General features: G+C 36.0%; 8 protein-coding genes across 8 annotated transcripts; 4 read left to right on the top strand and 4 right to left on the bottom strand.

Annotated features, from left to right (window-relative positions):
• Positions 1-9,465: 9,465 nt before the first annotated feature.
• On the bottom strand, positions 9,466-9,891 carry LOC140152136 (ribonuclease P protein subunit p20-like). Its single transcript, XM_072174432.1, has one exon. The coding sequence runs from the start codon at positions 9,889-9,891 to the stop codon at positions 9,466-9,468; it is 426 nt and encodes a 141-aa protein (XP_072030533.1).
• A 4,875-nt stretch (positions 9,892-14,766) lies between these two features.
• On the top strand, positions 14,767-84,186 carry LOC140152960 (eIF-2-alpha kinase GCN2-like). The gene is given in 37 exon segments (XM_072175514.1): positions 14,767-15,067; positions 15,742-15,854; positions 16,928-17,030; positions 34,856-34,983; positions 34,985-35,027; positions 41,440-41,523; positions 43,723-43,892; positions 44,407-44,564; positions 44,827-44,981; positions 46,307-46,417; positions 50,549-50,766; positions 51,121-51,229; positions 51,958-52,058; positions 53,105-53,378; positions 54,450-54,583; positions 55,246-55,421; positions 56,206-56,246; positions 56,249-56,322; positions 59,811-59,889; positions 60,215-60,415; positions 61,235-61,418; positions 61,862-62,046; positions 62,366-62,650; positions 63,316-63,510; positions 68,012-68,061; positions 68,972-69,140; positions 69,735-69,917; positions 75,925-76,095; positions 76,666-76,803; positions 77,210-77,338; positions 78,046-78,174; positions 79,017-79,192; positions 79,958-80,099; positions 81,355-81,420; positions 82,156-82,203; positions 82,565-82,686; positions 82,862-84,186. Coding segments are annotated over 37 exon segments (5,007 nt in total). The 5' UTR covers positions 14,767-14,962; the 3' UTR covers positions 82,920-84,186.
• Positions 25,322-33,883, bottom strand: LOC140151673 (uncharacterized). The gene is made up of 3 exons (XM_072174009.1): positions 32,532-33,883; positions 31,365-31,613; positions 25,322-26,899 (listed from the first exon to the last, which is right to left on the bottom strand). The coding sequence occupies exons 1-3, from the start codon at positions 33,660-33,662 to the stop codon at positions 25,721-25,723; spliced, it is 2,559 nt and encodes an 852-aa protein (XP_072030110.1). The 5' UTR covers positions 33,663-33,883; the 3' UTR covers positions 25,322-25,720.
• A 16,680-nt stretch (positions 84,187-100,866) lies between the features above and the next one.
• Positions 100,867-114,002, bottom strand: LOC140152962 (protein ZNRD2-like). Its single transcript, XM_072175516.1, has 4 exons — positions 113,878-114,002; positions 109,434-109,591; positions 105,198-105,282; positions 100,867-104,651 (listed from the first exon to the last, which is right to left on the bottom strand). The coding sequence occupies exons 1-4, from the start codon at positions 113,903-113,905 to the stop codon at positions 104,173-104,175; spliced, it is 750 nt and encodes a 249-aa protein (XP_072031617.1). The 5' UTR covers positions 113,906-114,002; the 3' UTR covers positions 100,867-104,172.
• Positions 114,003-114,076: 74 nt separating this feature from the next.
• LOC140152961 (nuclear pore complex protein Nup133-like) lies at positions 114,077-168,839 on the top strand. Its single transcript, XM_072175515.1, has 34 exons — positions 114,077-114,357; positions 123,845-123,978; positions 125,174-125,277; positions 125,943-126,167; positions 126,597-126,764; positions 127,006-127,116; positions 127,750-127,806; positions 128,542-128,597; positions 131,718-131,794; positions 132,425-132,507; positions 133,595-133,694; positions 134,511-134,573; positions 135,225-135,303; positions 135,899-135,944; positions 138,261-138,386; positions 138,919-139,081; positions 140,742-140,851; positions 141,525-141,631; positions 141,928-142,030; positions 142,550-142,669; positions 143,754-143,850; positions 144,542-144,585; positions 145,175-145,391; positions 145,806-145,939; positions 146,099-146,138; positions 146,462-146,580; positions 147,965-148,024; positions 148,298-148,364; positions 149,074-149,135; positions 149,557-149,613; positions 150,029-150,109; positions 150,812-150,873; positions 152,084-152,169; positions 165,897-168,839. Exons 1-34 carry the CDS (start codon positions 114,206-114,208, stop codon positions 166,034-166,036), a joined length of 3,450 nt encoding a protein of 1,149 aa, XP_072031616.1. The 5' UTR covers positions 114,077-114,205; the 3' UTR covers positions 166,037-168,839.
• A 3,188-nt stretch (positions 168,840-172,027) lies between these two features.
• On the top strand, positions 172,028-185,095 carry LOC140152965 (tRNA 2'-phosphotransferase 1-like). The gene is made up of 8 exons (XM_072175518.1): positions 172,028-172,210; positions 173,106-173,202; positions 173,968-174,137; positions 174,666-174,763; positions 179,960-180,054; positions 180,445-180,501; positions 181,428-181,535; positions 184,058-185,095. The coding sequence occupies exons 1-8, from the start codon at positions 172,181-172,183 to the stop codon at positions 184,090-184,092; spliced, it is 690 nt and encodes a 229-aa protein (XP_072031619.1). The 5' UTR covers positions 172,028-172,180; the 3' UTR covers positions 184,093-185,095.
• A 269-nt stretch (positions 185,096-185,364) lies between these two features.
• On the bottom strand, positions 185,365-189,100 carry LOC140152964 (programmed cell death protein 2-like). The gene is made up of 4 exons (XM_072175517.1): positions 188,544-189,100; positions 186,985-187,217; positions 186,332-186,445; positions 185,365-185,688 (listed from the first exon to the last, which is right to left on the bottom strand). Exons 1-4 carry the CDS (start codon positions 189,079-189,081, stop codon positions 185,518-185,520), a joined length of 1,056 nt encoding a protein of 351 aa, XP_072031618.1. The 5' UTR covers positions 189,082-189,100; the 3' UTR covers positions 185,365-185,517.
• Positions 189,101-189,296: 196 nt separating this feature from the next.
• Positions 189,297-196,984, top strand: LOC140152966 (uncharacterized). Its single transcript, XM_072175519.1, has 3 exons — positions 189,297-189,452; positions 195,594-195,722; positions 196,535-196,984. The coding sequence occupies exons 1-3, from the start codon at positions 189,396-189,398 to the stop codon at positions 196,655-196,657; spliced, it is 309 nt and encodes a 102-aa protein (XP_072031620.1). The 5' UTR covers positions 189,297-189,395; the 3' UTR covers positions 196,658-196,984.
• The last annotated feature ends 13,897 nt before the right edge of the window (positions 196,985-210,881 follow it).

A 210,881-nucleotide genomic window follows, 5' to 3' on the forward strand; every position in this document is an offset into this window, starting at 1 on the left:
GATTTCTTTTTTTTTTTTTTAATACTAGCAAACTCTATTGTTTATATTTTCATTAAGGCTCAAAATATGAAAAATCAGACAATTTTGGTGTCAAAATGATCAACTAACATTACAAAACAACTAAAATGTTGAACACAAGAAAAAAAACTTTTTCAGGAATTTCCAAAAAAATAGGGTCGGTATTCTTTTGTACAGTAAATAGAAAAAACACCTTTTTTCAGATTTCCAAAATTACGGTTGTCGGTTGAGGGCAAGCAAACATCTTTTTTTTTTGGCCTAAATTGGTCAGTGTCTTGCATTCATCAAGTGTCTTCAATGCTTGTCATGTGAGTGGCTTATTGAATAAGATGAACTTGGAATTCACTATAAACCAATCGCTGTGACTCGGCATACCTTTGATCAATATGCTTAATGATGAGGTTGGCAAAATCCCAGTTTCTGGGCAAAGTTGTACTTAATTTGACTAAATCTGTTCTTGTGCCTCTTAGCTCGTAAAGTACATCGCTAGTCACTGCAAGATTGGTCCTGAAACCTGAAACGAGTTTTGATATATAAAATATACTGGCCTATGGGAAAGCTGAATCCTGGTATTAAAATTAGGAGAAACAAATGCATCAGATAATATGACGGGGCAAGTAATTGTTACATGTTTGTATTGTGATATAACCTGACTGGACTGGGCTACTGGAACTTTGCAGTGTCTTCAATAAGGCAGGGAAATTGTAATCTTAGCCACAAAATTATGATAGGAATGTACAAAAAACACAAGCTGCAATTTAGAAAGCTATACAGAATCTGTGCGGTATGTCTCGCATAGGGCTTGGTAGTGTCCACAATTTTTGATATAACAAAACTTGTACAAAATGTGTGTTTATATATAGAGAGAGACACCTATAATGATTGTTATTGTTGTCACAAGGGATATTGTTTTAATTATGTATGTAGTGTCACATTCTTCAAGCATCCTTACAGCTACCATGTCGTAGTTGAGTCAATGAAATGATATAAGAGTCTGACTTGAAGGGGAGTTATAAAGAAGTCAATTGTTAAAGGTGCATGACCAGATTATACCTCAACCAAACATTCTTAATTCAAGTTTTGAGTTATATTGTTCTTGCGATTTTGATTCTAGAAGCTTCACCAACAAAGCGCCCTCGTGTGAGTGTGTGTCCTAGTGGCAAATGGAGCATTAGACTTCCGGGGTGGTAATCACAAAACTACTGTGTGTTTGTTCATACCGCCTACACAAAACATATTCCAGGCCTAAAATTTCACTGGTTATGAGAAAAGTGTTAGCCTTCACCTGATACCAAAATCTGTATTTTGATGTGGTTAAGTTGGGGATGACTGACTCAAATCAAAATGGGCTATATCCCAGTTGAAATCCGTACACCACCAATAGAAGACATGCCCTTAATCTCCCACACAGGGGGTGTAGATTTCATTTTGAAATTCACTCTCCCTGTATGTAAGATTAAAGTCATGTCTTTCATAAGGAGTTTATGAATTTGAACTGGAATAACCCAATTCAAGTTGGACTCTGTTGTATTTGACTCAAATTGCTACAACACAAGTGTATAGGTTGAATGAGCAGTGATCATGGGAAATTCAATTTTATTTTTTTGTGGGTTCCTTGAAAAGGATCCCCGTCTATTTAATTCAAAAATATTGTTATTGAAAATACTTATCCCTGAATTTTTTTGAATGCATTGGACAATAATAACATGTTTCTAAAATGTTTGTGCATATTACATTATATTTCATTGGTGTCTGTCTCCAAAAATTATTTTTAATTTCAGGATTTTTAAAAATCACACCAAATGGTTGTATTATTTTTGAAGCCAAGACTTGTATGAATTGTTACCTAAGTGATTGATTGATCTGTGAGTCAGTGGTCTGAGGCAAGTCAAGAGACTTGTATTTTTTTATATTGTGTGTAATGTACATTTTGGTGGGTTAGCAGTTGAGCATGCTTAGAATCTTGTATACATTATTTTTGCAGCTCTGTTTGTGTATGTATTCATCAGCTGAATGACTAGTTCATTTGGGTTGACTTCTCGTCAGTACGCTTAGGCCATCTATTTTGAAGTCTCAAAGTTCACAAGGTTTGTTAAAAGAAACCAAATTGAAGATACAGCATGGAATTCAACTTTAAATTCAATAAGTTATTCGGTTCTTTTAGTCTCCTCTCCTGTAACAAAATAGCATAACTGACATCAATTATTTTTTAGATTATTGGAAAAAAACCTTTTGTAAGGTGCGCAAACAGAATTTTTTCATGAATTGTGGATTGCTTGATGGATCTATCTGGTAATAACTCATTTTGGACATCTCTTAGTTATTACTTTAAAGCAGCAGTACTGTTTAATTGATTCAGAAATCGGTTAAGTAAATTGAAAAGTTAATCATATTAGGAAGAATCATATTAGCAAAAAGTCTCTTCATACTTCAGGCCCAAATCAGATTTGTGTTACAGGAATTCTTGATTTGAATACAGATTAACATCTGTTAATTTTAGATATAAACTTCATAATGAGTAGCATCGGAGCCTTTGATGAGTGTATTCTACTGATGCCAGGCTAAGATAAAGTGACATTGAATAGAAATGGCCTCAGGGGAAAGTTGGTGTTGCTACTGAAAAAGGGTCAACATGTCAGGCGGTATTAATTTACCTGTTATGTTTGTTAATTGAACACATTTAGTATGACAAAGCAGTGTTTTCATATAAGAGATTAGGAAAAGGCAATCTTGTACATGTATAACTTGTATTGTGAAAGGTCACAAAGACTTGGACGGAGGTTAACCTGTTCATTGTCCCCATTAAAGGTTACAGTTCATGTGTATCAATTACCCTCAAACGTTTGCTTAAGTAGTTTTATACCAAAGAATTCAGGGTTGTGATGGTACCGGAATGCACTCAATCAAAAGCTTCCATTAGTTTCCTTCCAACCGCCACAAAACTGAGCAAATATTGTATGATTATTTACTGAATTTAGCAAATATCAAAAATCTAGCCCAAAATCTGCTATTTTTCACGTCCACACGCACATAAAACGCAATTTGCAGGAACATACACCGCCGCCGGTACATTCACTTGATCGTTTATGGCGGCCTTTGTTGTATTGCAGTGTTGTCAATAGGTGGCGCACTAACACATACCAGACAGGCATTTCCTTGTAACTTACCTGACACTAAATTTAGGTGGTCACAACCCTGAAAGAATTAAATTGATATTTTTTGCAGGTTTGTAAATATCCAATTCTTAATAATTTATGTACTTCCAACAATATTACAGGAATCATAAATCAGAACAATGCATTGATATTCTTGAGCTGTCATCAGCTGGGGAGGTGTGAGAGGTTTAGTTCTACAAAGTCTTGCACTGTATTGGGCTCTACCAATCCATACATACCCTCTAAGGAAGACATGACCTTAATCTCCCACACGGAGTGTAGATTTCAAATGGACCCACCCATTCAGGTAACTCCATTTGAAATTCATACTCCCTGTGTGGGAGATTAAGGTCATGTCTTCCTTTTTTCCTTAGGAGGTATGGATTCCACCTTGAATAGCCCAATTTTACAGGGTTAAGGTGGTACTACACCCCTTGATAAATTAGTGCCTATTTTTGTATTTTTCTCAAAAAATAATGACACACTGGTAACAAAAGTTATGTACATGTATATTATAGGGGCAAGGAATCCATTTAAAAATAGGTACCGCTAGAATGTACCTCATTTCTTAACATATATATAATGAACATCACTGTATATAATATACATAACTTTGGTTACCAGTGTGTAGTTATTTTTGAGAAAAATGCAAAATTAGTCACAAAATTTATCAGGGGGTGTATGTAGTACCACCTTAAGACAGGTATATTAGCGAGGCTTGATCTGTGCCTGAGGGAAAATAACACAAGTGTCCTGAAATAGGGTTAAATTTTACTAATTGACCAGGAGATAAAGGTGTGTAATATGAAATACCTATAAATATATTTTTACAATTGTTATTTGGGTAATCGTATCAATGAGCATTTGATGGCCAAACATCAAGAGAGAAAAATTCTTTCCGATTTTTTTTTCTCCCTTTTGTAAATGAAAAAGGGCACTTTGCATCTACACACTTTCCAGAGCTTGCTTATCTTTCTTCCTGTTGCTTGTTCCGTCTATATATTTTATCTTTTTGCTCACTGCTGATCTCTTTTTTTCCTGTGTATATTCTTGTTGCTGTGCTACAAATTGTACAGAAACTGCAGTCAAGACTGTTGCAAGCTGCTTTTTGTTTTCCCTTGTCCTTTGTTATTTAAGTTCACCCCATAAACACATTGTAATGTGAACTTCACATAATTGCTGTCATACAAATGCACATACATGTAGACCATAATAGTGTTTGTGACTGTGTATTCATTTGTTATTTGCAACCTGATTACAAAAAGTGGGCTTATAAATGTTAACAATCTTGAACCAGGTGTGCTATTTATGGAGGAAAACTAGTGCAGGCAGTAGAGTGTGTTGTATTGAAAGAAATGCACAATTTTCCTAAAATGTTTAGAAACACAAACTGGTAGTTTTTTTATCTGTGAAAAAGTACTTCAGAGCAATGTAGTCCGGCAGTGCTTTGTTCCCATCCTTGTTTATTGTATCCAAACTTGTCGTGTTACTAACTTTGGGTACAATTCTCTTTACCGTTTTCGACCGAATTAACACCCTGTGTGCTGGAAGTCTCATCACTTTTTGAGGGAGGGGAGGGTGCTTATTAAAATGATGAAATGAGAGTTATAAATAGGGAATTTTCACCCACAAACATTCAAAATAAAGTGTATTTGAAGACTTGCCAATATTTTTTGTCTTAATTATAAAATGCATCTTGGGTATCACAAGAACTTCTGAGCTTAAATTTTGGTGTTTAAATTCTGCAGAATATTTCAAGAGTCATGTTATTTGTTACATTTGTGGATTTTGGAGAGAGAGAAAAAAAACTTAACGACTTCCAAGAAAACGGGATATACTCGGTGTGCCCTTTTATTGGGTTCCCAGAAATATTTTCCTTCTTGGATGGTTTGGTCTATTTTGGTTTTCTGGAGAACGCACTGTGGATTAATATGCAAATAATATTTGTATCTCAATTGAAAGTGAACAGTGAATACTGCCTCAGACCTCTGGCTCAAATTTGGGGCCAAAATATTGAAATAAAAGAGGAATTTAATTGTACAGAAAACATGCCATGCCATCAGTGGGTGTTGTATGTAGTTAATTATTTTTTCATGGGTTGGCTGTGTAGTAAAAAAACAAAAATGGGATGCATTGAATAATTATGGGATTGCTACATCAGTCAGTCCACTGTGGTGTGTGTAAATAAACAATTTTCCTCAAAGATGACATAATTGTATTGACTTGTGATTTCCTTTTAATGGTTGTGTGTTGTCATTTAAAAAAAAGCAGCAGTTTCACAATTTCAACTCAAACAGTGGTTCAACTTCAAACAATACTTGACATATCAATCCAAAATGTTATGTAGCCCAAGAAACAGTACTCGCGGTCAAATTTATAGTATCCTCCGAGGTAAACAGAAGATTGTCACAAGTGTTGAAAAAGGATTCTGGTAGATTTTAAAATGTCCAACATGTGCCATTTGTGAATTTGTTATTGTCAAACTAATTCCACACTTAAATGCCAACAAGTAACTACACTTTAGCAGACTTAAATTATTGAAGCTGCAATCTGCCCATTGCTGCTATTAAACACCCTTCAGTTTTGAAATCATGAATGCCATTATGTGATAACAAAACTGAAGTGATTTGCTTGGTTAAATTATTATCATAAACAAGCAAGAACATCCAAGTCCACCTGGTTGATGATCAACTTGTTAGGTTTCATGAACTTCTTCTTTTGCCTTGTATGGGCTCTAAACAGACAGTTTTGTTACATCAATCATTCGGCAATACTGTGTCACATTGTCATAAATGTTGCCTGTAATCACTCCCCATTATCACATACAGAATTACTTCAATATTTATTTTATTTTATACACCTACATGTATATCATGTCCTTGCATAATTCAAACTGAAAAAAAAAAACCAGAAGAGTAGGCTGACAACCGTATCTATCTCATAATCTTGGTATATTCTCACATTTTATTCTGCAATTCTTCCAACACAAAGATGTTATATAGACTGACACTACACCCATCTGCTACAACATAAATTTTGCATGCATAATGCATGCCATTACCAAGCGAACAGCATGAAGAGACTACAACACTTGCATACACAATTACTTCAGAAATAAAACAACATTGTAGAGAATCAGTATTTCCTTTCATAATGATCAAATTTATTACCCTTCGACATCCTATGTTAAAATTTGAAATTAATATTTCACAAAAAGTCAACTCACTGAAGATGGCACTCAAGGTCTTAGCCAGCCATGCGTCCACCTGTCTTTAAGACGGGCTAATCTAATTTTAGACGCGTGGATTTAATGAATTTTACAGATGTGATAGCTCTAAAACAGATGATTTTAAGGTTATATGAACTTGAGGCTAATTCAGAGTGACATGTAAAGGCCAAATCAGGACATATTTGACCCCAGTGACCCTTCCATGGGTATAGACAAGTTGTTTTAGATTTGAGGGTCAAATTTTGGTATCTGCTTGGACGGGTGGTTTCTGATTTCTGGCTAAGACTCTGATGGCACTCGATCGAGTTCTGAAAGCTCAGCCCTCTGCTGAAATGGACTTCTCTGGGGATTGTGGAAAGATTAAAAATGCTGAAAATAACATTTGAAGCACACCAATTACACCATTCTACAAAATGTTGGAAAATGCCACATCTGCCCCAAAAGCCAGCCTGCTGGGCTTTGCCTACATGTATGGTGAGTAGAAATTCCACCCAGTAGAACTTATACATGAGGCCTTTTGGTGAGAGCAAAGTATAATGCATCAAGTAATCTTCAGAACAAGGACATTTAAATAGGGTTAGGTGACAGTTTGTTTAAAATAATCTTGACTAAAAAAACTTTGCATGTGCAGTTTTTGTAAAGAAGTCTTCCTACAAGAATTTCATGTGAATGAATACAGCATGGTGAACACCTGCATACACAGTGTGATGAATTTAAAGGCATGCATTGCATATACACCCATATATATGTGATGCGATCAAGCAAAATCAGTCTAAAGTCAAGTATATTCAATTTTCTACATATATTCATTTTTTACATGATTGTATAAAGCATAATTTATAAAGCTACATTTTGCAGAAAAACCCATTGAAATTGAGCATTTAGTTCCAAAGATATGAACAGTTTTTAAACTGTGTTTCCAAAAAAACACTTAAAAGTGTTTCCAAAACAATATGCACCAAAAGAAATTATTGTCTTTGTTTGGCTATATCTGAAAATCAATATATCTGACTTCCGACTGATTTTGCTTGATCACATTCACATCACATAGTGGGAATCCATCCAACTCCTGATTTGGTTGATATTTCCAATCATGCCATTTGATCAGTATTTTCATTCCACCCATATTTTGTCCTTTGAAATACAAATTATTGGGTACTGCTGTGATCAATACTGATTATTCACTGAAATTACTCATACTGATATCTGTAAAGACTTAGAAATAATGAAGTGTATGGGACCAGCCCTGGTCTACTGAAAAAAAACCCAACAACAACAACTTACAAGCAATGGATATATTTTTCAAAATAAAATAAAATATTTGATTATTTTATTGGCAAAAATGAGAATGCTGTTTTGTTTGAGAAACAAAGTACGATAGTAAACCAGGCCAGCTCACGGGGCTCTAGGTATAAGGGCATTGTTTTATTGCAATGTTTTGTTAGCCCTGGTTGATTGATTCATACAATTTTGCTAGAAAACTATTTTGTATTTAATGAATGAGGGAATAACCAAACTAAATTGGCATGATGAATAGAAGACATGTGCAATCAACAAACCAAATTGATTCCATAAAAAGCTCCATATAGTGGAGCTCTATGATTCACAATATATGCTGCATGAATCTTGAACAAAAAGCTGACAAAAAAAATTAACAAAATGTTGGATTTACATGTGAGCTAGCCCTAGGTCCCACTTTGTTTCCAAGCCACAACTGTACATACATGTATACATGTATGGATGTTATAATAATTTTTTCAATATAATTCAAAAGGTACGTGTAGGAAGTCTTAATATTTCAATTTAAAACTGAATGAGTTTACACATGTACCAGAAATAACTGCTTGTCTGAATCAGTGAATATCTGCCAGTTTATTTTTCCAGAAGAAACCCTAGCATGGGAATGTGGGTTTCTCATTTAAAGTGCATGGGAATTTAAACTTGTATTTAAATGTATATGTTTTTAGGCAACTGACACAAAATTAACGCCAATTCAATATTCAAAAATCCAAGTCAACAATCCTGACAAACACAACCACTGGTGAATGTTGAAGTCCCGAGGAGTTGAAAAGCATCAAGCTCAAAAAATGTTCTTGTACTTGCAGAAGCTTCTTCATTAACTGTTGATAGCATCAACTGATTAAAATGCTATTAAGCAGGTATGACCCGATTTAATATAGCATTGCATTGTAACTGACTTTATCATTGAATTTTACTAAATACATTATTTAACTGTAATACATGACGTTCCAAAAGATAAAAAGGTAAACTGGATGAAATGAACATTACTGAACTTATCAAAAGAGTTCACTTCAAGATTTCAAATCATGTTGACCTGTGCATGATAACATCCAACTGGCAGTGATTGTACAGTAAAGAGCAGAATCAGAACACTTGATTTAATGCTACTGAAGATATTCACTCTCTGAAAATAGCACTCACTGATTTAAAAATATTGCTATCTACTGAAGATAGCATTCAGCCATACAGTATTAAGATATTAGCCTGTATTGCATTTTCATTTTTTATGAAGTCAAGACGTGTAAGAATCCCAAAATACAAAGCAGGGCCTCAGATTCGACGAGAATCACTGAATCGATTCTCGTAACATTTGTTGCGAGAATCAATTTCTTTCATTGAATCATGCAGTACATATTATGTACAATGTAAGTGAAGCGACTCAGATGGTTTTTGATTCCCGCAAACTGGCACGAAATCTAGGCCCTGCATTCAAATGCAGTACTGCTAACAACAGCCTTCTTCAATGTTCATCATAGATTCACAGGGCTTCCTCGTCATGTCTTCAGATAACAACAAGAACACAAAATGCCGGGACAAAAGGATACCAAGCATACATCCGGTCTTGAAATGTTTACATCAAATCAAAACAATCACAAGTCAAATTCACTGTATGCTTGAATGAGTTGAGAGAAAATTTGTTGAGTTAAAAGAATTGATCATCAATCAAGTCCGGCCAATGTGAGGCCATCATGTCATGCATCATCCAATCATTCAATGCCATCTAAGAGTACTATGATACCATGTCCATGATCATGTGATGTCTCATGATGATGCTGTAGTTCTTCTGTACAATTTGATATGAACAGCTGAATTATTCCTCTCTCTCGACTCTGGCTCCAATTCATCAGTAAGTGGTTCATAATCATCAACAAGTTCAACAGTTGAAGTGTTTACTGCCATTTGTATGGAGCCCATGCTTTTTTCTTGCAGTTGCAATGCTAGGGTCATTGCCCTATTGATGGCAGCTCCCAACCCGTGAATGTGTATCTCGGGCACACCTGCATCCAACAGCTTCTGGCAACGCTCCAATTGGCCTTGAAAATCAGTCTTTGTATTGATGTAAACATCACTTTTTCTTTTAGGTAACTTGCGAGGTAGTCGTTTTCTCAATGCGTATTCTGTAGGGTCTGGTTTGGGTAATTCTTCAACGACCATGGTTGCATCTTTGCTTTCCATGGGCTGCGCCATCTTGATTCTTTGACCCCCTAGCTTGAAAAATATAAGTTGTTGGTCGTAAGCAAAAATATGCTACATTTTTTACCAGGTGTTTTTACCATCTTACTTTTACCGAAACAATTTAATGGATGTCAAACATCAAATTTGGGAAGATATTGTGATGTTTTATGCTGATTTTTACTTCCTGTTTTTGCTAATCAAACTTTATTTACAGCGAGTTAGGAGGTAATGAGGTCAAAGGTGATTTGAATGTAACAAGTAAACAAGGGCAGGTCAGTATTTCGTTATTTATGGTAGGTGTTTATCAACAAAAATTAAATAAATATGCGAAATATTATTCGTTAAAAGATTCTTGCTGAGTATATTTACCATAATTCTGTTTCTGGATGGGCTGTCCATTCTGTAATGGCTTCCACGCACGTGATGATGCAATCACTGCACAGTACAGTCAGTGCAGTGGCACTAGTGCAGATACAGAGTGCATGAGTGTAATGCTGGTTTCATACTTTCCTGCAGACACAGACTTTAAGGTACATATTTCGAGGTGCATAACAAACACCAAATTGGTGTCATAAAAAACACCAAATTGGTGTCGTATGTTTCACATGCATGCATTCTTTTGTTGAAAGTGACATGGTCTTTCAATTCGTGCCGAGTGTCCTTGGCAGACTTGACTATGCTTCAGTGGTCATGAAAGGATTCAATAGATAACCTCTGCCCCAATAATCCCAAGCTATTGTCTGAAACTGCACCTCGGAAGATGTATGGTAACAACTCAGTCCTCAAATGATAGTCATATAACGACCAAAAGATAAATGACTGACTATCATTGAGGACTGAGTTCCGCAGTCTAACTTTCCTGCCGCTTGCCGCTCTGAAGATGAAATATCGATCACCCCACCGCTTTGCAGCGGCGGCAGCACCGCTGGGAGTTGAATTCAATTCAACTCGGAGCGGTGCCGCTCTGACGTATGAGAACAAAATACGATTTTGGAGCGGTGCTGAGCGGCAAGAGTGGCTTTCAGAGTCACGCCGCTGCCGCTCAGCGGTGTAGACAAGTGCAAGCGGCATGATGAAGCGTTACGCCGCGGCAGAAAGTATGAAACCAGCATAACTGTACTGAGTGTAAAAGTGTTTGATTAGGCACTAGGCTAAGCTTACTTAGATAAAATGCAAAATTCAATTATTCATCATGTACTCACAGACACAGTCTCGCTCACTCTATAGACCTGCGCTCACCAGGGTGCACTGTGTTAGGTATGTCCACATTGCTTATTATAGAGGGCGACGTTCAACTCAAAAAGTTGCGACCACAGTAAATGGCTTAACGTGTAATCCCCATAGGAAAATACAAAATTTTGAAATTTGGACACCAGAAACTTGGAGACGTAGTCTAAAAAGTGCTGGTACTTTATCCTTGATACAGAAGTCAAGCAGTGATATTTAGATTTCATAAAATAAAATCGCCTTTGTGTTAAACGGATCGCCGTGGTGAAAAATTATGCATTACTTGCTTTTTTGTACAGTAAGCCATTGTAAGGCATTGTCAATCAATGACAATCAAAACAGACATTTGCCCATAACTTTGCTGATATTTAAGCTACAGACATGGTTGACCCCTCATTTTTTTATGTTAAATAATCACCTTTTTAAATAAAATAACTTCCATGCGAAAAACCTACTTGAAAATTTTGTGAACATGCCTAACTGTGTAGGTATGAAAGGTGAATTCAAATTTGCCATCAAACTGCATCATTTTATATCCAATTAAAGCCCTTGAGTAAAGAAAGCCAAAACTGAAAACCTTTTTGTCATAGCACTTCCCATAGCAAAGTTACATCTTGTCAAAGATTGACTTTCATCAAAAAGATTCAGCTAACAAAACCATATAGGGTATAATCTTCTTCCACGGTAAACCAAACAGCTTCCGTGGTAAACCTTATAGCGCCATCACTTGATGAAAGTACGTTATTAGTAGGCGTGAGTTAAAAGCTATCTGGGCTATAACTATTGCGACTGTAGGGGTGAGCTTGCCTACAGGTAAATACTCGTGGCGGTTACATTATACACGTATAGTTTAGGGCAGGGGGGGATGGAAAGGAGGGTATACCTACTACGGGGATGTGCGACAGATTCTGGGTGCATTTTGGTTTATTCATTAAAACTCATTTTAAATTTTTTGCTAATCTTTTTAAAATTTTCAGCCCTAAAATGAACAAAATCTCAAAATTTTTACAGATTAGACACTTAAAAGCGACCACCTAAATAACATATTTTAACTCCCATGGCCACCAAACACAACCCTCTCCTGTATAGTTTAAATAGGCCTATTAATATAATTTTTAAATGCTATTTTATTATTTTGTTATTAATTGAAAATCTAAAATAGTATAAAATCGTATATGATGCCTAACATCTCAGACAACACCCCCCCCCCAACACACACACCTACACACCCCTACACCAACAACCACATGCCAAGTCTTGGCGAAAGTCTACCTTGTACTAGTACATGGGCAACCGCGCGTGCACCATGCCCCGCTAAAATACACTACCCTATTACAAGCAATGGAATAGCCCGTCAATCATACACAGTGGTTGCTCCTGGAAGGAAGATTATACCCGATATGACGCGGTTGCTCATGGAAGACAAGAAGGATTATACCCCTTTTCAACAAAACAGCATTTCGGCAGTGTTTCTAGATCTTACAGTCTCATGATGATACTTTGATAGCAGCTTTTCTATGTGGAACTGCTATCAAAATCCCTCTAAAATTCCATGTGCGATTGTCTTATCACCAAAAGTAATCGTATATTTGGGTCAAGTGAAGTATAGACAACATATTTATGTAGGTTTCCTTGACCTATCTGTTCTTTTAAATTTCTATGTAATATGTATTTTGTGTTTGGGCCCCGGTCTAGGCAAATTTGACAGACTAGCAAATATGTTAATAACTAAGGTTTGCCTCTCATACCTGCACTGTGCACACCACCAATGCAATAACTTATTTTTTATAAGCACCCTATAACACATGACATGATGTAGGTACATGTATGAAAGGCGAAATCAAGTTGGTCATCAAACCACATCATTTTATAATATCAAATTAAATTGAGTAAAGAAAGCCAAAACTGAAAACCGTTTTGTCAGCACTTAATTTCCATAACAAAGTTACATCTTGTCAAAGATTGACTTTGACTTTCATCCAAAACATTCAGACAATATTTGATGAATCAATTGCAAAACAAAACGGCACAGTCTCATGATGGAGCAGCTTTTCTATATGGAACTGCTATAAAAAACCCCTCTAAAATTCCATGTGCGATTATCTCATCACAAAAATAAATTATATATTTTGGTCAAGTGAAGCAGGCTCCGATAAATCGCCTGTCCGATTGCCCGGGGCAATTAAAAATACTGCCGGGCAAGCTAAATCACCAGGCACTCTGCCCGATCGGGCAATTGCAAAATTATTGTGCAAAGACGGCATTATGACTTGCATATTTTACTTACATTAATAGCAATGCAGACAAACAAACAAAATATATTTCTGCACTAATTTTCAACTAAGTTCCACTGTTAATTGTTATTGATCGCAGGCTAGTATTCTCCACAGCATACAGTACCGGTACATGATTACACTGTACATATCACCTGTTGATATCGTGGGAATCTCCCCCATATCAAATGTTTTCAATATTAATGAGGTCAATCGGTATTTCCATGACCCCGAAACATGTACAGTGCATATCGCAGTGTATATTACCGTACAAGCACATGTTTACTCTTTAATTATTAATGAGGTCAGTCTGATGACGTTATGCCTTTTCCCTGACCCCGAAACATGTACAGTGTATTATGTACTGTATAATATGACCATGTACGACGGCACTCATGAATTATTCAGCGCGACGCGTTGCCGCCTTCGCAAGCCTGCCCTGGGAGAGTCATCTAATTTGCATAGAACATTATAGCCACAGGCTCACAGCCCACAGCGGCTCTTTGATCTTCTTGTTGTGCTTATTATTGAATTACCAAAAGATATTGGGGATCGGCCAACAAGGGGTTTTCCCTGACGATTAAGGAATTATTTCCCCGCGTGCATCATTTTGATTTGCAACTTTTGAAGATGCACCAACTTTCATATATACTGGTATCAATCTTTGTCAATTTAGAGTGTTTAGAAGCAAATTTGGTAACACATTGGAGCTAATAATATTCTGCAGACGACCTAATCAATCAAATTGTCATAGCAAGATCAGGTTTTTGGTGTAGGATGGGGTTACATAACTGCGGACTTTTTTATTGGAGGTGTTTATGTACTTTCATTTGAAGACTGAGCTCTTATAATACATCCTCCATGGAGCAGTTTCAGACAATAGCTTGGGATAATTGGGACAGAGGTTATCTTTTGAATCCTTTCATGACCACCAAAGTATAGTCAAGCACACTCACACAAAGTGAAAGACAAAAGAATGTCAAAGGTCGTACAACACAGATTTTGTGTTCCGCTCCCCATAATATTACATGTGAATTAAATAGAAGACTGATGCAGTTATTTCTTGGTATAAAATAATGGTGATGTTAAGCATATCTCAAGCATTTCTCTAATTTTTTTGATAATTAGTTTTGGCGACAGTTGATCTAGATCATACTTGTCGACAATCGGAAAAATTGCTTTGTTGACAATATATTGATGAAAACAGCCTTGTCGACAACAGCCCTAGTTGGAACACTGTCATTCAAAGTTCTTCCATGCATGGTGCATTTATAAAATTAGACACAATCTGCTCATTGTACTATACATAAAGTTGTTACTTCATTAAACTGTGAGCTATATGATATTCATTTGTTAATTACTTTAATTATATTTTTTTAAATTATTGCAGTTCATGTAGGTTGTTTTCGTTTGCATCAGGACCATCATTGGATGGAGTGGCTGTAATAATCATACAGTATGTAACGGATAATGATCTGTTACTTGCTTATTTGATGGAAAGTTAACACTGCTTAGCATTTCCACTGCTCAAAGTTTATTATTGAAAAGGCTGCTGAGTAATGCCGTGAGCAGATTATATAAAAATGGCCGAAGAAGAAACCTACCAAGAGAGGCAGGAAAATGAATTGAGTGTTCTTCAAGCTATGTTTATGGGTGATTTTGAAGACTTAAATCCTGGAGACCATAGTGTAAGTCTCTATAACATGTAGTTACATAGATGTAATAATGTTGTAAAGTTGAGAGTCAAGCAAGCGGGACATGACTGCCCTAAGTTTTGAGCAATTTGTTGTATTTCTTAAAAACATACAAAAAAAACATATGAACAATTTGGACACAAAACCTTAAATGTTGACCACCCCATTCTTGATGGCTACCCCCAATATTTCCATCCTTGTAGTTAGGGGCAAATTTAAGAGGGGTCTACATAGAGAGCCACAGTCTATTTGAGATACTTGGTCAATTTTGGAGTGTTGATCCCGAATCTTTTATGTGTATTTTCATAAAAGGTTGAAGGTCCTCAAGAGGACATAAGGGGGTAACACACACACACAGGGATCAGATTTCAAAGTTGGTCAATTTTTGTTTAAAACCCTACCAAATTATTCCTCTCATCCTACTTAGGATTCAGATAAATTAATATTCTCTAAAATTATGTTAATTTTTGTGAATGTGAGTATACACTAAGTGATAAAGTGACTTTAGTGGATTAAATATGACATTTTGTTAATAAAGATCTTCAATTACCAACTGTCTCAGTGAACATAATTCAATTTAACTAAACTTGGATGTAGCAAAAGTTGGTTTCCTTAATATTAATATTATGCAAACATATTTTGTATCATATTGTTTACTTTGTTTGCAGAGAGGAGTTGAATATCGTCTTCATCTTCTACCCACACAAGGCATGAGTTTTACCAGTGATGTTCATGTGACCGTTGACTTGAGAGTGAGATACCCTCCACACTATCCTGATGAGTAAGTCTTCTATTTTGGATATCTTGCGATCAGAAATTCTATGAACTGTGCAATTGTTTTTTTATATTGTAACTATAAAATAGATTCTATAATACATAATTTGGTGCATTAGGAAAAGGTTAAAGGGCATAGGACCAAACCTATTGTCTGAAATAGGTAAAGGAATGAAGTATTATTGATCTCCTCCTAAATGCATATAGGATGGAGTCAGTGAGTACATCATTTGATAATAATACCTGTACAAAAATAAAGGTAGGTTACTCCACATAATTAAAACCAGAGAACCCAGACTACCGCCACGTAAATAGCCTAGTCAGCTTGGGGGGGGGGGAATTGGAGGTATTCGGGTCCTTGCCGACGGTGTGTGGAAACGAACGAAAACAGTGCATTCAAAGCGAAACCGAATACCCCCAATTTTGGCTCCATGCGTGTATCAAGATAGCGGTGAAGTCATGGTTCTCTGGTTTTAATTCTGCAGGTTGCTCCAAACAGTTGTGGAACATATCATAGGCATTTAAAGATAATACACCTGATTACCCATAGACAGAGATGGGAAAGAGGAAAACGAATATCACATTTTGCTGCACATATCAGCCATCCAATAGGATCTCATTGATTTTACTTATTCAAATACATAATGTAATAAACATTTAAAGATATTTTATCTAACATTCAAAGCAAAATTGTGTAATCAGCAAGCATTAAGCATATATAAATTGTAGGCACATCTGAATATAGAAATATAATGGATACCGGTATAAAAATGGGACTGTGTGATGCTACGCAGGCCAAAATCCAGCAAAGCTCCCAAATAAATCAAAACACATGATGAGACATGCGATGGTGGGGGGGGGGGGAGCTGCCCGTAATCTTTTCAGACAAATTACCTAAAAGTGATGCAAATATGAAGAGGTTAGTTGCAAAAGCCGTTACATCCACTATTGGACTTTTTGAGAAATATAGCTTTTTTTAATTGTGCAATTATTACTGGTTCGAATAAAGTGTTGATGAATAGAAACTAAGAGAATAGGTTTGGTACAATTTTCAAACCTTCTTATTTATTATTGTTGCAGGCTACCAAGTCTCACTTTGGAGAATGCAAAGGGTATTTCTAATGACAAGATGAAGACTTTCAAGAAGCAGCTGGACAGTGCTGCCAAGAAGTTACGTGGAGAGGTAATGTACATAATAATAACACAGGTCTTTGCTACGGTTGTGATGGATTTATTGTTTCGGGAATGGAGTTTATATCGCAACTTTACAACACATGAATATGAAATTTTGTCATTATCATAACATTGATAAGGAAAGGTGAATTTTAAAATCTGAATTTTAAAAACTGTTTGTGAGGAATGAGGAATAATCATTTGAAATGTTCATGAAGTAATTGAAGTATTTTTCCCCAAAGATTTTCTAGTATAACTAGATGCGAACTACTGTACATGTTCACCTAACCTTCTTCAACTCATTTACATAATTTTGGATGCCAGGATCATAGACTGATTCGTTGAACCTTCTAATTAGCATACTTTTGGATACCTCCATATTTGGTATTACCTATTAATTACTTAATACCCTACATTGTTTACATAGTGACATCATTAGAGCTGGTCACCTCGTCAGTACAAAACATGACGAACATTTGCATTTTTCTTTCCATTACTGTTATATTGTGAAATTCCATAGCGAACATGTTAGTCCAATATGATAGGAAAATATTTCTGCCAATGACCTCATGTTAACATTGGCTATATAAGATGTATTTTCACTGGAAAGGAGCTGGTTCTTGATCGCCATTTTTTTCTCAGACGACATGACCTTTTGAGGTCATTTAGTAGACTTGCTTACCAGGTGTGTTTGGTGTGAAAAGTCTTGCTGTACATTTGTTGGTTTATAAACATTTATGTTTTAGCTGGGCTGGTTACGTTTGCAGCCATGCATCAGTATACATATCACCACTTCCAGTTGTTATATATAATTTCCTTGGTTTTCCCTCACCCGTATGTCCAAGATGGCCGCCATGGGCTTGTGACATTGACCCATTTATTTGCTGTGAGTGTGATTTTTCTGTTGGCACATTTATTTTATGCACTGTGAGCAAAGAAAGTATTGAAGTCAAAAAGATAAATGAAGAGCAAAAAAACCTGGGAATAAAGCAGGAAACATACACTTTGCAATATGTACAACCCAATCAAGTACGTTTAATATGAGGACTTTTCTCTTTAATTATTGATTTTACATTGGTAAATCAATTCCGGACTTTGGTGTGACTGGAAAGGATCATGTCAAATATATGAGTTCTGATGTGTATAAGTGTTCTGATTTAAGGGCTGTGTGTACAAGGACCTTTTGCTGGTAATATGGCCCTGATCCATTTCGCAATTGAAAATCTTCTCTGTGTATTACTTCCTTTGGTTAACCTCAAGGTGAATACACTTCCTCTGTGAAACAATTCCCATTAGGGACTGTGCAGTAATTATGCATGAGGGGTTGGCAAGCTTCCAAAATATTGTACTACAAATTGCTTCCCTTACCCAACTGCCAATATACAGGCCAAATTACTTGAAAACCCCAATGTCAAAATGTTATGGTTTTATGATCCTACTACATTGTACAGGTAGCAGGGAATTGTTTCAAAGTTGCACAGCCGCCATCGGCGCTGTGCATTCTTTTTACCGCGTTCTTCTTTCTTCTTTCTTCTTCTGTCAACATTATCATAATCGGCCATCGTAGCCACATGCTTTCAGGCATGTTGACCATACTTGGTCAGTAGAACCGTTTGGTGGTGCCACAGATGTCACATGATCAACTTCCGGTCAAATGTCATCCACATCCGTCAATGGCCAAAACTTGGATTTTCACTAAAAATGATACTCCTCCCACATATTACATAGCACCGTGACTTCACTTACACGCATGCATCATCTATAGCCAGTGTCTAAAAGTTCCTCACAGAATTGGGATCAAAGGTCATTAAAAATTTGTAAAAAATATTCAAAAAATCACTGTCTTTACAAATTACCTAGCAGAGAGTCGCCATTAGCACACATGCATCGCTACTAGCTAGGGTCTTTAGGATGCCTACAGTTTTGGGGTCAAAGGTCATTAAGGGGTTACTTCCGGTCAAAAACCAAAATTATCAAAAAAGTTTAACAAATTTTTATCTCAAAATGTAAACAGACCAGAGTAATATAATCATCATACATGAATCAGTGTTACCTGATATATGCATGGTATTTTTATTTTGGGGGTCAAAGGTCATTAAGGGGTCACTTCCTGTTTTTAGCTAAATAACTTCAAGAATTTTTATCTCAACAACTAAACATAGTAGAATTTTTAAATTAAAATTGGAACAATGCATTTTGTCGGTGTACATAAAGTTAATTTTCATTGATGTCAATGGTCATTAAGGGGGTCAAAAGGTCAATCATAAATTTAAAAAAAAAATCAAAATCCATGTATAAGTTCCGATTAAGCTGAAATTCTCCAGGAATATTCCTTATGACATCCTAAGCACTATGTGATATTTTTGCGGGGTCAAAGGTAATTAAGGGATCACTTCCGGTTCTCACAGATTCAGGGTCATAACTCATTTGTCACTGCTGGCTGTGCATGCTTGCGGTCACATAATGCTCTGTACATAAGATCAGGAGGTACGTCATATTGAAAAGGTCCAAAACATATGTGCCAAAAGTAAAACTTTCTTGCCCCTTTCCTTCAAGCTTCCAAAAATTGATTCAACCCCATGACTTGCCAACAAAATTCTTACCCCCCCCCTCACTGCCAGAGTTAATCACTGGAGGGTATACACATAATTATTGCACCTTCTCTTATAAACAACAAGGAAAAGGTTATACCCTAAAAGACTTGATGTAAACAGTGAGTTAAAAAAGGCAAGTTAGAGGAGTTACTTGGAGTTACAGAAAAGTATGTTTAAAAGGCGAGTTATGCCCTGCACAGTTTACAGTCCCCACGGTGTGTTATGGAATCTATGGTTAGTCCCCAGCAAGGGTGAAAATAAGAGAGTTTGAACCAGAGACCACTTTGGCAAAAAAAAGTGGCCCTTGGTTCACCAAGATTTGGAGTAAACCAGGGACCACTCTTGATGAAGCAGGGGCCACTTACCTCAAGGCAAGTTATTGAATCTACTGTTAGTCCCTAAGGCCAAAAAAAAAAAAAGGTTCGTCTCAAAGCTTGCGCGCACGTTTGTAAAATCCCACGATTTGACAAAAAACAAATGCAGAAATTTTTTTTAATTTCAAAAAAAAAATTTGGCGAAAATCAGACTTAATAAAAAAAAAAAAAAAAAAAAAAAAAAAAAAAAAAAAAAAAAAAAAAAAAATCGCATTTCGCATTTGTTTTCAAATTTCTCGTGAGCTTTGAGACAAACCTTTTTTTTTTTTTTGGCCTAAGATGAGTTATGGAATACTAGCTGAGTTATGGAATACTACGCCCGTGCGACGCGCAGGCCTAGCTTAGTAACTGACTCCTCTTTTTGTTTACCTTGGATAGCAACGGACCACATTTTCACTGATTTTGAGGCCAATTCTTGACCGCTTTTCAACCAAATAAAGTTTAAACACGTTCCCAGATATTCCTCGATCTCCGTATGAATTTGGCGACATTTGATCGAAACTGACGGAGCCTTTATAGCGATACATACATAGATACATACATACAACATTTCCCTATTTATAGTAAGATATGGTTAGTTCTTAAAGTGAGTTATGGAATCTACCTTTAGTCCCTACCTTTAGGTGAGTTATGAGTAACAATTAAGCATCATTAATTTGATCTTGTGCGCTAGTTTGTAATGTTTGAATGTTTCCACGTTCCAGTGTATGATGCGTAAGCCTTTCCTTGTTTGTATGATTATATTAGGCTGGCGGGTAAGTATCATTAATTGATCTTGTACACTGATATGTAATGTGTTGCTTGTATTGTTTATGCTGACTGCTCATCCACAAGTACTCGAGTCCTGTTAATTAGGGACAGTCTGTGTAGCTCAGTGGTTAGAGCGTGTGGGGTTTAAGTCCCTGCACAGGCAGGTATGTCCAGAGTTATTACTCTTATATATCTGCCTATGCATGTCATGTTTCCATTTGTAAATTCATGTTTAATTTTGCTGGTATGCGATGCATAATTCTCCTTTCCCCTGTACATTGAATAAAGGTTTCTGAGTATGTCCAGAATTGTTTGTTAGGTATTTCCTTTAACCGCTGATGTGAATGTATGGTTGACATGGTTTTGATGGGGAAGCACCTTTATAACCTGAGGATGTTGGCAGCTGCTTTACCAAGATCCTCTATGAGAGGTCATGATTGAGGTTCATCGATATGCTGTGGTAGGTTGATTGACTGGGTTTTGCCAGAACTTATAGTTTGATATTTTCCCGACTATTTCAAGCACATGTTGAAGGTTTATTTTAAGTTGTCCATTTATCAAACTGGAATTCTTAATGTTGGTAAATGTGCTATACTTTTTATCACCTCGAGTTTAGTAGTTACATAGGTGCGTATTTCGCTGGTCGCATTTATCAAATTGAGCAAGTCAAACCTATTACCCACAGAGCATATACATACACCACATGCAAAGATAATTAATTGACATGCTCTTATGCCGCAACAATGCTAAAGCATTGACTTCACTATACGGGGGAGGACACATGGATTTCGAGTTGTGTATATATGTATCAAACGTGTACATAAAAGCAAGTCAAAAGGTCTTTTTCATGGCCGAGCGCAATATGCGAGTATCTTGTTTAGGTACTCTTTAGGGGGAAAGAGTACCATAGTCACACAGATGTCACTTGAAAAGGGTAGCCAAACTTGTCACCGATATTTCAGTTGAAATTAATTTAGCAAACTCCTCAAAACATGTGCTTTTTCTTCATGCCTCTTGACTGATCACTACTGGCACTTTTTAGCCTGGATGTATTCATCGCTACTCAAAATACTTGCTTAGGGGTTGGAAAACAACCAAGTAGTACTTGCTTTGGGTCCGTTTTACACTGATGAAAAATACTTGCTTTGGGTATTTTCCGAAATTCCTATGCCTATGAGCTGGGCCCAACTACATGCATGCTATATATATCAATCCATGATGTTATGAATCTTGCCACATAGAATTTGAACAAAGTTTATCAAACTTTCGAAGTAAGTACACACAAAAACCAGGCTTTTAGGCAAGCAAGATTGTGTAGAATGATTACAACATGAAAATTCATGTTCCAAAATGACTAATTTTGAAAATATTTATTTTTACATCTTTTTACAATAATCAATATTACATTTTGATTATGTACTATGTACTTTTCAGAAATATACAGATTTCACATAGTGTTATATGTAGCAATAAATACTTTCACAAATGATAATAGGAGTGTATTTTATTTAATTGAGCTTTCATTATGCAGTATAGCCCCTCCAGTGTGCAAGGGACTGCTATCCTATTGGGCCATGTTACATAGTTAATTACACTGCAAGGTGTTTGTTTGTTTGTTTGTTTGTTTGTTTGTTTGTTTACCCAGGTTGGTCCGTGAGGGACACATGCTAATTCATGGAAAACCATGGACCGTTCCAAGCTCATACAAATGCACAAGCCTGAATAGCCAGTGAAGGCTAATAAATATGCATGCTGGCCTAGATAGCTTTGATAAACAAAGCAAGAAATGGAAGAAAATATCTTGGAAAAAGAGAAAAGAGAGAAGGCTACTCCCAAACACAATCAATTGTACAATTTTACTCTCAGCCCTTACTTTGTGAGAAAGGAAACTGGAATTCCAATCTCAAGCCCTGATGCAAAGGCTTGTGAAGTTAATTACTAACTGGATTTAATTTACTCGACATTTGAGTAGGCAGCAGAAGAAAAAAAATGCTAAACAATGTAGCATTGCATGATCCTGTTCTTTTCACCCAATAAATGGGTTGTGCATCAGTGTGAAAACATTGGCAGGGTTCTACTGCATGTGTAACTGGCACTGATGCTTGTGGACCAGCAATTGGAAAAAGAAAAAACCCTTGTCGCCCCACTTCACTTTAAACGAAAAGTAAAATTAGCCAGCACTCGACTTGGGTTAGCTAGAACTCTCTCTGCTGGCACATAGACTATGCCATAGTCGAATTTTATTTAAAATATGTTATTATTAGTCATGATGAACCCATTTCGTTGAACTCAAAATTATACTGATGATGTTTATTAAAATTAAAGTATTCAATAGTAAAATGGTCATAAAGAGTTATAAATATCAGATAATTAGTGACAATAAAAGTAACTGAATGCAACATCATTATCTTGCATAATTATAATGGCTCACTTTAATACTGAACAATTCTGATTTTGGAATCTACCAGTTTATTGATAGCGAACCCCGAAAATCTGACTATGGACTTTGAATTTTAAGCAGCTTTACCCCCGGGACTTTGCTCTCTAAAAACACACAGTCAAGCATACTTGTTTATACAGTCCATTAACCACAAGTACTAAGCATGGTATATACAAGACGCGCTAGATGTTTGATGAGAGATAACATTCGCGTCAACACAGATAGTTGTGTACGGTGTAGTTAATGGTAATGGCGCGGGTCCGGAAGATTTAAACAATAGCGAGATATGGGCGACCAATCACAAGGCAGATCAATTTTAAAGATGCATTACATCATGGTCAATTTTAGTTAGGCCAGAAATTGGCCTAACTCTCCATAGAGTCCCGTGTTAAAAATCTTAACTGCAAGGCAAAGTCAGTAGTCCACTTGGGAAGCTAACAAACAGAGGGAGTGCGGTGACTGAAAAGATCAGATACAGAGTTTTATGCTTAAATGTAATGGCAAGAGTATGCAAAATGGGCAAGTGGACTATGGAGAAGTCTAGCTGGCACATAGCTTCCTGTCCAATTGTCTTAAACTACATATTAGCAAAGAAAATTTCATAGAATAATTGCAGCCTGAAAATTCATATTCAAAGTGATTATTGAAAATTTCTATTTACACCTTTGTACAGTAATCAATATTTCCAGTTTTAGCATATACTTCAAAAATATACCAATGTACGAGTACACTATACATAGTGTTACACATGGTAATAAATATGTTCAATTCATAAATGAAAATTGTATTTCATATTATTGAGCTTTCATTACTTATTATACATAAAGGTTCAAACTGGCAAATTTATGCAAGAACATCACGTTTAAGATGACATATAAATAAATTGCAATGTGTAATGAATAAAAGCATTTTAAATACTGCTACTGCTAGAATGAGAGCAGTAGAGTTAACTAACCTAATTGATGTCCTGTTGGAACTCTTCTAACTTATCATATTTATTGAAACAACCCCTGCCCCCTTTCACTTCACAGAAACCTATAAAGTTTCATAGGCTGCAACATTTAATTACAACTTAATGCATTATATTGGAATACGGTATTATTTCCCAGCAAAATGCCCAATTTGAATTTTATAACAGAGTAAATAATACATCATAAGAAGCACCCTCCTTAAAATGACCCAGCAAACACAAACATGTTCTTTAGATGTTATAAACGTGTTATAAACATGTTCTGATTTTATTCAAAATGTTTTTAAAATTTGAATGTCAGGTTATATAAAGGTCAAGAAAATGTTTTTAAAACTTTCAATGAAAGAAATATTACAACAAAATTTTTAAAACATTTTGTGTTTGCTACGTGAGGTACTTAAGCACAGCAGATGAATATGATATATGCATTTGTACATGCACAGGCTGAAAAACCAACAAATTTTAATTTCATATTCTTTCTAATTTCATATTTCTTTCAATATCAAACTAGTAGTTCCAAAGATATTGCATAGGAATGATAGATTCATATTGAACACCATTTGGGTTTGTATCTCATAATCAAAGTTACCTGCTAACTGCATATTTTGCTGGATCAAACTTATATTGTCCAAATTAGTTTCTTACTTTCTAAGTACACAATGTACAATTAGTGGGTTTTTAGCGGGTTCACCGTCGGACAAGTTTAGAACTGTCAAGCCTTCTTCAGGAGTAGCTCTGACTTATTCAGGACAAAGTACCTAAGAGTTAGACATGTGGGCTGCCCCTTGCCTACTGATGGCTCTGAAAAGAGCTGTTCAGAACCATCAGTAGGCAGGGGCGGCCTACATGTCTCATTCTTAGGTACTTTGTCCTGATGAAGTCAGAGCTACTCCTGACTAAAGCTTGACAGTTCTAAACCCGCTAAAAACCCACTAATTGTTATGAATTCCCGTCGTAAAAGCCTATCCCACAATGTACTTTGATGTTAATGGTAAAATCTGAAATGTCTTGTGATGAAAACCCTTTATAATTGCCTAAAACACAGACTCCATTTGGGTTCTTTTATTATTAAACATCCATAGTGTAAGTAACTAGTGCTCTCCAGTTATGTGAGTGAACGTTCTTGTCTCAGTTAAATTGTTTTACAAAGTAGGGAAGAATCTTTTGATACAATGATAGTCTAAAACAGTAAGCTCCATTTGAGTCATTTTTCATGGAACATCCATAGTGTAAAAAGTTGGCGCTCTCTACTTAATCGAGTGACAGTTCTTGTTTCAGTTAAATTGTTTTACAAAGATTTTTTTAATGCTTAACAAAGTAGATTCCATTTGAGTCCATTCATGGAACGTGTACAGTGTACATTTCTGGTGCTCAGTTATAGTCAAGAGAGTGAAAGTTGAAATGTTTTACAAAGTACGATCAGTTTGAATGCTTTTCTAAAGTCATGGTTGAATATTGGTGTATATGCTTTGTTATGCTGTAACAGCATCCTAACCAAGCATGCTGCTTTTGAGTACTTTTGAGTACATTTTCATGGAACATCTATTGTCGAAGTAAACTGGTGTTCTCTAGTTACGAGAGCGAAAGTTCCCGTCTCAGTTTAAATGTTTTACAAAGTAGGATTCGTTTGAATGCTTTTCTAAAGTCTTGGTTGAATATGGTGTAGATCATAGGATTTATTAGACTGTTGCACCATCCTAACCAAGTAGTAGCATTAAAAGCTTGCGGTGGCAAATTGGGGATGCCTAGACCTAGTAGGTAAACAATGAAAAATGGCAACCAGCATCCGATGAAGGTTACTACAACTATGGCGAGCACGATGGCGTATTTTCTCTCTTTTCGACCAGACACAGAGTTATTCCTTTTGAAGGTCCGTCTCCTTTTCCGCTTGGAACTTGAAGTTCGCAATGTTCCATTTCCATCATTATCAAAAACATCAGTGGATATGTCTACTCTATTTATATCTGAAGTATTGAAACTGTTGTTTCTAGAGATCTGTGGGCTGGGAGAAACAGCATGTTTCAGGGATGCTGTATCTGTACTGCTGCCTTCATCCGCACTGCTCATAGTAGATGGACGTCGTAAGTTGAACTGTTTAATTGCGATGTAAATTCGCCAGTACAAGACTAAGATGATAACACACGGAATGTAGAAAGCAAATAATGGCCCAAGTACAGTAACAGCAGGACTGCTGGTTACTATGCATGTTTCTATGCCAAGGTCATCAGAACTGAAATATAACATGAGTGCCACAAAAAATGCTAGAAACCAAACCGCTGCAATACAAATTATAGCGTTACGAGGAGTGCGCCACTTGGCATACTGATTGGGTTTCGCCACAGCAAGGTATCGGTCTGTCGAGACGAGGCACAGATTATATATAGATGCGGTACTGAGGCAGACATCCAAAGTTACCCACATACGACACACCCATCTCGCCAATGCCCATTTGATGTCATGGAATTCCTGATGTATAGCCAGTGGAAGCACTATGGTACAAACCAACAGATCTGCAACAGCAAGAGATACGATGAAGTAGTTGACCACTTTGCGTAACTTGGGAGCTTTCCACACAGCTATGCAGACCAGAAGATTACCAACTACGCCAACGATGATAAGGATCGGTAGCAATATGACGCGAGCCAGACGCTGGCCATACGTTAGGGTATAGTCTTCAGCCATGCTTTGATTCATCATAGTGTTATTAAGTGATGAATCCATATCTGTGAGATGGTGGATGATCAACACACAAGTTCAGAGTTTCTGTGCTTTGCTTACTACTGTATACTTCTATTGCATAGAGGATATAGTGGTTCTGTTTCCTCCCAGGTTAGTAGTTGTAATGATAAGTGAGTTTGATGCCTAGTTTTGTGTACATGTATGAATACTTCCTGTGAGGTTCCGGTATAGCAAGTACAACACACCATAGAGTAACCACGGTGATGTTTTGCAAACCGGATGGGCAAGGCCTTGTTAAAGTTTACCTTGTTTTGTATTTTGGGTATGAATTTATATATTATTTTTTATACTTTTTGCTCAAGTCCTAAAAAGGGTATAAAAATTCTAATTTGTTTTTAAAAAAAGATTGGGAATGGTAGGATTCAATTTTCTTTTCTCTGCACCTTGCAAGGAGGTTGTTTTCACCATTTTCAGTCCTGTTAAAGTTAAGTGGTCTGATTATTTTCATATATGGGGTTTTCTAACTAACTTTCTAAGACATATCATCAAAACAATGTGATTCAAAGTTTTTAGTAAATTCTTCCAGCGGTTTGGATATTTATTCATTCATAGCTGCAGCAGTAAACATCACTGAATTGTAACAATTTACAATAATAGACATGTGTAAATTTTTAGATAATAAATACATTAAAATATATCAAAATTGTTTTACAGGAGATTAAAAGTTTTGCATATTAATATTAATCCACTCACTAATTTTCAGCCATACACCCACCCACATGTACATCATACACACCCATATAAATGCAGCAAGAAACAACACATACTTGCAATATCATCATTTCCATAAGATCAAAACCACTGCCATTACACCCCCATCTGATCTGCACTCAACCCACACCTCACAACAACACACCCTAATAACGCCAAATTGGTCAAGCTGGGAGATTCCACGTTTGTTGATAGAAAGACAGCTTAGGCTAATAGAAATTGGCACTCCATTCGTGGTGGATAAAGTTAAATAACATGTATAGGCCTAGCCTATGTCCCGCACTTAGGCAGGGTATTTTTTGTTGGATTATTTTATTTGATCCTATTTGTGTAACAAGTCTGAAACAACGAGTCGTAGACGTACAGGGTGTCCCAAAAAAAAGAGGCCCCTCATTGCGCCCTCTTTTTCTCCTATTTTTGAAAACTTAATCAAATATATTTTGGTATGTAAAAAAGCCTTGAGTCGTTAGCTTTATTAAACCAAAACAATTTTATCAATCGGTTCAAAACTTTTGAAGATATGCTCTTTTAAAGAAATGTACTTGTTTTTCACTCTGTCCACGGAGAAGGTTTGGCTACTTCAAAGATTGAAAAGGAGTACACATACCATGCATGAATATCAAACATTCCTCAATGATAACTTTATAAAATAACTTTATTTATGGAATGGGCTTTACCAGTGGGTTTATGGGCAATGGATTTTGTTAATAGTGTCATTAATTTGTGGGTAAAATGAATGCCGAATGGGACTTCTTTTGCTTTACTTGCAATTACTTATTTTTGCTTGGTTATTTATGCCTTTTTGTTTTATTATGTTTCTTACTTTGTTTCTTGATTTCTTTTTTATTTACAACATAAGTCATTTCTCTTTTTAGGATAAAAGGTAACCCTAAAAGGCTGTTTGGTTTGTGTGCTGCTCTGCCCTCTACCTGGTTGCCTCCTTGGCGAATACAGGTTTCAGCCCTGGTCCTCATTGCATCAATTGCGTTGCGTACCATCCTTTTGCGCCGGATACTTGCGAATGCATTCAGTAATACGTTTGCAAAGATCTTAGATTTTGCCACAAAGGAAAAAAAAGTGGTGTGAGGTCTGGTGATCGTGCAGGCCACTCCAGAGCATGAACCATCCCAACCACTCTATTTGCTATCCGTGGACAGAGTGAAAAACGGGTACTTTTATTCAAAAGAGCATATCTTCAAAAGTTGTGAGCCGATTGAAATAATTGTTTTGGTTTATTAAAGCTAACGATTAAAGGTTTCTTTACATACCAAAATATATTTAATCAACTTTTCAGAAATAGGAGAAAAAAGGGCGCAATGTGGGGCCTCTTTTTTTGGGGACACCCTGTAGTACCGTCCATGCGAACTTGGATGTAAGCTTAAGCGAGTTTAGGGCTACATGTTGACGCAAATTCAAGAAAGTAGAAAACTTGGAAGTATGACTATATCCCGGGACTATATCTGCCTCTGTATTTTGCAAACTAAAACAAGAATAGGGCCTACTCTATTAAATTTATACGAAAATGAGAGGCCTATGACTGAATTAATTTAGATGCCAAGACACTGAAACCATCGAGATAAAATCTATTTTTATCTCGATGCTGAAACTGATATCGTAAAAGTCACAGCTGACACCGGCGCTTGCACAAAGTTATGAATGAATGCCGTTCAATGATTTATACTCATCACATGCTCATAGCAAGATTCAACTGCAAGCATGTGAAACTCACCATAGTAGTATGCTATGCTCCTACCAACAGTGAAACCCGTCCTGGTGATACTGCAAATAAGGATGCCTTCTATAACCAACTGGATGATGTGGTATCAAACATCCCTAAACATGACATACAACTTGTAGTCGGGGACATGAATGCTCAACTGGGAGATGATGTGAATACATGGAAACCTGCGCTTGGCTGCCATGCTGTAGGGGCCCTAAACGACAATGGCATCAGACTTCTGACTTTCTGCCTCGCACATGACCTTATTGTTGGCTCCTCACTTTTTTCGCACAAGAACATCCACAAGCTGACTTGGAACTCTCCAGATGGTAAAACAGTGAACCAGATTGACCACACCTTGGTTAACAGAAAATGGAGAAACTCTTTGAAAGATGTTAAAGTATACAGAGGGGCTGATGTTGGAGGCGATCACAACCTTGCTATCACAACCGTCCGCTTATCTCTGGCAGTCCTGAAACAACAGAAGAAGCAGTTGAAGTTCAACTCCTCAAACCTGTCAAACAGAGACATACTTGCAAGCTTCAATGCTACAATTGGCGGCAAATTCAACATCCTTGCTGAATTGGACGATACCTCCGATATTAACGAAGAGTGGGCCAACTTCACTGATACTGTGAACTCGGCAGCAAGAGAACATCTCGGATACAGGAAAGGGAAGCAAGAAGAATGGATTTCCTCTGAATCTAGGGATTTGATATCAAGGGAAAGAGAGCCAAACCATCACTTGGCAGTGACTACCGGGAGCTCAATAGGCAGACAAGAGCAAGTCTAAGGAATGATAAGAAAGCATGGTACAGTAAGATTGCTGATGATCTTGAGTCTGCTGCCAGAAGTAACAACATGAGAGAAGTATACCAAATGAAGAACATCTTAATTGGAAAAACCTCCAGGAGAGCATCTCAGATAAGAGATGTCAATGGCAACATCATCAAGGATGAAGCTGCACGACTTCAGAGATGGTCCGAGTACTTCAAAGGTCTTCTCAATGCTGATGAACCTGAGGAAACCATAGATTTCTCTGTCTTCACCCAAGCAGAAGAACTAAACATCAATATGGATCCACCAGTTAGGGAGGAGGTTGATAAAGCCCTTGGTCTTTTAAAACGAAACAAAGCTCCAGGAGTAGACAATATCACTCCCGAAATCCTAAAGGATGGCGGAGATGTCATCAGAGAATGGTTGCTCCGTAGTTGCGAGCATGTATGGAAGAACGAGGTTACACCAGCAGAGTGGGGAAAAGGCATAATACTACCCTTGCCAAAGAAGGGAGACCTCTCCTTCTGTAGTAACAACCGAGGCATCACCCTTATTGACATCGCTGGAAAAGTGTTTTCAACCATTCTACTCCAGAGAGTAAAAGATGAAGTGGACCTGAAAATGAGAGACAACCAAGCAGGCTTCAGAAAGGGCCGTTCTTGTCAAGACCAAATTTTCAGCCTAAACCAGATCATTGAGAAGTGTTTGGACCAACAGCTACCCTGCCTCATTAATTTCATTGACTTCAAGGCTGCTTTTGACTCAGTGCACAGGCCCTCCCTGTGGGAAATTCTCCGCATCTATGGAATACCTCCCAAGATAGTTAACATCATAAGGAGTTCATATCGGGACACAATATGTGCAGTGAAAGCAGAAGGGACCCTTTCTAGCTGGTTCAAGATCATCACCGGAGTCAGACAGGGTGACATCTGGTCTCCATTACTCTTTGGCTTAGCCATTGACTTCATCATGAAGAGGGCTGTTGATGAAAACAACAGAGGATTAATCCTATTGCCAAGGAGGAGTTCAAGATATCCAGAAGAAAAGTTAGCTGATCTGGATTATGCTGATGATATAGCTCTCCTTGAAGAGACTGATGTCAAGATGGCAGAGACAACAGAAGCCATCCGTGTTACTGCCGGTAAACTAGGACTCCAGATGAGCTATAAGAAGACAGAGATCATGACCATTAGCCGATCCAATGTTACAAAACCAGCTGTTCACCTAGGCAATGAAGGTCTCATCAAAGTAGTTGACCATTTCAAGTACCTTGGTGCCTACTGCAGTGCTGACGGGTCCAATGTCAAAGAATTGAATAACAGAATCGGTAAAGCCACAGGAGCCTTCAGAGAGCTGGACAAGGTGTGGAAGGATCGTAACATCAACATGGAGACCAAGCTGAAGTTCTACAATGCTTGTGTAATCTCCACACTCCTTTATGCCGCTGAGTGCTGGACTCTCACAGAGAGGGACGAGGCTAGACTTGATGCCTTTGACATGCGCTGCCAACGCAAAATTCTTCGAGTGATATGGTCACAACATATATCAAATAGCTGTATTCGATCCAAGACCAAACAGCCCCAACTCACATCAGTTATCAGGAAGCGCCGCCTACAGTGGTTTGGCCATCTGCAACGAATGGATGGAGACATCACCCCCATGAGGCTCTATCATTGGAAGCCAACCCATGGGACACGCAAACCTGGTCGTCCTAAGACATCATGGAGAGACGTCATCCACAGAGACATCTCAAGGCTGGACCTAGGGTGGACTGTAAAGGAGGCTGAGGTTGCAGCTTTGGACCGTAGGATTTGGAAGCATCTCTTGAGCCAGGCAGCATGTGCAGAAATGCATGAAGCTGACTGGTAGGTAGGTAGGTATGTAGTAGGCCCCTATAATGCTATATCGCCATGGTCGGGGCACGTATGTAGGGCTATTTGCATGCTTGTCATGGGTTGACCTGGCTAAAAATCCTGGCGTTTGCGGGCCGAATGTGGCAACCCAAAATTTACGGTCGACCTGGGAGAAACCGATTTACGATAACTTAGGTGGTCTATCGTGTGCGATACGCTATTTTTGGTCGACCTGGGATTTTTTTCTCCCAGCTTGACCCAAAACGCCCTAATAACACACCCCCACACACAGACTCTCGACCCACACCCACACATATACTTTTTCTAAATGAAATAAATTAAGATCATGCAAAGTAATAAGAAAACAATAATAATTGATTGCACGATAGAAATTCATGAAAGTACATGACATTACTTTCCATGAGCCAAATACTCAGTTATTCATAATCAATCGAAAAGCTCAGGTTTTTTTTTCCAAAATGGCACATTATATGACTTTCTTACACTGAAGACAAAATGTCTGCATAACTTATCAAGATTGTCATTAGAGTTCTCCCATGAAAGAGTCTTTGAAATGTGCCTATTTTTGACAAAATAAAATCACTTTGAAGGCTTCTCTGAAATCCTCATTAAATATTGTGTAGATAAGAGGGTTAATTATTGAGTTACACCAACCAAGCCATGTTGCTACTTGAAAAGCTGTCTTTAAATCAGTTTCACTCCATTGTGTTACAAGATAAATGATAAAATACGGCAGCCAACATCCAATGAACACACCCACGACGATAGCGAGTACTATAGCAGTTTTCATCTCTCGTTTGATGGATATTGACTCCATTCTGCGTACAGTCCATCTTCTCTTCCTCCTAGTTAGGGTATTTTCTGATTTTGGTGCAGATCCAGATGGATGATCTGCAGATAGTTCGTCTGCAGTACTGCTCTTATCTTGTCTGTCGATAACTTTGCTAAGGCTTGATTGTTGGCGTGCTAGTTTTGCTGCTTGATAAGCGACAGTCTTCGCAAGATCAGAATGTTTGCGAGTAACTTTCCTTTTAATGGCCACAAAAATCTGGATGTAAAGCAACGAAATAATAATGCATGGAATGAAGAAAGCAATCAGAGCAGTTATGATGCCAACTATTGGATTAGCTTCCACCTGACACACTTCAGTATCATCCCCATCCTTTGCCAATGCGAATACTAAAATAACAGCAGTAACAAGTGAAATGAACCAAGCAGACAGGATCAAGAAGATAGCATTACGCGGAGTTCGATATTTAGCGTACTTTATCGGTTGAGTGACAGCAAGGAATCGGTCAATAGACACCAAACATAGGTTCCAGATGGAAGCTGTGCATAGGAGCACATCACATAAAATCCACAGGCGACATGTTAGTCTAGCCATTCGCCATTGACCTGTGACCTCTTGGTAGATAGCCAATGGTATCACAAGGGCACAGACAAGAAGGTCACTCACTGCTAGTGAAAGGACAAAGTAGTTGACAACTTTGCGTAGTTTGGGAGTCTTTGTAATTGCAAGGCATACAATAAGATTTCCTATCAATCCAATGAGGATGATCAAAGGTAGAAAAATTAGTTTAATGATTTGTTGTATATCCAAGGAAGTTGTTGCTTCGATCTCCATATCTGTGGTTGATAAGAATAGTGATGTTGTCGTCATCTCCGTAGATTGGTTCGCCATGGTAGCCTCCATCTTGTTTGACAGATTCAATGTGCACTAATAAAGAAATGCTTTTGAATTTACATGGAACTACTCAACTTGTGCTATATGATGTATCGCATATCCTGTTTCCTATGTATGCAATAAGGTAAATCTGTGTGTGACATCATATCCACAATGGTATCCTATATACATGGGAAAAATGAAGGGTTTGGTATGATTCTACTCGATACTTGATATGACCTTCAATATGTGTGATACATACTAAAGTTAACTAACACCAAGTTTCATTGGGTGACTCTACGCAAGAGGCAGGACCCACATTAAAACATATTCCTCAGATGAGTGTCAATGTGATCTCCATTTGATCCCTCTTGTGCGTGCTGATGGCATTGTGTCTTGAGCGCCCTACATGTACATGTATACGCACACGACATCATGCCATGAGCACTTACAAGAAACACGATCACTACAGGACCATTTCCTGGATGGGGATTCAAGTGCTGTGTAGACACTTTCTGCTATGGATGCATAACCCAGAAGATTGAGAAAATATCAGGACAAAAGAAAAATCCAACCAAAATGTAGCTATCATTATTGTAGGATAACTGTGCAAGAAAATGTCAGGAAAAACAGAAAACCCTATTCCACGTAAAATAAATAATATCCCCATTATCATGATTATGGCTAAATAAAATGGCCCTTTTTTGACATTTTCTAGAAGTTAAGAATACTAGTGTTTGAAATAAATAAATGTGTATGTACATCTTACTTTTGGTAATTTAGTTCTGAAGCACTTGTGAATCATGAGTTTAGACAGAAGTGTCAAACTGCATGTTTAATTTGCTGGTTTTTAACATAGTAACATGATCCTCACAATACCTGTTGCACTATGTTTTATCGGAGTAAGATTTACTTTTTCTACACAGCTTTTTAGTTTGAATTTGTAAAAGTGAAAGTCTTTCAAAAACTGACAAATCATGGTTTCCCTTTAAATTAGTATTAATTTTAATGGTTTACTACCAGTTAGCTCTACAGTTTCCCTTACAATCCATAATTTGTTTCATCCCATGAACTTTCAAGGACGATTTGTGACAAAAATAGATAAATTTGAAAGTTGATAGTTGCATTGCATTTCCATAGAATGTTGGACATACAGTGGAAGTGGAATACATTTACCTGTGGAAAGCCTACAAATATAATAATTACTATAATTTTCCCTTCAGGTCATGATAATGGAACTAGCTCAACATGTACAAAGCTTCCTTCACAATCACAATGTGCCTGGATTCAAATCTTTCTATGAAGAAATGATGTCAAATAAGAAACGAGAAGAAGAAAAGGTTGCTAAGGAACAAAAAACAGCTGGAATTCCAGCGCAAGAAACAAGAGAAAGAGGTAAGGTGAAAATCCAGGTGGAGGGTGGTTGGGTGGGTGGTGGGGTGAGGGATGGATTGCAGAACTTTGAGAACTGATTTTCCAGCAAAAGGAGAATTCTTAACTGAAACATTCAAATGTAAGATCATACGTGCTGGTGATAAACAATTTCTAAAAGTTTAAACTGACTTTCAGCACAAAAATCCAACTAACCTTGAATAATTTTCGATGTGTGACACACATCTTCATTAGAAGAAGTCCTAGGATGTTGTGATGGACTTGCCCTTATTGTTGACTTTGACAACTTTCGGTGGAATGAGGGCATTGTATAAGGTTGGCAATTCCAACTGGGAATCCACTAAGGTTTTAGCCAAGGATGATAGAGAGTACCCCTGTTGAGTGCGGGAGGCCCTCCAGATCAAGAAGAAATCACCAGAACTAAATCGTGATCAAGGACTGGAATTGCCAACCTTATGCAATGTCCTCATTCTACCAAAAGTTGCCAATGTCAACAATAAGGGCAAGTCCATCACAACATCCTAGGACTTCTTCTAATGAAGATGTGTGAGGTTAGTTGGTTTTTGTGGTGAAAGTCAGTTAAACTTTTAGAAGTAACAGAAACATGTTTTGGGGAATAGTGAACTAAAATTGAGCCAAATATGAAAGGTCAAGTTTTTCCAAATGTTAACTAAAGGGATACAATTTTGGGAGTTTTATTTAAAAGTGGAGCTAATGAATGGGAGCATGATCCCCAACTGGGGTCTTTGGAATTATTGGGGAGACTAAAAATGAGACACTTGACTGCTGAACATACATGTACTGCCTGTACATATCACATGATGTCGGTGCCTCTGCACCCTCACATGGCCTGTGAAATATTGTTTCCAAAGTCAGCAAAATAAATGACCCAATGCTGATTTCAACATCAGCTCTAAATTCTACATGTTGTTAATTTAGCAATCTGAAGTCTTAATCCCAGTCTTATAAAGTGTCACATCAATGTGGACCAGTTTAACATTCAAATCTTGAAATTTATTGACAAACATGTAGGCCTATTTGTCCATTTTACAATTCAGTTTGTGAGCTTTGGAAATTTTGCCTTATTTCTGACACTGTTGAAAATGTTTTTTGAAGAAACTGAAAAAGCAAGTAGGGCTGAGACTACAAGTCAGTCCATCATTACAAGACATTTCGAGCAGCTTGATGAGGCCTTTCAAAGAGAATCAAATTACCTAAACAATAAGTGGTCAATCATGATTCCAGTGCATATACTTTTGAGTATTTCTCTGGTCAGGTTAACTCTGACAAATTTTACCTAAAGCCAACCCTGCATATAATACAGGGTGTCCCAGAATGATTTATACCGGGAAAGATGGATTTTTTTAGGTATGAACGGCATTTCTATTGGTCATATTGTTTTGCATTTTAAGTTCTACATATATTTAGCTTTGTCAGATTTTTTAGATTTTAAAATTTGACGTTTCTAGTAGAAGTTAGGAGAGGATTGCGTAAAAATGGTGAATTCCAAGTTTTGCCAAAGCAACCTATTTTGAAATTCTGTAAAATTACTAACTGTTCAGCACAAAGTTATTTGGAAAATGTTATGCAGTATATTTGCTGTGTCCTGTTCTTACTTCTACTATAATATTCGATACCTATCGTTTATTTATGATGTTACGAAGCAATCCTTGAATGGAATAAAGGTTTTGCCATGCTTGAGTTAGACTATGCCATAGTCGATTTTTGATAAATAAAAATGTTATTAATCATGATGAACGCATTCAGTTGAACTCGAAATTATACTGATATTTATTACATCAAAATACTAGTATAAAATGGTTATGAAAAAGTTTATATAATTATATTTGTGACAGTAAAAGTAAAGTATAGGCCCTACGTAGGCTTATATTATTGAATGCAACATATTATAATGGCATAATGTAATGAAGCTACTTTTGGCCCTTTATGTTAAATGTATTTAAATTATTGTAGGCGTATTATATTTCTATATAATTTGTGGTATAAATGTGCTGGTTAACTAAATAATTCTTTAATATAAATGTAGACCTTAAAATTCAGCATGATCAGATAATAATTACAAGTAGGCCTTAAATTTCAGCATAATCAACTACAATGATGTCCGCGCTGCCCTGGCACGATCATACGCCCTCTATATTATTATGGGCGGAGTCAACCTGGCTGGAAGTTGCCGCGCTAAACCAATCAGCTAATTCTGAGGAGTTGCGCATGACTTTTGGCGTCGGTTTTTAAGACAAGAAATTCCATTCCGGTTGCAGACTTGATTCGTGTGAGACATAGTTTTATTTTAGCTCAATTTATATTCACAGCTTGGTTTCACTTTTAACAGGCAAGATCTGCAGGTGAGACATGTAGTAAGTGTTAGAAAAGCCACTGCCATGCTGGCAGTGGCCCCTGCCAAATCCGGTATTTGGTACTAAATTTTAGGCTTAATTAATGACTAAATCAAATCTGGACATGTAAACTTTTTATGTATTGTAAGCCGGCTCGCTGATGAAATGGAGGCTGATAGGCCTCCTGAGGTTCGTGATGGAGATGTGGTTACTGCAATGGCTGTGCAAAAGGTTGATTCTTTGCTGTATAATATCTGGTATCTTCAGCCGTGCGACCCATTTATGAGAGCTTCTTTGCTCCAAGGGGTCAATGCACATTTAAGATGACTGATACTGCCGGATGAAGCAAAGGTTAACCAGGGTTTTTAATAATTGGTTTAAGCTTAGCATAGACCGTTTGGCCTATGCAGAGTGCGTGCATCGGTTAAGCTTTTACCTCGGCCATTGTAGTGAACCATATCTCTGTCATAGAACCGAGCCATGTACTTTTAAGCTAAATAACATCCCCCTCATTATTATAAATCAAAATCTTCCTGTGTCAGCATTTGAACATCTAAAATAATAAACAACCCGCATGAACGCAAATGGAGTCTTGCCAAATTATCATTAATTCAATATTGTATGCACGCATGTTTAAGGTATAAGCCGCGTGAGCAGGATTAATGCATGTTTTCGTATAGGTGTTTAAGGCTTGAGGTCGGTTGGCCTGGTGCTCGTAATTTGGTGTTAAAAATAACACCCTCTCTTTTAAAGACTCCCTTTTTGTGTCTTGCTAGGTTGCACTAAACTTTAGGCCTAAATAACAGGTAGGCATTTGTCCTTCGTAAGCTTATGTATAAATGCCTTGTCATTTCTATCCCTCATTACAGCACGTAAATCCACACAAAAACATTGTATTAACTTACGGCTTTGACTACGACTTTGTGTAGACAGCTATTGCTGTTGATGAAATCCAATGATGAGATGAAATCCAATGATGAAAAGAAATAATAATATGAGAACTGTGAACATTCTACATCTTGTGTTTCGTCTGCTTTACTATATATTTAGGCCGTTCATTTACATGTCGTTGTATAAACCCCAGCACGGTCCGGCCCGTCCGTAAACATGGTCTACCGCCCTCATAATATTCTCATAATCCCCTCCCGGTTTTCCTGTTACAATAATTATAATGACACTTCAATACTGAACAATTCTAATTTTAGAATCTGCCAGTTTATTATCCACTTGGGAAGCTAACAAACAGAGGGCGACGGTGACTGAAAAGATCAGTTGTGAAAATCTATCAATTGTGCACACATTAATTAAATCAGAGTTTTAAGCTTAAATGTAATAGCCAGAGTATGCACAATTGGCAAGTGGACTACGGAGAAGTCTATGCTTGAGTGACCTTAAACTATTCTTTCTTTGGCGGCAGTTTTGAAGCCAAGTATTGCGGTGTGTGAGTTTGAAATGCCAGCAGAGATGGATTTCACATAAAAGTATAGAGAAGGTTCGTCCTTAGTGTCACAGCATGCATTTATGTCCACAGTATATTGGCAAACCCACAGCTACGTGACGAAGAAGATTAAAATTGACTGCGGAGGACCCTTGAGGAAGTTATATCCTCTGTAATAATGACATTATTGGGTAAAAATCACATAAAAAGTATGTTGTTCAACCTAAATATCTAATGTCATATTGAAATGTTTCACTTAATCCCATATCAAGAATTATTTAGCACTGTAAGCTCTACATCTGTGCCAAATTTGGTGTATATCCTACAAAAGAACGTAGGATTTCTCCAATATATTGCGCAGTGCGGCTGACTATGGTGATAAAGGATCCATGTGTTATAATGCATTTGCACTGTAAATTACACACATGCCGTTTTTGTCCATTTTCAGTAATAGCAGTGTCACGCTAAAACGAATCAAGCTATTTCCATGAAAGTCGCAGAATAAGTAGGAGACATGTGTGGCATTGTATTGCACTTATTAAAATTAGATACACTGTTGACTATATATTTTTGATATTTTGTTCAAAGACGGTATAAATCATTCTGGGACACCTTGTAGTAGGGAACGTTTACCACACGTTTTGTCTGTGTATGTGTAACGGCTTATTAAGTCTTTACCTATATGTTATGTATTTCACTAGGAACTCAGGTATAAGTTTTGTAGTATTGATAGCAGTTTATCCTGACCATGAAAAGATGGCTTGTTTTTCCTACACGTACATGTCGTCAAAAACATGTATCGAAATTTAGCTAATGTACCTTGACTATGACCTGCTATTGGGCATGTATTACTTCCTGTACATAGAGCAACCTATTGTAATTATTTCCTGTACTTCATCAAAATCTACCTACTGGGAAATTTGGAGGTGTAATTCCATGAATCTCATAATTATTTGGAAATAAACCAAATTAAAAGGCTAAAAGGTTGCTGACCCAATTGAACACCCCCATGCACACACACTTTACCCTATGAAAATTGAGATGTTGGCATCTAAATTAGAGCTCATATTTTTTTCATAACTCCAGTAAAATAGGCATAAGATATATTTTCCTTTTGATGGTATGAGGAAAATAGTAATGATAGCACTTTTGAAATAAAGCGTAATGCATTATCCTTTACACCCAAATAATGTGTCCAAGGCAGTAGAAATATAAATATTGTGTTGAACCATAATTATTTGGGTGTAAAAGATAATACTGCACCCTTTATTGTGTAGTATCTAAGTATAATGCTTTATGTAGAAGGTGTTACATCGCTTATACTGCATCTAGCTTTGCTGTGCGCTGTTGTGCGAGAAGAACATAAAGTTCATTGCTCTGGCCACTTTATTGTAATTTAAGGGATCTGGAATGAGCGTTTTGAGCGTTTCGACAGTATTTTTTGTAGGACATGAGCGTACATCAGACATATCGAATTGTATTCTGAATACGAAGAATGTCTTTCTGATATCAAATAATTTTTTGAAATTCACGATATAATACAAATTTTATGACAAATTATTAAAATTTGGTATTTTTCACATTTTTGATATATAACAGTCCTCGAAGTAAATTTTATAAATCTAATGATATGTTCTTAAAGTGTATGTAGCTGGGAGGAAAAGCCGACGATCAATTGAAAATTTTGACCTTTCATATTGAAGATATGGATTTTTTTCCCCAAAAGACCTAATTTTGTTTGGTGTTTTGGGGAAAAAAATCCATACCTTCAATACAAAAGGTCAAAATTTTCAATTGATCGTCGGCTTTTCATCCCACCTACATACACTTCAAGTATAAATCATCAGATTTATAAAGTTTACTCGAGTACTGTTAAATATCAAAAATATAAATTTTAATGATTTGCCATAAAATGTGTATTAAATTGCGAATTTCAAAAATCAAAATTATTTGATATCAGAAGGACATTCTTCGTATTCAGAATGCAATTCCATATGTCTAAAGCCAAGAATTTTCGGAGGTAAAGCGGAAAACGCATTTCTGAGAAAAAAAAAAAAAAATAATCAAAAATGACCTAGAAAAAAGGAAAAAAATACAATTGAAAAGAAATAAATAAAATACTAAATGAAATGGGTCTTCAAAATTCATCAAAATAAAGTAAAATCCGTCATAAATTTACATTACAACGCCCCATTGCAGCCATGATACCCAATTACCCATCCCAACTTTGCAAATCGCAATGATCGTCACAAGATTCTTGTGAAATTTTATTATGTCAGAAATGTGCTAAAATTACAAAGCGGAGAAAAGCGGAATTTAGCATTTGTAAAGCAGAAAATTCTTGGCTTTAGATATGTCTAATGTGCTCTAATGTCCCACAATAAATACTGTCCAAACGTTCATACCCCACCCCTTAAGGTCTTTTACATGACAATATTTTAGTTAAATCATAGAAAACATGCACTCTTGATACCAAAAGATTCAAAAAACCACACACAGGAACTCCTTTCTTCCATAGATAGGTTTTACACTTGTATTGTACTCAGTGTGTTTAGTTTGTTTCAAAAGTAACTTTTCTCTTTTACCATTGTTTACATTTATCTGTATTGGTTTTTGAAACTAGAGACGAGAATTAGAGGAAGAAATTCTGAGAAGACAGGAAGTTATGAAAGAAGAGACAAGAAGAAGGAAGGAACTGGCAAAACAGGTAGGTTTGATTCGATTAGAGGTTAATAACTGTCAGCATCTATTGTTTGGAGGGTAATGTGAAAAATCTAAACAATTTGCTTTTAGAACCTGAGGAATATCCAACTGATGCAAAGTTATTAACCTAATTCATAACTGTCACTTTTCAACTGTTAACTTTACAAAATTACAAAATTTGATTAAAAAAAATCGAACAGGCTGCAACAGACTTTACGCTAATGACCGTTTATAGCAGCGCAAAATCATTTATGTGTAGATGTGATAATTCCATTCTCTGGATCTGTGCTGTTGCATATGATGCGCACGCACAGAAACCATTGTTCCGCATAGTCACTTGCAATGTCACACCCATTTGGTGGTCATTGCTGGATACTGATCAGTGACCTGCAGCTGTTTTCTGTATGAATCAAGTAACAAGCAATTTCATTGGGATGCACAAGCAATGTCACACACAACATAAGTCATGATATATTTGTTCTCATTACTAATTAGTAATTAGTCACTGATAATTGCATCCTTATTTGTGATATGTCCTAATTTTGTGGTATCAATTTGTACAATGACAGAGCTATGTGCTTAATGTTATTTTGACTGTTTCTGTATAAATCAAAATGATCACATGTTTCAATAATCCTTAAGTTTGTTTCAAGCGGACATTTTATAATTTACAGTACTAAATGTATAATTTAATGGATAATTTCTCTTATTGGTGACCTGTTGCATGACACACCACTATGTTTGAAAAGCAGAATGTGCAATTTTTATGAAAAACCAAATTTCCGTTTTCAAGTTCTGGATATTTGTGTTAAAAAGTGTGTTTACATCAGGGTGTACATGGAAGTTTATTGAGAGAGTGCTCATTGAGTGTGCTACAGGGTGTCCAAGAATGATTTATACCGTGTTTGAACAAAATATCAAAAATATATAGTCAACAGTGTATCTAATTTTAATAAGTGCAATACAATGCCACACATGTCTCCTACTTATTCTGTGACTTTCATGGAAATAGCTTGATTCGTTTTGGCGTGACATTGCTATTACTGAAAATGGACGAAAACTGCATGTGTGTAATGGCATCACAACACATGGATCCTTTATCACCATCGTCCAGCAGCTTCCAGCCGCACTGTGCAATATATATTGGAGAAATCCTATACATTCTTTGATAGGAAATACACCAAATTTGGCACAGATGTAGAGCTACAATGCTAAATAATTCTTCATATGGGATTAAGTGAAACATTTCAATATGACATCAGATATTTAGGTTGAAAAACATACTTTTTATGTGATTTTTACCACAATTTTTACCCAAAAATGTCATTATTACTAGAGGATATAACTTCCTTAAGGATGCTCCGCAGTAAATTTTAATCTTCTTTGTTACGTAGCTGTGGGTTTGCCCATATACTGTGGACATAAATGCATGCTGTGACACTAAGGATGAACCTTCTCTATACTTTTTATGAAAAATCCATCTCTGCCGGCATTTCAAATGACTAGAAACTCACACACCTCAATAATTGTCTTCAAAACTGCCGCCAAAGAAAGAATAGTTTAAGGTCACTCAAGCGTAGCAAATCCTTTATTCCATACAATAATTGCTTCGTAACATCATAAATAATCGATAGATATCGACTAATTAGTAGAAGTAAGAACAGGACACAGCAATATACTGCATAACATTACTTTGTGCTGAACGGTTAGTAATTTTACAGATTTTCAAAATAGGTTGCTTTGTCAAAACTTGTAATTTACCATTTTTACGCAATCCTCTCTAACTTCTACTAGAAACGTCCAATTTTTAAAATCTAAAAAATCTGAGAAAGCTAAATATATGTTGAACTTAAAATGCAAAACAATATGACCAATAGAAATGCCCTTCATACCTAAAAAATTCCATCTTTCTCAGTATAAATCATTCTGGGACACCCTGTATTACTTCAGTTTGCATTCAATTTTAGGCTTGTAGTAAACTAAATTTAATTTTTCAAATATGTGCACAATATGTGCATCAAACATTGGCATAATTCTAAAGCAATGCTCCACTAGTAAGACCTTGCCCTACAGAAATAAATGCCTTGTACCTCAATACTTTTAAAGATATGTAAGGGAACAGTGGCTATGTAAAATCGCTATATCACACACTTTCAAAATCCAGCATTTAAGCAGTTGTGGTTGTCTAATTGATGTTCAACAGGAGGAAAATGGCTCTTCAGATCACAATGATGACAGGAAGAGTTCTTCATTACCATCCACACCTGAAAAAACTCCCCATCCTCAGATGAATTCTGATATGTCCCCTGCTCGGCGGAAACACCAACCAGACCCACTGGATCTGTCAGGGAATGACACAAGAGCAAGAGCAAGGTAGGATGATTCTGGGACATATGTGTTTATATTGATTGGGAAATAAAGCAAAGTATAAAATCAACTTAAATTTAATTTAATACTACATTTCAACACTTTTATGCCCACTTTGTTTTTTCAAAGGGTCTGATCTGTCGATATTTCCTTATAAATCCACTGTAGTTTTACACACACAGGAAAAAAACTCAAGAAATCGGTAGTGTTTTCACTTTTAATTCATTCTGTGGAAATTCCAGTTATTTGTAACTTGTATAATGTGTTATCATAAATCACCCACCATACCCACCCAAAAAGTTTTGTTAAGCTTACCTACACATGTCTTTTTCGCTGAAAAAACCACACATCAGCAGAAAGTAGTGCAGAAAGTTCATTTAAATTGTGTAGAAGCAGCATTGAAAATCAACATTTAGAATAAGAAACTGAGGTTGTTTACCCTGTAAACCTTCGGAGTAAATAGTGAAAAACATTGATTATGCTATTTTTTTAATACGAATATATGTAATTTGATTTGAAGGTCAATTGGTACATCCAAACCAAGCAGATTGGATGTGGAGTCAACTCAAAAGAGACCGGCAACTCGGTCTAAAAGTGATGGCTATGTGTGCAATCAAGTGGTCACAACAACATTCAATACTAAAGGGGAGAGAACCATCAATAGAGGCCAAATACTAGGTAAGGAGTATTTAGGTGAGGGTATTTATAGTTGAAGAGCTTGTATGTTTAGCATCTGCAGACATAGCAGACTCTTTCATGCTGACTGAACGGGAGGAGACACGATCCCGATATGACAGCCACGATTATCGGACAGGTAACATTCTGTTCGGACTGTTCATGCCTTTCTCACTCAGCTTGCAAGTGGTTTCCATACCTGGGTATAACAAAACATTCTCAAAGATTCATGAGCCTGTACACTCCTTTGTTGTTTTCATTACAGGTAGAAGCCAAAGAGGGAGCACCACCTATGTTGGTATGGATGCAAAGACAGGTGAATTAGTGACAATACGTGAATGGGTGATGAAATGGAAACATGGTAAAGGAAGGAAGCCTCTACCAGATGAAGAAAAAGCTGCTGAAGATTGCTTGAAACAGGTCTGTGTCATAATCAAAATTACACTGAGACAGCATTTTCTACAACTTCTACAGCTGTAGTACAGTGGAGTAATTTTGTTCCAGCAATGATACAACACTGTTATGTGCTATGTGACTGCTGTCTATTATATTCATTTGTATCATTCAATTTGTTGTGTTAGTACAAGAAAGTTGTATGAACCGTTTAGATCATTTTGCAGGCAAAGAGTTTTTGTATTCTAACTTGTTTATTATTTTTAAACATTTTGATTTAAAATGTGTTAACTGCTTTTAAGACTTGTTAATAGCTTAAAATATGTGCATTTACCTTTCAACAAAAGTAGCCCGTATAACCTTCTTGCACTCATCTGGCAAATTTTAAATTATCAAGTGTTTATTTTGTGACTATCCTATTGATAATTGGTCAATCACATAATTAATCTTATAATTATCCTACTTTGGCATCTAATCTATTAGTTTACAATTATCCTGAATGGGTAATTGGAGATGTAACCTGTGACTCGGGACGGTATATTATATCACTGGGAAACGTTGCTTTACAACACACTCCTCAGATGGATGGACATGTCTGTCATGGTCAAATAGTAGCATAAAAGCCATGAAGTACTTAACCAATTAAAAACTTTAAAAATTGCATGCCATGAAGTAATTAGCCAATTTAAAACTTTTTAAAAATTTCATGAAGTAATTGGTCAATTAAAAAGTTGTCAAATCCATGAAGTAATTATCCAATTAAAAGATGCAAAAGTTGCACATAAAGGATTATTCATTGTTCACCTCAAAGTATTTTGGGGTCAACACACTTGTCCTGAATGCCTGAATGAACATGATTGTGCTTGGTAGTAACCCTACCAATGCAAAATTATTGCGTTGGTAGGGTTCCTAATAAGTTTACTTGATTATTTGTAAAAATACAGAAAAAATAAGCCTTTAAACTGTTAAAATGTCACTCTCTGCAAGTTATCTTTTTATTGGTATATTCATAATGAGGTAATCTCAATATGACTTTAAAAGTACTGTATATTAATTTTGACTTTTCTGCTTGCAATCAATGTTTTCTTCAGGCAGCACAGTACAGTGTCCAATTGACTTGCTTGATAATGGATTCAGGCTCGTTTGCTGTCATTTAGTATGAAATTCACAGAACCAGTCCAGAACAAGCCAGGGATGTCACCCATATCCTACTGATATGAATCCTAGCCATAATATAATATCAAAAAGGTGTAACGTACATGCCTTATTATACATTATTTGATCAAGTTATTCGTGAATAAGAAAGCCAGCATTGTTGAATTTGAACATCTCTTGTTTTCTGTCATTTTCAGCTGACCAGTATTGAGCAAGAATTGTTGTCTCTGCTACGCTTAGATCATCCAAATATAGTGCATTACATAGCTCTCAAGCACACTCAGGGAAAGGAAGCTACCACAGTTGAGGTAATAGTACTTGTAAACATCAAACTGATATTACACACATGCACAACAATTATTAGACTTTTTAAAATATAAGCAAAACCTGTTACAACAAACGATACTTGAAGTCAACCAGATTAGTTCTGAGATATTGATGATTAAAATTTGCCTAATATAAAGAAAATAATAAGAAAATTTACTTGTATTTCCTCCATATCTTCACAATAAAATCCACAAACATACCATTTTAAAGCTTATTTCAGTGTGCTGTGGATGATACCTTTCGCTTTAACCGATCACATTATGATAATACAGAGGTAGTATTTATAATAGCTACATATTACTTATTATTACTTAAAATGAATTGTTCAGGATGTGGGGGGGAAGGGGTGTTCCCAAGAACCAAAGTAAAGTAGCAAAATGTGTATAAGACCTGGGCTGATATTCATAAAACCACGCTAGGCCTAGTTGACAGCTAAAATTGACTTTAGCAAGCTGCTAAGCCTAGCTGATTGCTAATTCTTATTCATAAAACCCAGTTAGAGTTAGCAACATTCTAAAATTTTGCCAAAACTTAGAGTTGATCTGGGGCAGCGCTAAGTCACTAGTTGACAACTAGTTAGTCTGCATTTGGACACCGTACTGACAACATGGCTCGTAGAATCATGGAGCTTGTTGAACTTCGTCGTCAAATAAGGAAAGAACGCGTCTTCGAGACAGGAGAAGTCCATTGGACTTCTTTGACGATGACAAGCTTTATTCGCGATATAGATTTACCCGTGGATACATCATGTACATTGCTGACTTACTCGCCCCAGACATTGAACATGATACTGCAAGAAACCATGCTCTGCTACCATATCAGCAATTACTTATTGCCTTGCAATATTACTCTACTGGAACTTTCCATTGTGTAGTTGGAGATCCCCTACAAGTGTCTCAGCCTCACGGCAAACAGAGCCATCCATCGCGTCACTAATGCATTATGTAGAAGACTAGGTGACTTTGTTAAGTTCCCCGAGCAGAATAACATTGATGAGATTAAGGATGGCTTCTATAATATGAGACGCTTCCCTGGAGTCATCGGGTGTGTGGACGGGACACACATCTGGATAGAGCGCCCTCATGAGAATGAAGTAGACTATGTAAACAGAAAAGGTTACTCGTCCATCAATGTGCAAGTAATATGTGATCACAGAGGAAAACTGACCAACATTGTTGCTAGGTGGCCAGGGTCTGCTCATGATAGCAGAATCCTGAGAAGCAGCCAAGTCTGGGACAATATGGAGGCGCATATGGTTGACGGATATATCCTTGGAGATAGCGGATATCCCTGTCGCAACTGGCTGATGACACCCCTCCTGAATGCACATACTGCTCATGAACGACGCTACAATGCAGCTCACAAAGGCACTTTCGAGTATTGGTGGAGCAGACCATTGGGAGGTGGAGACCTCGGTTCCATCTAATGCATGTGCAGAGTCGCATGAGAGATCCGGAATCCACTTGCAAAGTAATAGCAGCAACAGCGGTCTTGCACAACATTGCAGTAGACAGAAATGAGCCACTGCAGGCTGACAGGCAACCTGGAAGACCTCAACCTGCACCACTGGACTACGATGGTGCACTCAATGGACCAAGAGCAAGGGCAGCGCTTATTGCCAACAGGTTTTAAAGCAGCTTTACAATTCAAAGCAAAATCCATGAAAGTTACATTAACCAACTAAGAACACTGACTCTTAATGATTTTGAACTAAGTTTGACATGATTTATTGTTTTAATTTCATATTAACTGTTGTCAATTATGAAAAATAATGTTCTCAGAATATTCTGTTTCTGAGGTCTTCAGTGTGTTTTACACATAAGAAACTGTCTTAAAAACACACAACAAATTTAGGGTGAATGAATAAACATTGAACTAAGCCAGTATTGTTTAACCAAATTTGCACAAGAAAAATGATTATGATATAGCAAGTAATCTTTAGTTAAGCAGATATGTTCAATCGAAGCAATTCTGTTCAATTGTTTGATACGTAAAATATATATTTTGGAGACATGTTACCAATGTTCTCTTTGGTAAAGATATGACTTATTTTCAATAACAAATTATATGTCAATTTGATAAAGATAAATCATGCTTGGCTTTTGTCAGGACAACAAGCAAGATATATCATATGCTATTAAATTATCTAATATTATTTACACAGTGTTGCTCATGAAGCTAAATGAGCAGCGTTAAGTGGATGCATGTTGTTTTCTATTTGATGAAGCAATATAGTATGTATATTATGTTTTTACAACAAACCAAGGACTTAACATGTATATGAACTTTACTTGTTCAGAGTATCTTTTTTAATTTAATATGTTGATTTTCAAAAATAAGTATCATTGTAAAAGTACAGCAGACGTGCATCCACGAAAACTCCAAAGTCCATGTCTTGATTGACATCTGAATCAAAACTATTCCAAGGATCATCTTCACTACATCACATTGAAATTTCAATGCCCATTTTAAAACTAAAGTGATAGAAAACATGTGGGCATATATGTTGCCGCTGCATGGTTACGGTACCCTTCCAACGGTTTATAAGTTAAAAAGGTTTGACCAGATGAGTCTTGGCTTGCAGCAGGTGTGTGCTCCAATTGTCGCTGTAATAGAGCAATTTCCAGCTTTAGTTTCTGTTGTTTCAGCAGCAGGTTCTCCTGTTTGAGTAGTGCATTTGAACGTTCTATGTCAATGAGAGCACCAAAGGATTGTTGCTGCTTGGCCTTCTTCTCTGCTGCAGTCTCATCCTTGGGCGGTGCAGAGGTTGATGGTTGGTCACTTTTCAGATCGTCAGCATCATCTTCTTCATCATCTATTAAATAGAACAGACAAGCAAACATTATGTATTATTACAATTTACACAGGGGAAATGTAAAATACACCTATTACTTGAAAAAATATATCAAATTTGCATGTTAATATTTGTATGTCATGTACAATAAAGTAAAATATTTAAAACCCAACAATTTTAGTAGTCCATATTCTCTCCAGAAACCATTCAAGTGTTCTTTTCTGTGAATGTATATAATAACCATAGATGTGTTGATCACATTCAGTCAGGTGATTTTAAAATGACCACAAAATAATTTTTGATGATATGAAGAAGTTATTTACTCACCTAAGTAGTCATCGCGAGCCATTGATGTTTCCTCATCTGTCTCCTCTTCTTTACTTTTCTTAGACAGGCCTCCTGATTCCATACCATCGAGTCCCTTGAATCCAGGGGTGTCTGCACAGAGATCTATAATCTTCTGTGCAGCAGGCCTTGGATCCTTCGGTGGCTTCCCTCCACCCGTTGCCGTTTTGGCTTTCTTTTGAGAGAGGAGTGCTTCCCTTCCTTCGGTTTTCAACTTGCTGAGTTTCTCCTTCAAATTTGTGAGCGACCTCTCAACAGCAAATCGCGATTGGTGTTGCCTGAGGATGTCATCCCATGCCTCTCTCTTCTTTCGATTTGTGTTCGCATCTTTGTGCTTTGCATCAATTATTGACTTAAATTCTTCATATTTATCGCTAAGAAATAGAGCTTCAACTTCCGAGAAGTTGTTCTTTCTCGGACGCTTATTTGAAGGCTTACTCATGGTGGACATTTTGTTATGATTTGCCGTAACAACCTTGTAGGCCTATATAGCTTACAAAATACACATGTAATTTTATTAACGAAATCTCAATGAAGACCATCAGCAATGAGTCATTACATTTTGATCATTTTGACTGTGGTTCAGAGCTCAAGTATAATAGACATGTATTATATAAGCCTATTATATTAGATGTTACACAACTGTTGAAGGCCATAGCACCCAAAACACCCAAATAAGTTATCAGCTAAATATTTCTAGTTGATAGCTAGTTAGCAAAGTGTTTAGCAAGGTTTTATGAATAAGAAATTAGTTGATTGCTACGTAGCTATCAACTAGTGGATTTAGCATCTTGCTAAGCACTAGTTGGTTGCTAATTTAGCAAGGCTTTATGAATATCGGTCCAGGTGGACTGATCAAAAGTATAATACAAAAAGAAATGACTCGTAATCACTTAAGGGTCCATCAATTGAGTAGATCTTCATGATAACTAGAATTCTAAGATAACCTTTTACCTTATTTCTTTGCATTTAGTTACTGGTGGAGTATGTCGGTGGTGGAAGCCTTGCAGATCGGTTATCAGGAAATGCATCTATACCAATAGATCTGTTGAGACAATATGCCATTGATCTACTGGAAGTACTTCATTACCTCCATGGTAAAGCTGTGGTTCATAAAGACCTAAGAGCATCATGTGTTTTCCTTGGTAGCAATGGCAGGCTAAAGGTGGCTGATTACAGCTTGTGTAAAAGGTATGGTTTAGAGAGAGAGAGAGGGGGAGAGAGGATGTATAATGTGACTTGTAAAGAAATAGCATATAAAAAAATTAATATAATTCAGACTGTTTTAATAGCATTCAGGTTCGCTGAATATTAAAGTTTCAAGTTTGAGTTGTGTGTAGAAACTGATGAAAAATGAACAGATTCTATTAATTTTTATAATTGCTGTTTTGTCAAAATAAGTGAACTACGTATGAAGTCAAAATAAGGACATTTTAAAAGTTTCAGTTGACCATAAATTACCCACAAAATCTGATAATGTGCCTGTATGTTGGCAATTTCTAGCTTATAGATACCAATCATGTCATCTTTGCATGTTTTCTGCAGGTTAAGTGATCTACATGAGACAGTTGGTGCTGAAAGGCACAGTGTAAGGTTTAGTGAAGAGAAGAGTTATGGCGGCAGAGGAGGAAAAAAGGGAGATGTACTACAGTTGGTGAGTGGTTATTTGTTTATTTATAATATTTGTAATTGTATGTGGTCAGTATTTGTGTTTTCTTCTTAATGCATCAGTGTACATTCAATTCATTGGATGATGCAAAGTTACAGAATTACCATTACTGACTCATGTGTGATGTTATGAAAATAAACTAGCACGCTTAGGTTGAGGTTAAAACAAAAAGAACCAATTAACCGATTAAAGAATTTAAAGAATAAGGTAGGACCAATCATTTGGCCATATGAACTAAAACTCCTTGATAGTTATTTGGTTGGAGGTCAGGGTTGTAGCTACGCTGGGCGGTGGCGGGCGGACCCGCCCAGCACTCTAAATTTCCACCCGGCACTCAAGTTAATTTTGAGCCCATATACCCGCCACTCCAGTCTCAAATGTTTCAAAATCATTGCACAATCAGTATAAAAATGAGCAATTCTTATCAAAATTTCCAATTTTTTACCATTTTATATAAATTTCATCCAGCACTAAAATTTGCCTAGCTATAACCCTGTTGGAGGTGCCCTATGTGTTGCTGGCCCCCGCCCTGCTGAAATAGATACATGTAGACAGTTGGGTTTTTGTTGGACAGAGGAGGGTTGGCTGCTGGTGATGGTGATGATGATGATGACAATGATTATGATAGTCACCATGATGATACCAAATTGCATCATCAATTTTAAAGAATTTGATATAGACTAACAAGATTTTGTCTGGGTTTTTTTTTCCAGGGTATACTACTGATGTGTCTATTAGAAGGCCAGACAGATGTAGACTATCCATGTGATATACCTCAAGAATTACCTAATGAGTTAAGGGATTTCTTGTCAAGGTAGGTACTGCCAGAAAATCAAATATTAATAATTGATGTCATTTCTTTTCTGTTAGATGATGAAAGGTGTGTGTGTTGGGGTGTGTGCGTTTGTAATCACCTACCAGTTGGGATGTTAGTATGATATGCCAAATTCCAGCTGGTACCTCCTGGGACAACTGGGGTCCTCCTGTCATTGTAAATATGTGCAATGGGCTGCAGATAACATAAATATGCATTTGAGAGGGTGCCTTTATCGGTGATCAAGAAATCATCAAACAAAATTGTGTATTATTATAAGTCAAAAGTGTAATGTCACTGTTTGTATAGTCATCATCCCCGTTTAGAGACAATTTCACATAGGATTGTGTGCACACACACATCCAATGTGAAAAATTAGTGTTTGTCCTCGTTTGCTGGCAAACACCTATGCATACTTGTTGGTGTACATCTTTTTAGTGTTAAGTATGGATGTGCGTTTAAATTTCAAGCAAATGTGGAACTAATTTGGAATAAGCAAAGAGTACACATGGACTTGTGAGAATCAATTAATGTCAATTTCAAGCTAAAGGACCGTGTTTAAAGAATTCAAATATACAGAAGTGGAAGACCAATATCTTAATATCCTTACAGATTACCTCATAAATTTCAATGGTTGTTGGGTTTTTTGGTTTTTTTTTTAATAGAATGTGCCACTCCCCCAAAAAAAAAAACACCCAAAAACACCAAACATGACTTGAGGGAGGAGCCTGTCAAAAAGCAGATTTTGTATCAGGTACAAGCGCATATTTTTTTTCATAACTCAGTGAAATGTTAGGCCTGAAATATGTTTTGTTTGGGTAGTATGAACAAAATGCAGTGTTTGGTGGTATATCACTTGAAGTCATGTATTGTTCTATGGGTTATTGCAATACACAATTTTGCTTCTAGAATCCAAACCACTAAAACTGTTGAACTCAAGACCTGGAATAAGAATGTTTGGGCGATAGGACACAATGTGAGGTATGAAACATGATGTGTTACATTCGGACCATCCACTTTTAACATCCTATTCTTTTATACCACAGGTGCTTGGATACAGATGAGAGAAACAGATCTACAGTACAGAATTTATTAGACCACTCATTTATCAAGCCACCAATCAACTCTACACTGGATGGTTCTAGTATGAACAACCATGATACCAAGCCAGCAGCAATATCCAGCGCTGATGCCGATAGTAATGACATGATGTTGGTACCACCAGCTAGCTACGATTTAACACTAGGTCATTCCAGGCTATATCAAGAATTTGATTTCAAAGAATTTCTAGGAAAAGGTGGTTTTGGAAATGTTATCAAGGTATGCATTTTTGTGTACTAAGAACATACAAATTAGCAACTGGTTTCTACATAAATGTGTTATCAGGATGGTTGAGAAATGTTTTTGTATTAGAAATGACATAATGCTGTTGAAGATATTGAAAGAAGTTCAAAGTTTGGTGAATGTTTGAGATGAGCAGGTTGTAGGAGAGTTTGTCACCTTGCACAACCTGAGGTCATCTATTAAATAACTATAAGGCCACATCCTTGTCAGTGTACAAACTTAAATGTTGGACAACTTGTGTAAACATCTTTTGATATTCCCAAGAAGAAGATATAAACAAAGTTAATCAACATAAATGAAAGACCAGCTTTGTCAGATTAAAATCATGTCACTATCAATGCATTGTGGCCCTATTTTAGCCAATATCAAATGCCTACCTATTTATTTTTGAGTATCTGCTATTGAGAATGGGGTTTAAGTAGACAGTGATATGGCAATTGTTTTCTACTGAACAGGTTAATTTCTGAAGGTGTCAGGTGGTTATTTCTTATTCCTTATATAACCTGGGTCAATCATTTAATGTCAGACAACTGTTCTCCCATGGTGCCAAAGATAGGGTGAACAGACAGCCAGACATTACCCTGATGATAGTGATCGGAACTGGCTGTGAGCTCTTTGTCATTCACTGCATGGGGAGAGCAGATAATATATTTTTGATATTTGCCTCAACGCTGGGAACCTATTGCACCAGAGTCAAAGTACCAATAAACGCTGGGCCACGCTGCTCTCTTTGTTTGACAAGCAATTACTACAGTTCCTTTAGATTATATTGTGGTATAACCTACTTAGTGTCCACATCTGGAGAACAATCTACCACTCTTCTTTCAAGAAACTGCTTTAAGAAACCAGAAACTTATGTTTGTGTGAATTCACAAACGCATACTTCAAAAATACACAAGCACACATTGTGTAGAATTGAACAAAGTATAGCATCATTGACAAACTATATTGGATGTATATAAACCTCATTTCATAGTCTGAACATAAACATGATGTTCAAACTCTTGCTTATGATTACTTCTTTGCCTCCTATGTTTTCTCTTATAGTATCAAAACAAATTGGACAGCAATTTTTACGCCATCAAGAAGATCTTATTGAATCCAAAGAGTAAAGAATTGAACAGGAAGATCACAAGAGAAGTGAAATTATTATCAAGACTCAACCATGAGAATGTTGTCAGGTAAGTTATTCATTCTTCTTACTTCTAATTGGCCTGCTCTACCTGTGCAAAACTCAGGGAGCTGATCCTGGCTGTGATGGTTATATATAGGCTGATTAGGGTTCTGCACTTGTATAGAGCTGCATCTCTAAATGATGTTAAATGGTTTATAAGGTGTGTCTTGGACCATATTGGTCAACAAATTCCAATAGAGTGTGCTGAGGCTTGTGCATAATGTGTCAGTTGTGTGAATATTTTACACAGGATTTCTCTGCTGTTTTTATTAACATCCCTGGTACAATTCTATTACACTTTTTTTTGATGATTTAGTGTGAATGTGTGTGAATGTGAAAGTGAGATTGTGCTTGGCCATTGAATGGGATTATGGTACTTTTCATCTCATTTGGTAAGTAAGTAAATATCTGTGGCAAGTATGAAAGAAATGTAATGGTAGTATTTTGATACTTTAAAAATGTTTTATCTATTTTTACACCTACATTGATTATTTGGCTCTTGGTGGCTTGATAACAAGGTGTTTATAAACAATTTTCTTTACCTGCACAAGGCATGTTTGTACCTGCAAGGGATCTATTTCTATGCTGAATTTAATTTCAATTATGGTGATAGGAATTTCACACTTGCAAAATAATTATTTACGAGTTGCTCCATATTATTCTTCTCAGGTATTACAATTCATGGATAGAAGTAACAGACACTCCACCAACTACAGATGAATCAGAAGAATCCAAAACAACTACATCTGATGCACCAGCAAACCTCGGTGGCCGATCTGATCCAGCGAAGGATAAAGACAGTCTGACTGTATCAGATGACATAGAGAAATTAGCACCAAGACTAAGTAGGTGCAATGTTTGCTAACTCTTTCTATCATATAATTAGGCAAGATATCTAATTAGTGTTAGTAAAGCTGTTGGTGTACCGCTGAGGACGATAACGTTTTAACTGGTGACATAGCAAGCCAAAAAGGTTCAAAATAGGGTTAAACCCTGCACAAGGTGTAAACTGTGAATTGTGCACAGTTTAAATTATTTTGAGTTCTTTTAGCTTGCTGGATCACCAATGGAAAACCGTCCCCAGTGGTGTGCCGATAGCTTAATCAGCAATAATTGGATGTCTTGCCTTGTGACTTTTTATCTTTCCCTTATTTCCAAGGAGGTCCTGCAAACAAAATACAATGTACCCATATTTAACCATTATTTTATCAACTCACAGAAGTATACAAACATACAGTAAACAAATGGAACAAGATAATATTGATATTTCCATTGAAATCAACTCAAACAGATGTCATGGAGGAAGAATCTTCAGCTTGAATTATAAGTGGCACGTGTGGTTAGTCCAAATTTTGCAGCACAAGACTGACAAATTATTTTCCTGCATTGATGTTCCAAGATGACTCAGAAGTGTCACAAAGTGCAAAGCTAATTTTATTTTATTCCTGGTACCTTTAGAATGAATGTGGTGCTAAATTTATTTGTTAAACAAAAAACAAAACAAGGTCAAAGAAGTACAGAAGCATATCCAATTTTTAAATGTTAATATTTAATGTAGATATTCTTTGCAACAGCCAAAGACACTTTATGAGCTTTACACCACCTATATATAAATTCATTGCTTCCTAGGTGCATATGGGTCATTGTCAATGGAATGGAGTAGTTCAGGGATACAGGTAGAAGTCTGGAGAGCATCAGTGATGATGATTCATTTGATGACGGAGGAGTGTTTGGGCCATCATTCATGTAAGTAGTCTTGGTTTATGATGAGGTGTAAAATATCTCTATTGTGTAGAAGCATCCATTTGTAAGGTCCTGGGTATCAAAAATGGTTGGAAAAATAAACAGTGAGAATCCTGACCATGATGTGTTTAATGTTGGTCTTGGAGGACAGACTACAATCCCGCACATAAGTCGTTCGAACACTTGTGTCACAGTAGGACTGTTTGAGACAGTATTTCTGATATACAGCTGTACTTGACATATTAAAATTTCGCTTTCTTTGACGTGAAGTCTGAACCATTTCCTACTACTACAACCCTCCCCCTGCCCCACCAATCAATGTTGGATGTTTCTAGGGGTTCATGACCAAAAAACAACCAACAACATTGATCAGGGGGATTAGGGGGCATATTTGAGGTACCCATGTTAAAGTGTTCGAACAATTATGACCGGGATTGTATTTGCGATGTCAAAAATATAAATCATCTAAAAACGGAAGCAGTTATTACAACCAAATTTGGCACACATTTATCACCAATCAATGTTGGATGTTTCTAGGGGTTCATGACCAAAAAAACAACCAACAACATTGATCAGGGGGAATGGGGGGCATATTTGAGGTACCCATGTTAAAGTGTTGAACAATTATGACCGGGATTGTATTTGCGATGTCAAAAATATAACATCTAAAATTGGTTTTTGGCTTTAAAACGAAAGCAGGTATTACAACCAAATTTGGCACACTTTATCACAATGATATGTGTCATGTTTTCTGAATTGGACAGCATGATATTGATTAAATTAAGGGAACGGTCAATGAAAATGTGTAGCACACCATGTAAACCTATGTGAAAACTGTTCTATTTTCAAGAGTGTTTTGCCTGCCAATTTAAAATGATTTATTCCTGAAAGTAAGAACTTTATATACACAATAATATTTTCTATGGGGGATCTTTATATTTTAGGGATCGGTCAATATAAATATTGAATATTATAGGTTTTTTGCATGTAAATTAGGTACTTTTTTATGAGAAAAGACCACATTTTGATATTAAGTGTTAAAAAGAAATAATTTTCATTGCAAATATATTTAAATTGTGTACAATTTAATAAATATTCGATATTAAATGCCAAACTTTGTGCTAAATTGATCACTGATTGAGCCACTGGAAGTGAATTACTGCAGAGGCAAGATTTATCTTCAGTAGATAGCAGGCTTTATCTTCAGTAGATAGCAAACCACTGCACAACCTGTACTTTTTTGGTTCGTGATCAGTAGAGTACAATCATTTCGACCTATATAAACAGAAAGCCAGAGATTCACAGACGGAGGCGACACCCCGAGCAATGTGTTTTGGGAATTGATCCTCAATTCAAATATTAAAGTGAAAAACAAAACAATCAATGTGCATTTTCAAGAAATTTGATGTAAATTTGATGTAAATGTCAAAATCCAAAATATTAATACATCTTATTCAGACAAAGTTACTTAATGACTCATCATTAAAAATGAAAAAAATTGTAAAAATATATCCATTTACTTTTGATTATTTTATTCAGCATTGTCAAAGCAATTTAATGTGTAAATGAGAGGGGACGATAATGACAATGTTTAACACTAGAGGAAGTTTTGGATGAGAAAACGGACATTTTGATGAGAAACGGCCAAAATGGTGAGAATTTAAATTTTCTCATTCTTTTGGATGAGAAACTCCCTGGTGTGTGTGTCAATCATTATTGTCTTATTAAAACTGGTGAGAATTGCTAATCCCCGCTGAGCTCAAAATAAACATTATTATTTTCTCATCCAAAAGAATGAGAAAATTTAAATTCTCACCATTTTGGCCGTTTCTCATCAAAATGTCCGTTTTCTCATCCAAAACTTCGTCTAGTGTAAGTTGTCATACAGACCAAAAATCACGTCGTCGTCGTCGTCGTCGTCGTCGTCATCATAAATACATACATACATAATTGTCATATGTAGGTCTGGGCATACGTAATTATTTATTTATTTATTTAATTATTTATTTATCTATCATTCAAACATACAACAAATCCGTATGCGAGTTAACGCATCATAAAGAATTCCTTCATAATCACTATATGTAGCAAGTCCTTCATTCAGTCTCGTTCCAAAACTAAGTCTAATCGTGAAATTTAAATATACTGTATGGACTTTGCATTTTAGGATGCGCACATGACGATAAGCCAACGGTATACCGTACGCAAATCAATGCATACCATCGATAATCCGCTACTGTTAAAGATTTGATCATAGTAATTTCTAATATTCTATGAATATGGTGGTATATCGTTAATTTATGTGTTTATGGTGTACAAATCTTTTTTAGCGCAATATTGTCAATTTAAATAACATGATTAATATGACACTTCTCAATGAACAAAACCAAACCAAAACCACTGGCCTTCAATAGCTCAATCGGTTAGAGCGCTCTTGATATGCAGATAACGCGGCGGGTTCGAATCAATCCAAGTATTTTTTTTCCTATTTATTAATTGTTATAAATATTTCAGGAAAATTTTCTTTCAAATAACTTTGCAGAGCAACTGTTGTCAAACTCTTTTTATTTTTTCAAATAAAATGCAAAATGTCACTATTATACGCAGTTTATTGTGTCTTCTTAGTATTTCAGGCAGATTCTCCTATACTCCGTTTGTTGTGCTATAAGTTAATATGTTGTTTCATGAAGATGATTCATAGTATCCTGTCATTTATCCCTAAATCGTGGACTATACATTTACCATGTTTACTAGTATTCATCCTTATGATCACCAGGACCTACAAGGATATGAATTTGAAAACATCTCCTTGCACATTTACACATAGATTTTCTTAGAATGTGAATTTGCATGGTTTTTATGGTCCGGTATACATTTTCATTGACCATTCCCTTAATTTACAATATTTAATACTGTCCATTTTATCAAACTGAGAACATATTGTTGTGATAAAACGTGCCAAATTTGGTTGTAATAGCTGCTTCCGTTTTAAAGATATGAGCCAAAAACCAATTTTAAATGATTTTCTTTGGACATCGCCAATACAATCCCGGACATAAGTCGTTCGAACACTTGTGTCACAGTAGGACTGTTTGAGACCGTATTTCTGATATACTTGACATATTAAAATTTCGCTTTCTTTGACGTGAAGTCTGAACCATTTCCTACTAAATGTTGACATTGATATAGCGCCTTTCACATGTATCAAAGCGCTTTACATTTATTCCGCTGTCATTAGAATAATACTACTACTACAACCCTCCCCCTGCCCCACCAATCACCAATCAATGTTGGATGTTTCTAGGGGTTCATGACCAAAAAACACCCAACAACATTGATCAGGGGGAATGGGGGGCATATTTGAGGTACCCATGTTAAAGTGTTCGAACAATTATGACCGGGATTGTAGTTTATCTACATCATATTCGGATTATTTCACTGTTTCCATCAACCAATTGAGTAATTGCATTTTTCTCATCTTTGATTCACAGGCGTTATTCCGAATCTTCTTCAGATGGTATAGAATTTGAACACAACTCAGGCGATGAGGAACCATTGCAAAGCAAATCAGTAAGTAGGCATTAATTGTTAAGTTTAAATAGAGCAAAATGTTCATTTTAAGTTATTAACTGTGAGTCAAGCTCTACGCAATCGGATGCGACTGTTTGGCTAGTACAACAGGGTTTCTTGTGAGTCACGTACGGCCATGTTGTGCAAGTGATCACTGTGCATACTACAGGATCTCTGTACAATAGTGATAACAATTTCAATTTTCATTATTTGCCAGCCTGGTATGTGAAAGGAATGGAACCATTGGAACAGAAAATAATTGGCTAATTGTGACATCAGCCAAGCTAAGACTATTGACCAATTCTTGTTTGTTTGTTTACCCCAGATATCTATTCAGAAACAAACTGAAAATAATGATGTAAATGATGGTACAGTATCTCGAGTGCAATATATGTATATCCAAATGGAATTCTGCGACAGTGGGACATTGCGACACAAGATTGATCAAGGTTTGCATAAGGACCAGAGGCGTGTATGGCGATACTTCAGAGAGATTGTAGAAGGATTAGTTCACATACACTCTCAGGTGAGATATCTTGGTACTTGCCTGATTCTTAGTAAATGTGATATATTGGACTGACACAGTGTGGTCTTTGCAAAAATCCTTTTGGGTGTCCAAGTACTTTACATGTTCAGTGGCGTATAAGGATCAGTTGTCTGAGGGGGCAAAGATAAAAAATTTTGGTCCTGTGGTGTGAAAAAAATTTGCAATTGTATATGCCATTGTTTTTGCCCAAAATTAAAGTGAAAATTTTGTGTTTACCAGGTCAATATTCAATTATACACTGTTTTCATCCAAAATAAATGTAAAATTTTGTGTTTACCAAGCTAGTTGTCAATTTTCCAATATTTGGGGGGGGGGAGGAGGTTAGGGTTGAAATTTTCTTTTTAGGGGGTTTAGGGGGAATTGAAAATTTCTTTTGGGGCGGTTGCGTTAGCACACCAACTGATTTAGGGGTTCACCGCCCTGCAAAGACCACACTGGATTGAAATATATTTTTGGGGTGATATGTGCAAAATCCACAAAAACCAACAAAACAGTACTCTATTATATTGGTCATTCCCATGCATATTCCTACATGCATTTCATCCAATGAGAACAAGCCATGATTTATATGATCTTTCACCTAAGTTACACAGTGGTTTACAGGTCCAAAGCATTTGTACAAAATAGGAGGACCATGACATAAGTACAACTTCAAGATCCAAACTCTATGCAAGACACTGAAAGACAGTGATCTATTAGAAGGACTAATGCTTTACAAATTTTTTTAATTTTTAATATCTGACTCTGTAGATCGATACAAATTTGAAATCATAATCACTTGCTTGTGGTTTTTAACAGGGTATGATTCATAGAGACTTGAAGCCTGTCAACATATTCCTAGATTCCAATGATCTCATCAAGATAGGAGACTTTGGACTGGCTACTGCAGAACAAGTGGGGACAGCTGCTCTATCAGAGGTCTCCTCATTTGGGATGCTGCATGAATCAAGTTCACACAGTCATTCTGCTGAAGTTAGTCCAGGTAAACATACTTATTTTGCGCAGACAACAATCTCGGCCCTATCTGCCCTCCTCTTAGTTATGCCCATTCTCTGCTCTCTCTATCACCCTTATGGTTACACCAGTGGTGATGTGATCAAGAAAATTAAGTTAGGATGTTTAGTTCACTAAATTTTGACCTTTTTACACAATGTAAGGTCTCTGTGTTGCTGAAATTAAACTCAAATCAGATATACTTGGTATTTCTTATACAATAGGAAAGTCAAGAAACTGCATGTTTCTTTTAGTTGTATATTAAAATGATGTTTTCTAACTTTCAATTAAGTTGAGGTATGCTTATCAATCCTGACCAAATGTTTATAAGAGAAAGAAGAAAAAAAATCATTTGAATCTTTGTTTATGAGACTCTTCTGGTAACAAACACATTTTATTTTTTTTCTTGTCTGATATTTGATATTATATCAGATGGTAATATGACAGGAAAAGTGGGTACTGCTCTCTATGTCAGCCCTGAGTTATGTAAAGCCAAAGCCAGTCATTACAATCAGAAGGTAGATTTATACAGCTTGGGAGTCATCTTCTTTGAGATGTGCAATGCACCATTGGACACTAATATGGAAAGGGTGAAGATCCTGAGCGTATTAAGACAGGTACGTTAATGCGAAGGAAATATTGCCTGATGTGTAACATAATATTGGTAATGATTGGAATAATGAAGCAAAAAAACAAGAACTTGGCTTCCTGCACACATTTTTTTTTAAATTTGCATTTTAGCGCATTTCTTTTCGTTACTAAATGTGTTTGTTTTGTTCGTTAATTGTGGAGAAAAAGAATTAAAAAATAGGCCATTAATTTGATGAGGGAATTTGCAATGTAAAAAATGTTTTGTGCTGGAAGGTAGAAAATGTAGTCAATTCAAGTTATGTTCATCATATAACTTGTTACATCTTTTCATCTTATTAATTCCAGGAGTCTATACAGTTACCAGATGACTTTGAAGTCCAGCATGAGAGTCAGGCTAAAATCATTCGTTGGCTTCTTGATCATGACCCAACCAAACGTCCCACAGCACAGGAACTCTTACAGAGCCCCGACTTACCTCCACCTCAAATGGAAGATGCCAGGTTACAGGAGATGTTAAGACAGACTATAGCTAACAGTAAATCCAAGGCCTATAGATACCTGATGCATGAACTGTTCAAGCAGTCTTTACCTGCTGTTGCTGACTTCATGTATGATATGGACATTCAAAAGGTTAGTGTGTGATTGTAAACTATAGAGGTTTTACTCCACTCCATCTCTGCTTCTACCTAAGGGTGACATCCATGAGACCTATGAATCCTGTTGCTGCTTGATGGATCGCAGTGGACAATTAGTGTATTAGTGTAGACTATAGAGGTTTTACACTACTGCAATCAGTGATGTCAGTGCACATTTCATCAGTTTCAAGTTGTGAGTGTTCTCTCAAAGTGCTGATGTACACATTATAGACACTGCATAGATGTGTGCACAAAACGTCTGCATCAACATGTTGATGTCGTTAACTGTACTAGGCTAAGCACTGCAGATATATTTCGGGCATGAGATTTTCCAGTGGAAACACTGGAACCAGACTTTTGTGATGTCAAAATTTCCACAGTTTTATTTATTTTTGGCCCTTTTTCAGGTGTTTTTGAACAATTTTATGTGTTTTCCAGCTTTTTTGACAATTTTCAGACTTTTTCATGAATGTGCAGTCTCATGCCAGATTTTTGTAGACATCGGGCTTTTTATAGACATTGGGCATGTGTATAATGTTTGCATATTTTGTCAGCATAATCAAATTTCTCAATTAATAAAAAACAGTCTTATGATTGTCTCACAGTTCTTTTAATTTGAATTGAATGAAATCATTATAATTCATTCATTTTCTTTTTTAGAGTTATTCTCTAAGGAGCTCAGTGATCAACCAGATAGTGCATGAAACACTGTGTAGAATCTTCCAACTACACGGAGCAGTGAAGCTTAATCCACCTCTGCTTCTACCTAAGGGTGACATCCATGAGACCTATGAGTCCTGTTGCTGCTTGATGGATTGCAGTGGACAACTTCTAACACTGCCACTTGATCTGAGGGTAAGTACTGTGACCTACCTAGGATGACATCCATGAGACCTATGAATGTATATGTATTTCAACAGGAATAGTCCATTCTTTGAACTACTCGTGGTAAAATATGATATTCTCTATTCATTCCCAGCAACCAGTAAGCCATCCTAAGTTGTTACATTGACATTAACATGACCATTTGTATAAATGAATAAAATAATAATAAATTTCGCATTTTTCCAGAGGATTCAAAGCGCTGTAAACAGACATGCCAACTAGTACGGTTTCACCGTATTTTGTACGGTAAAACGTGAAAAATACGGTAGTACGGTCACCCCCCAAAAAATATGGAATTTCTGAATTTTGACCAAAATAATAAAATGTTGTGTCTTAAAAAGATAAACAGCTGCAAGATTAGACTACCGACTGAATTCCTGGTATCATTTGATCACTTTCTTGGTCTGTTAAAGTGGTTTTTACGGGCGTTTTTCTCTTGACTTTCGATGATGCATGCACATTAAAAAATTATTATTTAATAGGCCTATACAAGATGCTTTCCGAAATAGTTTTCTTCTGACTTGCAGATTTTTCATGCACATTAATATTTTTTTATTAACCACCTAATGCTATGTCTTCTGAAGGTATTTAGTTAACTATTTAGCTCTTTTGGTGCAAAAGAATAAGCATACAAGAAGGTTTCGGACCTCCTTTTACTTCCGACTTTCGCACCATGCATGCACATTAAAGAAATATTTAATAGGCCTACAAGATGGTTTCCGAAATAATTTTCTTCTGACTTTCAGATTTTTCATGCACATTAATTTTGTGCTAGGAAGCAGAAAGCAGAAGTGCCGTTTGCAAGAAAAGATGTTTTTAAATATTCATTTTTTCCAAGAACATTGAAGAAATGGAACTCCATGGGAGAAGACACTGTAAACTTAAAGCAGAATGATGACACTGTAAATTTAAAGCAAAATGATGACACTGTAAACTTCCAGCAAAATGGGGACACTGTAGACTTCAAGCAGAAAGACACTGTGGACTTCAAGCAGAAAGACACTGTGGACTTCAAGCAGAAAGACACTGTGGACTTCAAGCAGAAAGACACTGTAGACTTCAAGCAGAAAGACACTGTAGACTTCAAGCAGAAAGACACTGTGGACTTCAGACAGAAAGACACTGTAGACTTCAAGCAGAAAGACACTGTAGACTTCAAGCAGAAAGACACTGTAGACCTCAAGCAGAAAGACACCGTAGACTTCAAGCAGAAAGACACTGTAGATTTCAAGCAGAAAGACACTGTAGACTTCAAGCAGAAAGACACTGTAGACTTCAGACAGAAAGACACTGTAGACCTCAAGCAGAAAGACACTGTAGACCTCAAGCAGAAAGACACTGTAGACTTCAAGCAGAAAGACATTGTACAGACTTCAAGCAGAAAGACACTGTAGACTTCAAGCAGAAAGACACTGTAGACTTCAGACAGAAAGACACTGTAGACCTCAAGCAGAAAGACACTGTAGACCTCAAGCAGAAAGACACTGTAGACTTCAAGCAGAAAGACACTGTAGACTTCAAGCAGAAAGACACTGTAGACTTCAAGCAGAAAGACACTGTAGACTTCAAGCAGAAAGACACTGTAGACCTCAAGCAGAAAGACACTGTAGACTTCAAGCAGAAAGACACTGTAGATTTCAAGCAGAAAGACACTGTGGACTTCAAGCAGAAAGACACTGTGGACTTCAAGCAGAAAGACACTGTGGACTTCAAGCAGAAAGACACTGTGGACTTCAAGCAGAAAGACACTGTAGACTTCAAGCAGAAAGACACTGTGATTTCAAGCAGAAAGACACTGTAGACTCCAGGCAGAAAGACACTGTGGACTTCAAGCAGAAAGACACCGTAGACTTCAAGCAGAAAGACACTGTGGTTTTCAAGCAGAAAGACACTGTAGATTTCAAGCAGAAAGACACCGTGGGCTTCAAGCAGAAAGACACCGTAGACTTCAAGCAGAAAGACACTGTGGTTTTCAAACAGAAAGACACCGTGGTTTTCAAGCAGAAAGACACTGTAGATCTCAAGCAGAAAGACACCGTGGATTTCAAGCAGAAAGACACCGTGGATTTCAAGCAGAAAGCAACTGCAGATTTCAAGCAGAAAGACACTGACTTCAAACAGAAAGACACTGTGGACTTCAAGCAGAAAGACACTGTAGACTTCAAACACAAAGACACTGTAGACTTCAAGCAAAAAGACACAATAGACTTCAAGCAGAATGATGACACTGACGCAGACTTACAACAAAACGATGGCACACCTGCAATTTAAATGCGCGCAACCCACACAAGTTAGCGACTTGCGGAAAACCGCCCTGCTGACTAAACATTCAGAAGGATTCAGAAGGATTTTTTATTAACCACCTAATGCTATGTCTTCTGAAGGTATTTAGTTAGCTGTTTAGCTCTATTGGTGCAAAAGAATAAGCCTACAAGAAGGTTTCCGACCTCAATTTACTTCCGACTTTGGCACGATCGCGGCATGCACATTAAAGAAATATTCGGACCTCCTTTTACTTCCGACTTTCGCACCATGCATGCACATTAAAGAAATATTTAATAGGCCTACAAGATGGTTTCCGAAATAATTTTCTTCTGACTTGCAGATTTTTCATGCACATTAATATTTTGTTATTAACCACCTAATGCTATGTCTTCTGAAGGTATTTAGTTAGCTGTTTAACTCTATTGGTGCAAAAGAATAAGCCTACAAGAAGGTTTCCGACCTCAATTTACTTCCGACTTTGGCACGATCGCGGCATGCACATTAAAGAAATATTCGGACCTCCTTTTACTTCCGACTTTCGCACCATGCATGCACATTAAAGAAATATTTAATAGGCCTACAAGATGGTTTCGAAATAATTTTCTTCTGACTTGCAGATTTTTCATGCACATTAATATTTTGTTATTAACCACCTAATGCTATGTCTTCTGAAGGTATTTAGTTAGCTGTTTAGCTCTATTGGTGCAAAAGAATAAGCCTACAAGAAGGTTTCCGACCTCAATTTACTTCCGACTTTGGTACGATCGCGGCATGCACATTAAAGAAATATTCGGACCTCCTTTTACTTCCGACTTTCGCACCATGCATGCACATTAAAGAAATATTTAATAGGCCTACAAGATGGTTTCCGAAATAATTTTCTTCTGACTTGCAGATTTTTCATGCACATTAATATTTTTTTATTAACCACCTAATGCTATGTCTTCTGAAGGTATTTAGTTAGCTGTTTAGCTCTATTGGTGCAAAAGAATAAGCCTACAAGAAGGTTTCCGACCTCAAGTTACTTCCGACTTTGGCGCGATCGCGGCATGCACATTAAAGAAATATAGACCTACAAGATGGTTTCTGAAATAATTTTCTCCTGACTTGCGGATTTTTCATGCACATTAATATTTTTTATTAAGCATCTTCATCTAACTGCTACACATTCTATGTCTTCTGGAGGTATTTGGTTAACTATTTAGGTATGCAAAAGAATAAGCCTGCAAGATGCTTTTCGACTTTGTTTTCTCATTCGTGCACCCAGTGGCACATTAATATTTTTAATATTTTTAATATTTTCTTTAACCATGTATAGACAACTCCTACAGTCTTCTAATTGACATTGGCATTAAACTGTTTAATTTTTTTGGAAAACATGAACAAAACCCAATGTTAGGCCTACCGACTGATACTATAATGATGATGATGATGATTCAGATGATGATGATCAGTGATGAAAGTTTAACAAAGCATGCTTCTAACAACATTAGAAGTAACAAAACCCAATGTTTCCAGAAATATATCAATTTGTTTGGTCTACATACTTTATCCAATTTCGTGAGGTCAAAGGTCACATACAAGGTCAAAGGTCGACTGAGGTCACCAAATCTTTTAATAATGAATTTTCAACTGTGCATCACATATCCAAAAATCAGCTTGATCAGTCATGTATTTACGGAAATATGACGACTTTAAGATGGCGCTTTTCATGTAAAGTATAGCAAAGTAGCACTTTCAATGAGTGATAACTCGTAAAGGAAGCATCTTTCTATATTGATTTATTTGATGGAATGGTTCTTAGGTATTGATTGCCAAATTTGAATGCAAATTCGTAAGGTGGGCCCCTGGACCCCAGCCGTCACGTGCTCGGTCGGCGGTCGCACAAGTGCTCCCTCGCAATTATGTGTTCAACTTTTGGGGTTTCTGGGGTTGGCAGGTATGCAAAAGGTACATATTTAAAAAATACGGTTTTAGGGTGCAAAATACGGATTTTTGTTCTTCTGAGTACGGAAATCTGGATTTCAAAGTTGGCATGTCTGTGTAAACAATTGCATTGTTAATAGAGAGTTTGGCCATTGTAAAATATTGTAAAGTTCCTGTTTGATGGATTGTAATAGATAATTTATAACACTTCCCCATGGTATGAGGGTCACAATTTGAAAATATACACTAATAATATTTTGTCCTACTTGGTTTATTGCAGATACCTTTTGCCAGATTCATTGCAAGAAACAATGTCAACCATATGAAAAGGTTAGTTATACTTTAAACAAACATGAGTATAGTGACAGATTTGGAATAACATGATACATGAATTACTGCCAAAAAAAAGGGTCTCTTAAACCTGCACGCATAAGTATGTGAAAGCCATCCTAGGATGTAGCCGTATGTGTTGGCCCTATTCTTTTTCTGTTTTTGGTTATTAAAAAAACAAGTGGCTACATAGAAAATGAAATTGCTGGCTAAAAACATACACATTACACATATACATAAAATCCTGCACGGTAGCTTTAAAAAAAAAGCAAAAAGCATAGCACTTAGCTATTTTTCAAAATGTTTGAGAGACAAACATTCCTTTTTTGGCATAAGTGCATAATAAATGTATTGCATCAGCAGGTGCTTATTTTATGTGCATAAGGGTTGAATAATCAATTTTCAGGACATATAAAACAATTCTAGGCAGATTTTTCTTTACATGAAGTATTCAGAATAACAACAAGTTCAAGTGTAGCAGATATTACTAAGCAACCACATAATTGTGACACGATCTGGTCCATGGGGGCCAAAGGCGGCAAATTTGAAACTGAGATAAAGGTAAAAATATGGAGTAAAAAAACAATAAAATACATAAGAAAATAGACATCAAAAAACTTCATAACTTTAGAACCAAGTATGCTGGACCTTTGGTGTTTTCAGTAAATGATAGCCTGTTGTATGTATAATGTAATGATTACAGTAACTCATTTTTCAAAAATGCCTCCTTTGGCCCCCATCGACCAGATCGTGTCACATATGCAGCTTTCACTTAGGCAAATGCATGCTGTACCATGAATAGTTCAGATAGATTGATGTCCTTTTAAATTTTTAAATCATGGAGTTCTGAAGTATTCAAGCTAAATTGCAATCAAGTACTATTATTGTGTGTGGTATATTTGCTAAACAGGTTTTCCATAGAAAGAGTGTACAGAGAAAAGAAGGTCCATGGTTCGCATCCTCGTGAGCTTACTGAGTGCGCATTTGATATAGTAACAACCAATGCAACAAGCCTCATTCCTGATGCAGAAGTTCTGCATGTCGTCTCAGAGATCATCAATGAAATCCCTCCGCTCCAGGTAAGATGAGGGTCAAGACAATGTAGCAATAATGCATACATAAACAATGATGCTTCATTTACTTTACTCATTATACAAATTCAAAGATGAATATTTACAAATGTGCCTAAAATTGTAACTCCCCTCTCCAAGAACAAATCAAAGTGCAAACAGTCTTAATTTGTACACATGTGTACACCAGAGGGGGCTACATGTATTCAGTACAAAATTGGCCTTAAGGGGAAGTGCTTCTAAAACGGGTAAAATTTTAGGCATTCTGGTATAAGGATGGCCCCTTTTGTGTGTATGAATATTGGTATATAGATAGGTCATTTGTTTCAAAATTGTCTTAAATTTGTTGGGAAATTGGCTCAATTTCATGAATCTTGAGCCAAAATTTCATCAAATATAAAATTTTTGGCCCAAAATTTATGGCATAGAAATGAGACCCCTTTCTTGGCAAAATTGGTATGAATATGGGTCTCACTTTTACACCCTTGGAGGCATGTCCCTACCCATACCAAGCTTGAATACCTCCCAGAGAATGTGTACATTTCTTAATGAGTATGGTTGAAGAGATCATGACTTCTTGTATGACTTACATACTACTTTCAGAATCGTAACTATTCCATCTGTCTGAATCACACCTTGCTCTTGACTGGTATTCTCAATCATTGTGGCATAGCAGAAGATAAGCATAGAGAAGTGTACACTATCTTGAGTGAAGCCAAGACTGAGAGACTTAGTAAGCTACAAGTACAAACTAGATTATGTAGCTTGTCACTCTCTGAACAAGATGTAAGTATTATTATAGTTGTTCAGTATAAAGTGGAACATTACCCCATCCATTAACCTTTTTCATAGTATACAGTACCCTGACCCTCTGTCCAAAGTCGTATTCCATCTTTCTCTAAATGATCTGTAACAACTTAGTATGTTCTACCCACAGAGGAGAGAGAAAACAGAGCCTGTACCACCAGTCAAAGTTTCTGCATCATCTGATAATGAGGGCCGATTGTTCCATGAAATGCGTCAGGCGAGACTGCAACGCAATTATCACATATTTTCATGGTCTATCGCGAAAGCACGCAACGCTCTATCCCGTATACGCGAAGGCACGCAGCGCTGGCATGATTGTTTGACACGGCACAATCGAACAATCGGCCCTCGTGAATATGCGAGAACTCACCGTATACAATACATGGGGACTTTGACTGGTGGTACGCTCTGTGTTTTCTCTCTCCTCTGTGGTTCTACCGTAAGTTTGCAACATGATCTTTGCCCTATTTGTGTAAGATCCATGTATTTTGTTGTAGACCATGTTCCCTCATTGATCCTATTTCTTCACATTGGTTCTTGTCAATCCTATTTCTTCACATTGGTTCTTGTCAATCCTATTTCTTCACATTGATTCTTGTCAATCCTATTTCTTCACATTGGTTCTTGTCAATCCTATTTCTTCACATTGCTTCCTGTCAATCCTATATCTTCACATTGGTTCTTGTCAATCCTATTTCTTCACATTGGTTCTTGTCAATCCTATTTCTTCACATTGCTTCTTGTCAATCCTATTTCTTCACATTGCTTCTTGTCAATCCTATATCTTCACATTGGTTCTTGTCAATCCTATTTCTTCACATTGCTTCTTGTCAATCCTATATCTTCACATTGGTTCTTGTCAATCCTATTTCTTCACATTGCTTCTTGTCAATCCTATATCTTCACATTGCTTCTTGTCAATCCTATTTCTTCACATTGGTTCTTGTCAATCCTATTTCTTCACATTGGTTCTTGTCAATCCTATATCCTATTTCTTCACATTGGTTCTTGTCAATCCTATTTCTTCACATTGCTTCTTGTCAATCCTATTTCTTCACATTGGTTCTTGTCAATCCTATTTCTTCACATTGGTTCTTGTCAATCCTATTTCTTCACATTGCTTCTTGTCAATCCTATTTCTTCACATTGGTTCTTGTCGATCCTATATCTTCACATTGGTTCTCGTCAATCCTATATCTTCACATTGGTTCTTGTCAATCCTATTTCTTCACATTGCTTCTTGTCAATCCTATTTCTTCACATTGGTTCTTGTCAATCCTATTTCTTCACATTGGTTCTTGTCAATCCTATTTCTTCACATTGCTTCTTGTCAATCCTATTTCTTCACATTGGTTCTTGTCGATCCTATATCTTCACATTGGTTCTCGTCAATCCTATATCTTCACATTGGTTCTTGTCAATCCTATTTCTTCACATTGGTTCTTGTCAATCCTATTTCTTCACATTGCTTCTTGTCAATCCTATTTCTTCACATTGGTTCTTGTCAATCCTATTTCTTCACATTGGTTCTTGTCAATCCTATTTCTTCACATTGCTTCTTGTCAATCCTATTTCTTCACATTGGTTCTTGTCGATCCTATATCTTCACATTGGTTCTCGTCAATCCTATATCTTCACATTGGTTCTTGTCAATCCTATTTCTTCACATTGGTTCTTGTCAATCCTATATCTTCACATTGGTTCTTGTCAATCCTATATCTTCACATTGGTTCTCGTCAATCCTATATCTTCACATTGGTTCTTGTCAATCCTATATCTTCACATTGGTTCTTGTCAATCCTATTTCTTCACATTGCTTCTTGTCAATCCTATTTCTTCACATTGGTTCTTGTCAATCCTATTTCTTCACATTGGTTCTTGTCAATCCTATTTCTTCACATTGCTTCTTGTCAATCCTATTTCTTCACATTGGTTCTTGTCGATCCTATATCTTCACATTGGTTCTCGTCAATCCTATATCTTCACATTGGTTCTCGTCAATCCTATTTCTTCACATTGGTTCTCGTAGTAGGGCACTGTGGCTCAGTGGTTACGGCCTTGGACTTATAATCTGAGAGCTTGCTCGACGTGCGTGGGTTCGATTCCCCGTCCCACCACCGTGTTGCGGTCAATCCTATATCTTCACATTGGTTCTTGTCAATCCTATTTCTTCACATTGCTTCTTGTCGATCCTATTTCTTCACATTGCTTCTTGTCGATCCTATTTCTTCACATTGGTTCTTGTCAATCCTATTTCTTCACATTGATTCTTGTCAATCCTATTTCTTCACATTTAGTGTTGGCCGATACCGATCTGTGAATCGGAGATCGGTGCCGATATGGACTGCATCGGCCTTGAATCTGAATCGGCAGATGAGCTATCAGTTGCCGATCTAGCTTACCGATCTCTGAACTTGACAGTAATAAAAGTACACAACAATTCTTTAAGCTTACCATTACTTTCTTATGTAACATTACTACTATTTAATGCCAATATATTTCCAAAAAACGTTGTTACCACCGCAAGAATCATGTCGTTTCATACTGTATTTTATGTAGGCCTATGTATCCACCCTTTGATAGACCGAATTAAAATGTAAACAAACAATCAAGGTCAAATTTATTCAACAGTGAAAGCATGCAGCGATGATGTAATGACGTGTGCAGGGGACTCCCCAAAAGCAGTTCATAAGTGGTTCGCCTCTACATTCCATTGTCCATTGTATAATAAAACCACAAAATATTATCCACTCAGTGACAACACTCCCGACTGTACAGTGCGTCCCTGGGAAAAATTTGTAAACACTTTAACAGTCGACACGTGAAGTCCCTGCGCCCTTCAATGTCGGGTTTCCCAAGGTGAATTTGAGGGCATGTTATTTTTAGAATCGCCCACATTCTCGCTATTCCTCTTCACACGGACGATTTCATCTCTTAATCTCCGAACACGTGAATTCTTTCTGTAAACAACTCTGCACAACCAATCAGGATGGGAATTCGCGGTATTCCCCAATACGTCATATGCATAAATTATTATAATATCGATGGAGCTGATTTAGCTGCAGGGTCATCGAATCAATTCTGCGCAGTGATTCGCCTAACTTGTATAAACACGCAAATCAAAGTTGATTCGCGGAGAAGAAAGAAGAATAAAACAATCAAGAGAAATGGATTAATGATTAAACTTCCGACAATCTGAGGCACTGAGTGAGTAACGCTGGGACTGTATATTTGATTTGATCAGCATCAGTAAAAAAATGTTGTTAGAAATTCAATTAACAATTTATTTAATCGTGAATGAATGTACTATCTTAATATTCTGAATTCAAACAAAGTAAAATAAATATTGAAGTTTGAACACATTAAAAAATTAAAATGTAAATAAAGATAACACGCTTCTGTATAGAATGTTTTGTTTACAATAACCACAACATTCCTTGGCTGAATAACATTTTATCATGACCCAATTCCCAGGTCAACTACGGTCCAAGTTGTGTCCCCCTTTTGTTTATGATTCGCCGCTGTCTTCTGTGTAGAGTGTTTGTTTACAATCGTGACCCAATTCTCAGGTTAATTACGGTCCAAGTTGTGCCCCTTTTGTTTATGATTTGCCGCTGTCTGCACTCATGTCGCGTGTTTGGGCGGTCGGTGCCAAAGTTGAGCTCATGATTGCGATCGGACCACGTGCTCATCCTGCTTAGACCGCATCCAAAAAGTTCATGCACATGCGCAACAGCTAGAAAAAAAAAAAAAAAAAGCATGATGCACGCTACTTGCATTTAAAAGAAATATAAATTCACACAGAAAATCAACAGACACGGAAAGTTTTTGGAATTAATTTTTATTGGAAAACGCATAAATGTCAAGCTTTCAACTGGATTATTTTGAGATGGGTTTCTGGAAATAGACAGAATGTTACGTTTTATCTACCAGCTTCAGATGGAACCGTTTTAAAGCATGATGATGAGGCAAGAATGTAAGCTTTTTTTTTTAAATACGTGGTGATCTAAACTTGTCGGCAAAATTAATTTTCCGTTTTGAAAATTAGTCATGTTTATTTTAGGCACGGGATCGTCACGCATTCGGTATTTTCACACGTGTTTTCACGGTTTTGGTTGGAATTTGTGACATCACGGGAAATCACGTTTTTTGTCAAATGACCTCACGGATTTTGCCTTAAAAAATCACGGGTTTTACCGGGGCCTAGACTTGGGGTGTAAAATGGTATTTTATTTGGGTTGATATTGACATGAAAAACCTCTAAAAACGGTCATCATATTACATAGTTACAGGTTTGGGGAATTAAGCTTTGACCGTTAACATTACTGGGGCCCGACTTGAATGAACTTGTACTGGTTGTAGAATAACATTTAAGGAATCTGAATCGGGATCGGATCGGCCCGATCTGCTAATTTTCAGATCGGAGATCGGCAGATCCGATCTTGGGTTGGATCGGCCAACACTATTCACATTGGTTCTTGTCAATCCTATTTCTTCACATTGGTTCTTGTCAATCCTATTTCTTCACATTGCTTCTTGTCAATCCTATTTCTTCACATTGCTTCTTGTCAATCCTATTTCTTCACATTGCTTCTTGTCAATCCTATTTCTTCACATTGGTTCTTGTCAATCCTATATCTTCACATTGGTTCTTGTCAATCCTATTTCTTCACATTGCTTCTTGTCAATCCTATTTCTTCACATTGCTTCTTGTCAATCCTATATCTTCACATTGGTTCTTGTCAATCCTATTTCTTCACATTGATTCTTGTCAATCCTATTTCTTCACATTGCTTCTTGTCAATCCTATTTCTTCACATTGCTTCTTGTCAATCCTATTTCTTCACATTGCTTCTTGTCAATCCTATTTCTTCACATTGGTTCTTGTCAATCCTATTTCTTCACATTGCTTCTTGTCAATCCTATTTCTTCACATTGCTTCTTGTCGATCCTATTTCTTCACATTGATTCTTGTCAATCCTATTTCTTCACATTGGTTCTTGTCAATCCTATTTCTTCACATTGCTTCTTGTCAATCCTATTTCTTCACATTGCTTCTTGTCAATCCTATTTCTTCACATTGATTCTTGTCAATCCTATATCTTCACATTGGTTCTTGTCAATCCTATTTCTTCACATTGATTCTTGTCAATCCTATTTCTTCACATTGGTTCTTGTCAATCCTATTTCTTCACATTGGTTCTTGTCAATCCTATTTCTTCACATTGATTCTTGTCAATCCTATTTCTTCACATTGGTTCTTGTCAATCCTATTTCTTCACATTGCTTCTTGTCAATCCTATTTCTTCACATTGGTTCTTGTCAATCCTATTTCACTTCATTTCACTTCACACATTGGATCCTATTTCTTCACACATTGGTTCTCATCTCTTATAAATACCCTCCAACTCTTTTGCAACATTTCAACAATGTCCATTTTAAACCAATCAAAATGATTCTTCAATGTTGAGAGTACTCTTGAATCACCATAGGTATGTGCTTCTGTAAACTATATCAGATAAAATGCTGTTTCATTGACATTGCTTGTTTTAAGTGAGCAAACTTACCAAAATTGACCCCATGTTTGGAATAGATTAGAATAGAATCACAATGACCAGAGTGGGTGTTTAAAGAACTTGAACATTTAAAAATTGTTTATTTAGTTGTACTTTGTTCATTTGTTTGTACATGTATGGTAATCAAGCTAGTATTTTTGAAAGTAACTAACATGAAGGCAAGACTACATTGATTGGCTTTGTCACAGTAGTAGTAATTAAAGTAATAATTTGACAAGACTTCCCAAATCTTTTCAAATGGGGTGTTCCATTTGAAATCCAGACACTCCTATAGAATTCCTGACCGTATTTGACCATTTGGATAACCCCATTTGAAATTCACACTTTCTGTGTGGAAGAGTAAGGTCATGTCTTACGCAGTGGGTGTATGGATTTCAACTGAAATAAGCAAATGTGGTTCTCTTCCACAGGTCACCAATTTGTGTCGTTTCATAGAACTTGAAGGTCCATACAGCAAGGTGCAAGGAGAACTGAAGCAGCTGACAAGGGGTAAAGGACACAATGCATCCATTGTCAAACAAGGTCTGCATGAATTAGAAGCCATCATAACACAGGCACAGGTGTTTGGCATAAGACAAGAGGTAAATATTATGAATCCACTAGATTTATGTTGGGTCAAGAACTTGTATGCTGCCATATTGATCCAGGACATGTTCTTGCTACCTGCTGCACAGGACAAGTGGAGGTATATTTACATGCTAGTTACCCCACCATGGTTAGATGCACATACCTCGGGAAACGTTCAAATAGCGGTGCCTGGCAGATTTTTATTATAGCTCTACAATTCTGCAACCCAGTACTAGATACTAGTTTAACAAGATAAACACTCAAATAAACGAAGTCCGCAGTTATGTAACCCGTCATACATCAAAACCTGATCTTGTTATGACAATTTGATTGATATGGTGCAAAATCTTGTTAGCTTCAATTTGATACCAAATTTGCTACCACACACTCTAAATTGACAAAGATTGATACCAGTTTATGAAAGAAGGTGCATTTTCAAAAGATGCAAATCAAAACATTTTGAGTTTTTGGCTAATTCGAAAACTATACCAATCTGATTTTCCAATCCCATTGCAGCAAATCAACACAGACATTTCTGACAAGAGTTATAAAGTATCTTTCATGATATATTTTTGTTCCTAAAGATGATCGTCGCCTTGAATCTTGTGTACAACATCCAGTGCTTCAGTGGGATGATATTCCAGTTTGCTGCAAAACCTGTGCATCGTAAGAAGAAGGCCATTATGGATGTGTTGGCAGCTGGTGGTAGATATGACAAACTTGTAAGTAACATAGATTAGGCAACAAAAACACCCTGTTCTATGGATCTGACCGACTCAGATTTTGCATTTTGGGGTTTTTGTTTCCACAGTATGAATGTATAATCAGTTTTTTGGATTGATTTTGACTCAAAAAGTATGAGTGAATTTGGTGGGCAAAGATGATTTTTAAAATAGGTTTGGCAATTTTAGCATGATTTACTACTTTAAAATTCTTTCTACCTGTAGAACATTTTGTTATTTAATTTGATGCCTTATGGAGGCTAATAAATCTGTCTTTACAATTATATCTATAATATCGTTCATTATTAGGAGACAGACTGTTTTTAAACGAAAAAAAAAATATCTAGGAACTAGGTTGCTTCTCCGACAGCATGAATATATTTGTCTTCTGATTGTTTCTGCATAGATTCCTCTATTTAAGAGGCTCTCAAGCTCATCGATCACAAGTCTCCCTGTACAAACTGCCGTGGGTGTCAGTGTGTCCTTTGAGAAGATTGTATCTGCTATACAGCAAGATGAAGGGGCTGCAGATATGGTAAGGAATGAATTACACACTCCTCAATCAGTTCATACAATATCATCATGGTATACGGATGGTAAAATATGGCACTAAAAATTAATAACATGCTTTTAAAATTGTCTAGAATATTTCCTAATGACCAGTTGACAATTCCAGGAATTCATAGCATGTGTGAACCATTTTATCTGTCTTGTGAATATTTCGTTCTGGGGCAGCACAGCATTATAAATGCTAATATACTTTGGATGCAGATATTATGAATTAAAGGAGTATAATAATGGTTGATTGGATGCATAAGATGGTCCCACATACACTCATACAAACACAAACATGTAAACCCATACACAGAATCTCATGTACATGCAACTGCACACTTAGGATCAAACAATAGCATGGCTGTATAAACCTTTTTGATATAATAATAATGCACTCAACTTGACTTTAGTGAACTTCTCAAAATATTTATGACATGGTATAATCCCATGTTGAGCAGTGATACAATATTAGATTCCATGATTCAAACATCTGCTCCACAGACATTTTTACCTACTAGGAGTGTTTTCATAGATCTTGGCAAGAACAACATAAATTCTAATAGCTTTTGAACCTTGCCATACATTCATTTAGATCTTAATCAAATATTTCAATAATTTCATTGTTGTTGGGGCTTTTTTCAGTACATATTTTGATATCTAACTCTTTTTAACCCTTACCTTTCACAGATCCCAAATGTGTGTGATATTTTAGTGTGTGCTATTGGCAGCAGTTGCTCTCTCAAAGACAGAATCAAAGTGGTCAGAGACTTGTGGGCTGCTGGTCTCAAGGCTGACATCCTTTGTGATACTACTCTGGTAAGTAACAACTTGTAAATTGATACTTGATACTTGATATGTGACTTCCATAAAAGCATTATCTGCTGTCCCGGAAGCTGGCAACAATGTGCATGTGGTCCAAAGTGCAGAAAATTAAACGCTGGAGAAACTTAAGGTGCGGTGTGGTTAAAAACTTGATGAGTTGCTGTTTACCAACTCTTGCCGGAGGCTGCTGGCTGCAACTGCCTGATGAAGGGTATCGCAGCTACATTGATATATTGTTGTGGAGGCTCTGGGGTTTCAAATAGGCTCCAAATGTATTTTGTGAAATTTGAAGAAAAAAATAAAAAATACTGTATTTAGATGGCAGAAATATATGAATAAGTATGAAGTGAACCCAAATTACACAAATTTTGCCTTTTATGGATACAATAGTGTAAATTTTTGTACTGTTTTTTTTAAATGACCACATTTGATCCATGTAAAGCGCAAATTATTTTTGGGGGGATCAGGTTGCATATATTTTGAAAAATCGAGATGTGTGTTTTGGCCCCCAAATTTGCATATTCCATGCAGATACAAACAGGTATGCACTAAAGAAGGAATTTCCCTTCTGTAATATATGCAGATTCTATCTTCTCAGTTTATATAAATGACCTCTTTGGTAAATCTTGAAAGCCTTTGCAATTTTACCCCTAATGGCGTTTCATAGCTGTGCACGTATCCTTTACTGCGGAATTCAGTGAAACTCAATGTTCGGAATGAATATGTGAGCACCGATGAATTACATGCATCAATTATACTTATTCAAAAGTAAAATCGCAAAGCCTTTCAGGATTTGCCAAAATGGTGAATCCGTTATACTATATTATCTACTACAGGCTCTTGAAGAGATACAGGAATACTGCAAAGACATGGGGATACCCCATATGGTGCTGCTTAAAGATACTGAGAATGTGAAGATACGCTCATTTGATAGGGACAAGGTGTCAGTGGTAGAATCAAGGGTGATGTTTGACAAGGTGGTGGAGACATTACAGCAGAGACTATGTAAAGTGTGAGTATACAAAGATAGACTTTGAATCCTATAAACATGAAAAACAAAATTAGATGATGCAAATCAAATAACAATGTTTAAATGGAAAACTATTGAATTTGAGTTTTGGTATAAACACATATTTGAGCCATGTCAAATATACAAGTAATCTCACTGTAATTCATTGCAGTTATACTCCCTTCATTTACACAGATTAATATTACCTTTCGGGATATCACACCTGGATCTTTAGTGCATATTTCTAATCATCGATTACTTGGAGAATAAACAATAGGAATTTTACTATGCTATACCATGTGATAGACGACTGGCAGGTCGGGTCCACACTACAATAATATTTTGAACCTGCCTGTTGTCTATCACACGATAGAGGATAGCAAAAACAAAAAGTCTTATCATTTATTCACAGTCTTAGTCAGTTAAATTTTATTGCAATAACTAAACACTGTTTTATTTAGCAAAAATTAAGTTACCGTCATGAAAACCCTCCTGATGAAATGAACGAAACTTTGTTGCGCGTACTGCGATCTCGTATTTTTATAGAACATGCTATATACTCGCGCTTCGACAAATGTCTTCTGCTCCGACACGGCTGCTGCAATCTACTGTGTAATAGATGGCATGCAGAAACCAATAAAATTCAGCACTAACAAACTAAGCCACAGCCACTGACTAAGAATAACAGATAAATAAAAGCAAATGATTTTTGAGTGTGAAATATTGACTTGTTGATTTGACTTATGATTGATTGACTTATTTGTACAGAGATGCAGCAGAGAATGCCTTGCCTGTTGTCAGCAAACCAGGCTCTGTGGAAAGCAGAGAGTTCCCTGACTACAATGTGACTTTTATCAGTCCAGATACAAGTAGACTTGAATCCAGCACTAAGAGAAGACATGATAGACAGGTAGGATGTGCAGTTCTATTGTTGGACTCCCAAGTTGTTCTAATTGTTTTATTCAAACATGTATTGGATACTGAGAATGCTTTCACATGGGTGCTTATAATGGACCAAATTAGGTATATCATGCTTTAATAACTTGCACAGCAGTTATTTAGAGGGCATTGTGAAAAAGCTAAACAGTTTTGCCTTTGGAACTGAGGAATATGTGCCCCAAGGGGCATTCCAAAGTCCTAAACAAAATGTTTGTATTTTTTACAATGCCAACATTTAGCTGATGCTTAATTCATATTGTAACTCCTCACTTAACCAAATCTTTTCTCTGAACAATTTTAATCACAACTTACATTTTCCTGTCAAAAAATCGAACACGCTAAAACGGACTTTTTTACCAATTGCAGCAGTGCAAAGTCATGCCGTGTACAAATACGGCAGTTGCACGCATGTGAAATGTTCTGGCACAAAGGATGCTTGCATGCAGAAATTATTTTACTGCATAATTCCCCGCTACATCACATGCAGAAGTCATCAATGGATATCAATAAACACTGTGCTTGTGTGCGTATGTCATTAAACAAGCAATTTAATTGGGACATGTATGATGTGATACGCAGCGGTTATAAGTTTTAATGGACAAATTTTACATTTTATTTCCTTAAAATGTGTTAATATCTTTGTATTTTTAAAGGGGCATTTAAGTGATCCACAGCCTCATCCCCCACTTTTCCCAAAAAAGTTGAGATTTTTACACCACTGGATACCTCTGGCTACATAATGTTTATGTACCAAATATTTCTTGCAGATTAATTCGTTTAGCAAAAATATCGCCAAATTTGAATTTCGTTCTGGTGCACCAGAGCGAAATTACAACACATTGTCTATGGAGCAGTGTATACACATAATCATGCATAACTCGCAAAGGCAAAATCGGAATCAACTGAAATTTTGGAAATAAGCTTTTTTTCGTGGATATCTACTGAAAAATGTCATAAAAAGAGGATGCTAGGATCACGAAATCCTCCTTTAATGTGTATAGTGCATTAGTTTTGTTTAACATCTCATGGCCAGTTTACAAGGGTCCAATCACTTTCAGATGTCAGTGCTTGTCACATTTGTTTGGGGTTTTTTTTTTTTGGGGGGGCACTGACAGCCCATGCTCAATGGTCTAATTTTGTTGTTTGTCTTGTTGAAATGCCTCATGAATAATAAATAATATACCATTATTTGTGTCTATTGTCATCTGTCACTATCTGTGTACTAGATTCAAGCAAGGATTCAACCATTACTAGAATGCCTCTCATCCAAGACAACTGCTGAAGTACTTGCGGTAAGCCATCCCATACATTTCATTTCTCAAGATCATTCTTGTAAAATACCTAGGCAGGTGAATTCACAAGAAATTGTCTCATATGCATGATATGACTACAGAAGTGGCACCAGTTGTGTTTTTCCAAGGAGGGTGGATTCAAATATGGGGTGGAAATGCCTAAAAGTATAGAATTAAAAGACTTTGGAGGAGCCCTGTCCCATATTTTACAAGGTTTCTTAATGGATTTCGAGCAGACTTGTATGTTTTGGGGTACTTTTGTTATAAATATAATTAGTGTTGCTGATGTTGGATATATGCCTCATTCAAAGAGACTTCAAACGTTGTGGGGTCATAACATTGATAAACTACAGAATTTGCCACATGTTTGATATGAAATGTCAATAATAATGGACTATTTAAAATGCACACACAAAAGTATAGACATATCTTCCACATATGGAGTATGAATTTCAAAGGGAATTAGCACATTAACCAACTCTATTTGAAACTCATCCCTCTGTAAGATTCAGGTAAATCTTTCTCAGAGGGTGTATGGATTTCAAATGGATCTGCCTAATATGTTCATCTCATTTGAAATTCATACTCCCTCTGTGGAAGCTATTTCCAAAATCTTCCACAGGGGTAGTGGTAATGGAATAGCCCAATTTAACTTCTTTAATATTTCAAAATATTTGTGGAAAATGTTGAAACTAAAAATATCTTAACTAATGACTGTATAATTGCATTTTACAGGTGGATCTGCCAATGGTTGTAGTCAAGAGTATGGTAGCTACTTTGGATGTAAGTCTCGATAAATAATTTCATTCAGAAAAATCAACAAATTATCATTAGCTTCACAACCACGATGTTTTCCTTTACTGATAATGTGTTGTGTCTTTGGGCAAGGCACTTGATGACATCAGTCAAACAAAACTCACATCAGCAATATAATTATTAATCCATTCTAAAACTGCATCTATGTAGTCTGTTCAAGCAGAGTACAGTTGATGTTATAATTGCACAAGTTTTTTTACAGCTGATGATCGAAAGATGTCCATTTTATAAAAACACAATTTTGCAGAAAGATAAATACTTGCCACATCTTTGTATTGTATGTATATCATATATTGAACTGACTTTAATTATTTTTTGTGTTTTATAGTTTGATGGTGGTGAAGATGAATATGCAGCCAGTGTGTCAGCCTTGTGTGATAAAAATAGCAGGTATAGAAAATACCTGGTTAAAATATGTGATGCGTTACAAGATCTTAAAATGGAAAACAGGTAAGAAGGAATGAAATACAAAGGAATTATTAAAATAATGAAGTGTTTAAGAGTTACCAGGTCAGAATGCATAATAGGCCATCAGAAAATATCAAGATAATTGAAAATCAAAATTTGTCACAAATCTTTCTTTTTTTTAATAACTTTTCTCAACCTGTGATTTCTGTCTTTCCAGCGTGCCTTTTGTTGTGCTCTACTCCTACAAGGAAGATGTGTTTAAAGTGATTTACTGATCATCAGCCTCACTCCAGATTTCACCTGTTTGGGAGGTTCCAATTCTACAGTATTAATTTCTTTGCAGCTGATTCAGGGTAGATTTGTGGGATCAAATTGCATCAATCAATGATGATTCTCATAAACCCTAATATGGTAAAAGACTGTGTTTTAATTAGGGGTCATTCATATAATTATTTTCATGACTAAACGATTTTTATGCCCGAGTGCTTTTAGTCATGAAAATGTATGAATGAACCCCATTCGTATATACGCAACATTCTGTGTGCTTCTATTTTCCTCCACAACTAAAAAATACCATCGCCAATTGTCAGAAAATGTTTACTTGCTCACCCCATCGTGTTTGTACGTGGGCGAACAAAGTGAACATCATTCTTGCTTTGCGTAAATAGCTCGCAAGCATGCTCGAGTATATCCTACTCGTGAGCGTCCATCGGTTCTAGCGCGGCTTGTTATGACTAGAAACCGGGCATAAACAATGCCTATCGACCAATCACGCATGCTGTTATATAGCGCGTATGTATGAATATTACATCACTAACAAGTCATTTCCTTTTGCCAAGCCATTTTTTACATTGACCTGTGCATATTAAATAGATGTAATTTGCAAAGACAATACGATGAAAATACTTCTTTTTACAAAGGATGTGTCATATACCACACAGTTAACCAACCTATGGCAAAAGATTTTGTAAATCTTTTGACATGTTGCAAGTTTTTTTTGACAAATTTGATAGAAAAGTTAACCTCAACCATGCTAAAAGGAATTAAATAGTTAGTGATGTAGCTAGAAGATACAACCTTTACCATATTAGGGCCATTTTGTCTTTCTCTACCATGCAACTAATACATGATCCTTACGAAAATGATTTACTCCCAATTCCAGAAAAACAGCATTTTTTTTAAATTAAAAAATACTATCTTGTTTTGCCAAATGAAACATAACTGAATTCTTATCCTTTAGTTGGTTGTAACGGGTATTAAAAGTCACATTTTAATAGTTTTGCAATTTAAGGGCTGGGGTAACGACGTTGACACAGTATTTATTGTGGGACCTGGGAGCACATCAGACACATCAAATTGCATCCTATTATGAAGAATGCCCTTCTGATATCAAATAATTTTGATTTTTTGAAATTGGCGATATAATACAAATTTTATGGCAAATTATTAAAAATTGATATTTTTTGCATTTCACAGTCCTCGAAGTCCGAAAATTAAAATCCTTTTGCAGACAGGTAACACACATGATTAGGAAAAATTTCCAACGGGTTTGCTAAAATCACCACTGCCAGCAGTAAATATGAATATTTTTTTCCGAGCAGCTTACAATTTTTATGCCTTTTGGGAAACTTTATTTATATCGTCAATACGGCAGGTCAAAATGTTCATATAATCGTCGCAATTTCGTCGCAATTTCATACACTTTAAGTACATAGCTTTAGATTTATGAAAACTTACCTAGTTTTGATGAAAATATGCATTTTTGACATGACACTCGGGGATGAATAGCTGCGAATACAGCCGGAAGACAATTTGTAAAGATAACAGCTGAATGCCAATGAATGCTGAAATTTTACTCCCCGTCACTTTCACACCCAACCATTTACACATCCTTTGTTTTATTTTACACATCACACCCAACTCATTACGACAGCAAACACCGCGCCGCTGGGAGTGGGATGCACCAGGTGCCGGGACCAGGTGGAATGCACAGCACTGGGCCAAAAATATCTCATAGCTGCTGCTCGTGTTTGTTTTGCTGTGTAGGCCTACATTAAGAAATTGGCTAATTTATTGTTTTTGTTTTCTTTAGGCCTACAAAAATATTGGTAAAAGATGTGATGTTAAAAGAAATTTGTCGGAACGATAAATAGGCCTATGTCTACGTGATAACAATTTAATTAAATTTGTGACAATATTTCTGTAACAGAGTATCTTCTCTGATATAATACCGTACTCGTCGTAATTATGTTTATAGGACTACCAATAACATTGTAAATAAGAAATCAGATTCAGAACTCATAATCGATCGACCCAGGCGCCACAGCTGAAATGCACCAAGCCGTGCAAAAAGGAAACAACAATTATTATAGTTGGCTCAGTGATGTTAACACCCATAGGCCCCAGACTAAAATTGTGTTGAAACTAATGTAGGCATATTTTATATTTTCACTCTAGCACTACCTAAGTAGTGAACACTCTTACACATTTCGCTAAATGGATTAGGCTATGGGACTGTAGACTTAGTAGGGGCCTATATTGAACTAGGCCTATTTTAAAATATATTTCTGGGGAAAGAGCCCTAATTTATAAAACTTAAAATCTTTATTCATGAAAACATAGGCCTACCTGCAATTTGAAATTAAGTGCAGAAAGATTTTAACAGAAATAATTATAATGATATATGCGGAACTGAAACAGATTTGATTTCCACATTATTATTAGAAATGATATCACTAACGCTTTAATTTCAGACATATGAATTATTTTTCATGAAAATGCAATGTGACATCAATGGTCTATATGCAATGCGTGTGTATTACAGGGATGTGTCATGTGAGAGTTCTTTTTTAGCTAATTTCCTCTTTTTTTGTTGCCAAAATTTACGTGTTTTTCTTTTATTTTCAGCCCATATTTGGCGTTTTTACCCTGATTTTACGCTGTTTTTAGTGATTTTCCTCGTTTTTTGGTCTATGGCCTCTCACACCCCTGGTACTAAATAAACTGAAGTTATGTGCATCGTATCATTATATCCACAGACCGCAGTTAGTCCGTGCACATCGTGCATTTAGGCCTTTGGTTTATGAATATCAATTTTCTTCAGTCAAAACGCATTCCCGGAGCACATTATAGGCCTACCGGACATATAATCAAACCGGAGAGCACCATCAGCATAATAGGCCTGCCACTTGTTTATTAGTACACACCTTGGACGGGTTTTAAGCAATCGATCATGCCACTACCCGCGGTATAAAAAGGGGTGGAAAAGTGCACAGGAGTGTGTAATTGAATGGGAGTGAAATTGCGAAGGTGCGAAATGTAGACTACGAGTTACTTTTAGTAGCTAAAGTGTGCTAAAATGGAGCGTGTAGTCCAACGTACGGGTTCACGGGGTCACATCACAAAACTTGGATTTATTAATTTATTTTATACTTTGAAACACTATATGCACTTTATTGATAGTTAATATATTATTTACTGATATGATACGGTACTTGTATTTGATTTGGCATCGTAAATTGCTGGATTTTCGATCCAACAGTATTGATCACTTTTGCTAAGATTATTGTATAATAAAATCACTCGTAATTCAGCATGGTGGTGTCCAGCATAGTTGTTTGATCGCTTGCGTATTAATTTAGCGTCCCGGGTTCGATTCCCACCGACGGCTTATTGAAAATAATTATAATCTGTTCATCTTTTTTCAATTACGAAAAGGAAAAACTATATTGTAAATCAAAATGTGTGATTATTTATCATTTATCAGCCTATTTTGCGCTCACTTTTAGTTCATACTCTTCTGTGGCTATTCCGTTTAAAGACAAACCTCCCTCTGGAATCTACAGGCGGATGGGTACAGCTGGGTGCATTCTACTGCCCTTAAGGGAAAATTGGCAAAAAACATGCAATTTTTCATGTTGTCTTACAGTTGTAGTTATATTCAAAATCTTAATAGTATAGGCTAAGAATTAGCTCATAATTTTTATATTTTATGTTATTTTTGTTGATTATTGGTTAGAAAAAGATTAGAAAATGTGTTTTCTCAAAATTAGATTGCATAACTCGAAATTAGTCTTGTTGTACAAGTCTTTGGACTTTTTTTTTTACAGCAAACAAAAAACACTAAAAATGCATATTTTTTGCCCTTTTATCCATAAATTGATTAAAGGAATAGGAATTAGCTGTGTTTCATATGACAAAACAGGATAATATTTTTATTCCCAAAATTTAGTGCTGTATTTTTCTGGAATCATTCAGGAAGGAATAGTGGAAAGTAAGTAGATACTACGACCCACCCCTGTTGTTCAAATTTGTACTACTGCAGCTTTATAAGTGTTCATAATACTCCAGCTTATCTTGTGGATCAAATTATTTTTATTATAATTATTTTTTTTATTTTTTTATGAAATTTCAACACCACATGTTCAGTGACAGCACCATGGGGGCATTTCCCTGAACTGGTGCCACCGCTGGATATGTTTTGTAAGTGGACATAGAATGACCCGATTATTTTGATTGTGGGCTGCTTGCCAAATGGTGATTGCAGGTTATAACCAGGGCCCAACTAATTTGCAGTGCAAAATCATGTGAAGCACTGCAAACAATATTTGTCTTTCCCCACACATTTTGATTTGATCCGTGCAATATTTTGCCAAATTTGAGCAAAATATGCAATTTCATTATAATTACGTTCTGTTGTTTTTGCACATGGAAATTAAATGACAGCATTGATTATAGGTAATGTAAACTCAACTTTAAATAAACTGCTTTGTTTTATTTATTTTCTCAAAAAATTTGTGCAAATCCCACCGAAATGAACCATTTTCTGCACAAATCCAATTTTCAGTACAATTCCCCTGCAAATATGTACATGCAATTCCCCTTTGTAATTTGCTATTTGTTTCTGCACAAATTGTTGGCCTTGGCTATAATCAGCAACTGTAGGATGTAGGCCTACTTGTAGATTGTATTCAGCAACTTGCTGACATCCTGGAATCACTGATTTAGATAGAGCTAAGAAACAAATATATTGTTTGATCACCAATGAAGAGATTTATGTGTGTTGGGAATAGACAGCATAAGTAGATTTAAAACTAGTCAACAACACTCACATTCTCTGAAATAGGGATGCAGGCCAAGAACTTTCCAGTATATATGATTCTCTACTAGAAACACCATCCCAAAGGACATTCTCAACATCCAATGACAGTAGAGGCTCATCCGTCAGTCAACCTGCACCGTTACACTACTGAGAACAGAGAATGGTTCTCTGAAATATTTGGTTCATGTGAGTGTTATTGACAAATTTTAAATCTGCTTTTGAAACTTGTTGTTTGCCTGTCCAGTGGCATAGCGTCCACACCATAGATTAAAGAGGTGTAAATAGCACACCAACAGGCAAAGTCCCCATGCTTTGTATGTAGTGGGAACTTTCCCACTTTGTACTCCAAGTCTATGATCCACTGTACTATCACCACTTCTTGGGAAGGTTTGCTTAGTCCTGAATATATTTTGCAATATTTTCTACTTTTTCCAAAATGATAAAATCATGGTCACAAACTGAACCATATAAAGTTGTTGTTTTTTTCTTAATAAAAATAGTTTCATGCATCAAATAAATAGAAAAAACAACCCAATTCTGAATTTGGTTTGTCACTGTGGACAAGCAAGCAAAACAAATTTGGTTGAAATTGCAATGACAGCATGCTATAGTGACCAATATCTTTGTTTCTCTATATGTTAGTGTATGATGATTCAGACCCCACCGATGTACAAGTTTTTTATCTTTCCCCAAAGTGTCCAGCGCATATAAACATTAGGGCACCCATGTGCAATCAGTTTTGGGATATACCTTAGGTCCGTATGCACAAAACAAGTTTATATAGAATTGCAGATTCATACGTAGTGGTAATAACATGAAAGTATTGTAAATTAACTTCAACACTACTTGTTTATTTCGCTTACCGGGAGCCGATGTTGTTAGCTCAGATGGTTTTTTTGGAAACGGCTAGAGACCAACCTGATCAAGTGACATCACACTCGGATGACGTCACCGAAGAAATACATCAGAGCTAACAACATCGGCTGATGACGAGGAAGTTCTTCGAAAGCGCTCCTGGTAAGCGAAATAAACAAGTAGTGTTGAAGTTAATTTAAAATACTTTCAAGTTAACATTAGACCTTCTTTAAATGGATAAATAGATTATCAAGAGGCATTTCATAATAGCAACATTGATGTACTTATTTATTTTTTTATTGATAAACCAAGTGGTATTTTTGATGTTTCGTAGTACTAAATAAGTAAGAAACAGATGATTGTGATGTGGTAAGCTTAGTGTGTGTTGTGAGTGAATATTTATGCTTTGCCAAATAAATGAATTAATGAATCACCAATGTTTGGGATATTTTATTATCCTGTACTGAACATGAATTTTGTAAGCTCATTGGTCAAACACCACTTAGATAGAAAGCCCACATCACATACATACTCCCAATGGTGTAAATTTCTTTGACATTGGTGGTCATAATGGAGGTGGTGGAAAATCCCAGAAGCAGAGTTAATGGAGCATCTTTTGCTCGCAGAATAACTTTCATGGAATAAATGAGTGAAATGTGCAATTTTGAAGCTTAAATGCTCAAATATCATGTATATAGAATTCATGTTCATTAAAGGATAAAATTGTCTCCTTTGCTTGTTCTCACAGGATAATAACTTTCAACCTCGCATCCTAGTGCATTCTGGCTTCATGGAATACAACATTAGAAATTAGAAATTTTCCTGTATTATGTGAACAAGCACGGGGTAACTATGTTAGATAAAGATAGCAGACCAGACATGTCTGATATCGTATAGTGATGGCGCTGAGGGCCGGGGTACTCGTACCGCAAATGTTGGTCTCATTCTGGGGCCTCTGGTATAACTGGCAAGCTCAATTTTGATCTAAAAATTAGCCATTTTTTCCAATTTCACATAACCATACTGACTGGGCCAATGCTTTTTAAAAACCATTGAAACATTTCGTATAAAATTTGGTTAAATTTAGCCACAAATCTGGGCCTGGGTATAACAATGGGTACAATTTTCTTGGAAAATTATTGTAAATATGGATCCACTTTTAGATTCTCAGAACACATCCTTGCCCAAACCAAACTTGAGTACCCCCTCCCTAGCACTGAGAGCAGTACTAACACAGTATTTTGTGAGTGCAATTAGGTAAAAGTTATGCATAAGATTGTGCCAAATTACGGGCTTGGTTAATAGTAAAAGGATGAGTACATATATGCATAAAGCTTAATTTTTGTGTGGTAAAATATGTGTGTGTTGGGGGGGGGGGGGGGGTAATGGGGTTGTCAGTCAGGTCACCCACCTGTAATATACACATGTATATTGTATTTGAATCATTTTATCAAAATATAAAAAGTTGTAAAACCCCTTACTTGTGGCTTATAAAGTTAGTGCATTTAGTATATTTGGTCAATTAATGAAACACATGAAGCATATGTGACTAATGTTATTATTATAAGGATTACAATCTGAATGGACTTGTAAAGGAACTTCAGAGATCCATCGAGGACCCCAAAAAATCTAAATTTTCTTAGGTCCATTAAAAATTGTTGAGCAATGGGGGAAAATACCCTTAACCAATTGTTTCTTTTCAGATTGTCAATAAAATATGCAGAAAACTGACATGTTTTGTCTGTCTTTGAGATCGCATCCCCTAAATTCAAGTTTATTTCAACATCAAAGATATAATAAATAACAGCAATATTAATTAGTGTTGGATTGGCATGGAATTTCTTATGCCCTGGCATTAAAGAATTAAGATTGTGTCTTTTGACATGAATACACAGTGTCTATTTTATTCATTAAAAGAGTTAGTTATTACTTAAGTAAATGTTCTAAAAGTGTCATACAATGACACATGTGGGGAATAGTTGTTATGGAATAACGCCCTGCGGGGCAATCAGAAATACTCTAAGAGTGACTCGAACCAAAAGCGGATGGGATTGAAATTTTTTCAAAACTTACGGATCGGGCATATATCATTGGGTTAGGCTGGATCGGGGTGAGTTCTTGCCATGTTGAAACGGACTGGGTTCTTTTCTTCTGGTTCGAGTTGGGATCAGGAAAAATCTTGCCCCACAAGGCTTTGTTATGGAATACACTAGTTGCTTGTGAAAGAGCATATGTTGTGACAGAAAACTCCTTAAAAAAAGTGGGAAAATGATGTGCCTATTTTTCCCAAACTGGAAGATGTTCACAGCCAACAAGGCCCATCTGGTAGCATTTTGCCTCCAGTGTTGCAAATGTAACTTTGATCCCATTGATGTATTTCATACTGAAATAAATATATACATTTATTGATGTGCATGTAGTAAGTATAAATTGTATTGTTACCACTGTGTATTTGCATGTTCACAAACAAAAAAAAGTTATATTTTTTTCCAAGTCATAAAATATGATTGAAATAAAACTACTGCAGATGAATTGCAGCTAATTGCTTTCTAATTATTGTACATTTTCGTTCTTCAGTTGTGTGCTGTGCTGTAGTGTTTGTGTTCATGCATTGGTCAAGGTCAAAAACACAGGTATGATAACATTGACCAGAAAATCCTGAAAGCTAGTTAAAAAATCTGCTTTTTTCGTAAACCTACATTTTCGTTTAATAATTGCGCAGGCCTTACCGTTTGAGGCGAGCGATCGCTCTCGCTTGCCACCCCTCGCCCAAACTATATTTCTAGTGAGCGATTTTCCACTCGCCGAATTAATTATACCGAAATTGCTATCTTCAGTAGATAGTCAAATTAATAATCATTAAAAAAATCATTAAACATAAAGAAAAAATAGAGGTATTAATTATTTTCTTTGTAGGCCCCAAATGCTGTCTTCAGGAAAAGACAAGCAAAGCAAAAAACATGGATGGTATTAAAAAAAAAAGAAGCAATGATTCAGTACGCAAGAAATTACCTTTTGTCTTATATAAACCCGCCGTAATTGCTCAGCCTTCAGTAGATGGTCCAAATAATAATCATACAAAAAATCATTAAACATAAAGAAAAAAGTAGAGGTGTTAAATATTCTTTGTAGACCCCAAATACAATCTTCAGAAAATAGCCAATAGGCCGAATGTAAAGCTATTAAGGGATGGGGTATGAACGTTTGGACAGTATTTATTGTGGGACATTAGAGCACATCAGACATATCGAATTGCATTCTGAATACGAAGAATGTCCTGATGATATCAAATAATTTTGATTTTTGAAATTCGCAATGTAATACACATTTTATGGCAAATGATTAAAAATTGATATTTTGATATTTAACAGTACTCGAAGTAAACTTTATAAATCTGATGATTTATACTTAAAGTGTATGTAGGTGGGATGAAAAGCCGACGATCAATTGAAAATTTTGACCTTTCGTACTGAAGATGATATGGATTTTTTCCCAAAACACCAAAAAAATTAGGTCTTTTTGGGAAAAAATCCATATCTTCAATATGAAAGGTCAAATTTTCATTTGATCGTCGGCTTTTCCTCCCAGCTACATACACTTTAAGAATATATCATTAGATTTATCAAATTTACTCAAAAATGAAAATTATTTGATATCAGAAAGACATTCTTCGTATTCAGAATGCAATTCGATATGTCTGATGTGCTCTCATGTCCCACAAAAAATACTGTCGAAACGCTCAAAACAGATCCCTTAAGGAATGTTAAAATGATGAAGCTGACCAAAATTTAAAACGGCACTTATAATATAAGTTATATAGCAGAGATTATCAGGAACATGAAGGAAAAATTAAAAAAACAAAAATGCAAAACATGGCTGGTATTTAAAATAACACAAAAAAACCCAACACAATGATGATTGAGTACGCAAGAAATAACCTTTTGTCAAACCCACCGTAATTGCTATTTTCAGTAGATATTCAAAATAACAATCATTACAAAATCATTAAACATAAAGAAAAAATAGAGGTATTAACTATTTTCTTTGTAGGCCCTAAATGCTATCTTCAGAAGATAGCAGGCAAAGCAAAAAAATCAAAATAATGTTCCAAAAAACAATGCCTAACAACAAATCCCAGGGCAAAGCAGCTATAATTGGCTGCGCGCTTAGGAAAAAAAAAGCCAATAGACCGAATGCAAAGCTATAAAGATAAAGGAATATTAAAATGATAAAGCTGACCGAAATTTAAAAAGACACTTATAAAGCAGAGATTATCAGGAGCATGAAGGAAAGAAAATAATTTTCAGTAGATAGTCAAAATAATAATACAGGTATTAATTTATTTCTTTTTATGCCCTAAATGCTATCTTCAGTAGATAGCAAGCATAGCAAAAAACATGCAAAATAATAATGTCTAACACGCGTTCTAGATGATGATTCAGTACGTCAAAAAATCCTGGGGCAAAACGGCTATTATTGGCCGTGGGCTTAGAGAAAAATAGCCAATAGGCCAAATGGAGAGGTATAAAGAAATGTTAAAATGACCTAGCTGACCAAAATTTTAAACAGCACCTATATATAGCAGAGATTATCAGGAACAAGAAGGGAAAAAATAAGAAACAAAAATGTAAAACATGGCTGGTATTAAAAAACAAATAAAAAAAACCAATGATGGTTTAGAACGCAAAAAATTACCCTTTGTCTTATATAAACCCGCCGTAATTGCTATCTTCAGCAGATAGTCGGAAAAAAAATGACGATTCAGTACGCCAGAAATTACCTTTTGTCATAATATAAACCCACCGTAATTGCTATCTTCAGTAGATAGTCAAAATAATAATTACAAAATCAATAAACATAAAAAAAAAATAGAGGCATTAATTGTTTTCTTTGTAGGCCCTAAATGCTATCTTCAGAAGATAGCAAGCAAAGCAAAAAACATGCAAAATAATAATGTTCCAAAAAACATTGCCTAACATGCGTTCTAGATGATGATTCAGTACGGCAAAAAAAATCCCGGGGCAAAACGGCTATTATTGGCCGCGCGCTTAGAGAAAAATAGCCAATAGGCCGAATGGAAAGCTAGAAGTGTTACAATGACCTAGCTGACCAAAAAATTAAAACGGCACTTTTAGGTAGAGATTATCAGGAACAAAAAGGAAAAAAATAAGAAACAAAAATGCAAAACATGGCTAAAAACAACCAAACGACAACAAAACAATGATGATTCAGAACGCAAAAAATTACCCTTTGTCTCATATAAACCCGCTGTAATTGCTATCTTCAGTAGATAGTCGAAATAATAATCATTTTAAAAAATCATTAAACATAAAGAAAAAAATAAGAGGTAGGCCTATTAATTACTTTCTTTGTAGGCCCTAAATGCTATCTTCAGAAGATAGCAAGCAAAGCAAAAAACATGCAAAATAATAATGTTCCAAAAACATTGCCTAACACACGTTCCAGATGATGATTCAGTACGCAAAATCCCCGAGACAAAACGGCTATAATTGGCCGCGCGCTTAGAACAAAATAGCATATAGGGAGAACGCAAAGCTATAAAGAAATGTTACGATGACGAAGGCACTTATATAACAAAGATTTACAGGAACATGAAGGAAAAAAACAGAACCAAAATGCAAATCATGGCTGGTATTAAGAAAGAAAAAAAACCAATGATGATTGAGTACGCAAGAAATTACATTTTGTCATATTATATAAACCCACCGTTGCTATTTTCAGTAGATAGTCAAAATAATAATCATTAAAAAATCATTAACATAAAGAAAAAAATAGAGGCATTAATTATTTTCTTAGTAGGCCCTAAATGCTATCTTCAGAAGATAGCAAGCAAAGCCAAAATCATGCAAAATAATGTTCCAAAAACATTGCCTAACACGCGTTCTAGATGATGATTCAGTACGCAAAATCCCGGGACAAGACGGCTATAATTGGCCGCGCGCTTAGAAAAAATAGCCAAAAGGCCGAATGCAAAGCTCTAAAGATAGGTATTAATTACTTTCTTTGTAGGCTCTAAATGCTATCTTCAGAAGCAAAATACATGTAAAATAATAGTGTTCCGAAAAACATTGTCTAAGACGCTTTCTATATAGATGATGATTCAATGCGCAAAATCCCGAGGCAAAACGGCTATAATTGGCTGCTTAGAAAAAAAATAGCCAATAAGCCGGATGTAAAGGCTTGTATGCTTGCTATCTTCTGAAGATAGCAAAATTAATACCTCTATTTTTTCTTTGTTTAATGATTTTGATAAAGACAGCAATTACGGCGGGTTTATATAAGACAGAAGGTAATTTCTTGCGTACTGAATCATCATTGGTTTAACTTTTTTTGTTTTGTTTTTTTAATACCACCCATGTTTTGCATTTTTGTTTTTTAATTTTTTCCTTCAGGTTCCTGATAATCTCTGCTATAAAAGTGCCGTTTTAAATATTTTGGTCAGCTGGGTCATTTTAACATTTCTTTTCAACATAATAAACAGGCCTTGTGTTTCCAAATTTCCTGATATGCTACAAATCACTGTATTTGACATGGAATTAAAATATTATATTACTTCTTCTGTATGGGATAGAATTACATGATTCTAACTAACGATGTAAATAATATCCTCCCAAATATTAGGGTTGTTGTTGACAATATTGTCGACAAAACAATTTTCCCCAATTGTCGACAACAACTTACAAAAATTACAAAAACGCTTAAGATATGCTAAACATCGCTATTATTTTACCATGAAATAACTGCATCAGTCTTCTATTTCATTCGTAAGTGGTGCAGATTATCTTTCCATTAAAATTCAAAATATTTTGGTAATGCGTAATTGCATAGTTTAGGTATACTAGCGATCACCCGTCTTGCGCGGTCAGAGTCTTTCGCGGCTTGTAAATTTCTTATATTTTGTGAACATGTAAATGTTTTATTTAAGCGAGCTTCAGACTCCGTATTGTACGTACAATATTGTATGTACAATACTTTTCGTGACGTCAAAAAGTATTTCACGTCCAATAAATATACGTGCCACGACGAGTTGAATCAGATTAAATAACGCGCTATAACCCTGACGGTTCATTGTTTGCTAAATCCAAGCGAGGTCACCAGAAAATCTATGCAAGAGAAATTTCTACTGCTGCTGATGAAAAATCCTGGAGTACGTTTGGAGGTTTTTTCTGCACTTTACCAGTACGCCTAATAAATTCATTAAAAAATAAAAATAAAATAAACATTTAGAGGGAATGTTTTTACTCACTGTTCATCTGATCCACTTTCCCAGGAAACTAAATACCGATACTCCTTAGTTTTTTCCCTGTCTTTCCAGACATAATTATGAGTAAACATCAAATTTAATGTTTACAAAACAATCAAATATATATACATTCGTTTGCATTTTGTATATTAATATTAATATTAATAATGTACAAACATTAAAAAAGGGGGCCTAAGAGTATGTCTATTTTTAATCATTTACTAATTCCGCCATGCCCAAACATATTTTATATATGAAATCGCGTAAAAACATACCACTTGCAGATCTATGGAACCCCAAATTCCAATCAAAAATAAAAACAACTTTGTTATCAAATACACTAGGCCTATACATTGTATTACAGGAATTTAATAGATGGTGCATTTTAATTAATAAATAGATTAACACGGGTAATGGACGAGAAATATTTGGCAATACCGGATTTACCACAGAGCCAGTGGATAAAGAAATTAATTAAAATTAAAACAAATTAAATGAGAAAATGAAAGCAAGGACATTTGGTGAAGTATTGTTTTAGAATGCGAAGGAGTCCTAAATGTTATCCTGACCCAGGACACTGATTAATGTAAATTCGACCCATAGTTATGTTGTCTACTTTTGCCAGCATTCAACCTGTTCAATGTGATTTATGCCTATTTTTAATCAAATTCCGAAATCTGACGTACGGTATCAACGTTGTATCGTGCACAAATTATGATTCGAGACTATTTCATTTGACACGGTTGTATGGATTTCAAAAGATCGATCCTATAATAGATATCGAATAGAGAATTACAGCAAGAGGCTTTGAGGATGCCGCAATCCTCTTGACAATCAACCAATCAGAGAGACATTTCAGAAATATGTTCGTATACGCTGGCGAAGTTACGTAATAAATCGGATCAACTACCATAGCAATAGGTGAAAACAATTTTGAATGTATCGCGCGGTACTACAAGCAGGTTGAACTAATCACCTGTGTATGTCTGCAATCATAGATTGAATACAATACCGGTCTTTTCAAATATACTATTCTTACAGGTGCGAGTGATCAACAGGATATGGTTCAATGCAGAGGTACCGGGTGAACGAACCAGTGCAGCGCGGTTTATTCAAAAATTGTTTTCACCTATTGCTATGCTAGTTAATCCGATTATTACATAACTTCGCCAGCGTATAGTTGAAACTCTTTCAACTCTGAATTATATATTTCAAGTAATCTCGTTTCACATTTAGCACCACTTTGGCTTGCAATAAAGCCACGAAGGGACGGTAATGCTAATATACGATTTCAGTCAAATATTGGTGCAAATATACGATTTCGGTCAACTATTTGGCTATTCTTTGCCAAAAATTATGAAATGTTTATTAGTAACAACTCTTAGGAGGGTTTTCGAGTAATTTTAACGAAATAATGAGGTAAAATAAAAGAAAAACCACTTACAATTTAGGACGCTTAACTGTGGTGTTCTAAGGGAATTAAAATATCACAATATTAACATGTTTAATTCAAAATCGTTGTCCTACAAGCACGTGTTAAATGGCTCGATTCACATTAGGTATAAGTTGGGACATTGTCAGATTGTGTGAACATTACAAATACAAACAATAAGGTTGAAAAAAAAAAGCCATTTTAAAATGATTTTAAAAGATCGTCTATTTTTTAGCTTACACTGAATATACCAAATATCTGCATCGGACGAAAAAAATGTTTTCCATGCTGATTTGTTTTTGTAACGAGTATGTCATTTCAAAAAGAAAGAAAAAAAGGCGGATATTACTTTTTAAAATCTCATAGCTCAACGCATTACTATTAATAGGCCTATAATTAATGAAAAAGTATAGAAGGCGTTGCATCTGGGTCTGATGAGGGGGGGGCACAAGCCGTTTTGACAGTTTTCCTATGGATTTTCTAAAATTTCAGATCAATGGGGGGGGGGGGGGTCCCGTGCCCCTATAAAGCTACGGTTATTGCATTAACACGTTTATGGGTGTGATGATCATAGTAGGCCTATAACATACACCATCATAACATGCCTCACCGATATCAACATGTAAAAAGGTGTTGCAAATTCATAACACAACGTGTTATAATATAATGTAACAAATGCTATGCCAAAACTTTAAAAAATAATAAAAATATCAATATCAATAAAATTAATCAACCAGTAATCAATCAATCAATAAATAAATAAATAAACATAGGCCTAAATAAATAAATCTATAAATAAATAAATAAATAAATAAATAAATAAATAAATAAATAAATAAATAAATAAATAAATAAATAAATAAATAAGACCTGAATGTGCCATTTATATTATTGTTACAATTTTAATATTTTTTATATTAATATCAGTATTAACAGGGCTGTCAACTTTTTGGAATTGCTTGGCGTGAGACAGAGGCATACCAGGATTTTCCGACAACAATGTTCATTTTGACCTGTGATTATTTGAGCCACGGCCCTCGAGAATCTGAAAAGCGGGTAGGGGGGGTAGGGACAACAAATTATTTGGATGATGCGTGAGATTTTACTCATTTTCCAGCTTTTTGCGTTAGATTTACTACCAAGGCGTGAGATTATACTACCTTGGCGTGAGACCGTGAGAAAGTGACCCAATGCGTGAGACTCAGTGACTCACGGCCTATGCGTGAGAGTTGACAGCCCTGGTATTAATATTATTAACTTTAAAGGTGCATATTGATTATATAATAATTCAAGTACAGTTGAATACAAGAAGACATAAAAAGATGTTCATCATTCCGTGCACGAACACTCACTAAATTTACCACTCTTAGAAATTTGGCAACTCCGTATCAATTAAGCAACCAATGATTATGGCAAAATATATATTTTCCCGGTACATACTTTTTATTGTACGTGCAATACTTTCTGACGTCACGAAAAATATTGTCCATACAATATTGTACGTACAATACGGAGTCTGAAGCGCGCTTAATGGTATGAGAGGAGATTATCATTTAGAAATATAATATGTAGTATCCTTTCCATATAAATCAATGGCTTGAAATTGCAATTACACCATATCATATCCACCGTGAGAAGTCTTGCCCCTGTTTGATGCTGGCCGCCCTGATATTTAAGATTTTTATGCATTTACAGTACTTTTTAGCCCATTTTGGACAAATTCGTTGTACCTTTTGGCCATTTTTTACCATTTTCGTCCAGTTTGTCCCCCACCTTGAAATGTACCTTGCTGCTCTCTGCAAAAGTCCTGGCTACATCACTGAGCAGATGAACACAATTTTATTCAATTCCCTCTTCGCCCCCTGTGGTATGCTGGCTGACCTGATATTTAAGATTTGTATGCACATACTTGTTGTACTTTTTATTTGTTAGCCCATTTTGGATACATTTGTTGTACTTTTTACTTTTTAGCCCATTTGTGACAATTTGCCCCCCCCCCTCCATGAAATTTGCCTTGTCCCTCCCTCTCTCTCTCTAAAAAGTCCTGGCTACACCACTGTGCAGATGAAACAATTTTATTCACATTTCCTTACACTCTGTTTCATATTATTAAGTTATGATCATACAATGCTGATAACATAGCATTACCACAAAGAGCAGAGTAGGCCTATTCATGGTAAATAAAATTCAGTGGTTTGAAAGGCAAATAGGCAATTGCACCATATTATAATTAGCACAATTAAACTATAATACCCTCCTCACTTTGCTACACCAACAGCCCTTAGGGACGCACCATTAGATTCTCAGGGTGGGGGTAGGAAGTTTTTGAAAAAAAACACTTTCCCCACCAATTCTTAAAAAAAAACCTTTCCCCACCACCTAACTGTGTATAAATGCATGAAATTTAAATAAAAAAATTACCGCCAGGCGGCCAAAAATTTTTTTTCTTTCCCCGACCCTAACTTCCTACCCCCCGAGTATAAAATGGTGCGTCCCTTATAGGTATGAGATGTTCATGATGGCAATCTTGACCTACAAAAAGGACATTATGAGATGTTGACAATCTTCCAAAAAGGACATTTCATCCTTTTGAGTAAATGTTGACTTTATTGATGTGTGACTAATTAGGTGTTCATACACAGTCCCTGGTATTATATAATACTGTGTGATTGTATAATAGGTAATTCAATGACCATCCAGACTACAGGCATAGTATCTTCACACCAATGCCAAAACAGAAGGCCAATTTCAGGCTATTTCAACATTAGTGTATTGTGTTGGCATGAAAAGTTTTAGCATGCAGTGCGCTGCCAGTGCCTTTGAAACTAATTAACATAATTTGACACCCTTAAGGGGGTACTACACCCCTGGCCAATTTTGTGCCTATTTTTGCATTTTTCTCAAAAATTATAGCGTATTGGTGACAGGTAAGATATGTATATTATAGGGGCAGACTACAACAACTGCACTGAAAATTCTGCAACTCAAGGCAAGTAGTTATTGATTTATTGATCAAATATTGGTTTTCCCTCATTTTTGACTGTAACTCCACAACTGTTGTCTGTGCTGAAATAATATTTCCAGTGCAGTAGTTGTAGTCCTTGCCCCTATAATATACATATCTTACTTGTCACCAATGCGCTATAATTGTCGAGAAAAATGCAAAAATAGGCACAAAATTGGGCAGGGGTGTAGTACCCCCTTAACGTAAACAAAAACAAAATTGGACGTTTTATTGGGGTGCGGACAACTTTGCTCTACGCAACGCAAAAATCTGTTTTCCGAAATAATGTAAAACATAGAAGTTTTTAGCCTTATCAATTCGAAAACTTGAAACTCAGTAATTTATTATAGATGGTAATATTTTGAGGGTAAATAAATGGCATAAATGTGGTCTCTGAACTTTGTATTTTGACTTAATTGATATATTGCATTGTCAACATCAGATTTGACAGTGACAGTGATACACATAGAAAATCTTATCAGTAGAAGTTCCTGCATTCTTTCTTGTTTCAGAAAGCCTATAATATCTCGGACAAACCTCAAGGGGTGTTATCAATGTAAAAGTTTATGGTAGTAAATGAGACTATATACCAACATTTGTACTTTTTACACAACATTTTATTTTTCTACTCAATATGACATTTGTGGCACCCTGTATAAAGTGTATCAAGTTTCATTTGTCTCCTTACTTTACAGCAATATATACTTTTATAGGTGTCTGACAAATAAGAGCAGTGTTAGAAATATGCCTCAAAAAGGTATTGGGCAGCCAGGTCTGTAACTCTGAAAAGTTGCAGGCCAGGGTGAAAAGTTACCAGCCAAAAGCTTTTAATCCCAGACTATAGTCTAGTTTTTTTTTTATCTGGCAAGTGTGGCCCCACTGCCACTGTCAGGGAACCACCTGGTCTCTTTAAATATGCTAATAATGACATTATATGAAAATAATGAAATGCTGCAGCAGACAGTGCTTTTTTACACAGCGTGATTAGGAAATAGCCATGTCAAATCATGGGATCCATTTAAGAAGTAGACAATTGAAAACTGTTATCTTCATACTACAATTCAAGTATGCTAATTATACATTGGTACTACATATAACTCACAGAATAGAACTTGACTGGTTAATGCAGCAGTTGAAATATTTATTGCAAGTTTCTGTTCAGGAAATTTTAAGGATTGACATTAAATTTATTTACCGTGCTTCGTAACTGATTTGATAAATAATGACAGTTGACAAATGATGATGCATTCACAAGTCATGTGTTTGAATAATTAAAAACTACAGTGGAAACTCGTTAATACAAGCTCTGATAATACAAAAACCTGATAAGACAAGCTTGATTTTCAGGTCCCTGGCACTGAATCCCTATGTAATATGTGATGGATAAGACAAAATCCTGATAAGACAAAACTAAATTTTGTGGCCCCACCAATTTCGTATTAAAGAGTTTCCACAGTAATATGATCTTTGAAAAGTTACCAGCCAACCGGGCCTGCAACTAGATTGCTACATGTAGTCAGGGAAGTAATCGGCCTGGCCAAAAAGTTACAGGCTGATGGCCAACACTATTTTGAATGCTGAACAAGAGATGATTTCAAAGCATGTAAGTAGGAAAGCATGTAGGATTTTCCCATTTCAACCAGGTAACATATTTTGCCCTCATATCACCCAATTTGTGGCACATGCATGACTGTATACAATTTTCTCACTACACACAAAAAATACTAGATATATTACTTACAATGTATATAAAAAGATATGTTGAAATAAGATTTTTTTGTGAAAAAAACCCACCCCATAATGATATTATACTTAATTGAAAGCGAGTACAAGTAGCACACTCTGTGAACAACACTTAAAAATGCTGTACTGCACAATTTCTATCAATATTTTTTTTATTCTTCACTAAAAATGATGAAATAATATTAGTTGTAAAAGTCAGGAAGGTTTCTGTCCATTTTAAGTCAAAATAATCAGGTAAAATGGAATATAACCCACTGGCTGTCTTGGCTTTTTAACGTGGAGCTTGATGGTAATGTCATAATTACGACATTAATTCAAAATTGCTCCATTGTCCTGTAAACACAACAAATTTGACCGATTCCAATTTGTTGTAAGTTGGGACAAAAACATTAGCCAATTTCATTTTAAAAGATTGTACATTATAGTACCTTTAAACTGAAGTTGATCGTACTGTATAAGGTTACTTTGTATCAAATGTATGCTTTGATGTTATGCAATATTTTGTTGAAATGTATGCTTATAATGATAATGCAATATTTTGTGGAAATGTATGCTTATAATGATAATGCAATATTTTGTGGAAATGTATGCTCTAATAATATGCAATATTTGTTGAAATGTATGCTTTATTGACAGTCAATATTGTGTTCAAATGTATGCTTTGATGTTATGCAATATTTTGTTGAAATGTATGCTTATAATGATAATGCAATATTTTGTTCAAATGTATGTTTTAATGATATGCAATATTTTGTTGAAATGTATGCTTATAATGATAATGCAATATTTTGTTCAAATGTATGTTTTAATGATATGCAATATTTTGTTCAAATGTATATGCTTATATTGATATTTAATATTTTGTTCCAATATATGCTTAATATGATTTGTTTTCCATGTTATTTTATTGCCGAGGGCGTGGATGCCGGTCATCCATACTCTCTTATTAATTCTTGCTGCATGTTTGAAATGTTTTATCTAATATTTTTGATCTGATATTTTTGTATTTTACCATTCACATATCATGTTCTATTGCTTGCTTATATTTTTTGTTTCTGTAATTGTATTTTACTATCTATTGCTTGCATGCTTTGTAAAATCAACACGTTTGAGTTACAGTCTTTTCCCCTTGTTTCTGCTCTCCTTCTGACTGTCTTCTTAATCGTGTTGGTTCTTTAAAAGATCATGTCGAGGGTTGACAAACAGAAGGCCTTAACTCAAAAAGTGCCTTTTTGAGAAAAATGAGTAAAATTATATTTTTGCTTGAGATGTGACAAAGTATTATTGTGCTATAGATGCATTAGGAAGTTGAATTGAGTTAAGGCTTATGATTTTAAGAATCTGTGGGTATTACAGATTATTTTGGTACCAAAATCTCAACATGGCCAAAAGTGAGTTAAGGCCTTCTGTTTGTCAACCCTCGATGTTTGCTTGTATATTTTGTTGTAAAGCGCATTGAGGCTCTTCGTTATAATGCGCTATATTAAGTGCCTGTTTATTATTATTATTATCAATATATCATATAGCATTAAATACTGTGACACCTGTAATTCCCTATAAATGAAGAGCTTTGTTTCAAAACCCCTTACATCCACTTGCCCAAATTTGAGAACACACCAAAAAATCATCAAAATAATCACTGATATAAGGTGTTTTTCAACAAAAGCAGTTTTTGGCAGGATGCTCATCTTACCCAAGTATCCCGCCAAAAACTGCTTTTGTTGCAAACCCCATATATCAGTGATTTTTTTGATGATTTTTGATGTGGCAAGTAAGGGGTTTTGAAACAAAGCTCTTCAAATGCACACATTTCATGACTAACAATAGTCTTTTTCAGCAGCTGATCAAAAATCTTTGGAAATTAGTTCAGAAAGATGCAGCAACCAATCACACACTGGCGACAGACTGTTTGATGAGCATGCGTGACGTGGTATGATTGTTCACACCCATCTGATACCAAGTTGTTCGACTTGACGCAGTGTATTGAATATGGTTACCACTGCATGGTTGAGTACACATTCAAACTGCCAGAAATTTATTGATTCAACAGTGTTTTGATGGTTGTACATTTTTTGTGTGTAAAAAAAGGTCCTGAAAAGATTTAACTGACCAAGTAACTTTGTCTCAAATCAATCCGTCAGTTCCTGTGGTGCAAATCTATGAAGTGCTGCAATAGCATCAGCACATGATTTAATCAAATTACACAATCCAGCACTGGCCTCCACAGAATGCGAACTGCACAACTCTTGACTCGCCCAGGCTAACTTCCTTGTAACTGCCTCCAGGGAGCTTCCAACTATAACGCCTACTTCTGGAGATACTTGCACTGGATAGGGTCTGCTTACAGGGCTGTTCTGATAATGACTAGCATTCAGCTGACCAAGCAAGTTAGACCTCATTGGAAGTTCATGGGTGTCCATTGACTCAGAAACTGGTCGAGGAACTGCAGGTTGATTTGGAGGTTGTCTCACCGATGATGATGAAGAGGAGGATGGTAACTGATGACCATTTGCTCTACTGGGATTTGTAGAGGATTGTTTTGTGGCATTGGTTGCTATGGCATGTCTGTGCTCTTGGACCTGTGATATTGCTGCCTGTTGACTTAGAGCTGCAAAGTGGAATGATCAAGAACAAAATACAAAAATATAATATGAGTAAATTGAGACTTTTTTAAACTTTTAATTACATTGTATTAATAAATACTTCATTATTTTCAAAATTCAATCATTTATTGCTTGCCCCATGGTTCATTTTGAATTGAATGTGTGAACCATGAGAGTGTGTGTGGCAGGGCAAGATTCATCAAATACATCTCAAGATATATAGATATACTGCTTCAAACTCCCAATACTGAGCGGCTGCCTGGCCGTATTGTAAAACCATGGGCTGTGATGGCAGCCATCTAGGGATGTAGTTGGCCCCACCCTGTCTACACTGGTCATGGGTAGTGGATGCCTTTACAATCAATGTAAATCAAGAACAGCTAGGTGTCTTAAACTTAAGATATATTCACATCTGACAGGTCGCGGGGGTAGGGTATGGTTCCACACAACTGCAACAGAGTACATAGAGGTTGGTACACAGCTACAGCATGTCCTCTAAAGAGAAATATATATGTGTGAATCTGCCCCCAGGTTTCTGCACTATCACTTACCAGGATCGTCTTTAGCATGTTCTGTCTCTAGTTCACTGCAAGCAACACAGTAGTCTCGCTGTTGTCTATCTTTGAGCAAAATGGTCTGTGATCAAAACAAGTCAAATTTAAATTGTCAAAAAAGTACATTTCTAATTCTAAATTCAATATTTACACATAGATCAGGTCATCAGGAGTAAATTACTCCCTGTTCTGATAGTAACTATCAGACATAAAAGCATGTGAAGTGTCATGCAATTTATTACAAGAATTTTTTTTAAATGACACCTAGATTTACAAAAGGGCACTGTGATTTTGCAGACTTCAATAAATTGTTTCAGACTTGCCAAAATATGTAGTCTTCTATGTTTGTACGATCTATAGTTCATGGGGGTTCATGCATAATTTTTGCATATTGCTGAAGTCTCATAAATTTTCAAGAAAGTAACCTGCAACATTTTCTCTGTAAATTATCAGAACAAAATTACATATATGTATTGTAAACAATGGTAACATTTGTCTCTGTAGTGTTTTGTAGCTTTCAGTAATTATATCATAATATGTGACATGATTTGATTCATGGAGGCAAAAGGCAACAAATTTGAAATTGAGATAAAGGCAAAAATATGGAGTAAAAAACAATATAATACATGTACGGTACCATACCTAATAAGAACATAGACAATAGACATCACAAAACTTCATAACTTTAGAACCAAGTACCGGTATGCTAGACCTTTGGTGTTTTCAGCATGATAGCCTAATGTTTGTATACAGGTACCGGTAACAATTTATAGTATTAAACTTAATTTTCTAAAATGCCTTTTAGCCTCCATGCAGCAGACCGCGTCACATAAAATTGCCATTCTACATCACTGCCAGCCTAAAAATTTACTTGTAGCCTGCAGTAAATAAATCACCTAAATGCTGTTACTTTTTACAGCTCGTGGTCCTGAAAGTTAACAATAAAAAGGAGGTTAAATCTAATTTGATTGAAAGTAGCCCCATTGAAATGTAACTACAAAGAATTATCGGAATGCTCCTTCATACTTCCAAATTACTGACTTAAGGGGGTACTACACCCCTGGCTAGGGTGCATCAAGTGCCCCTCATTTCAACCATATTTTTTGCTCCTAGTGTCAAACTGTGCCATTTATCCAACTTTAAATTCAATCGGAGGTCGGGAAGGGGGTCCACCATGAGCTTAAAGTTCGGACAGAGGCAACCAGTAAAAGTACGGCCGGCAGCTATTGTATTATATATACAGTTATACACACACATAAAATAACTGCCTTTAGTGAAAGTTTTTATAGTACTTCATATCTCAGTCAATACTTAAGCAAATGCAAATCCAATTGAACTAAGCAAAAAGGCAGCTATTTTCAGACATATTTGAAGTCATAATAATAGCTGCCATGTGTACGTTTCTCATTTACAACTGTTTCTGCATGGGAAAATGGGTCCATCGTGCACTGCGAGCTTAAAGTTTGTGCATCCATGTAACTAACGCCAATTGCGCGTTGCGTCAATGTATGCAGTTGAGGAGCGTTTTATGTCATGTATGACCCTGGCCAATTGTATGCCTATTTTTGCATTTTTCTCAAAAATTATAGCACATTGGTGGCAAGTAAGATATGTATATATTATAGGGGCAAGGACTACAACTACTGTACTAAAAATTCAGCAACTCAAAGCAAGTAGTTATTGATTTATTGATCAAATATTGGTTTTCCCTCATTTTTTACTGTAACCCCACAACTGTTGTCTGTGCTGAAATAAAATTTCCAGTGCAGTAATTTTAGTCCTTGCCCCTATAATATACAATGTAGAGAGATCAAATCACTTTATTATCAAAATACATATAAAACCATTGAACAATAAAGGAATACAATAAGCCCAGGACAGATCGTATAAAAGATCATGCAGGGCGGACAAATACAGTATAACAACATATAAGCACTAGAAATAGCAATATTAAAGACATAAAAAGATATAAGATTTCATTATTTATCACATTATGCACTGAGCAAATTGCACTGGTCCCAAGACCTTTCGTCTTTGGCATGGTAAATGACAAAAGAGGCAATGATGGACATTTTGGAAATCTTGTCGCGGAATTCCTTGTGACATATCTGGGAGTGAACTAAAGAAGTGAATGATTTGAGCCTGTCAGCATTATCTTGCGAAATGAAACCTCTAGAGCCAACTTCAACAGGAATGTAAGTAACATCAAAATCATTTTCCTGAATATCAGAAATAAGAGGCGCATACTTATTGAGTTTCAACTGATGGGCCCTGTCAATACCATGCTCAAAGGGAACGGTCAGTTCCACAATCAATAGTTTCCTGAGATTTTTCCAAAGAATTACCAGATCAGGTTTGAGGTTGGTTGGAGAACATTCAGTAGGAATGGTAGTGACACCGGTAAAGCCAGCTTCACCTGGAATGTCATGAAAAATGGTTGCATCCGAATCTTTGAGGCCAGCTCGATGCGACAGATATAAAATATTTCAGAACACTATTATGACGGTAAGTATAACGACCTTGGTCCAGAAAGACTTTACAGTTATTTAGAACATGATTGAGAGTCTCTTTGTTGCAGCAATGTAAACATTTGTTGGAAACAGATTTACCCCACCTAGCAAGGTTGACCCTTGTGTTCAGAGAGTCGCCAAGGGCGTTAACCAAAAATTTGCTGACTCTCGAAGGAAGATTGAAAATGATGCTACGCCAGAGAGTGCAGGAAGATTCCTTGGAAAGGAGATCATAAAACGTCCTTGCACTGCAAGAGAACGAACATGATTATGCCAAAATTCAGAAATTGAATCGGTCAACTTTTTCTTGGCGGAAGTTTTCTGAATGGTAACCTTGTTTGACTTTTCCCCAACTGCTTTAAATATTTCTTCACTCCTGACAGTCACTGATTTCTTCCGAGTCCATTTTCGCTCTCTATCCAATTTGGAATCAATGCAGTGGTTAACAAGCTCATCACTTCTATTTCTAATTGAAATATGAGTCATCACATGACTCTCAAGATAGAGATCAGAAATGGATCGAATGTTGAGCCCATTAGGCATGAAAATAAAGGCAAGGGTGCGGGTTTCGAATACCAAACCATTTTTTCAAATGGCGATTGCACATAGCGCCCAGCGCTTGGAGATGAGAAAAGCAGAGATCATTGACTGTCAAATGGTAGCGTAACGAGGGAAGAAAGTATCTTGTGTAAACTTGAATCTTATATTCGATTACGAATAACAGAAGTTTCGATATTTTCCAGGGCGGAAGAAATTTTGTCCTTGAGGTATTCAAAAATATCCGAGGAATTGTTGCGAAAAGTAATGAGGGAACCAAGAAATTTGTGAGAATCATTTTCAACGGTTGGGACCTCAACGCCTGCAATGTTGAAAAGAATGGAAGTGGGGGAGGCTGCAGAAAGGGATAACGATCTGCATTTGGAAGGCTGTAATTTGAGACCCATTGAAGAACAATGGTCGGTGATGCGTTAATGAAACGTTGATGGGTTTTCTTATGTCTTGTGATCAGGCAAAAATCATCAGCAAATGGGGTGGTGATGAATTTGGTACCATTGAGATCGTAACCAAAATTGGAATTGGCGATGAGGTCTTGAACAATAGGATCAAAGCAGAGGATAAAATTAACGGTGAAAGAGGGTCGCCCTGGAAAATACCTTTCTTAAACTGAAATTGATTCAAGTCCAGTCCTTTGAGGAAACTCTACCAGTGAGAGATGAATAAAGATTGTTAATGTACAGTTGAATACAGGAGGAAATTTAATCTCTTCAGAGTGTGATAGATAAGCTAATGTTGAGCGCTACCGAAGGCGTCTTCTAAGTCAAACCAGGTAGTATGAACAGTCTTAGAGTTAGCTTTAGCATGACTTAAAATTTCATGGACAATTGTATTATGATCAGTACAACCACTAATGCCTTTCAAGAAAGCTTTTTGAAACTTAATGTCAATAAGATTGTTAGAAATAACAAATTTCTCAAATCTTTCGGCAAGCACTTGGTGATAGAGTTTTCCAATAACGCTGGCAAGAGCAATCATGCGGAAATTAGATGGATTGTCAGTATCACCTTTTTTGTGGATCAGCACAATTTTACTTGTGCCCAATGCGCTATAATTTTTAAGAAAAATGCAAAAATAGGCACAAATGGGCAGGGGTGTAGTACCCCCTTAAATGATGTCATGTCTATCATTTCTTTTTCCAAATTTTCTTTTTACAGCCCAGACTTACATCACAAGTTTTGCATGTAGTACCCAGCATCTTGTATCCTTTCAGCAAATAATCACCCATGAGTTTGCTGATTTTATCTGCTCTCTCACGTTTGGCCTGTATTACTTTCAATTCGGCTTCAGTTGGTGGTGTCCACTCAAAATCGTCTGAATCCATTGCTGTAAATGAGTGTAATAATAATTAATTCAAACTTTAGGAAGGGGAAATTTTACTCGAGAACCTAGACTAGCTTTGAATTTGCACACGATAGTTACGCATTCGATACTAGAGTGTATTCCGTTTTTCGGTCGCACAGGGGTGCACTTTTTTGCACCGGAGGTAATTTATTCTGCAAATGTTGAAATTTGGATGAAAGTTATTTTGATGAGTCAACTGTATCTTTGGAGCAAGATTTGCCTATTTTGGACAGTCTAAAATTTTGCTGAAGTGTAATTTAAGCAACATTTTTGATGCAATTGCCTGTTGTGCTCGGCTGTGTTTACTTCTGAACTTCCATTGCTTTACACTGTGTCATGCTTCAGTTCGCTAATGTCACGTACTTTGTTGGGCACATGTACACGGTTGCCATACAGGGCCCAATGTCATGCATATGAATAAAAAACTTCTTCCTCAAGTTAATTATTGTCTCAAATATGAGGATATTGTTCTTGACATATTAGTGACACATGTGCTACATGTAGGCCTATATTCCTTTAGCAATTCACCATGACTGTACTCACGAAAAACATCATTTTGTGTCAATTTTTCTTGAGTGATTGCCACATCACACAGTCTGCCATTGTAAATAGGTGATCAACACGTGTAGTGTTGGGCTCACATATTCAAGAACTGGAAGGGTATCACCATCAGTTTGCAATGACAAGTCAACCTTTGCAAATCGGGAGATGGATTGATTTGCCCAGCACTGGATTTTCTCAAATCTTCAATCAGCGCGCAGTTGACAGTCGTCAAAACAACTTTCATCAAGCAAGGTTGCAGAATTAAACGGACCCATAATATGGTCGGAATTTGTACTTCAGCGCCTGTGTTTCCGGTTAAAAGTAAAAGTAAGCAAACACTTCAGCTATTAAGATACCGTACATAAATATTAGTCCAGCAAAATTGTAGCCAAATTGGACATTCAGAACAATTGTTTTAAAAGCATAGAAAAAGTGACAACGCTACACAGACAAGTTTTGTAATACCAGTAAGTTCTATCTAAATGCACGCAGTAACTATCGTGTCATCGTGCATAAATGATAGATTTTTCGATCAAGCTTCAGCGAATCCGACTAGATTTTGAATGCAAATTGCAAAGGTCTCTCATCTAGCCTAATAGTAATGTGAAGCTATTCACTCGGTCGGACATCCGGGAACATCGTCCCCTTCGTCCCCTTTGCACAAGCGCGTGCATAGCTAGGGACAGGCACATCTGAGCGAGGGCGCTATTTATTTTACTTGATAATAAAGCCAGATGATGGTGGATGCGATATCGCTATTTTTGACGTCGCCATTGGATTAACACATAATCATGAAATCTTCACAAACAATTCTAAATTTGTTATGTGGTGTCAAAGCAAAATTATCTTACTCTAAAACCGTTGGGGTTCTGCAAAGTACCCCACTGCAAGTATGTTAATTGTCCATTTATAATCGCTAACCGTGTATTGTGAATGGGGCTGTCAGCCCTGTATCTTCGCCAGCCTCGTACGTCCGTGTTGCGTGTCCTATGCCGCCTGAATAAAGCCCTATGTAAATCTGTGCCATTTTGTGCCACTGAAAACACCATTTTTGGATAAAATGATGAATAAAACCAAAATGAATCGTTTTCAGATGCTCTAGTTTGCATTGACAACAGATTCAATGCTTTAGGAAGCAGAATGCAACATTGACTTCACTTTTGAATATTTTTTTCTGTGAGATATGCCTTGGTGAAAATCACCGTTTTGGTCAAAAAGGGGTCAAAAAGGGCATTATTGGGAAAAAATTCTATTTTGACCCAAAATTCATCTTCTGACAAAAGGGAAACATGGTTTGACAAAAACTTTCATCCTTTTCACAAAACAATTCCAGTTTACTTATTTGCTGGGAGAAAGCACTTTTTTGTTATCGCTTGGGAAAAATCATTGTTTTTGCCTAAAATGGGCCCAAAATGACCGGAAAATGGCAAAATTTGACCACATTTTTACCACCTTAAAAATTGAATTTTCATACAAAATTTCACAGATGTGTTGGAAATGATAACATACATTCAACAAAAATTAGATAAAATTACAATGAAAAAAAAAAAAATTGACAGGGGGGGCACAAAAATGATCAAGTCCCCCATGCACTCCTATGGCAAGTCTTATCAGAGAAAATGGCCCAATGTTCCGACAGTAATTTCGTCATAACTTCACTTAGCAATACAGTAGAAGATTGGTTTTGGTGTCAAATTGTTTCAGTTCTCCCTTCCAATAAAACAACAATTCATGTTAATAGAATTAATTTGAAATTTTTTATGCCTGTCCCTAGCATAGCAACCAGCTCGAGAAAGGGGAACTGCGCACACTGGTTTTGCGTCAGCCTGACCAAGAGAATCAGCAGGTGGTGGCCGCATTGCATTCTCTAAATTCAGTAAATTTTCATCGTCGTCAGCCGTGTAATTGAATGGGATTATTTTGAAATTTTAAAACGCTTGAAATATCACAAACAAATGGGCCTATGTTAATAAGTAATATAAATACAAGCTAAAACCGTTGGGGTTCGATAATGAACCCCACAAAACTAATCAAGTATATTGAAAATGCCATACGGCCGGGCGGTTTCACAAGTTGCCGGCTCGATTCATGTCATCCACCACCTGAGAATCAGTGAGCAAATTCTTGGAGACTTCTCGAGCAAGGGAAATTAAGCTCATTTCAATTTAAATCTACAGTTGGGGTACTACACTGTACAATATAATGACCACCCCTGATACAGATGTATGGATTTTGATAGTTACTATTACATAAGATTTCAAAAGCTGGTATCACCATTGGGGTAAACTAATATGTGAAGAATTTTAATCTTTTTTTTTTATCAACAGTTCAGTTCAATAAGGTATAAATTTGGGGTGCCTGGTGGGATTCCAGGGGATATCCCAGGGTATTCTTTTCTTGAGCTACACTCCCTCTGTCACTTTTGAAACATTTTTTATTATTACAGTCAACTATGAATTTTAATTTGGTAAAAACCCATGTTTTCACAAAGTTAGGTATATCATTGAACATTTACTTCAGTTTTGCAAGCCTGGTAGACTTTTTAGGCCCTGAAATAAGCGTTTGAAATTTTTGACAAAAATCCCATTGACTTTGTGTACAAAAGTTCATTGACCGGTAGCACCCCTAAACTTTTTGAATTTTTTCATATTTTGCAGGTATAATTTTATTACCAAAATGAACAAAATGAGGGGGTGTCCCGTTGAAAAATACCAATTTCATTTTTTGTGAATCACCCTACTGTACATGTATTACTAGTATATAACTCAACGCACCAGGGTTGCCAAACCCGCGATTTGGTAGCCCAATTGGGCGACTTTTGAAGATTTTTCCCGCGACTTTTGACAATTTCCGGTCCCATGGCATAGAAACCTATGGTAGATAGATTCACATCTTTGACTATAGAGGGTGCCCTTTATAGCATACTAAAATTTATCTTCATGGCATGCCATGTGAGCAGAAATGGGCAGTGTACTTTACTGTGACTGTGTAAGCGAATGGGGGCAAATTCAAAATTCATTTTTATTCTTTAGAAATCCAATGTTGTAAAATCTCTTTATGTAGGGTGTATTCCCAGATGCCTATTAAACCACACACAAGCAACTGGACATCATGAAAGTAAAGCGGATTTTAGCTAAAATGGTTTAAAATTTAGCACAGGTTTCAATGGGAAAATGTCGAATCATGCTAAATGGCAAGCCATGATTAGAGGTGAACAAACTTTTTGTGATCCAAAAAATTGCAATTGCCAATGCAAATTTGGGCAATGAAAAGGCGACATACTTTTGGTCATAACTTCGTAATTATTTAACCTGCAGACATGGTTGAACCATCATTTTTTAAAGAAAATTGTCATCTTTCATTTAATTTCATTTTGAAGGAGATATTTTAAACTTCAAAATTTTATGATTCTACCTACCTATGGTTAAGAAAAAAATTGGGCGACTTTTCAACATTGGCTCCCGCGACTTCCGCTAGTTTCCTGCCCCATAGAAACCAATGGTAAAGTGAAAATTGGGCGACTTTTCGATTATTTGACCCGCGATTCGGGCTGAAATCTTTTGGCAACCCTGCAACGCACTGAGACTGAGCAAGGCATGGTCGGATGGTATTTATTGGTAAGCTTAAAGCATTTTGAAAGAAAAACACTTTAATTGACAACCCGTGCAATAAATCAGTTGCTTTTCCCTTTATAACTCGAGACTCTGAAATGAAATTTAACTTACCATGAGCGTGATGACTTTGTCCATTCATTATATTATCTTGAATTCAGTTATTTTTAATGAAACTTCCCACGTATGTGCACAACAATCACACTGAAACTGAATTTCAAGAAGTTAGGGAGTTGTTTTTTATCCACCTTGCTAAGGAGCTTCAATCAATTATCGAGCGATAATCTTCTCGCAGTCTTTGCATGCGCTCGTGCAAACACGTCGGAACGTATCCAGTCTCCAAAAAGACTACTAGCAGCGGGTATTGGAAATTTCAATGTGGGAAATTTCACATGTTTTATGATTGTTCTGGTTGTTCAAGTTCTCTCTAAAACTTGACATTATGTATACACCTCGCTCAGGCGGCTCTAAAGGCAATTATACACCCTTTAGTGGTGGTCGGACAACAAGGTCCACTTCTCGGCGCAGTATTGGTGTGTTTCCTGGTGCAAGTAAAACTCGATCACCTTTCAATTTGTCAACAACTAGACCGAGGTAAGCTTAAATTAAATTTATTGTTAAATCTCAGTTTTAATCATGTAAAATAAGTAAAAAATGTTAGGTCTAAAAATTAAATACGGCCCAGAACTAGAATGTACAATGATAGCATATCTCGGACCACATAATTTACACAAAAAAATGTATCTGCTTATTGGCATTGCTTCAGTTTATGCTGGAAAAACGCAATTGCGGCCGCATTTTCCTTCGGTAGGTATGTGAGCATTCCTTACCTGAGCATGCGCAATATTCAGCCTCTCTCAGCATAGGGAAATCGCGCACCCGGCGCCATTTTGGAAATTCATTACCGGTAGTAAATTTTACGGCGATGTTTTTGAAAAAAATTTTTGGGGGAATTAGATTGAGTTAAAAACAGTTCCAAAGCTTACAAGGTCAAGTCAAAAGGTTGAACTTGATCATAACCCGGAAGAGGTCAGATGATTCGCACGTGGTCGCGGCGTATTTTGGCGACTTTCTAGTGGGTGTGAAAGCGACGATGTCGATCTATTTTTTTCCGGAAATTACTCTCCAAATATCTAAATAACGGAGTTGAGCGGTAAGTTAAATGGAGCACGCGGTGAATAAAGGTAGTTTTTGTACATAAAATGTTTGGTTTGATGAGATTGGATGGATGCCTTGCGCAAAAGTGAGTGAACTGGGGACTTTGTGTAGTATGAATTCGGCGACTTTTGCCAGTGAGTGAACATGTTTAACCCGGCATGGTTTGTGTATACTAATTGAATGGGCTCATGCTGTGGATGCTGGGATAGATTCTCATTCTGTGCCGACTATGAGTCGGGGGAAGAAGCAAATTTGGACCTTTCCTATTCTATTCCTATCCCATCATGCATAGCGCTAGCAGATTTTTGCTATGATAGATGCATAAATCACTGTGGACACATCGGGTATGATGGCCGGGTGGGGGGGACACACAGCCCGCTTTTTTGGCCATTTTCCTATTTGATTTTCTAAATGTTCAAATTGATGGGGGGGCGAGGCCTACTCTTATGACGCCACGTCATGGGGGGTAACTTGAGCAGGAGTGACCCCATTCTGATGATCAAGTGAACTGGCCCTCGAGTTTCCGCAATGATCTTTGGAATAGGGAGCATGCGCCAGCCAGTGCTCCAAAGGGTGCCTGCTCAAAGACAAAACTTACGCTGGGGAAGGGGCGGGGGGTTCATACTTGAGCAGGAGTGACCCCATTCTGATGATCAAGTGAACTGGCCCTCGAGTTTCCGCAATGATCTTCGGAATAGGGAGCATGCGCCCCGGGCATGCGCCAGCCAGTGCTCCAAAGGGTGCCTGCTCAAAAACATTTTCCTGGGGGAGGGGGGTGATCAGCTAGTGCTTATGATAATTAAACATTTAAGGGTGCCCCTCAAACAAATTACCCCCCTTGTATCAGTGAAAAGGTGTACTCGGGTGGGTAGTATCAAAACCGTGAGTTTTTCAATGACAAAAAAAATTAAAAATAAGACACTTCAACACAAATTTCATCTTTTTGAATAGGTTTTTTTTTATTTTTGCATATGTGCTGTTGGCCCTCACTGTGGTTTCCCAGGGACTGCCTTTTGAGGAGAGCGAGAGCAATCGCTCTCTACTGCTCTCCTTAAATCGGATATAGGAGAGTGATTTTTAGCTTTGCTTAGTTGACCATTCTCTCATTACATTTTATTGTAAATGTTCTAAACAGCTCTTGAAGGCTCTAGAAGAGCTATTCAATGCTCTCCTGCAAATTCCAAAAGACAGTCCCTGGTTTCCATCCTCTGTCAAAGCTGGAATCTGCATCAGAAAACAGAAATAAAACAAAATGTTACTCATACATGTTCATTTAGTATATTAGGGGCTATCATTTTCTGGGCTCCCAAATTTACAAAAAGTCAGCATCAATAAAATTGCGACCCCCCTATTTCGGCAACAAAATTGTATGACCCCCTCCCCACCACCCACTGATACACCTTACATGTACCCCTGAAGAGGCTAAAATTGTATTCAGTCTTTTGAATAAGATAAACACACTATCTGTGGTCATCTTGCAACTCCCTACATTTTGGTCATCAAAATTTTATGACCCCCTCCTATTTTTCTTTCCAAAAATTATGACCCCCCCTGTATATTTGGGACCCCTCCTTCCAAAGAAAATGATAGGTCCTTATGTTCACATCAATACAAATTCAATCAATCTAGGATTACATTTACAGTTCAGTACCCGTAAATAGCAAATGCTTGTTTCTTAAAATTGTGTACAGTATGCACAGTATAGGCCTATAAGCATTTTAATATGTGCATGCACAAAAAGTTTGTACAGGAAATTGGCTGAAAAATTGAGACATTCAAATTAGCATATCTCCGCAACCACATGTCGTATGACATTCATTTATGCCTCATCAGTTTTCTTTCATTTAGCTCTTTAAGGTTATACAGGATTTTGAACTCTTGTGTAGGCAAATTGACTGCACGTAGCCACCTAAAATATTTTGTTTTTCAAAAAATAAACATGGCAGGCCTAAAAATCATACTTCATCTTAAAGTTGACACTCTAATGATTATTATTGTAATACTTTTAACGTCATAGCTCATACACAAATGTACTTTGTAAGTGTTTCAATTTGTGTTCAATTTCATGAGCATGAGGTTTTTTGGGAAAGAGGCCAGGAAAATATGGGGAGAGGGTCCGATTTCATTGCGATTTCGCATATGTGTTACAAACAAACCAATGAAATAATGTACCTATTTATTCTTTCGATAGGTCCTCCTGATTTAACACAGTAAGCTTACATGTTCACAGAATGTCAATGAAAATGATGGGGTAAATGTCGTCTTTTTTGCAACAACAATATTAATTTAGTGTGCCAATATATTGACACAATTATTCCCTACATTATTTCTTTGAAGTATCAGCTAACACATGCATATCAAAATTTTATGAATCAGCTACGGAAACATTAAAAATAATTTATTTCATCTCAGCATATCAGGCCAAATGGTCCAAAATGGAGTTCTGAGATATCCACACATTTAGTTTCAAGTACTCACATTTTCTGCTATTTCACAGTATCAATTCACAATCCCATAATATTCCAGGTGCAGTGCTCCTGTATTACTACTGATAATCCTTACTGCATGGGAAGTATCAATTGATTTTCACAAAACTTGCAGAAATTGACAAATTTCTGCCAAAACTTCCACACTATCTATTATCATGTTCAAACCATGTGCTAACTTGTTTACAATGCTAGTTAGTGTTGCCAGGGCCAAGGTGATAGTACTTATTTTATTGATTTTGTCTAGTATAGTGCTGGTTGAATACTCATGCTCCACTGTGCATATGCTTCAGTGATTTTAGCAATCAAATGAAAATGATAGGGTTGCCAGTTCATGCACTGGAATAATAATCACTATAAGGGGCACATCACTAAATAAATGTCCCATTGAAATACATGTGAAAATACAATAAAGTAACTAGGTGCATAATAATTATGAGTCCTGGGGGAGGGGGGGAGCAGCTTTTGGCAAACATTTACAGTGCATCTTTATAAGGCATAGGAAACACTACAGAAACATTCAAATCTGCATCATAATATCTAGGCCATTTAAAGTTTCCACATTGGCAAAGTTAGGCTGGCGAGAGCAGGGCCAGGGAGGATGACAGGAAATGTTGGCATACTTTTTAAAATCTAACCCCCGGCCCCCCCCCCCCCATGTATATTTGGGATTCCCCTTCCAAAGAAAATGATAGCCCTCACACCTTCTCTTTCTTCCATGAGTTACACCAAATGCGGAAGGATTTAGTGTAGTGTCCCCTTAAAACAAGAACTGTCTTTAAAAAGAATTAGTGCTGTGGGATATCTAGAGCAAATATTGATACACAAAAATAATTTAAAACATACTTTGTTGATACAATTTTTTCAATCTACATCTCTGAGATGTTTAATATATACATATACTTCATAAATAAAAATTAAAAAACAAAAGACAAGTTGAGTGGAATTTTCACCCTCCGTAACCTTAATATGAGATTACTTTGATGAGAATCAAAAAAGTTCAATTTTTTTTGTATTATGGTCATTTTCACGGTAAAGGGTGTAACTTTGGATTTTTAACATTTTAATCCGTAGTGTTCTAATAAAGCCACAGAATTCCGTAATTTTTGGCCACATAAGTCATCTAGTTAGCAGCTACCTTGGGTAGCATAATCAGCTTTGGGAGTTACTGCGTTCAGTTTTAGCAGGCTTAAATGTACTTAATATTGCCATTTTGAAAAACTATAAAAAACAGTAACATTTTTGTAAAATCCTGTGTTTTCTTCAGTTAGTTCATGGATAATTTTTCTTATCCTGAAAGTACAGTCATATGTTCAGTAAACACTGCCACATTAGATTTAATTGTGAACGGCCCTGTATTTTTGAGAACCGGTCTTCGATATTTGTCGTTTCGGAGGCTTCATTTTCCGTTAACAATTGTTAACAAACTTTGTGGGTGTAGCTTTGGTTCATAATTCTTGGTTATTTCTTCACTTCTTCTTGATTTATAACAGTTGTTATCTTAACTTGAAATGGGTAACAAAAATTAGCCGATTTGCAAGCTTTTAAAATTTTTATAAAATCTTGACTTCAAATAGCCGTTTTTCCGTTAACTTTTTGAAGCCTCCGAAACAAACTGTTCAGCAAGCTTGTGCAAATATAAATAAAAGAGCTCATCCAATCTATTTATCAAAATGTAGCAAAGTAGATCCTCAAGTCACATGTTTTAAATCGTGGAGATATATATCACCGTTTGAAAATGGGACCCAATACAAACTTTCCGTTAACAATTGAAGCCTCCGAAACAAATGAAGCCTCCGAAACAACAGTAAACTTAATTATCATCTATGCATATCAAAATTGGTGTGTTTCACACTGATATCTGCATTGTAATTATTACTTGATATGTGCAGAATGTCATAAATTAAAAAAAAATTGACATTATGGTTAATGTTTGAAAAATATACTGATACCTTAAAAAGCCTGTTTCGGAGGCTTCACATGCAAAAAACACCATACTTAACAAATGGGTGAAAAAATTAATGTGTGATAAATCTACAATATCTGCCGCATAGAATCATTGATTCAATACACACAAGAAAATAACAGCTTAGATGATCCCAACACTGTTGTTTTCAAAAAACTACTTCTGCAATGTTTAACAATTGTTAACATGAAGCCTCGAAACAAAAAAAAATGACTTGCTGTGATAATTTAATTTTTGTCACAACTGAAATTCAATACTTAGAAGCAAAGCATGAAAATTAGTAATTGTGATATTTTTTACCTATTTTTTATGTCAACTTGTAGTACTTAGCTAAATATTTTACTTTTATGATCACCTGTGTTGTTAACTGAAGCCTCCGAAACACAAATCGCTTGAATTGCCAATTCTAAAAGATAACTCCAATTTCTGTGAAACTTGGATGGGAGGTTCCTTTCATCAAGTAGTATTTGTACATGAAGTTAGACATTCAAATTATTTTAGGAACCCAATTAAAACTTAAAAAATATGTTTAAGGTTTGGAAATTTCCATTGTAAATGACACTTGATGTTAAAAAATTTTCAAAACTGCAATTACAAACATAGCAAAACATGGTATAAAATTTAACTTATATCTGTTGACTTACTTTGGAATGGAATTTCACATGTATTCCAGCTTTCATGTCAAAATTTTCTGAGGTTATGTAAAATACATTTTTTCTTAGATTTTAACCAAAATGTTATGCAAATGTCAAATTTTTTATTAAATCAAAAGGTTTAAGCCTTGAAACATTATTTTACTTGAATTTAAGTTGCTTCTATGCAAGATTTCAGTAAACAGAAACATATTTAAGTGGTTTGAAATTTTGACCCTAAAAATCAAAAGTTACACCCTTTACCGTGAAAATGACCTTATACCTACCTTCGGTGCTTCTGCTTCTGCTCTTGTACTGGCTAGTTGAGTAAACTGGAGCGATTACTAAAACGGGAAGAATCGCTGAACAGATTTACATGATGATAGAGACTATAATTATAGCTAGGCATGTTCATAAAATTTTGAAATTTAATAAATTCATCTAAAATTGCTTTCATTAAAAAGAGAATCATTTAACTTAAAAAATGAGGGGTCAGTCATGTATGTAGGCCTATAATTGGCAATGTTATGAGGAAAAGTATGCTCGCCTGAATGTCCCAAACTTTGATCGAAAAATCTATCTTTTATGCACGACGACACGAGAGTTATGTGTGCATAAGATAGAACTTACTGACTATTTGAAAAGCGTCTGCATAGCGTTGATACTTTTTATAACATAAGTAAAAACATTCTTCCGAATGTCACTTTTGGCTACAATTTTCCTGGACTAACATAATGTATCTTCGGATCCAAGGTTGCTTACTTTTAGAGAAAAAATACATCTTTGAAGTACATTCTGGAGATGTGTTAGGTCACAGCAGTGCGATGCTCCGAGCAATGATCATGGCCGATTTACTGTCACCGATGTACACGCTAGAGACGACCTTTTTCAATTGGGTACATCCGGGTCATAATCAGTCACAGTCACTGATCAGTGGTCACAGTACATGCGCAGTGTAGGCGGCTGGTGGAATAAGCACGCATGGAGTTCAGGATTGGCAAAGCAGCGACTTAGTAGCCCAAAAGGATGACTTTTGAAGATTTTCCACACTACAGTTTCCTGTCCAATAGACACCAATTGATGGTTAAGAAAGTAATTGAGCAACTTTTCAAATCTGGCGTAGGCAATTTATGGTATTTTGCTATCCCATAGATACCAATGTATGAATTTTAAAAACAATCGATCGACTTTTTAATTTATTTGACTCATGATTTGGGCTAACATTTTTGGCAACACTGCTGGAGGTCAGTGGGTGCATATACAGCAGAAAACACGGCGTTGATCGAAGCCGTTCGGAGAACGAATATTGACGTTTTCGTAAGTACATGTATGAAAATTTAAGAAAATATTATAGTACAGTGTGTCGGTAATATGTCACGAACTATTTCATGATAATTTGGAGACAACAACTAACTTGAGGAAGAAGTTTTTATTCATATGCATGAAATTGTACTCTGTATGGCAACTGCGTACATGTATCACACGTACATGTAAACAAATACGTTACATACGATAACATCCTTGCAAGTTCTAACTTTCGTATCACAAGCTATCGGTTGTTCATACGAAAGTTAGAACATTTCGAACAACCCAAACTGGGCCAAATTGTGTGTCCCAGCATTATCAATGGCTTCCTATGTCATAACATGTGTGTTACTGTGTATGTATTTTATGGCTAAATTTTTGAGCACGAAGGGCCATTTTACAAAACTTTCGCAAATGTTTCATGAAATGTGGCTTTCATTACTTGATAGTATCAAATATTATTCAAATGCAGGTTTTCTAAAAATCATGCAGGTTGGAGTTTTGAGGGTCAAAATCCAAATTTTCTTCAATTTCCTATTGGATTACACAGTTAAGACAGGATCTTGGATCACAAGTAAGCTTAATGAAGCCCACCCTCACATGTTCAAAATGTGATCATGTCTATTATAGCCTAAATGTAAAATGGTGTTTAGTACCACTTCGCTATTTTATTATGTAAAGTACCTAGTGCCGTACTATTACGCTGACTTTCGTATTCGCCGAGGAGGACAATTTCGACTTCCTTGTTTGTTTACAAACAGAGAGGTAGACAAAAGGCCTGTCAAAACTGTTCCGCTTGTCCAAATACTCAAGTATCAAAAGGATGGTCCACAATAGATATGATTCACGCAACATGAATAGGGGATTAAAAAACTGTGAAGTAGTACCATGTGTAGGTATGCCAGGCAAACACATTTGCTAGTCAGCCAAATTCGCCGACAATGTCAATGCATTTTTACATAGAAATTTAAAACAACTGGCCGAAGAAAGAAACCTACATAAATATGTTTTCTATATTTCACTTGACCCAAATATATGATTTTTTATGGTGATAAGTCACTCGCACATGGAATTTTAGAGGGATTTTGATAGCAGTTCCATTAAAAAAAGCTGCTATCATCATCAGACTAAGATCTAGAAACACCCCCGAAGGGCCGTTTTGGGGAATTTTGCTAGCTGAATCTTTTTGACATTGTTTGATGAAAGTCAATCTTTGACAAGATGTAACTTTGCTACGGAAAGTGCTATGAAAAAAAGGTTTTCATTTTTGGCTTTGTTTACTCAAGGGCTTTAATTTGATATATAAAATGATGCAGTTTGATGGCAAATTTGAATTCACCTGGCATACATTTGTACCTACCATGTGCTTCTTTTGTCCAATTTGGCATCAAGATATCGAATGGAAACAGTTCAGACCCAGAACACGATCATGTCAGAAATTAATATTTTGTTCTGGGTCTGATTATTCGGACTATAAAGTACCCTTGTCTTGTCTTGTCTTGTACGCAGTGTTCGAAATAAGCACTTATCCTCTTGTCCTCTTGTCCAAAAATCACTGGGGACAACCATATTGAGATATGTACTTATCCCCTGGACAACCACAAAATTGCACTAAAAACATGACATATATTTTGGGGACAACCAAAATGTTTTGAGGACAAGCAGAATTCATGCTTTAGTTATCCTCGGGACAACCTCCATATTTTCCTTATTTCGGACACTGCTTGTACGTTACTACTCAACGCTCCAGTTGAAGCTAATCAAGTTGGAGCCACACGAGTATACCATAACTATAACCCTGTACCATGTATCGTCCTTCACTGAAAATCTTTCTTTCTTTCTTTCTTCCGTTCTTTCTTTCTCCTGTTCATTCTTTCTTCCATTCATTCTTTCGGATTTCTTTTAGAATACCCTACCACTGTAGATTTTCAATGGGGGTCTTTTATGAACGACCCATACACATACACTGTGAATGTAAAAAATGGTAGGTATTCTAAAAGATAGCCATTCTTTCTCTCTAGTTTTTTATTATTTCCATCCTTCCTTCCTCCCATACCCTTATGATATTTTATAGCCTCGTAGGGCGGCCCAATCCCGTTATCCCATCCCGTATACCATAAACCATAAACCCGTAAGCAAGTTTAGTTGGCTATGCATGCACACCCGTGCGTGCGAGTCGAGTGGCAAAAATTTGCTGACCGATCTTGAGTATTTTGACAAAACAGCATTATTGTATGCCTGAAATAACCAGACTGCCAACTGAAATTCTGCTATAAAACTGGCTATTTTGTCATACCGATTTTCAAGTGTGGGGTTTGAAGCTGCCAACAAAATGCATGTTCATTGTTGATGATGTCATTGTCACGGACTGCTCTGGAGAATGTAAAACTTGCTTTTTGGCTGGCATTGATTGTTTCGGGTTCCACCAGTTAAAACCCAGAGGAATTATGATATGATTGATGATTCCAATTTTAGTGATGTAAATTTTTTTGATATTTGAAATCATAATTGCCTATGTTTATTCTTGATTTCAGAAGCCCTGCATCTGTAGGAAACCGTTCATTGCTGCAGACTTCCCATGTTATTGAGGAGACTGCCCAATATTCTCTAGAAAGTTTTGGACCATCACTACCAGTTCTCATAAGTGAAGCTCTGACCCTTGCAGATAGTAAGTTCTTGAGTTGAAGTTTACAGTGCCTGTGAAATACATTATGTTATTATTATTATTAATTATGGTGGGTTTTTTTAATTATTATTATTGAAACCTGTACACCCCCTGTGGAAGACATGACATTAATATCCCACACAGGCGGTTATAGTTTTAAAATGGTGTAACCCATTCAGGTAACCCCATTTGGAATTCACACTGGAGGGACGATTAAGGTCATGTCTTTCATAGGGCCAATTCCATGCCAAAAGTGCCTTTGTAACGTCCGTAACAAAATTTTGGAACATTATTGCTCAAAACAGGAGCATTTATTTCAAACTTGCTAATCATGCCTTCATAGATTGATGTCACACCTACTTCAAGATAGTAAATTAAAAAATCTAAGGAAGCACCTTGACAGTTTTTTTTCATCATGAAAAACGTTACGGACGTTACATTTGACATAAAATGTAACGTCCGTAACAGAAAGCAACAGTGTAGAACGATACAGGAGTATTAATTTCAAACTTGCTTTTCATGTTTACATAAAATGGAGTCAGGGCTTGCTCAATATAGTTAACAGAAAAAAATTAAATACAGAACTGAATGGAGATTTAAGGATATGTACCATCTGTCAAAAAGGCAGGCACTTTCGCGTAACGTCCGTAATGCTCGTTTCTAATTTCTGTAGCTAATTAACTAAGAAAGCCAAAACAAAATTGCTTCATTATAATGAACATTAGAGTGTGTACTAGTAGCATACTAAGAAATAAAGTGTTCTCCTAACAGCAAACATGTGTGCTATTCACTTAAAAGTTGCAAGTTGCATGTATCTGTAATGTCCGTAACGGTGGAATTGGCCATAGGAGGTGAGTGAATTTCAACTGGAACTCAAATGAGACGTGTTGGTAAATTTTTGTAGTGAGGTTCATGATTCAATTTTGAATAGGCAAAAAATTATATGACTACGAGCCAAACGTTTTCTGAGAGAAAATTACTTTCTGCAAGCAATATTTATTAATTAATTTATTAATTTAAAAAACATTCTTGAAGTTCACAAAACCATAATTTTTTTATTCTAGTTTTGTACAATGTATGTACCCAGTTAACTCATCATGATAAAAAAAAGTGTATGAACACAATATAAGTGTGAATGCTGATGTCTCTGACAAGTTACCATTGTGTCGCATGTATTTTGTTTTTTCATTCATCACAGGAAACACAACTGTCAGTGTTCGAATTGATGAATCAGGATGGGCATGTGTTGTATGTGGTCGCAGGCTTTTTGTGTGGCGATACAAACAGACTCATGTATCAAAGGTAAATTCTATAGATATTTTATACAGAATGTCCAAATGGTTCCACAGATATTTGTATGTTGTTGTGTAGTTGTTTTTGTTGTGGTTGTTGTTGTTGTCATGGGTTATGATGTTACTATTTTCTGTGGGTAAACTTTTATTATTTGATAAACATGCATACTGCAAGTCTGCAACCATGTAAGTGTCTGGGAAGTAGGTGTTGTATGGATAACTTTTACCTAATGTAATTTTCACCCATTCTCCATAATAAAAAACAAATAAAAAAAGCGTTTTATAACAATCTTGTCTGTATAATATTCATGGAAACACAAATGAAATAAAAACTTTGCATTATTTTTATGGTAAGATTTATAATAAAGCTAGTAACTGACAAATTATGTCAATAACTTGTCAACTTGTCAGGGTCAAGCAATTCATTATTGTTTTTTTCTGCCAATAAATTTTGATGTAATGTCTTCGTGCTGCAGGTGCAACTTGGAATTGAGCACTGGCTGTGTGTAGATTTCAAATGTGATCACTTCAACAGACATTCTGAGTAGGAACAAATAGTTTACAATCATTAATATTTTTAAATACTAATGATTGGAAACCATTTGTAAAATCATTCTGCTGTAACTACAGCTTGATAAAATCACTAAACTCTAGTTTGTTTGTACTCTATTTCAGTCCACATACTGTAAGGAGCTTTCCCTTCCACCAAGTGAGCTATCCCACAAAGCTGAGTTAGTCTGTCTGATGCCTGGTGGTAGTGATGGACAGAGTGTATCCATCATGGCAGCTTCTCCAGAAGGAATCATTAGACACTGGCCATCGGTAGCTAGCGAGGGGGCTTACGTAGAAGTCGGCACAGAGTTGGATGGTCAAGAGTGCTTCTCACTCACCCAGTTTGAGGTAAATATTGGAGACAAAGTACTACTAATTGAAACTGATAAATGTATAATGGTTGTTATTAACAACTTAACATACTTTGTTTTATCCTGAGATTAGTAATGATGTAGATGTGTGCAAATTTTGCTGATCGCAGTATTAAAATGCACATGCTAACCTATCCCTCACCTCGCGGAGTATAGAGGTGCAAAGGTTTGTTGGCATGCTAAGGCAGTGCCACCACATTAAAGTACTGACATCGCAATCAAACTTGCTGCTGAGCGGCGTGACGCACATGTGCTTTGCAGACAAACGGACACAAGCAAGGCTTGTCATTGGCTGACTGATACATCATACTGAAAGTCTGATTGGTTCATTAGGCAGTGTTGTGCTTGATCTTGGACACATACTGGCATCCTTTTTTACTCACCATTTCTGATATCATATTTTCAGCCATATGGATGTATTCTTGCTACCACTACACATCAGCTAGTATTACTTACCATGGACAGTTCAGGTATGCAGAATACTATAGAATGTCATACATTGAAGCCAGCACAGGGGATGATAGCAAGGGTGTCATCGCTCATCTTTGGTTCTCAGAGACCACATTCTCTATCAGTAAGTTGATGTCGGATATATAAAACAATTGCAATAATTTCAATAATTTTGATGAACTTTAAATTAAAATCTGTTGACTGCATGGTAAAATAATCCGAAAGTGCACTATTTTGTGCTCCATGAGACAAGGGTCCAGTGTCTTTAAGTCTAATCTATTTGGTTCATATACATATGCAATGACAGATAATTGTTGCCATACCACCAGCAAAATATGTTTTCTTCTTTTATGTTGTCTTTGCAGGCTTTGCGGCGTGTGTTAGCGGGAAGTGACACAGATGAAGGTAGAGCATTGTATGTTTTACAGGACGATGTGCTACAGAAATGGACCATAGCTGATGCAGGCAATGAAAAGGTTAGCATCGATATGCCATAAAACAGCAGCTACCTATTCAAAATGTCTTTAAACTCATTTTGACATTTTATTAAACAGTATTTGAACAAATTTGCCCCCTCTCCCAGTACATAAATGATAAGGAATGTAATGTTTTGGAAAAAGATCATTTTTGGGTCATTGTATTATGAAAACCTTAAAAGGCAAGTCTGGATTATTTCAACAAACGTGGAAATAGAACTACTTGGTGTCTTAGAAAGAGGATGTGCATATAGTCCATTTGGCTTCTTCAAGACAGTAGCGTCCACATGTGATACATGCTATCTGTAGGGCGTGGTCACTTAATGCCGTGCCACGCTCTACAGATGCACTGCCTTTGATCGTGTGTATATCACACACAGACACTGTCTGGAGAAAGCCGAATAAAGTTGAACTATTGTCTTCTCACAATAAAATTAGTTGCATACAGTCCTCAGTGCAATATCGTAGTACACAGAGAGTGTTTCATAATTTTAATCACGAATGCACAAAGAACAAAAATTAAGCATATTGTTTTTCTCCACAAAATTTTTTTTAAAAACCTAAAAAAACATGGTGTAGTACACATTTTCCCACTATAGTTTACTGCTTCTATACTCATTTTGTCTTTTGCAGGTTGATTTTGTTAGCCACATGGACAGAATGGTGAAGATCCAATTTGCCAAAGCACTTGTAAGTATTATACAAATATGGAATGTTTATGAATACAGTGGTAAGAATATTCTTTCATGAGGATATATTTCATATTTCATATTTCACTAGATGAAATATTCGTTCTATTGAACAAATGAAAACATTCAATATTTGTTCTATTTAACTGATATATAGTTTCCTTTTCTTCCACTTAATTTTATAAATCACCAGAAAAACTAAATAAATTAAAAAATATGTAAACTCCATGTTTTTTAGAAACAACACCCACACCTATAATTGGCGAGAAGAGGTGGTCGCTGCATGCTATAAGGTTGTGTTTGTCAGTGTTGCCATGGTACCTGCGCATGGGTGCAATGGAAAATGTTCACAGGAATCTTTGTATGATTTATATAAACTGTAATGTTCTATAGGCCTATATTATATTCTAGGAAAGTGATGCCAATGTGAAAGTCAACACAGTGGCCATTGGGATTTTACTCTAGCAATATTTAAGTGTTAATTTGTTTGACTCAAGATGCATATAAAAACTCTACATCACCGATCAATGTTTTGAAATCCACCATTTTTTTTTCTTCAAGTATAAACAATCTTTGCAATTTTAATATCAAAATTGTCTTTTGATTGAAAGAACAAGTATTGCCAAAAATATGTAAGAGTACAGCATGCAGTACAGACATTGTAAATCTGTATGAATAGAAATATGTTTTGCATAATTCTCATCTTTGCATATTTGATTTTGATTTTAACATCCAGAACCTAAGTAATTTGGAGGGATTGCGTGTGTGGTTATTGGATATGCAACTGGCAGGGTAAGTAAAAATAAATGTTAGTATGAGTAGGGGGGTCACACCACTTTTGTCATGATAACAAATTTAATTAATTCCAAGTTTTTCAAAAACTACTTTAAAAAAGATGAAGATAGCAAAAAAAAAATGGATCGAATCCGACAAATACTTTTCGAGTTATGACCATTTAAAGTTTCCATAAAATGGCTTTTTTCAGCTTAAATTGGCCCAAAATGCTCAAATTTCACGAAATAGCATCTTTACGGAGCTGTAAATTCTGATTTTAGAGTTTCTTATGCCCATGTTTAGTTTAAATGTGCTCTATTACATAAGTTTTATGCAAAAAAATAGTAAAAAGCATACTCTTTACTTCCGTTTTTGAAATATAAAACTCCAAAAATGGAAAAAAACGTGAAAATCACCATCCGTCGCAAATCGGCGCGTGCGAAAAATGACTAAGTATTGCTAATTAAATATGCGAATTCAAATTTGACCCCTTTCGGAAGCTCAAAATGCCATAAACCCCCCTATATAGGGGTTTTTTGGGGTGCTCTTTTCATTTCTGATGTCAAAATAACAGTATCTCACTTGGAAATGTTAGAAATAGGCTATGCCCTTCAAAAAATAACTTAATTTGCATATATATGTACCTAAATTACATGTGACGGTCCTAGTAGCATCCAAGATTTGGAAATGCAATGCAAAATTGCTTACACCACTTGTTGCACTTACACCACTTGTTTGAAGTACATTTTATGCATTATAATATAAGTGTATGAAAGGCAAACACAAATGCACAATAATATGAAGCTTGAACTTGAATACCATTCATCACCTATGAATACTTGTGAAGAAGGATAGAGTTGCTTAGCTGGCACATGAAGCGTGGACAAGACATCTTCATCATTTTCACAAGCTTCAGCAAGTTTTTTGGTTTTGGCCAGTAATGATGTCATTCTGGATGGAACGACAATGGATGCATCAAGTGGAGACAAGCTTTTGGGAAGACACTTTGATAAAGTTTCTCCTCGCTGTCGATGAACATTGCTGATGATATATACCCACGCATATGTAACAGTAGCCTCAGAAATCTTGAATGAAGCTGCAAATAAATAAAACATAATAAAAGTGGTCTAGTAAAATAAACCATAATTTATTTCATTTACATTAGGCCTATTTTATTTTTGTTTAATTATTTGTATGTGTTTTAATTCATTGTATAGTTCATTGATACATTTTAACTTATTTATTTGTATTTACAGAATTAGTCATGTATTTATTATTATTTCATTCACCAAAACATGCTGATAACCCACTACACTGTCCAACACCCTCCTGAATGAAGTTTTGTATATGTATACCAAAGTATCATATGGGGGTGGTTTTCAAGCATCAACCAAGAAAAAACCCATTTCGACCTATTTCATTGCTGTAAATATTTATTTCAATTCATCATTTCAATAAAAGGATAAAACTTCACCAATAATGAAGGATTTAAATTACATGTTTAAGAGGATTTAAACTAAAAGTAGTTCAATTTAAAAACAACATTTTAATATTAACCCCTTCAAATAATGGTATCGCCCATAAGAGCAGCGTGCCTCTGCTTGCGTGAGAAAATTCTGGAAAGGATTGCTTGGCCTTGTCAACACATTCCAAGATGATGAACTCATTTTGACTTTCATGAACATTATTTTGAAACGGGTAATTTTCTCAACAAAATGTCACTATAAGCTTGCATTTTCATTTTGACTTTTGTCTATATACTTCAACGAAATAAGGAAATAACAAATTAATGTGTTTAATCTTTCGAAAATCTGCAAAATTAACAATGGAAAAAGTTGAAAAAAAGTGCTACTCAATTTTGATGATGAAGATTTCATCCACAACGAATACACATAAATAGTTTGACCACTAAATATAATATAATCAAATGAAAATAAATTTAGACTGTACCTGGAACTTCATTCTTTTCTATCAGGTCAATAACTTGTTCTTCTGTTGTCCCAGTAGCTTGGTAACATGATTTTTCCACGTTGAAACTAGGGCAAAGTTTCATCGCCTCAGGCTGCCTGCAGCGAGTATCCATTTTCACATGTGTGCATGGGTTGCGTTGGAAAAGGTCGTTTCCCGACTTGGTGCCAGTGTTTGATTATTATTGAAAACAGGTGCATTAAATTAATCACATTTCAAGCTTTAAAATGATATAAACAAGATTTTTTTTACTTTTCCAGAACATTTACTAAATAAAGCCTGAACTTTTCATTTGATTATAACTTTGGACTCAGATGTTGTATGAAGAAAAAAGAAGTTCACCAAAAGCCCTCACCCCCTTTCTAGAAACACTGCCAACCCGGAAGTCTCAAGATATTGGCACCAAGTCGGGCAGCACACTGAAAGTGTGATGTTGGAGTGGATTCACTGCGATCACGGCACAGCTGTTGAAATAGTCCTATGCACAATGCATTGCACAGGTTAGCGTGAGGCGATCTCCAAAATATTACCCAAACTTATCAAGCTACAAATATGAAACTACAGCCCCTATGATGACAATAAATAAGGAATAATAGCTTCATTTAGTGGTGAGTTGATTTCCAAAAGCTGGACTTTGTAAACCAAACCGTTTTTTTTTATTGCAAATTTAAAATGGGTATTTTGTACCTTCGACTTGAATTTTGTGTGTGCATGGAATGCTGACAGTGCGAACAGCAATGCGTGCTCCCCCTAGTATGAGCTTTTTGTATACCAATGAAGGAATCATACCATATTTTGTTTTATTATTGCTATTCTCTTTGGAATGAAATTTTGCACAGATGTGTTTTAAAATAAATGCACTTGTAGCGTAGTGTCATGTCAATTGACTATATGAATACTGCATGTTACCTTTGGCTTACCTGATGGGTTAATCCAGTTGAAATCCATATACCCACTATGGGAAACATGAACTTAATCTCCCACACAGGGGGTGTAGAATTCAAATGGAGTCATCCACTCGGGTATTAACTCCATTTAAAATTCACACTCCATTTGTGGGATATTAAGGTCATGTCTTCCACAGGGGGTGTATGGATTTCACCTGGAATATCCCAATACAATATGAATATATGCATTTACTAGACCTTCATGTGAATGTTTTATCTTCAGCAAATCTCTAGAGATTCTAGCTACAGCGGTTAATACATCAAGTGGAAGTAAGGCACCAGTAATGTACTTTGGCATAGGTGAGTTCTAAAATTATGTTTGGTGACACAATACAGGAAGGAAAAAAATAAGGATAACATTAACAAGCATGAATAATACAGACTCCTAGATGTAGTTGGTTACAATTTATAAATTAATTTGGAAATGACATATACATACCAATATATGTTATGAAAAAAACATTCATTTAAGCCATAATGTAGGAAATTAGTAAATTGAAACCAGATTTTTTAGCATATTTGTAACATTTACACATCATTTATAAAATTTCATGTAAACAAATCCAATTGATTATTTGGTAAAATGATGTTAAACATACCTAGCACTTTCTCAAATCGAATGACCAATTCTCCTTGTCCTCCTCGTCTGCTTCCTGTCAGAAGCAGATGCCACCAACGTCACGCTCCGACAGAAAATTGACAGAAACCCTTCCTGGCAGGTATTACTAATATAATTTCAGCATTTAAGGTGAAGAATAACAGAATTAAAATTTGATGCAAATCAGCAAATAGCCTGTTTATGATAATAAAAATACTTTTGCTTGCCAGGGATAGGACATATCTAAGCAATAATTGTATCTAAGCAATTGTATTTATGATCATTTTGTACAAACACAAGTAAATTATGTCTAAATGATCTTATTTTTGCAGCCACCATTCCAACTGAAAGTGATAATCCTGAGGGTCCTGGGCTCACTGGCTTCAGGATGATATCACTGACCTACAGATATCAGGTAAGTTGATTGGAAAGTCTCTGGGTTTGATTTTAATAAGATGTTCAACTCACTGCTGCTACCATAAGTTACCAATGGTAAAACAAATACACTAACCATACATCAACCATTGATAACAACGAGACACAATGAAAATGTAACCCTTGACACTTATATGTATGTGTGTGCTTAGAGGGATTTTGGGGATGTGGATGGAGGGACCAAATGGAACATTTAAATTATCCTTTTTGATATTTTTCGTAAGGCCCTTCGCACTTGATTATTAGTTTCCTGTTTACCTCCCGCGTCCAAAATTGAAAATCTCAAAATAATTAATTATTTCTAATTTTCTCCTTTAAAATAACTTTCAACTACGTCTACTTGCCATTTTCTGATTTTAATAATATCAACAATAATGATGAATAAACAAGGAGTACAACTCCACCTTCACTTATTTATAAAAATCAAATATTGTTGTGAAATAATTAAATGCCCACTCTAGTCAAAACGAGTCAATAGTTGCTTGTAATAGTTCAAACTAAATAAGAAAATAAAAGATAATTAATAATCAATAATTAAAAGTCACCTCGTCCCTTTTTCAAAATCTTTAACAGGAAACTAATAATCAAGTGCGAAGGGCCTAAGCCTTTGTAAATTAAACTGAGAATACATTACATTTATTCACACATTTTGACTATAGGCCTACACTGTTAACTGGTTGAGAATATGCTGTGACAAATGTTTTCATAGATTCTCAAAATGGTCTCTTGTCTGATTCTGATTAAATAGGCCTACAGAGGACAGCAAAGTTGCTTTTATGTCAATCATAATATATATGACACAATCAATGAGTTACGACTGATTTTCTGACTTTAAAAATTACATAGAACATCAGAATGTATCACCTGTTTTTATCAATAAGTCCAAATTGATATTAGTGACATTAAATCTCATTCCTCTTGATAATGTCACAAGTAGAACATTACCAAAAGAACAGAAATGTATGAGTGTTATTCAAGTCATTTCAGACAATTCTTGGCACAAAGGAATACATCATTAATTGTCTGAATAATATCTTTGCACCTTTACTTTTTTTTCTTCCTATTAGATAGCAGAAGAGGAACATTTGTTAAGTCACAACCTACTAGTCTCCTACCCAAGCTCTACCTGTCATGTTTATTCTGAGAACCTTGTACTTTCTTTGACTGGTGAGAAGGCTACATTTCTTTGTCCTTGCTCTCATGTATTGTATTAAGTTGAGTAACAGAGTTAAATCAGCTTCTTTTGTTTGTACTTGAACTGTGATTTGTTGTATAAATGGAAAAGATGTGTACACATCATCTAAGCTTAAAACACAAAATAGATTAGACCAAAAGAGAACGGACTCTGCCCTGTTTGAGTGTCACTCATTGAGGGTACAATACCATAAACGTTCACCTAATAGCGCTATGGTCTGCCTTGACGTAACTGGAATTTTTGGCACAATCTAAAAGTGCCCTCCCATAAAAATCCCACCAGCAAATAAGGGCACATACCCTTAATTCTTGTGGGGATTTTCAGAGGAGGGAGCTCTCTATTTGTACATAAAATGAAACCCAAGGCAAAGGAGCCCATGTGCGCAATTAGGCGAACGTTTACGGAAGTGTACCTCTGGACTAGTTTGCCATCAGCTGGGTAAACTTTGATTTAAAGTGCTTGTTTGTTAGTGTCTGTGTCAAATACATTGTACCAATAACGTGTGCCAAGTGTTACCCATGAAAACCTTGATAACGCTCAAAAGTTCAGCTGATGCAGGCAATACTCTATTTTGGTCTCCATTGTGGCCAACCAATATGGCAGCATTACCAGAGCATAACACACAGGGCAATTATGATGTTGGTGCTCTTTTGATCTAATATCTTGTTAAAATTGACAAGACAGACTGTTGTTCCTGCAATATATTGATATTGACAATTGTTGGGAATTGAATAGTGATTGAAGTAAAAATCTGTAAATATCTTTCTAAATCTCATTCCAACTTTTAGGAAGCAATTTGTCTCCGAGTAGGATTGAATTCAACCAAGCTGGCAGTGGAATATTGGGAGCAGGTATGTACTGATGTAATTTAAACACCTGTTATTACAAAGCAGAAGGTTCACATTCAGAATATATACTGAACTGGCATTGAGAGGTCAGTAGCTGTCACATCTCATGTAGTGTTGGCATGCACATGATGTTCATTTCATTGGATCAGAAAATAAGAATTTTTTTCCTTGATGTTAATTTGATTATCTTGATGAATCTCTTCAATATGTCGCATTCTTAAATGGTTAAAAACAATGGTTTAAATAGATGTATAAATTTGTTTTGACAACTAAACCAAAAAGTTACAAGAAAAAGACACATTTTACCACAGTAGAATTTCTGACTTCTGACTGATTTTGCTTGATCACATCACATGTTGAATTCTAGTTGAAAACTATTATCAAATCCAGTTGGATATTCCACAATTAGGCCTCAGTGAGAAACGATTGTCTTGAATGCTAAAATGCTCCACACCTTTTTCACGTTCTGTGGATGAAAATAGTCCAATCTGGAAAATATGTAATAAAACGGTTGAATTTGGTTGCAATTATACTATCATTTTCAGTGGGGATGTTGATTTCAAATGGATTAGCCCACACTTCACATCAGTGTGTAAATATTTAACTCTTTTCAGTGGAAACATCAATGTTTTATGTTGATTGGTTACATTACAGGAGTATGTGATGGGAACGCCATCTTCTTCTCCAAGGCTCATGGACTTGTGACCATAGCAACACATCAAGCGGAAACAAGGTTGGTTTCAAAACAATTTAATTTTATGTGTGTATTTGTATGCATAGTTAATTCAAAGTGAAATTATTGGCGATCTGTAGTACTGCTTTGTAATTTGAGTGCTTTATTTTCCAGTTAATTTTTTTTCTATCAAAAAAAAAATCTGTTTGAGTGTTTTGGCTGGGTGGCGATTGTGATGACTTAATAAGTTCTCTGGGTATTCTGGAACTGTATCACTTATCACCTTGTGCCCAGAATCCCAGATATATAATCCTAAAATTATCTACCGTAACAGCAGAACTTTGAGTGCATATTGCATGCATGATCAGGTATCCAGGATGCCTGGGCTTCTTATGTTACCAGAGTACATTAGCAGGTTCAAAGTTGGTTATACTAAGGAATTTAACCCTAGATTATAAAAATGAACTTGAATTTATGACAAATGATTGGACTCACTAACAAATAAATTGAATGAAAAAAAGCATCATTTATTTCCAATCCTCACAAATAGTAAATGTGTCTTGCATTATCTTATGCTCTGCCAAGATTAAGCATACTCCTCATTTCTACATTATTAAAAAATTAACATAATATTTATGATGTGTTCATATTTCAGCTTTTTGCATGATGAATCTGTTGCTGACCAGAGTTCTCGTTTTGAGGTTTGTATAACCACTTAAGGCGAGTGGGATGGCAGGAGCCATACTTGTGCAGTTTTAGCCATATAGCTAAAAAACTAATGTGTACTTCTTAATGTTAATACATTGATCTTATAGGAAAGATTCCAGGAAGCCAATAATTACATTAAAAACAAACAAAACTGAATGCATTTAAACTTCTTTTATTCCCCAACACAGACACTAGGGAATAAAACTGAATAGGCATTGGGACAGCCCAAACACTTATCAAAGGAGCAATATTTTAGATTATAGATTTGTAGGAAAACCACAGCTATTTTCAAACACTTTCATATCCAATATTATTATACAATGTGGAAATTAAAAAGTGTTGAGTGCCATTCAATTTTACCAAATAACATTATGACTGCCACTTACTTTGAGCATCCCTACATCCCATGCTATTCCATTCTATGTCAGCCAATCTTGCATTTCTTTTTTGTTTTTGGAAAACATTTGTGCTTTCATTCCCTTGACACTGATGTTGTGATATGAAGCTTTTTCTACAATTATAACGCTTGGTTCCTTGAGTGCATGTCGTGGCGACTATTCATCTCATGGTGATAATCTCAGTCTTTCTTTGATCTGAACACCAATTCCACATCAGGAATAAATCCATCTTCCTCCATACCTGCATGCGGTAAGAAAGGGCGCTGACCTTTTCCCGATGGAGGATTGAGTTTCTTGGTCTGCGTTGGATCCTTGAAATCAACCCATCTGCTGGATCTTGTATGGTTCAAATTGATCCAAATCCCTTTGCGCCCTATTTGAGGATCTGGCAGAGATGCTGGTGTCTTGCCGCAATGATATCCCATTGCTCCATTATGGTATCTCTGTATTACAAAAGTAACAATAATAAAAACAACATAAAATCTATATAACCAAACAAATGAGAGCACCTGAGCTCTCCATCCCACATATACCCCCCCACACACACACCCCCACACACCTGGCATTTCACCTAACAGGGCCATGCTGTTAAATTGAAAGATGTATGCTTTTCAGTTGTGCCAATTGTCACTTATATATAACAATTATATAATCCAGCATGTTTGTATTATAGACCTACTCAAGATACCTATTATCTACTGAAGGTAGCAATGGTGAAATACACTGTCACTGAGCACACTAAAGTGTAGAATCATATGTTAGGAGGCTTTCATGCATGTGCCTAGTAGGTTAATGAAATTTTGAGATAATTGAAAAATTATTTTTCAGAAGTATAGAGCTTTCTTTTATGAAAGGTATTGGCCTAAATAGGACTCTGTTACCTGTTATCATGCACCTTCTTAAACCCTATGTTTCAACAAAGCCCATAGTGTGAATTTGCTAAACTGGACTTCTTGCTGGGCTTTCTTCAACAAGTGCATCATGCAGCTTTCTTAGGGTCTGTAATTGGTGTTCTTGGTAGAATTGGTGTACTCTGCACCTGATGAAACCCTCGGTGAAGTGGTTGTACTTTTTCCATCGCTCATTGCAGTATAGAGCAGATGAGTTGAACTTCCTGCCGTTCATGTTGCCACCTATTAAAACTCTGCCAATGGATGCCTTCCTCGTTTTCAGAGCTCTCTCTACCTTCTTGTAGGTACTGCAGTGACAAGGTCTTCCTTGGTCAGACTCATCTTAGAAGTTGTGGTATAAATTCCAAATGGCCTATTTCTTCTCAGCTGTCAAAGATTTACTCTTATCCATATTGTGAGCTATGTGGGCCTACTGCTACTGATTCATGATTTGAACTAGAGACAGTTGGGCTAATTGCTCAATGCATTTTTTTATATTTTTAATTAACATAGTTAATATGCATTTATTTTTTATCATAACACATTATACACTTTTCAAAAGGATAAATACAGATATATAAAAGTCACACAATAAATGTTATTCTGCTTGTCCTTTTTAAGAAAGAGAGACAACAACCTCTAATTATGTACTGGTGTACTGTATGGATCGAAAATGATTTTCCTTATTTGACTGTCACATCCATAGGATTTCTACCTTCAAACTATAATATTTGAACCGTCCAAAAACGTATTTGGTAAATGGTACCCAACGTTTCATGGATCATTTTCAAATTTGCTGTGAAGTTGCTCAATTTTCTATAGATGTGTGGTTATAATGTTACCAAATATCTTTGGAATAAGAACAACTTCTTGGGTTTGAAGGTCACTAACAACTTTTACTTTCATGACTTTCGCAAACATATATATATTTTTAAAAGTTACAAAAACTGAGTCGCTAAATTAATTGGACAGACAGTATTGTAACATTTACAAACTTACACTTTTTCACATTTTTATGCAGCAATCATCAGTTTTGCCATCTCCCATCAAGACAGAGTTACCATCATCATCAGTACCAGCAACAGTAGGTGATGAAAAGACACAAGGACTGAAAGCAGCCTTCCTCCAGGCTTGTAGACAAAATCTGGTAGGTTTATACTTCTCATCATCACTCCTTCCTCACATGTCAATACGGTCCATATTTTGTGACAGATTTAAATTATGTATGATATTGTGATTTTAGATTACTCATTACTCAAGATTAAAATGTTAGAATTTCAAATTACCAGAGGTTCTTGGTCCAAATCCTCATACAGGTTGATTTTTTGCTCTTGGCTAACTTGAGGGTGAGAGGAACTTGTGGTCAATTTGTAACTTTTCTTAACATGACTTTGCTCATTACAAAGGTATCAGTCCAAAGGTTTGATAGAAAATACCCAAATTAATCAACTATAAATGGTATGCCATATTAAGGGGCTCATATAGATATGACTAAGATAAAATCACATGCTTCCTGAAACAGATTTGCTATCAGGAGATTCTTGAATATTCCAATTGTACTGTTTTTGATGTGCATTGGCAGTTTTTGATGTACATTGGCAGTTTTTTCCTCAGTTTTGGGGCATAGACAGTCGTGAGCCAAACCTTTATTAACTTTTTCGTACCTTTCATTTTCACAGAGCCAGGCTGAGAGTCTTGTAGAAGAGTTGTTTCCTACTGAGTTGCCATCATCTGTATACCAGGTAGATTCAGCCTTGGATACAGCAGTAGCCAGTCTTAGTCAAGCCCTTATAGATGATTACCCAGCATCAGATCCAAGATGGGCTGAATCAGTGCCTCATGGTAAGAAACACTACTTACGATACGGTTGAATTTGCCTCCACTCACTGTTTCTCGTAATACTTTTGCATGTAGAGAAGTGAAAACAAAATGCAAGTCCTAAAGCTAATCATTATTCATTATGTAGGATGGTTAGGAATGGAGATGAAAATGTTAATTCTAAAAAAACATGAATTAAGGTTTTGATTTATCCACCAGGACTGGGATTTTGTATATTTTATCTGTTTGTTTGTTTGTTTGTTAAGGCAGCTGTGTACTCTAGACATTGTTTCTTTCGCAAAATTGAGTTTTTTTGATATGTTTGTACTTTGTTATGTTTTTATAAATACAAGGAATGCAAATCCAGATTTGTAAACTCCAACTGCAATATTTTAAGGATTTTATTTCACTATTCCACTCGTGTTTGAAATTGAAAAGGAAAGAAAATCTTTGTTGAACCAGCAGGGTATCTGCGCATAACATGTGTTGCGTGTCGCGCAATTTGTTAATGCACAAATACGCTACATAAACGCGACGCTATCTGCATCGCGTGGCGCATCTTATGGAAACACCACGGAAGCACTGATTTCACAAAAACCTAGTGGTCAAATGGCTCCGTTTTAGCTGATAAAATGTGGGTTTTTCAAGTTCTTTCCCCGCTTTAAATATCAAATTATAAATGGATTTCGCTCAAACTTCTCAAGGGGCTGTGGATTTACCCGATGTTCACGTAATGTAAGGTACAAAAACGAAAACTGCCGCATTCTCCTGTGAGATTCGATGAAAGTGCAAAATGTGACCACTTTAAACTTCAACGGCCATTATTTCAATGTTCATTTTTCGGTAAAATGACGATTTAGGTACTACGATAACTCAATAAATACAGCATCTATAGGTAAGCAAATATGATCATCGTAAAAAGCATGATCTACTCAAGAAACGGTTTTCTCATTTTTTTTATATTTTGGTCTATTTCCGATTTTAGGCATCATTTTGTTCAAATAGGCGTTTGTGAATTTAAAAAGTTCAATTTGATGCCTTATATGGTCAATATCTCAAAAAATAAGGCCAATATCAAAAAATAAAAAAACTTTTTGGAATGGAGCCTCAAGATTGAGCTAAAAACAAAATAAGATATTTTGGAAAGAGTATTTTTTTGTTATGATGTACCTAACAAATATTACCAAAAACTAACTTTTTTGTGATTTTCTTCATAATTGTTGTTTTTACCCCAAATCTGTATTTATATTAAGATTTATTGATGTTTTGCCTTCATAAAAATGTATACTTTTATGTGTCTTGCGCGAATAATTACAAAGTTATTGCACTTTTACTGCATGCATGTCTGAGAGTACACTGCCTCCTTAAGTCAGTAGTTGCACTGTGCGGAGACATACATGGGTTTTGATGAGACCATCATGAAGCAAAATGCTCAAGCCAGGCTAAAAGTATGCTGGTCTACATGGAAAAAAAGGAAAGAAAAAAAACTGAATTGAAGATAAAGTATAAGCATGATAAGGAATGAAGGTCACTCCTACGAAATCATGTGAATAACTAATGCTAAACTACCACTGAGACTGATCTTAGTGCTTCATTTTCTAAATCATATTCAATCATGTCTTGTAGGTTTCCATTGAAGTAACAACACACTGCATTAATAGTATTTGTGTACATTTTTTTTCAGATTCTGCATCATCAACTAGTTCCTTGATTCTCTTGCATCAACTAGAAGACAAGATGAAAGCACATGACCATTTTGTCTCATTCTTGAAGAATGTTGGGATTTGGGAGAGGGTAAGAAGAAACTGGATAAGCAAACAAACTTCTAGAATTATTTTAAGGCGTAATTGGAAACATCTCATTTCATGGGAAATAGATTGACACAATTATGAGTAGTTGAACATGTGGTTAGTCTGATATTTAGGGTCAGAGTTTTCTTCTAGGCCACCCACCATCTCCTATCTTGTAGGACTACACATAGTCAGTTTGACCCTCACTTCCATATGTGTTTGATGCCTAAGTTGTTTTATTTATTGGTATGCCTACACTTGGGTTTGTAACTGTGGGGGTTATAATTTGTTTGTTATGGAAAAAAATATTTGATAGAATCATGAATTGCAACACATGAATTAGACTTTTTTTCTAGAACTGATCAGTAGATTACGGCATTCCTGGGGAAAATTTGTTGTGACATTTCAACATAATTCTCACTTCTCAGTAGCTTTTCAAATAGGGGTTTTGACAGCACTAAATATGTGTAGCATTTTCTATCTGCTTAGTATATTCGCTCATAAACCCCTACCAAGCAATTTTGGGGTGACTTTCATCTACAAGTGATAGCACCAAAGATAATAGACCTGTATACAATAACAAAGGAAGGTAACACCACAAAGAGATACATTTACTATTCACATTGCCTTTGATACTAATTCATACATGTATTTGTTGTTGTTTTTGATTGATTCAGTTACATGCTATCTCTGTAAGAGACAGACCACTTGCTACTCATCTGCTAGTATGTGAACATGCTGAGAAACTGGCTGCAGCTATGGCTCTTAGGAACAAACACACAGAGTAAGTAAAGTACAGTGGCCTTCCACCCCATAAAATATCCCCAAACAAAAAAAAGCTCAAATGATACCATTTTTGCTGACTGCACATCAAGCAGTAACATTCTAAACCAACTAAAAGCAGCGGAAAAACCTGATGTTACATGCCTTTCGCTGGTTTTGGTATACAATTTCTGTGTAAGAAAATAAACAGGGATGATGTACCAAATATGAACTGGTTTTTCAGCTTCCATTCAACACATTTGTAACTTTGTATCAATAGATGAGTCTTTACATGTTCTGGACACATTTCTCCAACAGGCATCCTAATCTGATAGACAGTTCCATCAGAGGAGTTCTAAAGAAGAGAGGTCGTGAACGAATACCTACAGGACTCACACCACAAGATGTCTTCTACAGAGAGGTAAGTAGCACAGTACATTGTATGGGGTCTTGTGGAAAAAAATGTGTATCAGGGTTTCTTTGCAGAAATTCAACTTTGGTGAGAATCACAATTTCTTGGAACTGGAATGGCGTATAGTGATACAACTTGGTAGAGAGGTTGCAATTGACACGTCTTCAATTTCCATTAGATGTTTGTTGTAAAATATGTTAATTAGGTAGCTCAATTGCATAAATCAAAACTTGTGAATATGATTTCTCAGAACTTATATGGCATATGGTAGTGAAACCGCCGGGAACAAAGCATATGGAACTTCTCACCTGAACTATTTGAAGCCATCAATACTCCAGGTGCTCCTTTCCTGGAGTCCTCTCTCTTAATCCCCATACAGCTCTTGTACGATTCTCTCTTAATCACACTTAAAAAATGTTGAGCTCTCCTCTGCCTTTACTCAATGACAGGTAGAGGAGAGCTCACTCTGTGTCAAGAACTACAACATTTCTAATTATATCTAATTTTATTTAATCTTTGACATGTCAGGTTTCAGGTATCCAGGAGATGTTAGAATCACTAATAGAACAAGAGCAAAACTCACTGACAGCTGAACTCAGTCCTCCAGATACTGTGAGGATGATTAAGAATGTCAACACTATTATACAGGTAATATATGAACTAGACTATATGTGTGTAATGTTAGAATCACTAATAGAACAAGAGCAAAACTCACTGACAGCTGAACTCAGTCCTCCAGATTATGTGAGGATGATTAAGAATGTCAATACTATTATACAGGTAATATATGAACTAGCCTATATAAGGGTAATATTTGCTCAAGAAATAGGAATTACCTAAAATAACACAGCATTTTGAGAATGGTAACCATATACATATATAAACTGAGCTCAAAAAGACACTTATAATTTTTTACAACTTGTGACTCACAAGGTCATATCTTAAAATACTGTCAATCAAAATGAACCAAAATTACACACAGGATTACCTTAATACTCTACTCAAAACACATGTCAGTAACCAAGCAGTTGTCCAACTGACACAACAGCAAAATGAACCGTCATGGGACAGCTTCCTGGACTTCCTTCACTTTCACAGTCCAACATTTGGTACCCAGGACAAAAAATCTGTGAGAATGCATACAAGATCCTTGCACAGATGATAAAACGGTGCTGCTTTCTGCTTTTCATACACTTTTTTCATGAAACAGGACTGGGCTGTGAATGTGGTCCAGGAAGCTGTCCCATGTCAGGCATTTTGCTGTTGTGTCAGTTGATAACTGCTTGGTTACTGACATGTGTTAAGAGTAAGTATTGAAGTAAATCTGTGTGTAATTTTGGTTCAATTTGATGGACAGGATTTCAAGATATGACCTTGTGAAAAATTATAAGTTTCTTTTTGAGCTCAGTTTACATATACATACATACACAAATCTTTTATATGACACATTAAGCAAAGAAAGAAGACTAGTTAAACAACAAAGTATCTTGACTTAAATGATGCACAAATTACAATATTGAGCAAAGGTGCCTTTATTTGGCAGTGGTAAGGGAGGAAGAACCCCATTTTGTTATTGTTATTATTAGTATAGAAATGAAAAGAAGAGAAGTAGAAGCTCAATTTTCCATCATCAAAATGGAAGCATTGGTATTAGTGAAAGAAAATTGATGTTGTTATTAAAGTCTTCAGGACACTATTGAATAAAAATGTATGAAACATTTATACCTTTCAGAGCACATTGGAAGAAGCCTGGCATCTGAGACTTTCCAAAGCTTTGGTTTATCAAGGAAGAGACTCACAACATCAAAAAGAATTCATACCTTGGACAGGTAAGGAACTATAGTTTGATCAGCTCTTAATAGGCGGGAAATGTTAGGTTTTACCACTACGCCGAAAAGTAGACCCACATATATTAGTTGACCTATCTGGTTTATATTTTGTGTGTTAAAGAAAGTAGACGAAGTATAGGACTTGACGGCGAGATGTCTCAAGAACATTCTCAAAATAAAATGTTTTGCTATTAATCCGCGATGTTATAAGGCCCGCTGATTACGAGCTAATCAAAGCGTAGTTCATCTTCTCAATGTGATTCTTGATTAGCATTACAGAACAGGTTTCTAGGATCTGTTTCTAATCATAGAGTACGATCTTATTGTAGAGACAGTAAGAAACCAAGTTTGTTCCACTGACCTGTTTTCTTGTAAGAGCTTGGGTTGGCTTGTTTTTATCCATAGAAAAGATTTTGATAATGTAACAAAAATGAAAGAGGAGACAAATTATGATACTTCCTAGCTAACAGATTACATTTGATCTTTTTCAAATCCTCTTAAATTTGACATGTTTGCTTCTATCATGGTTTCACCCAGATTCATACTTTTGATACAGCATACATTTGAATTATTTTGAGCAAGTGTACCAAGTAAATTGTTTTGTTTTTTTCAATGATTATGGTTTGGTTTTATATTGCTATGGATTTGACATTGTTTTTGTAACAAGTTATACATTTGTTTCTTCCTGTAGCATCTACTGGACCCAAAGGAATGAGAAGATTAGTAACCCAACAGGTATGATTGATTGGTTTACATAAGATTGACTGTAGGCTGAAAAAGCTGTGTTTTTATCGTCTCTGTGTATACCAAGATGTGGTCTTTACTTTCATGACACTTTTTCCAAAAAGTAAAATTACACCTCAATTTGTCAAAAAATGATCAACTAGAACTGTTAAGTGTCAATTCCAGTGTGTGGAATCAGGGCATCCTGATTGGACCAAAGGACTACAGGAACTCATTCAATGGCAACTTTCAGGTTAATTTGTTTAGCAGAGAGTGATTCAAGTGAAATCTTTATACAATATCAAATTGTTTTGATACAATACCAAACTCTGTCTGTACTTTGATACACCACTTATAGTCTGTATAGCTTTCTTGAGTCAGTAATGTAGATATTGTTTTTGGTTGTATTTCTAAGTTTAACAATGAGAAGTATAGAAAAGTATACATTTTCAGGAAGGAAATGATGCAACGAATCCAACTAGCATAACAGATTCATGCAAAAATCAACAGTTTTGAGTTTGAGAAAATCTCAAAATATGTTTTTAATTTACTGACTCGATGAAAGTATATGGACTATAGATGTATTCTGTAATTTTCACAGCACATGCTGACAGTAGGACAAGGCCTACCAAATGCAGAAGATGTCCAAACTCGTGGTATTCTATTCCAACAACTCATGGAAATGACCGATTTAGTCCTAGACGGCTATGTCACACAGCTACAGTCTATCCGAGAGAGTGAGGGTCAAGAATGCAATCGTTACATGGAGGTAGAACAGAGATATCATCAGGACAGATCTGTATTGATTATGCCACTAGGTAAGAAGAATGAGGTCATACCCAGCAATTGATTTACAGGTGCTATGTATTGATGTGCATTATAAGGATGGTCATTTTGCCAGCCAAATAGATTTGATTTTGACATCTTATAATGGAAAATGAAAACAAAACCCAGAGCTTTTCAGACTTTAAAAGTTTCACAAGTTCAGGAAGGAGAGCAATATCAAAATGTGTGTTTGTGGGGGGGGGTGTAAACACCATCAAACAAGGAGTCCTGGGTATACGCTGACAACCATGGTCATACAAACCAACCCCAATCTTTGCAAGTAGGTGTGGTGTGTGGATCATTTGAAGTGATATCAGTGACAATTATTAACACTAGAAGATGCCCACATATTGTAGTTTCAAGGTACCATATATCACTGTGTGTTTTCTATATATTTGTACTTCTAGTTGATAATGGTCAACATGAGAGAGCAGCATCCCTTGCAGAGAAATACTGTGATTTTGGTATACTTGTTAGACTGTGTGAACAGACAGGCAATGAGGAAAGGTTACAGAGATACATGAAGCAGTTCCACAATCAGGTAATTCTAAAGACAATTTCTAGATGCCTTTAGTCATTTTGATAATATTATTAGTAGTAACAGTGGCACTTCACATTACAATAAATAATACAAATCAAAAACATTTACAATTGTTCAGTTGCTAATATGAAACTATTCTCTTTTGTTTGTACACTATAGGGTTTCTCAGATTTTGTGTTCAAGTACTATATGGATGAAGGTAAGTAAATAGACAAAGAGTGTCTCGTTTTGCTATACAGAAGCGACACTCGTTCATTCCTTTCAAGTAATGTAGCCTCATTTTACCATGATTACCTGAATCTGCCACCATGATGTTCAAATTACAGATCCTTCATTGAAGCATGTACAAACGTTGAACCCATTGGGGGAGATTAGGGGCAAGCAGGACGGTAAAGGTCCCAATGTTTAGGCATATGTGCTTTTAAGTCTTTGGTTCTCTGCTATCCATGGGTTGTGAACTTCATATACTTATAAGTATTGTGCACAATGAACAATTACCTGTGACATTTGATATCATTGCAGGGAAACGAGGCAAACTCCTGTCACAACCATTTACTCAACATGCTGAGCTGAGTGAGTTCCTACAGTCACATGATCACCTTAGCTGGCTTCATGACATACAGACAAAGGATTTTATCAAGGTAAGTAGATGTCTTTAACTCTTTATTCCAACAACATACGGTACATTGAAGCCAATATGTGATGCGATCAAGCAAAATGAGTCTGATGTCGAGCAAAATCAAAATTCTGTTTTTAATTTCATTACAGAAACCACTTTTGGAGCTTTATTTTGCTGGAAACCCCCATCAGAATTGGACTGATAGTTCCAGAGATATGGCCAATTCAATGTTCTGCAGAACAATAAAATACAAAAGATGTTGAATACTATAATTGCCTATATCTCATAATCAATATTTTTGACATCCCAAATCATTTTGCTTGATCACATCACATATTGTTACAAATGTGAACATCATGGTATTTGGTAGTTTTGTTACTGTTATATAATTTAGTTACTTGTTTATACAAATATGTACCCAGTGGATGGATGAACCTACACATGCTACCAGGAAAGTTTGGCACTTGCCAATAGCTGCGCTTTTGTGTATCGTGTAAAAAGAAAGAGGTTCGGCCAAGGTCGTGCGATGGTACGAGGCTTGATTAGTGAATGAGGTGTCAACGTTTGAAAGTTTTTCATGACATGACTTAATTACCCAGTCAGAGCCCACTTCTGTGTTTACATCATAGTGTACATGCTAAAGTGGCAAAAAAAAGTGAAATTTTTGGTTGACTGTTAGATATTAAAAGGGCATTTCGTGATCCACAGCCTCATCCCCCACTTTTCTCAAAAAAGTTGAGATTTTTATATCACTGGAAACCTCTGGCTACATAATGTTTATGTACAAAATATTTCTTGCAGATTAATTAGTTTAGCAAAAGATTTTCGTTCTGGTGCACCAGAACGAAATTACAACGCATTGTCTATGGAGCAGTGTAATACACATAATCATGCATAGCTCGCGAACGCAAAATCGGAATCAACTGAAATTTTGGGAATAAGTTTTTTTCGTGGATATCTAATGAAAAATGACATAAATAGAGGATGCTAGGATCACGAAATACTCCTTTAAGTTGAGGCACTCAAAAGTTTTAATGTACAAATGCATGTTTATAGACGCCACATATAGTCTGTCCACATAGAAGTACAAAGTAAATAGACCTCGGAAACTGGAGGTATGAGAATAATTATTTCAGTGCAATGCTTCTTTGGTGTGGCAACTGCTGCACGATTTGTGCACCAAGCTCTTCACGCGTCCCCTCGCCCTCGCGTGTCCCGCCAAGCACCGACCCGCGATGCCACATATTTGGTTTGTACTTCTAAGTGGACAGACTGTAGACAAGGGCTAGAAACAGCTGCCCAGGTGTAGTGGCGTCACTGACTGAATTATTCATTGCTTGTTTTCTTTCCACTATTGGGACTAAATTGTTACTGAATGCTTTGTGTTTTTATGTTAAATGTAACAGGCTCATAGGACATTGAAGAAGTTGGCATTAAAAGAAACCCTATCTGTCTCTAAGAAAAAGGTAAGGATTCGTCCCCATCTTTTTTTGTTCTTTTCTTTTGATTGTTTTTTTTTTCTGTCCACAACAATTTGAAGATCTCATACATTTGGACATCATTGGCAAATACACCATTATTAATAGAAATAGACAACACATAAAAAATCAAATTGATCAATTATATTGTATATAGACATACACAATAATGATGCAATGATGCCTAAAAATAGGACAACAACCAGTATGTATATATTCCACAGCTAATGTGTCTTCCGTCATTGTGTTCTTTTCTTTTAGACTCTACTAAGCTTGAGCAAGCTGTCAGCTCTTGCTTGTGGTGTTGCACGAGAATCTGATGTTGATGGTAAGAAATATTACTTATCTTTGTGGGTTTGCCCTATTTTGTGCATGGGGATGTGTAAAATTCGAACTTTAAATTGTCATAGGTCAACTAAGTCAATTGTAAAGTTAGTGACAATATTTGGTGAAATCACTCATTGTGTAGTCAATTTAGGAATTGCAGTGTCTCATTGAGAAAAGTTTTTGTAAAGAGAGATTTTCAGTGACAGTGTGTCAAAGAAAGCCAGGAGACACAAGAATTTTGTCATCAGTGCTGTTGAATTCACAAGAAAACAAATTTGTATATAATGAAATAAAAGGAATAATAATTTGACACTAATAATACAAATGCTGATACTTACCTAAACGTATCACCGGCATACTGGGCAAAATTCCAAAAGGGGCACAATATCCAAGTTGTCCTGCTGACCGCTCCCAAAATGACTTTATTGGGACAAATACGCGCAAAGGGCACAAACTTTTACAATTTTAATGCTAAAATAGGTCAAAATGGGGTTATATGGCCAATACGAGGGTACCCTGCATGGAAATGTATGTTTTAAATTTTTTCCGGAAAGTCCTGTGACCCCATTTGCAAGAGGCAGCGACCCACAAAAGGGTTGCGATCAACCGGCCCAGTTTGGGAACCACTGATTGATGTAAGGTAAAAAAAGCACCAAAAAAAATGAAGTTATTCAAATATTTTAGGGAATTTTATTCTTTTTTTAATACAGGTTTGAATGCTGAATTGGAGATTATTTTGAACCAAGAACTATTACCCAAAGAACTTATTGAGGTAAGAAGCAGAAAAAACTATGGTGATTTATAGTGTGCTATGCCAAATCCATAGGCTTCTGTTTATCTATGTAGTTGCATGCTGGTATTTCCATCCCTTCTATATAAGAGCCAAACAATGTGTATTTGAAAGCCCTATTGAATACTTATACTGTGTGTAAAATAAATGGATTAAACCACTTGGACACATTTTGGCTTACAAAATCCAGCACTACTTTTAGCCCAAATATTTCACATAGTCAGTGAGAAGAATATGGACTTCTCACTGACATCAGTATCACCGTTTTGATGATGAAAAAGTGCAGATGAGGCTGTTGATCAGACCTGGGCCTTTATGTGAACCACCTTATTTGTATAAACTGGGGTTGATTTAATTGCAATTATTTGCTCATATATTTTGCATTGATTCATACCTAATACAGAAGCTGACATTGGATGCTGAGGACCAACCAGTGATGGCACCATGGCAACTGGTAGAGGTGAGTGAGTCAATGATTTATCAACAATGGATTTCAATGTGTTATGCAATCAAATTCATATATACATATAAAATTATGTAGGATTTTTGATCACTCAAAAAATGTTACAACATAGGTGCCAAAAAAACCCTTTTGAACATTTTTTATGGTCTTACACATGTTGGTAAGCACCAAAACAGAAGGTTGTTAAGATATGGATTTGTTGGAAGTTAACATCATCGCAACATTGGTGAATACTTAACCCCTACAACATTCAGTTCTTCAACCAGAGTCCATATTTGATAGTGTAGAATCAATAAAAGTCCTGATATTGCAATGTTACACAATTACAGAGGCATTATAATGTTTTTATTTCTGTGAAGGGTTCAACTAATCTAATTTATTATCTAACAACTCCTGTTTTTTATTTTTGTAGCTGTACATAAGTGATAGTAATGTGAATGCTAATGAGTATGACTTCAAGAAAGCCTTAGACCTGCTGCAATATCTACCGCAGGTAAGTTGTGTGTGCTGCAGTTGACATGATTAACAACTCAGATTAATCATCTCTGCAGAATAAAAATATCTTAAACATACATGTTTTAGACTGTTAAAACAAAGATGAAATTTAACACTCAGGGAAAATAGCATAACCCTTCCAAAATTTTGATCTGATTTCAAGTATAGCCCATTACATAATGTTACCCTCATTTTCTAGTATAACCCATTGCAAAATGGTAACCTCATTTTCAGGTAAAGGTGTAACCCTTTAAAAATTGTTGTAACTCATTTCTAGTATAAACCATGCAACCATTTTGACCTAATTTTGAAGTATTAGGCATTACACAATTTAGACCTACTTTTTAAGTATACCCCATTTTTTGCAATGGTTCAGTTTCAAAACCAATCATTATCCACAGGGGAAAAAGCCCCAACTGATATTATTATAGTTTGAAAATTACAGATTCAGCTAAGTTTCAGCAACAATGGCTTCTTTGTAAGTCGATTCAAGTCCTTGTTTGATGTTAAACTTTTTTTTTTAATTTCATCCTACAATTGTTTCTAATTGGTATCCTACAATTGTTTCTCATTGGTATTACAGCACACTCTCTATAATGCACCTGCTTTGAGCAAAAATACTGATGAAAAAAACAACTAGATGATAAATTTGGGAAATTTCCATATCAGTAAAATTTGGTGTATATTATTTGTGTTACAGGATGATCCAAGCTATAGGTCCCTTGTGATGAAGATATGGTGCAGAGCCATTCTAAGAGATGAGTAAGTACACTGTTGAATATAATAGAAGACAGAATTAAAAGACTAGTTTGCGTATGATGTCCTGTCAACCAGACCAAAAATGCCGTACTGTGCAGGTCAGCAACCAATCACACTGTGCTTTCACCCTGACGTCAGATGCAAACTAGTCTTTTTAATTTGGTCTTCAATTATAGCAGTCTTATTTTATTATCAAACTATTAGTACAGCTGCTAAGCACCAAAACTGGGAACCATTGTACAAGTTGTAGTATAGTCCGTCAACTTAGAAGTAAGTAGACCTTGGAAACTGGAGGTATGAGAACAATTCTTTCATTGCAATGCGTGTGTAAATGCTTCTTTGGCACGCCAACTGCTGCACGATTTGTACTTGCCTAGCACACCACACACTTTATGTGTAGCGTTTTTTAACACGCTGTGTGTGTGATGCAAAGCATTGACCCTCGATGCCATAGATTTGGCACTTTTAGGTTGAAGCAGTATAGAAGCATGAGAGTTTGTACACATGAAGTTCAAGATCCAATGTTGATTTTAAGATATGGAGCCATTTTAGATTAGAGATCACGGAAGGTCATACAGAAATTTAAAAAAAATAGAAAATGCTCTGATCTTGTTGAAAGACTTCTTTCTTTCTATCTATCTTTCTTTTTTTTTTTTTTTTCCTTGCTTCTTTCTTGTTCATTTTTCATTGAATGTTTTTTCACTTTATTTAAAAAAGAAATTTGTAGGCCTGTAGTGCCTACTAAGTCTTGTACATGAATATTTTTTGCAAATTCGATTCACAAATATTGGTTGTTGTTTTTGTTATTGTTGTATATAGCAGCATCAAATTGACCTTTTCAGTAAATCCCATAACCCTTTGCGAGTACACCTAAGAACTAATTTTTTTTTAATTTCCAGATGGCGTAGTGTCAATCAATTTAAAAATTTAGAAAATCCCACAGCTTGTGCTGTGCCCCCCTCCCCGGCATCAGGCCTGTTAATTGCTGCCCCCTCATAAACTCCTTCCCCAGGATGACTCACGAGCAACGCCATGCAGTTTCATGTGGATTGATACGCTATTATAAGTATGCCCTGGTATGCTTGAGTTCATTCTCTGCATGGCTGTTTCTGTTATTAACTTACACCCATCTGGAAGAGCATGAAATCCCATATGGGAACCTTAATTTGCTCTTGCCATTCCAGTGACATGCTTTATCTTATTTTATTTTCAGCTGGTCAGAGGTACAGGGAGTGGACCCTCTTGATAGATACCAAGATTCAATTTTCTTTCGTACTGTGGAAAAAGCTTATAATGAAGGTATGTTTGTGTGAGTTACTTTGAAATTGAAGAGATATCTATCTACTCATCTCTAATGACTTGCCCGTCTTCTCTTATGAGCTGAGAGTGTTCAAATTGGATGTAAAGCAACAAGATAATATGTGTATGTATTTGTGCTTAATGTATCACATTGCATAGAACAGTGTATTTTATTCTTATCAAAATATGGCAAACTTTTAGGAAACATTTGTGTTCTTTTTGCATGAACACTTGAAAGGTATGAAATTTTAAAGTTATTTGTTAGTTCTAAAGAATTTGATTTTCCAAATATATTGGGTCACCTTCCTTTAACCCTAACACTGACCCATGCTTTTTGGTATCGGAAGTCAGAGAAGATCCGATTTTTTCAAGAAGAAGAAGAATTTTTGACTTGGCCCCCCCGGGATTCGAACCTTGGACCCCTCGCATGCCAAGCGAACGAACGCGGACCGGTAGCTGCTCGGGTTATTGCTGCCCGGCCAGCAATTCCGTGATCATATCACACTTCGGGTGATTGCGTCATCGCATGAACCCTGGGATGCATGCATGTTATGAATTTTTCATCGTGGTATTTTGTGGTTTTTACTGGTGTTAGGGGTAAAGGACACTCTAATCTGGAAAAATACATGTATTTTAACCCTAACACTGACCCATGCTTTTTGGTATCGGAAGTCAGAGAAGATCCGATTTTTCTAGAAGAAGAAGAATTTTTGACTTGGCTTTTGGATTCAAACCTTTGACCCTCGCATGCCAAGCTTAACGAGCGCGGACCGGTAGCTGCTCGGGTTATTGCTGCCCGCCAGCAATTCCGTGATCATATCACACTTCGGGTGATTGCGTCATCGCAGACCCTGGGATGCATGCATGTTATGAATTTTTCATTGTGGTATTTTGTGGTTTTTACTGGTGTTAGGGTTAAAGCAAAGTTTCTGCAGCTAATTTACAAATCAGATACTGCATATTTCCCAGGGAGAGTGGAAGTACCTTTGGATATTCACATGTGAAATGAAGGAATAGAACGGCATGGAGATTAGAAGGAAATTCAACAGGTTTTATTGCTGTGGTTGAGTCAAGTATATGGCATGTAAATATTTGGATATAGAAATAAACAGAATAATAATAATAGTGAGTAATTCCAAACTTTTAACCTTTTCAGAATCAACCACTCTTTCAACTTAAAGGAGGATTTCGTGATCCTAGCATCCTCTTTTTATGACATTTTTCAGTAGATATCCACGAAAAAAGCTTATTTCCAAAATTTCAGTTGATTCCGATTTTGCGTTTGCGAGTTATGCATGATTATGTGTATTATACTGCTCCATAGACAATGTGTTGTAATTTCGTTCTGGTGCACCAGAGCGAAATTCAAATTTAGCGATATTTTTGCTAAACGAATTAATCTGCAAGAAATATTTGGTACATAAACATTATGTAGCCAGAGGTATCCAGTGGTGTAAAAATCTCAACTTTTTTTTTGGAAAAGTGGGGGGATGAGGCTGTGGATCACGAAATACCCCTTTAACTGTAGTTTATTGTAAGCAATACCACTTTCCAATTACTTGTAAAGAGCCTATTACTTCCTGTTATCATGGTTATGCAGTCTAGTAACAGAAGTTTGTGGTTGTGTATAATTGCACAACACATGGGATTTTCCCACATACTTGCTGAATAAGGTGTAATGCGTTCATACTAACCAATGGTCGCTTTGTAAATTAAAAGGGACCGTCCATACCTTTGAGCTTATGAAGGTGCTTTTTTGTCTTGCCTGAATCAACATATGTTCAGGGGGGGGGGGCCTTACAAGTGGTGGTCAATATAGTGTGCACCCATCCCAGGGACTGCCTTTTGAGGAGTGAGAGCAATCCTCTCTACTGCTCTCCTTAAATCTGATTTAGGAGAGTGACATTTAGCTCTCCTTGACCATTCTCTGCTTACATTCTATCATGTTCTATTGTAAATGCTCTAAACAGCTCTCCTTGAAGGCTCCAGAAGACCTACTTAATGCTGTCCTGCAATTTCCAAAAGACAGTACCTGCCATCCCTCCATGTGTGGGTGTGTCTGTGTGTGCTAATTCAACAGCTTATGAACAAGTAATCTTGAGAACCATATGGGCTCTAATATAGGAACTTATGGGGATAGCACTGCCAGAGGTTCTCAATATATGCAAATCGAGAAGGTCATTATCATAATGAATCTGTATCAAGCAATAACCTCATGCAGATTATCTGGAAATCTGTATGGTGTATGGTATCAAATCTTAGTAGGTGTAGCAGGGCCAGAGGTTAGATTTTCAGCACAATGTTAGTTCAGAAGCTAAGTAACACAATGAATACGTATCAGGCAAAATAACCTTGTGAACAGATTATCTGGAGATTCATATGGTAGGGGTAGGAAGGTTTTTTGCTAGGGGTGGGGTAAGGGTTCTTATAAAACTTGTTGGCATTTATATTTATATAATTAAGGCTGATTAAAGGGACTTTTTTATCATGATGTAAAATCAGGTCGGGTTCATATACATGTACGTGGGATTTTCACCAATTTATATAGTATGTACCTACCAATCAATCAACCCAGATAAAGGCATGGAGGACAAACAATTATCTGTTTCTTTGCTTTTGTCAAGTATTTAGGTCATTTGGATGCTGTTTAATGGCCTGTCAAAATGAATGTCACAATACTAGCAAATTAATGAATGATGAGCTACATATTTGGCCTACAGTAATGTAAAAACTAGTTTGGTATTTCATACTTCATTTACCTTGACATTAATGTACAGCGACATGCATTGAACTGTGTATTTTGTTAATCATATCATGACACACTTCGGGATGTTGTCATTACTATCCTAAATTTGCTCAGTAACATGTTACCAATGGTCATGTATTCGTAACCCAGAGGCTGCCGATCTGAATCCCGCTGCCATCAAGTTTTCTTTGCTGCCCTTTGTTTTACACATGGCAGAATCAGAAAAACATTGGAATTCCCCTTAATTGATTAATTGTTGCATCGGTTTGTAAGTCAACAATGATTAATACTTGGTTTACAACTATGTAAAATGTTTATTTGCAATATGTAATCTGTTTAGCATATAGGCTTACATACATGTAGCAATTTTGATATAGGTTGGAAACATACTATTCAATCAGTCACTATCAACCAATCATCCAACAAAAACAAAGAAATAGGAGTAATTTCAGACCTGTTACAACAGTTCAACTTTTTCAATTCATTGTGGTTTGATGCTTACATTGACTCATGGATATAACCCCATTGGTAGACCAATAGATGACACTGATCCACTCTCTATTGTAATTCTGAGCTGCTATCACTTACAAGTTTATGTTATGATAAGATTTAAAAATAGCCCTGTCATTTCCAGGACACGACTTGACGATTTCCTTTAAAAGCATTAGCTAGAATACTAAAATGTTCACTGTTTTGCAGTTTTGATTCTTTTCAATTCATTGTGGTTTGATGCCCACATTAACTCACGAATGTAACCAAAGTCACCTTGATAGACTGATAGATGACACTGATTCACTCTCTATTGCAATTCTTCTCTTATCATTTACAAGTTCATGATAAGATTTAAAAATAGCCCTGTCATTGCCAGGACACAACTTGAAGACTACCTTTAAAAGCATTAGGTGCAATACTAAAATGCAGACCTGGTTACTGTCCCTCTTTTGGGGTTTTGCTACAGCATTCTCTCTAGTCTATTATGATAAATTTAGACCTGCAAAACCATCTCTGAATTCTGGAAGTATTGCACATATCAACTCTTTGAATTTGTCTGTTCTTAGTTTGTGTACATGTTCAAGGGTTTTTTTGGTCTCAATGTCCCTCTTTCTGACTTTGGAAGGTTGGCAGGTCTGAATATCACATAGATTATTTAAATCTTAGGGAACAAACTAAATGTTTGATGATGACCTATAAAAGAAAGTCCATTCATTAGGAATTAACCGGCAATGCCCCTGTAAGTACCCACCCAGTGACTTTACAACTTTACTTTAAAACAAGCAAACTGCCCATGCAAATCTGGTCTGAAACATATGACACACTGATGGTGATAGATGGAAATTTTGGGCCTTTTTAATATCTTGTTTGCCTAAACAATGTAAAAAAAAAGCACCCACCTAAAATGATTTTGTTCAGGGCCCTGGGCGGTTAATGGAACAAATGCGGTAATTTTTATGAAATATAATTATTAGGCTTTTTGACCCAATTAGGAAAGGACTTTTGTTTATAGGACAACATCTAACTTTTGATTTCTTTTTTTAATATACAGCTAATTAAAATGTGCATGCAAATAATATTGACAAGCTATTCTCATTTCTCATTATGACATCCATAGATTATCCTTATAATTGTACCAAAGCTTGTTTTTTTTGTTTGTTTTTTTGTTAGCTTCTATCATTTTGCTTTACGATGCATAAAAGAAACAAGAAAATGCACTACAAACAAGATGAATATGAAAAAAGTATTAGAGCATGTACAATCAAAATAAAGATGAGTCTGAAGGCAGCAACTGTTGGTGAAGATCTTATGGTAGAAGACAGATTGTTCAAGAGTCTGGGTCCAAAGATGCTGAATGATTCATCACCTATGCATCTAGTATCCTTAGCAATGCTAGTTAGGTTAAATACAGTATAAGATTACCTGATTATAGTTGATATGATAAAGCTCATTGAGAATGTTGAGTCGGCTTTTAGTTCCTCCTAGAAAGTAGGTATTTCAGAATTGGTGATGGTTGTGGGATATCAGCATAAGAACACCTCATCATAGGTCTCAATACATCTTTGAAATCTGATTGTTTCATGGCATATATTATGAAGTTGAAAATGCTGTTAACAAATGGAATACCCTTTACATAAAATATAACATGTTCAACATTGGTGGTGTATCGAATTGACAGTATGATCAAAGGTATGGAACAAAGCAAGCAAAAAATCCAAGAACAACCACAAAGAGATTTTTGGTGACCGCGATCTCTTGTTTGGATATTTTTTTCCTTCTTTGAACTGCCACAGCTCTATTGGGATCATGGCCCTCTTCGATGATTGCAAGTTCTGATGGGGAGTTCTGCATTTTGGGACTTTCTAAACTATCATTCATAGAGCCTGAAGAAAACTGCGCCAAATGTTGTTTCTGTTCCTGAAAATGTTTCTTGACATGAATATAGATCCAGATGTAACTTCCAATTATTGCTAGGAATGGAAATGCAGTAAATACATTTAGACCAAGGGAGAATTCAGCTTTAACTGAATATGTAGAAGCAGCACATACTAAGGCATTTTTATTATACCCATAAGCAACAATTCCAGTTGCAGGAGCAATAAGAAGGCCAGCTGCCGGGATAACCCATGCCATTGCCACAAGAATCACAAGTTTCCAGGATGTAAATATCTTCTTGTACCAAATGGGTTTTGTGATGTGGATGAGTCGATTTATAGCAATGGTACCCAATGTCCATATGCTGGTTCCTATGCAGGCATATGTCATGAAACTAGTAAACTGACAAATCCAGTCGGCTGCTGGTATTGGCCATTCATTTTTGCCAAAGATACTGACAGTAAACCAAATAAGTGTAAAGCATGTCAACAGATCAGCTACACCTAAGCTTGTCACAAATGCGTTAGTCGATGTCTGGAGTTTTTTTGAGAAAGCCACTGCAGCAATTATCATGGAGTTTGCAATAAGTCCAGCGATAGCCACCAATCCTAAAAGGACTGCAAGAAGAATTTGTTCCCAATATGAGACATTTAAGATGTAACCTGGCAAGGATGAGCCAGTTGCCGTAGCAGCAGTATTGTTCACAGCCATATTGTTGCTGTAGCTAGTTTAGAATCCTTGCCAGTACAATTATGAAGCATTACTTTGAGGATTTTGAAGGCACTTCCGTACTGAAGCTTGGAATGGTGGACTGAGATTTACATGTTATCATAATGAAAGGGAGTTTAATAATGTTTTTCAATTAAAGACATTTTGAGAATTGGAGCATGACCATTGTATTTAGTCACTGACGGAAAAGTGTGTTCCTATTCTCAGAATTTAAAAGTAGAAATTAAATTCCCCTTTGAGCAGGGTATATATTGTTAGCTTCTCTAACCTTGATAGAATATAAATGATTTCCTCAAATGGGTAACATACAAAGTTAATGTGGGTTTAATGCAAAGGTCATTCAGTGTGGTTCTGGTAATCAACTTAATATAGTTTAATCAGTACCAAATATGCAGGCTTCATGATACCAAACAGTATAGATGCACACATTAACACTAGATAGGCAAATTGCATGCAAGTGTGCGAAGAAGGTACAACCCAAAACACTGGCATACACACTATTATTTTCTTTCTCTCTTTAACCTACAGGGTTCACACTATGAAAGTCCCTCCTATTAAGCAATTTTGGTATAATCCAGAACAATATACAATCACTTGGCTTTCACAATCATTGACAAGAATTATTTGTATTTATTCATTCATTCATTTTTTATTCATTAATGATCGTACAATCATCATTACATTATGTACCATCTATATAAATAAAAGGAAGTCGCTAAATCTTGTGCGCGAATAGACTCAGAGATGATTTCACTTTCAGCTCTGATTTATTCGTACATTGATCGGGTACATATTGCCATTAAACCATCTGAGGTTCATTTTGCAAAAATTGATGGTAACTAAGCGAATAACCTAAAAAACTGTCGTGTTGCTATGCAAAATCGCATGCAGTGGCATTGTGGGTAAGGACAGTGTGAACCGCGTAATAATATTTCCATTAAAAACCATACGCATGAGCAACATTGCCCTGTTTTCTGCCAACTGCGAGGTGGCAAAGAAATGATTCAGGCTATCTAGATGCACAACATCGCGTACTTTAAGAATGATCTTACGAGCTTTTAGCCCCTCATGAGCTCGCACCCCATTTTCCGCCACTGCACGAAGTTGGCAGCCAAGAGATTAAGGCTACGTCGGCGTGAATTTTATTATTTATTCTAGGCCTATAATGAATCGTCGTTTAGTTTTACAGCCACATTCATACGGGAGATTGAGGAATATCTGGGAACGCATTGCACTTTATTTGGTTGAAAGCGGTCAAGACCAACAATTGGCATCAAAATCAGTGAAAATATGGTTAAAACCGGGGTTTTCCGGGATTTTTGTTGTCAAAACTCAGTGGTAGCAGCGTACCGTAACTAACTGGCAGCAGGGGTTGGCGTTAGTACGTCGGCGTACTGAGCAATGTGACGCCTTGACGCACGGGTGCATAATATGCACAGACCAACTTTCCGTGCCAGAGAAATAGAAAAGAAAAGAAAGGAAGACAAAACTGAAAAGGTAGGCCTATGGATGGGTCGGGTTGTCGATTATATGCATGGTACTGGATTCGGTTAAGAGATTACCCGCCAAGATGATAAAAATCGTGAGGATACGAGAGGAAAGAAGGAAGCTAAAAATGAAAGAAAGAATAACCAACCAACCAACCAACCAACCAACCAACCACCCACCCACCCACCCACTCACCCACCACCCACCACCCACCACCACCACCACCACCCACCCACCCACCCATGTAAAAAAAACTAAAATGAGAACAGAATTAAATAGATAAAATTCAAACGGGAAATCACAAGCTAAGCAGGAAATATGAAAAATGGGAACAAAATGTAGAAACAAAGCCAAAACTAAAAGGAGAAATGGTAGATTTATAAAATAATGCATGGGAATGAATAACATGGAAACAGAAATCACGAGCTAAGCAGCATGGGAACAAAATAGACCTATGCAAAAGAAACTGAAGAGAAAGAAAGGAGCTAAATGAATAGAAAAAAAAAGAAGACAAAAAAGGTAGGCCTACGGGTAGGCCTATTATACAGGTTATGATTACAGTAACTAAATGAAACGGGAGCAAACTAAAGAGGGAAAGAAAGAAACTAATCAGGAAAATTAAGGGAAAAAGAAGTTAAAATTAGAAACTAATCACGAAAAATAAGAAAAATAAATAACAACTGAAGGAAACGGGAAATCACAAGCTAAGCAGCTGATAAAAATGAAGCTATAAAGGGAAACGCATAAGAAAGGATAGATTTAGAAAATAATGGGAATGGGGTTAAGCCTAGATAGATAAATAACATGGAAACGGAAAATCACAAGCTAAATAGCATTTTGTTTTAATGGAAACAAACTAGGCCCGTACAGAATTAACTGAAAAGAAAATGGAAATGCAAGAAGGGACAGGTTTAGGAAAATAAAATTTACCTTTCAATGATTCTACCTTTTCAGTAATTCCTCCTGTTTTAGTGATCGCTCCCATTTACTCATCTAGCGGGGACCATGCTGAAAGCCTTGGTATCCCGCTAGTACCTAATCAATAGGTATAAATAATAATAAATAGCAAGTTTCAAGAATAATATTTACAAAAATGAATGATTATTACAATACAGTGTAATATGAGGAAATTTATTATAGGAATAGGTTAAAGTTACTTGTTGTAAAACACAACCGGGAAGCTCAGCTCAAGGGCTGATCTGGACCTTTTGTTGTATGAATCATTGAAATTACAAACTTTCAGGGATGTTGAGGAATTATCCCAACTACTTCCTTAAGTTTCCTCATTAGCATATGTCCAATTTTACATGCGACAGAAGTAAGGCTCTGAGTGAGTCCGGGAATTCGAGTCCCGCCCGATAATCCTATTACCGGGCAGGAAATTCCCTGCCCGGTACCGAAATTAAAAAAAAAGTTTTTCGGTTTGTAGGTCTCTGGACCTAGACCTAAATGCTAGGATCATGGTTGACCTAAAAAAAAAAAAAAAAAAAATTGAATTTTGCACATTGTTTTGTGTTTTAATCTGAAAATTGATACATAGTTTTCATGTCATACTCTATTAATGATATCAAAATGCATTGAATTTGAATGCATTTTGATATCATTAATAGAGTATGACATGAAAACTATGTATCAATTTACAGATTAAACACAAAAAACAATGTGCAAAATTCAATTTTTTTTTTTTAGGTCAATCATGATCCTAGCATTTAGGTCTAGGTCCAGAGACACTATAAAACCGAAAAAAAAACTTTGAAAAAAAAAAAAAAAAAAATTTTTTTTTTTTTTTTTGCAATTTTTTTTTTGTTGTTGTTGCAATTTGGTACCGGTACCCTTCGAAAAAAGTTTGGGTACCGGGGCGAATTTCCGAAAATGAGAGCCTTAGACAGAAGTCGGAAAACAGTGAATTTCCCCTTAGAGTAATTAGCCAAGATATTTGCAAGTCAACAATGATTAATGCCACTCTGCGTGTATAATATAAAAGAGTTTAGATGCAAAAACTGCTATATCCATTTGTTTGAGATAGCAATTCGTCGGCAGAGTGCTACACTAGCGTTTTCAGTTTGGACAATTTTACAGGAGGAGCTTTTTTGTGTTTTGCGTAGCCGTTTGTTTCCAAGTAGCCATAAAATGACATGGGATTGTAAAGTAAGTTAACTTTAAGAATATAAACTATATAAATGCTGTTAAAGTTAATAAATAGATGAATTACTTACTAATTTAGATGTTGTAAGTGCCACATACGATAGTGTTGCACTCAAATAAGAAATGAGTGTTGAGTGCAGCACTATCGTATGTGCCACATATGATAATGTAGCATCTACCGGTACAGCTAAATTAGGATATGTAAGAAAAATAATTATCAAGCACGATTCATGTGGTTTTATTTAAAACAAACTCATAGTAACCATAAAAATGAATAAAAACATCCGTCTCTCAGCATGCAATATTCAAAATATCCAGGCACCGAGTGCAATGATGTCCCAGTAATACAATGAAGGCGGACGACGATTGAGCACAAATAACCATTACGTCATTGCACTTAGACAATTTCGGCGCGGGAATTTTGAATATCGCGTGTTGAGAGCCAGCTGTTTTTATTCGTTTTTATGGTCAATATGAGTTTGTTTTAAATAAAACTATGTGAATCGTGCTTGATAATTATTTTTCGAACATATAAGGCATAATGTTATCATTGCTGGAGACCCCTTTAAAGGATGACTCCGGCAATCACAACATTGCGCCTTATATGTTAGAAAAATAATTATCATGCACAAATCGCATGGTTTTATTTAAAACAAGTTCATATTGACCATAAAAATGGATAAAAACAGCTGGTTCTCACACAGGATATTCTAAATTCCTGCACCGAAATTGTCCAGTGCAATGACATTGTGGTTATTTGTGCTCAATTGTTGTCAGCCTACATTGTAAATTGTATTACTGGGACGTCATTGCACTCGACAATCTCGGCGCCCGGGAATTTTGAATATCGCGTGTTGAGAGACCATGTGAATAAAACCATGTGATTTGTGCTTGATAATTAATTTTCCAACATATAAGGCATAATGTAGTGATTGCCAGAGTCATCCTTTAAACTGGAAGATTTAGATTTTTGTCCCTTGAAAAATTCCATAGGGGTTCTGGGGGGGGGGTTCTATAATTAAAGACAGAGATAAAAAGTATTTATCGCGTCTGATGTCACTGTCAATTACGATCCTTGATTGGTTTACACAGGTTAATAGCGTTTAAAAGGAAGACCGATCTATCTGGTGCTGATCGGAGAAAAGGAATAGCAGCAAATGGCAAAAAATTACGTACTTTTACCAGGCATAAAACAGCTTTTCTAGGCATTGTTGACATGGTGCCTTTGCGAAAGAAAGTTTCCTACTATAAACACCTAACTTTTGAGATGGTATACATGTTTGAAGGTGCAAAATTGAGCAATAAGGCACCCGGTTATACCGCTGCGTTCAGCAAGTTATCATCACGACACTTGTAAACAAACCGTGCTCGAATTTGATTGACAGATGACGTCAGACGCAATAATTCCTTTTTATCTCTGTCTTTAATTATAATTAGGTCAAATGCAGTGCAAGATTACCTGTTATAGGAAGCATTTTTAACTTTCATATGATTGAAAGTAGGTCAACTCAAGTAATACTTTATTAGATCCATAAGGGAAATTTCACTCCTCAGGTATTTCAGGATTGGTGATGGTTGTGGGATATCAGCATAAGCACACCTCATCATAGGCCTCAGTACATCTTTGAAATCTGGATGCTTCATGGCATATATTATGAAGTTAAAAACACAGTTAACAAATGGAACACCCTTAAGATAAAATGTAACATGTTCAGCATTAATTGGCTGGGTACTGAATTAACAGTAATATAAGGTATGGAATAAAACAAACTAAAAATCCAACAACAACCACAAAGAGGTTTTTGGTGATCGCAATCTCTTGTTTGGCCATTTGTTTCCTTCTTTGAACTGCCATATCTCTGTTGGGATCGTGGCCCTCTTCAATGATTACAAGTTCTGATGCGGAGTTCTGCATGTTGGGACTTTCTAAATTATCATTTATACAGCTGGCAGTAAACTGTGACAAACGTTGTTTCTGTTCCTGAAAATGTTTCTTGACATGAATATAGATCCAGATGTAACTTCCAACTATTGCTAGGAATGGAAATGCACAAAATACAGTTATACCAATGGTGAATTCATTATTATCTGAATATGTAAAAGCAGAACAAACTAAGGCAGGTTTACTGTACCCATATTCAACGATTCCAGTTGCACGAGCAATAAGAAGTCCAGCTACCGGGATGACCCATGCCATTGCCACAAGAATCACAAGCTTCCAGGATGTAAATATCTTCTTGTACCAAATGGGTTTTGTGATGCGGATGAGGCGATTTATAGCAATGGTACCCAATGTCCATATGCTGGTTCCTATGCAGGCATATATCATGACACCGGTCAACCGACAAATCCAGTCGGCTGCTGGTATTGGCCATTCACCTTTGCCAAGGATACTGACAGTATACCAGATAAGTGTAAAGGATGTCAACAGATCAGCTACACCTAAGCTTGTCACAAATGCGTTCGTCAAGGTCTGGAGTTTTTTTGAGAAAGCTACTGCAGCAATTATCATGGAGTTTGCAATAAGTCCAGCAATAGCCACCAATCCTAAAAGGACTGCAAGAAGAATTTGTTCCCCATACAAGACATTTAAGATGTTGCCTGTCATCGATGAGCCTGTTGCAGTATAATTGTTCACATTCATATTGTTGCTGTAGGTAGTTTAAAATCCTTGTCATTACAATTAGGAAGCCTTTGAGGATTTTCAAGGTTCTTTTCCTTACTGAAGCTGGGAATGGTGGACTGAGATTTATATGTTGTCTGCAATCTCCCTTATGAAAGGGAGTTTAATAATATTTTTTTAATTAAACACATTTTGAGACAAGGAGCATGATTCATATTCTCAGAATGTTTGATAGAATTTAAATTCTAGCTTTTCTGACATAAAGGATATAAATGATTTCCTCAAATAGGTAACATACAAACCCAATGTGGTTGAATTAAGTAGGTAATTGGGGTTACGCATCCTGCACATGAACATTAAAGGCTTTTGTGGTTCTGTTGAGTGACGTAAATTGTGTAGCAATGTTCAAAGAGTGATGACTAACTAAAGCTAAGTTAATTTATCATGCTCAGAGAGTAAGATCTCTCCAAAAAAACTCAGCCCTGTAAGTGGTATCAGCAAATTACAAATCTGAGCTCAGAGTGAGTGTCCCAGGAGTTGATGATGATGAGTCTACAGGTTTTGGCTAACACTAGTAACAGGAAGTTCACAAGTGTGTCAGCCCACATTTAGCTTCTCTCCCCTCTACCCACAGGATGTTTACTCTGTTCTAAAAAAGTGAATCCATCTAAAGCTGGTAGTTCTGGTGGATTTAAACCTCAATTGGACCATGAATTTGCTTACAAACTTAGTATTCCACCTACAGATATTTTTAATTCCTCCTACAAGGAGGGAATCATGCCCACCCAGAGGAAAAAACACCTTAGACCAGTTCTCAAATACTATACTGCTGTGGTCTGGCAGATTTCATGGTATTTTCTCCAAAACTAAGCATTTTTTGCCCAAATTATGTACATACCTTTAGACCAACAATTAGCAGTTGATGCCCAAAAGTGTCCATAATTCCAGGTGTGAGAATTGAAAAGAAGTTGGGGGATTGTGTTCAATGTGTTGTCTATCTCCGAACAACATTTCTGTTGATGATAAAGATGGGGTATTATGAAAAGGGCAAGGAAACATCAGCAAAAGCTGTTGTGTAACATGAATGGATTTCTTTAAATTACTAGTAAAGTGGTCATTTTGGCCTGTGTAGTTTTTAGCACTTTGCAGATTTTGAACCATTTTACTTGTTTTTAAATTGGAGATTTTGACTTTTCTTACATAGACCAATACATAAAAGAACATCTTTGTGTGTGTTTATTTTACCTATACAGAAAGAACATCTTTGTGTGTGTTTATTTTCATGGTAGCTGTGCTTTTACTCTACAGTATCTATCTATATGCGACACATTCTGGTCCATGGGGCCAAAGGTGGCCAATTTGAAATTGAGATAAAGGCAAAAATGTGCATTAAAAAACAATAAAATACAGAAGAGAATAAACATCACAAAACTTCAGAACTTAGATCCAAGTATGCTAGACTTTGGTGTTTTCAGTATAATGATAGCCAAATGTACGTAAGATAGTAATTATTACAACTAAATTGTTAAAACTGCCTACTTTGACCTCTATGGAGCAGATTGTGTCACATAATATACTTTTTAAAATGATAAAAATACTTACACGTTTAACATTCTCTCTATTTGACAGGATTGAACCTTCAGCTGTACTTACCTGGTGTAGAAGAACTTCTATCATGTGGAGAGTTGCAAGAGTTGAGTGACAACGCCAGTTTCCAATATCTACTCAGGGCTGGATATGAACAGTTGGAAAGACTTTCGGCAGAGTAACTGTCAAAATTCCTTCAGATAGCCAACATATTTGTGTGGTGAGGAGGAGCCAAATAACATGTTCAGAGTCATGAAGTTAACTAGACAGTCCTACAGTACAGTTTTTGTCAGAAAAAAACTGCACATGTTTACAGTTTGAGAGTGTGCAGAGCGTATACATGGAAGTGGGGTTCTGATTGGCTGAATCAATCGTCTGACAAAGTGACAATCATAGCAACAGGCCGATAATCTGATTGGCCGATTGTGCGTCAAATCGTTGGTCGGCGCAGATCTGCGGCCTTCATCTGCGGTGAACACAAAGTTCCACGTATGTCGCTCATTAACAGGGGGGCGCTCACGTCAATCTGAACAAGGGACTGCCTTTCTTCTCTGAAATCCAGTGTAATAGGTAGATTTTTATTATATTTCATCAAGATGATGAAATGTCTTCACCTGAAATAGCTCCATAAAGATGTACTGAGCAATTTGCTTAAGACCTCTTTATGGAGAGCTATTCCAGGTGAAATCTATGGATGGTTGAACTGTTATCTACCACACAGGGAGTGTGAATTTCAAATGAGGTTACCTGAATAGGTGAATCAATTTGAAATCTACACCCCTGTGGAGGAAATAAAGGTCATATCTTCCATAGGAGGTGTATGGATTTCAACTGGAATAGCCTATTATTCATCTTGGAAAATAAAAGGTTTTACATTACAAGACTGAACTTTGGTTTGAATTCGGATGAAGCTAGTCTTGCTCGTAGAGATGGGCCTCACAGAGAGCGTATCAAAATGATTGAATATGTTATGTAGTATATGCTAGACTAAGTCAACAAAAACAATTATGTTTAAATGAATTTATACAGGAGGTTGACCTATTAAGGAAAAAATATAATTGCTTCATCATACATGCATACAAGTTTGTTTTGCATTCTGTGCAGAATGTGATTTGTAATGCTTCATGGGTATTATTGTTAGATATATGCCTTTGATGAAAGAAAACAAACATTCCAGATAATTTAGTCCCATACCAGAGAGTCCAATATAGAAGGATTTTCAGTAGTGTTATACAGATTGACAAATGTTTTTGTTTCTGGTCATTGTTCAATAAGCATGTATTGTATCAGATCCCAGGCAACAAGAAGCATGCAATATCTTCAAGCAGATCTTAAAATCAAATGGTAGCTGTTTGCTGAATTGACTATACTATTTTTCCTCTTGGCAAGTCAGTGGTGATATGAAGCTGCACTTAATGAAATGAGTAGTGAAGTTAACAACTTGCCAAGAGGGAAAGTAGTAGAGTTTCTGCAGTTAAGCGGATGGAACAATTAGTGGTCCAATTGATATGTTAACAGAATTCTGAGCACTTCATTTTGTGAAAGTCATATGTATGTAATGTCTATATGTAACCCATCACATTGAAGGCATAGTTTAAATTCTTATTAACAAAGTCAAAAACTGTTTTATGTGCTTTAAAATGATTGATGTCGAATACAGAAATTGATACTATGTGACAAATATAGCACAAATTCTATTTGTTTTTTATCAAGACATATTTTTTCTATTGTTTATAAATGTGGGGTTGAGACAGTGGCTGTGTTTCAATGTGATGGGTCACATAAATTACAGAAAATATAGTCTCATATAAGAGGATAATAAAAAAAAAAGTAACATAATTATTATAGAAAGATTTAGAATCATGATCAGCAGGTGGGGTAAAATAAATACTGGTTGTATGAAAATAATAGATTCTGCAATATTTGTATTTATGGCACACTCAAACAAAATGAGGACAAAGTAAATTGAAATGTTGGTGTTGTGAAGAAAAATAATATTTGATATACTGCAGTCCCTTCTATCAAAATGAGACCTAATATGCCCAAGCTATATACTGCACAATGTCCAAGGTGTTGGGCAAATTCTAGCAATAAACCAATGAAAACATACAGATTTTAATGGTAAAGCAGCACAACTTCTGTGATGTTGGTCTCGTTTTGTTTGTACAGTCCCATGATTTATGATTTAAACAATGCAATGTACATTCAGTTTGCTGTTGTAGAGATTCTCAATTTTTCAATTTCTTTCATTATGAAATTGTAAAATAATTGATGACATTATTAATGATATTGACAGAAGTGGTCAGTCTTCTGCTCAAGATAAAAGACTTGTAAATTGTTCCTCCCCTACCAGATCTTATTCTGTCATCCTCACACACTGTAAACTTTTCATCTCACAAGACTAATTTATTTGATACATTAGTTTACTCATGTTATGTTTCATTCATGCTTGTTATAATTAAGTTTGTTTAATTAATATTTTACTTGTAAGCAATGTGATACACTTGCTTTTCTAAGAGCACTGTGTTTGTATATTTATAAGTGTGGTATGAATGAAGATTTGGCTTAAAGTGATGTGGAGATGACTGGTTTGGAATGATCATAAGATGTAGCCAAAGCTCATTCCAAATCTAGAGTAGGCCTTCCCAATGTAGAAGTTGTGAACTCCATTTGGGTTGCAAGTGCAAACTTGGAGAGTGGTGATAATAACAAAACTAATTTTTAAATGGTGATGCAAACTGTCTGACTTTCAACATTATGGGCTTGCATTCCGAGAACAAGTTATGAACCATTGATCTACAGCTAAAAGTTTTTTTGTTTGTATTATAACATGTTTTGAATGTTTGTTCAAATAACATGCCACTTTAGATTATTGATCAAACATGCATACTTTTCCTGAAGTAAAGTGCCATGACCTTAACTATACTGTGTTATAAACATTGTATGTAAACATTTGATAATAAAACAATGCAGTATAATATAAAATGTTGTCATTATTGCAATTCTTTTAGTTTTTTGCACACCTAATTTCCCCATGTTTCCTTGCTCAGGAACATTTTGGGAAGTGTGGTGCAGGGTTAGAGTAGTTGCTTTTGGTTAGACTAGATGCATGGGGTCCCAGGTTCAAAACTTGCTGGGGGTTTGACTTAGGGGGAAAAGTCTGAATTTAATTTAAATTTGGCAACATCTTCATCCTTTGAAGGTGAAGTTAAGCTGTCAGTCACAGAGAGTAGTGTTTATCCAGGCTGTTCCCAATCCATCCAGGTTTGTTAATGGAGAGCCCTTAAGATTATTGCTATTCAGGTACCCTTCTGCTTAAAGCCATAAGGGGCTGTGCAATAATTATGAGCCCTCCCCGGGGGGTAAAATTTCCAAACGGCTCGTCAAAAATTGCTTGACCCCCCTCTCGGCCCGCCAAAAATCGCTTGCCCCCCCCCCTCGGCCCGCCAAAAAAATCTTTGCCCCCTCCCCCTTGCACATGCCAAATTTTGGGATCCCAATTTGCAAACTGTAAATGGTCTATATACCGGGTGTCCCAAAAGTCCCTTAACATTGTGAATTTGCCATAACTTGCGTTGGGTTAATAGTGTTGTTACAAACATTGCACAGTATGTAGATAATTCTTTTAGAAATGTTATGATACCAAACATGCCTATGTGGTCATGACCCTTTGGCATGAAATTAATGGATATCTACCGTACCGTAAAACCCACTTTTATAAACGCAAAATAAGTCTCGTCATTTGAGATGTGAACACGATATAACGTGTTATCATTTTAAAATCTGTTTTGTTTAATTTGGCTGTGTTTGTTTGATTGTTCGTTTGTTTGTTTTCAATGCGTAATCTTCATTTTCTGTTTTATCTTGGTTTTATATGGAAACTACTTTTAAAAGATCTTTTCTGAGGATTCGATGAACAGTTGTACGCGGTACGTTGTTAATGTTCTCCATTGAAAGTCGACGTACTGATCACCTTGGGCTTTTCGCCACTGCTCTTCGTATGACATCAATGTTTGTAGCCGATCTTCCTGTTCTTCCACGTCCTGCCCGAAGTAGATCATGAACAGATCCAGTTGATAGGAATTTTAGCACTAGTTGCTTTAGTGTATTTCGGCTGGGTAGTGCATAATTTACATTAAACTGTTCCCTAAACATTGCTTCAGTGAGTTTGTCCGACTTTGTCTCGGCAAAGAACCATACGACCTGAATCCGTTGATCTATAGGAAATTCATCTTCACTTCAACTGTTTTAAAGTAAAGTTTAATATTGTCAATATATCCTAATTATAATCTAAAACAGCAGTCACGCTTACGCTAAGCCATGTAATCCATGAATGTTCATACCGAAATGTAGCGTGCGCAGTGAGTGAACCAACTCTATTGTTCAGGGAAGCACATCATTCATGTTCTTGAACAAAGAACACATGAGCTTGCTTTTGTGGGTCTGATACACACATATGTACAGTCGCACAGTAAGGTCAAAGGGTCATCAATAATGCTGTTTTTGGTATCAGAATAATTCTAAAAGATCAATCTATATGAATATGTTCTCCATTTTGGTATGAAGTAGGAAATATTTGAGATATGGCCAATTCACAATGTTAAGTTACTTTTGGGACACGCTGTACATGTTGCAAGCGCAGCGAGCAAGAAAATTTGCATATTTAAGCGTTTCCGTACGGTTTTCCTAAGCCTTTTAGAGCGTTTTATTTAAAAGGCGCCCCAAGAATGTGTGCCAAAAATCACTTTCCCCCCCTATTTGTTTGCCCAAAATTACTTGCCCCCCCTCCCCTTTCGCTCGCCAAAATTTCTTGCCCCCCATTTTACATTTTACCCTCCCCAAGGGCTCATAATTATTGCACAGCCCCTAATATACGAGTTGGGTCAAATTTTAATTTTATTCTTTGCCAAAATTTTGACATTAATATCTAATGAGTAGAATAGTACAAATATATCATATGGGTCAAATTTTGAAACGTAAATAAAAAATTAGGGGGGGTGCCGAATTGACCAATTCAGCATCGATTCTGCACCGCCTCCAAGTGGTGAAAGTCACAATTTTTGTGTACTTTGTGCACATTTCATAACAAAATCATAATTTTTCAACGTTTTTTGATATTCAGTTCCGTGTTTTTCAGCCTATTTCTGAATCAAATTCACAGAAAATAGTAAAAAAGCAGCCTCAATCAGACCAATTTTCATGCCTGCATTTGAAAGATTAATTAAGAGCTGGGGTATGAATGTTTGGACAGTATTTATTTTGGGACATTAGAGCACATCAGACATATCGAATTGCATTCTGAATACGAAGAATGTCATTCTGATATCAAATAATTTTGAATTTTTGAAATTCGCAATTTAATACACATTTTATGGCAAATCATTAAAAATTGATATTTTTGATATTTAACAGTACTTGAAGTAAACTTTATAAATCTGATGATTTATACTTAAAGTGTATGTAGGTGGGTTGAAAAGCCTGACGATCAATTGAAAATTTTGACCTTTCGTATTGAAGATATGGATTTTTTTCCCAAAACACCAAAAAAATTAGGTCTTTTTGGGAAAAAATCCATATCTTCAATATGAAAGGTCAAAATTTTCAATTGACCGTCGGCTTTTCCTCCCTGCTACATACACTTTAAGAATATATCATTAGATTTATATAATTTACTACGAGGACTGTTATATATCAAAAATTCAAAAAATATCAAATTTTTATAATTTGTCATAAAATTTGTATTATATTGTGATTTTCAAAAAATGAAAATTATTTGATATCAGAAAGACATGCTTCGTATTCAGAATACAATTCGATAGGTCTGGGGTGCTCTCATGTGCCACAAAAAATACTATCGAAACGCAAGAAACACTCATTTTAGATCCCTTAAGTACGATATTCAACTTCATTATAACCAAAATTAACTGCCCTATTTGTGCAAATTTTTGCTCGCTCCGCCCATAATTGTTTCAAGAATCCAGGGAGGGGGCAACATTATGTATCCATTTTTCAACTCCCCTAATGATCCCCTTTTTTGTTTTACTGAACTCCCTCTCACCTAATGGGTCAAGGCACTGCATGACTGTGCAGTGAACAAACTTGGTTTGTGTTTATTGAGCATTTGGCTTGCCATATCACTGGAGTGAGTTCACTGAACTTTTTCAGGTCAGATGTCAACAAAACAAAACATCGCACAGCTGATCGATCGTGAATTTGCGATGGTTGTGCAATACTTGTTTTCATGTTTTAAAATACTTCATGTGTTTCCGTGTTGAATCACGAATACTCTGAAATCTGATTTCAAGTGCTGAAGTCATAACAAGCGCATGGCAATGGCAGCATCATCTGCGAGACAGGTATGTAATCATTTCAATATATTTAGATTTAAGCTTCCAAGCTGAATTCATGCATTTCATGATTTTAAGCTTACCTAAGGTAATACCTTACTCAAGAACTCTAGTCTATAATCAAATGCAGCAAACCTTTGATGAGCGCGACTAGTACCGTGATGTTGCAAAATCGGAGCTAAACAACGCGTACGGCGCACAGTTCATTCATAAATTTCCACTCGGCAACAGCAGTAAATACGCGATGTAAAATACACGCTTATCAAAGGTTTACTACATTTGATTATAGCTTTGAATTTGCACACGATAGTTCCGGATTCGATGCAACAGATGTTAGCCCCTGGGGTATTTCCAAACGGCTCTCCAAATATTGCTTGCCTTCCCTCTCCGCCCAGCGAGCAGGAAAATGTGCACATTTAAACGTTTCTGTACTGTTTTCCTAAGCCTTTTTCTAAGAGCGTTTTATTCAAAAGGTGCCAAGTGAATGTGTGCCAACCCCCCCCCCCCCTCAGCTTGCCGAAAATTGCCCGGTAATTTACACGGTGTCATGCTTCAGCCAATCTGACTAGATTTTGAATGCAATGGTCTCTAGCCTCGAATGTGAAACTATCGGTGAACAAATTTGTGGCTAGACTTCTCGAGCAACCTGACTGCTGATAGTTTAATAGCATGTTGATAGAGAAATCTATCTAATATCCACACATCGACGACATGATAGTTACTGTGTGGATAGAGAGCGTGGAACTGTAACTACATGTACTTCAGTCACTCAAGCGTTAATTAATTTGAACACAATCATATGCGTGTCACGCAATACACAAAGTGCAAGTTTAGCAAGGTGCCTTCAGTTAAGGTTGATTGAAACATTTCATCCTATTCATAATATATTTTTTATTTTTCATAGGGATCGGGAAAAAATGATCAAGATGTTCGTTTATCAAAGAAACTGACTTATGTTTTGAGACATCAAGCTGTTGCCTTGGGATTTGAGATTGATTCAGGTAAGTACAAAGTCTGAAGAATACAGAAATAAGTTGTAATGTACCTATTATCCAAAATAAAATATACCCGTCATAATTGAAAAGACTGAAAATTATTTAGCATTTAAAGTAAACAGGTTCACAAAATTGAAAAAAATGTCAATCTGAAAGTATAGACCACTTGACATCAATGTTTATCAACAAAGGCGAGGGATTGGTCTTTCGATATGCTCGAACGAACCGCTTCACTGTTCAATGGCTTTCTTGTACTATATGAAATGTGGTGGTGGGAGATTTATTAAAAATACACATGCCCTGAGCAAACTACGATGCGCACGCACACTGCAGGGCAAAGAACAATGGAAAGTGCCATAATGCGTGCGCATACTGCCGGGCAATGACGTCACATGTCAAGTGTTCTATAGAACAGTATGTTCAATAAGCAAAAATGTGTTCAATTTGAGATTATAGTCCCGACTCCGCCATTCTGCCATACACTAACACTTCAGGTAGGGTATGTCACTCAGAGCAGGATCATTTTGATTATTTCTTCATGCACCTGGATAGATACTGAGTTTTGAAATGCCAAAGGACAAAGGTACACTTCTAAATAAAGCAGATTTATATCACAGTGTAATTACGCACTTGATCATTCTGATAATCCAGGCCCTGGTCTAATGGTTCTCTTAGATATTTTGCAGTAATTGCCCTCTTTACTGGTAGTTCATAATTTAGGTGACATTTTTTTCATGTTCAATTTATTTTTCTTATATCCCTGGCAATCAGGTGGTTACATCAATGTCAAGGATCTCTTAGCACACAAGATCTTCAAGGGATATACATTAGATGATATCAAGCATGTAGCAGCATCCAATGATAAACAAAGATTTAGCCTCAGAAATAACACATCTACATGGCTGCTTCAGATATGTGCTAACCAAGGACATTCATTTGAGGTGAATACAATGTCTTTCTATTTTTTTTTTTTTTTCACCAATGACCCCCTCCCTTGCGTATGTCACTGGGCTGATGGTAACTTTCATTGGTTTAAGGTATATAGCGCTGCCTGTTAGATACATGTTTAAATATAATGCATGGTTGTAATATGTGATCGGTGTATATTCTTTGGTTCTCTTCAAGTTTGGTAGTGACATCAATGCTTTTTTACGGTTGCGCTGCAAACAAGTCAACAAACCAACCTTGTATGCATGCGTGTACACTATGCGCAATACCTTAACATGCGCAATTTGATACTGCTACCAGTGAAATACGCATGCACATCACTACCAAACTTGCGGTGAACCAGTGTATAGTGACACGATGTAAATGAGGTAAAATTAAAATAAGGTAAAATTCTTAAATAATTATGTTGTTGTACTGGTGTGTTATAATGTGAATGAAATTTGACATGAATCTATTTATTTGATTTCTTCCGAGTCATCCAATAATGAACAATTATTATTGATTTGTACCTTGCGTTTTAGCTACCAGATCTGGAATTGACTCCAATCACAGATGCTGCAGGGTATCCAACCATCATTCATGGAACCTACTTCAAGCCTTGGGATGTTATTCAAAAGAGGTAAAGCAACCATTGGCGGGTGAATGGACCTACTTATACTATTTGTTTCTGCATGTGACTCTCTTGTAAGAAGTAAGACTTGGATGTTGTCAATGCATCAGTCTATCTTGTTCAAATGGGCTATTCCATTTAGAATCCACACTCCCCCTGTGGATGATTTTGGAAATATATCTTCCACAGGGGGAAAATAAATTTCAAATGGTATGACCACATTAGGTAACTCCATTTTAATTTCATACACCCTCTGAAAAACATTCAAAGATTGTTGAATCTTCCACACAGGGAGGGTGAGTTAAATAAAGTTGGTAAATGTGCTAATTGCATTTGAAATTCACACTCCTCCTATGAAAGTTATTTCCAAGATCTTCCACAGGGGTAGTGTGGATTTTAAATAGAATAGCCATATTAAGGAATTGATCATATCACTAAAAGGGCAAGTTGTGCTCTAAAACTGCTCTTATATCTATTTTTGGATAGGTCTCTTTGTTATAACAACAAAGAAATATGCTCATGAAAGATAAACACATGGACATGTTTAAGGCCAAAACATGATTGGATGAATGAAGCCAATCAACTAGGATGGTTGAAACTTTGGTGATCATAGTCTTCACTTTCATTATGTGAAGTGAAATATGATGCACATTATACTACATCAGTTTTGATGCTCATGAGAAGTGAACAAACTATTAAAGCTGAATTTTAATCATTTATATTTTTCCATTCTTTGACCAACTTAACACTACATATCTCAGAAAACAGTACAATATAGCAAAATCGAGGAAAAGAGGGGTCAGCATTTTTTACTCATATTTTGAAGTTTCATTAGGTTCCCTAAAGTATTCATGAAAATGGTGATGAAAAATTCTCATATCCCCCCTGAGCAAGATACCAGACCCCCCTACAACCGCCCTAAAATATGCTTCTGTTAACCCCTGACAAATTTGAAAATATTGAATTTTGCACACATTTCAGATGACATGTTTGAATATAACACAATGGTTTATCAGTTTATTTTTTCTGTCATGTAATATTACATATTTTCACAATATGAAAATGCACAGCAAGCTTTAAAATTGTTTGGAATGTTCCATTTTCAGCATGAGGGGTGAGACTATATTCTTGTATTTTTAAAATGTTGAAAATGCCTAATTTTCCCCAATCTTTGGTGGAAAAAATAAAAACCTTCATATCTTTTTTTATTTTTTATTTTTTTGTCATAAATTATCCCACTATTGATGTTTACAAAAATGCATTCAAAATCATGGAGACTTTTTTAGTATTTTACTTACATGTCCACCAATTCAGGGCACTTTTAACAATTAGTCAAATGAGGCATTTGTGTTACTTACACTTCTACTTCCATATCACTGCATATGATGATGACTTCAATTCAAAACTGCAACATTTTGTTTATCACTCTATACCACATGACTACGGTGACACAAACATGGAATATTAGCCAGGGTTAGTCCATTATTTCAAAGGGGTGTTTGTAGAAAACTGGGGTATCAAGGTTTTTGCTATATTCCACTGTGTAAAATGGCTGATATTGAGCAGATAATAGCTGTACGGTCTGCTAAATGCTCATATCTCTACCGTATGATGTTAATTAGGAGAGTTGCATTAGCTTGGTCAAACTTAACAAATATGGTTATAACAATAAATAACAAAAGGGTTTTAAAAAAATGATTTTTTTTTAAATATCCAGGTCTCCATGTTCAAAATGTTCAAAATGCCTTAGTTAGTCCTAATTTTAATTTGTGTGTTTTTATAAGAAAATATTTTATTTTTTGTTAAACATTATTCCACTATTGCTGTTTGCACAAATATGCAGTCATATCATTGAGACAACCATTGCATCTTACTTACATGTTCACCAATTCAGTGCATTTTAGCATTGTTCCATTATTGCTGTTTGCACAACTATACAGTCATATCATTGCAGAGAATACCATAACATCTAACAATGTCCACCAAATGCAGTGCATTTTTAACAATTGGTCAAATGAAGCATTTGTTTTTCTTCATGTGTTTCTTACACAAACTACTTCCTTATCACAACAGATGGTAATGAAAAAAAAAAAAATACAATTAACATTATGTCACTGGGGTGTTTGTAGAAAACTTAATCATCATGGTTTTCGCCATATTTCACTGTTTCGTATGTCTAACATTGAAGGGATAATACATAAACGGTCTACCAAAATGCTGACCAAAGTTCAATCAAAACACGATCTGGACACCTTGCAAGAACTCCCCAATGCTTATATTATGCGGAGTTACGTTCCACACTGAGAAATGCCAACTTCTTTGCATTACCAATTGCCCCAACCAAGCCATGAAGTTCTCATACGGTATTCCATCCGTGACAAAGGTTAATGATGATTTTAACAATAAGCATCAAAAGGCTCAAAAAATGTCTTTTGATGTCCTTTATTCTATGTCCAAATCTCAACTATAAATTATATAAGAAATGCTACATAGATTTGAAGCTGTAATACTTATCAAGGTATCTACATTCACATAAAATTGTATCTATGGTGAGTGGAAAATTGCTCACTAGCATTTGAGTTTGGGCAAGCTGTGGCATGCGAGAGAGAATGATCACTCGCCTCAAACAAAATTTACCATTTGCACCTTGTGACTATGACTAAGTATTATGACTGATTTAGAATTCAGATGCACTGTGTTCAGCTTTTTTTTTCAAAATATTTCTGTCATGAAAATGTTCTCCATTTTAGTTTCTAGAATGACACCCATCTATAAAAATGGAATAACTCAGATGTCAAAATACATTTAATTGTCATATTAAGCATAACGGAGGAGACACAAACAAAGGCAGCGCCAGTTTTAGGGGGAGGCAACTGGGGAAAGAGTTCTGATTAGGGGCATTTGTTGAGGATAGCACCCCCGTGGCACCCCACTGAAAACAAATCATATTTTAATTACAAATACACATTAAAGATTAAAAGCCCATATCTTAAAAACATCTGCATTATAAAAATAAAAAAAAGTAGTCCACTTGTGTGTATCTCGTAAATTAAAATATCATCCATGACTTGTATTTCTTTATTTAATTAGTCTGGAATTAAGGGCTCGGATAGCGGCGTTTCACGTATTTTGTATGTGACCTGAGAGCACATCAGACATTTCCAATTGCATTCTGATTACGAGGAATGTCCTTCCGATATCAAATAATTTTGATTTTTGAAATTTACGATATAATACAAATTTGATGGCAAATTATTAAAATTTGATATTTAACATTCCTAAGTAAACTTTATAAATCTAACGATATATACTTAAAGTGTAGGCCTATGTAGCTGGGATGAAAAGCCGACGATCAATTGAAAATTTTGACCTTTCATATAGATATTAAAGATATATTTTCCCAAAAAGACCTAAATGTTTTTGGTGTATTTGAAAAAAAAAATCTATTATATCACAATCACAATTATTTGATATCAGAAGGCTCAAGAAATATGTGAAAACATCACTATCCGAGCCCTTAAACTAGTTTACCTGTGAAAATCAAAAAATAAAAATATATGGAGGTTTCTATTTTTGCATCAAAATATTGGTAACAAATCACATTATTCACTTTTTCTCAAAAAGTGAAAAGTAGGAAAACACCCTCCCCAAAATGGAACAAACCAATCAGATTTGTTACTTTTTCTTTCATATCCGTTAAGATTAATATGTCAACTTAATACCTGCAGAGTATATTTTTCATTCTATATATTTGATCATCTTGAAACTACCCATTTTCTTCTATTCCTAAGGAGCAATTTAACTTAACACATGCAGATTATATTTTTGATTGAGAAGGGGTTTTTCTATATCTTTGTTCATCGTGAAAATACCAATTTTCTACCTTTGTTGATGTTATTGGACCATTATAAGCTACCTTTCTTGAGTGACACCTTTGTATTATAATGGTCTAACCCACACATCAAAATACCTTTGATTGTCATAATAGACAATATAAAGGAGAAACAAATTATTTTTTATTTAAACCAAAATCAAGACTTCAAGTAACCAATTAAATTCAATATATTTACAACATCTGCATTCTAGCATTAGGAAAAAGTAGTCCATTTTCAGGGCCTGTATCCGATAAACTGAAATACTCTCCATGATTTTACTTTTTGATTTAATTAGTCTGGAATAAAACTAGTTTACCTGTGAAAATAAAAGTAATTAAAAGATATGAAGGTTTTATTTTTTTGCGTTAAAAGTGGGTAAAAACGCATTTTTCATTTTTTTTTTCAAAAAGTGAAAAATAGGAAAACACCCCTCCTAAAAATGGAACAAACCAATTAGATTTTTGTACGTTTTCTTTCATATCTGTTAAGGGTAATATATCAACTTAATACCTACAGAGTATGTTTTTTATTGTGAATGGTTTTCTATATCTTTGATCTTTTTCTAGCTTTTTAGATGTAATTGGCCCATTAAAGCAAACTTGAAGATGTTCTAGAGTGATACCTCTGTATTATAATGGAATAGCCCAGGCTTCAAAATACCTCTGATTGTCATCTGAGACATTATAAAGGAGAAACCATTTCTTTTTATTAAACATACACAATCAAGACTTCAAAAAACCAATTAAACTCAATATCTCTACAACATCTGCATTCTAGAATATGGAAAAAGTAGTCCACTTCCGGGTTTATATCTCATAAACTAAAATACTCTCCATGATTTTTATTTCTTTATTTAATTAGTCTTGCATGAAACTAGTTTACATGTGAAAATAAAAAAAATTAAAAGGTATGAAGGTTTTTATTTTTTGTGTCAAAAGTGGGTAAAAAACGCATTTTTCACTTTTTCTCAAAAAGTGAAAATAGGAAAACACCCTCCTAAAAAAATGGAACAACCCAATAAGATTTTTTACTTTTTCTTTCATATCCGTTAAGATTAATATGTCAACTTAATACCTGCAGAGTATATTTTTCATTGTGAATGGTATTCTATATATTTGATCATCTTGAAACTACCCATTTTCTAGCTTTTTTTTTTTTTTTTTGGGGGAGACAGGGGGTCATTTTAGGGGGTCTTGTATCTCGTACTCAGAGGGGTCGTGAGATTTATTTAATGTTACCAGTGTGCATAACTTGGGACACTTGCTCAACCATCAAAGCATGAAAGAAATCTGCCTACCCTCGTTTTCCTCGGTCTGTCTGCTTCTATGAGATATTCCGTGTTAACTTCTCAGGGTTTAAAGAGAATGAAGAGAACACATATACACTTTGCACAAGGAGAACCAGGGGAAGATGGAGTCATAAGCGGTGAGTGCATAATTTTGATGGTAATTGTTAATGTTTGAAACAAACAAGGATTACCTAAAATTATTTATCCCCTTTTTGTTCATGCATATGAGATTGTAGCACATGAGGATGTAGGTCAAATGGGATAGGACCACAAATAAATATTTTTCATATTACATGAGAACAGGGCTAACTAATAGTATTACTCGTATACTTCACAAAACAGTGGACATCCAGCAATTACAGACATCCTCGGTTCCTTCCCCATAAGGGTAAAGCAAACAAGGTAACAATACATAAGACCATGCCGTATATGAAGTATTGTCGTACTGCAAGTATTTACAATTTGTAATTTTATGATGTGTGTAACTTGTTTTCAATATCACACAACATTCTATGTTTATATTTCAGGGATGAGAGCTTCATGTCAAGTAATGATATTTCTAAATCTACAAAAAGCTTTGCAAGGTAATTATTATTTGTTGATACTGTTAAATACGCAAGTATAGCAACATTTAAATATTAATTTTGTACAGCTATATTTAGAATTCACAGATGCAGCATGTTGCCCCTTATGAACCATGTTAATAACCAACTGAAATTCATTGCGTTCATGCATGCACAGTGGCAAGGTCAGGGAGGGAATGCACACACCCCTTTTTGGCTTTGCTTCCCCTCCACTACCTAGCAGTCAAAATGAAACAACATTAGTTGAACTTCTTTTTGGTGATTTTTCTTGCCTTCTACACATTTTACCCATGTTGCCTCTGCCCCCTGCCTGAGGTAAAATGCTAGCACCCTATGAAGATAAAACTTCGCTATTAAATTGCATAAATAAGAAGTACTAAACAGGGGTTCAAATTCAAAATGGATTGCGGGAACTTGTTTAGGTTCTTGCAAAGGGCTTTTGCGAGAACCTTTGGTTCTAACCAAAACCAGGCTTTCAATTCCTGCAAAATATTGAGAAAAACAGGCAAAATGAAAAGGCTATCAGCCTGTCACCACCTTCCCCTCATGTACCTGGCCTTAATTTTTTGGCATTTTTTGGCAGACAATACATGTCGCTTTCACTTTCACAACAATGTTCATGGGTTTCCATTTGTGATCGTACGATAAATTGACAGCTAAAATGAAGAAACTTTTGCCTTGTTTCCTCAACATTTTGGAATTATTGTTTTGGATTAATAAGATTATTAAATCATATTTCTGTTGCAAGTAAAGGAAGCTAAACTGTAACACGACATGCGATCTCAGACTTGGAAGCTTACGAAAACTGGTTCTCCTAGTTGTAATCCAGCGAGAACCTTCAGGAGAACCGGTTCTCGGGTTCTCGTCGGATTTGAATCCCTGCTAAATGTTATTGTTACAACTTTAGTATCCCATCACTTTTTCAGATGGTTTACATTTCTTCTTATCAAAGAATGGTGTAGTTTTAAGCCCAGGAGATGCGAATGGTATTATACATCCTAAGTACTTCAGTCAGGTGCTACGAGTAAGACCTAGTAAGTATACCCAATGTTGTGGTGTAACAGAGGGTTGAGGGGAGTGTGGCAAGTGGTTCAAAGGCATCTAACGTCACCTGTAAATCGAACTCAGGAGCAATTTGTGAAGATTCAAAATTTCTGAGTGTAGCAGTACAACAGTGTTCCCTATGGTTAAATTTGCACCTTGAAAACAAACTGTCTTAAAAGTTAGGTCTTATCATACTATAATTCACCAGAATCTGTCTGTTTGTGTGTTTGTGTGTCTGTTTGTCTGTCCGCCTCTTTTCTCGGAGACCGGGGGTCGCACGTTCCTCAAACTTGGTGGGTGGGTGCAGCTTGGTATGAGGAAGAACGAGTTTATATTGGTTAGTGGGTCAAGGTCACCCAAGCAAGGTCATCCAGGGGTCAAATTAGTAAAAACTGTTTTTCTCGGAGACCGGGGGTCGCACGTTCCTCAAGCTTGGTGGGTGGGTGCAGCTTGGTATGAGGAAGAACGAGTTTATATTGGTTAGTGGGGTGCGTCTTGACCCGGGACAGAACGAGTTTGTATTGGTTAGTGGGTCAAGGTCACCAGAGGTCATCTAGGGGTCAAATTAGTAAAAACTGTCATATGGGCATGAAACTTGGTGGGTAGGTGCATCTTGACCTAGGACAGAACAAGTTTGTATTGATAAGTGGGTCAAGGTCACCCAGGGGTCATCTGAGGTCAAATTAGTAAAAACTGTTTTCCGCCTATTTTCTCGGAGACTAGGGGTCCACGTTCCTCAAACTTGGTGGATGGGTGCGTCTGGACCTCAGACAGAACAAGTTTGTTTCAGTTAGTGGGCCAAGATCACCCGAGGTCATCCAGGGGTCATCTGAGGTCAAATTAGTAAAAACTATTGTATGGGCATGAAACTTGGTGGGTACAGTCAACTTTTGTAGTCAAATTTTTGGAAGGTCATTTTGGGGTCATCCAGGGTCACCCAGGGGTCATCTGAGGTCAAATTAGTAAAAAATGTCGTGTGCGCATGAAACCTGGTGGATACAGTCACCTTTTAGAGTCAAATTTTGGAAGGTCATTTTGGGGTCATCCAAGGTCAAATTACTAAAAACTGTCACATGGGCATGAAACGTGGTGGGTACAGTCAACATTTAGAGGCAAATTTTGGAAGGTCATTTCGAGGTTACATGGGGTCATCTGAGGTCAAATTAGTAAAAACTGTCCTATGGCCATAAAACTTGGTGAGTTGTCACCATCAGCCAGGTAATCGCGACACCCGAGAACCGCCAAATACGGGTAACCGCCTAGTCTTACTATAATTCACCAGAATCTGTTTGTGTGTCTGTTTGTCTGTCCGCCTCTTTTCTCGGAGACCGGGGGTCGCGCGTTCCTCAAACTTGGTGGGTGGGTGCAGCTTGGTATGAGGAAGAACGAGTTCATATTTTTAAGGTCAAAGGTCAAGGCCGGGGTCAAGTCCAATTGAAGTCTAATTTCAAATTGCCCCTATGGAGCTCAAACTTGGTGGGTGTGTTGACCTTGGACTAACAAACAAAAGTTTCCACGGTGACCTTTTCGTCAGACCTACGGTTAAGAGGTCATAGGTCAAAAAAAGGTAGAAATTTCAAATTGCTCCTATGGAGCTCAAACTTGGTGGGTGGGTGGATCTTGGACTAACAAACAAAAGTTTCCACGGTGACCTTTTTGTCAAACCTACGGTTAAGAGGTCATAGGTCAAAAAAAGGTAGAAATTTCAAATTGTCTCTATGGAGCTCAAACTTGGTGGGTGTGTTGACCTTGGACTAACAAACAAAAGTTTCCACGGTGACCTTTTCGTCAGACCTACGGTTAAGAGGTCATAGGTCAAAAAAAGGTAGACATTTCAAATTGCCCCTATGGAGCTCTAACTTGGTGGGTGGGTGGATCTTGGACTAACAAACAAAAGTTTCCACGGTGACCTTTTCGTCAGACCCACGGTTAAGAGGTCATAGGTCAAAAAGGTAGAAATTTCATATTGCTTGTATGGTGCTCAAACTTGGTGGGTGAGTGGACCTTGGACTAACAAACAAAAGTTTTCATGGTGACCTTTTGTCAGACCTAGCCAAAGGACACACCCTGATTCTGAGATCTGCGAAAGCCAATAATTATGATAGCCGAAAACCGCGAGATACGGGTAACCGCCTAGTACTAGTAATTGGAAACTTTCTTAATACCTGAAGGTCTTGTTAAAGTACCATAATTTTTTTGCCAAGGGTAGGGGGTTGGTTTGACAGGTGTTTAATTATTTGACATTGTTTTGGCACTGTTTTGGAGTAGGTGATATGGGTAGGATAATAGTTGTTGAAGTTTGTGAACTCAGAAATAAATAAAATTCATAAATTTCAACCCATTTCAACCAATACTGTCAAAGCCTTGTTAGTGTTTCTAAGGTCAAATTTCCTTCAATGGCGGACAAGTCTCAATTTTTGGCAAAGACACTTACATGTAAAAAAACCTGTTAAAACATGCCCAAGCCATAGCCATATTGATGATATGTATTTCTTCTTCTTTTATTTTGCAGGACAGCAGATACAGTTTACAGTACAAGACTCATGACCTATATATCTATGTGATGACCTATTTCTGTGTTATTTAACTTAACATCTCAAAGACACTGATTGGAGGAGATACTAATTTCTGTCTTGTGTATGCAATCACAGGATAGATTTTCAAGCTATCACACAGAATCATATATTACATCTAAAGGTGCTTTTTATTTACCTGGGGTAGTGATGACATCAACTCCTTGACCCAGTTGTGACTAGGGTTATAGCTAGCAGAGTGCTTGGTAGCAATTTACAGAAATTTGATATTTCTTGCAACATTTTACCTATATGCTGGACACTTTTAAGGATAAATTCAGTAAACACAATAGAGTTTAAATGGTGGGTTCCAGCATTGATCTAACCTTGAGTGGCCTCAGAAGTGATCATAAGCCTGCTCTTTTTGTGAATACTATTATTAGAAATTGGGGTTACATCACTTCCTCAAGAAAGCAATAAACACCATACCAGGCTTAGAATGGCATAATACCATCTAATGGTCATATAACAGTGACTCAATACTCCAGTATAAATGTTCCATATTATTTTGGAACATTGCTCAGGTATATGTGATGCGGTCAAGCAAAATCAGTTGGAACTCGGAAATATTAAATTTTCAGTTTCTTATAAGGATAGTAAAACACATTTACAAAGCTGCATTTTGCAGAAAACCCCATTGAAATCGAACAACCAGTTCCAAAGATATGAGCAATTAAAGAATTTCCAAAACAACAGGAAACAAAAGGAATTATTTCCTTTGTTTGCCTGCATCTCAAAATCAATATTTCCGAGTTTCGACTGATTTTGCTTGATCGCATCACACATATAACTATCACCTGAAAATGTATCTATCAGAAAATGTTATAAACTTCAGATTTAGGATTTATTTCTATATTGCTGGCCACTTTTGATAATGTGGCTGACACAATGAAGACCACAGCATGGAAGGAAACTATATTTTGTGATGTTTAGATCCATTTACTTTTCAGTAAATAACATAAAAATATCATAAACATGTATAATAGCGTATTATGTGCAATTTTGTTATGCAATTTTGTTATATTTTTATTAAAGATATTTGCTAAATTTGGTTCTGATGAACAATAAAACTTCATATACTTTACAAATTATTTTGTTTTAAGTTCTTATATCTTTTGACAACACTGAAGTTATACATGATGATAAGAAATACATGAACACCGAAGAGAAGCCAATTTGCACAAGCTGTATTGATGCTTAGCAGCAAGCCACTGATTTTGATTATACCCCTTTTCAATTTTTGACCAATTTTGTTGTGTAAATAAATTAGTCGTTTGTTACTTTGCTATTGGTATAAATTAAGCTTTAGGTATCTCTTCTTCAAAATGACATTTTATCAGTGCTAACCACTATTACTGCATGTGTCCCACCCTGGGGATTTGGAAGTATCTTTTCACTACTATTCCATGTCAGGTTGATGTGATGAAACATCTTGCTTCCATATAAACTCCTTGTGATATGCCGGTCCTTCATCGCAACTATTAGAGCATGTATACACCAATAAAGTCCCCCAGTCAATACTTTCATTTACACTGTCAACGTTCAGATGGATTAGCAGCTGTGGCATTATCTGAAAAAAAAATGGTATATTTATTTTATGGAGATTACTCCTGGCAATCATCTTGAATTGTGCAGGAATTATTTGATTTGATTATTTGAAGTATACTGTTCAACTTTTCAAAATTTATGAAATCAACTTTGACATATTAAATAAATTTTTTTTTTTTTTAATTGTTAAGTGTGATGATCTTATGAATGGTGCTATATAAACCCTGTAAGATTAGATCTTAATATTCAGAGTACTGCCCTAGGTCACAACTGGGTCAAGGGATGCTACACAGCTTGCTCGATGATGTGATGGTGCTGTGATTCAATTAGCCAATCTGAACCCTACTGTTGTGTTTACGCTATAAATAACGCCAAATCGGCAGAATGCTGAAAAACCTCCCCAAATGCTATAGACAAATCTATTTATAAGAATCTTTGCAAAAATTGATTTGTGCAAAAGCAAATATTCTGACCCTGGTTATGAAAATAATGAACTAAAAATACATGTAGCAAGTGAATTTTCATATTCAATGAGGGTCTGCAACCTTGTCTCTTTCTCAACACTCCCGGAAACACCATCACAGTTTGGTAAGGACAATTACTTACATTTTCAACATCATAACCCTGGCTGTATGAACTTATCAACCTAATATTTTTGTACATACCTGGAATTCGAATTGCCTTGGCGACCCACAGCTACATGGAGGGATATCTTCTGCTGTTGGTTTGTTGTCATTAGAAACCCACAATGGTTGGCCACCTCTTTGATGTCTTAATACCTGCAAAAACAATAACAATGTTTCAGTCTTTTAAACATTTTATAATAGAATATATATGATATACGAGGCCAAAAAAATTATGAACATTCAAAGAAACCAAATAATAATACACTTGAAAGTGTCACCATTACTGGTGCTTCAACTATAAATAGTGCTTCATAAACAAAAAAACAAAACAAAAAAACACATAAATAGTGCTTCCCAGCAAACACAAAATGTTTTCTTTTAGGAAATGTTTTCAGATAAAGTTTGCTCAATGCATGTTTGAATCATTGAATGTTTTAAAATAGCACATTATAAAACCAATGTTATTAATATTGTTGACAAAACATTTTCTTTCACTTTCAAAATGACTTGTAGTAAAAACATTTTACAGACATTTTTTCAACATTTTGAAAGTACTTATTGATAATTATCAAACATATTTATGATCTGTTTGTACCACAATTTAAATGGCATTTTTTTCGGGGAACAAATTAAAAATAAGTGAAAACAACTGATTGCTGAGGGAAATACATATACGGTACTATAGTTCATACCTGTTCTGGTTCCTTGTCTACTCGCTTTTTGAAAGCCAGGAATGTCTTGTCTTCTTTTGTTTCTTTCACTGCCATCTTCTGTAATTCTTCTATTTTGAAGTCTTGTGTCTTTTCATCAGCCCCTGACTCTAGATACTTGGAATATTTTTCATCATCTGACTGCTGGTCTTCATCACCTTCATTCTCTGGTTCTGTGACCAGTTCAAATTCAAGAAAAAGAAATCCCAGATCTCCTATAAAATTAGAAACAGTATGAAAATAAAGTGAAACAAATGTTCTCCTGGGGTACATCTTTTAAAAATCAGTTCTGCTAGGAGTTGTAGCTGTGGAGTGTGTGAACACAGATGTACAGCTGGCTGAACGTGTGAACAGAGCAATATCAGAACCAGAAAGCAATAGAATCTAAACATTTATTACTGCACCAGGCTGCGACAAATCGCCTGTCCGATAGCCCGGGGCAATCACATTTTTTGTCGGGCAATTAAAACTCTGAAGAGCTGTGCCCGATCGGGCAAGTCTAAATTTAAACCAATTAAAGCTTGATGATTTAAAATGGAGTATTTCTGTCCAACTTGGCGTGTTCACAGAAGTAAAAAAACGTCAAAACAAAGTAGAAAACTTCTTCAAATGGAACTCAAATTTCGCTAGGCACTCGTATCCCACACCAGACATGCAGACATATACATGTATATATGCTAATGAACATCATGCCGTTACGTGACGTATTGGAAGTTTGGCCAATTATAGAACCTGTTTCGTGCAAATATCATGACGTCAATGACGTCAGCTGGCCATGTATTTGCATATGATTGAGATTGAGATGTACTAGTGGTTGGCGAAATACGTAAATCGCCGTGGCTTTACTGACAAAATTTCACATTATTTTCCACATGTAGAAAAAAACAGTGAAATAATTGAATGAAATGTTCATTTTTTATGCATTTCATGAATACTCATTTATTTATCAACTTAACTGAGAAAAGTATTGGATTTCCGTAAGAATGAAACTGACAAATTCGGCACACTTACGGTACTATGCACTGCACTGCATGATGTGTACGGTATGTGACTTTGTCGACAATTGTTGCCGGAATATTGGTTAATTTCGGGCAATTTCGGGCAACCAATTTTTGATATTGCCTGCCCGATCGGGCAAGCTAAAAAATAAAATTTGTCGCGGCCTGTACTGCACATTTCAAAAATCGCAGTAACCGAGTGTGCATCGGCATCACTAAAAATGTATATCACGCTGGTCTAACTAACCACAAAGGCTTATAAATGGGATTTACTGAAATTTGTGAAAAGGTCAATTGGAGTTTTCACCACATCGGGCCATTGATCGACAGTGTTTACAATATTTGTGAAATTCTGTAATTATTTGTGGAGCACCATAGCACTGCCAGATGGAACTAGTGATGTTTTTAATGGGAATTTAAATATTGTTGCAAAAAAGACCTCTTAAAATTTAATGCCTCCTTTTGAAAAAAAAGGGGCATTTATCGGTATACATCATTACATGTACTTTTATTAACAAATTATTATGGATGGTATATGCTTACCAGGATCCCCACAGTTCATCTTATGCCCTTTTTTCCAATCAATAGTCTGATGCTCTCTGCTACAGTATGATGCCGTGTGGCACTTTGAGCATCTCTTCCCTCCCAAACATCCACATACACGACACAGACTGGTTTCAAAATCTTCCGGATTGGGATGGTTCTCTGGCTTTTCTTCATCCTCGTTGGGTGGTTCATAATCATAAAATTGATTGGTTCGTGACAGCTGCGAGCGTAATACTAGAAATGAGTTACTGTTATTTCTCTTGTGACATTCAGTGTTTTTACACAGGAAAACAAATACAGAACGATGGAAACATGAGTCTTTGTTTGGCACTGGGGCGTAAATTTGGAGCACAAAAACACATGGTTTTCCACAAGTTTGACAGATCAGCTCATCGTGTTTTGGTAGATTTTTAAGCTCTAACCATGCTGGCTTTCCACCTACTTTGCTGGGGAAGAACCGACTGAATAAACGGCAGTTATCTACTTTCTCAATGAAGCCAAGCTCCACAGTGTTGGTGCTCATGGGCGCCGCCATATTTAGACTCTGTCAACTTGATTGTTTTACGTAGCGGTATTTGCTGCATATTAAAAGTTTTTGTAGTCTCAAATATCTGCAAAATTATATCAAATATAAAAATATTATATACTTGAATTATTCTCGTCGAAAAAAAATATGTTGTTTTGATAAGTGCAATTATTAAAGATCATCAAAAATAATAATTATGATTATTCTTTGGGTCAGTGGTGAAAGCGCATGCTCAAATCAATTAATTGCTGCAGCCAAGAAGTAAACAAGAGGCGATTTTGACACTAAAACTAGACTCATAAAAGGGTAAAATTGTGAGTACAATGGCCAATGCCGCCGGTGAATCGTGGAGACTTGACACCCCGGATCTTATACAACAGGTATAGAGTTATAGACTTTTATCTAAGTGCATGAAATTAATGTTTCAACAATTTACATGAAAGTGGGCGGGGGTGTGTGTGTGTCACTGTGTTAAAGCTTACACAACATTAGGTATGACAGGGAATCCTCAGTTAAAGGCTTAATGTACGATTTCCTTCAAATTTTAAATTTGTCATCATATACTCAAAATGCTGAAATAATACTAGTAATAATTATCGGGAATGGTTTCTGTTAATTTAGAGCTGAAATAACGAGGTAAAGTGAAACTGAAAGAAACACTGCTTGTTATTTTGGCCGTTTAACACGCAGTTCTATGGGAGGACATAAAGTCATAATTCTAAATTATGACTTTATGTTGAACTTTGCTCTGTTTACCTGCAAACACAAGAAATTTGGCTGAATCCATTTAGGTGCAAGTTGTGACATGTGTAAACATTACAAATATGCCAAAAAATCAGGTTTGAAAAAAATTAACCACATTATTCATATTATAAGATCGTACATTATGATTTTTAAGGGGCATTACACCTCGATAAATTTGTGTCTATTTTTGCATTTTTCTCAAAAACTAATAACACAGTGGTAACAAAAGTTATGATATATTATTGGGGCAAGGAATCCAATTACTACACTGAAATTTTAGTGACCCAAGACAAGCGGTTCGTTATTTATGATTTAAGCAATAAGGTACCGCTAGGATGTACCTTATTTCCTATCATATATACTGAACCGCTTGTCTTTAGTCGCTGAAATTTCAGTGTAGTAATTGGATTCCTTGCCCCAATAATATACATAACTTTTTTACCAGTGTGTAATATTTTTTCAGAAAAATGCAAAAATAGTCACAAATTTACCACAAGGGTGTAGTACCCCCTTAATAGGTATCCCAGGCAAACCAATAACACATTTGCTAGTCAGCGAAATTCGCCGAGACCGGGGCCCAAACACAATGCATATTTACATAGAAATTTGAATTTTTTTCGAGAATAGGTCGGTGAAGGAAACCTACATAACACAATCAAACTTGCCAACCGAATTTCATCTAGATGCAAATGAGCAAAAGCACTACTACTAAATAACTAATGACTATCACATGCTCAAAACCAGCCAATCACGTGCGTGAGATTGGTCACTTTTTGGTAGAATTTCATGAGAAAAACCATCATGAATATTGCTTGCGAAAAGGAAATGCACGACCGAGCAATGTAAACAAGAGCATGACTGCATGAAACAAACTTCCATTTACGCTGAACTAATTCCTTCTTTACCATAACAAATTTTTAAATCAAGTTACGAAAGGATGAAATTTAAGCTTCTATGACACTCACAAATTTTGTGTGTTTTCATGCTGGTAAAAAGTCATTTTTCAAACAGCTATAACTTCCTTTCGCCCCCGCCGTAGGTATGCCCATATTGCTTATTACAGAGGGCCTCATTCAACTCCTACTTGTGACCACAGAAATGGCTTAACTGTGTAATCCCCATAGGAAAATACAAAAATGTGAAATTTAGATGCCAGAAACCTTACATAGAAAGATAAAAAGTGTCAACTGGTATACTTTGATACAGAAGTTATCATACAGTGATAGTAATTTTTTTTCAAATAAAATCGCTTTTCTGTAAAATGGATCGCCATACTGAAAAATGTTGCATATGTACTTGCTTGTTTGTACAGTAATTCATGGCAAGGTACCGTCAATGATGGTCACATAACTTGGAAAGTTACATTTGCCCATAACTTCGCTAATTTTTGTCCTACAGACATGGTTGACCCCTCATTTTTTAAGTTAAATAATCACCTTTCTAAATAAATAAAATTTAAATTTGAAATATCATACTTGAAAATTTGATGATCATACCTGCTTTCGGTAGCATATATTCCCATTCTGAAAACTGTAGTGACAGCCCGCCATCTTTAATTTTCCGAAAATCATCAATCGGCACTTTCCGGATCTTCATAAAAGCTTGTTTTCATTCATAAATCCACCTCGGCTTTTTCCGATGGCTGCCGAATCTGGTCATGTGCTGGGCTCATGAATAATTAATTAGGTGGACTGGCTGGTTTCAATTGGGGTCGTGCAGTGGCGCCATTGCCGGTCCATGTAATTTGGTTCCCGGTAGCTTCTATTGCAAAATCCTGCAGTGGCAATGGGGCAAGTTTGATTGTGCATAAATATGTTTTCTATACTTCACTTGACCCAAATATATGATTTTTTATGGTGATAATCAAGTCGCACATGGAATTATAGAGGGATTTTGATAGCAGTTCCATTAAAAAAAGCTGCTATCGCCATGAGACTAAGATCTAGAAACACCCCGAAATGCCGTTTTGGGAATTTTGCTAGCTGAATCTTTTTGATGAAAGTCAGTCTTTGACAAGATGTAACTTTGCTACGGAAAGTGCTATGAAAAAAGGTTTTCAGTTTTGGCTTTGTTTACTCAAGGGCTTTAATTTGATATGTAAAATGATGCAGTTTGATGTCAAATTTGAATTCACCTAGCATACCTACAGTTAACACATTTGCTAGTCAGCCAAAATGGCCTAAACCGGCAATACAAATTTACATTGAAATTTAAAAGAACCACTTGCTCAAGGAAACCTACATAAATATGTTGTCTATACACCGATCCGAGAAGCGTTTACTGTATTTGGCCCTCTATTGACGGAACCACAGGTGTACCAGTGCGGGAGATTTAATTTGTTCAATCAATTCATGATCGTGTATTGAAAATCACTGTTGTGTACAATTCTGTATAGCATACTAAAAAGTAATAGATGGACCCCCCGACCTTGGTACACCGCAGTTTTACGTCGGGGACACCGCAGTAATGGCCTAGTCGGATTGGTGTATACTTTGCTTGACCCAAATATATGATTTTTTTTGGTGATGAGAGACTCGCACATGGAATTTCAGAGGATTTTGATAGCAGTTCCATTAAAAAAAGCTGCAATCGTCATGAGACTAAGATCAAGAAACACCCCCGTAATGCTGTTTTGGGGAATTTTGCTAGCAGAATCTTTTTGATGAAAGTCAATCTTTGACTAGATGTAACTTTGCTACGGAAAGTGCTATGACATAAAGGTTTTCCGTTCAGTGTTGGCTTTCTTTACTCAAGGGCTTTGATTTGGTATATAAAATGAAGCAGTTTGATGGCAAATTTGAATTAACCTGGCATACCTACAACATTGTACGTACGTCATAATTCGCATTTCATGATTTTGCCATATTTTTTATTTTACCTGTAGTGTATATTTTTACTGCACTAGAGGGGAGTAAGGTTAGAAAATTGATGCCTTTGCTAGCTTCATTTTTACTTATTTTTACAAAATTGACTGAGCCTGGAATTACACTGCTGTGTCATGTCTAGACTCGCTTGCCAGTCCTATATACGCCGTACCTATGTATATTAAGGACTGGCTTACGCCATTTTGGATGTCAATGGGAAATACACACTTAACGATTTGCGCCGGTCAGAAACTTGAAAAAAAATCTTACAAATTTCATCAATGTATATAAAAGTGGTACCAACCTTATTGTGCTTGCTAATTTAAGACTCGGTTGAAACAAAATTAAGGATCGAATGCATTTTAGTGTCCAAAAAGGCAAACTTATCGTCAAAGTTCTGCCAAAATCGGCACCCTTGCGAAGGGTTCAGAATTCGAATCGGGAAAGAAAATATCCAATCTTTGCGATCAAAAACACAAAATTACAACTTTAAACATACTATTGACAAAAGACATTATTACCAAACAATATAGAACAAAATATTGAAGAAATTTGCTCACTAGACATCGAAAAAGTACGCAATCCAATTCCCGTTCAAACGCGTGGGAAACTGAAAGTGCATAATCCCCACTAGTCATGTCAGTATGTCGAAAATAAATGTTCCGATTTTGAGAAAATCACCAAAACACATTTTAACCAAGTTTTATTTACCCCCTTTTTATGCCTCCACCGCGAGGCATACTGTTTTTGCAATGTCCGTAAGCTTCCGTCCTTCCGAAGCTTCCGTGCTTCCGTCCGGACGCTATATCTCGGCATGCATGGGCGGATTGACTTCAGATTTTCAGGATAGGTGGGTCATGGTCAAAAACTCTGGCTACTTTTTTTTTGGGTGAGGTTCAAGGTCATATACTGAGGTTAAAGGTCATTTGAGGTCAGGGGCCCATTTTCCTTATTTACCTCTTTTCTCAGAGACTAGGGGTCGACGTTCCTCAAACTTGGTGGGTGGGTGCATCTTGACCCCAGGCAGAACAAGTTTGTATTGGTTAGTGGGTCAAGGTCACCTGAGGTCACCCAGGGGTCATCTGAGGTCAAATGAGCAAAAACTGTTGTATGGCCATGATACTTGGTACATACAATCAACATTTAGAGCCAAATTTTTGGAAGGTCATTTTGGGGTCACCAGGGTCATCTGAGGTCAAATTAGTAAAACTGTCGTATGGGCATGAAACTTGGTGGGTACAGTCAACATTTAGAGCGTAAATTTTGATGGTCATTTTAAGGTCATCCAGGGGTCATCTGAGGTCAAATTAGTAAAAACTAGCATATGGGCATGAAACTTGGTGGGTACAGTCAACATTTAGAGCCAAATTTTTGGGAGGTCATATTGGGGTCATCTGAGGTCAAATTAGTAAAAACTGTCATACGTGCATGAAACTTGGTGGGTACAGTCAACATTTAGAGCCAAATATTTGGATGGTCATTTTGGGGTCATCCGGGGTCACCCAGAGATCTGAGGTCAAATTGATACAAACTGCTTTGTATCAACTTTTGAGTGCCACATCGCTCCCTTTGGTGGAGGCATCACGGTCGACGCTGTGCGTCGAAAACCGCGACATCCGAGAACCGCGGTCCATCTAGTTTCTGTGTGATTTTAGAAATTAGAAAATAACAATAAGTTCTAAGGAAAATTAAATGCTGGCAATCTCGAATTTGTCCGCAGAAATCATACCATTTCATGTTGTTACTTCCATTTTTAAAAGCAGACCTTTAGTGTTGAAAAGAAGTCAAATAGGTGATATTTTCCTTTAGACCTCCCTTGCTATATAGTAAGGCTCTGAGTGAGTCCCAGAAATTGAGTCCCGCCCGATAATCCTATTACCGGGCAGGAAATTTCTGCCCGGTACTGAAATTTATAAAAAAATAATAATTTAATTTTTTTTTTTTTCAAAAGTTTTCAGTTTTTAGTAGTCTCTGGACCTAGATTTAATGCTAGGATCATGGTTGACCTTAAAAAAAAAAATTGAATTTGAATGCATTTTGATATCATTAATAGAGTATGACATGAAAACAATGTGCAAAATTCAATTTTTTTTTTTAGGTCAATCATGATCCTAGCATTTAGGTCTAGGTCCAGAGACACTACAAAACCGAAAAAACTTTGAAAAAAAAAATTTAAAAATTTTTTATTTTTTTTATTTTTTTTTTTATTTTTTACAATTTTTTTGTTGCATTCGGTACCTGGGTACCATTTAAAAAAGTTCGGGTACCGGGAGCGAATTTCCGAAAATGAGAGCCTTACTATATAGGGACTGCTTGCTTTTGCATCAAGGTATAAATGATGGAATTTATGGGTAAAAAACAAGGTTACTTCAAACAACTTTTTGAAACAAAAAGGCCAAACACTTTGGAGTCAAGGTTTAATGTATTGGAAGGAGGGCAGGGCTTCGATAAATGATGGAATTTATGGGTAAAAAACAAGGTTACTTCAAACAACTTTTTAAAACAAGTGAAAACAGCTATTCTGCTAGGAAGTTATTGTTTCGAAAAACAATTTCAAAATAATCAGAAGAGCATTAATACCTTCATAAAATCAGCATCACTTCCGTGACATAAAAAATGATCAGATGCATGGAAAGTGGCAAAGCAAATCTGACCAATTCCTGTAATTGAGGAGGGAGGGGACGAGAACAAAAACATTAATTTTTTGACTCCCAAGTTACCTGTCACCCACCTGCAATGCATCACTTTTTTTGGATCAGTATCCAATCAGCTGATTTAGACAAACTGATTGGTGATCAGACGATTCAGTTAAAGGGGAAATCTGATCGCTAGATGCGACCTTCCTCCTTTAATAAAATTAATAATGCCTTATTAATGTTGCCTTATTAATGTTGAATTCAATTTTTTCCATAGATTGCTCTGTTAGCATATTTGAACAAAGGTGAGGAAGGAGAGAGATTTTACAAGCTAGTGACAGCTGGTAGAGTGTGGTATGAAGTATACAGAAGAGTCAGTGACCAAGATGAAATAGAAGCAGCACGGGTAAATATCTGAAACTATCATAAACCATGTATAGATTCTGACTTCTCTTCCTATATTTATACTACACCCCCTGATAAATTTTGTGACTAATTTTGCATTTTTCTCAAAAAATAACTTCACACTGGTAACAAGGTTAAGTATATTATAGGGGCAAGGAATCCAATTACTTGCTGAAATTTCAGTGATTCAAGACAAGTGGTTCATTATATATGTTAAGAAATGAGGTACATTCTAGTGGTACCTCTTTTGTTATCATAAATAACATACTGCTTGTCTGGAGTCACTGAAATTCCAGTGTAGTAACTGGATTCTTGCCCCTATAATATACATAACTTTTGTTACCAGAGTGTTAGTTAGTTTGCAAAAATTAAGTCACAAAATTTATCAAGGGGTGTAGTACCACCTTAATATTAATTTTCAGTTGTCAAAATTAGTTCTCTTTGGAATGTAAATCAAAAAGTTCATTCTCAATTTTGCCTTATGACTATGAGGAAGGTTTATTGTGAAGTGCACTTCCAACTTTCAGGCAAAATGTCTCAAATAGCTCAGTTCTTCATGTAGCAATTCTTTATTACAATTTTATAATTCTTCTCTTTATTTCCGAGCCAAATGTCTGATTTGTCATTGAACTTAAATTTCATTAATAATTTGACTAGTTGACTATAAATAATTTGTGCAAGAAATATATTTCTTTTAAATGCATAATTAATGACTTCTGCATCTAGATTTTAAAATTGCGGACATTGCCTTCAAATGCTTTGACTTAATCATCATTTTTTGTTTTCATTCCATTTTTGTTTTTGCTCCTATAGGCCCAGTGTATCCTAGCCATAGCAGAATATGTCAAGAAGAATCCTAAAGCATCTCAGGAAGAAGTAGCCAAAGAAGTTGGAAAACACATTCAAGAATTTGCTGCTAAAGTAGACGCTATGTGATGAACAATTCAGTGTAATAGATGTGTATATATTGTACATAATTCATCATGTATATTACATAGTACTTATTACATGTGTATTTGTCTTGGGAACTCTCTATTCCAAAGGTTCAACAATTTGCTATGTACATGCCCTTGTGACACAAAAGTATCTTGGTTTTCAAAGTATAGTCCAACCTACCTTATCCAGACCTCTTTTTTGTGGATCTCTCTGTTTTTTAGGTGAATGATGTTCTAAGGAAAACATGTTTCTCATGCCATCTATGACACCTATACCATGCTCTGAAACATTGGAAGGACGTATAATTTTTGTGTACAACACTGAAAAACTGAAAAAAAAACAGCTTTTCAGTATTATCATCCCATATAAAGTAAATTATTGTACGTTGTTTCAATTTCAACACTTCGAACATTCAATGAAGATTTACACATAATTTGCTTATCCGGATTTTTCACATACCGGGTTTGCCGCCAATGCTTGGTCCCATTATGGTCAGATAAAAGAGTTTGGACTGTATTTTGTTTTCCAAGTATGTAATTCACATTGCAGATACAGGGTTTTATTTTGGCATGTGAATGTATTATATGCCTTGGTGCTATTGTACACCCTCAAAGTTACCAACTATAAACTACACAAAACTGAGCACTGAAAGTTCCAGTTGTGAGATGAATAACATTTTCTTCTTCCTTGCCACCAGTTTCTGGAAGTATTTTTTGACAACAGATCAGTCTACTTTGTGCTTATGGTTGGAAGGTAGAAATGATACACATATGCAGGTATAGGAGAACTGATACCAATTGGGAAGTCATTTGTAATTTTGTAAAGTTTGTTTCATGATGAAGGTAGTGCAAAAAAAGTTCCCTCCCTTTTTTTATGAAGAAGCTCAAATAAGGGAAAGTTAAGGAACTTGATTTGATATCTTTATCATTGTGCCCAAGACTTTTTTTGTCAATAAATGTTAAGAGAAATTTTTTAATACTATTAAATATTAAAGAATTATAAAATTCTTAAAAGTTGGTCATAAAACAGGTTTAACTTAGAGTCAGATCTTACCTTACTAAGAAAGTTGCAAATGTAGACTGGGTCTTGAGTTAGACATATGCACAAAAGAAGTTCAACTTTAGCACAGGTGTAAATCAGTGTTATTCATGTTAGGCCCTGGTTTTATGTTAGACCCAGTTTTAACTTGAGTGCAACAAATTCTAGAATTAGGCTCAGTTTAACATTAAAAAGGGGTAAAGACAAGAGCAAGATTGTTCACTTGATTTGTTAGGCATGACCTTTTTTGTTTTGGTTTTTTCCTTCAATTCTGTTTCTTTCTATTCCCCATACAAGTCAAGATGTCTATATTTAAGCTCTAGCAATTTGCTTGGTGCTTGGTCCCATCAGGACCCAAGCGTGTGTATGCCCGAAGCGGCCAGTTAAACAAACAACAACCGCTTTTGTGCATACCGTATGAAGTATTTGAAATATATTTTGTAAGGAATGCAACATTGGCCACATGCCATAAATTTCCCTTAAAGTTACTAATTTATTAGTGCCGGGTCATATTTTGGACCAAGTTCATTCCACCTATATATATCATTATAATAGAGGACATAGTGATATAGGACCATGTAATGTATGTACAGGGTGTCCCAGAATGATTTGTACCGTGTTTGCAAAAATAACTAAAAATAGAAGACGGGCAGTGTATCTATTTTTGATACCTGCATTATAATGCTGGACATGTCTTCTACGTATTCTGTTAATTTTAGCACGCTACCTTTATTTGTTTTGGCGTGGCATACAATAATGTAAAATCGATGAAAAAACGACTCGCATACCCTTGAAAATGGCACGATACGATTAAATAAAGAATGTGGAATGTTTGGCACAGCATTTCGAATGTTGGGGTTGTGCCTTAAATCTTACCGGACAGCTGCAATGTTCGCTCTAGTTCTTACATTCTTACGAGCACCTGAAAGCTTCACTCTGAAGCTTCGATTCCTGACAGTTCTGTGCTCGTCAAACTTCTTTACGTTATACACTGTCGCTCCTTTGACTAATGAATCGTCTGAATCTTCTTTGCGTCTCAACATAGCTGCCAGTTTGCCAGTAAGTTTTTGAAAGAAATCCACGCTGCTGTACAATAAATTGAGGAGCCATCTTTTCTGTACCACAACCAGTTCGACCTCTGCAAGCATTTCAAATGACATGGACCTCACACCACAATAACTAAAACTACCGCCAAAGAGAGAGAGGGATTAGGCCGCAAATCCTTAATTCCATATAATGATTGCTTCAGAACGTCATAAATAATAGATAGATATCGGCTATTTAGTGGAAATATGAACAGGGCACAACTAAAATACCTGCATAACTTTTTCCAAATAACTTTGTGCTGAACGGTTAGTAATGTTACAGATTTTCAAAATAGGTTTGTTGTCAAAACTTAGAATTCACCATTTTTACGCAATCTTCTATAACTTCTACTAGAAACGTCCAATTTTTAAAATCTAAAAAATCTGAGAAAGCTAAATATATGTAAAACTTAAAATGTAAAACAATATGGCCATTTAACATGCCCTTCATACCTAAAAAATTCCATCTTTCCCGGTATAGATCATTCTGGGACACCCTGTATGTATGACTTATACTTTTTATCTCTTTATGTATTTATATTAATAGATCTACAGTATTATTTATCAAATAGCACTTCGTTACAATATTTCTGTCAATTTGACATAAGTGAATGTCAAATAGAGGTGTGTCATGTTAATTGACCCTCAGATACCTGTTATAGATATTTTCTTCATCACATGGGTTTGCCAGTTAATACCACGGTAGAAAATACAGGTGGAAAATACTGCTGTTTAAAATAAAAACACCACTGTAAGGTGATTTTGGTTGAAAGAGGCAGTGCTGAGAAATAATGGGAAATATACATTAACTTTGTTGATGAACTTGCTTTTACATTGAAATGTTTATTCACTCAATAGTGTGATCATTGAGTTTACATAAAATGATACTTGGTATGTTGAGTGAAATTTAAACCAAATTATTGAAATGTAAGGTATGAAAACCTATTACTCCTTGTGCTTGTCCCAGGCTGTTTACACCGATGCGTTGACAACCGCTTTTATGTAGGACACCCTCAATGAAGGGGTTGCAGATTGTACGTAAGGTGAATCTATTGATTTATCTAATATAGATTTATCAAACTTAATATTATGAATAAACTTGTAGTGTCATGGGTGCAAAGTTGGTGTAAAAGCTAGGAATGTAGGTTTATATGTTATTGTACGTAGTTTGTAGATAAGTACAGCTTGCTTAATATCATCAGTAAGCCTTAAATTGAGGGTGCCGTAAATAAAAGTGGTCGTAATAAATGGCTGCGTATCTTGTAATGGCTTTTCCCAGTATTTCTTAGATACTAATATTTCTTAACCTGACCAGGAATAACAGTATTTCCTGATAAGTTAATCAAAAGGATAATGGATAGGCTGGTCAGATCAGAAAGTTCAGTGCCTTGCTTGCATACAGCAAAATAAATCCCCAAAATGCAAAATCTGGGACAGTCCCGCCTACGGGTCTTAATATTTTCATCAAATTAGCCTAAACATTAGCCCTCTCTCCCACTACATTAGCAACACCGAGTGGCATTGCTAGTGACCAATACTTGGATAAAACTTTGATCAGTTTGTAAGTGGGGGGTGAGGGGCTTTATAACATCGCGAATTAATAGCACAATATTTTGTTTTGAGAATTGTCTTGTGACATCTTGCCGGAAGCATCACAAAGTATAAAACTTTGTGATGCTTCTGTTACACAAAATATTGTTGGAAAAGATAATCTGCTCTGGTCAGCGGCAGCAGTGAAATTGCATTACTAATTTTTGGCTCGCCTTGTAACAAAACCACTGAGAGTGTTTTAACTTTGCAAATATCAATGGTCAGAAGTGTCCATCTTATTTGGTGTAATAAAGTAGGCCTAATCATCAAAATTTATTAATGTACTATGACCTAATATAGCAGTTAGGTTTTGTATACTGTTGTGCATTTGTACTTCTTGTTTTATAACATTTGTGATTGTGATAATTATATTATGGGATAATTAACAGAATAGATTTCTTTTGCACAAAACTCACGATTGATAATACACCTCTACAGTAGGAAGTGATGATCACCCATCATTTTGAAGACGCCTATTTGTCCTAAATAGGAAAAATCATCAATGCGAGTACAATTTAGGTATTGCTCAAAAGAAATCTATTCTATCTACTAACAAATTTGATGAATCTGTTTAATAGAACAAGACATTTATAAATAAATACAAGACAAAGGAGTCATTTTGTATCGCAATTTAATTTTATTGACCTCGGTTTGATTTTTTGCAACCATATTTGTTGACCTGTGACACACAGATTACAAAAATACATCTTTCACCCATCAAACTTAGTTTACACAAAGTATTCACAAAATGAAAATGGCAATTAATTCTTCAATATAAAGATATACACAGCATTCCACATTCCCACGATATAATACCACTCAGGGCTGTAGAGGTGGTAAATATAAATAATTGCCATCCAGCCCACAGAACTACCAGCCCACACACTAATTTGATTGTCAATATCTAAGAAGTCTTGGGTCTTGTTTGGGTTTCCCATGCTAGTGCGAGACAACAGTGGGACCAGCATAAAATGGACTGTATTTCATAAATAAGTCATAAATTTTGCTGTAAATCAGAAGGAAATTCTGTAACAAAAACATGCTGAAAGTCTGGAAGGATGTAAAAAGCAATTAACTGCGAAATTTCCAAAAGTGGAGTAAGTAAGGGTTCTTTTAGCAACCTCTAGGTCCTGCAATGTTTTACTAAACTGCTCAAATAAAGAAAGTCCGCAGTCATGTAACTCGTCCTACTTCAAAACCTGATCTTGTTATGGCAATTAGATTGATACGGTCGTGTGCGGGATCTTGTTAGCTCTAATTTGATACCAAATATACTACCAAACACTCAACAGTAACAAGGAGTGATACCAGTTTATGGCATTTGGTGCATTTTCAAAAGTTGCAAATCAAAACGATACACGCGGTCGAAATTGCTTAGCGTGGCAATGTGGTCAAGCTTGTTTGCCCACGATGAACCCATGTCGACTATCCGGTGCGCGCGCTTTATTCAATTGTTAATTTAAAACGCATGGATTGTTACAGTGCTTTAATGATGAATACTAGGGCACGATGCGATCGATATGACCTAGCGGTTGTTTCGGGCTATGTCAATGGTCGTACTCTGCCATTCACCTACAGATCCGCGTGCTCCGTTTTTAATTTGCAACTTTTGAAAATGCACCAAATGTCATATACAGGTATCAATCTCTGTGAATTTAGAGTTTTGGGTAGCAAATTTGGTATCAAATTGGAGCTAACAAAATTCTGCACACGCCTTTATCAATCAAATTGTCATAACAAGATCAGGTTTCGATGTAGAACGGGTTACATGACTGCGGACTTTCTTTATTTGAGCAGTTTAGTTACTATGTTGAAGGTACTTTCAGCCAAGTAACATTCTTATGTTACTTGCTGTTAATGCCATGGAATGATTTACCCCTGGGAAAGATTTGGAGGATGTTAATAAAAAATAAGATCCAGAGGATGTTAGATGCAAAAATCCACATTGTGAAATTGATATTTGCACATTATACAAGATAATTCTAATCATTTCCTGTGTATAAAAGATATGTCAAGGTTTGGTCTGAGCAGCCCATGGTGTATTCTACTGTGCAAATCTCCTTTGGGTATGGGAATAATTACAGCTAGAATAGACACCCCTGCTTTCAGTACCCTGGCAGTAGCATAGGATCCCAACTAAGACCCAAGAACTCATTTTGTGAGAACAGGTCTCATTTATATGAACAACCTACATGAAATAGCTGTGTTTCTTGACAACTTACATTACAGACTTGGTGGAAAAAAGAAGCAAGCAAAGAAAAGCAATAAGAATAAATATCCATGCTACAATACAAAGATGTTTTATTAACTTGGAAGTGTGAACTGGCTGTTTTTATTTTCAATTGAGCAAATTCCTCAATTAATAGTCTGCTGATAGTGAAAACTTGTGCATCTTTATTCAATTCTATAACTTAAGAATTTTATAATTCTTTTACGGGGGTACTACACCCATTACATTTTTTTTGTGTTAAAAAAATTGGACAAAGCGGTATCAAATCTTCTCGTTCTATTGGTGACATCGGTATCATGCTTTTAAAGGTAGAAGCCAAAAGGTGGTACATCACTGATGTACCACTTTTTGGCTTCTACCTTTAAAAACATGTAAGCTACATTGATACCGATGCCACCAACAGAACGAGAAGATTTGGCCCTTCATTTTGCAGACCACTTTGTCCTATTTTTTTCTCATTTCTTCACAAAATGCAAAAAAAATGCAATGGTTGTAGTACCCCCTTAAGATCTATATTTATATCCAAAGGTCATTTTTGTTGTTGTTATCATTAACATCATTGTTTTTATTTATCACAAAAACACACACAAACATGTTTCAGAAAATAAATGTGCAAGATATCTTTGCGTACATATCAACATATTTGTACATATGCTTTGAGTAGGTTTTACATTGTGTAACAAAACTGGCAATGAGTAAACTTGTATTATAAACAAAAAAAATAATTATCGTAAATTCAAAAAAATAATTATAGTAAATTCACATTATTTTGCTAACATCCGCTGCATTTGGTCCTCTTGCAACACAATAATAGATTTTGTGTTTGACATAATCATTTCCTAACCCGGTAAGTGAAGCACTTTTGCAAAATTTAATTTTATACTAAACAAGGTACGATTTTCGTTATTACAAACATGGTACTTCAAATACCTGATAAAATAAATAAATTTCATTTCAAACTGATCATTTTAAACGTTTAAGTAAAAGGTTATGCAAGGATGAAATTCCAATTACAAGTTGGGGCCTTCTTTTCGTAATTTGTGAATTATGATATAAAAAAATCATCATAATATCAAGTTGTCATGGTAATAATCGTCTGCTCTTCATGTAATTTCAACCTAATCTATTCAAATATTCAGCATGGCATGATCTGATCCACTCAGACCAAAGTGGGACATTTTGACAAACTGAGTTATTACATTTTCTAACTTTGCTCAGTAGCCATGCTTACCAGTGTTGAAGTCCCCACATCCCTTTCATGCTTGGTTGCAAAGTTATTAACTTTTAACATGTTCATTGTCTTCTTTGCTCCTTATTGTTGCCTATATCTCAATGTCTTTATTGCCAAGTTTGGTCTGATTGGATTATATATGTCATAAGTAATGATTAACTTAATACTTAATAATTTCATTGCAATTCCTTGCATCAAAATCAAAGCAATGTAATCCTCAAGCTACTTACACTTATCAAATCATTTTGAATTAGCCATAATATTTTGTTTTCTATTTCCTTCTACAACTATAACTAATATGAATAAATTTGCAGTAAAGATTTCATAAAAATATATTAAAATTACACAAATGATTAGAAAAATCATAATTTAAAAACTAAGCGAGTTTGATAGTCATTTGTTTTCAATTATCAACTGTTTTAAATGGAATGTGTTTGATGATAATATGAAATTTAAAAATGCTGATTAGGTTTTTGGCCACTATCTATTTTTGAATACATCTTGGTCATCTAAAATGAATCAAATGATAACATTATATTACATCCTTCACCACAAAATCTCACTTTTATAAGTAACTCGTACATACAGCTCATACAATGAAAGGTCACTATAACCAATATATTCAAACTACCATACAGTCTTGCTAACTTGTGTTACACAATTCACAGGCCCAAAGACAAGTGTATTTGTAGGCCCAAAGACAAGTGTATTAGTAGATTTGCAATGAATTTCACAGGCGTTTGGTCCAAGGGCCTGCCCTTCAAGCACTGAGTGTGTTGCTATCAATTTCCCTACATCACACCTCCCAGTCTTTTCTTCAAGAACCCTGGTTCAGAATCCACTGATAATAGTTGAAGCTTCATGATAGCAATTTACAAAAACTCATAATTCATACATAATCAGTTTCACACATGCACAATTGCACATCACACACAATATGAATGTTTGTAAAATAATCATTACATCATGTACATACTAAATATATATATTTCCAAACATCATGTGTATAGGAAAAACAAACTTCAAATTCATAAATAGAAAGAAAACTTATATTCAAAGAAAGGAGCAAAATCAATCCACCAAAATAATATTCAACATAGTAAAACATGTTTCCTTTATAATGTGGAACAGTCCCAATCAATATTCCTCATTTGGTTCACAGTTTGACAATCATAATTATTAATCATGATTTATAGAAATGACTCAATATATTAGATACCATTAGCATTTAAATCACACAAAAATATCCCTGTTGCCCCATCCACTTAACTCACTGTAAAAAGTGAACATTTACATTTATTTACAAGTATATATAAACAATTATACAGTATTGTATCTATAACTTTTCACAATGTATAAATGAATGACCTTAACTAGTCATAACGTCTGGGTAACAGATACTTGCCAGTTGCAAATAGGCTCGCAATAATGATGTTTTTATGCTAATTAGCTTTAAAAAGTTCATCATACCCTGTCATATAAGGCTATTCTACTTGAAATCCATACACCTCCTATGGAAGACATTACCTTAATCTTCAACACAGGGAGTGTGAATTTCAAATGGGTCTACCTGGATGGGCGACTCCATTCGAAATCTACACTTCCAGTGTAGGAAATTAAGGTTATGTCTTCAAAGTGGGGTGTATGGATTTCAAATGGAATACCCATGGACGGCTCAATACAACACTGCCTAATCTCCATTTTGAGAAAATTGTGTTTAAAAAAAATTCTGGCCTCAAAGGGTTGTTTCGTGGCTTGAATGGGGTTGGTAATGGACATAATTGTTGTAAATGGAAAGCCCATTATTTTCTGAAAAGTTTGGAACTAAAATCTCATTTTCATCTAAAATGGATATGAGGCAGAGTTGTGCTGAGCCCCCCATATACTCCAGGCTGCACCTACACAACATGAGTGAAAGAGGTTGACAGGGAAATGTGACAATTGAGTTATAACATCATTTTATTCTACACAAAAGTACCACCTTCCACTTAGGATCAAAAGGTTGCAGGTTCAAAACCCAGTTGCACTATGGCATGGCCCTTTACCTTTGTTGCAATCTCCATCCTGGTGTATGAAAGGGTAATATTACTTATGTGGGAAGGTAAAGCACACTTTTTTTGCAAGGGAGTTATCAAACATCACAAGTTGGTCAAAAGTCATTAATTGAATTCAACTAGGTCTTAATTAATATGATTTGCTCTAAAGGTACTGTTGTAATCACAACCTTGAGAAAAGAAAATGGATTTCAATGGTGGCTTGATTCCCCGGGCTTGACTCATATTCATTTGAACTGAGTTCTAGTAATTGCAATTTTTTTCACATTCATGCAAACATTTACCAACTCACATAAACATTACTGCAATTTCAAATGATGGTAATGTGAATAGCAACATCAATGCAAAGCACCATACATGATTAAAACCATGTTGAATTCAATCAAGACTTTTCAAGTGCAAATACCTTATTACCTCTGACCAGCACCCAGATGCATTTTGAATCTTACAAATGGCTCAACACCCAGCATCCAGAGCTGGCTGTATATGCCCCTTGTTTTCCTTCTTCATGTGCTAACAATACATTCACTGACATGGGGTTTGCTGATACATACATGTAAATAAACTAGTCCTACAAGAGTTGCATAGTAGAGCTTATACAGTTTGACAAAGTAGTACAAAATAGAATTACACACAAGATTAGGTTCATCATTCAGCATACATACATAGCATGAAATAACTCACCATGTTACTGGTTCAATTCTGGTTTTCAGACTTGAACCAAATATACAGAATAAATTTGAAAAATGGATGCCACCCAACTCATAATTTAATCATATTGCTGATCTCAATGCAAAGTTTCTAAATATGTGACTGTAATCCTGTCAATCCCAACACAATCCTAATCTTTTACCTATCCAATAATCATACTTAGAAATCTAATCCCAAAACCATGATCCTTATTCTCTAGTTTTGCCATAATTATACAAGTACACATCCACACACTGAAAATTATTTTTATTCATTGTATATAATGAGAGGCCCCTTAAGCCGCAAAGAATGTGTTATCAGAATGGGTCTACTTTCATACGCATAATATGGACCAATGGAATAAAATATCAGTGTTATACCCATCTAGGGTCTTTATGTTCATGATAGGCTATTCCAGTTGATATCTATACACCCCCTATGGAAGACATAACCTTATTCTCCCACATAAGGAATGTAGATTTCAAATGGAGTTGCCCATTAAGGTAACCCCATTTGAATTCCCTCCCTGTGTGGAATATTAGGGTCATGTTTCCCATATTGGGTGGATTTCAACTGGAGTAACCTAATAGCAATGTTGTCCATCCAGGTTTCTGCAGACAACAATTTGCACTATCCACTTTGCTACAGATGTATAGCAATGGGCATATTCAAGTGTTTCATTTTGTAACGTTTAATTCCATTGAATGTGCATAGCAGCTTTGAACAGGGACTTGGACATACCCATTGAGCTATGTGGTACATGAAATGACTGATATCACTCTATATGAAGCAAATAACTCCAAAGTTTGCTTGCAAGCAACGGACAGACTTGACAGAAACTTTGTTAGCAGGTGTCTTGATAGTCTGGAATATACTTTCCAGTTCAAATTCCGCTTCAAATTACATGGACAGAATTTATTGTGCAAAATTATTTCACAAGGTATGTTGAATTGCAAAAAAACACTTATCAATAAAACTGGTACTTGCTGGAGAAGCACACAGTGTGTTGTGAACAAAAAGTAAATTGTGAATGTATTCTCTTGATAGAGCAATGGCATTGACAGGCGGACAACTTCACCATATCAAAACAATTTTGTGGAAATTTGATACATCATTTAAGACACACACGTAGTGTTGAAGATTTTATACTTGAAATAAATTGTTTATACAATATTGACAAAATCATTCTTATACTTGATTGTACTGAAAACAATATTGTTATAACATTTGAATGAGCTACTTCAATATTATGAATCATCATGAATAAACATGATGCTTGAATTTCATGAAAGCATTGCAAATCTACAATCCTGATATATAGCGATTCTCTCACAAATTAGTTCACCATTGCATGTTGGTATTCTATTGATAAAATTTGATCTTACCTCTGTGGTTTGATTTGTCTTCATTTACAACCATAGGGGAAATTAGTAACGCCTTATTTTTGCCAGACATTGTTTTGTCACTGTTATTCCTGTATCAAAATACTGAGAAGTCCCACATATCATTGGGTTATTCCATTTGGAATTCATACTCCCCCTGTGTAAGATTTAGCTAGTCTTTCAGAGGAAGCATGGGTTTCAAATAGAATACACAATTGGGTAACTTCCATTTGAAACACTCACTCCAGTTGTGGAAGATATCGGTAAAGCCATATAGGGGGAGTATGGGTTTCAAAATAATTAACCCTAGCCAATTCCATTTGAAAAACATACTTCCTCTGTGGAAGACTTTTCATCAATTTTCAACAGGGGTATGACAGACTTCAAATGGAATTATAGCCCATTGCATTTTGATGACATTTTGTGTCTACATTGGGCTGCTCAATCAGAAAAGTGACTAACCAATATATCGATCAGAAATTATAGGGAACAAGTTTGTGCCTATCAAATAAAAATAATGTAGAAAACACTGAGCTATTTACCATTCTTATTCAGTGGGTGCGTCTTGTAAAGAATTCACGTAATTTGATTGGTTTTCTGGTGTATAATATCTCACAATAGTGGATAGTGATATAAGTCAGGCTTGTTGCTCCTCAATGATCACGCGATGTTCGTGATGGTTTCGTTCATTTAAAACAACGGGGATGTCCTCACAAAAGTAACTTTATATTTTTCCCAAAAAAAAGCAGTTTTTCTCGCAAAAATTACATTAAAACTGAATAAGAATGAGAATAAAAGATAGGATTTTGTCTTTTGCCTATTCAATATCGTGTCATAATGGATGGGCTGGCCAATATTTTTATCGTAGTGGCAAAATATTGGCCAGCCCATCCATTATGACACGATATTTGATAGGCAAAAGACAAAATCCTATCTTTTATTCTCTAACTATTTCACATACCAATAATCTTGCAGTCAAATAATGAAACAAATATACATTCTGTAGAAATATCACAAATTCAATGTACTTTGGTATTCTGTTCAACTGAAAGACAAGGAACTGCATGGACAATCATATCCATAAAGTAATGATTTACATAAAAAAGTAGCAGTGGCATGTCCCCTGAGCATTGTGGGTGAATTGACTTCTGATCAGAAATTGGTGGGCTCAAACAAAGCATTTTCCCATGAAGTTTTTGTATAAAATTCAGTCAATTTCATTGTTGTATTACAAGAAATGATCTTGGGGTGTGTGATCCAAACATAAAACCAGAATTAAATGCAGACATGTTTTTTCTCTCTGTGTATTTTTCCATTTATATATAACACATATTTTTCCATTTATATATAACACATATATAAAGTATCATATTACCCACAATGCTTAATATGTTAAGGGGACATACCACCCCAATATAAAAGCAAGGGAAACAACCTATCACTACCACCATTCTTGAAATATAAAGTACACACATCAGTAAACATGTACCAAACAATATACTTGAATACTTTTAGTCTTCAGTTAAAATGTTTTTTTAAATGTTTAGGTCTACCTAACCTTCAAATCTTTCATAAGTAGCTCTTTATAAAAATTTGACACTGCAAACTTACAAACATTTCCGAGGTAGTCCATACAGTACCACTTGTTATAGATTTCATCACAGCACCCTCGATCTATATAATATAATTATTTAGGCGCAACTGCCAATAATTTAGTGCATCTATATAATTCTATACAGATTACCTGCCCTTTACATTCAAGTGCATTGGGCTATTCCAGTTGAAATCCATACACCCCAATGCAAGACATGATCTTAATCTCTCACACAGGGAGTATGAATTTCAAATGGGGTTACCTGAATGTGTGACTCCATTTGAAATCTACACTTTGTGTAGGAAATTACGGACATGACTTCAATAGAAGGTGTATGGATTTCAATTAGAATAACCCATTACCTTACATTCATACTATATATAATGTTTTCCACTTTCTCTGAGACAATGATTTAAATGCGTATTTCAATGGTCACATATGGAATACATAATGTTAACTCCTATGTAAACCTGCTTAAAAATAAAGTGAGCTCATAATTATGCAAACAGGTGCGGCAAACTGATGTCAAAGTCTCAAGTAAGCCAGACTGCTGCCTGGCTTACTCTGCACCAATGCGTTCAGTCTTGATGGTTTCAGGATTATCAAGCCCAGGTTATACTACATCCTGTTGTTAGTCTGCCACAACTGCCCCCAACCTGAGAAGAGGGGTGATATCAGTGTTTAGTGCTTTGGTCCCAGGAACCCTCTCTCTCCAGTTGCAACCATGTATGCTTCCTGCTTGTAATGTTATAGTGCATCAGCTTCCACACACCATTAGTAAAATGTGGTACATTAGGCCCAAGAACTTGACTTCCTGTTTTCCGTTCAGTTATGAAATTTTCCCCAAGTTTTTGAACCAAGAATACAAAAAATGCATTATTTGATAACATTGTACTTAGGAATAGTTTTTCTAAATATTTTAGTGTTCTTCGAAGTGAAACAGGCTGGAAAATCATTTCGGAAGCAGGAAATAACCAATACAGTCTTAGGTGGTCCCTATCCATTAATTTTGCTAGCTTCATGTGTCTTGTTTGCGTACAAGCCCTTGAGCCAACGGGGTTAATTTTTGTGAGAAATTGAAATCGCCAAAATAATAAATAATGAGAAAGTTACATTATGATCTGGAAAAAGTGAATGGAAACAGGAAATTAAGTTTCAAGGGCCTAGGCTCTCAACCTAGTGTCATTTCAGTGCATCATAGTCAGTGTAGGTTCCCTGTCTATATCATTTAAGTGCATCAATTTTCACAATAACTACAATATAAGGTAAACAGGACTCTCTGTCCAATACCATTTTGGTGCATCAGTGTAATTGAAAAAATATTGTACAT

Source organism: Amphiura filiformis, chromosome 5 (assembly GCF_039555335.1).
Source record: "Amphiura filiformis chromosome 5, Afil_fr2py, whole genome shotgun sequence".
NCBI classification, from domain to species: Eukaryota; Metazoa; Echinodermata; class Ophiuroidea; order Amphilepidida; family Amphiuridae; genus Amphiura; species Amphiura filiformis.

Coding starts and splice junctions, on each gene's coding strand:
- LOC140152136 (XM_072174432.1), bottom strand. CDS start 9,891: ATGGCGCAGCCCATGGAAAGCAAAGATGCAACCATGGTCGTTGAAGAA.
- LOC140151673 (XM_072174009.1), bottom strand. CDS start 33,662: ATGGAGGCTACCATGGCGAACCAATCTACGGAGATGACGACAACATCA. Junction 31,614..32,531: donor TGATTTTATTTTGTCAAAAA/TAGGCACATTTC, acceptor TATCACTCGAAG/AATTTTGCGTTGGCAGCGCA. Junction 26,900..31,364: donor GCACTGCAGTAGGCACCAAG/GTACTTGAAATG, acceptor AAACTCTGAACT/TGTGTGTTGATCATCCACCA.
- LOC140152962 (XM_072175516.1), bottom strand. CDS start 113,905: ATGAATGGACAAAGTCATCACGCTCATG. Junction 109,592..113,877: donor ACAAAGTCATCACGCTCATG/GTAAGTTAAATT, acceptor ACTCATTTACAG/CAATGGATTCAGACGATTTT. Junction 104,652..105,197: donor ACATGCTAAAGACGATCCTG/GTAAGTGATAGT, acceptor TCCACTTTGCAG/CTCTAAGTCAACAGGCAGCA.
- LOC140152961 (XM_072175515.1), top strand. CDS start 114,206: ATGTATACACCTCGCTCAGGCGGCTCTAAAGGCAATTATACACCCTTT. Junction 148,025..148,297: donor TATCTGTCTCTAAGAAAAAG/GTAAGGATTCGT, acceptor CTTTTCTTTTAG/ACTCTACTAAGCTTGAGCAA. Junction 148,365..149,073: donor ACGAGAATCTGATGTTGATG/GTAAGAAATATT, acceptor TTTTTAATACAG/GTTTGAATGCTGAATTGGAG.
- LOC140152965 (XM_072175518.1), top strand. CDS start 172,181: ATGGCAATGGCAGCATCATCTGCGAGACAG. Junction 174,138..174,665: donor ACCAAGGACATTCATTTGAG/GTGAATACAATG, acceptor CTTGCGTTTTAG/CTACCAGATCTGGAATTGAC. Junction 181,536..184,057: donor GGTGCTACGAGTAAGACCTA/GTAAGTATACCC, acceptor TTTATTTTGCAG/GACAGCAGATACAGTTTACA.
- LOC140152964 (XM_072175517.1), bottom strand. CDS start 189,081: ATGGCGGCGCCCATGAGCACCAACACTGTGGAGCTTGGCTTCATTGAG. Junction 186,446..186,984: donor TAGACAAGGAACCAGAACAG/GTATGAACTATA, acceptor TTGTTTTTGCAG/GTATTAAGACATCAAAGAGG. Junction 185,689..186,331: donor CAAGGCAATTCGAATTCCAG/GTATGTACAAAA, acceptor TTTTTTTTTCAG/ATAATGCCACAGCTGCTAAT.
- LOC140152966 (XM_072175519.1), top strand. CDS start 189,396: ATGGCCAATGCCGCCGGTGAATCGTGGAGACTTGACACCCCGGATCTT. Junction 189,453..195,593: donor CCCCGGATCTTATACAACAG/GTATAGAGTTAT, acceptor TTTTTTCCATAG/ATTGCTCTGTTAGCATATTT. Junction 195,723..196,534: donor ATGAAATAGAAGCAGCACGG/GTAAATATCTGA, acceptor TTGCTCCTATAG/GCCCAGTGTATCCTAGCCAT.